This window comes from Bos taurus, chromosome 18, assembly GCF_002263795.3.
Source record: "Bos taurus isolate L1 Dominette 01449 registration number 42190680 breed Hereford chromosome 18, ARS-UCD2.0, whole genome shotgun sequence".
Taxonomy (NCBI): Eukaryota; Metazoa; Chordata; class Mammalia; order Artiodactyla; family Bovidae; genus Bos; species Bos taurus.
The window spans coordinates 35,804,363-36,045,351 of NC_037345.1; the positions used below are offsets into that span (position 1 = coordinate 35,804,363).

At 45.5% G+C, this 240,989-nt stretch overlaps 3 protein-coding genes and 2 non-coding genes across 14 annotated transcripts; 2 read left to right on the forward strand and 3 right to left on the reverse strand.

The window, feature by feature from the left end:
• Nucleotides 1–29,102: 29,102 nt before the first annotated feature.
• LOC101907436 (HIG1 domain family member 1A, mitochondrial-like) lies at nucleotides 29,103–29,424 on the reverse strand. The gene has a single exon (XM_059877472.1). The coding sequence runs from the start codon at nucleotides 29,397–29,399 to the stop codon at nucleotides 29,118–29,120; it is 282 nt and encodes a 93-aa protein (XP_059733455.1). The 5' UTR covers nucleotides 29,400–29,424; the 3' UTR covers nucleotides 29,103–29,117.
• A 41,889-nt stretch (nucleotides 29,425–71,313) lies between these two features.
• On the forward strand, nucleotides 71,314–101,612 carry ZFP90 (ZFP90 zinc finger protein). 4 transcript variants are annotated; one of them, XM_059877473.1, is made up of 6 exons: nucleotides 71,314–71,412; nucleotides 77,979–78,130; nucleotides 78,934–79,002; nucleotides 93,428–93,554; nucleotides 93,883–93,978; nucleotides 97,816–101,612. In XM_059877473.1, exons 3-6 carry the CDS (start codon nucleotides 78,970–78,972, stop codon nucleotides 99,465–99,467), a joined length of 1,908 nt encoding a protein of 635 aa, XP_059733456.1. In that variant the 5' UTR covers nucleotides 71,314–71,412; nucleotides 77,979–78,130; nucleotides 78,934–78,969; the 3' UTR covers nucleotides 99,468–101,612. The 4 variants fall into 4 exon arrangements, with proteins under 4 accessions (XP_059733456.1, XP_059733457.1, XP_005218921.1 ...); XM_059877474.1 differs by lacking the exon at nucleotides 71,314–71,412 and having other exon boundaries at nucleotides 77,962–78,130; XM_005218864.5 differs by lacking the exons at nucleotides 71,314–71,412; nucleotides 77,979–78,130 and adding an exon at nucleotides 78,448–78,657.
• CDH3 (cadherin 3) lies at nucleotides 93,894–211,144 on the forward strand. Of its 7 annotated transcripts, XM_010814403.4 has the most exons (19): nucleotides 93,894–93,978; nucleotides 101,644–101,712; nucleotides 116,004–116,103; nucleotides 118,241–118,294; nucleotides 166,210–166,330; nucleotides 191,922–192,004; nucleotides 193,643–193,768; nucleotides 194,000–194,155; nucleotides 194,241–194,385; nucleotides 195,424–195,599; nucleotides 196,203–196,331; nucleotides 197,223–197,408; nucleotides 199,029–199,270; nucleotides 199,665–199,810; nucleotides 200,591–200,815; nucleotides 203,997–204,203; nucleotides 207,034–207,164; nucleotides 207,530–207,676; nucleotides 210,304–211,144. In XM_010814403.4, exons 1-19 carry the CDS (start codon nucleotides 93,938–93,940, stop codon nucleotides 210,511–210,513), a joined length of 2,694 nt encoding a protein of 897 aa, XP_010812705.1. In that variant the 5' UTR covers nucleotides 93,894–93,937; the 3' UTR covers nucleotides 210,514–211,144. The 7 variants fall into 7 exon arrangements, with proteins under 7 accessions (XP_010812705.1, XP_010812706.1, XP_024833701.1 ...); XM_010814404.4 differs by lacking the exon at nucleotides 118,241–118,294; XM_010814406.4 differs by lacking the exons at nucleotides 93,894–93,978; nucleotides 101,644–101,712 and adding an exon at nucleotides 112,001–112,114.
• Nucleotides 161,042–161,114, reverse strand: TRNAG-UCC (transfer RNA glycine (anticodon UCC)). Its single transcript has one exon. It is a non-coding gene; the product is annotated as a tRNA-Gly (tRNA).
• A 2,276-nt stretch (nucleotides 211,145–213,420) lies between the features above and the next one.
• TRNAG-UCC (transfer RNA glycine (anticodon UCC)) lies at nucleotides 213,421–213,495 on the reverse strand. Its single transcript has one exon. It is a non-coding gene; the product is annotated as a tRNA-Gly (tRNA).
• Nucleotides 213,496–240,989: the final 27,494 nt, after the last annotated feature.

A 240,989-nucleotide genomic window follows, 5' to 3' on the forward strand; every position in this document is an offset into this window, starting at 1 on the left:
CAGGCCCGCCAGTGCGGCGACCGCGGCTTTGTCCTCTCGCGCGTGGATTCGGGGGCCGAGCGCGAAAGCCCCGCGCCCCGAGTGGCCGCCGCATGCCTGGGACACAGGTCTTGGCAGTCGGATCTGAGGCGCGCCCCTCGCCGAGCGGAACAGCCCGAGGGTCTGTGGGGACGGGGCGGGTGCGGGGGGCGGGGAAGCGTCTCCCTGGAGCTCTAAGGCGCTTGAGAGAAGACCAGCCCCGTCCCGCCCAGCACGTGCCCATCCAGGTTTGGCTACCCGCTGCGGTTCAGGAGCCTGAAGGCGGGGCGGGGCGCGGAGGGTCGTCTCAACTTAGGGCCCCTGGCCTGAATCCAGTTAGACAGCGACAAGGCGATAAAGCCCGGGAGGGGAGAGATCGGGAGGGGGTTCCTCAATCCCTCTTACTTTTCCCCACCACAAACCCCACCCCCAGGCCACTCCGACCTTAGACACGGGGCCCAGATCGCAGAGGACCCGGAGAATCCGCCAGTGCTTTGCTGTCCCAGCGACTCCTTAACAGGGTGGGGAGGCGTCTCTCAGCTTTTTCACATCGCATTCCCCCCTACATCCCCATCCCCCCGCAATAATCTAGGTGGGTCCAACTGGGAGGGGGAAGAGTCCTCTGTCTCCATCTTCATCCTGTTCCCGCCCCCCTCCCCTTTCACAAAAACCCTAGGATTCAGGAGAGGGGTGGGTTCGAGGAAGGGTCTTTCTGACGTCCCCAAACAGCCCTTCCTCAGGAGGGTCTGAGCAGAGGAGGTGGAGCATCGCAGTTTCATCCATCACATCCAGACCCTCTTTGTAACGCCAAGCAGCCGAGGTGTTGTGGGGAAGGGTCTTCCTGCCTCCGAATCTTTCGTCCCGGAACACTCCCTCCCATCCTCAATAATCCAAGCGGCCTCGACTTCAGGCACAGGCTGAGAGAGGCTCCCGTCTCTCAACGCCCTCTCAGGAGAGACGGTGGGGCAGGTCCCCAGTCCTCTCCTCGCCCCTCACGCTCAAGAACCTCCTTCACCATAAGACCAAAACTAACCAAAGCTGCTCCGATCCCAGGCACGGGGCCACAGGGAGACTCACAAGGAGCCGGTCAGCAGCTCTCTGGGACAGATGGTCTTGGGGGCGGCGAGGACTGGTCCCATCAACTCCCAGGTCCCCTCACGCCTCGGTTCATTCCTTCCCCAATAAAACAAAAGCGAATCCAGCAGCACCGACCTCAGAGAGGCGGGAGGGCTATCGCCGCCCTGCAGCGCACCCAGTTCCTCTGGGCTCCTCACGGCTTCAGCTTCCAGGCGATGGCTCTCGCGGCGGCAGCGGCGGCGACGACTGCGACCGCGGCTCTCCGGTCCGGAGCCTCCCTCGGACTCAGCACCTGGAGCTGCGAACAGCTCCGCGCCTCATTCCGCTGTCCCCGCCTCCTCCGTGCCGCCGTAGCCAATGGTGGCCTGGGCTCCGCCCAGGAGGCCGCCCATTGGGGGGCGCCATCCCCACTCCCTTCGGCCCCGCCCGCGGGGTTCCTCTGTCTCTCGTACAAGACCGCATCCCCGAGAGACCACCGGAGTTTTCGCATAGCCTTCTGGAACTTGTAGTCCTTTAGGGACGCAGAGTGGGCTCATGCATCGGACAGGTAACGAGAGATAGACTGCATTTCCCAGGGTGCATTGACGAAACTGAGGCGCTGAGGAGGGCGGGAGGACTGTTTCTATAGCAAAGGCGGCCAGTTGGGAATGGCTGATGGAGAAATGGGGCAGGCCACGGGACCCTCGACGGATTGTGCGTGACTTTGGGCAGCCTCTTGGGAGGCCGTTTGCATTGTTTTTTCGCCTTGGTCCCCACACCAGGACTGTGGGCCTCTCAGTTTTCTTATATGGGAAAAAGGGCGTGGAGTCGTCTCTCCGCCCACACTTCACGGTGTGAGGGGAAACCGAGAGCGAGCCTCCGTGCTTTGCCCAGCAATGGTGAGAGAGGACGGAGACTTTCGGCTTGAGAGTGGAAGGGGCGCATTCTGAACTCCATCCCTTTGTTTTTGGCCCTGTCTTGTCGTAGAGAGGCGCTTTACTTTTGGTCATTTTCCTTGTGCCATCAAGGCCTTCCCATCCTGGCTTCTGGCCTCCTTCACGCCCTTCCTCCCCGTACCGCAACGTCTTTCACGGCGTAGAGAGGGCGCTTCTCCTGCTTTTTTAAAAAAAAGCGTTCACCAGGCTTCCCATTGCCTCTGGAATTAAACCACATTCCTCAGTATCAATCTAAAGGCCCCTCGAGATCTAGACTCCACTTTCTTGCCACACTCTGAACTTCTCTGGAAGCCGGGACGCCTTAAGCACCCGTTCTCTCCCGTGCGTCCCTCCACCTTGCGCTCAGCTAACTCACGCTCTTCAAGCCCCAGCCTAGACGCTGCCTCCTTAGTGAAGCCTTCCCAGATGCCCGGCTACTTATGAGATACCTCACCTTGTGTTTGAGCTGCACTCTCTACTTCCCTCATTCTACTTGTTTGAATACCTGTCTTCCACAGAAAAGATCCACAGAGCAGGAACCATGCCTTTTATTCACACTTAGAGTCCAGTGCCTATAGTGTCTGGCACATAGTAGGTACTCGGTAGATACTTGTAGAGTTGAAACTGAATATAGTGTAATTGAATTTGCCTTCCACCTCCATGATTTTAATCTCTTAAGGTTAGACATTTCCCATTGCTGAAAGTGTTCAACTAGAGAGATGCCACCCTTTTGAAGAAAAGTTTATGTTATTCACAAAATGGATTGAATTTTTGCCTGAGTGCTTAGAGGGCCTTGACGTTTTCAGTCCTGTGACGCAGGGAGTGATAGATTTATGCTTATTATTCCTTAGAAGTCCTGTGAATTCTCCCCTAAATGTCATCAGTTCTTCGTGTTCCTCTATTTCTAGCTGTTGGCCCTTCTTCTTTCTGTGCCTAAACATTCTGCCTCCTACTCCCTTTCTGGGAAAGAGCTCCTGCTCCTGTCAGTAATGAAGTAAAGACAGTCTGAGATCCCTGCCCTTCTTTCAGCCCTCTTCTCAGCATCATAGAGCCCTGGTGTGCTATCCCACCTTGCTAGGTAACATCTTTTCTGATTTTTTTCCCCATTCGAAACCCTGGTATTGGCCAGATGGTCCAATTAATCCCACACGTGCTTCACACGTCACTATGTCCAGGCGTTTTGGATATATTTTAGTTAAAGCATTCTTGGAAAAATGCTTTAATAAAAAGGAATAGTTAATTTTTGGCCAGAGAAGTAACAAGGAGGTTTATCTGAATCTGATTCTGATTCAAACCAAAAGGACAGAGCCCGAGAAAGCAACCCTGAAGTCCTTGTGTTGATGACATGCAGAGAGGGAAGGCTAGAATGGGAGAAGGAGTCAAATAGATTGCAGTTAGAGAAGAACTAACAGGATTTCTATGGGGCATGACAGAGAGGCTTTGATTCTGGTTAAACCACGAGGAAAGGCCTTTGGAGCTAAATGGACAGTTGAGTGTCTTATTACTGAGGATGAGGAAAGTGTAGGAGGCAGGGGGAAATGGGATTTGTGCTGACACAGAGTGCCTAGTTCTGTGGATGCAGTGAGAGCAGAGGTTGTTGGAAAAGCGGGAAGCGGGGAGGACTACACCACAGGGTGGGCATCAGCCCAGCAGAAGCAGAGTATCAGCAGGAGGCTGCCCAAGAAGACCTCCTGGAGCAACAGTTGAAACTCGAGAGGTCAGCTTAGCCTTTCAGGAGTAGTGCTAGTTTTCAGGAAATTGTTATCTGCAGGGTAAAAGTCAGGGTTCCATGATTCTCCCAAAAAGCAGGGACTAAAATAGCATCCACTCACCCAAGCTGAGTCGGGAAATCCAGATTCTAATTCTGACTTTGCCTCTGACTAGGTGTATATGACCCTAGGCTAGACCTGTTTCTTCAGTTGTAAAATGCTGTTTATTGGTGGTAGGGAGCAGCTAATAAGGTGGAGGTGGGGAATTCAAACCCATTTACTAGCTGTGTGACCTTGTAAAACCACCTTCTCAGATCTACAGTTTGCTTATTTGACAGTGTTGAAAGGGAGAAATGAAATGCCTTATGTAAAACACTTCATAAATATTAAGCACTGAATGAATGTTTGTCTCTTTCCACAATCTTCATCTTGAATTAATTAGAAGTTGGTTTGACTATGGATAAATAGACAGGAGGTAATGTTCTGGGTAATCTGAGTTCAAATCCCCATTCCCTCTCTTATGATTATATGATTTTGCTCAGACATGCGCTCCACATATTTGTTTTGTTTTTTGTTTGCTGCACTGTGTATTATTTGCAGCATGCAGGATCTTTAGTTGTGGTCTGCAAACTCTTAGTTGCAGCATATGGGTTCCAGTTCCCTCACCAGCGATCAAACCCAGGCCCCCTGCATTGGGAGCATAGAGTCCTAGCCACTGGGCCACCAGGGAACTCCCCTGTTTTGTCTTTTTTAAGGATGGAGGGGTGGTTTCAGAGCAGAGAATTGTAGGAAAAATTCTAGATGGTTATAAACTGGAGTTGCAAAGGATTCCAGGGGAACCCTGAGCTAGCCTCTTACCTTGTTAGAGAGACAAAAGGTCTTGGTGAAGTTCCATATGTCTTCTAATTCAATAATGAGGGGATTAACTAGGCTGCTGAATCTCAGACATGGAGCTGGAGTAATTAATTGGGGTGGGCTCCCGAAGAGCCTAGTATATCAGAAATATAACTTTATTTTAACGATAATGAAGATTTTTAAGAAGATGTACATTTTGAAAAGGTCTAGGGCCTGTGTGGGGGCTTCCCTGTTGGCTCAGACAGTAAAGAATCTGCCTGCAATGCAGGAGACCTGGGTTCAATCCCCTGGATTGGAAAGATTCCCTGGAGAAGAGAATGGCTACCCACTCCAGTATTCTTGCCTGGAGAATTCCATGGACAGAGGAGCCTGGTAGGCTACAGTCCATGGGGTCGCAAAGAGTCTGACAGGACTAAGTGACTAATACTTGCACTTTCAGGGCCTGTGTGGAGAATGACCAGGAGAGAATGAGGCTTAGATGTAGGTTGGAAGCTGCTGCGGTTATCAAGCACAGAGTCCATGAAGAAGAAAAAGGGTGTATCTGAGCTGTATTAAGGAAGTAAATATTCAAGGAATTCCCTGGATGTCCAGTGGTTAGGACTCACTGCTTTCACTGCCAGGGACCTGGGTTTGATCCCTGCTCGGGGACCTAAGATTCCACAAGTTGCATAACATGGCCAAAAAAAAAAAGAAAGAAATATTAAGAGGACTTTGTGTGTGATAAGCTGAGGGTGAGGAGGAGAGTGGTGAGTCAAGGATGATGTTCAGGTATCTGTGTTGGATAACTAGGTGAATGGATGGTGGTGCTTTCCTGTGAGGTATGGAATAGTAAAAGAGCAGGCTTAGGCAGGAAGAGGAGGAGATAAGTCTGAGGTGCGTGGGACATCAGGTGAGATGTCCATTGGGTGATTTGGAGCTTATCTTGGGAGAATGCCTTAATATATGGGAGTAATGAATTCAGGCCAAAGAAGAAGTGATCATGGATACTATTACTCTGAACCTAATTCAAACCAAAAAGACAGAGCCTGAGAGCCTGTCATCCTTGAGAGATGTGATCTGGAGAAAGTACCGTAAGTTATCAGGCTCTTAACATATACATCATAACTGAAGCTATGGAAATGAATGTAACTCTTCTGTTGCTGCTGCTGCTGCTGCTAAGTCACTTCAGTCATGTCCGACTCTGTGCGACCCCATAGATGGCAGCCCACCAGGCTCCACCATCCCTGGGATTTTCCAGGCAAAAACATTGGAGTGGGTTGCCCTTTCCTTCTCCAATACATAAAAGTGAAAAGTGAAAGTGAAGTCGCTTAGTCCTGTCCGACTCCTAGTGACCTCATTGACTGCAGCCTACCAGGCTCATCCGTCCATGGGATTTGCCAGGCAAGAGTACTGGAGTGGGTTGCCATTGCCTTCTCCGAACTCTTCTGTAGAGAGGGTGAAAGAGAAAACAAAAATCTCTTGAGATATGCCAACATTTAAGGGACAAGTAGAGGAAGAAGGGCCCAGAAGGAAAGGTTAGAACAGATAAATAGGAGGAAAACCAAAGAATAGTGTGCACAGAAGCCACATGGAGGATTTGAGTTGACATGCTGTAGAACAGTCTAGTAAGCCAAAGTCTGAACAAATGAACACCAAATTTAGCAACAAAGAGGTCACTGGCAATCCTAGAGAGAGCAGGTTCAATGGAGCAGCAGGGTGGAAGTCTGAGTGTGTGGGAGGTAGATGTAGATAACTCTTGTTAGCAGTTTTGAAGGGGAGGAGAGAGAAAACCAGAAAGGAAATAGCGTTGGGAGACAGTTTTAAATTGGGAGAGATTAGGACCTTTAAAAATATTCATAGGGAAAAGCCTGTATATGAATAGTTGAGGATACAGGAAAGAGAAGGATTAAAGAATGAAGTGAGGTCAGCAAGAGGATGGAGGTGGGGCAGTGAGGTTCAGAGTGAGCCTCAGGCAGGAGAAGAGAAGGAGGAGTTGGAGATGCAGGTAGATCAAAAGTTGGTCGGTAGGTAGTCAGGAGGTGGGTTCAGGAAATGGAGGGAATTCACGCCTGATGGCTATTACTTCTCTTGGGATGGGAGGCAAGAATACCTGCTCAGTGTGAGGAAGTGAGATGGGGTAGGAAGCTTGAAGAAGGAAGAAAATACTCAAGATGGCTGCTGTGGAGAAGAGGAGGGAAAGCTAAGAGCAGCCCACAGAGACTGCGGGCTAGTGGTGAGGGACTGATGAGGCCGGAAGCCATGGATTTGTGGGAGCACTAATCTGTGAGGCATGGGGTTTCTTCAGCATCCCATCAGCCCTGAGATAGGGAGAAAGCTACTGGTGAGGCTGATCCAGGGCTGGGCTTTCAGGACAAGGGAGACAATTCTTCCAGGAAGCTGGAGATGCTGACAAGAGAGGTAGAAGAGGTAGTACACCAAGAAAAAGGAATGAGGGGAAGCCAGAATGGGGTGGAAAGATGGGAGGGGTGGGGTTCTCAGTGGGGAAGAGCAGAGAGGTCAGACATGCTGGTCAGAGGTAGAGGAGCTATGGGCAGAGGCAGGGGCGGGGTGGCTGGAGTGGACAGAGGAGGTCATGGGTTTGAGAAGCACATTTGTTGGATGGGTCATTAGGAAATCTTCCAGGAATATGACTGCTCTGAAGGAGAGAAGAAGTCTTGTAGCCCCATGCCAAACTCTATGTTGTGTGAGAAGGTAACAGATGAGGGCAAGGAGAAGGGATAGGGTGCAGAGCCCTCTGACATAATTATCACAGTAATCAAGATGTTGAAGAGCTAAGAAGGAGCCCTTTTACCCAGAGCATGAGGGGTAAGTAGGAAGAGAAGGAATAAACTCTCTCATATGTTTTCACAGAAGTATCATCTCAACATCATCTACACATGATCAGTTTTATATATACCTAAAAGGCAGAATATCTAAGAATAAATTTAACCAAACCAAACAACAATTCCAGATTTCATGATGAAATCATATCAACCAAGTTCAATGCTAGTGATTCCTGCATTTATATTTTGGTATAGTTTGTAGTTTTAAGTACATGCATATCAACTAGAAAATGTGTTTAAGAATTTTGCAAATTTCATTTCTTAGCAACGATTTGTTTTCTCAGTTTAAAACATAAATTAGAGAACTTGTGTTGATTTTTTTTTTCAAATGTAGAGTTTAGAGCTTAATTCATGCCTTTGAAATGCCATGAATTTGAAATGTAGCCGTTTTCCTTTCTGCATCCTTGAAAAGGATTTTATTAGTCTTTCAGATCATCTTGCCAGCACATACAGACTTCCCACAAGGGTCTCCTGTCAGTAATGATGGGTTGTGAGTGATGCTGTAGAAGTTGTGCATGAGATATTTAAGAGGAGTCAAATAAGCAGCCAACTTTAGGATTTCCCATGTAGCAGCTTGGTTTACAATTAAGGGACTTGGTATAGAATATGAAATGTACATCTAAATGTTAATTTAAAAAATTACCTCCATAATTTCTGAAGAAAAAAAGGACAAAATCAGTTAAATAATTTGAATAATCTCTCTCTCTTTTTTTCTTCTTAAAGAAAAAAACAGTGTTATTTAAAAATACTTTCGTGTGTGGGGAATTCCCTGGCAGTCTCAGGTTAGGAATCAGCTCTTTCACTGTTCGAGGGCCTGGGTTCAAACCTTGATCCAGGAACTAAGATCCTGTGCTGTGAGGCCAAAAAAAAAAAAGACTTTTGTATGGTTGATATATCTTTATAATCTTGAAATAGACATGCTATTCCAGCCCTCTGAAGCAGGGGGGCTCAGAAAATATTTTGTGAATCAACTCAGGAATGTTATGATAATCTGTCCATTGTTTAAAATTCTTCCTTTCATCTTAAACTTTCATAAAATATTCTTATAAAAGGATAAAAAAGAAGTGATTCCTTCTTAAACATAAGTCACATCTCTATATAAATGCCTCTAGTGGCCTCTTTGTCTCTGAGTGCAAGCCCTACAAGTCTTGATGATGGCTTAAGGGCCTCATCTATGCTGACTCCTATAGCTTCTCGCCTCATCCCCTAGGTTTCCTCTGCTTCAGCTCTTTGACTTCCATGCTGTTCCTTGATTGCATCAAGCACAGTCTGGCCTCAGGGCCTTTGCACTTGTTGTTCCCACTGCTTGAAAGATCTTCCCTAAATATCCTCATGGACATCACATATAGAATGGCAGCCTTTCCTCTCCTGGAGCTCTCTATCCCTCTTTCCTGCTTTTCTTTCTTTCTTTCTTTCTTTTTTTATCTGATAGCACTTACTACCTACCACCTGACATATATTCATTTACTTATTTGTTTATTATCTGTCTCTTCCCCACTCTCACTCCATTAACCCACCAGAATTAACTCTCCTTTAGGATAGAGACTGTGTCTTATTTTGTTTACTGCTCTACTCACAGTATGTAGCATAGTACCTGATACATAACAGGTACTCAGAAAAACATGGTGAATGAATAACACATCATCCCTAGTATATGACCCTAACATCTATTTTTATTTTTCCCTGGTAGCACAGTTGGTAAAGAATCTGCCTGCAATGCAGGAGACCTGGGTTTGATCCTGGGTTGGGAAGATTCCCTGGAGAAGGAAATGGCAAACTATTCCAGTGTCCTTGTCTGGAAAATCCCATGGACAGAGGAGCCTGATGGGCTGCAGTCCATAGGGTCACAAAGAGTCGGGCACGACTAAGCTACTAACACTTTCACTTTCACACAGTCCACATGTAGGACACACATATATAATCTTTCATATTCTGGAAATTATAAATTAGATATAATTTTGAGTTCTGCTTGTTTTTTTTTTTCCAACATATAATGAGCATTTTCCCTTGCTAAGATTGAATTCTTTTGTTCAGTTGTTCATTCACTCATTCAACAAATACCAAATGAGGCATTTCTATGATCCAGACAGTGCTGGGGCTACAGCAGTAAATAGGATGCAGGACTTGCCCTTGAGGAATAGGGATTCTTTATAAATACCATCTACAATGATTGCCTAATATGCCATCTAACACCATACTATACTTAATCTCTCTCTTCTGTTTAAGACTGCTTGTTTGTTATTAATAATGATGTAATGAGTACCTCTAAGTATAGAGTAATTCCCCTTTACAAATTATTCTTTAAGGTAGATTCCCAAGTGAACAATTATTGGGATCAAGGATTAAATATGTTTTTGGTTTTTTTGATACCACCTGCCTCATTGATTTCAAAAAGGATTGGTACCCATTTTACCCAGTTGCCAGCATGAGTGTTCCAGCTTTATCACAACCTCTCCAGTACTGAACGTTACTTTTCAGTTTGGGCTAATGTAACACATAAAATGACCTTTGCTTTTATTTTTGCATGTAATTGATGTCTAGGAAGAGCGCACACTTCTGTTTTTCTTTGTCATTGTTTAGTTCTGTGGGTCCCTAGGAGGCTCTTGGAGGGTCACTGTCCTACCTTGTAGATTATGCCCAATGTTTAGAGCACATTGTTGACTTATAGCCTCTTAGAGTGGGAAGGGACTGTAGTTATCATCTAGTTCAATTAAAATTTCTGATAGATGGCTTTCTGTACCAGAGTTTGTATTCTCCTGGCAGTGGGGTATACACAGGAAGGTGTTCTTTGTACATGAAGGTATACACACATAAGGTATTCTCCACCTAACAAAGAAGCCTGTCTTGTTTTCGCCCTGTTCTACAGGTGTTGATGTGGCATGAGGTCCCTGTAGCTCCCGTGTGGCCCCATTTCTGCCCTCTGAAGCAGCAGAGCCCACGCACCAGTTGTTACAGAACCTCCCTACCTTGGCTGCCCGTCTCTGCAAAAATGTGGTCAGACCGGAATGGTCAACCTCAGGTAAGTCTGGCAGGCCCAGAGGCCAAGACCTTGTCGCACTCACAAGTCTGCAGTGGCCATGTCAGCAGCCTCTTTAGCTGGTTCACATGAAGCTCAAGGTCTGCTGAGATTCTAAGACTGTCTTTACGTGACCTGAAGGCAAACCTAGTTCCTGTTATTCCATACTTCTGCAGCTAATCTTTTTAAACCTGACCGAAAACAAGACTTTGCTTTTCTCCTTGTTTTGTTTCAATGTGTAGAGAAGCTGCTGGTCAGCTTCTGCTGTCTAAAATGGGGATAATAAAAATCTCTCTGACAACTTCAAGTGTTGGTGGGATGATGGAATGAGATGCGAGGCTGGATATTTGTCATTCATTTTGGTTGCTCGGCAGCTGAGCCTCCCTCCTGTGCTTGAGGAATTCCACGCCTCATGAGGTAGAGCCATTTTCCTTTTCAACTAAGACCTAGACACTGGGCTTAGGCTCGGGCTTCTCCAGTCAGACAAGCCCTACCCGCAACCTGTGCCACCCCTCACCAGTTTTGAGTTAGAAGCCAGTGACAGCAAAGGAGCAGGGTCTGCTTCACAACCCTTGTGGGGACTTGATGGGTGCAATCTCAGTTTCCAGTGAAAACAGTGTTATGAGCACCATCCAGCATAAGGGTGTCTGTGGTGCAGGTGGCAGGGCCTGTATGCTAGACTCTAGTCATGGTGGTATCTCCTTAGACCACTGCTGAGTTGGGGTTTGGGGCATTGAGTCTCAAGTCTTCTGGAGATTTTGTGAGCTATGCATGGGATAGCTTCCGTGGTAGCTCAGCTGGTAAAGAATCTGCCTGCAATGAAGGAGACCCTGCTTCGAGTCCTGGGTCAGGAAGATTCCCTGGAGAAGGGATAGGCTACCCATTCCAGTATTCTTGGACTTCCCTGGTAGCTCAGATGGTAAAGAATCTGCCTGCAATACAGGAGACCTGGGTTCAATCCCTGGGTTGGGAAGATCCTCTGGAGAGCATGGCAACCCACTCTAGTATTCTTGCCTGGAGAATCCCCATGGAGAGAGGAGCCTGGTGGGCTATAGTCCATGGGGTCACAAAGAGTTGGATATGACTGAGCGACTAAGCACAACACACAGCACATACACGGGATATGAAAAGTGCATTGAAAAATGCCAAGCACCACACACATATAATATATTATTGTTTGGGATTTTGATACTTAAGTAGTGTGTACTCAGAGCAAGTAGGCCTGAGCTCTGTACCTGCTGAGAGTTCAGACAGGTCTAGGCATGCCTGGAAAGCTGGTGAGAGGGTGTGATGGCAGGCACTTGTGGGTTAGAACTGGCTCAACAGTTAAAAACTGACCACTGACCCCAAGGCCGTCGGAATGGAGATGGCAGTTGTCAGAGGGCCTGCTGGGCACACACAGGCGGACCAGCTACTTGCCCTCTTCTACCCTTGGACCATTACCAACAGCCAGGGCCGGAGGCGGGGCTAAGCAGGTCACCTGTGGCTGTGCAGCTGCCCCTGGGCATCCTCACTGGGGCAGAAGAGGAGACCTGTCTGAGTATGGCCCCCACCACAGGAAACACAGGAGGGATTATGAGTAGGTTGGGATTCTACCCTGCGCTGCCTCAGGCTGCCCTTTGTCCAACTGAGCTGTGGCTTGGGGCTCTCCAGCCCTGCCTGGCTGTGCCTCCAGAGTCCTGCCTCACAGGCTGCCATCTGAATCCATCAGCCCTGGATGACCCAGAGTGGGGCTGAGGCTGGCACTGCTGCCGTGCCATGAATGGGCCCTTGGGAGTTTTGTGACATTGAGTACAGCCTCTCTGGGGACTTTCTATTCTGAACCCCAGATCATGCCCAAATCAGCCTGGAACATGTATCGGGGGTGGTACTTCTGCCTTAGGGCACTCCCTGAGTGCTGAACACTGGTACTGGCCTGATCCTGGCCTTTGCCTAGTACCCTGGTGCACCTCCAGGGAGGACAAAGATCACGGTGTGTCCAAATCAGCCAGAGGTCATGGGCTGGGCCTGGACCATAGCGTATCAGAAATGCGTTCACATGGTTCAGAGTGATCCTCATAGATGACTGTAGGTTCTATCCCTGCTCTAGCTAGTGATCTTTGTGATGTTAATACTGCAATTGTAGATTTTAATCCTCTTGCCAAATATGATTGTATATAATATTATTTTGATATCAAATAAGATAAAATCCACTATGAAGCCAGCATAGAATGTAAGTTCTCAAACATCATTTGATCTAAGTAGAGTTTTTCAGTGTCTAAGTTACTTTGTATCAGGCAGTACCCTGGAACTTTACCTGCTTCTCTTATTAAATCTTTACCACAATTCCACGAACTAAGCATCACTGCAATTCCCGTTTTACAGACAAGGAGACTGAGACCCATCGAGGTTATGGGAGTAGCTGAGAGTCACACAGTCAGTAAGTGGCAGAGCTGAGCTGGTCATTCATCAGCAGAGCCTGGGAATTGTCTTTTCTTCAGCGCATTCCACTGTGGGGCAGCTCTGGCTGTTGAAATATTTTCACTTACCTGGAGCTAAAATCTTCTCCCTACGTCAGTCTTATTCCTGTTTCAGCTTATCCCTGTAGCCCGCTGTGGCAGCTCCTGGTCTCCCAGGGTTCTGGCTCAGTTCTCGATTCCATTCATGGCTGGGGTGCTTCATCCTCTTCCTCTAGGAATAAAGGAACCACTTGGTATCAGCTAAGTCCTTGTGACAATCACTGCAGCAAGATCAAGGCAGGGCAGCTCTCCAGTTCTTTAATTACTGTGACTCCAAAGGTACTGGGATCCAGTCTGTCCCACTCCTGAAAGGATTGTATCAAGAAATACCCAGCCACTGGAGGCAGTAGGGACTTGGTAGAAAATTCTCCTTCACTGAGAAAAATGACAGGAAACCAATCAAAACAATAGAAATAGTATTAATACTAAGCTAAGGATTTTCCTGTTTCAGTCTCCCTGATCAGAATACAGGCTTCCCGAGTCCAGGGATTTTTGCTAGTTTTGTTTACTGCTGCATACCCAGTGCCTAGAATGTGCCTAGAACACAGAGAATATGCAAATATTTGTTGAATGAATTGTAAATCTAGTTGCACAACCAGTGTAACCTCCTCAGGTTACTACATTGTTTTGGAGAATAATGTGATCTCCCCAGCCCTTGGCTTTGAATTATCTCACCAATAGGTTTTCTGCTTTTGTTGTGATTTTGGCTCATAACCATATGCAAAATACACTGGGTAAATAATCCTGCCTCAAAAACATTTTCCTTTGATTTGGTAAACCTAAGTGTAAACTGGAATTTGGTTCAGCTTGGTCAAGAGCAAGGAGGGGTTTCTGGATTTCTAGTCTCCTATCCTATGGAAAAATGTTCTGTTGCTTTTGGTTTTGAATTTTAAGCTTGAATTTAGAATGTAAATCTACTGGGAAACAGCTAAGTGAGAGGAATGCTAATCTTTATATATTTTTCTCTTTCTCTGTACACAAAAGGTACATTTCATTGTTGAAATTGAGAAAATACAGGTAAGCAAAATGATGAAATTAGAGATAAAAATTCCCACCACTCAGAGATGGTTATGGCTATTATTTTTCTGTTTATATCAAATATGAAATTAGCTGACATCTGACATGGTGATTGATTCAGTGAAGGAGTTGCATTTTTATGATGAGAAGATAAACATGGGAGATATGATTTCCAGCCCAGGTTGACCTGTGTTAAGAGGACCCCACAGATCTGAGTCCATCAGGGCACAGAGAACAAAAGTAAATGGATGGATTCACATCCAGTTTACATCCCAGAATCTGACCTTGGAGGGTGACCATGGAAGTGTTGGAGGCTAGACTAGAAAGTAAGTGAGGAAAACAACTCAATTTGACCTGGCCGAGCATCCCAGATTTGACATACAGCAAATTTCATGATGTCTTCCTAGAAATGGGAGTATCTTTTCCAGAGAACTGAAGGTGAGATAATCCTGAAAGAGTTGACCCAAGGATGACTCTCAGCAAAACAGGCTGTGCAAGCAAGGCTCTGGGGACAGTGAACACAGTGACCATGAGGGCTTGCTGTGTAATTGACTGGTTTTCTCTGGACCAGTTCTTTTCCACCCTGATTTTCTAGGGAGGGCCCATGTCACTTCTGGTTTATGACTCACTGCAGGAAAATGTGACGATCTGTGTGACCTGGGCCTCAGGTCCTGTCCTTGGTCGACTTAGCACCTTCAAGCCTCTCTGTATGGGATTCCTAGGAAGCCTGGGGCATGGGCCAGATGGTTTACATTTTTCTTTAAAGTTAATGCAAATTTTGCTTTCTTCTCCATGAGATTTTTCTGAATATTAGAATAGTATTTTGAAAAATCTTTAAGTGAATTCGACGTTCCAGGGTGCTAGGCACACAGGCATTTTGTGTAACTGTGACTTGAATGAATACATGCTGTTTGCTCCCGTCTCTGGGATGCTCTTACTCAGATTGTGGTAAGTCTGAGAAGGCATGATGGGACCACTGGGCTGGGAGGTAAAGAGTTTAATATTCACTGGGTACCACGTACATGCCAGGGAAGGTGCCAGGTGTTTTTCGTACACAGCCTCAGTTTAGTCCTCATAATCCTACCAGGGTCCCTATTTTATGGGCAAGTAATTGGAGAATTGGAGAAATTAGGTAACTTTCTCAAGGTCTAGAATGGGGCAGAACCAAGTATGATATACCATGTGGCCCACTGAGGCCAATCCACCCATTAATTTCCTGAAGACTGCATGGGGAATGCCATCCACTGCGGTGTCCTAGGGGCGTGAAAGAGACTCCCCATGTTCCATCTTCCTGTACTGGAGGCTGAAAGAACCGGGTCACAGAATTTGATGGTGGGCAGGGAAAGGCAGCACCTCTGGGGGTCTGGAGCACATCTTCTCATTCCACATTCCACACCCTGGGATGCTCCGTGCTGAAAAGGGCACTCTTTCTATGTTATTTCAGGACAACAACCATTCAGGATGGTGGTTGGCATTTGTAGTTCATTTAATCCTTTGAAATTTGTTCCTCGTCTGTTATGGCTCAAGTTCAAGTTTCGCTGTCTCCACTCGGCCATAGTTGAGTGTCCCCAGCTGAGGGGCTCCCCACGGCTTTGTGGAACTCTCCAAAAGCACAAATTACAAGGTTCTAGATGACTTACAGATGTCCTGGGGTGGTGGTAAACATGATTATTCAGTGAGGGCGTTGCAGTCCCTGAGGTAGATGTGGCCATTTCACCTTCCAGCAAGAGCCCACAATGTCTTTCTCCTCCTCTTTAAGTTTACCCCACTGCATCCTCAGCTCTCACTTACAAAACCCCCTCCCTAGGGCACAAGCCAGGCAGCGGGTGTGTGTTGGGGAGGGAGGTGGTAGACTGGGGACTTAAGCCTGGAGTTCTGGATTCCTTAAGGCAATTTTAAGTGGTTGCAAAAAGTAAATATGCTGTGAACCCACTATATACTGGCTTAGAGAAGGACCTGGAAGGCTTGATTCTGGGTGTTCACCAGCACTGGTGTCTCTGGGAGGGAGTCCACACATCCTTCAGTTCTTTTTCCTGTCTGCACTTTTACCTTTTATGACATGAACATGCATTGTTTTTCTAATAAGAGAAAAGAGGACTATAAACAACTCCTGTTGGATATTTAGGTAATTCTGATTTTTTATGAGTATAAACAATGCAGAGCAGGAATAGTTGCCAGAAAATGAGTTAAAAATTGTAAAGCGCAAAAAAGTAGAACACATCTCTAAATTCTGAAAAACTGACAAATTGCTTAAAGATGTTTAAGAGGGTGATAAAACTGCTGCAGTGGTCAGCAGCAAGTCCCTATTCAAAAAGCAAAGACTGGACACAATAGTCTTCAACCCAGGCATTCTGTCAATAATGGTTCATCAGGTTGACCAAAATACCACATTTTAGAAACTTGTAAACTTCTCTTTTTAACACCTTAAGTACCAGTCACTGGTGCAGGAGTGGGAAGTAAAGACAGAAATCTCCTCTGATTGTTACCTCTGAGTTTGTGGAGTGGACCTGAGGCCCAGAGACGTAGGCGGGGAAAATTGTGTGCCCATAGCAGTCCCTTGACTGGTGAGTGACCCAGAAGCAGGGTGGGGTACAACCTGCTACTTCAATGTTGAAAACGTCAACTCCAGTCATTCAGATGGCTTTTCTATATAATGGCTTTTAAGATACAACAATACACTGTTGTTTCTTATGAAAAAGAAAACTGGAGAAGTCTATTTTGTTCCCCAACCCCAGCTGTCCCCAGAGCTGCTGTCACCTAACCAGCACTCTCGGTGGCCTTAAGCCCCATATCCAGCTGTACCCTCTCTGCCTACCCTCTCCTGGAATAATCCAGCTTTCCAGTGTCTCTGTGGGGCTTCAGGTCTGTCCAGCTCTACTGGGACAAAAGAAAATTAGCACCACTACAGAGATGTGGTTTCCACCTCAGCTGGCTCTTTGTCAGTCCTTTATTTACACTTGGCCAGACACTAATTTCATTCCCCATGGTGGCTGCTTCCTGCTTGTCCAGCTCTCCTCAGAAGGTCCACCCCACTGCTGTCTCTGTCTCCAGTGACTGTAATGTCTGCTGCTCTGGGAGCATGGAGTGTGTCAGGTTCTCAGCTCCTAGCTTTCTGGCTGCCAACAGGATTCATGCGTCATTTCCAAGGGCAGCTTCCTCCTAGGCTCCCCCTCCTACCCTCTCTTGCTGCTTCCAGGACCCAGGTCAATAAATTACCCTTTCTTTCTTTCTCTGATTCCCTAATCCTTCCCTTTCCTTTCCTTCTCTCTACAAGCATAATTCTGTCCCATTCTAGAAAAGCTTAGCTTTACTATCTCTTCTGGGCACCTCCCACACTGTCTTTTGAACAAAGGTCTTGAAAGTAACCCATGTTTTGAGCCTCCATTTCCTTCTTTGATTCCCCACCAAATCGGGACTCTACCCCCATCATTCTAACAAGACTGCCCTTGCTGAGGCCACTAGCGGCACTTTGTCAAGTTATTAATGACATCTTTTCATGTGAACTGATTTACCTCTGTGATATGTGATCAGTTTCTGTAATGCCTCCTTAAACTCTTGTGATTTCATTGGCTTTTTAAAAATATATTTATTTATTTGGCTGTGCCAGTTCATGGTTGAGGTATGTAGGATCTTCGATCTTTGTCATGATACGTGGTATCTTTAGTTGCAGCATGTGGGATCTTGTTCCCTGACCAGGGATCAAACCCCAGCCCCCTGCGTTGGGAGTTTGGAGTCTTAGCCACTGGGCCACCGGGGAAGTCCCTCATTGGCTTTTCTTGTCTCCTAATGTTTCCCAGTTGTTTGCTCTGACCTCCTTTCATCAACCTTAACTACTGGTGTGCCTCCAATTTTGTCCTTGGCCCTGCTGCTCAGCCTTCCTGCCTCAGCTTCTTTCCATGAGCTTTTTAGTGAGAACGGGTTTGGCTGTGGCTGGTGGCTGCCCAGCAGAGTACAGTGGAACCAGAAACTATTGGATCTCTTTGATTTCTAAAACAGCCGATTAACTTTAACCCAGAAGATTAAATTTCTAATGATGGAAATTTGGGCATTGGACCCTTGATGACTTTGATGCAGACCAGTCTTGTGTATGATTCTCACATTCACCATTAGGAAGCCATCCCCTACCTGCTCCAGGACCCAGTGAAACAGAGCATGGCTCATGAAGGCTCTGTGCCCATAGGGCTGGCAGCTCCATGTTACATCTCAGAATCTTCCATATTGACACAGGTAACTCTAATTCATTTGCCTGTGTGCCACAACTAAAACCCAACACAGCCAAGTAAAAATAAATGTGTGTGTGGTGTTTTTTTTTTTTTTTTTAAACTATCTGATGGAAAAGTATGGAAACTCTTTCTAGAGACTAAGTCAACTACAGCTGTGATTGGCTTCTCCAGTTTGTGGCTCCTTGTCTAATCTAGTGAAATGTAAAGTCAACGTGATAATCATCAGTGAAAGTCAGGCAATTTTGACTAACTGAACTATACTCCAGTGCAAACAATAATAAGGCATGGTAAGAAACAGCATAAAAGCTGGTTCTGAAATATTTCTGAACAAATTTGCTTTTAAAATTGTAAGACTGTTTTCTCAACAAATATTATTTAGAATAGAAGAGTTAATTTCATATTCCATTCAGTATGAGTAGAAAGCCCTGAAATTGGATCTGGATCAGAATGGAAAATTTGAAGAGTTCTGGGATTTCTTGAGCCTGAGCAGCCAAATACTTGGTAGGAGAAGTCCTTTTTCATATGTGTGTTAATATTCTTGCTGTCTTAAAAATAAATATTTGCCCTCAAAAAGACATTTCTAAAAATAAATTCAGTTTCAATTTTGTTCTCCCTTTTTAAAAAAAGTGGTTTGAGCTAACATAATTTTTTGCTATTCCTATCCACTAAAATGATCAAAAACACTGGATTTCCAAAATTCAGCTGGTGGTAGAGTTTGCTAGGAAAAAATAATAGATTTTAAAGAAAGCAACAGGGAACACCCAAAATTGCGTTTATTCGGAGCATAACTATACATTTTTACAGCCATTCATTAACTGTTTCATGCAGAGCCTGGAGGTCCACTCTGAACTTATGGCAAACTGAGAGCTACAGAGCAGCTGCTTCCACGCCCGGAGACGAGCAAGAGGTGGTTAGAAAGAGAGCAAGGAGGAAATTACACTTGTGAGGTGTTTGTTTTATGACACTTGTTTAACACACATCCTTACTTAATTCTCATGACTGGGCCCCTTGGCAGACAGGGAAACCGAGGCACAGAGCAGGACAGTCACTCAGCAAGGCCACAGAGCAGAGAAGCCACGGGAGCCGTCCAGCTTAAACACTCTGTCCCTCTGAAGGCCAGCAGTGAGCCCTGTGGCCTGCGGGAGGAAGCCGAGCGCTCTCTGGGGCACATGCACCTCTGGTCTTCTTCTCCTTTCTCTGTTCTCCTTTTGGTTGTCCTTTGTCAGGGTCACATGGAGAGAAGTGGCCACTTTCAGAGGACTGGCCCCAAAGTGCTCTGTGCCAGCAAAAGGCTGTCTGAGAGCCACAGAGGTTTAGAGAAGTTCAGTTTCTCTGATGGGGGAGGATCAACAGCCCAGAGAGCCTTTACTGGGGAATCAGGCCGGTTAGACTGAGCTGCGCTCAGCAGGTGAGGCTCCCTGTGCAGCCTGACACAGGGCAGGGAGTGTCGTAAAGACCAGGAACCTGAAGCCAGGAAAGAAGTGATCTGCCCAGGATCCTGCAGCAAATCGTGGCAGAACTAGGCTCAGCACTGGGCTTCTCCCTGCCTTGGTTTGGGTCAGCACATGCCACATGGCTGCTGATGGTTAGAGATGGCACTCGTAGGTGGATGCTGGCATCTCAGCGTCATTCTCATTTCTTAGAAGCCTTGGAGCCACATTCTTCTTAGGAGTTGATTATACGTTTCCAAATTAACTCCTTGATGCTTGTTTGAGATCCTGGCATCTTGAACTGTAATATGTGTTTCCTGCCTCATCCCAGCTCTAGATTTTGGATGATAAACAGATGGGAGCAGTTAATATGAAATTCCTTAGGGCAGGATTTACTAACTGTATCTGTGTGGCCTGAAGGAGCTAAGAGAACTCTGACGTTCTAGACCTGTGGTGTCGTGCCCTAGGGATTATCTAGCCGGGTCTGCAAGGTGAGCATACAACCCTCTCCAGAGCACCCAGCAGAGCACCCCAGGGTGGAGTTCTCTTGGCCACTGTGGCTCTTCCTCTTCTGGCCTTTCCAGTCTCTGGTGTGCTTTGCCCAGCAGTGTTTCTGAGATGCTGCAGACAAGAACATAGGGAGTCCAGATGACAAAGGTGCCCAGTTTGAGAGCTGTCTCCAGCCAATTGCTGAGTTCCCTCAGTCTCTCTGATTCCTGGCCTCAAGCCCAGCTTAGCCGCTCTTAGCATCTCAGCTTGGCTCCTGGGATCTCCAGGAGGCTTCCACCGTCAGTCATGACGGCCCCCTCAAGCATATCTCTCAAATCTTGAATGAACCTGCCTCGAGCTCCTGTTCCCATCTAATTCCTGAGGAGCCCCTAGTTTCTTACCCTGAACCCCCGTACTTTGTCATACCCCTCATTCCTTCTAGACTATCCTCCATCAAGTGGGATCAGGGAATGCTTATAAGGCACGACCAGCCAACTCGATACTTTGGCAGGTGGGTGTGGGTTGAGGCCAGATTGGATCAGATAGGAGACAAAATAGCCAGAGGCGGGAGAGAGCAGCTGGACACAGGGATACTCAGGAGTCAGGCCAAGGAAGTCCAGCTTTGGTATGAGTCCACAGAATGAGTGAAGACTGAACACGAGTCTCACAGCTGAGAAGGCCAAAGCCTGAGGAAGGTGGCTTGGAGACAAGTGGCGAGTGAAAAGCAGAGACAGGAAGCCAGCTGCAGCAACAGAGAGTCTCAGGCTCATGTGCATCTCAGCTTCTTAAATGAAGGGCTTCAGAGAGCTTCCAGGTTAGTGAACGTGTTAAGGTGCTGGTGGTGGCTTCCCCAGTGGCTCAGCTGGTAAAGAATCTGCCTGCAATTCAGGAGACACAGGAGATGTGGGTTCGATCCCTGGGTTGGGAAGATCTCCTGCAGGAGGAAATGGCAACCCACTCCAGTATTCTTGCCTGGAAAATCCCATGAACAGAGGAACCTGGTGGGCTCCAGTCCATGGGTCACAAAGTGTTAGACACGACTGAGTGACTAACACTTTCTTCTTTCTTTTCTTAAGGTGCTGGGCAGGTGATGTGCCCACAGAGGACATGGAAGCTCTGTGCCCCTTCCCCATACTTTGCTCCTTGGATCTCTTCTGTTTGACAGTTCCCAACTTGGAACCTTTATAATAAACCAATAATAGTAAGTATAGTGTTTCCCTGAGTTCTGTGAGCAAACTATGGAACATGAAGAGGGGGGTCATGGAAACTCCCAATTTGTAGCCGAGTCGGAAGTGTGGGTAACCTGGAGACCCACTACTTCTGATGGTTGTCTGAAGAGGGGCAATCTTGTGGGGCTGAGCCTTTTATCTTTGGGGTCTGTTCTAATTCTAGGTCAGAATTGCTGAATGTAAGGAAAAACCCCACACATTTAGTATCAGAAGTATTGTGAGTGGAGGAAACAGTTTTTCCTTTGGTCATGAAAGAAGTAGTCCCAAATGTCCACTCTGTGGTCAACATTTTGAATCAGGCTTTCCTTCAGTGAGGCTGATGCTGTCGAGGATAATCCACAAGGGGTGACGGAGGGTCATAGTTGTTGGCAGGGCTGACAGCAGGATGGGGAATTGCATTCTCAGCCTTGTTTATACTTTAGTTTATATAAATCTATGGTAACCATTGGGCTTCCCTGGTGGCTCAGTGGTAAAGAATTCACCTGCCAATACAGGAAACACAGGTTTGATCCCTGGGTCAGGAAGATCCCCTGGAGAAGGAAATGGCAGCCCACTCCAGTGTTCTTGCCTGGGAAAAGCCATGGACAGGCGTGCTGCCATCCATGGAGTCACAAGAGTTGAAAACGACTTACCGACAAAACAACGGCAGTGGGAACCATTGCCACTGTAGTCCCTTGTAGTGCTTGAATGCAATAGAAATTAACTTCCTCATGTAGAGTCGACTATTTGGCCCTCAGAAAGCCAAGCCCTGATGACATGAAGAATTGCTGGCCTGGGTACTAGAAGGGAGAGAGTTAAGAATTTGGCTTTGCAAGGTCACCAACCTCTGGGTGAGTCAGCCAGAATGACAGTCTGTCCAGAGGACCATAAAGATCTCAACGAGGTCAGGATGGTAAAGATTGGAATTTGGGTTCTGTCAATTGCTGGAGGAGTACTTTGCACACAGCATTGTCTTCCTGGCTCCAGAATTATTTCACAACTTGTTGTAGGTTTTATAATAACCATCTTGTCCAACAGGCCTGACCTGAAGGGTAAGCTCCTTGGGGAATCAGATGGGGCTCAGCATCTCAGCTCTGCCTTATCCAGTTCTGCAGCAGTGTTAGGAGTATTCCCCAAGTAGGTTGCTACACATCCCACAAACAAGGCAGGAATGACAGCCTTCTACATGCTCCACTCGGTTGGGTGGACTCTCCAGGATCCTCATGTCATCACCACTGGTCCCAGTGAAAAACCAGCCCTTTTTCTGCTCCCCATGGAGGCTGCTCCATCCTTGTCTTCCTCTTCCCCAGGGGGAGAGGCTGGACACAGAAGGCACTGCCCTGCCTTTGAGAAACTTGAAACAACTGGGGGAGATATAGCCAAATAGGTAAAGAATAGCTGGATGGCAGAGGAGACATAGTTCTGTAGATAAACCCCACACCCACGCCTGCACCCAACCAGGAGAGCAGAGTGACTGGTCTCCACCAAGGGGCTGAAGGCTGCCACATTCCCTCCTCCTCCTTCTTTTGAATAGCCTTATTGAAGTATAATTGATGTATAGTAAACTCACATGTTTGAAGAATACAATTTGATTAGTTTGACCTAGGTCTCCCCTGTGAAGCCATCACCACCGTCAGGACATTGAGCGTATTCGTCACTCATTTCCTTGTGCCCCTTTGAAGCCCCACCTTCCTGCCCCTTCTGCCCACTCAGCCACCCATCGATCTGCTGTCAGTCACTATAAGTTGGTTTTCTGTTTCTAGAATTGGATGTGTGTGGAATCATACAGTATGTGTATTTTTTTTTATCTGCCTTCTTTTACTCAACATTATTATTTATGTTGTTGCATATATGATTACTTTGTTCCTTTTTGTTGCTGAGTAGTATTCTACCATATGAATATACCACAATTGGTTTATCCATTAATATGTTGACGGACATTTGAGTTGTTTCTAGCTTGGAGCTACTAGAAATACAGCTTCAATGAATGTTCATATATCAATACAAGAATTTGTGTGAGTATATGTTTTTATGATTCTTGGGCATGAAATGGCTGGCTCATGTGTCTAACTTTAAAAAAAACCTGCCAAACTTCTCCCCAGAATAGTTGAATCATTTTACATTTCCACTTACAGTTTCTCCCTATCCCTGTCAACATTCAGAATTGATTGGTCTTTTAAATTTTAGCCATTCTAGGGGATGTGTCATGGTATCTTATTAACTTACCATTATTTCCCAAATAACTAGTGACGTTGAACATTTTTCATGTGTTTATTTGCCATCCATATATTTTCTTTGGTGAAGTGTCCCTTCAAATTCTTTGCCCATTTTTAAAGCTGGGTTGTTTACATTAATATAATAGGTAAAATAATTATAACATAGTTTATATGTTACATATTAGACATTAAAATTAAAATATATCAGGTTTAGAAAATATTTTTAGATTATATATTATATTTAAATATTTACAAACTGTATATCCACCAAAAGGTTTGTATTTCAAATATCTATTCAAATATATTATATTCTTTCTGGGAACTTATTGACAGTTTCTATGGTAAAATGGAATCAGGTAACAACTATATTGAAACATCAAGGAGACTAAAGTTTATACTTGCTTATCCAACCAGTCCGTTCTGAAGGAGATCAGCCCTGGGATTTCTTTGGAAGGAATGATGCTAAAGCTGAAACTCCAGTACTTTGGCCACCTCATGCGAAGAGCTGACTCATTGGAAAAGACTCTGATGCTGGGAGGGATTGGGGGCAAGAGGAGAAGGGGACAACAGAGGATGAGATGGCTGGATGGCATCACTAACTTGATGGACATGAGTCTGAGTGAACTGCAGGAGTTGGTGATAGACAGGGAGGCCTGGTGTGCTGCGATTCATGGGGTTGCAAAGAGTCGGACACGACTGAGCGACTGAACTGAACTGAACTGAACATTTATATAATTTATATTATAAATATATATATATATACATTCACCAAAATATGCCTTTTGGTTGATACATAGTTTGCAAATATTTTATCCTAGTCTGTGCTTACCTTTTAATTTTTGTAGCAATGTATTTTGAAGCACAAAAGTTTTAAATCTTGATGAAGACTTTTAGAACTTGTGCTTTTTGAGTATCATATAGGAAATCTTTGCCAAATCCAAGGCCATAAAAGATTTCTCCTGTATTTTTTTCTAGTCATTTTATAATGTTAGTTCTTACATTGAAGTCAATGATCCATTGAAATGCTTGTATACAGTGTGAGGTAAGGGTCTAGGTTCAGCCAGTTTCTTCCAAGATTCCTGGTGCTCTGGATGAGTTAGTATTCTGTCCTCTCCCCCCGCCCCCCCCACACTTCCACATTTCCACCTCTTCCCGAAGCCACTGTCCTGTCTCTGATGTCTCCTAAGCTGTTCAGCCTCTGATCTCCTGCTCACACTCAAGCACTTGGTGGGGACACTGTGCCCCTTCCCCCTGCTCTGGATGTCCTGGAGCATGCCCATCTGGCATTGATCACAGAGGCAAAGACCAGGACAGCATCCATTTGAGGCCATTCCAGCCTTGATGGACAGTAGTGTTGGTGACAATGTGCCTTCCCAGATATTTATCCTTTACAGTGACCGCCAGAGGGTCCGGAACTCCCTGCTGGGAGAGAGAAGCAAATTTTAGAATTCTTAAAAACAACTGGAATCTCGACTAGCCTGACATCCTAGTTGACACAGAAACCCATGTGCTTAGAAGGTAGGCAAGCCTTCCTGAGTGGGAGCAAGTATTGTTATCTTCATATCAGAAGTGAGCAAACTGAGGTTTCATAAGATTCAGTGACCTGCCCAAGATTACCCAACTAGCTCATCACAATGCAACTTAACTCCTGGGTCCAGAAAAGAAATACACTCAGACTTCTACTCCCAGGCCAGCAATTCCCACTCTTTAAATGCTGCAAGTTGTGTGTGGAATTTTCCTGCCAGCAAGACAAACTACAGCCCCACATTTGTTGATGGTTTCAAAGAAAAGCAACTGCAATGAATGAAGGGGTTGAAAGGGTGTATTTAAGGTCTTGGGGGCAAATCAAAGGAAAGTTTGGGAGAGGCTGGTTTACCCTTTTCCGAGTGGATCTAGGCTTTATTTTTTTCTTCTACTGTTTTTGGGTCTGGAAAGGGAGTGTTTCTGCAGGGTTTAGGGGTCAGCTCCCTGCGCCGAGTCTGTGGAGAAGAAGCGGGAGGTGGGGGTGCTGCCTGCTGTATCTTCCTCAGTGCTTCCTCAGCCCTGTCCCCATCAAGACCCAAGATTCTCAGCCTGGTGTCCCCAGCTTGGCCCATTTCCAACCTCACCTTCCTTTCCCCGACTCTTGCATCAGCCCTCTGTCCAACTATCTAGGCTGGTCACCTCAAGGTCACACCCCATACCTGGTCTACACCCTTCTTCCAGTCCCTCGTTTTTGCACATAGGAATGACCCTGTACTCAGTCGCCTGAGAATCAGCTTGGGTCCCAGATTCTGTCAGCTGCACGGGCCTGTTCTGGCCCTGGCTCCCTCAGCCCTGGCTCCCCTCATATGTGCTAAGCCTGTCTCTGAGGCTCAGTCTTGTGGAATCTCTTCCCCTATGGCCTGCAACTGGTAATTGGGCCTAATCTCATTTTCCTCTGCATAGCTTTCCCCTGTGTCTTATCTCCCCACCTAGACTGTAAGCTCCTCCTGGGCAGGAATGGGACTGATCCTTTCTCATTCCACTGTATCTCCTCAGCCCCTGGCCTCATCAGTGCAGCACCAAATTGGCAGTGATTGCCTTGGTTTGATTTACCCGGGTCTGAGTCTTAGAAGGAAGGTGAGAGGTTTGCTAGCTGTAGTTAATAGTTTTCCTGTGAATTCTGGAGAGGAAACACGCTGTGGTGGCACAGAGATGCAAACTGTTCTCAGGGCTGGAGGCTGGGGCTTAATAGGAGCTGGAGCTCATTCCTGAAGGTAAGGGGCTATAGAAGAGGGGTCCTGAGCTCAGAAGCAGCCCTTCCACCACCAGGAGCATCCCTGCCTACAGAAACTTCTCCATTGCTGCCCCACGGGGAGGGCAGGGATGCTTTCGGTGCCCAGCTCCAGGAGAAAGTGCCCTGTCCTTCAAGCTGCACTTCTTGGGAAAGGATCTGCTTGTGAGCAGCCTCTACCGGTCTGCTTGAACTGGATTTAAAGGTTTCAGAAAACATGCACACCATGCACTGCAGAGGGTACTTTGGGGGCTGAAGGACAAACCATGCATGGTCCCGGCTCTTAGTAAACTCGCCGCAGGTGAGTAGGGCAGGTGATATGTGAACACATAACTTGAGCATGATGCAAGTCCCTGACAGTCGATAAAGGCAGGAGCTGTTTCCTGGAGAGGAGACATTTAGGATGAGACTTCAGAAGACTAGGGCTTGGAGAAGGAAATTGCAGGAGGAGGAATCTGTGTGAGCAAAGGCAAGGAGTTAGGATCATGCAGGGCATACTCAGGACAGGACTAAGTTGCCTGAGCGTAGGCTGAGATGGTTAGATGGGAGCTTGGGACCAGTCAGTATATATTCCTGGAAAACCAAGAGGCAGAAGGTAGAATGGTGTTTGTCAGGGACTTGGGGGAGGGGGAAGGGAGTTGTTTAATGGTACAGACTTTCAGCTTTGTAACATGAAGTGTTTTGGAGATGGATGGGTGATGGTTGCACAACCATGTGGCTGTTCTTAACACCACTGAATTGGGCATATAAAAATGGTCAGATGGTATATTTTATGTTGTAGGTATTTTACCATACCCCTGCCCCCAGCTAAAATCCTTGAATGCCAGCTTAATGTTTCAGGGGTATGACCTCTGAATTAGACAAACAGGCGCAGGTTGGGTAACTTTGGCTTCATAGTTGGGTAACCTTGGGCAAGTTAGTTCACTTCTCAAAGCCTCAGTTTCCTCATTAGTAGAACTGAGATGATGTCACAACCAACATGCGAAGGAGCTGTGAGGAGTAAATGAGGATATGGCTGTGGCATGCACAGTGTGCACCTGCGGTCAGTCAGGAGGCACGCAGCAGATGATCACTGTTGATGCCATGCTGAGTCTCTACCCTTAGGGAGCCCGACCCTGATGGAGGGTCACTGGAAGGGGCAGGATGTGAAGCCCATGCCATAGACAAGTAGACAAGTAATGCTGGGGGCTGTGTCAGGAGGCAGTGGGGATGCTCGGGATGGAGGATGAGTTTCCAAGGTTGTGTGGAGCCAGAAATGAAGCCAGCTTCACACACACACACACACACACACTCACACACAGTGATCTTGAATCCACTATCCTATTTTGTGCTTCTTATTTTTCTCATTTTTTGTGTGTTTATTTTTCTTTTGTATTTATTATTTTATTAGTCTTTTTTTCTCTATTAATTGAAAATTATACACTGTATTTCTTTTTCTTTTTCCTTTTAGATTTCTTAAACATTACCACATGCATACCTATCAAGATCTAAGGTTAATCAATTTACCTTCCTCTTTGCAAAATCTTGAAACATCTTAACTCTGTCTACCCCCTCCTGACTGTTACATTATTATAATGTGCTTTAATTCTCTCTGGTTTTACTGTGACCTCAAAGGACCTTATAATTCCTGTTATATTATGCAGCAAATGTTTGTTTGGCTTTACCCACGTATTTACCACTTTTTTTGGCTCTTCATACCTTTAGCATCTCAGATTTTCCATCTGGGATAATTTTTTTTTCTGCCTACTGTACATCCATTTACAATTTTTATTAGGGGTATGGTTGATTTACAAAGTTGTGTTGGTTTCAGGCATACAGCAAAGTGAATCAGTTTATATGTGTGTATATATATACACACACACTCTTTTTTAGATTCTTTTTTCATATAGGCCATTACAGACTATTTTTGTGTGTGTGTGTGTTCATTTACTTTAATAACACTACATTTACCATGTTATCACCATGGAATGTAAATTCAGGTTAGATGAGAATTTCACAAGTACAACAACGCATTCTGTGATATACCAAAGTTTGTATAATGTCTGACCAAACCAGCTTGCTCATCAATGACTTCCATTATAGGCATTTTATTTAGTTGATGATACTTCTGAAGAAAATAAACATACTGCACACATTTAAAAAGTGTTTTTCATTTACCTTTGCATTAGCACTTAAAATACATGTTTCAAAATAATTTAAAATTATTCTAATATAACAGCAGCAAAATATAATTCTGCAATTACAAAAGAGCTAAAAGGGATACACAAGTTAAGTTACTCTCATGTTTATAACTATGATTCTAAAGTAAATACTACTTCAAAGTGGCTCTGTTACCAGCTTTTTAGTTTTGGTTTAAAAACACACACAGACTTGCAGGGAGGTTTATAATGTTGTATTCCATGCACTGTTCTGAAAGGGTTCCTCAAGAGCCAACCAGCCCTTAAAACAGTACTCAGTCCACAAGGCCGTCAGAAAGTTAAATTAACTGGGATAAATAGGATTCCTACATTACATCAAAAGCATATGATATTCTGCAGCAACTGGGAGCATTTTCAGGATTGGCATGTTGTCTTCTTTAGAACTAATTTCAACAGAAGAGTTTAAGAAGGTGGACAGGTACCACTATCAAGTGTATTTAAAAGTGACATGTTTCTTTTGTGCTGATCTGACTTCCCTGAATGACCTAGCTAGTGAACTGGTCACCAGTAACTTGGTCACCAGGCAATCAAGCATGCAAAAAAGGAAGCCAGTATTCAAATTACCATGTTCTTGTCTGACCCAAACTATTTTCAGCATAAACATATAACCTCAATATGAGATGTCTAACTAAAGCAAGCACCACCAACAAGACCAAGATAGCATCTCCTCTTCTAAGGTTTAGGTTTTCCCCAGAATTCTTGATACAGGGAATAGCCCATACCAAGAGTCACTGCTCCCACAATAAAGCCTTGGGCTGCCACACGCATGTGGATCAGGTGAACAGACATTTTAGTATTTCCCCTGCTCTTCAATCTATATAATCCATGTGCAACAATTGCTGCAAAACCTGCCATTCCAATGGGGACAAATGGTGCCTCTCTAGCTTTTCGGATAAGTTTAGATCCCTGATCTTCATCATATGAAGAAAGAGAAATATCTGTGTCGCTTGACATAGTGATCGAAGAATCTTCAGACAACTTCAAGATGTTTCAGGTTCCTACCAGATTCTGATCCATTACAGAGTATTGAGTAGAGTTCTCTGTACTCTACAGTGGTTCTTATTAGTTATCTATTTTATGTATGCTATGCTAAGTCACTTCAGTCGTGTTCGACTCTGTGCGACCCCATAGACGGCAGCCCACCAGGCTCCCCCGTCCCTGGGATTCTCCAGGCAAGAACACTGGAGTGGGCTGCCATTTCCTTCTCCAGTGCATAAAAGTGAAAAGTGAAAGTGAAGTCTCTCAGTCGTGTCCGACTCTTAGCGACCCCATGGATTGCAGCCTAACAGGCTCATCGGTCCATGGGATTTTCCACAAGAGTACTGGAGTGGGGTGCCATTGCCTTCTCCGATTTTATGTATAGTAGTGTGTATATGTCAATCTTAATCTTCCAGTTTACCCCTCGCCTCCTCCTACCTGGTAACCACAAGTTTGTTTTCAACATCTGTAATCTTATTTCTATTTCGTAGATAAGTTCATTTGTAGCCTTTTTTTTTTTTTTTTTTTAGCCTAATATACATTCTTTCCAATATCCTTTAATGAGAATTCCTTGGTTATACATTCTCTCAGGTTTTGTTCGCCTGAAAAATGTTTGTTTTGTGCTCTTTCATAGACTGAATGAGTTATTTTCACCGAATAAAGAATTCTGGCCTGTCAGGTCTCTCCCACTCCCAGCTTCTGTTGTTGCCATTGATAAATCAGCTGTAATCTAAGCACACTGACTTTTTATTTGATTCTCCCTCTCTAGCCCGTATTTTCTGCAGTTTACTGTATGTGTTTAAGGGTGTATTTCTTTCTTTTCCTCTTCTGTTTTCAATCCTGCTTGGAATTTCTTGGGATACTTAACCTCTGTGAATGGCATCTCTTACAAGTTCTGGAAAATTCTCACCCAGTATGTCTTCAAGTATTGCCTCTCTTCTCTTCTTTCTCCTCTCTTACCAGAACTCCTACTAATGATACACCACTCTTTTTCTGTGTCTCTTAAGCTTTTATTCCGTATTTTCTATCTTTTGGTCCCTCTGTGCTGTTTTCTGTTGTTTATTTCTAATCCACCTCCCAGTTCACAAGTTGTCCCTTTTGCTAAATCTAATCTTATGCATTTTATTTTAAAAAATTCATATTGAAATATAGTTGATTAATAATGCTGTGTTAATCTCAGGTGTAGAGCAAAGTGATTCAGTTATACATATGTATTTTTTTTCATTGCATTTTAAAATTTCAGTTATGTGATTTTGTATTTCTGGAAGTTCCATTTACTTCTTTCTCAAATTGGTTTGGTCACATTTTATAGTTTTCTACTTCCTGCAGATATTTTCAAGCTTGTCTTTTATTTCATTACACATAGTATGCATGATTGGCTTATAATCTGTCCGCTATCTGAAGTTGTTGTACATCCATGTCTGTGGTCTCTGCTGGGTTTTGTTCGTTGTTTCCTTGTGTACTTGGTTACTTTTGACTTGTGTACTGCTCAAAGTTACTTGAAATTTTACTGATAGTTATTTGCTGAAGCCTGGGGTGGAGCTGCCTTCCTCCAGAGAGTATTTATTCTCTGCCAGGCAGCAGTCCAGGAGTGCTTTGAACTGAATTCATGACTTAAGCCGTTTTGAACCACTCAATGATACGAATTTGGGCAGCTACTCTGTAAGGAGTCTAGCTTGTGGTTACAGGTGCTCAGGGAAGAAGGGTGCCCCTCTTCTTTTGCCTTCCCCTGGAGGTAAGGCCTTCTGGGGTGCCAGCTTAATCTAAGAGGGTCTCCTGGTAGGTCCCTGACTTGTGACAGGCCCCAAGTTTTAGCGTGTGTCCCCATTGTCCCTCAAAGCCATTCAGACTGAGATTTACATATACCTGTAGCTGCCAACACCCACAGAGCCAAAATGACTTTGGTGCTCCTTACTTTTCACAATTCTAGCCTCTCTTTTGATTTGACCTTATTCCTTTCTCTCTTGCCAGTTTTTTGATACTTTTTAAAAAGAGTTTTTCGTGTCTCATCTAGTATTTGGGGTTGTTTTCAGCACCTGTTTTCTCTGAAACAGAAGTTGGAGGAGCTTCTCATTCTGTTTGATTTTTAAAGATTGAAGTATAGTTGACTTACAATATTAGTCTCAGGTGTACAACCTAGTGATTCAGTATTTTTATAGATTATGCTCCATTTAAAATTATTACAAAATAATGTTTGTATTTCCCTGTGCTATACAATATATTCATGCTGTGTGATTTTGAGTAGGTCAGTTTTCCTTTCTGGGCATCAGTCTTATTTACTTCAAAGGGTGGCTGGGAGAATTAAATGAGAAAAGGAAGGTAAAGACAGAACTCTACATGTAGTGCTTGTTCCTGGCATAGTAAACAGCTGTTCCCTTTCCTCTTATGTCCTGGTGGGGCTGGATCCCTGGGACAAAGCAGGAGCCCAGTCATTAAGTCTGAGGCCGAAGGTTCTGGGGGGCTAATGCCCAGAGTTGTGTATCCTTTTTCAACCCCTGAGATACCAGCTAAAGTTTGACCCACACATGAAGGTCTGTAGCAAGCTGGGCTGGGTGCCAGTGATAGAGGAGGTCCCTGACTACCAGCTTCAGTGCTGGGGAGTATGAAGGGCCCCTGGTGAAGTCTGGACCCATGGCCTCAGCAGCATCCCCAGAAATGATACCTATTAGGCCTCCAATGGTGTTTGACTGCACATACTTTGTTCACACTTGGCTTGTGAACCTAGCCTCTGGAGGAGAAAAAAAAATCCCCTGTGTCTAAAAGATCACTGGGAAGTATTCATTCCCAGAGGAACCAGTTTCTGGAGTCAGGAGGTCAGAGTGCTTCTCTCTGGCCTGAGGAGCTGGAACAAAGGAGTCCCCTGGAGGCTGTGCAGGCTCTCCCCAGAGTCAATTCTGACCCCTCCACCCGCTGCTATTATAGTTCTCCCACCCACACCCACCCCACCACCAGTGTTAGCCTGGGTCACCACAGCACTCCCTGACTGCAGAGGGTTTTAACATGTTTCCAAGGTCATAGATACTGCTTTTTATAGGTAACATAAAATTCCCAAAGAGAATTCCTGAAACTCAGGGTCAGATGACACTGCAGTATCCTGTCCTCTCAGCCCCATTTGGTGTTAGTTGGGGACCCTCCTGTCCTTCCCTGAGCTTAACCTCAGTCATTTTGGTCCCCATGGCCCTTGTACCAGTTCCCAGATATCCACTCTGACAGTGCGCACTGCAGGATCCCAGCCCAGAGAGATCCTTCTTGATCTCAGAGTCAGGTGGGGTGGGAGCAGGTTGGAGACAATCGCATTGGCTATAGAGCAGCCCAGTTCTGTAAGAATGAAAAGTCGCACTGTCCTCACTCACTATAGAATACTTTATAGAAGGAAGTCACTGGCTTATCAAGTGCAGCCCTTTTTTCCATTTTTACCTGTTCGCATGCATAAAATAGACAGCTTTTAAAACAAGCTCATCTAGCTAAAAAAAGGTACAAGCCCTTACAAAATGGAAAATGAGATTCAAATGGGGATAAAATGCATCATTAAGGAGCCCTGGTCCCTGGGCTGCGGCAGTTTAGGGCCTTTAGGGAAGGCAATATCCTTCTCGAACCTTCCCGGAAGGTTCAGCTCTATCCTAATTATCCAGTGGGGAATCGGTGTGTCTTCAGAGGAAAACATTAATAAGGGCTTTTAGCATGAGCTGTCTCCAAGACATTCCCTACAGAAGCAGAGAGAGGAGAATCAGGCCAGCACCAGACTCAGGCACCCATTCTTGTATTGAGAGGCAAACATCACTGCATTTTTTTTTTAATCTGGGAATTTCTCTGGAATTCTTTGAACTCCCATAGCAAAGTTTATAATTCTTTCAAGATGCTTCTTATCTCGCATCATAAGATGTTTTTTGGAGATGTACTTGTGTTGTTTCCTTGGCCTGGGCTGCCCTCTCACCCTTCACCTACCTGGCAAACCTCTGTTTATTACTCAGAGACTGTTCAAGCAGCACCTCCCCACAAGCTGGCCCTGACCATTGACACTCCCAATCGAAAGATGCAGCTCATCTAATTCTGCCGGACAGTGAGCTCTGAATGAGAATATATAAAACAAGTGCTACTCCCAACCTTCCTTCCTGGTACACCTGTTTTGGAACATTCTTTGAGCAGTTCACAGAGCACTTGGGATTGTGTTGGCTTCTTGGTCCCCCCACTGGGCTGTAGGCCCCTTGTGAACAGGGTCAAGTGCCACCCTACCCCTCACTCCTACTCTCCACATCCCCAGGTCCAGGCTTGCTGGACCAGACTCTATAGGCTTTATGGGTCATTGAGCTTCGGAATGCAGGCTGCGACTTCCATGAAGCAGGGTGTTCATCTGTCTTCCCTGAGGCATCTAGTATGGGGCTCCACGTTAGCAGGCACGCTCAAAGTACTTGTGAAAGAAAGGGAGTGAGTTGCAGGCCCTTTGAAATGGAAGATGCTAAGATGCTGAAAGTCTTGGCAACTTTCCAAAGCAAAGAATGTGGACTTAAGAATGAGTTTATAGGACCTCACCTGGTGATACCAGCTTGAGAAACTTGCAAGCAATGCAACATTAGAAGGTACATCTCTGAGGGAGGTGTCACAGGATACCTTCAAGGACAGACTGAACTTTAATGAGCCCTTTGGTGGGAAACCAGTTACTACACCAGTTAGGATGGGACCCAAGAACAACCAGCTCACAGGTGGTTCTCCTGAGGGGTAAAGAATGGGAGCAGTTCCCCACAGGGATACTCGAGTTCTGAGAAGAGTGCAATGTTTATGATCGTCTGCCTGTGGTGTCAGGAGTTAGTCTGACCAGGGTTGGAACAGCAGCATTCTGCCTCCAGCCCAGGCTTGTTACCCTGGGCAGTGCCTCTGGCTCATGAATGTCCTTCCTCCCTAATATGCGCTCAGGTGCAGGAATTTTAGCCCCAAGCACACATGTGTCTCTAGCTACTAGCCTAGAAGCTTGTGGGGCATCATTTCTGGGTATTTAGTCTCCCAGATTTGAACCCTGAAGACTGAGTTCCCCCAGGCCTTCTGCGCTCAGCCTCTGCACTGTTCCCTGATTGATGAGGCTGAGTGGGAGCGCTCATCTGCCTGCATGGCCCTGCTCCCAACACAAAGATGAGCTAGCTTAGCTAAGGCTGACGCTAAACGGGAAGGTCAAGGCTGCAGGGCTGTGTGGCAAAGGGGTCGCCCTGGCACAGTGTTCAGCCAGAGACTTGCTCAGGACCCCTGCACCATGGAGGATGAGGTCAGGACTTTTAGGGTGCTATGGATGACAATCACCCATAGCACGGGGCCCTCCTGTGGGTCCCTTTGTGATGTTTCTCTCTCACTGTGTCCGGGAATTGCTATAGAGCCTGCCACCCACTCTGCTCCTCTAAGCTGCTCACCGCAGATGGGATTTCTTGTGTTTCCCACCCGACCTGGGGCACAAACAGACTTTGGAAGCTCTCGATGAACCCCAGGACGAAGAGGCAGAGCCGGTCCTTCTCCTCTGTGAAGGCTGCTTGTGTTCCCTTGGAAAGGGAAGAAGGGGTGCACCCTGTCCATCCCCACCTACCTGAGGCGCTGGCTGAACCCTGAGCAGTGCAGTCCTCCCCTTCCCAGGGAGACACCCTGCCTCTCCTTGGAGCTGTTCCTTCTGCCCTGCTCCCCCATTTCTTAGCTCCTTAGTTCTGAACCCCCACGCTGACCCACCTCACCTTCTTGGGCAGGTGTAATCTCCTGAGTAAAGCCTAATGGTTGACCATGTGCCTCGCGCTGGTAAGATAAGGATGGGCATGTCGGTGTCCCTAGCCTCAAGGAGCCCCCAGTCTGGCTGGGACAGACAAATGCTGGTGACAGATTGTGTACCTGGGCTGTGGGGTGCAGAGGAGGGAGCTGTTCATTGTGACCCGCTTCCCCAGAGAGGGCACAGCTGAACAGGGCTTGACACAGGAGGAGTTCTCTGTGTGGATGAGGCAGCAGATGACCCAGCCACTGGAAGGGACAGTGTGCACAAAGCCACAGGGGCCTGGCACCTTCAGGGAGCCACAGCTGATTGGTTGCCATGCAGTAGAGAAACACGGGAAGAGGCTGGAGAGAACAGCCAGGATGCAGGAAACTAGGCCTTGGAGACAAAGCTGAGTGGGGACTCTGTCCTGAAGGCTGCAGTGAAGGTCCAAGGAGACACACCTGTTTATTCCTTTTTAAAAATAGTGTTATTAAGGTATAATTGACATATATAAACTGAACATACTTAATGTGTACAATCTGGTGAGCTTTAGTGTATATGTGTATATAACAGATATATGTGAAACCATCCCCACCACCAATGAACACATCCATCTCCTCCGGAAGTTTCCTTGTGTCCCTTTGTCATCCCTCCATCCCATCCCCACTGTTTCCAGGCAACCACCCATCTCTGCTCTCTGTTACTACAGCTTAGATTATATGTTTCTGAATTTTGTAGAAATGAACTCATCTAGTATATACTACTTTTGCTTGTTCTCATCACTTAGCATATTTGTTTTGCAATTCATCCATGTTGTGTATATTAATAATTAATTCCTTTTCATTGCTTAGTGGTATTTCATTGCATGGATTATACCACAGTTTGTTTATTTCTTCACCTTCTGATGGACATTTGGGTTGTTTCTAGTTTGAAGCTGATGAATATCTGCATGTGAATGTTTGGGTAAGCAGCTAGGAATGGAATGACTGGGTCATATGATAGGTATATGTTTAACTTTTAAAGAAATTACCAGACTATTTTCCAAATGGTTGTTTGATTTCACATTCCCATAAACAATGTATGACTTTTTCACATACCCTTTCTTGACTGGCTATGAAATGTAGGGTAGACCCTCAGAACAGAATCTCCACTGCATCTGTCTAGCTGGTGACTACAACTGAATCCCTGAGACATGCACTCCTCAGGCCCAAGACAGGGAGGGAGGGCTCTCCTGGAAATCCTTCCAGAAGATGGTGTCAGACTTGGCACCATCTTAAGAGGCTTGTTTGTCAATGATACTGCCCAGAGGCTGGAGGAATTGAACAGGACCTGAGGGTAATGAACTAAGGCATCTCTAGCTCAGCACTTGAGAAAATTCCTCCGGGCCCAAAGAGCCACAGTCCAACAGTTACAGCCCAGTTTCCACAGAAGTTCATTTTTGTGTTAATCAGTGATTTCAGCTAGTGTCAGGGCCCCAGTCAGTTGTGGGAGAGGTCTGGCCCCTGGCTCAGGGCCCTATTCCAAGGAGGCAGCCTCCAGGCCAGACTTCCCTAGGAAGAGCCATAGAACCGAAGGCTCTAGAACCCTGGGGACCACCCAGGTCAAGGCTGCTGATCTTGGCTCATTCCCCTCAGGCAGGAGCTGTGGAGCAGCGTCCAGGACTAGAAGGCAAGGCTGACGTCCATGTCCCTCTGGTCACTGCGGGGGTTTGGCCTTTCTGAACCTTGATATTTGTATGGTGTGAGTGAGCCCCACCAGACTTTGGAGTGTGCTCTTTGTTTGTCCATTTGTTCATTCATCAACATTAATCAGTGCCTCTTTGGAACCAGAGATGACTCAGGCAGGTTGGGGTCAGGTTGTGAAACCCTCCAGTCCCTGCTAAGGGATGCGGATGGTATTTATGGGAGGGGCACAAGTGGTGATTAGATCAGGCTTGTGTTTTAGAAAGGGACCCTGGCAGCCAAAGCAGAGGGTGGATTTGAGCGTGGACACACCATGGGCAGGAAGGTCATTAGGAAGAGGCGACGGGGGATCTGAGTGGGTAGTGGTGGTAAGAGGACAAAGGAGGGACTTTCTTGTAGAGAGAGGAGAGTCCTCCCTCCCCATGGCCACCAGCCCTTTCTTGTCTTGGCTTCAGTGACACTTCTCTTTCCCGGCTTCCACCAAAACCCAGAATACGTAAAAAATAAATAGAAGGATGGTTGGAGGGATAGAGGGATGGCCATTTGGCTCAGGAGCGAGTCAAGGCACACATCTCCTGCCCACCCATCCATCACCTCCTGCCTGGGCAGCCATCCTTCACTGAGACAAAGGTGGGGACTGCAGGTGTCTCCCTGGCCCAGCAGGATGTTAGTGATTCCTATCTGATAGCTTGCAAATAAACGGACTGCTGGAGGCTGTCAGTCACCTGTGAAACAGAGCCCTGCTGTCCTTTCTTGCCAGGATTCCTCAGGCAGTCAGGACCATAACTTTGAACTTCTGGGAAGGAAAGGCTTCAGTTTCCCATGGAGTCCCCATCCTTGGGGGCAGGAGGGGAAGGGAGGAGAAGCCAGAGCCTGGTGGGGAGGTTGATGACTCAGCTTGATGACGCCAAGGAGCTGCGTCTCGGCTGTAGTCCCTGAGCCTTGCTGCCATGTGACCTTTTTCTGGTTACTCACAGTGAGTCCAGCACCGTCCTGGCAGGTTTCTGTGATTTAGACTGACCTGCAGAGTTCAGTGCCCAGGTGACCTCAGAATGGCATTCACCATAACCAGAGTTCATCTTCAAAATGTGTGCATGGGCGGAGTTAGGTGGGAGAGCTGAGAGGGGCCATGGGCAGGAGCGGTGTGTGTCTGGTGTAGACGATAGAGCACGGGGGTCATGCGGAGAAGCTGAGAGTCCTGAGTTCCAATCCCTTGCCCCACCCTCACTGGGTGACCAGGGGAGACAATCCCTTCCCCTCTCTGAGACGATCCAGACCCCAGTCACAGGCTCTGCAAGTTGGTATTTATGTCTGCATTCCCTCGGCCTCAATCTGGACCCTGTGAGGGTCAAGACACTGAGCACAGACCCTCTGAATTGGGTTTGGGAAGAGGGGTCAAAGATGTTTACTCCTGCTTCTCCTGCTCAGGATGCAACTCGTGGACTAGCTGATGCTGAGGGTTGACAGGGCACTTAGAGGTGGCCACTCAACCCTCCATTTGATGTTAGGTGAAATGGAGGCCTGGAGAGGTTGGAAGAGGAGTCCAGGCACTGGCAGATATGGGCCACGCTTGTTCACTTGGGCCCTGAGGGCTCCCCAGGGTCCTCTGTGTTTGGCATTGTGGGGTACAGGATACCAGTGGTCACTGACTCAGAACTGGCCTGTTCCCTGCCCTGCGGCACCACCAGCAGGGCCTTCCTGCCCTTGCCCATTGAACCACTGAGACTTCTCTCAGGCCTGCCCAGTCAGGCCTGCTGGCGGATTGGGCCTCCCTGTCCACCAGACTATTGCCATGATAGCAGCAGGTGTGGGGAAAGTGGTCCAGGCATGGACAGCACAGGTGAGGAGCCCCCGGGCAGGATGGAGCTGGAGAGGCCCAGTGCTGGGAGATAAGGCTTGTGCTAAGCAGGTGGTGCTTGGCACACAGAGCAGGAGCCCGGAGGTGTTATTACTCTCAGTCCAGGGTGGCCCTCCCCTGGTTCGATGGGAAAGACCAGAGCCGGCCACTGGATGGTGGTGCCAGCCTGAGAAACCCCAGGAAGGAGGCCCGTGATGAGGTGTTTGGCCCCAGCCAGGTGGTACAAGCTAGGCATCCCAGGACCCAGGGCATGAATTCTTGCTGACAACTGGGGAACTTGGAGGAAGGGGCACTCTATAAATCTCCATAGCACTGCCAGTGGGGCCCACTTGGGGTGGCTGCCCTCCCACCTGGGGTGAGTGAGAAGGAATGTGGAAGGACTGGGCAGGGCATGCACCGGGGAGGGGGGCTGTGATCTCTGTGCTGTGTTTGTGCAGCAAACACTTCCCCAGACCTCCTGGTGCTACCTGGGAGCTGCAGATGTGGGGTACACAGTCCAGAGGGACATGGCTCTGCCCTAAGGCACAAGTCACCCTCACAAAGTCTCCTCCGGGCTTTTCTCTGTGTCCTTCAGGCCTTGCCTGCTCAGGGGTAGAAGAGATGGGCTGCTTGCTGAGTGTGTGATGGAAGGGGAGGAGCAAGTGGCCAGACAGATGGGCCCTCAGCCCCCAGGCCTTACACCAGTTAGCATGGGAGGGAGAGCGACTGGGGCTCCAGCAGGTCTGGATTGGGGGATGGTGGGAAGAAATGAACAGGCCGGGTAAGCCCTTGACCTTCGCCTTCCTGCTGGTCACCAAGCTCCTCTAGAGTCAAACGTAGAGTCCTTCAGACGTGGCAGACCCTCCTCCACCCTTTCCCACATGTCCTTTTCACCCCCAGCAGCACCTCGACTCCTGCTCCTTGACATCCCTTCCTCCCTCTTCCAAACTTCCTCTGCTCCCTCCCAGGCCCGCTCTGTCCTCCAGGTCTTGCAGGATGCTTTCCCTGCTGCCCCAGCCCTTGTGGACATCCTGCCTTATCTACTCCTGTCCCACTACCAGTCTCAGGCAGGCTGCGGAGCCAGTGAGGGAGGCTGCCAGAGAAGGGAGTGGGAGGTGAGCAAGACCCAGACCAGCAGATCTACAGCTGGGTGGGGCCGGAGTGGAGGTTGGAGGCCACCAGGACTCTAGGGAACTAGGCCCGAAGGGGAGATCATCTCTCTGGAGTCTGCCAGGATGGGTAGCATAGATGAACAGTGGAGGCCTGGTCAGAGAGCTGGGCTGGTGGGGCCAGGCAGGTGCTTCACTCAGGGTACCAGCTGCGGCTGTGGTCAGTGGAAAAGACAGGAAAATGGGGGCGGCCAGGAGGCCTGGGTCTGGATGTCTCTGGTTGGTGAGGTGAGGCTGAGGCCCTACCACCTGCAGCCTCTCCCTTGGGACTCCAGGCAGCAGAAATTGGGTGTGGGGCAGGGTGACAGGATCTGCTTGGGAGCCACTGAGAACTCATTTGGGTACAGAAGTAGATACCCCTATTTGTGGGGCTCTACCCATAAAATGGGGCAGCGCCTCTGTCCTTACAGGTGTGGAGTGGAGCTCATGGGAAGCAAGTGTGGCCTTTGAACGAGCCTTTGCCGTGGGCAGCTCTGCCCCATCCTTCACCCTTACTCTTGGTACCACAAGTGCATTTGTGCCCCGAGTGGGGCCACCGTGGGTAGCTGAAGGTGTTCTCAGCACCAGCTGTCACAGCCTGAGCCAAGTTACCACCCCGCCAGCCAGCCCATCCTAGGTGAGGAGCTGAGCGTGGTGAGACAGCAGGTGTCCCACTCATTTTGAGCAAAATGGGGCTGTTGGCACAGGATCAGTCCTGCCTTTTGTCCCCATCTGAGCCTCACGGTGACCGGGGTGCTGCCTGCGCTTCCCCTGCAATATCTGCCCCTGGAGGCTGGTCAGCCACACACCACAGGCCGCAGGATTGACTGGCAATAAAACATGTCGATTCATCATCATTAGTCATGGGGGGAAGAAGATTAAAGTCATGAGGAGATACCATCACACACCTACTAGAATGGTCAAAAGAAAAAAGCTGGCAATACCAAGTACTGGTTAGGATGTGAAGCAGCTGGAACTCTGAGCCATAGCTTGAGAGAAGCAAAATGGCACAACCAATTTGGAAAACACTTTGGTATCTTCTTATAAAGCTAAGCATGTCCTTACCATATGATCCAGAAACCCTAATTCCTAGATATTTAGCCAAGGGAAATTAAGTTAGAAACCTAACACAGAAACCTGTATAGCGCCATTTATCGTGGCCTTAGACCTAATTGCCCCAGACTGGGCAACAATCCAAATGTCCTTCAGTTGGCAAATGGATAAACAAACTGTGGTACGTCCACATAGCAGGATGCTACTCAGCCATGAAAAGAAAGCAACTACAGATATGAGTGGCACTAGAGATCAATGTCACATGTATTTTGCTGAGTGGAAGAAGCCAGACTCAAAGACTTCATACTGCTGATTTCATCTGCATTTTGAAAGAAGCTAAATTATAGGAACAGAAAACAGATTAGTGGTTTCTGGGGCCTTAGGGTGGGGTGGGCTGGGACTTTTGACTACAGAGTGGCACAAGGGAACCTTTTGGGGTGATGGAAATATTTTATACATTGAACATGATGGTGATCATGTGATATGTATTTATCAAAACTCATAGAACTGTTTACTACAAAGGGTAGATTCCACTCTATGTAAAAGATACTTCATTAAAACTAACTTTAAACACACACACATGTTAATCACAGCCACTGTTTCTGAGCACCCACTAGGCACTGTGCCAGAGGCTCTGTGTGTTTTCTCATCCATCCATTCACGTGATCGCTCACTCAGCAAGCAGTTACCAAGCATCTCTACAAGGTCCAGTCAGACCTCCCTAACACCTTCAAGCCACACGGCTCCCCAAGTTGTGTAGAGAAGCCAATGGGAAGAGGTGACCGGAGCCCAACCCTGGGGGCCAGTGGTTCAGCTTGTAGGTTCTCTGTGGTTGCATTTCCACACGGAGAGAAAATCCTGGTTTTGTGAGCCTTTCAAGGGAGTCTGCAATCCAGAAAGAGAGACCAAGGTCATGAAACAAAGAATGATAACCTTGTTCCGTCTCTGTGGTGCTGGCCCCCGCACAGGAGGGCAGGCCATGGCCCTCATGGGTCCAAGCCCAGAGCCTGTGCTGGTATGAATAGTGGAGGCTCTGGGCCCACTGCCACATTCAGCCTTCTTGCTGGGTGGCTGCTCCACTGCTTGGGAGCATGTCTGTGTCTGCCCAGCTTAGATGGGAGCGGCCCTAGCTTCTCTTGTGAGAATCCAAGTGTGGGAAGCCCCTGAAGAAAGCCAGAGTGGAGTACACAATGCATAGGAACACTGTGTAGGAGGAGAAATGAGCAAACCAGAGCTGCCCAGACCAACACGCCTCCATCTCAGAGACACAATGTGGAGTGGAGGGAAAATGACAAGAGGGACAGTATCTGACACCGTTTAAGTATGTTTTAATGGAGAAGGCAATGGCACCCCACTCCAGTACTCTTGCCTGGGAAATCCCATGGATGGAGGAGCCTGGTAGGCTGCAGTCCATGGGGTTGCTAAGAGTCGGATACGACTGAGCGACTTCACTTTCACTTTTCACTTTCATGCATTGGAGAAGGAAATGGCAGCCCACTCCAGTGTTCTTGCCTGGAGAATTCCAGGGACGGGGGAGCCTGGTGGGCTGCCGTCTATGGGGTCACAAAGAGTTGGACACGACTGAAGTGACTTAGCAGCAGTAAGTATGTTGTAGAGACACAGAATAGTACCATGTGTTGTTATGGTTATAAACTTAGGTCATGAAAATATGAAAACATGAACGAGAAAGATACAAGTGGATTAGCTCTGAGGAAGACAATAGCAAAAACAGATGAAAACAGCAAATATAGCAAGAGGCTAACAAACACATTTAATAGATCAGAGATATGTGACTTAAATAAGGGAGCTGTGTTGCAAATTTTCTCTACCTTTGGCTTAAGTAGTTCATAAGTAAACAAGCCAGAGTGAACTTTGAAAACATTACACTAAGTGAAATAAGCAAGACACAAAAAGACAGTTATTGTATATGGTTCCAAAAGGTAGCAAAGGTACAAATTCAGCGTCAAAGAGTAAAATAGTGGTTACAGTGGAGCTGGGAGGAAGGAGGACAGGGAGCCATTGTCTAATGGGTGTAGAGTTTCTGTTTGGAAAGATGAAAACGTTCCAGAGATGGGTGGTGGTGAAGGACAGTGTGAACACACTTCATGCCACTGAGATGGATGCTTAAGAATGGTTAAATTGGTACATTTTATGTTATGCATATTTCCCCCTAATAAAAATAAATAAGTACAAGCCAGAAGAGGCAAATCTATAGAGACACAAAGTAGATTAGTGGTTACCTGGGGCTGGGGAGGATACTGGGAAAATAGGGGTCATGGCCAAGGGGTGAGAGTTTCCTTTTGTGGTCATGAGAATGTGGTCATGAAATTGTCCTAAAATTGATTGTGGTCACGGATGCACAAATCTGCAAATATACTGGAAAACATTGAATTGAACGCTTTCAGTGGGCACAGTATGTAGTGCTTGACTTATATCTCAATAAAGCTGTTTTTTTTTTTTTTTTTTTACTGCACCACGCAGCTTGTGGGATCTAGTTCCCAGACCAGGGATCAAACCTGGGCCCTGGCGGTGAAAGTGCAGAATCCTAATCACTGGACCACCAGGGAATTCCCAAAGCGGTTGTTTTTTAAAAAGCCAAAAGGAGGGAAATCCTTTCTGTGTCAGTTACTCTAGTAGAAGCTGCGATCTGTCTGATCTAGACTCAGCTCTGACACTGAGTGTCACAAAGTCATCAGGAGCCCAGAGCCTTGTCTACCCTGCCACCCTGAGACACGGGGAGGAAGCCCTGCCAGCCCAGCTCCCAGGGCTGGAGCTCTCGCCACATCCATGGGGCTGGGGGGTGGAGGCAGTCGTAGCCTCTGCAGATTGAGGTTAATGAGAATCTGCTCCAGGCTCCAGGGGCTTTGAGCCTTAATTAATACTTGCAAAGCCCTCGGTGATTGTGAAATCAGAGGTTCTGTAAATGTGCACAGCAGTGGCCTTATTAGTGCCAGCGTATTACGCCAGAGAAAGAAGCCAGCCTTCTTAGCACTGCCTTATTTTGCTGGAGACACTGGTCCCAGGGTGTCAAGGCCAGGCCGAAGCTATCTCTCCTGGCCCCTTGTCTGGCTCTCCAGGCCACACCTAGGGTTTGAGTGGTCTGGATTGGTCCAGGGCTCCAGGGTGGCCACCCTGAACACTGTGGCAAGGCTTCTGATGGGGGTCTTCAGAGAACAATCAGGCAGACCACCCCAGCAGTCTTGGTGAGGGTACCTCAAGGCCTATAGAAGGTGGCATCTGGCATCTCGTTTTCTGTAAATCTTGGGGCCCTGGTGAGGATCCTGGCTGTCTTCCCGGATGGCCATGCTTTTTGTGTTCGGCATGCCTCCTAGGATTGAATATAGCCAGGGCTCTGGGGCCCTGAATGGAAGACTGGCTCTGCCCTCAGCCCAGGGCAGCCTGTGAGCAAGGAACTGTTCCACATTGCCTTAGCTCAGGCCTTCCCCATCTGTGACTCCATCCTGGTCCCTCAAGCACCCTCCCCTAGCGGGCTCTGAGCTCTCCCAAAGCCACATGGCACAGCCTCTCTCCTTCTGTGTTCTGGTGCTATCCTCCCAAGGGTGGGTCCTCAGACTACCTAACCCTTTGGGCCTCCCAGCCAAGAGCACCTCACACCAGCCTCCAGGGCCCCTGTCTATGCTTGGCATCTTCATGCTAAGCAGAATGTCCTCACCTTTCAGAGCCTTGCTGCCCTCAGACACTGGGACCACAAACCCATCTGCCACTACTGGGATGATTCTCTGACCAGGGAGGTTGGAGGTAGAGGGAGGTATGGGTCAGGATCTGTGGCCCTGGGTGCCTTCAAAGGCCTGGGGATGTGGCACCCTGGAGGCCCACGGTCTTGAGGATTTGCTGCCTAGGGTACCCGTGACCCTAGTTGTCTTTGACCCAGGGCCCCCATACACCTAGTCGCTGCTGACTCGTGACCCTGGGCCAGCTTCTAGTATGTTGGCCTCTCTAACCACCCGCTTGGATGGGTACCTGTGGCATGCACTGCTGTTCGGACGTGGCACACGACCTTCCCTCCACTTGGGTTCCTGTTTCTGAGGACCTGTTTCCCAGCTCTCCATGACCCCCTAGGGATGTTGCATTCTAATGGAGGTGGTTTGTAGCTCCTGCCAGGTAACTCTGAGGATCAGGAACATCCTCCTTCATGTCAGCCGCCCCTCCCTTCCTCTATCCCTCGTGGCTCCTTGTCATCCTCTATCATAGCCAGTCTATTACTTACCTCTTTCCTTATCCTGGGCCTGTCAAACCAGATGGGGCTAAGGCATCAGAGACCCCTCTCCAAGCTGACATAGATCTCTTCCCCAGCCCTTTCCAGGAAGCAGGGTTGTGTTGTGGTTAGACCTACAGGCACTGGAGGCAGATTCCTGGTTCAAACGTCTCTACTTTTTATCTGCTGGGTGACCTGGGCAAGTTGCTTAACCTCTCTGTGCATCATTTGTATAATGAGGCAATCATAATACTACAGCACAAGGTTGTCGTGAGGGTTAAATGAGCTCATGTGTGGGGAGTGCTGGGTTTGGCATACAGTAAATACCCAAGGAAGGTTAGCCATCAAGGGTGCTGAACCAGCTGCTTCTGAATCTCCTTGAACGTCCATCGTCCATGTCTAAGAATGTATCCTGAGAGAGTGGCCAGGCATCTTGTCCAAACCCAGGTGATGCCGTCCACGAACTACCCCCAGATCTGTCCCTGGCTTCCCTCCCCAGCAGAGGAAATGCTGCGCACCATAGATGCCAAAACCCCCACACTCGAAGTGTGTCTGTGCAACATGGCCCATAGGTGCCCCCTGCCCCCATCTCTGCCCCACCCAGCTGCCTCCCAGGGCCCGAGGTAGGATGAGGGGGCTGCTTAATGAGAGGGTGAAGGTCTCTGCCTAATCCCAGGGGCAGCTTGGAGAGGTCAGATTTCTTCTATTTATAGTTAGACTTCTTTACCATTATGGACCATCTCTAATTAAAGAGCTCTTTTATTATGTTTTCTTTATGTTCTCTTCATGTGGATGAGTGGGAAAATAAATGAAAGGGAAAATCATGGTGTTGTGGTTAGGAAAAACTACTGGAGAGAACAGGCTTCGAGGTCACTGCCTTGTTGGCGTGGCTGAGGTGTCCTAGGGCGTCAGAATAAGACACGGCCTTTCTCAGGCGTGGTTATGGAGTGTTCGTGGGGCAGGGCGCCCACAGCTATGGGCCTGAACCGTTGCTTTGCCATTGCCTCCCTGGCTGCCCTTAGGTAGCTCCTACCTCTCCAGGCCTCACTGTGGTTGTGTTAGTTGCTCAGTCATGTCTGACTCTTTGCGACCCATGGCCTGGTTTCCCACCAGGCTCCTCTGTCCATGGAATTCTCCAGGCGAGAATACTGGATTGAGTTGCCATTCCCCTCTCCAGGGCCAGGCCTCACTACCTTATCTTTAAAATGGGGTCACAGGCCAGCTCAGCTTCCTCGTAGGCTGGGCTGCACAGTCCCCCTAGAAACACCAAAGGATCAAGAGAGGCTGAGGCCTGGTTCTGCCTGCCCTGGACCCCGGACCTCTGACCCCAGGCCTTTTGGAGTCCAGGGAACCACTGCCCCTCCTCCTTCTTTGTAGTTACCACTCCCGCTGGAGGGCGAGGAACCCAGAGTAGAGACAAGAAGGTTACCGTCTGGACTGGAAACTGTCTCCATGGAGAGGAAGGGGTTAAGGTGGTCATAGTGGTCACTGAGTTGCAGTCCCAGAGCTCCCTAGGCACAAGTCCATTTGAGGAGGGTGGCCTGACACCCTCTCTGTGGAGCTGGGCTGGACTTATTTTAAACTGGGTGGAACAAAGGACTCGGTGTCTCTGTGGTCTGTGGCCTGTGCACGTGCCGAGACTGTGGTGGGAGGGACGCCAATGGGCCAAGCTCTCAGCCCTCATCTGACCCCTGAGGGTCATGCCTGCAGGGGTGGTGCCCTTCCTCCACCCCGAAGGTCTACTTGACTCCCCTCAGGCCAAGTAGACAGGGAAGGTCCATCCAGAGGTCCTGGACTGAGGCACTTGAGCAAGTCAAGGCAGATGCTTAGGGGTGGGCTCAGTAGCCATGGTAATGATGAGAAGCTGAGGCTGGATCAAGGTCACTCAGGCCGAGGGAGTAGGAACATCTTGTGAGATGGAAAAGCTCAGGAGAGGATACATGCAGGGGGTGAGGGGGACAGGAGGGCCTTTGGAGGAATGGGGGCGGGATGTACACTGTTAGACTTGAGCCAGACCACCTGGGTTCAAGCCCCAGCCTGGTCAATTACCAGATGTTGTGTGACCTTGGGCAAGTTAGAGAATCTCTCTGTTCTTCCATTTACTCATCTGTAAAATGTGGGTCATAATAGTAACTTACACCAAGGACCACTGAGAAGGTTAAAGGAATAAAGCAGGAAACACTTAGAACCCTACCTGACACTTTGCAGACCCCTGTGGCTCAGACTGGTCCCAGCCCTGCTCTGTCCCTCAGTGAGTAGACAAGGACAGTTGGTCTCCTGTGACCCCCTTTCCTCTGTGAGTGGCAGGAAAGGAAGGATCCCCGCCTCAGGGCTAGCAGTGAGGCCAGTCCTGGCTGCTTCACTACCCAAATGTATGGCCTCCAACAAATCACTGGGCTTCTCTGAGCCAGTCCCCGCACTGGCTGTGTTGGGGTGATGATCCCCGCCTCCAGGGTCATTTAAGGACTGGGTGGGAGACAAAGGGAAAGACCCAGCCTGGGGCTGGCATGCTACAATGCTCAGCTCCTCCCCCAAGGCCTCAGTGACTCATTAGTGTAGCAAGGGACCCTAGGACCAAGATAGCAAGTGCTGCCAGTTTCAGTTCCTTGATTTCTCACCAGTCCACCCCCTCCCTGGCAATTCCACCTCCTTTGGCCTTGTTCAGGCCCCCTAGACGTCAGTTCTGACCCTTCACACTCAGAATGAACTTTATAACATATGAATCAAAGCTTGGGACTCCCTGCCTACCACTGTCTCTGGCTCCCCACCGTCCTCAGGGGAAGGTTCAGATGACTTGACCTGATCTGTTAGGCCGGTGTGACCTGTCCCTGCCTGCTCCCCACCACCATTCCCACAACTGCCTTCAGCACGCGCCACATAGCAGCTACATGGAGTGACTTGTTCCCTGGACACCGCCTGGCACTTTTCTGTCTCCAGCTTTCCTGTATGGAGTTTATCAAACGAGCCAGACTTGGCCTCTGCAAACCCCGCCTTCTCCCTAGTCTCACCTCCACCTGTCAGGAAACCTCTCAAGCACGCTCCAGATCTTTTCCAGCCACCCTCATGTAATCAAGTATCTGTCCTACTTTGACCTCGTCTTGCCTCACCACAGAAGCCTGCAGTGGGACAAGGAGGTTGTGGGGGGCCTGTCTTGTCTTTCTTGCTCCAGCTCACCCTCCACTTGCCAGATGCTGTGTAGTCCATCTCTTTGGGGATGGACTAGGGAGGGGGTGTGAGGTGGAGAGAGAAGCAAGAAGGACTTTCTTTAAAAATTTTATTTATTTATTTATTTTTGGCTGTGCCGAGTCTTCGTTGCTGCACGCAGGCTTTCTGTTCCTGCAACCAGGGGCTTCTGTTGTTGCGGAGAATGGACTCTAGGCAGTCTGGCTTCAGCATTTGTGGCAAAGGGCTTAGTTGCTCCATGGTATGGGGGATCTTCCAGTACCAGGGATCGAACTGGTGTCCTCTGCATTGGCAGGGAGATTCTCAACCACTGACCACCAGGGAAGTCCCAAGAAGGTCTTTCTTGATGCTGCAGCTAGGATCCAACATCCTGACCTTCTCTGTGACTGATGTGTAACTTCTGGATCTTTCTCAGCTGGGTGTTTGCATGGGTTCCTCAGAGCTCCTCCTCATGCCCTCCCCAATGAGGAACCTCCAGATGCAGCTCTTGGGAATGGGGTTCACCTCCTCCAGTGGCCATTTGTGACCTATGCCAGCCTCTTTCTGTCACTGCCCCTCACCTGGAAGGAAGCTCTATTGGGCAAGATCCCTTTATGATGAGCCCAGGCCAGCTCCTGGATTTGGGAGTGTGGAGCGCACACTTTGTAGGCATCTGTCAGCCACTGTGAGAGGTTTGGATGTTAGCATTCTAAGAATGTGGGGGATCCCCCAGAGGGTTTGAGGCAGGGCAGTGAAATGATAGATGTCTACTGTACCTGTTTAGGCAAAGACAGTGGCCTTTCTCCTGGATGGCGCTATGGAGGACAGGAGAGCTGGCCAGCTTGAAGGTGGAGCTGATAGAATTGCCACTGGTTTGCACGTGAGGGCAACAAAAGGAGGAGTCCAGTGTTTTGGGTGAGTAACTGGGTGAATGGAGGTGCCAGTCATTGAAAAGAAGAAGTCCAGAGTGGAGCAGGTTGAAGGGACAGACATCAAGGGCTCAAGTCTTGATCCTGCAACATTTGAGATGCCTGTCAGGTACCTAGTGGAACTATCAGGATATAAACGCAAGGCTTCCACCAGCTCATATGGTGCCTTTGTGTGGAGGAAGGAAGGCCGTCCTTTCCTTCAGGCAAAGGTGGCCTCCTGCCAGGGCACATGGCTGGGTGAGCAGGGCACAGCTGGACCTCAGCCCCGTGGGTCCCCTTAGCCACCCACCCACCCTTGTGCAGTAAACAGACTCCAGAGCTCTGTGCGGCAGCTCACATCCGGGGGCAGCTCACAGGCCTGGAGCTCAGGGGAGCATGTGGGGCTGTGGAGCTGATGGGATGCTTATTTGGATGCTGGTGGGAAAACAACTCCCCAGCCAACGTGGGGAAGAAGGACTGGGGTGTGCCTCTGTGGATGAGAGCCTTCCTCTCCAGGTCAGAGCTCTCCTTCTCATCCTGCAGGTGAGGCCCCGCTGCTGCCCTGCCAGGCTGAGTAGCTGTGGGCCCCCCACTCCTGTCTTCTCTGGGCTCATCCTGGGGAATGCCACATGGGTCGGGGTGGGGAGGCCTCGTTCTCTGTCCTCTCACTTTCCATCCTTGTCGCAGGGGCATTGACCTCTGTCACTGTGCTGATGTCCGTAGTGTCTCCCAAGGGGTCTGTAAACAGGTTAAGCACCAAGCTGTGGGGAGGGACATTCAGAGTGCCCCTGTGCACCCAGCGGGGGAGGAACAAGCCACAGAGACCGTAATGGCAAGAGAAGCAAATAGCCAGGCATTTGGTAGAGGGGTGGTTGGCATCAGACTGCCTGGGTTCCAATGCAGGGCCAGTTCTTACCAGCTGGGTGACCTCAGCAAGTCCATCACCAGCTTTGAGCCTCAGTTTACCCTGTAAAATGAGGATGGTAATAGTATCTGCCTCATAGGCTGTGGTGAGGAATGAATGAGTTCTTTCACATAAAGCACTTAGTACAGTACTTCAAATTGTAAATACCCACTCCATCAATATTAGCTTACATGGTGTATTCTAGAAAAGCCCTTCCCAGGGGAATCCCAAGGCCCCCTACTAGTTGCTGACCTGACCAAAGCAGGGAAGTCAGGAAGTGGCAAGCGGACTTGCTGAGCTGGTAAAGCTGGGAGCTCCTTCCTGCCTCCCCAGATTGCGCACTCGAGGGCTAGCACCCCCAGAGCCCCCAGAGCTGGGTGGAGGTCAAGCTTGAGTCATAGCTGCTGAGCAGGGACTCTCCCCTTTGCAAACACTTCCAAGGAAGGTAGTTTTACAACTCCTCAGGACCCATGCAGAATTGTACAGCCCACATCTTCTGTATTTTCCTGCAGTTGCACATGAACCCTGAGAGGCCTAATCTTACACGTGAGTCCTTTTCTGTCTTCAGAGCAAAAGGAAAGTGAACTTGGCATAGGAATCTTTGTGAAGCCTCCCCCAGACCTTCTCTTCAGCCTCTGTGGGGACCTAAGACCCTATAACATCTGATCAGTGCCTTAGACTCTTCTTCTAGAAAAAAACAGTCTCCCAAATACATGTGCTCACAGGCCAAACTTTGCAAGTTTCCTCCTCCTTTAGGAAAGGTTCCTGATTTAACTTGGTGATTAGGCTGGTGGGCTCTGCAGTTGAATTTTCGGGGTTCCAAGGCTGCTGCTTTTATTTACTGACTATGAGACCTTTAACATGTCACATGCTATCTCTGAACCTTAGTTTTCTTATCTTTAAAATGGAAGCGGCATTATGGACATGGGGAGAGGGGAGGAGAGGGTGAGATGTATGGAAAGAGTAACATGGAAACTTACATTACCATATGTAAAATAGATAGCCAATGGGAATTTGCTGTATGGCTCAGAAAACTCAAACAGGGACTCTGTATCAACCTAGAGAGGTGGGATGGGGAGGGAGATAGGAGGGAGGTTCAAAAGGGAGGGCATATATGTAAACCTATGGCTGATTCATGTTGAGGTTTGACAGAAAACAACAAAATTCTGTAAAGCAATAAACCTTCAATTAAAAAATAAATTAATTAAAAAAAAGAAAAAATGGAAGTGGCAGTGGTGGTTCCTTCATAAGGTTTTGAGAGGGTTAAATATAGGGTGACTAACTTGTCCCATTTGGGACTTCTCGTTATTATTAACTGTTTATTTTTATCTATTTGTTTGACTGTGCTGGGTCCTAATTGCAGCACACAGGATCTTTGATCTTCATTGTAGCACGCGGGATTTTTAGTTGCAGCATGCAAACTCTTAGTTGTGGCATGTGGGATCTGGTTCCCTGACCAGAGATCTGACCCAGTCCTCCTGCATCATTGGAAGTGCAGTGTTAGCCACTGGACCACCAGGGAAGTTCCTGGGACTTTTCCATTTTTACACTGGAAGTCCCACTTTCAGGGGACTTCCAATAGTAGACAGTAGTGGACAAACCAGGACAGTTGGACACCCTAGAAAATGACATAATGCCCAGAAAGCAGTTATCCCAGTGCAGGCAGTTCACCCAAGTCCCCTCATTCTCAGCAGATACTGCTGGGCTTTTTCCTAATTAATCCATCCGATAGAAATGTTGCCCTGGGGATCAGGAGTCCAGGACTCAGTTCACCACTCTGTCCCCATCCTGCTTTAATGGGCTCCTGGGCAAACCTCCAGCCTCCCTGGGCCTCAGTTTGCTCACCCATCAAACAAGAGAGATGAACTAGAGAGTCACTGGGGATTCTTCCCACTAAAGCCTGTGAGATTTATTCAGGGATGCTCTCCCAGTGTCTGGTAAGGCAGCCTTGAACGTGGATGGCATAGGTATGCGCTTGCCTGATTGACATGTCAGTGAGAGGAGCCCACGTGTATTCTAGGAACACAGTCTGCCCAGGGAGAAGCCTGGATTGGAAATTTCCTTGGCACCTGTTCTCAGCCATGCCTCCTCCTTAGGGCTGAGAAAACGGGGAGAACACAGAGACCCTCTTCAGTCCTGAGAGTTAGGTAGCCCAGCATTTCAGACCCAGCATCTAGAACAGAACTTGAAACATGGACGGTGACCAACACACATTTATTTGCAAGGTGAATGGATACATTTGTCTGGTAAATGAACCAGAATAGCCAAGGAGGGGGAAGCAGTGCCCTCCGGGGGTGACCAACATGGACTCCCACTGAACAAACCATGGATCCCAACCCCAAGAGTGCCCCTCTTAGGTGACCCAACTACTCCCAGACTCAGGGGATCTAGGGGGTCTCAGTGAAGGGGTAAATCCAGGAAAGAGCTGCCAGAGAGGTTACTAACAAACTCCCTGCTGCATCCCTTATGTTACATGCTGCCATGTGGCTCTTATTCATTTTATTCCTCTTTCTGTTTCTTGGAAAATGGGAGCTGGATTTGCAAGGCCACAGGATCCCTTCTCATCACTGCCCCAGCACCTGACCTGGACTCTCTCCTGACCCCTGACATTGAACACACATCCACTCTGGAATTAGGCATAGAGATTAAGGCAGTTTTCAAAAATTTAGAGCAACAGATTATTTTCCTGAAGAAATAAATGTATTCCTTTTACTAAGAAGAGCTCTCAAGGAAGCTGAACATTATGTCCAAGGTACCAACTTCCTCATAAGGAAAGTTGGAGAGGCGCTCTGCCCTTCAAGCCTTAGCATCTAAGGTGAAAACATGCAGGTTTGGATTGATTTCTCACAAACCACGTGTTTATAAAAGGAAAATGTCCAGCACACCCAGCATCTATACAAGGGCACCTGGGGGCTCCTCCTGGCTGCAGAGAGACAGACCTCAGGTGACACAGAGGGTACCCTGAGGGGACCCCTCCCACCTCTGGTGATGGAGTGCCCCTGATTCTGTGCCAGCTTTGTTGTGGCCTGCATCCACCAGACTGTACACCCACAAGGCATAGGCTTGCTGTGTCTTGTCCACTTGCTCTGAGCTCTGCACTACCCGTATCTGGACTTGGGCTAAGTAGACGTTCCACAGATGCTTCCAGAATTTTATTGAATTGCCCCTGTAGCCTGGGTAGTGAAATATTTATATGCCAGGCACACACAGATCTGTTGGTAAAAGCTCTCCCTCCTCCTGGCCATCTCAGAAGCGAGGCCTGTGGAGAAGGGCATGTGTCACTCTGGGCCCTGGGCCCCCAGCCATCCGGCTCCATTGATCCCAGGGCTGACAGTCCGTCAACTCACCCAGAGCCCAGATCCAGCCACACCAAGCCAGCGGGGAGTTGGCTTCCCTGTTTCTTCCTCCCTTTGATCCCTTCCTCCCACTCATCCTGGTAGAGCACCTGGTTGGTCAGCCAGTGTTCCAGGCACCGGAGACACAAGAGAGGCAAGGACCCTACTTGGGAAATCTCATTACTGAGGTGCACAGAGAAGGAGGTTCACCTTTGCTTCTCAAAGAGATGAGTTATCCAGAGAAATGGACATTTGCCACTGTGGCCTCTGGCATCCATTCTCCCTTCCCTTGTTACCCTGTTCCACATTTTATTGGGATGCCCATCCTGCCCCCGGCAGCCTGTGGACTTCCCACCTGCCCCCAGCAGCATGGTGGGCCTTGATTGAGTGAAATGAGTCCGCACATCTGTCCACCTGGCCCCAGTGATTGGCTAAGGGGTGGACCTCAGACCCAAGCTGGGTCAACCAGACCAGGGGAATTTTTGAAGGGCCCCTGAGACATGTTATCTTAATCATCTGGAGAAAGATCTACTGACTCTTCTGAGTGGTCAGAGCACAGACATGGGGGCATGGGTTTGGACCAAATTTGTTCCATTTGTGGTTTTGAGTGTGGCCAGGCTGGGGATGAGGTCCAGAGGCAGGCAGGCCTGATAGGACCAGGGTGATGGAGACACTGCCCTGCTCAGCTGGAACATCAGCTACCTCTGGACTCTGAGGCTGCATGAACCACCCCACTCTGTTGTGTTAGTTTGGGCTGGGTTACCTGTCACCTCCAGCTGAGAGCATGCTAGCTGATCTCACTAAACCGGAAGTTCCAATGAGGTAGCAAGGTCAAAACTGGGGCTGCCTGGGTTCAGGATGTTGGTGACCCATTCAGGGACCCGTAGCCTTGCACCCCCAGCTCAGGAGAGGTGGGAAAGTGCCCTCAATCAGACAGAGGAACCAAGGGGCAGCAGGTCTGGTGAGGGGAGGGCTGGTACTGAGGTCCCTCACCTCCAGCCTGGCTGGGGCTCCCTCCCTTTAACTCTACCTGACTGGTAAATGCAGAGTGCAGTCCACTTAAAGAAATCAGAGCAGCTGCCACTTCAAAGCAGGAAAGATGTGTGTAGGTGGGTGGGGAGGAGGCGGGTAATTATGCAGGGAAAATAGTTTTTTTGATATTCTTCTGGAAATGTGCGTGGAGCAGAGAGAGCAGCAGGAGAGACGACAGGAAAGGGGAAATGTATTAATAGAGGCTGTGCACTGTGCCTCTCCAAAGGACCACGGAGTAGAGTGTGCTTATCCCTGCTTATCTGATCATACCATCCTTTTCCAGATGGCATCTGAGACTCCATGGATACTCCTGGTGTGGGACTTCATCCATGGGTTGACTAAAGGATTTCTTGGAAATGACTGAGTCCTCCTTTTGTGCATGTTTGTACAATGTAGTGACTTCCTCATGACCAGTGGGGCTGGGCGCCATTTGCTTTGTATGTTGGGACTTTTCTTGCTCTGACGAAGGAAAAGTGAAAGCTGCTCAGTCATGTCTAACTCTGCTACCCCATGGACTATACAGTCCATGGAATTCTCCAGGCCAGAATACTGGAGTGGGTAGCTGTTCCCTTCTCCAGGGGATCTTCCCAACCCAGGAAAAGGGATCTGAAACCTAGCAGGGAAGGGGGCCGCAGTGTGCCCGGGAGAGGGACCTGCACAAGCCATCTCCTTGCCCCTTTAGGGATCTGCCCACTGAGTCCACGTACCCAGAATGCCTCAGGTGGCAGAGGAATGCCCCTGAACTTTGAGAAGCAGCTCTGAGTCTGTGAATATTGGATACGGATAATTACCTAGCTGTGAGTAAGCTGAACGTTTCTTAGGGCTATTTTTACATAATTATAAATATTTGAGGATATTAAACTCCCAGGTTACGCAGTGAGGGTATTATCTGAACAGTGGTTGGCTGCAGAGCTGGAAACGCAAACATCTTTTCATTCTTCCCTCCTGGAGCACTTAGATTATTTAATGGGTTTCAAAAGGAAAAAAATAAAAATTCAGTTGAGGGAGGGGGGAAAAAAAACAAAAACCTGGAAGCAAAGTCAGCTGCTTATATTTCTAAATAGCTCTAAATCAAAAAAGAAAGAGGACTGTGACCACTTCACTTAATTGCGGTGGGTTTGTGATGCACTTTCTCTATGGGTTAGAAAAGCAATTACCATCAAACAACCTACTTGTGCCTCCATTGTGAGAAAATGTTCCCTCTAATGGGGCCAGCACACCAAGCCCGGGGCCCTTTAAAGCACTAAAGGCTTCCGGGAGCTTTCTCACGTGTGCAGCTCCTGGGTGTGTGCTGAGAGCCCAAGGCTCCCTCCTTCCAAAGGACCCCGTCGTGGTGCTGGGGGTTCTTGACAGGAGAGAGGTCCTGCAAAGAAGCAGCAGCAGTGAAGGGAGGTCGGGGCACGGGCGAGGGCTCTGCTGTCGTGGCCTCTATCTGGAGGCCCTGGGGTGCTTTGAGGCCTGCCCAGTCTCCCCCCGCCCCACCCCCATCCAGTGAAGTCTCGTATCTTCTCACCTGCTCCCCTCTGCTGTCCTCCCACCACAGGCACCATCCCCATAGAAACATGCTCGCCTCTCTGTCCATCTCCTACTTTGTTAATGCACTCCCTCCCACCACAGCTTCCCCACAGCCCCTGGGGGTTGTTGCTCATTCTCCAGCACCCCCTCCCCAAATACCCCTGAAGACCATGGCTCTTGGGCCCTTAAACAAAGCCCCCAACCTACCTCTGAGGCTCTTTCATGCTGTCCCCCGACTTTCCAGTCCTTGCTCTGGGCCCTGACTCACCCTTTCCCACTTCAAAGACCTGTCTTCACCCTGGGTAACTTTTATGAGATGTGAACGCCCCATCCCACCATCCTGGTCACAAGCTTCCTTGATGCCCCTCCGCTTGCTGCAACCTCAGGCTGCCGTGTCCAGACTGGACCCCGGACGGTCTTGGCCACACCCCGCACCCTGTGTCTCTCTCAGGAGGTCTCTGGTCAGCAGCCCTGAGGATTTTGTGTCCCCTCGTTTCCAGCTGGGACCCTGTGTCCATCCCACTACCTCCCTCTAGGGCCCCTGAAGCCCATCATCTGCCTCCCTGGCTCCAGGTACTGCTGTCTAAGACCCCTGCTTGGGCAAGGAGCCGCTGCCTGGTGACCCTACTAGCCAGGCTGGCAGGAACCCCACTCCAGTTCCCTCCCACTACCCCCACCCCACCCCACCCCTGCTTCTGTCCCTAGTTTCTCCCATCACAGTGAGACGCGCATGAAGACATGTTAATGTACAAATTCTTTTGAGTAAAATAACCAGGGCTGCCTTTTGCTTGAGTTGTGGGAAACCTGCAGGGTCATCCTCCGAGACCCTCCGGCATTCCTGCTTGCTTCTGCGGGGTGTAGTGCGGGTGGTGGGGGGTGATATCATCCAAAGTGGGGGCCGATCTGGGAGGCTGTGCTCCCCAGATGATGAGTCCAGCCATCCACGCTGGACCCCTCTCCAGCTCCCTGTCCTTGGGTCGGGGAGTGGGAAGAGGGTGGAGACGAGGAGGACGAACCCACAGGTCTTAGCTCCATCTGGAGTTCTGTGCCCCAGTGCCAGTGGGACCCGGGCGCCCTCTGGAGGCGGTGCGAGCCCTGAATGTGCAGCACACACCCAGGAGGGCACTGGCTTAAAGAGCCTGCCCGTCAATTAGAAAAAGTACCCCCATAAATATGGTCAAAGGACAGGATCAGAGACATTTGAAATGAAACACAAATGTCCAATAAAACATTAAGGTGATGTTTACATACCAGGATCTGTTGCAAGCCCTTATATGCATCAACTCCTTTAAATCTCAAAAGCGTTACTAGGGAGTACTCCCATCCCACAAATGAGTAAACTGAAGCACAGGAGGCTAAGTGACTTGCTCAAGCTTATAAAGTAAGTGGCAGGGCCAGTATCTAACCATGCAGCCTGGCACCAGAGTCCAGGACATTTCTCACGGCACCAGACTGTTTCTCAGCATATGAGAAACATAAACTCTGGGTAAAAAAGTGAAGTGTAAATTAAAACTATTTGGTAAATTAATTTATTCTACAAGTATTTATTGGATGCCTATTGTGAGCCAGGCCCTATTTCAGATGCAGGGGAATAGATGCCAAAACATACAAAACTTTAAGCTTATACTCCAGTGCAAGGAGACAGACAGTGAACATGAAATCGTATTCTATGGCACGTGGGGTAGGGCATGGGGGAAATAGCAGGGTAGGGAGGAGGGGGCCTGTTTAAATCAGGCGTCAACTGAACCTCTTTGAGAAGGTGACACTTGAGGTGAGACCTAAAGAAAGGGAAGGAGGGAGCCTGGTGGATGTCAGTGGGAGGAGCGTTGGTCAAGTCCCTGAGGTCAGTGCTGGAGGCGCTGTCTGTGTGGACAGGAGGTGGTGGGCTCCTGTCCCGCCTCCCTGGTCCATCACCAGTGCCCAGGCCGTGGGAGGTGTTCAGGGAGGATTGCCTGCTAACCATTTAGTGAGGAAAATGCCCTGGCATTTGCTCACTTCTCTGCAACCAGTGCCATGTGACAGCTGACCCCATGTGTCTCAGCAGAGAAAGGCGTGATGTGGGGAAGTAGAAGCGAAGCCCCCACGAATATTTGGGTGGAGATAACCAACCCAGATTCTGCCCTTCTCAGCTGGGATGGCAGCAAAAGTCAACCCTATGAAATGCGATGAGAGAGGTTTGATGACCATGGGACCATCCAACCCAAACCCCAGACTCCAAGGGAGTGGCCTGCGTAGGGAGCACCTCTCGATGGGCCCTGCGGGGTCGTGGGTGCCCGGGCCTCCGTGGTCTCTCTGCCTCTCCAGATCTAGGCGGCACCTGGGATTCACAAGCGAACTTCCCTTCAGTGAGGTCCCTGACTGTGGCCCTGGAGTAGAAGGGCCAGGACATGACTGTTGTCTGCATGGCCTACTTTCCTCCAGAGACAGAAGCCCAGAAGAGGGTCAGGGGTGGCCCTGGAGGAGGCGAACCCAGTTCTTGCCCAGTGCCTGCCACTGTCCTTCTTGCTGCGGCCGAAAGGCCGTTCCTTTCCCTGCTGGTTTCGCCTCATCACATCCCTTTGAGATTAGATGACTCACTCTCTATAAATTGCCTGTGTTTCATATGGTGAACTGCCCTGTTGTTCAGTGCTGAAAACTTCTGTTGATTCTTGTGTTCCCTTGGGCTCTTTAGAGTCCTGCTTAGGCCACCTTACCAAGGGGTTTTCAAGACGAGCACAAACTGGGCCAGAGCCCGGAACAGAGGGCAGCCAGGGGGAAGGGCTGCTCTGGGGGCCAGTAGGCTTCTCCTTGTCTCTCTCAGTCTCTGAGCCTGCTTTGCTGTCTTCTCTCTCCTGACCAGCAGATCCTTGGTTTCTCCTTCACTCTGAGTTTCCTTTCCCGTCTCCTAGCTTCCGTTTCCGGATAGTGCCTGCTTTCTCACATCTGAACATACTGCCGACCCCAATTCCTGACCTCTCCCTTTCCTCCTCTCCGTGTCTGCACCAGCTGCTCACCACCTCAGGGCTGGACTTCTGCCGTCATGTTCCCAAGCTTGCTCACCTGCTGTTTGCCACAGTGTGCTGTGTGTCTCTGGATGGGTTGTTTTGGGTCACAGTCCTCTCCTGGTCCAGTCAGCGGGGCCAAGAAGGGAGGACATGAACGGACCAGCACAAGGCTGTCTCTCCTGCCAGGCCTTGGGTGCTCTTTAGAGTCCTGCGGCAGGCACCACTAAAGACTGTCTGCTAGCGTCCCAGATGCATTCACTGTTTTAATCTGTTTACTAATGCTTGAGTTTCATTTGTTGACCTTTGTTATTATTGCCTAGATGTCTCTTAAGGATCCTTAAAAATTCCTCAGCCACCCAGCCTTGGTTCGCTGTGGAGGCTCCTAACCAGATGCCTGGCAGAGGGAGGGTCGTTCATAGTAAAACAAACAGTAAGTCATTTCCTCCTCCCTCTTTAGTCTCACCTTTCATCAAAGAAGGGAGGAGGAACCATATTTAATAAACATCCATTACATTAGATCAACGGTCTCCAAACATTGCAATTCTTCCAGAAACGGTATCTCTCTTGCCCTCACAGAAGAGCATGTGGTCAAGAGGAAATTGAATAAAGTCCTTTAATCAGCTGCAGTAGTATTTGAATCATTTAATTTAGGATCTGACAACCACACATTATTTTTTAGGCCAATTTTAGCCAACCAGGAGAGCTGGCCCAGTCTGACCCATGCTTCATAAATCACCTGCTTGCATAATTGCAGAAAGTTTGGGGAAGAGATTTTTCTGGAGGTTTTCAAACATAATCAAAAACAATCTCCCAGGCTGTATGCCTAGCAGGAGTCCTTGGCTGTGCTCCCTTTGCATGGCCCTGTAGCTATAGAGCGAGCCCTTGGGCTGGAGGGAGCCAGAGACACAAGGCAGGGAGCTGTCACCCCCGCAGCCTGTGCTTTTTATTCCTGGCTACAGGTTCGCATGGCCAGGAAAACAAGTCAAATCAAATTAGATGCCAGACACACGCTGCTTACTGCAGCTCACCCTCTACTGCCTCAGACTCTTCAACACCTGCTGAAACCCCCTCACCAGAAAAAATGAAAGAGGAGCTTCTGATTGAAAATAGCACCCGCCAAATACCCACAGTGTGGCCTCTACCACAGTCACATTAAATCGCTTGTGAAGTCCCAGGAAAGAGTGAAATGCAAGACACCGCCCTCCACCTGCCCCTTCACCACCCGCCCCTTCACCCCCCACCCCCGCACCCTCCCCCCCACCCTCCGCCGCTGCTCAGAACCAGTCTGATGTCAGCTGCGTCTGAGCCTCTGGCAGACATCCCCTCTGACCTACCAGGCAGGTGAGATTGGGCTGAGAAAAACCCATGGGACTTCATTCTGTCCCTTCTGCAAGCTGCAGCCACATGCTGGACAAAGGGCTAGGTGTTAGACCAGTCTTCCCATTTTTCTCCATCTAGTCCAAGGAAACAAAGTAGCAGAAAAGAGGCTAGGGGACCAAGGCAGGGCTAGTGGCCTTCTTGGGACCACATAGCATTCTTAGAGACACAGTGCTGATGAGTAAGTGGCATTAAGAAAGGAGGAATCTGGTGTGGGTCAGTGCAGGTAGGGAATTGTAAGTTTTTTGTGAAAGCCAGTTTTTTAGTTTCTTAGTTGGAGGTTTATTGATGTGAGAATAGAACCATCAATAGCCAAAGTTACAAGGGGAAGTGTCCCTGCAGGGATCCAGGGAGATCCTGGGCTGGAACCAAATGCGGGAGCCCTCCAGGCCTCCCAGGAACTGTCAGTCACAGGCAGCATCTCCTGGTGTGGATCTGGGGCTGCTCACCCATCTCCTAGCTCTGGGTCCTACTCCCCCTAAAACCTGAACTCACACAAGCGTGACTCTGGGCTCACCAATTCTAGCCATCCCATTTGATCCGGTAATGTGAGAGTGGCTATCAACTAAGACCTCCTTCTGGCTCCTTTGTGGGGTGGTCTCCAGGGGACAGAGTGGTTCATGCACTCTTGTGAAAGTCCTGAGCAGCCAGGGCCACTGTCCTATAGGTGTTTGTCAGGAAGCCCCACCCAGAACATCCTCAGAGGGCATCTCAACAACAGCTGCGCATACTTAAGATGGGAGTTGGGGCGGGGCGGTACTTCCCTGGTGCTCCAGTGGCTAAGGATCTGCCTGGCAATGCAGGGGATGAGGGTTTGATCTTTGGTCAGGAAACTAAGATCCCACATGCCTCGAGGCAACTAAGCCCACATGTCACAATGAAGTTCCCGTGTGCCACAATTAAGACCCGACCCAGCCAAATAAATATGTATGTGCATATATATATGTATAATGAGGGTGGGGATGGAGCTTGGGGGAGGGCTGCCCCTCATCCCCTGTTGCACCACCATTGCCTGCACCCTCACCCCAATACAGGACTGGCTTTTCCGATTAGACTTTGCCTCTGCCACTCGCTGCTGTGTACCCTTTAGCCCCGTTCTGAATTTCTGACCTTCAAAAACAGAACAGGGCTAACATGAGCCCTTCCCTTCCAGGGTTGTTGTGAAAATTGAAATAAGAGTTCTAGGGCATAAACTATTTCAGATATAATAAAGATAATAGATGTTTTTAACCTCAGGGCAACCGGAGACCATAGAAAATATAGATGAGTAAAGACTGGAAATACGACCTTGTTCTAGAAAGATGAAGATGTTTTGAATTGACACAAGAATGACGTACATTTCATTAAGGAAAAAGAGTAATTTATGTGTAGCCCTACAGACATGACTCATAAAACAGAACTATAAAACAATTTATCTTTGTCTCCCTTTGTCCTTTAAACGTACTTATGAAGCTACCTTTTCCCCAGCCCCTGGGTGAAATCTAAGCTAAATCGCCTTCTGACCCCTTCTTCACCCCTCGGCTGATGTCTTTTTGTTCCTCCCGGAGGCTTTCTGATCAGGCCATGAGACAGCCCCATGCTGGCTCTCTCCTGTCAGTGCCACCTCTCATCCTCTGCAAATGTTCGTTCATCCTCTGCCCTCCTGATCTCTGGGCGGGCAGGCAGATCCCGACATGACTACTCTCCTAGCTGCACTGCGAAGCCATCTGGCCAGCCTGTCTCCTTCCATCAGGATTTTTCTGGCATGAGTCGCCCCAGTTCACTGTGTCCCTGAGGCTCCAAAGGACATGTCTTGAGCTTTCTGCAGTGGTCTCCCAGAAGCCCCTTTCCCCAAGCTTGAGGTGGGGAGCGAGCATCCTTCAGTATCCTTCTGGGAAGAGGAGATTCATGGCCCCAGCTCTCCAGATGTGCCCACAGCAACCAGCACACTGCAAATGCCCAGGAAATGGCAGCCATCCTGGGCTCCTGGTCCTGCCCCCCACCAGGGCCCAGGCAGGGGCTCTGTGGCCACTGGGCCTTGACTACCCCTGTCCTGAGCAATTCTAAGCCCTCAGTCCCAAGGGCAACCCCAGCTCCCTAAGTGACAGCTACTGAGAAGGGAAACTGGAATTCCACTTCAAGCCAAAGTGGCCTTCCTGATCTTTGCCAACTGTCTCCAGGGAAAAGAATACTCCCCACCCTTACGTGATGCAGGTAGGTGGGCAGGTAAGAAGAAAGGTGTCCAGCAGCCACAAAACCATGGTGGATATGGCCGAGTCCCAAGCAGGCACCAAACACCCCCACACTGGCTGCCTTGTTGGGTACCTTGTACCATTAAAGATTTTCTCAGGAAACCCAATGAGAGAACAGTTGTGAGGCCCCTTGCTCAGGGTGACCAAAGGGGTTTTAGAAGATGTCAAGCTTAGAGGCAGAATGAAAACCAGACCCCAGGAAACAGAAGAGGAGAAAGCTGGGGTGAGGAAGGCAATAGCTATGGGAGGGAGAGGGGACTGAAGTCAGAGTTGCCTTGGGGACAAACTGAAGGTCTGAGGGTCAGCCTAGAAGCCCTGGGGCAGGGATCTGGGTCCTGTTTTCAGAGTGGCCCCAGAGGAGACAGATGGTCTGGAAGGCAGTGCCCTAAGAATGTCCCCACCAGCAAGCCTATCTCAGATGATTAAATGGCAGCAGATAAATTTAACTAAATGTGAGTAATGGGAACACAAAGGGGAAGTGAAGAGAAATAGAATATTTTAGCAACATAAGGAAATGAGAAGAAAATGACTTTGCAATGAAATGTCAAACTTCTGTGCCTGGAAGAGATGTAATATGGTCACTGCAGGCTCAGGGGAGCGGGGGAGTCTGTGGTTATTTCAAGCAAATTTTAATTCACTTCAGTTTAATAACATATGGCACATTCTTTGGGGACAGTGTCAGGAGACAGAACTGGGAGTCAGAGGGTTCCAGCTCTGGTAACTGGGGTGTTTCTTGTGGTTTTACAAGCAGATGCTATACCTAAATTCATTCAGCCAGCCATCCATTCATACAGGGAATAATCTTAAAAGCTGAGGTTTAGGAAAACAAAAGACATAATCCTGCCTGCCCCTGCCCCCAAGAGATCCTGGTCAGCTGGGGAGAGACAGACAGGTGAACAGTTACAATGTAGGGACCCATTCTGGACCTAACGCTTGGTACTCAACAGCAGTTTGTAGAATGGATGTATGATTGAAAGATTGGTTTTGAAAAGGCACCAAAAAGGAAGGAATATCAAGGTGGGTCTTGAGCGATGGGTTCCCCAGCGAGGCATGTAAGTCAAGGGCAGTCCAGGTAGAAGGGATTGCATGTGACAAGGCAGAATGGACCACAGGTAGCAAAGGGATGCTGGTTATAATCCTGGGACTGGGGGAGACTGCCCAGGGAGAGAGAGCAGGGTGAGAAGAGGAAAAGGACAAGGACAGGATCCATGGACCCTGATGAGGAACAGCATCCTCAGGAAGGCAGACTCCAAAGACCTCCCAGTCCCTTCACATCTCTACTCTAGCCCATGTGCCTGTTCATCCTTGGAGCTTCAACTCAGACATCGCATCCACCAAGAAGCTTTTCTTTCTGGTTCAGGCTGGGGAAAGTCCCCCTTCCCCACGCCTGCTCCCAGTGTACCCTGCACCACCAACCTTGTCACTGCCCATCCCCAGTCACATTTTTTTTAAATTCATGCATGTACTTTTAAAGAAGTATTTATTTATTTGGCTGCTCTGGGTCTTAGTTGCAGCATGTGGGATCTTTAGCTGTGGGATGCCAACTCTTAGTTGCAGCATGTGATATGAACCCCGGCCCCCTGCCTTGGGAGCTCAGAGTCTTAGCCACTGGACCACCAGGGAAATCCGCCTCTGGTCCCCGACCACCACCAAGTCCCATACTGAAGTTTGTCTGAAGCCTTGTCTATTTCCCAACTGAGGCTGCCATACCCAGCTCTGGTAATGCCCACACCACACTGATCCCTTCCTGGATCCTGGCCAGGCTCTTGTGTCTATGGGACCCCATCCTAAGGATGGACAAAGTCCATCTGGAAAAGTGGCTCCAGAAGCTGAAGTTCCAATTAAGGGTTGTTGGGGTGAGAGGTGGGGTCTTGCTGAAGGAAGAGTGTTTTATTTCACATCATATTGGACTTTGTACTTTCTAGGGGAATTCTGGAAGTGCCCTGGGTAAGAGCCCTTAAGACCCCAGGACTCTGGCTGGAAGGGGTGAGTGGTTAGGACTATTGGGCATGGGCAACAAAGTCAGAGAAACATGGCTCCAGGGGAGAGAAGCTGGAATGGTTGAACTGGTGGGACAGGTACCGGGCCCACTGAAGCCAAGGCTCAGAACGGCCTAGCAGAGCAGGGCCTGTAGGAGGGCCTCCTCCCTGGACAGCCGCCCGCGGAACAGGCCGCCCAAGGGAAAAATGACAGAGCTGTAGGTATCCTGGATGTCCACTAGAGGGAAACAGAGGATAAGCCAGCAGGTGGGTTGCTGTGGTAACCGCAGAGCCCACTGCTGCCTTATCCCTACTCTGGCAGGGAGCTGCAGAGAACACCCAAGCTCCCGCATCTGTGGCCATCAGCTCCAGGCAAAGGCAGGGACGAAGGACTCAGGTGACTTTCACTTTCCTGTTTTCTCACCTCCACTCAGGGCATTATTTTCCTGGTTGAGCCAGGCATAGCAGTTGTGGAAGAAATATAAAATAGGGTTTTGGATCAGCCAAACTAGAGCCTTCCTTTTAAAGATGAAATAGAAACCCAGAGAGGGAAAGACACGTACAGGAGACCACACAACAGCAGTCCTGTAAATGGAGCTGAAGAGAAAGACCAATATGCCAATGTGTCATTTTTTATTATCCATTTTTTAGTTTAGAAGGTTTTAAACCCCACGTTTAAATACACTTGTGTGTATGCATATATATGACACTACAATGTAACTGAAGAATCTCCTTTAGCTGATCACATGCATCTTTTCCTTCCTATACCATTTTCTTCCTCTCCAGTTAGTGTCTTTCCTTGTCTGGGCTTCTGTTGCTTTTATAAAATGAAGAAGCTGGCCTGCCTGATCTCAAAATCCATCGCCCTCTATGATTAAGCAAAGCCTTCATTTCATCGACTCAGCCCAGTTAACTGGGTACAAGGCTAGTGAGTGGCTTTAATCTGTTTTGCATATTTCAAGTTCAGAGGTGGTTCCTGTAATGTAGTATCTAGGACTCTAGTGGCAAGAGATGAAGAAGTCATTTTAAACTGGCATAGAACAGAGGAAATTATTGGTGCATGTGATCGAACTATGGACCAGCTGGGCAACAGCTGCACACACAAATCCAGCTAGTGCAGGACTCATTCAGACAATCTTTCGCTCCTATGTTCTCTCTCTCATCCCCCTTTCCCGTTCCCTTCTCCCACCCCCCATCAGCCATCTCTTCATAGAGGAGGGAGAAGAAATTCCTTCAAGAAAGGGGGGTGCTATTGAGACAGAAGGGAAGGGATGTTGAGCAGAAGGGGAAAAAAGATGTCCATTACAACATATTAAATGGGTTAACCTAGTAATGAATGAAAACTTAGCCCCTGAATCTACTGGCAATAAGAAAAAAATTCGATGGTACAGTTTAAGGTGTGGTGGCCTGCATGCACAGTTACCATCAGGTGAGTCTCAGTGCCAGCCAGACTCTGGTCTGATGACTAGTGGGTGGTGATCCACAGAGGGGCATGAGAGCTCTGGGGGGAAACTGTGCTGAGCCTATAGGGTCAGAGGCAGGCAGAAGACCCCATTAGAGGGCCCTCGGAACAGGATCACTAGGGATTCAACTGTAACGTGGGAGAGTATATGCACAGGGTTTCCTGGTGGCTCAGACGGTAAAGAATCTGCCTGCAATGCGGGAGACCCAGGTTTGATCCCTGGGTTGGGAAGATCCCCTGGAGAAGAGAATAGCTACCCACAACAGTATTCTTGCCTGGAGAATTCCATGGACAGAGGAGCCTGGTGGACTACAGTTCATGGGGTTGCAAAGAGTCGGACATGACTGAGCAACTAACATTTCACTTTTCAAGAGCATGCCTGAGATAGGATGAATCCTGGATCTGACACTTGGTAGCTAAGTGACCTTGACACGTCTCTTAAATTCTCCGAACCTGTAAAATTGGGATGAGAATATCCATTTCATAGGTTGTTAAATTCAGTTGCTGTACTGAATGTGAGGCACCTAGCCAGGCAGAAACTTCCAATAACTGTGTTATTGGCTATGCGGATTATCTTTACAGCAGTAGATGCACAGTGGCAGGCAGGTGGCCCTCGAGCCCCACGCTCCGCTGAAGGATGCTCTGGAAGCCACAAACTGACTGAAGCAGGTGCTTGGTCTTATCTGCAGTAGAGGACTGGGGTGCTGAGACTCGCTTCCCCGAATCTGACTCAAAGCTCAGCCAAAGATCTTGCAGTGGATGGCTGAAGATACACAGCCCCCATGCAGGGCCCCCGTCTGGTCTTTCTGGCTCAAATGTGCATATGGAAGATAGGAGACCTGAGTTCCCTGGTATTCCAGGAATTGCTCGTTTTCTGACTTAACAGGGTTGGTTTGGGCCAGCTATTTTTGCCAGGACCCGTATCCTCTCACGAATTTTCGTGGAAACCGGAGAGTGGGACATTTTAATGAATGTTTTAAAATGACTGGAACTTGAATATGCTTGTGTTATAGAGGAGGCCCCAGCCAAAAACCTAGACCCTTAGCAGACCTAGTGAAGAGTTAACGGTCAAATCTATGTGGGCAGTAAAAGAGCAGGTGACGTAGAAAGCACATTACCTCTGCCCTGGCTGAGACAGAGTCCCGCTGAATCTAGCATCTTCTGCTCCACAACACCCTTCCCACCAGGTTTCAGGGTGTGAAGAGGCTTTGGGGTACCACTAGCATGCTTAGACCCCCGCCCCCCGATCTCCCTAGCCCAACCCCTAGCAGGGAACCTGGACTGGACCTGCAGGAAAGTTGTTTCAGCAGGAGAACTGCAAGTCTGCAGCAGATGCTGAGGTAGTTGTCATGGAGACAGGAGGATGTAGAGAAGAAAATGACTCTTGATTGGCTGGGAGGCTTGTAACTGCAAGCTGGCATGATAGTCTACCCGCAGGTATGAACCTGTTCGAGGAAACTGGCCACTCAGATGTCTGTGCTTTGTTGCCAGTCTATAACTGTCCCCTGACCTCCAGCAGCAGAGCCGAATGGGATATGGCCTCACTTTCCCTGCGAGGTGCCCCTACCCTCCTGTCCAGAGTGCAGACCTCCAGCAGAAGGAAGGGGACCGTGCCTGGGACCCAGGGGCCACTGTCTAGAGCTACTCAAGGCTGCTCTTGAGTATCGCAGACCATCCCCCCATTCTTCAGTGGGTTTGGCTTCCTCCCCAGGGCCCAGAGCCCTGTGAGATATCCGGAGCAGCAGTCAGCTGACAGGCACCAGTTACCACCCAGACCTTGGGTGAACTGGTTTGGGAGAACGGTTAGGGGTACCTCGGTTTGGGGTGGGATTTCAGAACATGAGGAGGAATCAGAGATTCCTCCCGGGTGTGTGCGTCTGTCTGTGAATCTGTCTACGCAGAAATCCAAGCCAGCCACCAGAGTGATGTGAATCAAGGGGCTTTGCCCTCCAAAATCTCCAGTTGGTCCCTTCTCAGGTTTTACAAATAATCCTTGAAATGGACATTTGAAGACTTTTAAATCTTAGGTTAAAAAATGAATAAACATCTTTGCACCATTTTGCTATCCTACAGCCATTGAGCGCCGAAGGCTGAGCACACCCAGCTCCAGCCCAGCTCAAGTCTCCCTCCTGCCTCTCAGAGATCCCTTCTGATCCCTAGAGCTTGTGATGAGTGACATCTCATTCTTTCAAAGATCACCTGTCTTTTCTCTCACTACTTTTAAGATCTTTGGGGTTTTTTGGGTTTCACTAAGATGTGTCTCAGTGTAAGTGTCTTTTTATTTATCTGGCTCGGGACATTGGTATTCCAGAATCTGTAAGTTTGTAGCTTTCATCAGTTCTGAAAATTCTCAGCCTTTATCTTTTCAAATATTACTCATACGCATTATTTTCTTCTTTTATTCTTTTGGAACCCAGTTAAATACAATATGCATTCTCAGTCACTTGTCATGTCCAACTCTTTGTCTGCCTTTGGACTGTAGCCTCCCAGGCTACTCTCTCCATGGGATTCTCCAAGGCAAAAATACTGGAGTGGATTGCCATGCCCTCCTCCAGGGAATCTTCCTGACTCAGAGATCGAACCTGGTTCTCCTGCATTGTTGGCAGATTCTTTACTGCTGAGCCACTGGTGAAACTCAGATCAGATATATTATAGCTCTCTGCTTTTTTCATCTTTTCCTTCTCTTTGTCCTTTTGTGAATAATTTCCTGAGGTCTAGATTCTGCTCACTGGTTTTCTCTCCAGCTATGCCTAATCTGCTGTTAACTCTGTGTGTGAAGTTTTAAATGTAACCTATATGAAAGTGAAGTGAAAGTCACTCAGTCGAGTCCGACTCTTTGCGACCCCATGGACTATACAGTCCATGGAATTCTCCAGGCCAGAATACTGGAGTGGGTAGCCTTTCCCTTCTCCAGGGGATAGAACCCAGGTCTCTTGCATTGCAGGCAGATTCTTTACCAGCTGAGCCACAAGGGAAGCCCAAGAATATTGGAGTGGGTAGCCTTTCCCTTCTCCAGAGGATCTTTTCGACCCAGGAATCGAACCGGGGTCTCCTGCATTGCAGACCTTTTTACCAATTGAGCTATCAGGGAAGCCCGTAACCTACTATAGTTTTTCATTTATAAGAATTCTACTTGGATCTTATTCAGTTCTGTTTTATAAGATTATAAAAATCTTGATCTCTACTCACACACTCAACCCATACTTGAATTTATTAAAATAATTTTTGAAACATATTAGACATATTATTGTTAATTCTGTTTGAAAACTCCCTCTATTTGACATTGTTATAAATCTGACTATACAGTTTTTTCCTACTGTCTGTCATTCTTTGTTCCTTGTTTCCTATATGTGTTTTGTGATTCAAGACTGTGAGCTTCTATTTCTTGGGAACGTAGTTTCCTCCAGGCAGGATTTGTGCTTACTTCTGTCAGATGCTCCATTAACCTGGGACCAACAGAAACTAAGTTTTTAGCTTGCGAGGGTTTTTTTTTGGCTGTGATTGGTCTTCGTTGCTGCACACGGGCTTTCTCTAGTCAGGGCAAGGAGAGGCTACCCTTTGTTGCAGTGCTCGGGCTTCTCATTGCATTGGCTTCTCTTGTTGCAGAGCACAGGCTCTAGGCTCCTAGGCTTCAGTAGTTGTGGCTCACGGGCTATGGCGCACAGGCTTAGTCGCTCTGTCGCATGTCAGAGATCTTCCCAGACCAGGGATCGAACCTGTGTCCCCTACATTGGCAGGCAGATTCTTAACCACCTACACCACCAGAGAAGCCCCTAGCTTGCAGTTTTTTAGACCACCCAGGGACTGTGAATTCAGGTTGCAAATCCACATAGGGACCCTCTTGTTACAAATTCTCAGGGGAGATATTTTCCACCTCTTCCATTCATTGCCAAGATTTGAAACAGGCAATTTACCTTTAGTCTCCACCAGGAGGGTGTTCACCTTTGGGGTCCCAGTTTGAATTGGGGTGTGTGTGTGTGTCTTCTGTTAGATCCCCATCCTTGGATGGGGTTTGAGTTTCATCACCTGGCCTCAGTGCTTACAGGACCATGAAACAAAGTTCAGGTCTGCCTCATTTGGCAAATGACTTCCAGGTGAAAACTAGTTTTCCGTGGTCTGTCTACTACTCTGAGTTAGTTTTGCTTCATTTTGGCTCTGTGTGTTCCTTACCCATTTTGTAATTCCCCAGTGCCTTTTAAAAGATTTTTAAAATATTTCATTAATTAAATGGATGTGTGTTTGTGAGTTCTTTAGAGGAAACCCGCTAATACTAGACTTGCGAGCTCTGACTCTGCTTCGGCCTCTTCTAACTCCTCAGCTTCTTCTCATAATCAATTAATTCCAAAGCCTCTTAACTGTTGTGAGCTACACCCATGACCCATCGCCCCCGGGGAATGAAGTTCAGTCATTTTCCACTGCATCCACTTACTACACAAATAATGAAAATTCAGCCTGCTCTCCTTACACTCCATCATCCTGTTCTATAATTCCCCTTTCTCTTTCTTTGGGGAGGCCTTGGGGTAGTTTATAAACCCTCCCCTTCTGGGGGGCTCTCAGGGTTTTCTTTCTCACATTCTTCTGGCTGAGGGTGTAGAACCTCAGATTCCCCACTAGGTGGAAGGCTTGCTCTTCTGAAGAATTCTTCCTTTAATCTCCTCACGTGGGTGTGTGCTCAATCTCATAAATCACGTCTCTTTGCAACTCCATGGACTGTATGTAGCCTGCCAGGCTCCTCTGTCCAAGGGATTTCCCAGCCATTACTGGAGCGGGTTGCTTTTTACTCTTACAAGCGATCTTCCCAACACAGAAATCAAACCTGTTTCTCCTGCGTGTCCTACATTGTCAGGCGGATTCTTTACCCCTGAGCCATTATGGAAAGCCATCATGTATAACATACAGCAGTGTTAATGATATAGCTCATGTTGTACATTACATCTCTAGAACTTACTTATAACTGGACATTTATATCTCTTGACTGCCTTTATCCAATTTCCTCTCCCCCCTACCCTCTGCCTCTGGTAAGTACAAATATGATCTTTTTTTCTATGACTTTGTGTGTTTGTTTATTTGGTTTTAAAGTATAATTGACCCACAACACTGTTAGTTCTGTTACACAACATAGTGATTTTTTTTCTATACACATCAAATGATCACCTAGTTACAGTACATCACCACAAAGATACTACTTTGTCACTGACTATATTTGCCACACTGTAATTTTATACCGGTGGCTCATTTCAGGACTGCAAGTTTGTACCTCTTAATCTTCCTCGTCTATTTCTCCACCTGTTTGTTCTCTGTATCTGTAACTCTGTTTCTGTTTTCTGTTTCATTTGTTTTGTTTTTCAGATTCCACGTACAAGTGAAATCAAACAGTATTTGTCTTTCTGTGACATATTTCACCTTGCATAGTGCCCTCTAGGTCCATCCATGTTGTCAAAAATGGTAAGATTTCATTCTTTTTTATGGCTAATATTCTACTGTGTATATACCACATCTTCTTTATCCGTTCGTGTGTTGATGGGCACTTGGGTTGCCCATCATGGGTTGATGGGCACTTGGCTATTGTAAATAATGCTGCAGTGACATAGGGTACATATATCTTTTGTAATTAAGTGTTTTTGTTTTCCTTGGATAAATACCCAGGAGTGAAATCATTGGATCATGGTAGTTCTATTTTTAATATTTTGAAAAATCTCCAACAGTATTTTTCATAGTGGCTGTCGCACTTTACATTCCCACCAACAGTGCATGAGGGTTCCCTTTTCTCAGTATCCTCACTAACATTTTTTATTTGTTGTTTTTTTTATAATAATCATTCTGACAGGTGTGAGGTGATATCTTACTGTGGTTTTGTTTTCACTTCCTTGATAATGAGTGATGTTGAGCATCTTTTCATATGTCTGTATGTCTTCTTTGGAAAAACGTCTGTCCAGATCTTCTGCCCATTTTTAAAATTTGGTTGTTTGGTTTTTTATGTTGAGTTGTACGAGTTTTCTGCATATTTTGGATATTAACCCCTTATTGGATATATCATTTACAAGTATCTTCTATTCAGTAGATTTTTTTTTTTTCTGTTTCGTTAGTAGGTGTCCTGTTTCATTAGTAGATGGTCTTTTTATTTTATTGATATTTCCTTTGCTGGGGAAAAGCTTTTTGTTTGATGTAGCCCCATTAGCTTATTTTTGCTTTTGTTTCCCTTGCCTGGATAGACATATCAAAAAATATATTACTAAGACCTCTGTCAAAGAGAGTACTGCCTATGTTTTCTTCTGGAAGTTTTATGATTTCAGGTTTTACATTTGAGCCTTTAATCCATTTGAATTTATTTTTGGGCACAGTGTGAGAGAGTATCAGTTTGATTCTTTTGCATGTAGCTGTCCAGTTTTCCCAACACTGTTTATCAAAGAGACTATCTTTTTTTCCCCCATTGTATATTCCTGTCTTCTTTGTCATAGATTAATTGCCCATATAAGTGTAGCTTCATTTCTGGGCTCTCTATTCTGTTCCACTGATGTATGTGTCTGCTTTTGTGCCAATACCGTTTAGATCACTGCAGCTTCATCATATAGCTTGACATCAGGAAGTGTGATACCTCTGACTTTGTTCTTCTTTTCTCAAAATTGTTTTGGCTATTCGGGGTTTTTAATGTTTCCATACACATTTTAGAATAATTTTTTTTAGTTCTGTGAAAAACGCCATGTGTCCCTCTCTTTTTTAATTATTTATTTTATTTTAATTAACTTTTGGCTGTGCTGAGTCTTCGTTGTTGTGCAAGAGCTTTGTCTAGTTGCCGCAAGGGGGGGCCACTCTCTCGTTGAGGCGCTCAGGTTTCTTATTACAGCGGCTTCTCTTGTTGCAGAGCATGGGCTCTAGAGTACACAGTAGTTGTGGCGCATGGGCTCAGCTGCTCCATGGCATGTGGAATTTTCCTGGACCAGGGATCAAACCAGGTCCGGGAAGGACCTGGGATTGGCAGGTAGATTCTTAATGACTGGACCAACAGAGAAGTCCCTTGTCTCTCTTTTCAATGCAGAAGAATTTAATCTCAGCTCTGAGTCCTGGTTACCAATTCTGGAACAACAGGAAATATTTCTCTTATCCCCTCATAGCAGTAAGTGACTCCACTGCTGCTAATCCAGTGGTTCCCCTCACACTTAAAGTAAAATCCACACTCCTTATAGCCTCTAAAACTTTGCTTCATCAAACCCCAGCCTAACTGTCTTACCTCTGTGTCACTCTCCCTCCCCTTCACTCTGCTACAGCTCCATTAGGTATCAGTTTCGAAAACCCATCAAGTTTGTTTCCACCGTGGGACTTCGGCACCCTCAGTTCCTTCAGCCTGAAATTCTTTTCTCCCTCACGTTCCTGCAGTTGCCTCCTTAAGTCTCAGTCTACTGAGTCCCTGCCTCAGAGTGGCCTCCTTAGACCACTCATTCATATTTCTGAATGATGCTTGCTTTGTTCCAGAGCGTTACATTCCTGCAGCAGTGGTGAAAAGCATTATTTTTTTTTTAATATCCATCCTCTTGATAAAGCATGTAAGGAACATTTACTTGCAATTATTTTCTACCACATGAATGTGTGATTGTCTAATGTCAAAAAGTCAAGTCTAAGTCTAGGAACTTTTTAGACTATTTGTGGTATATAAAACATAATTGATGGTTTAGTCACTAAGATGTGTCCAACTCTTGCAAACCCATGGACTATAGCCTGCCAGGCTCCTCTGTTCATGGGGTTCTCCAGGCAAGAATACTGGAGTGGGTTGCCATTTCCTTCTTCAGGGGATCTTCCCGACAAAACATAATTATGTAAATCTAATTCTTTGTGTCAAAATTTTCCATCATTTATATATTTCCCCAAGTACAAAATGGGGATACTAAGCAATGGCATATGAAGCTATTGATACTAAGGAATCAAGAAATGAAGTGAAAGTCACTCAGTCGTGTCCAACTCTTTATGACCCCATGGACTATACAGTCCATGGAATTCTCTAGGCCAGAGTACTGGAATGGGTAGCCTTTCCCTTCTCTAGTGGATCTTCCTAACCCAGGGATTGAATCCAGGTTTCCCGCATTGCAGGTGGATTCTTTACCAGCTGAACCACACAAGGAAAGACCAAGAATACTGGAGTGGGTAGCCTATCCCTTCCCCAGCGGATCTTCCTGACCCAGGAATCAAACTGGGGTCTCCTGCATTGCAGGCAGATTCTTTACCAACTGAACTATCATAAGTAATCAAATAACACTGTAATCTGATCACATGGACCACAGCCTTGTCTAACTCAATAAAACTATGAGCCATGTATGTAGGGCCACCCAAGACAGACAGGTCATGATGGCGAGTTCTGACAAAACGTGGTCCACTGGAGAAGGGAATGGCAAACCCTTCAGTATTCTTGCCTTGAGAACCCCATGAACAGTATGAAAAGGCAAAAAGATAGGACACTGAAAGATGAACTCCTCAGGTCGGTAGGTACCCAATATGCTACTGGAGATCAGTGGAGAAATAACTCCAGAAAGAATGAAGAGACAGAGCCAAAACAAAACAACACCCTGTTATGGATCTGACTGGTGATGGAAATAAAGTCCGAAGTTGTAAAGAGCAATATTGCATAGGAACCTGGAATGTCAGGTCCATGAATCAAAGTAAATTGGAGGTGGTCAAACAGAAGATGGCAAGAGTGAACGTCGACATTCTAAGAATCAGCGAACTAAAATGGACTGGAATGGGTGAATTCAGCTCAGATGACCATTATATCTACTACTGTGGACAAGAATCCCTTAGAAGAAATGGAGTAGCCATCATCGTCCACAAAAGAGTCTGAAATGCACTACTTGGATGCAATCTCAAAAACGACAGAATGATCTCTGTTCGTTTCCAAGGCAAACCATTCAATATCACAGTAATCCAAGTCTATGCCCCAACCAGTAACGCTGAAGAAGTTGAACAGTTCTATGAAGACCTACAAGACTTTCTAGAACTAACATCCAGAAAAGATGTCCTTTTCATTATAGGGGCTGCTGCTGCTGCTAAGTCGCTTCAGTCCTGTCCGACTCTGTGTGACCCCAGAGACAGCACCCCACCAGGCTCCCCCGTCCCTGGGATTCTCCAGGCAAGAACACTGGAGTGGGTTGCTATTTCTTTCTCCAATGCATGAAAGTGAAAAGTGAAAGTGAAGTCACTCAGTCGTGTCCGACTTTTAGCGACCCAATGGACTGCAGCCTACCAGGCTCCTCCGTCCATGGGATTTGTCAGGCAAGAGTACTGGAGTGGGTTGCCATTGCCTTCTCCATCATTATAGGGGACTGGAACACAAAAGTAGGAAGTCAAGAAATACCTGGAGTAACCAGGCAAATTTGGCCTTGGAGTACAGAATGAAGCAGGGCAAAGGCTAATAGAGTTTTGCCAAGAGAATGCACTGGTCAGAGCAAACACCCTCTTTCAACAACACAAGAGAAGACTCTACACATGGACATCACCAGATGGTCAATACTGAAATCAGATTGATTATATTATTTGCAGCCAAAGACGGAGAAGTTCTATACAGTCAGCAAAAACAAGACCGGGAGTTGACTGTGGCACAGACCATGAACTCCTTATTGCCAAATTCAGACTTAAATTGAAGTAAGAAAAACCACAAGACCATTCAGGTATGACCTAAATTAAATCCCTTATGATTATACAGTGGAAGTGACAAATAGATTCAAGGGATTAGATCTGATATACAAAGTACCTGAAGAACTATGGACAGAGGTTCATGACATTGTACAGGAGTCAGGGATCAAGACCATCCCCAAGGAAAAGAAATGCAAAAAGGCAAAATGGTTGTCTGAGGAAGCCTTACAAATAGCTGTGAATAGAAGAGAAGTGAAAGGCAAAGGAGAAAAGGAAAGATATACCCATGTGAATGCAGAGTTCCAAAGAATAGCAAGGAGAGATAAGAAAGCCTTCCTCAGTGATCAGTGTAAAGAAATAGAGGAAAACAATAGAATGTGAAAGTCTAGAGATCTCTTCAAGAAAATTAGAGATACCAAAGGAACATTTCAGGCAAAGACGGGCACAATAAAGGACAGAAATGGTATGGACCTAACAGAAGCAGAAGATATTAAGAAGAGGTGGCAAAAATACACAGAAGAACTATATAAAAAAGATCTTCATGACCCAGATAACCACAATGGTATGATCACTCACCTAGAGCCAGACATCTTGGAATGCAGAGTCAAATGGGCCTTAGGAAGCATCATTACAAACAAAGCTAGTGGAGGTGATGGAATTCCAGTTGAGCTATTTCAAATCCTAAAAGGTGATGCTGTGAAAGTGCTGCACTCAATATGCCAGCAAATTTGGAAAACTCAGCAGTGGCCACAGGACTAGAAAAGGTCTGTTTTCATTCTAATCCCAAAGAAAGGCAATGCCAAAGAATGCTTAGACTACCACACGACTGCACGCATCTTACGTGCTAGTAAAGTAATGCTCAAAATTCTCCAAGCCAGGCTTTAACAGTATATGAACCATGAACTTCTAGATGTTCAACCTGGATTTAAAAAGGCAGAGGAACCAGAGATCAAATTGCCAACATACGCTGAATCATTGAAAAAGCAAGAGAGTTCCAGAAAAACATCTGCTTCTGCTTTATTGACTATGCCAAAGCCTTTGACTGTGTGGACCACAACGCTGGAAAATTCTTCACCAGATGGGAATACCAGACCACCTGACCTGCCTCCTGAGAAATCTGTATGCAGGTCAGGAAGCAACAGTTAGAACTGGACATGGAACAACAGACTGGTTCCAAATAGGAAAAGGAGTACCTCAAGGCTGTATATTGTCACCCTGCTTATTTAACTTATATGAAGAGTACATCATGAGAAATGCTGGCTAGTTGAAGCACAGGCTGGAATCAAGATTGCTGGGAGAAATATCAATAACCTCAGATATGCAAATGACAGCACCCTTATGGCAGAAAGGGAAAAAGAACTAAAGAGTCTCTTGATGAAAGTGAAAGTGGAGAGTGAAAAAGTTAACTTAAAACTCCACATTCAGAAAACTAAGATCATGGCATCCGGTCCCATCACTTCATGGCAAACAAATAGGGAAACAGTGGAAATAGCGGCCGACTTTATTTTTTTGGGCTCCAAAATCACTCCAGATGGTGACTGCAGCCATGAAATTAAAAGATGCTTGCTCCTTGGAAGAAAAGCTATGACAAACTTAGCGTATTAAAAAAGCAGAGACATCACTTTGCCAACAAAGGTCCATATAGTCGAAACTATGGTTTTTCCAGTAGTCATGTACAGATGTGAGAGTTGAACCATAAAGAAGGCTGAGCACCAAAGAATTGATGCTTTCAAACTGTGGTTCTGGGGAAGACTCTTCAGAGTCCCTTGGACTAAAAGGAGATCCAACCAGTCCATCCTAAAGGAAATCAGCCCTGAATATTCATTGGAAGGACTGATGCTGAAGCTGAAACGCCAATACTTTGGCCACCTAATGTGAAGAACTCACTCATTTGAAAAGACCCTGATGCTCAGAAAGATTGAAGGCAGGAGGAGAAGGGGACCACAAAGGATGAGATGGCTGGATGGCATCACCAACTCAATGGACATGGATTTGAGTAGGCGCCAGTTGTTGATGCACAGGGAAGCCTGGCGTGCTGCAGTCCATGGGGTCCTAAAGAGATGGAGACGGCTGAGCGACTGAACTGATTGAATATTGTAATTCCCTGGTGGCTCAGTCAAGTAAAGGATCCACCTTCAACTTAGGAAACCCCGGTTGGATCCCTGGGTCTGGAAGATCTCCTGGAGAAGGCAATGACCATCCATTCCAGTATTCTTCTTGCCTGGAAAATCCCATGGACAGAGGCGCCTATGGGCTGCAGTCTATGGGCTGGCAACAGTCGTACAGGACTTAGTGACTTAACCACAAGAACCACAGTACAGTTTGTTTTTTAATACTGTTCAGGAGGCTACCAGGGGATTCATCTGAAGGCTTTCTGTTCTTTCCTTCTCTAGTACCAACTATTTCATCAAGTATTTTAGTCGTAGTATATGTGGTCTGGGGAGTCCGTGTCCAAGCCTTCAGCACTGACCCACGAGTGAAGACGGCACAGAAGAGACAATGTTGCCCCGTGCCCTCCACTGTCTCATTCCTATGGCTGAAGTCAGTAAGTGAAATTGTCTTGTTGATATATTTACGTTTTACTGCCTAGTCCACAGGAGTGCACGCTCGCTTTCCAAAAGCAGGATATTTCCTGCCCGATTTATCGCAGTATCCTGCCACGAGCAACACGCCCCTGGCACAGAGAAGACACTCGGTGATTGTTACTCGGACGCAGGAGTACTCAAGCTCCACTCTCTGCCCCGTTGGGCCCTGACAGCAGTCCCCACCTGGGCGCCTCTGAAAACGCGCGTCCTCCCCGGCAGCCTCGGTGGGACCCAGGCGCGGGCGCCTCTGGGAAGTGTAGTCGCGCGCCCGCCACGGCCGGGGGTGGAGGGAGCTAGGCTCCGCGTGCGCAGGCGCACCTCCCGCTCTAACGGGCCGCTGGGGCCATTGTCCAGACGCGGTGCGGCTAAGGCCGCTTTGGGCCGCCCCGAGCGCTTCAGAATTGCCGAGAACTAGGCCCGCAGTGGAAGGAGCCGGCCGGAGCACCGTATGGGCCCGAGGCCGCGAAGTCCGGAGCCCCAGCAGGCGGTGATTTCGAGTGCGCCGGTCGGGGCGGCCCCTCCCACGGGCTTGGCGTGCGTGCGCGCAACCGCGCCCACGGTCCCGCGGGTGGTACTGGGCGTGGCCGGAGGAGAGTGTCAGGCCGGCGGCGAGCCTTTCATTTTGGGGAAGGCAGGCCCACGCGGGGCCCGCGCGCTTCCCCACCTCTCTACTCTGGAGAAGTGGCTCGGGGGCGGAGGCGGGCGGGCCGCGGTGGAGTCGGCGGTCACAGCCGGCTGAGTGGGCCCTCTTCTCTCTCCCCAGACCCTGTCCCTGGGAGCCCTGCCCGGCGACCCAGGGATGGCCCCGAGGCCTCCGACGGCCAGGCACCAGGTGAGCAGCCCGTCGCTACCCCGGGGTGTATTTGGAGCGGTCATTGTTCTCCACTGGAGCGAATCCCCTTCCCGGCTCTTTCGCCCCCTCGGAGCCTCCTAGCCTTGCGAAACCAGAGTGTCCAGAGCTGGGCGGAGCGGGCTTCTCCGAAGGGGCCCTGCATTGTGGGAAGGAGGGGACCAGGGAGGGGTGGTCTTGTGGGAGGAGTTGAGAGTGGACGTGTTGGGGAGTGCCAGTGTTGAGACTCCCGAGTGCCAAGCCAATTCCTTGAACTCTTTCGATTAGGAATCTGGAGGGTGGGGTGACAGGATAGAAAACTGTAGAGGGGAAAGTGACTGTGAGTGAAGGAGAGAGGAGCCCCAGCTTCTGACCCAGGTGCCAGAGAAGCCTGGTCTGGAGTTGCTTAGGAAGAGGCTGGAGATGGTCTCTTCCCAGGCAAGGAGGGAAACAACAAAGGAAGATTGTCCCATAGCTTTTCGTGTTCTTTTCTGCTCTAACAGGTATAGTAATGCACGTCCCAGGATGTCCAGCCTTCGACTTAATTAATATGATACTGATTTGTGAACCTATTTATTCTTGTGAGAGAGGAGGCACTTTCTAGAAGCATCCCAACTCTGAGCTTACCCATTGAATTACATAGAGTCTATCCGTGAAAATATAACAAGGTTCAGTTGGTGTTTTAATCCACACTCTCCTACAGTTAAGGGGGAAAAAAATCACAAATTCTAGTTGCTAGGGCAGGAGACAGTCGAAGCAGATAAAAATTACTGATGTTCTTTAAAAGCAGTTTACAGTAAATTAAACACAGTATATCATGCCTTTATATTATTTTACTTCTTGTTACATGTTTTCTTTTTAATGAGTGAGCCTTCAGGAGTAAGACAAGTAACAAAACTAGAACAAACCAGTTACTTGGTTTGAGGAGAGCCAGAGGAAATCACTGTCATCAGCACCTTTCCATATAAAGTGTTTTCTCAGTAGCTTGTGAGAATTCAGATGACTTAACATACTTAACACATCATGGAGGTGATTATCATTTCCCCGCTGGGGGTAGGATTACGTTTTGATGGTGAAAATGGATCTGTGTTCCAAGCAGTGAACTTAGAGACCTCTTTAAACTTCACTTTTAAGCCTGTGTTCCCTAAAGCACTCTGGTTCAGCTGTATTCTCATAGAACGGCCTGACAGTGTTCACTTGGGTTACCTACCTCAGGCTGCAGTTGATGACTAGACAGAGGACAGGACATGACAGAACACTGGCCCTACAAATGGAGCTTTTTAGGCAGAAATTTCCCAATGTCAGTGGTTCTCTTTCTTTGAGCATGGCCCTTCAGTTTAGTCGCTCAGTCGTGTCCAACTCTTTGCGACCCCATAAATTGCAGCACGCCAGGCCCCCCTGTCCATCACCAACTCCCCGAGTTCACTCAAACTCAGGTCCATCAAGTCGGTGATGCCATCCAGCCATCTCATCCTCTGTCGTCCCCTTCTCCTCCTGCCCCCAATCCCTCCCAGCATCAGAGTCTTTCCCAATGAGTCAACTCTTCGCATGAGGTGGCCAAAGTACTGGAGTTTCAGCTTTAGCATCATTCCTTCCAAAGAAATCCCAGGGCTGATCTCCTTCAGAATGGACTGGTTGGATCTCCTTGAAGTCCAGGGGACTCTCAAGTGTCTTCTCCAACACCACAGTTCAAAAGCATCATTTCTTTGGTGCTCAGCTTTCTTCACAATCCAACTCTCACATCCATATATGACCACAGGAAAAACCACAGCCTTGACTAGATGAACCTTTGTTGGCAAAGTGATGTCTCTGCTTTTCAATATGCTATCTAGGTGGGTCATAACCGTCCTTCCAAGGAGTAGGCAGTTTTTAATTTCATGGCTGCAGTCACCATCTGCAGTGATTTTGGAGCCCCAAAAAAATAAAGTCTGACACTGTTTCCACTGTTTCCCCATCTATTTGCCATGAAGTGATGGGACTGGATGCCATGATCTTCGTTTTCTGAATGTTGAGCTTTAAGCAAACTTTTTCACTCTCCTCTTTCACTTTCATCAAGAAGCTTTTTAGTTCCTCTTCATTTTCTGCCATAAGGGTGATGTCATCTGCATATCTGAGGTTATTGATATTTCTCCCAGCAATCTTGATTCCAGCTTGTGCTTCTTCCAGCCCAGCGTTTCTCATGATGTACTCTGCATAGAAGTTAAATAAACAGGGTGACAATATACAGCCTCGACGTACTCCTTTTCCTATTTGGAACCAGTCTGTTGTTCCATGTTCAGTTCTAAGTGTTGCTTTCCTGACCTGCATATAGGTTTCTCAAGAGGTAGGTCAGGTGGTCTGGTATTCCCATCTCTTGAAGAATTTTCCACAGTTTCTTGTGATCCACACAGTCAAAGGCTTTGGCATAGTCAATAAAGCAGAAATAGATGTTTTTCTGGAACTCTCTTGCTTTTTCGATGATCCGGCGGATGTTGGCAATTTGATCTCTGATTCCTCTGCCTTTTCTAACACCAGCTTGAACATCTGGAAGTTCACAGTTCACGTATTGCTGAAGCCTGCCTTGGAGAATTTTGAGCATTTAGCCTGTGAGATGAGTGCAATTGTGCGGTAGTTTGAGCATTCTTTGGCATTGCCTTTCTTTGGGATTGGAATGAAAACTGACCTTTTCTAGTCCTGTGGCCACTGCTGAGTTTTCCAAATTTCCTGGCAAATTGAGTGCAGCACTTTCACAGCATCATCTTCCCAGGATTTGAAATAGCTCAACTGGAATTCCATCACCTCCACTAGCTTTGTTCGTAGTGATGCTTCCTAAGGCCCACTTGACTTCACATTCCAGGATGTCTGGCTCTAGGTGAGTGATCACACCATCGTGATTATCTGGGTCATGAAGATCTTTTTTGTACAGTTCTTCTGTGTATTCTTGCCACCTCTTCTTAATATCTTCTGCTTCTGTTAAGAGTACAAAAGTTGAATAGTGAGTCATGTGACTACTTATCCGGGAAGTTAATTTAATAGGGAAAGACAGCCTCATGTAGAAGTATAGCACTAGAAAGGTGGTGTCAAGTGTTGCTGCAGAGATCCAGAGCCTGCTGTAAGTGCAGAAGGGAGAGGAAAGTGTGCCTGTGGGAAAGATTCAATGAAGATTGCATCTTTGAATAGGAGCAGGCTCGAAGCAAGTAAAAATATAGGTAATGGGAGTAGAGCTGACTGACTGTGGTCAGGGGTTGGGGAGCGTCCCAGGTGGCTCAGTAGTTAAAAAAAAAAAATCCACCTGCCAATACAGGAGATGTGGGTTTTATCCCTGCGTTGGGAAGATCCCCTGCAGAAGGAAATGGCAACCTAGTCCAGTGTGTTCTTGCCTGTAGAATCCTGCGGACAGATGAGCCTGGCAGGCTACCATTCATGGAGTCAAAAAGAGTCTGACACAACTGAGCATCTGGGAACACAGGTTGGGAGGCAAGAAGATGAGGGGCCTACACCTGAAACCATTGTCCTGTATGACAGTCGGTGTGGGAAGATGAGAATACAAGGGATTTTGGGCTTTTTTCTTTTTGGCCTTGGTAATCCATTCATTCATTCAGCAGATAGTCACTGAACCCCTATGTTGTGTTAAGACACTTTTCTGAAGAAGTGAAGTGAAAGTCGCTCAGTTGTATTCAACTCTTTGCAACCCCATGGACTGTACAGACCATGGAATTCTCCAGGCCAGAATACTGGAGTGTAGCCTTTCCCTTCTGTTGGAGATCTTCCCAACCCAGAGATCAAACCCAGGTCTCCCGCATTGCAGGTGGATTCTTGACTAGCTGAGCCATGAGGGAAGCCCAAGACACTTTTCTAGGTGGTTGGGATACATTAGGGAACAAAATTTGTAATGGTCTCTGCTTTTTGTTTACTAATGTTTCCCAGTTGCCTAGAAAAGTGTCCTAACATATCATAGGGGTTGGTTCATTAACTATTTGCTCAATGACTGTATGAATGAATGAATGGAAGGAAGTATGGGAGTTAACATTCAGGTCTGGAAAAACAGTGGGATGTGTGTCTGGTGTGTTCAAGGAGCTGCGAGGAGACTGTTGTAGCTTGAGCCCAAGTTTTTGAGCTGGAAACTGTACAATTAAAGATTGCTGTGAATGATGTGCAGGAGCAAGAGTTTGAAAGTTGGGGCTCCTGCAGGTAAGACCTTCTCCCAGGTCTTGGCTAACAAACAATTGAAGTCGCCCTATGGTGGGAGGGCAGTGGGAGCAGAGATGGGTCAGGTGAGATACCCCCAAATCTTGGGGATCTATGTATAAATTGTTAATAACTATAGCTGTGTAAACACTATGCATTCTTTTTTTTTTTTCATTATATATGTACTGTGTTTTTAGTTAGGATTTTGAAAAGCTGTTTACCATTCTTAAAGTTGAAGCCACCGGAAAAGTAGGAAATGAGGAAGGTTTTATAAGCAAAAGCTGCTTGTGGCAACCAGGTTTCTCGGTGTTGTATCTTGAAGAGGAGGCAATGCAAAGGGACCAGGCCCTGGTGTCTGTTGACTTTAGATCCCAAGAGAGCTCTGGCTTGGTCATCAGGATGAACAGACCCAGCAAAAGGTGTCTCAAGTCACTGCAACTCAGACACAGTGTTCCAGGAAAACCAAGCCACTTGCTGAACCAGATCAGGATATTTGTGGTCAGGGATATTCAGGCTCCCTCTGTGTGGAGGCCCCCTTTCTTAATCTCTTCCCGAGCTGACTGTGCTGGTCTTTAAGCTTCAATTCAGACCCTACTTCCCCTGGGTAAGATCAAGTGCCTCTCCTGTGCACTGTGCATACTTGTCATAGTGCTCTCTTAGGTCATGGAGTGATGTGCTTACCCATCTATCTCTGTATGGGGCTTCCTGCTTTTGTGCAGTAGGACCACCTGACTTCTTTCATCCTTTGCTCCAGAGTACACATGCTTTAAGTGGGTGTCTCATGAATGAACATTAATAATCACTTAACCCTAAGAAGTCATTTTATACTTTCTGCATTTTCTTCTCTTCACATAACAAAAATGTAATTTTTCCATTTGTGGTGATGCTCATTTTTTGATAAAGTAACTGCATGAAACAGTGTGACTTTCACTGAAGAGTCTTAATAAATTTGTTTTTAAGACAGTGTTAGTATGTCAAAACCTATTCCTCTAAGACACATTTCAAAAATAAAATTGTTTTCCTGAATTTTCTGTGACTTCTATTACCTTTATTAAAATACATTTTATCAAAGTATGTGAGCATATATTTAATACAGGCTTTTTAGTAAAAAATTCTTTTAGCACTTCATTATTTATTCTCATGAATTTCCTTCTTTTCTCCCTATATATGTTTTTCCCTTAAACACTTCCCTTAAACATTAAGTATAATTTTTGAGAGAATCTTTCATTTTTTAAATCATTTTTAAGGCTGTTTTATATTGCTTAAAATACATGCCAAAATTAACCATTTCTCATAGAACATTTAAATTGCTTCTAATGCTTCTACTATTAATACTGGAATAAAATCCCATTGGTTACAATAGATGATTAAAACAATTTTTTTTAAAATTACATCTGTGTTCTTAAGTAACGCAACCCTCAGAGCAAGAGCTGGCTCTTTGGCAGGTTTTGGTGGCATGCTCACAGTTAATTTGTAGAAACATTTTGATTGCTTTTCAGTTCTGTCTTTTGAAATAATTTACCTATAAAATATTGGGATCCAGGCTTTTTATAGCAAGGATGACTTTCTCTATTTCTTCCTCAATTACTGTCTCTCCTTTTTTCTGTCAACATTGGTGGCCTAGGATTTTAAAATTACCCACTTCACTAAGATCTTTCACATTTCTTAACACATTGTTGGGTATTTTATTGGTTTATCCCCTTATTTTTTTTAATATAACTATTTCTGTGTATTTAAAATTTTGAGTTACTTTCCAGTCCAGTACTCCAGGTGGTTTTCCTAGCTTCTGTCCTTTCAGTTTTATTAGATAATTTTTTCCAGCAGTGAGAAACCAGGCTCTCAACATCCTCAATACATTTACTTATCTGCTCAGTGTTACTGGTATCTCAGCCATGCTAACCATTTCTTCCACCTGCCCTCAGCACTCTTGATGCAGGTGGGTACATTGCCACACCACCTTTCTCATCTTCCAAGGCAGGGCTGTTCTGACTCTTCAACTCTGAGAAGGGAAGGCAGAAGAGAAATGTACAAAATGCAAGGGAGAAAGGAGAATCTGAGATAAAGAGGAGTAGAAGGCTAAGTCAGTTGAATTTTAAATATTAAATCCATCCTTTGATTTCTCTAATAAACATCATTTAGTCAAGGTATATTTTCCATTGATATGGCTGGAATTTTTTTTTTTTTGATTTTAGGATTTTGCATCTAAATTCATAAGATAAGCGATCTATAACTTTAGTTTACTGAAATGTCTTAAAGGTTTTGTTGTTGAGGTTGTACTGGCCTCATAAAATGAACAGGAAAGGTCCCACCTTCCTTTCTCTTGTAAAGTTTATAAAGGTTTGGTATTCTTTCTTTTTTAAACGTTTAGAATAACTACAGTGAGTGAAGACATCTGTTTCTGAGTTTTCCTTCTAGGTAGATTTTTAAATATGAGTCATGGATTATTTGCAGTTTTGATAAGATACAATCTACCTCTGGGATGACCTTGTGCTTTTATTGATAGCATGTTGTGTTCTCCAAGAGTCTGTTCTACTGGCAGTTCATGAATTCTGTTCATTTTTTTCCCCCAATACTGTTTTTCAGCTTAGATTTTTCAAGTTCCTGCCCTGTGTCAGTATTCTGAAAATTTCAAGAGACTAATTTTCACTCCAGCCTTGATTGCCAAAATTCTGCCATTCCCTGGTTTCTAATCTCCCTTAACCCTCACCTGTGACCCCCGCAAGCTATAGCCCTCTGCTTGAGACAAGCTCAATATTCAGTTTCCTTCCTGTAGCCAAAATCGGCGAGTGCCCCCAGGAAAAACAACTATATTTTCCCATATCCTTTCTGTCATTTACTTCTCTCCTGAATTTTAACATTCTAGCCTTCTCTGTTTTTACACCAATAAGTTGCATTTAACTAGATGCTTTTTGTGAGTGCTTTTGTTGTTGTTCTGGTCCGCTGCAAACTACTATATCTTACCCCGTGGTAGAATCTATTTGTGTTTTTAAAGCTCCATCTAGTGTATATGTTTGTATATAAATATTCTGCTTTTCAAAAAAAAGAAAAACATTTTATCACATATGAAACACGTTAATTATCTGGAAAAGTAAAGTTGGGTGCTATAAATCTCTTCACAGCAGGATGACGTTTGGCCGAACTGTTAAACACTGGTAGTGCAGAAACTGTGTTCCATACTCATTTCCACTATACCTAGTAGTCGCATTCAAGGCGACCTGCATTGCCCCTTTGATCCATCATTTCAGAACAGGCCACTCAAAATTAGTCTGCCTCAGGATTATTCAAAAAAAATCCTACTGGCAGGCTCCTGTTCTATACATATCACCAAAACCAAGGTATCTTTCTTTGTCTATCTGGACATCAGAAAATCTTGCTGGTGGGTCTTCTTGCTAAAAATCTTCCTTAGTTTGTATATGCCTGAGCAATAGACATTTGTATCTCCTTATTTAAAATTTTATTTATTTTTATTTCTTCTCTCACTAGATTTGTCAGAGATTTTTCTGTTTGGCCAGTATTTCAGAGGAGCCAGCTTTTAGATTTGGCTATTAATGCCATCATTTTGCCATTTACCCCTGCTTTTTATAATTCAAGATCAGAATTCACTAATTTTTATATTTTTTAACCCTCAAAATAACTCCTCATTTTCCTTTGGTAAGAACTACCCAGACCCTTTTCATTTACTCAGCAGACATTTTTGGAATGCCTGCTCTATGCCAGGTGGTATTCTTAGCCAGAGTCGCCCTTCAGAACCAGTCAGGAGAAGGTGCCTGCTTCCTGTGGGCTGGCAGTAAGGAGTCAGTGAGAAAATTTAGTGAGAGGATGTGTGGGTGAATGCTCAATAAATGTTAATTGTTGCTTTTTTATGATGTATCACATGAGGGGCTTTTAAATGTTGCCTGGTAGGGCCCTTCACGCTTGGCCAATTTTTGTAATTTGCCCATGTGATTCTGGAAAATTCCAACATACATAGTTTTGAAAATACTGAAGTGAAAAGTCTGAGAAATTGTTGAGGGAGAAAAACATGAAAATATAAGTACAGTTCTGAAATGGAGATAGAGACCAAATACCAGAGGTGGCAGGGGGAGGATGCGGGATCTGGAAAAGCTTCAGAAAGGAAGAGACTGTTGAACTAGTTCTAGAAGGATGACTCAGAATTTTTCGTCTAGAGCTGAGGGAAGAAAATAAACAATGGTCAGAACAGGATGTGCAAAGGCAAGGAAACGTGAAAGAGTAATAATATAGTCAGGGCAAAGAGTCCACTTGTGGAAAGCATGGGATGTATGGCAGGATGCAAAATTAGAAAGATGATTCAGTCACCTAGAGAGAATGACCTGAGGTGGAGATCTAGAACAATTTAGAACAGTGTTATCCAAAACAAACATAATACAAGCTACATGGATAATTTAAAATTTTCTAGTAGCCACAATGTTAAAAAAACGGGTGAAGTTAATTTTAGTAATGTGTACTATTTAAACTAATATAGCCAAAATCTTACCATTTCTACATGAATCAGCGTTTTAAAATGGTTAATGACATGTTTTACTTTTTTTTTTTTTGTACTAAGTCTTTGAAATCCATTGTTTCACACTTAACTGCATGTCCTAATTTGGGCTAGCCACATTACAAGTATTCAGTATTCACATGTGGCTAGTGGATACTGTATTAGACAGCATAGATCTAGAGCGTTAGGGCATTGTGTGGCCAATTGTATATAATATACCTAATTAAATACTACATTTTCTATTAAATATAATAAAGATTACATATAGTATAAATATAATATTTTAAAATATATAACAAATAATTAAGATTATTTTTACTCATTAGCTGCCAGACTCTGGTTTTCAGCTTTGCAAAGTTTTAAAACTACAAAGTTTCCTGAGTATTAGTTTTAGGGGAGTTCTCCTACAGGGTTGGTATAGGGTATAGTTGGAGGAACCTGTCGCTTTACAGTTGTAAATGTCCTTTCTGGATATACTCTTTCACCCTTTTGCTGGTAGAACTCGTATTTCTTCAGTTCAGGGAGTCTGTGTCATAGATGAGAAAATTGGATCTCCAGGAGATGTGTGTGATTTGCCTAAGGAAACTACACATTTATTAGTTGTGGAGCCTTTTAGGGGCCCATGACATTGGGCCTTCTCAACTTAGCATGTGCTGTTTCCAGTTCTTTGCTTTGGGCTCCATCTTTTGGCCAAGGTCCTCTTTATGTCAGCATGAGGGAGGGGAATATTTAATACTCCTTGTTAATTTTTAAAACTTATTGATTATGAGTTCCAGTTATATCTGGAAGAAGGATAAGCAGTGTTTGTAAGGCATCTTTGGATCATTACAGTCTGAGGTGTGACTTGCATTAGAATGCCCTAAAGCTGATCTAATTCTTAGTGGCTGACTCACACCAAGGCTCTTTTTACCTATTTAATCTTGCAAACTCTTGACTGTCCTTATGTCCGGAAATGGTTCTGGCCTCTGAAGATTTGAAGGTTCCTAAGACAAAGAACTTGACCCCCTAGAAGACCACTGAACAATTAGGTTACAGTCACTGTAATTTATGTAGTCTTACGAGCTGTGCTGAAGAGAAACCCAGGGAGGGAGCTGTGGTGGGGGTGGACTTAACCCAGAGCTGTAGGTAGGAATAGAGCGTCAAGGGGAGAACTTGACTGAGTCTTGGTGAGAGTGTTAGTCAGGCAGAGAAGGGAAGACCAGCCTTTTGAAGCAGAACTTGCACAAGAGAAAGAGATCGTTTTGTGTCAAGGAGGTATAAATGTTCTCCACACTGAACCATGGTGCGCAAGGGAAAGAGAAGCCAAAGCTGAGGCTGTGGGATTAGGTGAGGACTTAGGAAGGGCTCAGGAGCTCACAGCAAGGAGTCCAATTTTTAATCTCAAGGAAAGTTTATTAAATATTTATTAGCTATAGAGAAAATAGGTAATATTCCTACACTCCTGGAATTTATATTCTGCTGTGGGATGCAGCCTGTAAACAAATGAAAATGTCACGTATCAGGTATAAGGACTATGAAAAGGGAAAAGAACAGAATGACAGTTGAGGATTGGGGGGGGGTGCTATTTTATATGATGTGGTCAGGGAAGGTTGCTTTGGTGAAGTGACATTTGAACAAAAAGCTGAAGAAACTGAGTGGGGAGCCGTGTGCATATCTGCAGGAAGAGACTTCCAAGTCAAGGAACAGGCAAAGCAAAGACCTGAAGGTGGAAGCATGTGTGTTGTGTTCCAGTTGTTAGGAGGGTGGGGTGAGTGAAGGTAAGAGAGCAGTAGGTTGGAGATGAGGTTTAGGATGAAGGCAGGGAGACGGGGCGTGGGGGCGGATTGTGAAGGACTGTGTAGCTACTGTAGAGACTGACTTTTACTTGGGGTGAATTGGGATGCCATCAGAGGCTTTGAAGCAAAGGAATGACCTGCTCTGAAAGGTTTTAAGAAGATGAGTCTAGCTGTTATATGGAAAACAGACTTGAGATGGGTGGGGCATGAGTGGAAAAGGCGGGACAAGGTAGGAGATTGTAGCAGTGATCCAGGTAAGAGATGATGGTGGCATGCGCTGAGTGAGGGCAGTAAGTATTGGGAAAAGTGGGAAGAAATTAAGGGTTTGTATGCATGATCAAATGTGTGTTTTAGAGAAGTGACTCTGATAGTACATAGGAAAGAATTGGTGAAACCATGAGTAGTGAAACAGGTTAGCTGTCCAACCAGGGCAAGAAGTGATGAGTGGCATGGACTAGACATATGTTTACTGGTCAGCACATACTTTACTATTCATTCAGCCTATTTGGGGAAGCAGAATAAAGTCAAGAGTCCATGCATTAAACATAGGGAACCAGTTAAGCAAAGGAATACAGGTTGGTTGGCAACTCTGTTCCTAAACCACAGGGGCTATATGTTTAGAGGACAGAGTAGGAATGGAAAGGTGTTACTTCTCACAACCTAACTTAAAATGTCTGCTTTGATCCAAACCTTTTCCCTGCTGGTCATCTGCATCCCAAGACCAGCCTCCTTCTCTCATTTGTCAATCCCAGGACTGGATTCCCATTCTTTCTTCTCCCCTCCTAATGGTACTTACCCCTCAAGGCCCAGTACATAAGCTTCCTTAAAGTTTCTCTCCTGTGCCCAGAACATTGGTAGCACCTCACTTTACTGTGTATTATTACTGTGTACCTCACAATACACAGTAATAAATAACACATTTTAAAATAAACTGAAACCTATTCAAAGACTGCAGTGTTTTTCATTTGCATTTTTATTCTACCACAGTGCATATGGTAAAGCCAGGTACCTAATACATATCTAGTGTCTTTCTTTTCTTTTTTAATCTAGCATCATCTTGCCTGGCACAGTCAGATCCCTGACCTCTGTCAGAAAAATCTACCACATTTTCAGCCCTTCACTGTTCTTGTGGAGACACAGCCACAGTGTTGAGCAGAGATATGATAGGGAGGAACCATTGTTGTTTATGAATGTGATCATGTACCTCAGTCACTAGGAGATGGGGGCCACTCCCTTTTCTTTAAAATTCAGATCTCAGCCGTCTCCTTAAGGCTCAGCTCAGTCTGGAAACAGATATTTAGTGTTAGGTCAGATACTTACTGGACACTGGTATTTTAGAGTTAAAAAAAGAAAAAAAATACGGCCCCTGCTCTCATAATGCTCACCATCTAACTAGGAAGTTCAGTTGCTCAGTCATGTGCGACTCTGCGACCCCATGGACTGCAGCACGCAAGGCTTCCCTGTGCATCACCAACTCCTGGAGCCTGCTCAGACTCATGTCTGTCACGTCGGTGATGCCACCCAACCATCTCATCCTCTGTCTTCCCCTTCTCCTCCTGCCTTCAGTCTTTCCCAGTATCAGGGTCTTTTCCAATGAGTTGGTTCTTTGCATCAGGTGGCCAAAGTATTGGAGTTTCAGCTTCAGCATCAGTCCTTTCAATGAGTATTCAGAACTGATTTCCTTTAGGATGGACTGGTTGGATCTCCTTGCAGTCCAAGGGACTCTCAAGAGGCTTCTCCAACACCACAGTTCGAAAGCATCAGTTCTTCAGTGCTCAGTTTTCTTTATAGTCCACTGGAAAGCCATAGCTTTGACTAGACAGACAGTTGTTGGTAAAGTAATGTCTCTGCTTTTTAATATGCTGTCTAGGTTGGTCATAGCTTCTCTTCCAAGGAGCAAGCGTCTTTTAATTTCATGGCTGCAGTCACCATCTGCAGTGATTTTGGAGCCCAGAAAAACAAAGTCTGTCACTGTTTCCATTGTTTCCCCATCTATTTGCCATGAAGTGATGGGACCAGATGCCATGATCTTAGTTTTCTGAATGTTGAGTTTTAAGCCAGCTTTTTCACTCTCCTCTTTCACTTTCATCAAGAGGCTCTTTAGTTCTTCTTCGCTTTCTGCCATAAGGGTGGTAACAAGGATTAAATAGATTACTAGGTCTGTTTAAATAGTTGTGGATTTGCAGAGCGGCTTAAAGCACATCATATGGGGATTGACCCTCTGTTGGGAGATAGAAGACCTCTGTGAAGATGTGCTAATCTACCTCCAAAGTGTGAAATGTAATTAGCAAGGGTCAGATGGACAGGAGGGTGGGGAGAGGATGATGTCTTCCAGGAACCTAAGAACTCCTTAGGTTCAGTTATAGCTCAGCACACAGGGAGGGCATGAAATCAGGCAGAAACCATGTAACTTTCCCTCACTGCTCCAGCAATCTCATGGCTTTGCTTTACTGCTGATCGTCTTTACATACTTTATTATGTACTTCTTGAGGTAGAAATCCGTTTCACCAAGACCAAAGGACGTATTTCATATTGAGCATGATGACAGGTGTCTTAACAAGGCTTGGTGAGGCAAGACAGAAATCAACACATGAACAACAGAACTTGACTATTCAGAGGCATGGGAGTCCTTAGCCAGCCTGGTTTCAGTGGGGGGTAAGGAAGGAGTGACTGGAGGGGAGTATAGCTTGCAAAATACCTCTGATCTGGCATTTCTAATTCTAGCTAGCCAGCCTACAGAAATTCTAGCATATTTGCTCAAAGGATGTATTGCAGTGATGCTTGTAATAGCAAAATATTGGAATTAATACAAATATCCAAAAGGAATTGGTCCATTTATTCATTCACCAAGTATTTTTTTCAGCATCCACTATTTGCTGGGTATCACTTTAGGCACTTGAGGGGCATATAACTGAATAAGATGGTAAAGTCCCTATTCTCACAGAACGTGCAGTCAGGGAGACAGAAAAGCTAATAAGAAATTCCAGATAATTACTAGAAGTACAAGCATCCTTTTAAATCTGCATCTGTTTCGTTCCTGAGTTAAAGTTCAGGTGGCAGGAATTTGGACAGTGAGAGATACTTGTCTGTGCTAGGAGGAAAATTAAGCATGGTAATATGATGCGTAGTAAATGAGAAGGAGGTGGTGAGACACCTTTTCTCAGGTGGCAATTCTGGATGTGAGACCTAAAGGACTAGTGACTGGTTGTCAGCCATGTGGCAATCCAGCGCTCAGGGTGGGAAGAAGCTTAATATGTTCAGGGGTCAGCAAGGCCAGCAGGGCCAGAGCCCAGTGAGGGATGGGGCGAGCTTGAATCTTATTCATAGCACAGTGGAGTACTGTGAGTTTTAGGTGATGGTTGTGTGATGGAACTCCAAATGCACTCTGGAGTGCTGTGAAGCAATTGAAAGTAATGAGGTAAAAGTATACAAAGCACTAAGGGAAGACTTTCAAGATGCATAGCTAAATCTAAAAAGCAGGATGTAGAACAATATAAATGATAGTTCATAAAACAAGACTTTGTGGGGGAGGGGAGGGGGTGAAGGAAGCATGGAAAGGGACGGCTTAGTATATACACCAAACTGTTAATAGTAGTTACTTGTAGGGAGTTTAGTGGGATTGGCAATGGGGGTGAAGGGGTGCAGTCACTTTTTATTCCCTGCTGTATTTGGGTTTTGTAGCAAAGACAGTGCATGGGCAGTGAGGAATTGGTGATAATGTAGACAGACTTGGCTTTGAAGGGAACAAGATGAAAGCTAAGTAGGTGTACAGGATTGTGGAATATATTGCCTCTTGTGACTTTCCTGCATGCCATATTAGATTCTCTATAAAATTGTGTGACAACTAGTATATTTAACCCACTTTGCACCCTCAGGATATCAAACGTGATCACCTTTTTTGATAGACCCTATAGTAGGTTCCCAGTATTGCCATGGGAACATTTGTGGGATTGATCCCTACTTGAGCAAGAATGTGTTCCTACAGGAATCACTGACATTTAAGGATGTAGCTGTGAACTTCACCCAGGAAGAATGGCACCACGTGGATGCTGCTCAGAGGCGCTTGTACAGGGATGTGATGTTGGAGAACTATAGCCACTTGGTTTCTCTTGGTAAGGACCACATCTTCTTGTCTATGTATTGGCAGGTCTTCCCTTTCTCAGAAGATCAGGTTGTGGGGCTCATAGTTTGGGTGACTGTGAGCAGGGTGTTCAGGGTTAGAGTTTGTTCATCTTGTTGAGACCCAGCTTTATGGGTTTCTGAGCCTGCTTTTTAGGTAAATAGGAACCAGAAATAGGCCATTTGATTGCATGACTCCTCAAATTGCACCTTTTTTTTTCCCTTCAGAGTTGCTGAGGATAAGTCCTAGTTCTGACTTTTAGAGGGTTCTTTTGTCAACTTGCATAAACAACCAAATCTTATGTGTTTACCTGTGAGCAGGATATCAAGTTTCCAAGCCAGAGGTGATCTTCAAATTGGAGCAAGGAGAAGAACCATGGATAGCAGAGGGAGAAATCCAAAGACCTGTCTGTCCAGGTAAATGAGGGAGAATCCAAGAATCAGTGCCGAATGTCGCACAGCTGAGGGAGAGGGAGGCACCTTCACTTTGCTGCCTTGGGAGCTCCTCCATCTGTAGAAGAGCTGCACCGTCTCCTGGATGACACCTTTGTGTGTCTCCCTTCTCCAGTAGGGCGTGTTGCTGTTGATAGGTCTCGGAGGAAAAGGTACCCCTTTTTCCTTTTTGAAAGTAGCCCTTTGTCTTAGTCAGAATGCCATCTCTCCCTGTCTTGTAACACTACTTCTGGATCATTTTCTCCTCTAGTATCCTCAGTCTCCCTGCATTGTTTGGAGATCTCTCTTCTTACTCATTCAGACATTAATTGAACTCCCATGTCTCCTCTTTGTTTCATCTTGCTGCTTTCACTGTCAATGCCCCAGACTTGTAGGAATACCCATAATCTTGATTCTCCCTCCCTCCAGACTTCTTTCCCTGACTGCACTCCTGTTCCACCTGTCTGGGGAGCAATGCTATCTTCCTCTTGTACTGCATTCCTGCCCATCTGATTCATTTCTACCCTCCAAAGTTCCTAGAGTATCCTTCTCTCCTGACTTCCCCACTTGTTCAGTGCTTCTTGGCTTTAGGTCTTTGGCTTTTCTTGCTTTTCCCTCCTAGTGAATCTGTCTTTAGGATTAGGAGCCTGCCTTCTGGCCTCCTCTCCATTCTTTCTATATTGTCCTTAGTTGCTCAGTCATGTCCGACTCTTTCCTAACCCATGGACTATAGCCCTCCAGGCTCCTCTGTTCATGGGGATTCTCCAGGCAAGAATACTGGAATGCCATGGAATACTGGGTTGCCATGCCCTCCTCCAGGGCATCTTCCCAACCCAGGGATCAAACCGAGGTATCCCACATTGCATGGCAGATTCTTTACTGTCTGAGCCACCAAGGAAGTCCAAGAATACTGGAGTGTGTAAACTTATCCCTTCTCCAGGGGAACTCTCCAGACCCAAGAATCAAACCAGTGTCTCCTGCATTGCAGGTGGATTCTTTACCAGCTGAGCTACCTGGGAAGCCCATTCTATATTACTTCTCTATAAAAGGGTGCCTGCCTTCTGATAGTTACAAGTCTTTATTCTGTGCTATAGACTCAGAATTGTCCTTACTTATACCCTGGTTACTTTTTTTTTTTTCTCTTCCCTTCCCACAGGACCCCTCCAATGCAAGTCCCACAGAGTTCTTATTAAAGATGTAAAGTCTAAGTTAATCATCTTGCATCCCCAGTCAGCACATTTTGCTACCTTACCTATTACCCATGTCTCCTCTTGCCCATTAGGAATTATCAGATTGCCAGTCCCTCAGGCCAGAAACCACAGTCAGTCTAGTCTTTTTCTTTCAATCCAAGTTATTTTCCTCCTTTGAGAAATATCTTAGATTTTCCTGCCTTTTAAATTGGACTGGCGACATCTTAAACCACACCTCAGATTTAGATTACTATAATTCCCAGTTGAAATTGCTCACTCTATCTTTTTGTAATCCATATTGGGTTTTTAAAATCATAGTTTAATTGAGGTATAATTGACAAACCATAAAATTCTCCCTTTAAAAGTGTACATTTCAATGGTTGTTTTGGGATAAATACAGAGTTGTGCAGCCATCACCACTATCTAATTAAGCAGAACATTTTCAGTATCTCCAAAAAGAAATCTTATACCCATCAGCAGTCACTTTCTACTCCTCATTCCCCCCAGCTCCTGGCAACCATTAAGCTACTTTTTGTCTCTATGGATTTGCCTATTCTAGACATTTTCTATAAATGGAATCATAATATGTAGCCCTTAGTGATTGGCTTCTTCCACTTAGCTTAAGGTTCATTCATGTTGTAGCATGTATCAGAACTTCATTCCTTTGTATTGCTGAGTAATATTGCATTGTATGGATATATCACATTTTGTTTATTCATCATGTCATGGACCATGTTGGATTTTAATGCTTTATCTCATAAACTACCATTCTCTGAAAGAACCTTTTACCTCATTATAGGAAGCAGAAACTCCCTTGATTTAAAGGTCCCCATCATACCTTCCAGTAATATCTTTCTATTCCTGCCAAAGAGAGCTCCACTAGGCTGAATTTCTTTTTGAAGCTACAGACCTGAGTACATTTCACCCCTACATACTTTCCGATGTTCTCTGTAAGAAGCATATAATTTCCCTCATTAGATAATAGTTTCTCTCTGTCCAAAGCCATCTATAAAGTCAAGGTCTCTCTCAATCATAAAACCTAATATATGCTAATATACTTGTTTCTTTCTTCCCTGGTCACAAATACCATTTATATAATCTCTACCACACAAAATCAAATTTACTACATGCCATCTATTGGTTTTTTTTTTTTTAAGTCATCAAAAGATTGTCTTGTTTTTATTCTTAGATTTTTAAGCTCCTGGAGTGTCTATTTATTATGTTTCTAAATATCTTCCCTCTGTGTTGCAGAGCATATAGAAGGCAGTCAGAAAATTATTGATTGTTATGGAATCTTGCTGGGGAAAGAACTTTCTCATTCATTAATTTCACCAAACATTTCTTGAATGTCCCACTGAGAAATATTCTAAAAGGAATGCAAAGTATTCTCTGTCTTCAGGAATTTAGAATTGAGTCTTGTTCCAGGGTAAGGAATTTGGGAATTTAGGATTCTTTAGTTACTGGTTCTTTTTTTCCCCTTTTAATGTTTATATGAAAATTTTCAAACATTTGGGAAGTTGAAAAGATTATACAGTGAACACTGTATACTACCACCATGATGCTATAATTGTTAACCTGTTGTTATGTAGTAACCTATTATATTTGCTTTATCACATATCTCTTTATCCATCTGTTAATCTGTCTTTCTTTTGATGCATTTCCTAATGAGTTGCAGACATGAGTACATTTCACCCCTGTATACCTCAGCATATATATAGTTGACTGGAGTTCAATATTTGTTCATAGTTCTTTTTATTTTTTTTATTTAAAAAAACATTACAGTGAAATTTACACCTCTTATAAGCACCATTTATTTCACTTTGACAAATGCATTCTCCTGTCTAACCCAAACTTCTATTGATACGGAACATCTCCAGCATTCCAGAAACCTCCCTCCCCTTAGTTTTTAAAAGATTACCATTCTTAGAACCTAGACAGTAATTAATTTCTGCTGTTAGTATTCAGAGGTTAAACAAAGGTTTAAAGGTCAATTTTTTAGGCAGATTAAAATAAATTGTTTTTGGTTAAGAGAGGTGATTAATGTAAAATCAGAACTCAAATAGACTAAAACCACAGCTCTAGTTGTAAGGGCAAGGATGATTTGCCTCTTGAAATATTACTTTTTTATCTGCTTGGGAAGTATAGCCCTCTATCTCCAGTTATGTCAAAGAATCATTTCAGTTAGTTCACTAGCTACATATTTTCTCAGCAAGGTTTGAAGATCTGAAGCTTCAGAAATGACTTGAAAGAAATTATGAAATGAATGTATTAGGAAGATAGATTCCATGGCAGTTTGTAAAATGGACAAAGAGGCATGAATAGCAGATAGGACTCTGCATGAAAGACTATGATCCTATTCTGTTTGTATCTGTGCCTAACTCTCTCATGCTAACTGGTTCCCTTATTCCCTATGTGGGCTTTCTCATTCTGGACTTATCCTTCATGATAGCTCTGCAATGATAGCTCTGTCATCTCTCTCCACTCTTCCTTTCTCCATTCAGGGTCTTCTTTTGAAGTTATTGGACTAATTTCAAAACAAAGTGATATATAATTGCTGTCTTTTCATTCCTACTATAGCAGTTTGTTTTAACAGAGGGGAATAGGGGATGTTTGCACTTTGGGTTTCTTTCAGACTGGAAGACCAGGCCTGAAGCCAAATCTTCACATCTGCAGCAGAGTATATCTAAAGTATCCCTTAGCACAGATGAGCTCTCACATACCACGGGAGAAGATGCTTGGGACCTTAGTGGCCAGTTAGAAAGGCATAAGGAAAACTGGAAGAGACATCTGGGGCCAGATTCATCCACCCAGAAGAAGATAATCACACCAGAGGAAACTTGTGAGCAAAATACATTTGGTGAAAACTGTAGATTGAACACAGACCTGATTACACAACTGAACATTCCTCCAGGATCTAGTGAATGTGATACACTTGGGAGCAATTTGGGACATAATTCAGACTTACTTAATCAGAATAATATCCTTGCAAAAAAGAAACCTTATAAATGCAATAAATGTAGAAAAGCATTTATTCACAGATCATCTCTGACTAAACATGAGAAAACTCATAAAGGAGATGGAGCTTTCCCCAACGGTACAGATCAGGGAATTTATCCTGGAAAGAAGCACCATGAATGTACTGACTGTGGGAAAACCTTCCTCTGGAAGACACAACTTACTGAGCATCAGAGAATTCACACTGGAGAGAAACCCTTTGAATGTAATGTGTGTGGGAAGGCCTTCAGGCATAGCTCCTCCCTAGGTCAGCATGAGAACGCTCATACCGGAGAGAAACCCTATCAGTGTAGTCTTTGTGGAAAAGCCTTCCAGCGCAGCTCCTCTCTCGTTCAGCACCAGAGAATTCACACAGGAGAAAAACCTTATCGATGTAATTTGTGTGGGAGGTCGTTTAGGCACGGCACATCCCTCACTCAGCATGAGGTTACACACAGTGGAGAGAAACCCTTCCAATGTAAGGAATGTGGGAAAGCTTTTAGTCGATGTTCTTCTCTTGTCCAACACGAGAGGACACATACAGGAGAGAAACCTTTCGAATGTAGCATATGTGGGAGAGCTTTTGGTCAGAGCCCATCCCTTTACAAACACATGAGGATTCATAAGAGAGGCAAACCTTACCAAAGCAATAACTACAGCATAGATTTCAAGCACAGCTCATCTCTTACTCAAGATGAAAGCAATGTCCCTGAAGTGAAGTCCTATCATTGCAATGCCTGTGGGGAAGATTTCAGTCACATTGCAGACTTCTCTGACCATCAGAGGATTCACACTGGAGACAAGAACCCCTATGATTGTGAACAGGCCTTCAGTCAACAACCTATTTCTCATCCTGGTGAGAAACCCTATCAATGTAATGTATGTGGAAAAGCTTTCAAAAGGAGTACGAGTTTCATAGAGCATCACAGAATTCATACTGGGGAAAAACCCTATGAATGTAATGAATGTGGAGAAGCTTTCAGTCGACGCTCATCACTAACTCAACATGAGAGAACCCACACTGGAGAGAAACCCTATGAATGTATCGACTGTGGGAAAGCCTTCAGTCAGAGTTCATCCCTCATTCAACATGAGAGAACTCATACTGGAGAAAAACCCTATGAATGTAAGGAATGTGGGCGAGCTTTCCGAAAGAAAACCAATCTGCATGATCATCAGAGGATCCATACTGGAGAAAAACCCTATGCTTGTAAGGAATGTGGGAAAAACTTCAGTCGAAGCTCAGCTCTTACTAAACATATGAGAATTCATACACGAAATAAACTCTAGGACCCTTGACATTAAGAAATACGAAGAAAGCTTTAGTTAAAATATTATTCAGTATCAGAAGATTCTTACTGGAGAGGAAGCTTGAGGATATAATGAATTGTGTGTGTGTGCACGCACACATGCGTGCAGGTGTGTATGCTTGTGCGCATTGTGTGTTGAGAAATCTTTGTACTAGCAGTGTTTTTTTTTAAATAAAAGCCACATTCTCAGATCTGATTACATACATGTGAAAACAACTACAGATGTCTTATATAATCTGTTAGAAATGACATGCCTATATATTGGACTTTGTAAAGCTTTTGAATATATGTATGCAGGGAATCACCAACTTTCAACAATTTAATTTGTAACTCTCAGTGTTTACAGCCTTTTTTAATAAATAAAACTCCCACAGTGATGACCAAAACTCATTTTTAAATTGCTTGACAAATGAATTCAACTGCAGCTCTTACATTAAATTTACCATGGAAACCAGTTTCACCTCCAGGAATTCACCGTTCAAAGAATTAAATCAGCTGGTCCAGCCTCTTCCTTGTACAGATGAAACTGAAAGCCAAAGATGTGAAGTGGTTTGCAAGCCTGATACAGTTTATAACAGTAAAGCTGGGTGGAAAATGCAGGTCTTCTGGATCTTTGGCCCCATGGTCTTGCCGCTGAAAAGATATTTTGGAATTCAGGGCTTTAAAATAAGTTTTAAAATAAATCAGATGCACAAATATTTAACAAGCACTCAGGAGTTGAATATAAGAGGCAGCAAGACATATGCAAATTTGTCATACTTATTTAAAGCAGCTTGTTGGAAGCTTACAACCAAAGTTGTAAATAGTAGAACTACTAATGACTTCTTTCCTTTTCCCAAGTATCATATTTCAGGAAATATGGTCAGTTTCATAGAATTTATTAAGTCTTCCTGCTGTGCTTTTCATGATCCTCCCATGGGAAAGCACTCACCAAGCTTCCTATATTGATTTGATCAATAGGAAAACAATACAGAACCATAGAGAAAAAAAAATCCCCCAATTTAATTTTACTCTAAAGTATGAATCCATTTATCTCTTGCCATAAAATTTGCCTTTAAATCAGTTAAGGGAATCAGCATATAGCGTATCATTTTGTGTGCCAAGGAAATTTTCATCATAAAAAATTAACAGTTTTGGCTCTGTGGTGCTTTTCCATCAGTAAAGCATGAGGTAAACGTCAGGAGCCCACTCTAGTCATTAATATCCCTTAAAATCTCCCATGGACTGTGCTAAAGGAATTTCCAGAATCTTTGTTCATTCACTGGCACCAGTAATGCAGATAAACTTGGGAGCAACTGTGGAAATTGACACCTTTCATGAAAGAGCCTCTGCCCCTGCCCCCAGGATAAGCAGATTTTTCCATCCTAATGATGAATCATGGGGAGGAGTGGTAAGGGTTGGTGTTGATATAGTAATCCTTTCTTACTGGTTTCTCTGCATGCCGGGTAGCAGGAGCTATCCTTTTTGTCTCATCCTGGATAATGTCATGCAGCTCCGAAACATCCTTCATAATCCTCTGCAGGAAAAATGTATGTGGGGTCAGAAATGTGGGATGTCTAGCCCAGTGCATTTATCACACATGAAACACGATGGGTTATTCTGTAGCAGATCTGTCCTCCCAAGACTTCTGTACTGTTCAGAAATACCTTTTCTGTGATGTTCACCACTTAGTCCTTCGTGCACACACAATGCCAAGACATGCCTATGTTGTCAGTAATTCTACTCAGAACCTCCTCCACTGATTGGCTTCTTATCTGGGAAGCCTATCAGAAACTCTTTTTGCTTTTGTTTGGGGATCCCCATAGTGGACTGTTTGCAAGAATGGCATGAATTGTAATCAGTTGAGTGCAACATAACTGTTACGGAAGTTTATAAAGACTTGGTTCCAGGATACCTAAAGGAGACCACTGGTTTGTGTGTGGAGTCTGGCCTAGATCTAACCAGTCCCTGAATCTCAGCACATCGTCATTGGCAGGGGGAGCCCAGGATGTATGTATGAATGGAGGATTGCTTAGTCCCAGCAACCACACACCATGCATTTACGAACACCGAGCTTTCTAGGCAATATGAATTACTTCCTTGGAACATCATTGTATTATTTCAATAAATAGCCTTCTTCGTTGAATGGGAGTCAGTTTGTCTTTTTCCATTTTCAGAACTTGGCTAAGATTAAAGAGTGATGCATCAAAGGAAGAGGGATTAACTGCTAAACTCATCACATCCAGGTGAGTTAATAATAGCATTTACTGAATGCTTACTTCTTGAAGACACTGCTAAGTACTTTACAGCCATCATTTCATAATCCTTACAGCTCCCCTAATAGGTTTTGTGGTATCTTGTCTTTGCCCAGCTTTTGCCCCCCTCTTCCTCTTGTAACAATCCCTACTGTACTGACCACAAGAACACAAGTCAGGACATCCAGGAGCTCAAAGATAATTTCAGGGACTGTTGAGCCAATTAGAGTCTTTGAACAGAAATTTTTTTAAAACAGACTTTAGCAAGGATACTTTGATTTGAGGTTGCTAGGCTGGTAAGGTGAAGGCCTAAAGTTGCTTGGAACCTGATTCCTTACCAGAGAGAGCAGGTCTGCTGTTGTTGTTGGAGGATGAGGTGACATGATGGTATTCTCATTTCTCATTCCTAAAGTCCCTGGACTGGATTCAATTTCCGAAGCTTTTCCTGGGATTCAGTGGGTTTCCCACGACCAATGGAATGATTCCCCTTTTGTTGTATATCTGTTTCTTGCATTGAAGAAACAGTGTATGTATTATATCTTTGTTTTCTAATGGGGAGAAAAACCCAGAGAGATATCAGACTTGGAACCCAAAACTGCCTGGCTGCAAAGGCACAGCTCTTAACCTCTAATCTTCATCATGTCTTCAGAGCCATGTTATGTTCAAGGAGCTGCATATAACAGGCTTTTGAGGGTGAATGGAAGAAGGGATATGGTGATAGTTTAAATCAGAGACCCAAGTGGAAACAAAATGAAGGATCTTGGAAGGTTTTTCTTGACTATTTCAGTAAATTAAGTCCCCCCAATTCACCCACAACCTTCACCTCTTAATATATCAGTTATTTGTATTTGCCTGTACTGTAGATAAAATCTTGTATCATACTTAAATAAAAAACCTTCTTATAAATGTTTTCATGTTGCTACATAGTGTCATGATCCCCTTAAGAAATCCACTACTATTGCAATAATATTTGGGTAGTTTGGGGCATTGGTTTTATAATAATGACATTGAATACTTATTATACCTTTTGAAGCACCCTTGCCTTTTTATTTCCATGGAATTTTTTTTCTTAAAATACCCATAGTGAGATAAACATCTAAAATGGGGTTACTGTGTCAGCATGTATAGATAAGTATAACCAGATGGTGTGAGGTTCATATAAGAGTGAACTGGATATAATAGTGCAGGAATAATTGTCCCAAAATTACAAAAGAGAAACAGGAGAAAACCAATCTTCCACTCCTGCTGCCTGGGTATGTGTGGGGAAGGCCCCAGGGCAGGCATTATGTCCTACAAAGCCTCTTGCATTTCTCTATGCAAGGGTGGATAAGAAAACAATTATTCTGTTATTAGGTATACTGATGCTAGTGCTCAGGTCTTTATAGCTACAGTGGGCTTTGATAGATACTGAACTAGTTAATTCCTTTTTTGTTAAAATGCAGATGTCACATCAGGGAAGGTTTTAATGACTGCCGGCTAAATTGGCCTTCTTTTAAATTCTAATAGATTATGTTGATGTCCTTCACTTTACCATGATTTGTACTTTTGATTGATTGGTTTTTCTCCCAACCCTGAAGTAGATGGTGAGTTCCAGGAAGGCAGAGTCCACATCATTTGGCTAACTTTTTTTGTTCCCTTGCTATCACAATGCCAGGGGCACAATAGGTACTTAATGTAGTCTTGTTAACAGTACAGTGGAGATGTGTTGATAGTCAAAGAAGATTGGCTTTTCAAAATGAAAAGATGTTCTGTCTTGAAATCAGAATACTGCAAAAGAAAGCAGTGAGATATTATTTCATATTCATTAGGCTGGCAAAAAGTTTGAAGTCTGGCAGGGGGAAAATGAGAATATTTTGTTGGCAGTATAAGGGAAGTTCCGTATCTTTCCTTGCTCTTAATATAGGTCTTACAGTGCTCTGTCTTTGGACCTCTTTTCTTTTTCTACAGTCCCCCTCACTGGGGCTTTTATCCAGACTGAAGGCTTTAAATACCCAGTTGAAAATTTTATCTCCATTCCAAGATTCCATACTCATAACCAACTGCCTACTTGACATCTCCACTTGGATTTCTGACAGACATCCCAAATTTAATATGTCCGAAGATGAACTAACTCACGATCTCCCCATCCCAATCTCATCTTTTATCAAGTTCCTCCCTCAAACTTCCCATCTGAGAAAAGGTAACCCCAGTTGCTCAAGCCCTAAACCGGGTAACCATTTTTGATTCCTTTCTTTCACATCCCACATCCAAGGTTCATTAAGTTCTGTTTGCTAACTTGCAGGATCTATGAAGATGGCCATATCTTGTTGCTTTTCACTCTTTATGGAATCCTCTTCCCCTAGATATCACTTAGTTTGGTTCTTCACCTCCAGCAGATATTTATTCAGTGAACCCTTTCTTGACTATTGTACCAAAATAGCAATTTGTGAGAATTCCCTGGCAGTCCAGTGGTTAGGACTCCCTGTTTTTATTGCTGAAGGTACAGGTTGAATCCCTGCTCAGGGGAACTCAGATATCACAAGCTGTGTGGTGTGGCCAAAAAATAATAATAGTAAAAAACCAGTGCCCCTTCATGGCATACTCCCATCTCCCTTCCCAGCTTCATTTTCTCTACAATACCTACCACCACCTGACATAGTAAATATTTTACTTCCTTTTTATATGCCCTTCTATTTTGGGGGGGGGATCAGATCAGATCAGATCAGTCGCTCAGTCATGTCCGACTCTTTGCGACCCCATGAATTGCAGCATGCCAGGCCTCCCTGTCCATCACCAACTCCTGGAGTTCACTCAGACTCATGTCCATCGAGTCAGTGATGCCATCCAGCCATCTCATCCTCTTCTCTTGCCGCCAATCCCTCCCAGCATCAGAGTCTTCTCCAGTGAGTCAACTCTTTGCATGAGGTGGCCAAAGTATTGGAGTTCCAGCTTTAGCATCATTCCTTCCAAAGAAATCCCAGGGCCGATCTCCTTTAGGATGGACTGGTTGGATCTCCTTGCCGTCCAAGGGACTCTCAAGAGTCTTCTCCAACACCACAGTTCAAAAGCATCAATTCTTCGGCACTCAGCCTTCTTCACAGTCCAACTCTCACATGCATGTATGACCACAGGAAAAACCATAGCCTTGACTAGACGGACCTTTATTGGCAAAGTAATGTTTCTGCTTTTGAATATGCTATCTAGGTTGGTCATAACTTTCCTTCCAAGGAGTAAGCCTCTTTTAATTTCATGGCTGCAGTCACCATCTGCAGTGATTTTGGAGCCCAGAAAAATAAAGTCTGACACTGTTTCCACTGTTTGCCCATCTATTTCCCATGAAGTGATGGGACCGGATGCCATGATCTTCGTTTTCTGAATGTTGAGCTTTAAGCCAACTTTTTCACTCTCCACTTTCACCTTCATCAAGAGGCTTTTTAGTTCCTCTTCACTTTGCCATAAGGGTGGTGTCATCTGCGTATCTGAGGTTATTGATTTTTCTCCTGGCAATCTGGATTCCAGCTTGTGTTTCTTCCAGTCCAGCATTTCTCATGATGTACTTGTAAATTTTATTGAAGCATAACATTCTTAAAGTACAAAAATAGGTGAACAGCTTGATGGTTGAGAACAGCAACTTACATATCTTTCTCAGTGCCCTTTCCACAGTATAGGAGATAACGCAAATGTTTAATGAATGGTTGGACTGCATGTACATGTACTAACAAGGCTAACATCAAAAACAATTGAAAATAAAGTTACAGAGGGATTATATACAATGTGATAAAGCTTATTAAAGGTCCGTATCACCTTTTTAAAAATCAATTTGCGAAGTAAAGGTAGGAAAGTATTAAAATATCAGCTTTAGAGTGGTGGTTTCCTCTGGAGTTAGAGGGGAAAGGGATGGGAAGGGATAAAGACAGACAAACTTTTATAGTTTTTTTTTAATAAAACTCAAAATATTTGTTAAAAGAAGGTGATGCATATTTGTTGTATATGTGTCTCTGAATTTTAAACTCTTTTACAGTTAGTTTGCCTCCCTGCTCTTAATCTGGTCCCTCCTCACACACAACCAAGCTGGGGAATCAAGCTTGGTTCCCCTTTGGTATCATCAACCTTTGCTGACCTATTCAGCATGCCTGAAGGATTTAGGAAAAGGAATAATGGGCAATCATGTTTCCAAGGATGGGAAGTTGATCCAGGCCCAAGAAAGGGATGTCTCGGTACTGTCAAAATCAAGTAAAGCAGTTTCCACTCTCTAGAAATGCCATTTGAGGGAATAATTAAAAAGAAGGGGAGGACAGGGGAACAGAGGGCTTCCTATAGATAAGCAGCATAAATGACTATTGGCAGGTGTTGGTGGAAAGAGCTAATTTTTGCTAGCAAATTTTAGTGAAAGCCTTATAATTTTGGAAAAACTTTTTTTTTTTTTTGGTAAACATTTTAATGGATAAAGGAGCCAAGAAATTTGGACCTGATAACATAGATGGAAGCCAACATAGATCGTATTTTATTCTTGTACTACCAGATAATTTTTAGCTGTAATGATTAATGGGGTTTTTGTTTTACTAAAACAAAAGTGCATTAAGGAACTAGCAGTTACCAGTTCTCAAATTTTAATATTCATTTTCAAAAGTTAAAGAGTTGTCACAGGGTTTTGGCATGGATTTTTCTGTTAGCTTAGAATTGCTGCTAAAGTCTGAAAGATGAAAAATGTCATGTTCCCCTACATTCTAAAGGGCACCACAAGAACTGGGCACATGCTCTCCACAGGATTCATTAGGAGGTAGGAGATTCACAGCCTCTCACTCCTAGGGCCCGACTGACATGTAACCACGGAACAGAGTCGTATCCAGAGGAGACGGTACCTCTGGTCATAGCGTGAGGCCTCTATCCCTCCCCATGCATGGTGCTAGGTATATCAGGCACCAAAAGGTATTAGGGGCATCTGAAATCGCTGGAGCTTATGTCTTTATCTCCAGCAAAACCACAGGCCCACTACGCGGCTACTACCCCCAGTTCTTAGGAGAGCTCGCCATGCACTCAGGTCGTTTGTATTTGGTGGTAAGGTGGTGGGAGTAATCTAACACCGATAGGTGCCTGCCACAGTCTGGAGATTTCTGAAGGGGCGGGGGGCGGGGGGGTGTGTGCTGCTGGAGTAAACTCTACCCACTGAGTGTGAAGCCCTCTGAGGGTCCGCCTTTGTGTTGTTCGTAGGCGGAGTTCGAAACTGAGTGTCAGGGGTCAGACAAGCCGGCTCTCTCCTACTTCTTTGCCGTCAGCGTTTAGAAGACCAGGATTTCAGTGGATCTTGGGTAGGGTGACTGTATGTAGTGCGTGTTCACTCGTTATTGATCCACTAAACCAGGACCATTGAGCTCATTCTCAAGGGGGAGCTAACTAGATGGGAAGCTGGGATTGTGCTGGCACACCGGGACATGTGTTTATTCTGTGCATGAGCTCACCCAAGGAAAGAAGTTAGACGGTGGGCAGGAGCCATTGGACTGTGTCCCAGGGGCTACCGCACCAAACTCGCGTGTGACCCACCTGGAGAGGGGTTGGAGGTGAGGACTGAAGTAGACCACTCCTCTATGAATGAATACAGTGGGCTGGGATGAAGCTGAACGCAGCCCCCAAACCAGCGCGCATCTCCCTGTGAGGAAGCCACTACAGTTCCATTGGTGTTGGTTGGGGAACTAAGATCGCGCATGCTGCGAGGCCAGAAAAAAGAAAGGGAGCCCATTTCCGCCCCGGAACATTGTACCAGCTCTGGGTTGGGAGTGTAATCCACAGAATTCGGCCACACGCATGCGGACGGAGCGGCCCCGGGGCTCGTCCCGCGGCTGGAGACTACATTTCCCGAAAGCCTTGGCGGTGGAGCACTTCTGCTTCCGGTTTGACGTATTCCGTCGCCGACGGGGGCGCTCTTTGCGAAAGGAACGTGGGTCTGACCCCTGCCTGACACATTCAGTTTCGAGCTGCGCGGGGAGGTTTGCACTCCGTCTGGTGTTCATTCCCTTTTGAGAAAGTGCAGAGAGGGCAAGAGCTTGGGCGCGTGCATGGTATTTGCCCAGAGCCAGGCTACCCTCCTCCTGTGGCCTCCACCAACCACCCGTGTCCCATGGCTAGCGTAGAACACCCCAGGCCGGGACCTTGTCCTGTTTTCCCTCGCTCTGCCCATTGGCCGGAAACTGCCATCTCTGTCACCTGATCTGGATAATTTGGGAGACGTTGAATCATACTGAAGGAAAGTTACACCGCTCAAAACAGCCCGGAGTTAAACCTCCCCTCTGGATCCTCCCCACCATTCTATGCAAAACAAAGAACTCTCTCATGGGAAGAAAAAAAATGGACGTTAAGGTTGATTTTGCCCAGCTCCCAGCCAGGCCCAGCCTCTGGCCGATCTCCAGAATTCCTTGCCCCAGCAGTTTAAGAGATGACTAATCTGAACAACCTTGGAGAAGAACTGGCCCCCTTAAGACAGTAGATTTCCACATATATGTCTATATATACTTACACTTTTCTTGGGTTAGTGCAGCAGCTCACTAATACTGTTGCCCCTTCTTGCCTCATTAAAGGTGATCTGTTCCTGTAAAGTGCCGGTCTAGTTCTTTTCCCAAACCTTGCCTTCTCTAACTCCCTTATCCTATGACAGGAGGTAGTCTAGGTGAGTGGAGAAATTTAAGGTATTATCTCCACTTTCTGGAAAAAGTGTGGCTTTTCCTGAGGAACTGTGAATTTCTACTTTGAAACAGAGCCATAAAACCAGAAACACCATCTCCTCTTCTCTCTTCCAGTCAGCTCCCTTCCTGGGGACAGGAAGGGTCCTGTGCAGGTAGGCTGGAGGGAGAATAACGTAGCGTTGAGTGAAGGGTTACACTAATGGTAATGGTAGTCTACCTAATTACTCTTACTACTCTTCCATGGAAAATAACTTCAACTGAATAAAACGTTGAAAAAGAAAAGCATTCCAAAGAGCTAAGAGGAGAGTGAAGAATTAAGGATCAAACTCTAGGAGAAGCAAGAGACTAAATCATAATCCCAACGCTCAAAGCTACTTTTGCCTGAAGACATTTGCTGGTGGAAGGAGACACCTGTGAAACCCAGCTGTAAGGATGGTGGACTTGCAGTATAAGAGATACAAGTGTAAATATGTTGAAAGCTGGGAGTCTGAATAATTGCCCCACATTTGAACTGGGACCCCAAATGGAGACACCCTCATGAAAATGTTAAACTGGACATAAGCCGTGGCATAGATATGTCTCCCAAATTCAGCTTGTCTTGGAGGTGTAGAGATCCTCAGCCTTCAAACCCTATAACTGACCTAGTGGTGCGCTCAGTTGCCTGATAAAAGCAAATGAAAATGATCCTTTAGAGAAAGATATTATCGTCTCAGACATTAAAGTATTCACACACACCCTTCTTTTTCAAATAACGTCCAGTACACTCTCAAAGATAATCAGACACTCAAGGAAATAAATCGTGAAAGAGAACATGCAGAAATAATAGACAACAAATACAGACACAAACACATCAGATATTGGGACTAACAGGGTATAAAATAGCACTTCTTGATTTTTTCTTAGTATTTTTAAAGAGATAAAAGACCCTGTTGAAAACATCTATGAAGGCAAACCTTAAAAAATTGACATAGAAGTTTTGAGAAAATAACCAAATGGAATTTTTTTTAAAAAGCTAATTAAGAAAAAAAAAACAAAACTCCAACAGCCATATGTTTGACAGCAAATTAAATATAAAAGAAGAATTAATGAACTGAAATATAGGTGAGAATAAATTGTTCAGAAACTAGTGTACAGAGAAATACAGAAGACAAACACCTTAAGCTGTTGGGTAGAAAGATCAACATAGATTTAATCAGATTCCCAGAAGGAAAATACAGAAAAAGGTATATGTCAAACATACCAAGGTACAGATTCAGGAAACCCAGTGAAATTCAAAGAGGATAACAAAGTAATATAGGTGAGAATAAATTGTTCAGAAACTAGTGCATAGAGAAGTACAGAAAACAAATACCTTAAGCTGTTGGGTAGAAAGATCAATATAGATTTAATCAGATTCCCAGAAGGAAAATACAGAAAAAGGTGTATGAAAGACATACCAAGGTACAGATTCAGGAAACCCAATGAAATTCAAAGAGGATAACTAAAAGTAAGTCCACGACAGATACATCATGGTGAAAAAGTAGTAATATAAAAGGTAAATAAGCAATTAGAGGGAAAAAACCTAACTTCTGACTTCCCAATAGCATCTGTGGAAGCCCTATGAATGAGGAATGAAGTCTTCATTGTGTTTAAAGAATCTGTCAACCTAGAACTCTGTATATAGCAAAATCTTTCAAAAATGGAGACACAAATATATTTTATACAACTAAAAACAGTCAAGACTTGCTCTCTGAGTGACCTGTAGCAAACTCTTAAATGAGGCTGCTGCAGGAGAAGGCAATGGCACCCCACTCCAGTACTCTTGCCTGGAAAATCCCATTGCTTTCTCCGTAAATGAGGCTACCTGTTAGGATTTATGTGAGGATTAAGTTAATATCTGTACAGCGCTTTGCCCTGTGCCGGCTCGTAGTTGGCGTTCTCTAAAATGTTTGGTCCCTCGGTGAACAAGTCGGGATTGCGGGGGCGCGGCCCTTGTGGGGAACTCTCCCAAAGCTGGTCCCAGTGAGAGCTAGTGCTGCAGGGTCCCGTCCGTCTCCCTTCCCGGATGCCGCAAGCATGCTTGTGGCCACCAGAGGGCGGTGTCACATCGAAGAGGGTGCCCTGGAGGCTGCAGAACTTGCACCAGGCGAGCTTGTTGCAGGGATGCCTGGATGCGTCTTAACATCGCTGACGCTGATCTGCCCTATTGCCAGGTACTCCAGATCGCCTCCCCTCAGGTGCATCCCTTGCGCATAGAGGCCCTGAGAGCTGCTGCTGCTGCTAAGTCACTTCAGTTGTGTCCGACTCTGTGCGACCCCATAGACGGCAGCCCACCAGGCTCCCCGGTCCCTGGGGTTCTCCAGGCAAGAACACTGGAGTGGGTTGCCATTTCCTTCTCCAATGCAGGAAAGTGAAAAGTGAAAGTGAAGTCGCTCAGTCGTGTCCGGCCCTCAGCGACCCCATGGACTGCAGCCTTCCAGGCTCCTCCGTCCATGGGATTTTCCAGGCAAGAGTACTGGAGTGGGGTGCCATTGCCTTCTCCGGGCCCTGAGAGCTAGTTTCTGGTTATTTAGATCCATGCAAACCCTTAGTTGTGGTATGTGAAATCTAGTTCCCTGACCAGGGATGGAACCTTGGCCCCCTGCATTAAGGGAAAAGAGCGTTAACCACTGGACAGTCAGGAAGTCCAACGGACGTTTATTTCTAAATATTCAACTAATGTTTTCATGGCACACACAGGTTCTATCAAAATTCAGCAAAAAAATATTTAAAATATCAAGACATAGAGCATCACCCAGACTTCTAGCAGTCCTGCCAACTTGCTGAAGGAAGTGGTCCAGGAAAAGAGGGACGAGAATCTAAAACTTGATCTTGGAGCAGAAGACTGACTATAACCTCATTCTCTAACTGGGAGTGCGCGTTTGAGTGGAGCCACATGGAGCTGACCAGTTGTATTCTAGGCAGAACTAAGGTCTCCTTTGTATTTTGTGTGTGAGGTTTCTGAGGGGTAGGGATGAGTTTGGTGTAGAAGAGAATAAATACCACGACCAGTCTAAGGAAGCAAGGAATGTTGACAGTCTTTTGAGTCTCAGTTTCGCAGACTTCTGCATCAAAATATCGGAAAATGGTTTTTAAAAAACGCAGGATTCTAGGTCCTATTCCATGGCTCCAGAATTTGTCTTTTGGGGCCGGGGCCTTGGAACCTGCATTTTGGCAAACATCTCTATCTCTATTGCATGCCAAGTTTGCAGATCAGACTCAACTACGGTAGTGGCGGTGGGACTCATGGGACAGGGAGAACCCAGAGCTTCTGACACGACTAGTCCAGCATGTCAACCACTCTTCTAACCACTAGCCCCACCGCAAGTTGCATCCGCTCGAACTCCATACACCATCACTCCCCATCCCCGGCGCATCCCAGCTCCCCACGCCCCTTCCCCAGCTCTACAGCTGGTGCATTTGACACTAGGCGCTATCCTCTGCGCCACGGCCCCACGTGCACGCCCTCGCGTGCTTTGCCCCGGAAGTGCTCGCGCACGGCTGGAAGTGCGCAGAAGTAGGGGCGCCCCAGAGGGACCCCTGGGGTAGGGAGGCCCTCCCCCCCCCCCCCGCCTTTGTGGAGTAGGAAATGAGTGGCTTTGAGTCGGAAGGCGGAGAAATGGAAGGGGGCGAACAGGACGGAGCAGGAGAAACAGGGAAAGAGTGGCCAAGTGCGGGCGGAGGACGGAGAAAGGGGCGGCGCGGGCCAGAACCTCGAGGTATGTGCGGGAAAGGGCTCTTCCCTGGGTGGGGAGGGAGCCCTGCGCGTGATGCTTGCGAGAGTCGGGGAGACCTGGAACCCAGGAAGTAGCGGGAACATCAGAGAGGGGACTTAGCGGAAGGTAGGACTGTGAGGTTCTTACGAGGGGACGTTTTAAGTGGTGGAGGGAGAGGCTGCTGGGAGCGGTAGTTGGGAGGGTGACTGGAAGGAAGAGACTGTCCGGACCGTAATCCAGCTTCTTTTGTGGGTGGAATGAGAGACCGGAGAAGAGTGGGGTGGAGTTGGGTCCTGAGGAGCTAAGTACTTAAGAATTGGGGCAAATAGGGAACGATTTGGAAGATGAGGGTGGTAAAGGAATAACGTTTCAAGAGTAAACTTTGGGAGCAGTGAACAGTTTGCAAAGACTGTTTCGGGACTGGTGAGGGTGGGTGGAGGAAGGCAGTTTAAAGAGTAGTTTTCTTGGAAGATAGGAGAAAGGGTTAAACAGCTTGGTGAGATGTCCGAGAGAAAGTGTGTGTGGGGGGAGTGGGGAGCGTAGTTTGGAGGAGGGATGGGAAAGAGAGAAGTCGATAGAGGTGTCCCAGAAAGTGGGCGGGGCTAGAAATAGGAAGTGTTTGTAGCTCAAATTCAAGCGAGAGGAGGAGGGGCTCAAGGGAGAGGGTGGAAAAAGATGGGGGCTGGTGGAAGGGAAATCCAGTATAGAGGGAGACCTCAAGCAGAGCTATAAAAGAAGGGGCTTTGGTGTTCCGGGCGGTAGGAGGAGAAAGGGTAGGTAGGTGGGGTCGCAGAGTAGCAGAAGATGGAGAAAACTGGAGTAACTCAGATCGACTGAAGCCATTTTTTCTACCCCTTGTCTGCTGCTGCTAAGTTCCGTCAGTCGTGTTCGACTCTGCGACCCCATAGACGGCAGCCCACCAGGCTCCCCCGTCCCTGGGGTTCTCCAGGCAAGAGTACAGGAGTGGGTTGCCATTGCCTTCTGCAAATACCAGTAATTGATTTCCTTCATCATGGGAATCTTAAGATGTGGTGGCCAAAAAGTTCATTTGGTTTTTTCTGCAAGATTGATCTAGTAGTGCTTAGTTGTCTTTAGCTTCATTGGAAACAATTTTGTTAGATTGTATTGCGATAGCTGTCATATTAGCATGCGTTAAAAAAAAAAAAACTTAACCAAAATTGGTGAATTTTTGTGTAGCTATTTTAATACTGAAGATGGAAGAAAAAAAACAACATTTCCCACATATTATGCTTTATTATTTCAAGAAAGGAAAAAATGCAACTGAAACACAAAAGAAGATTTGTACAGTGTATGGAGAAGGTGCTGTGACTGATCGAACGTGTCAAAAGTGGTTTGCAAAGTTTCGTGCTGGAGATTTCTCACTGGACCATGCCCCACGGTTGGGTAGACCAGTTGAAGTTGACAGCAGTCAAATCAAGACATTAATTGAGAACAATCAACGTTATACCACAAGGGAGATAGCCGACATACTCAAAGTGTCTAAATCAAGTGTTGAAAACCATCTGCACCAGCTTGGTTATGTTAATCGCTTTGGTGTTTGGGTCCCACGTACCTTAAGTGAAAAAAACCTTCTTGACCGTATTTCCACGTGTGATTCTCTACTTAAACGTAATGAAAACGTTCCATTTTTAAAACAAATTGTGACCGGCGATGAAAAGTGGATACTGTACAATAATGTGGAACAGAAGGGAAGGTGGGGTGAGCAAAATGAACTACCACCAACTACACCAAAGGCCAGTCTTCATCCAAAGAAGGTGATGTTGTGTATATGGTGGGATTGGAAGGGAGTCCTCTATTATGAGCTTCTTCCAGAAAACCAAACGATTAATTCCAACAAGTATTGCTCCCAGTTAGACCAATTGAAAGCAGCACTCGATGAAAAGCGTCCAGAATTAGTCAACAGAGAGCGCATAATCTTCCATCAGGATAATGCAAGGCCACATGTTTCTTTGATGACCAGGCAAAAACTGTTACAGCTTGGCTGGGAAGTTCTGATTCATCCGCCGTATTCACCAGACATTGCACCTTCGGATTTCCATTTATTTCGTTCTTTACAAAATTCTCTTAATGGAAAAAGTTTCATTTCCCTGGAAGACTGTAAAAGGCACCTGGACCAGTTCTTTGCTCAAAAAGACAAAAAGTTCTGGGAAGATGGGATTATGAAGTTGCCTGAAAAATGGCAGAAGGTAGTAGAACAAAATGGTGAATACGTTCAATAAAGTTCTTGGTGAAAATGGAAAATGTGTCCTTTGTTTTTACTTTAAAACTGAAGGAACTTTTTTGGCTAACTGAATATTACCCACTTTATAGATAGGTAAACTAAGCTCAGAGGAGTGAAGTAATTTGGCCAAGGTCATGTGACTAATTATGGTGGAGTCAGTTGTATATGACGCTCTCAGAATAAAGCCCAAGTTCTTTAGACAAAGAACTACCATAACGTCTCTGATATGAGTCCTGCCTGCCTTCCTAATCACCTCCAACACAAGTTTATTCCTACCTCAGGGCCTTTACACCTGCTATTTTTCCTCCAAAACATCTCTTCACTGGGCTAACTCCTTATTACCCTTCAGGTCTCAGTTCAAATACAAGGATTCCCTAATAACACAATGACTTTTTGTCTCTTTGGCCGATTTTAGTTTACGTATTATATTTTTTGTTTGTATACTGTCTAATGTCTGTTCCTACTACTCCTCCACGCCCTTATGACAGGGGCTTTGCCTGCTTTGTTCACTGCTGTATGGCTAGTACTGGCACATAGTAGGTTCTCCATAAGTATTTGCTGGATGAATGAATGAATGACTTTACAGGAAGGTAAAACAGTTAAAAACAATGTAACTTCTCTGGGTATCTTGAAATAACAATTCTTGCATAGTGAGCTTACGAAGATTAAAAGAAATGAAAGAAATCACAAGGCCTAGAGCCACAAGATATATTTTTAAAGAAATGAGGGTTTCAGTTCTCCCACCACCCACACGCTGGACCTCAGGGCATTTGCAGACCTCTGCACTCTGAAAGCCCTTTGTCTCCAGAGAAGGAAGAACCCTGGCAAGAGGGATGAGCAATGCACCAGCACCACTATTTGGGTAATAGCTAGGGCTTTTCTTCCCAGGCTTGTTCTGCTGGTCCCCACACCCCTTCCTGCAGGCAAAAATCTCTATTTAACCAGGAACTGGAACTCTGGAAACCCTGCGGGACAACCGTGAATTGAATAATATGTGTCAGGCAGAGAAAGGGGTGCTTAATGAGGGAGGCTGGGTTCTTGTGATCTAAGAAATCAAGGAAACTGTTTTCTTCATCTCTCTTCCCTTTGTGGGAGTGGTACAGAGTAGGGTGGGGGCTTGAGTAAAGAGAATTGAATTAATCCTCTCAGTTCCTAGCTCACTCTTAGTTGGTTTGTGCAAGGCTTTTCTCTGGTTTTACTAATTCACTCTTTCATTCATTTCTTGTCATCCCTCCCCTCCAATCCCATTACCCTCCTCCCCCATTCCATTTATAATAAATACCTTTGAATTTGTACGTAGCTTTGTCAAGTGTGTAGTATTGTCTTATGTGACTGTGAATTTAATTTTTTAATTAAAAGGATCTACTGTAGGTCACATTGTGTTTCTTACTGTGTTAGCCAGCCTCCAAGATGGCCCCCAGTGAGATCTCCCAGTATTCATATCTTTGAGCAGTCCCTGAAGAGAGCTGAATATTTGCTGAATTGCACTGAATACAGTGCAGTTGTATTGCAATTCTATGCAATTATATGCAAGTGCATACCCTACTCAACAAATAGGCTATTGGCAAAGATATCAGTGTGCAAATTCCAAGGCTCGGGGATGGATGATATCGCAGTATCCTCTTTGCTGCCCTTGATTACCCACTCTAGGGGAAGCCGGCTGCCATGCTGTGAGGACGCTCAAGCAGCCCTATGGAGTGGTCTAAGAAGAACTGAGGCCTCCTGCCAACAGTTCCAACTTGCCAGCCATGTAAGTGAACCATCTTGAGTGATTCTCCCACCCCAGTCAAACCTTCAGATGATTACAGCCCCATCGACATCTTAACTGCAACTTCATGACAGATCCCAAGTAAGAAACACTCAGTCAAGCCATTCCCAAACTCTTGACCCACAGGAGTCAAGGGAGATAATATGTTTACTCATTTTCATATGTCACAACATATTTTTTTTTCCTCCACCATTTAAAAATGTAAATCATTCTCAGCTCCAGTGAAGTTGTACAAAAACAGGTGACGTGTCACATTTGGCCCACAGGCCTTTGTTTGTTGAGCCCCGGTCTATTTCATTGTTTTAAATTGCTGCATAATTGTTCTATAAGATGCCTTCATCTTATTTTGCATATCTGCTCCCAGTGAGGGGCATTTCTCTCCTTCCCTGGCGGCTCAGACAGTAAAGAATCAGCAGTGCAGGAGTCCCAGATTTGATCCCTGGGTTGGGAAAATCATCTGGAGAAAGGAGTGGCAACCCATTCCAGTATTCTTGCCTGGAGAATTCCATGGACAGAGAAGCCTGATGGGCCACAGCCCATGGGGTCGCAAAGAGTTGAACACAACTGAGCCACTAACACTACACTATTTAGCTTCCACAGACAGCAAATGCAGTAAACATCCTTGGCTGGTGGGAAGGTCCCTGGGATATTTTTCCAGAAATGGAATTGCTGGGTTTCACGGTCTTAGTCTGCTTCTGCTGTGGTGTATAAAGCCCCATTTCCTTATACCCTAGCGACACTTGGTTTTATCCAACTTCCTAATGTTTGCTACTCTGTGACTTGGTTTCTCTTTGTTCTGCTAGCATTTTCCTGATAACTGATGACTTTGAACATCTCTTTGTCTAGTAGCACACATTTAGATTTCCTCTCTAAATTGCCTAGTCATGTTTTCACCCATTTTCTGTAAGATATTTCTGATTTTTTATTGGGAAGACTTCCACATCCCAGGCCTCAGTTTCCCCATGTGCACCACAGTTACCTACAGGGGTCTCCTGAAATGCCATCCTTGTTTCTGCTACAGCCATGTTTCAAATAATTGGAATGTGACTTGGAGTTGAGTTTTTACATATATTATATTATGTAGGAAACTTAGGGGACTTCCCTGGTGGTCCAGTGGTTAAGACTGTGCAGGGGCCCAGGTTCGACCTGTGGTCAGGGAACTAGATCCATAATGCCACAACTGAGAACCTACATGCTGCAAGTAAGACCTGGTGCAGGAAAAAAAAAAAAAAAGCGAGAGAGAGGACTTATTTGTGAATTATAGCTGAGACTTCTGGGTTCAGAGAAGTTGATGACCAGCCCAGAGCCACCCAGAGAATCATAGGATTAAGCAGATGCCTGAATTGAGTTCCATTAGGAAGAGTTGGGGCTGCAGATCAAAATATGGCAGCAAATAGCACTTCTCTTGGGTCAAGTTAGAAATGATGTTTCTAAATGGTAAGAGGAGACAAGGCCTTGGAGAGCATGGAGCCTTCTTTTCCAAGTTGATGGAAGTCAAACTAGTTGTGAACTTTTCTTAGAAGCAGTTTGACAGTTACAGGCCGAAAGCCTAAAACACCTGCACACCTTTTGACTCAGCCAATTCCCTAGGAATTTACCCTGAAGCAGTAATTGGTCAAAGACAAGGAAGAACATGTTTGGTCATGGAAAAACAAAGATCATACTAAGGATCCCACTTCAGGAAATGGAATAGTACATACGCATATGCTATCTTAAGAAAGATGTTCTAGGTAATTCCCTGGTGGTCTAGTGGTTAGGACTCTCCTTTCACTGCTAAAGGCCTGGGTTCGATCCCTGGTCAGAAAACTAAGATCCCCAAAAGCCATGCATAGTGAGGCCAAAAAAAAGGAAGAAGAAAGATGTTCTATAGGAAAATTTCTAATGCTATGGAAAGATGTTAATTCAGTTAAGGTGAGGGGTGAGATCCATTATAAAATAGTGAATACAGAATGATTTCATTTTTGTAGGGAAAAAAATGTATGAAGGAAATCTCTGGGAAAATGCAATGATGCATTAAGTGCTTGCTAGGGCCATGCACTTGTTTTTAGTGCTTTTTATAGCCTCATTTCATTGTCACACAACTCTTTGAATCGGTACTGTTATCATGCCCATATTATAGGTAAAGAAACTGAGGTTAGAGATACGAAATGAGCTGCCAGAAGTCACACAGATGGTGAGTGAAGAAGCCAGGATTTGAATCCAGGTGCTGGTTTTTTTCTACACTCAGTATTTTAATATTTTTAAAAGCCCTTATTGTAGTAGTTAGTGCCTTTGAAAGTGTGAAGCAGGGCAGGGGTATGTGTTGTGTGGAGAAAAATCAGGAATGGGATGGAGCTTGGCTCACCACAAACCCTATTCTTGCCCCACACCTTCTCTCTTCAGTCTCAAAAATATCAAGGAACTCAAATGTTCCATATCTGCTGTGTGACCTGGACTTGTTCCTCACACTTTTGGAGCCCTTTTCCAGATGTGTCACATGGACTGGATTCCTGGAGAAGCCTCCCTGTAGTCTTCCCACTGCCCCCCTCCCCAGCACCCTGAGTAAGAAGTAGGGAGGGACAGCCTTGCTTAGTGGTTCTGGGAAGGAAAGGAGAGAAGAGAACTGGGAGGAGCCCAGGGGCAGAGAGGAGGAAGGTGGCATGGGGAACAGGAAGGGTGATGCAGAGGCATAGGAGGGAGGGACAGGTCTAGGGAGGCGTCCCCTCCCTAGATCTCTTCTTCCCTGGGGCTTTGAGGAGTGACATACTTTGGTTTCTGAATGTAATTCTGGGAAAGTCTGCTGCAGCAAGCACTGGACAAGGATTTCAAAGACCTGGTTCTGCTCACACCTCACCACTGGTTACCTGCGTCCTTGTCTGTGCTTTCTCTGAGCCTTGGCTTTCTTGAAAGCTTGACTGTTTTCAGGGCTAATCCATATTGTAACATGTGTATATAAAACTTTGGTCCTTTTTATGGTTGAACAATATTTCACTGGATATACCACATTTTGTTTATCCATTCATCAGTTGATGGACATTTGTGTTTTTCTTCTACTTTGTTTTTTTGGCCACGTAGCATATGGGATCTTAGTTCCCTGACCAGGGATCGAACCCACATCCCCTGCAGTGGAAGTGTGGAGTCTTAAGCACTTGACTGCCAGGGAAGTCCCTTACATTTTCATTTATTTTCAGTATATACTTAGGAGTAGAATTGTTGAGTTAAACAGCAATTATGTTTAACATTTTGAGGCAACACCTGTTATTATATAGTCCAAGAGCTAGGAATGGTTTTTATATTCTTAAATAGTAGGGAAAAATCAAAAGAAGAATATTTTATAACATGTGAAAATTATACAGAAGTCAAATTTCAGTGTCCACAAAGAACATTTCATGGGACAGCTGCTTTCATTCGTTTATGTGTTGTGTGTGGTGCCTTTGCACTGCAAAGGCAGGGGTGAGTGCTGTGACACACCTGCAAAGCACAAGTGTTTAATTAGCCCAAAGACCTAATAAAAACCTGGTCTTTATAGGAAATGTTTGTCCACCCCTGAACTTTGTGTGGTATTATTAATTATTGTTTGGTGGAGGCAGCTTGGTACGTACTGCCTTGATGGGAACAGGACTCAGGTTGCCAAGTCCTGGCCTAGGAATGTAAAGGGATGAGAGCTCATATCTAGACCCATTTTCTGGATTGAGAAACTTGAGTCCTGCAGGAGGGCTCAGGCTCATGCAAGCTGAGGGGGAAGTGAGGACCTTGATTTTTTCTATTCCTTGGCAGCCTCCTCCCCTCCAGCTAAGAAGACCCAGTTGTGAATAATTCATGGCTGGTGTTTGCAGAGCACATCTTGCCAGAGCACTTTGATCATCATTAATTAGTCAGAACCTGGCTCTGGCTGTCGCCTAATAAAAACATAAGTGGCTTTGATATCTCCATTCCTAAAACCAGAAACTTCCATCTCTATTGTGAGGCTTGGTATCTGCAGATTCCTTTTCTCTGCCCTTTACCCCATCACCTCTCAAAGACCTACTGTTTTGGCCTAAAAGTCAGGTTTCCTGAAGGAAGGAGGGCAGTCCCAGGATTGGAGCCTAGTCCTTGCGGCAGGGTGTCTTCTGAGAAGTCACATCCCCTTTCTGCCCCTCAGTCTTTGTTGGGAAGATGAGAGTAGTGATGCCCATCTCTGGGGTTGTTTCTGTTTGTAGAAGTGTTTTGAAAGGAATCCTCCTACACTGCTGGTGGGAAGATAAAATGGAACAGCCACTGAGGGACACTCCCAGTCCCTCAAATGACTAGATGTAGAGTTACCATGTGACCCAGCAACTCCATTCTCATGTATATACCCCAGAGGAAGGAAAATGTGTCCTTACAAGATCTGTACACAAACATTCCTAGCAGCATTATTCAAAACAGCCAAAATATACGGTGCAGCACGGATTATGCCCATTATCTTGAAATAACCTGTAATGGCATAGAACCTGCAAAAATACTGACTTGCTATGTTGTACATCTAAAACTAACACAATATTGTAAATCATATATACTTCATTTAAAAGAAAAAGGAAAAAGACAAAGATTGAGACTGTATTCCAGTTTAAAGGAGGCTAAAGTGATAGGACTGCTACTTGCAATACAGGATCCTGGTTTAGATCCTGGACTGGGAAAAAAATTACACACACAGACACACACACAGTTTAAATATGGACCATAAATTAGATGATAATATTGCTACAATGCTAAATGTCCTGAGTTTGCTCTTTGTACTGTGGTTATGAATGGACATGTCTTTGTTTTTAGGAAATGCATATTGAAGCATTCAGGGGTTAAAGACCATGATGTCTCCAATTTAATGTCAGATTGTTCAGAAAAATGCATACACACATATAAATAATTATGTGAAGAGAGAAAATGAGAAAATATGTGGTAAATAACTGGTTGATATAGAGTGTTTTATACTAATCTTTCAACCCTTCTGTAAGTTTGAAGTCACAGTTGTCCCTTGGTATTCACAGGGGATTGGTCCCAGTATCACTCCCTGCCTTTCCCACCACTGTAGATACCGAAATCCACAGATGTTCAAGTCCCTTATAGAAAATGGCACAGTATTTGCATATAACACCATTCTCACATCCTCCTATATGCTAAATCATTTCTAGGTTACCTATCATACCTAATACAATGTAAATGCCATATAAGTAGTTGCTGGACACGTGGCAAATTCAAGTTTTGCTTTTGGAACTTTCTGGACTTTTTTTCCCCCAAATATTCTCAATCTGTGGTTGGTTGAATCCTTCATTAGGGAACCCATGGATATGGAGGGATGACTATATATCAAAATTACAAATTACAGAAAAAAAAATGGGAAGGGGAAGACAGCCACATCTAACAAGTACTCGTTTTTCAAATAGCCTTTGAAAAAGTAATAAAGTAGTGGTACAGTTTCCAGAAAGTGAAAGAAAATAAAGGGAAATACACCAAGTGTCAGCCGTGCCCAGGTGGTGCCTTGCCCTGTGGGGACATGCAAGACTTCAGGCCCTAGGTAGCTTGGATTGGAATCCAGGCTCTGCTGTTCACCAGAGCTGATGGCCTGGGTGAGTGATTTATATTCTCTGTGCTCCCGTCCGCCCCTCCCCTGTGCAATGAGGCCAAGACATCCAGCTCCTAGAGTTACCACGAGAGTCATGGGCATACAAAGCATTTGTGACAGTGTGGGCACACACACTGAGGCTCTTGTAAATATCAGCCGCTGATACCCGGTTGGTGGGATTAGGAGTGAAAGAGTCTGTGTATTTTGCTTTTGTTCTGTTTTGTTTTTATTGACATTAACATTATATTACTTCAAGCTATACAACATAATGATTTGCTGTTTGTATATACACAACTATATATATATATTGTTATATTGTATATACTGGGCTTCCCTTGTGGCTCAGCTGGTAAAGAATCTGTCTGCAATGGAGGAGACCTGGGTTGGGAAGATCCCCTGGAGAAGGGAAAGGCTACCCACTCCACTGTTCTGGCCTGGAGAATTCCATGTACTGTATAGTCCATGGGGTCTCAAAGAATCAGACACGACTGAGTGCCTTTCACTTTCATATATTGTTAAATGATCACTACAGCATGTCTAGTTGATATTCATCACCACATGTGGTGGTGGTGGTTTAGTCACTACACATAGTTACACATTTTTTTCTTGTGATGAGAAGTTTTAAGATCTATTCTTAACCAACATTCAGATATGCACTATAGTATAATTAGCTATAGTCCCCATGTTGTATATTACATCCCATGAGTTATTTATCACTGGAAGTTTGCTCCTTTTGACCCCTTTCACCCATTTTACCCACCCCCCACCTCTGGCAGTCATCCATCTGTTCTCTGTATCTGTGAGTTTGGGTTTTTTGTTTTGATTTTAGATTTCACATCTAAGTGAGCACACATGTTCTGTGTTGGACTTACTTCACTTAGCATAATGCTCTTGGTCAGTGCATTTTTAAAACTCTGTCAAGTCAACACACAGTAATTTTTTAATCAGAGCAAAAACAAAACATCAAATAAAAATGTCATTCACGTTGTTTTTTAAGGGATGAGGGGAGACTCCTTTCCAATGGCTCAGCATTTCCCTCTTGACCTCCATCTATCTCTCTTGCTCCCATCCTCCTCCTCAGCCCCCTCCCTTCTGCCCACCAGATCGCATTCCTTCCTTCTTTCCCCAAAGAACTATAATGAAACTCTTACTCTGTAACTGACATTTCATGGTTCTCAATATGAAATCATGCTCCCACATGGCCTGGTTTCCATCTCCTTCTCAGCCTTGGGAAGCCGAGGCAGGAGTCAGCAGAGCCCAGGATGAACCCTGTGTTTTAAGGATGAGGTGAGCTCTAGTTGTTGACTCTTCACTCTGTGAGCGTCAGGTACACTGGCCTGTGCTCAGCCCCTTCCCTGTGTTCTCTTGATTGACCTTCAAAACAACCCTATGAGGAAACCGAAGGTCAGGGAGGTGGAGTAAGTCACCCAAAGGCCTCTCAGATGGTTGCTGGAGCTGGCATTTGAATCCACTCTGATCTGGCCTTAAAACTGGGAGGCGACACTCCTACTTCCTCAACTGACAAGTATATTCCGAACTCCCCACACCAGGCATCAATGCTCTTGTGCTAGTTTTATATCAAAACTAGCCACATTCAGCCCTCCCATCTCCATACCCTTTATAATATGACTTAGCTACTCTTCCATATAAAAGGTAGGGTCTAGTTCCCCAGGCCTTGAATAGGGACCAGTCTTACTTTGGCCAATAGAGTGCTGGAGAAGTGATGGTGGATCACATTCAGGCCCCAAGAAGCCTTGCATGCATGACAGCAAGCCCAGGCTAGACTGCTGGATCATCATGGCCCAGTCACCCCTGCTGCCCAGACAGAAGCCAGCCAACTCCAGACATGAATGAGACCGTCCTAGCCCCGCCAGCCACCTGCTGACCTGCCAGCTGACTGACTACAGATACATGAATGAGCCCAGGTGAGATGAGCAAGCCTGCTCAGAGCAGCAGAACCACCCATCTGGCCCACAGACTCATGAGCAATTGTTTTTCAAGCCACTGAGTTTCATGATGGTTTACTATACAGTAACAGTTAACTAATACAGCCCTTTAAAGAGGAAATGAAGTGGGAGGCTGACTCCAGTATCCTAGAGGAAAGAATCCTGACTTAGCAAACATCTATTTAATATTTACTGTGTGCTAAGCATTTTTCAAATTATTTATTTACTTATTTTTGGCAACACTTGGTCTTCATTGCTGTGCCCGGACTTCCTGAAGTTACGGCGAGTGGGGGCTACCCTTTGTTGCAGAGTGCGGGCTCAGTAGTTGTGGTGCATGGGCTTAATTGCACTGCGGCATGTAGGATCGTCTCGGACCAGGGATCAAACCCATGTCCTCTGTATTGGCAGGCAGATTCTTAACCACTGGACTACGAGGAAAGTCCCTGTGTCTGGATGCTTTCACTCAACATTATGTCCATGAGATTCATCCATGTTGACTGTCATTCCAGCCCATTCATTCCCATTACTGTTTAGTGTTCTACTGGGTGAGCCTATCAGTTGATTTGTCTGTTGTACTGTTGATGTCCTTGAAGAGTATGCGGTCTTGGCAGTGGTGCAATCAATGAAAGCAATAATGGACAGCAGACGCTTTTTCAGTGTTATTATCTGAGTCAACAGGCCCTGCCCACCTGGAGGGTGAAACATTGCCTTAATACGTGCAGGACTCAGAATAGGGAGGGTTTGGATGAGAGATGAGAACATGACCAGGTAGACAGGTGCTTTCCCAAGTTTTCAGAGTTCCTTGGGATTGATTACCTTTATCATACTGTTACCTTACAGAAAATAGCTGTTCGTTGTCTCCCTCCCCAGTAGGTGGTGGAGCTGAGTAAATCTTCTTTATTGCTAAGTCATGGACTGCAGCACACTAGGCTCCTCTACAATAAGTATCTCCCGGAGTTTGCTCACATTTGTGTCTGTTGAGTTGGTGATGCTATCTAACCATCTCTTTTTTTGCCTTCAATCTTTCCCAGCATCAGGGTCTTTTCCAGTGAGTTGGCTCTTTATCTCAGGTGGCCAAAGTATTGGAGCTTCAGCCTCAGCATCAGTCCTTTCAGTGAATATTCAGGGTTGATTTCTTTTAGGACTGATTGGATCTCCTTAGAGTCCAAGGGACTCTCAAGAGTCTTCTCCAGCATCACAGTTCAAAAGCATCAATTCTTTGGTGCTCAGCTTTCTTTATTATACAACTCTCACATCTGAAAATGACTACTGTAAAAACCATACTTTGATTATACAGACTTTTGCTGGCCAAGTGATATCTCTGCTTTTTAATATGATATCTAGGTTTGTCATAGCTTTCCTTCTGAGGAGTAAGTGTCTTTTAATTTCATGGCTGTAGTTACCATCTGCAGTGATTGGAGCCCAAGAAAAGAAAATCTATCAGTGCTTCAACTTTTTTCCCTTGTATATGCTGTGAAGTGATGGGACCAGATGCCATGATCTCTCCTCTTTCACCCTCATCAAGAGGCTCTTTAGTTCCTCTTCATTTTCTGCCATCAGAGTAGTATCGTCTGCATATCTGAGGTTGTTGATAGTCCTCCTGATAATCTTGACTCCAGCCTGTGATTCATCCAGCCTGGTATTTCACATGGTGTATTCTGCATAGAAGGTAAATAAGCAGGGTGACAATATACAGCTTTGTCATACTCTTTTCCCAACTTGGAAAAGAACCAGTCAGTTCTTCCATGTCTGGTTCTTAACTGTCACTTCTTGACCTGCATAGAGGTTTCTCAGGAGACAGGTAAGGTGGTCTGGTACTCCCAGCTCTTGAGGAATCTTCCACAGTTTGTCCTGATTCACACAGTCGAAGGCTTGAGCATAGTCAATGAAGCAGAAGTAGATGTTTTTCTGGAACTCCCTTGCTTTCTCCATGATCCAACAAATGTAGGCAATTTGAGGCTTATGTCTAAGCCTCAAATCCCCATCCCTGTGCTAAGCTTGAGGCTGGCACATAATGGGCCCTGGGGAAATGCTTGCTGAACTGGATGAGATTTAGGTCAGTTCAGGAGAGACCCTCACTGCCAGGCTAAAGAGTTTAGACTTAACACTCAAAGGCAGTGGGAGCCATTGAAGGTGTCTGAGCATGAGGAGGTTCTAATCTATAGATTGTTTTAGAAAAATTACCTGAGCAGCATCAGTGAGGGAGAGGATGTTTTAGAGAGAGGGAAACTTCACATGGGACAGGGTTGGGGGAGATGGTTATAGAGAGGGCCATTAAGAAGCTTTTGTAGAAAGTAGTAATGGCCTGAATTAGGGTCGTGGAGCAGGGAACAGAAAGGAGAAAAACAACTTGGGCCACATTTCTCTTTTCAAAAGATGAACTCTGATCTCATTTTTATAAAACCATGTATTATTTGTGTGTCCTATAATATATGCAAAGGGTCTTATAAATCACTAGGCTTGACACTAGCCAACCGAAGAGGCTTCTGGGGAAATGGCATTGTGTGTGTGTGTTTTCATGAATTATTTTTCATCCTTACAAAAAGCCCTATGAGGTAGGATGGTATTAGTGCCACTTTACGGATGGAGAAACTGAAGCTCAGAGAGAGTGAATCACTTGCTCAAGGTCACACAACCAGTACTTTTCCCACTCCAGTAGACCTTCCCCAGTGACACACTGAAGGAATAATCAAGGCACCTCCATCATTAATTGGATGGGGGATGGGAGGAGGGGACCAAGAGGAAGGGGTTAAAAATGACTAGGATGCTTTGAGACTGATCAAGTGAAAAATAATCAGCAAGTCAGGAGAGACTGCTGGGTTACTGTGGGGAGATTTGGGCCAAAGAAATGAATATCTAACGATGGAATCTGATGCATCAGATCAGAGCTTAGAGGGAAGTCTGTTAAGTACACTCCTTGCTCGCTGGCCCTGCCACTGAGCATCTGAAGCCCCTTAGCAACTGGACATTTTACAGAGAAAAAAATTTCAGCCCCACACTTCCAGGCAAATGGTGTGTTCTGAGTGCTTGGGTCCTTCTGCATCAGCAGCTTGTACTTTCTGTGGCTCCATGTGGCCTGATTGACCAGTTTTAAAAGGCCTGCTGATGAATTTGAGATCTCAGGCTTCCATCTTCTTTGGTCAGCAAAGACGAAAAGGCCTTGGCATGAACACGAGGCTATTATTCACCGAGAAGACATTATAAACCTCAAGAACGCAAGCCCAGCAGGCAGGAAAGGCCACCCAGCTTACTAGGCACGCTGTGTCCTCATGGGTCCGTCCAGCAGAATTCATTACTAAATCCGCAGCAGGCAGGAGGCAAAAGAGGATTTCATGTAAACTGTTTGGGAGAAGCACTTTGAATGCAACTTAAAGTTCTTAGAGCTCCAGAGCTTGAAATGCTTGTGACATTTCAAGTTGAGGTTATTCCTCCCTTATCCTTCACCAGGACCAACCCTGGGGAGGAAGAAAAAAAGGGAGAAAAGTGTGGTGATTAGGTGTATTAGTCAGGGTTCTCTAGAGAAACAGAACCAATAGGGTGGATATAGGCATATAGAACGAGACTTACTGTGAGGGATTGGCTCATGTAATTATGGAGACTGAGAAGTCAGCTCAGGAAAGCTGGAGATGTAGTACCAGTCCAAACCCAGAGCGCTGGCAGAGGAGAAGGGGTAGCGGTAGAAGTCTTAGTCCAAGTCCAAAGGCAAGAACCAGGAGTGCAGGTGTTCCTGGGCAGGAGAAGATGGATGTCCCAGCTCAAGCAGAAAGCAAATTCACTTTTTTTCTGCCTTTTTGTTCTATTTAGGCCTTCAGTGGATTTGATAATGTCCAGTATTGATGAAGCAGTCTTTTTCACTCATTCTGGTATAAATGCTAATCCATTCCTGAAACACTTAGATGTAATGTTTTGCCAGCTATCTGGGCATCCCTTAGCCCAGGCATGTTGACACAAAATTAACCTACACTGAGGGGTAGGTTTGGAAATCTGTGACACTGAAGATGCAATATGTTCAGGCCCTAATGTATGTTTTCAGTTAAATATATCTTGGGGTGGGGGGAGCCAGTTCGTGGGCATAGGATGTAAAGAATTCACAAAAGGAAATTAAAATTGTATGTAACTATATTACAGGCTCACCATGTTGCACAGCAGCAGAGGGCAGTACTCCCAATGAATTCTATTCACAGAGGTGCACATTGTAGTGGTCTGTAAGAGGATACTCAACTTCTCCCAAAGGAAGAGATGTACTCAAGTCGTGTCCGGCTCTTTGAGATCCCATGGGCTGTAGCCCACCAGGCTCCTCTGTCCCTGGGATTATCCAGGCAAGAATACTGGAGTGGGTTGCCATTTCCTCCTCCAGGGAATCTTCCCGACCCAGGGATCAAATCAGCTGTCTCCTGTGTTGGCAGGCAGATTCTTTACCAGTAAGCCACCTGGGAAGAAGTGCTAATTGAAACAATAAGGTGATGTTTTTCATTTAGTGAATTGGCAAAGCTCAAAGTATTGCTAAGATCCTGTGTTGCTGGGAGTGAAATTTGGTAACGCCTCTGTGGAGGGTGAAGTGAATACTATGGATTGGCTCTCTCCACCTGGGTCATTCACCCTCTTCTAGTTGTTGATGTAGGAAAGCTAAATCCTACGCTTCCCAGACTTCCCTGCCCATAGGGTTCCACCTGCAATGAATGAGAATTCCTGTTGCTCCTTGTCAGCAGTTAATGTACAGCACTCTGGATTTTGGCCATTTTAATAGGTGTGTATTTCATTGTTTTAACTTGCGTTTCCCTCATGACATGATGTGGAGCATCTTTTCATATGCTTACTTTCTGTCTTCTCAGATCTTTTGTGCTTTTCTTAATTGGGTTATTTGTTTTCTTGTTGTTGAATTTTAAGTGTGTTTTCGTTAACAGTCCTTTATCAGATACATCTTTTGCAAACACAGTCTGTGACTTGTCTTTTCATTTTCTTAAAGGTGTCTTTTACAGAGCAGAAGTTTTTAATTTTAATGAAGTCTCCAGCTAATTAGTTCTTTCTTTCAGAGATTGTGCTTTTGGTGTTGTATCTAAAAAGTCATTGCCATACCCAAGGTCATCTAGATTTTCTCATATGTTATCTTCTACTAGTTTTTATAGTTTTGTGTTTTATCTTTACGGTCTGTGATCTATTTTGAGTTAATTTTTGTGAGCAGTGTAAGTCTGTATCTATATGCTTTTTTTTTCCCATGTGAATGTTCAGTTGTTCTGGCATTATTTGTTGAAAAGACTATTACTCTCCATTGTATTTTTTTTCTCTTCTGTCAAAGATTGGTTGACTATATTTCTGTGGGTGTATTTCTGGGCTCTCTGTTCTGTTCTATTGATCTATTTGTCTGTGCTTTTGCTAGTACCACACTGTCTTGATTACTGCAGGTTAATAATAAATCTTTAAGTAGGGTAGTGTCAGTCCTCTAACTTTGTTCTTCTCCTTCAGTATTGTGTTGGCCGTCCTGGGTCTTTTGCCTCTCCATATAAACTCTAGAGAGGTTTGTTAGTGTTCACAAAATAAGTTGCTGGGATTTTGATAAGGGTTGCATTGAATCTAGTGATCAAGTTGGGAAGAACTGACACTTTGACAGTATTGAATCTTTCTATCCATGGACATGTAACTTCTCTCCATTTATTAACTTTGATTTCCTTTATCAGAATTGTGTAGTTTTCCTCATTTAGGCCTTGTACTATTTTGTTAGACTCATACCTAAGTATTTCATTTTGAGGGATACTAATGTAAGTGGTATTGTGATTTTAGTTTCAAATTCCACTTGTTTATTGCTAATATATTAGAAAGTGATTTTCTTTTTAAAAAAAATAACCATGTGCCCTGCAGCCTTGCTATAATCACTTATTATTTCCAGAATTTTTTGCTTGATTCTTTCTAATTCTCTACATAGATGATAATGTCATCTGTAAACAAAAACAGTTTTATTTCTTTCTTCTCAGTATGCATCCTTTTTACTTCCTTTTTTTGACCTTAGTCCATTATTTAGGACTTCTAGTATGATGTTGAAAAGCAGTGGTAAGAGGGGACATTTACCTTGTCCCTGATCTTAGTGGGAAAACCTCAAGTTTCTTACCATGAAGCATGATGTTAACTTAAGGAGGTTTGTAGATAATTATTTATTCAGTTGAAAAAGTTCCCCACTATTCCTAGTTTACAGAGAACTTTTATCATGAATTTGTGTTGAACTTTGCCAAATGCTTTTTCAGCATCTATTGATATTATCATATGATTTTTCTTCTTTAACCTGTTGATGTGATGGATTACATTGATTTTCAAATGTTGAACCAGCCTTGAATACCTGAGATAAATCCCAATTGGTCATGATGTATAATTTTTATACATTATTTGATTCAATTTGCTATTGTTCTGTTGAGGATTTTTGCATCTGTGTTCATAAGAGATATTGTTCTGTACTTTTCTTTAATGTCTTTGTTTGGTTTTGGTATTAGATTAATACTGTTTTCATAGAATGAGTTAGGAAGTATTTGCTTTGCTTTGGTCTTCTGAGGGAGATTGTAGTGAACTGGTATAATTTTTTCCTTAAACGTTTGGTAGAATTCAGTAGTGAATCCATCTGGGTCTGATGCTTTTTGTTTTGAAAGGTTATTCATCGTTTACTCAATTTTTTGAACTGATAGAGGTCTATTTAGATTGTCTACTTCTTCTTGTGTGAGTTTTGACAGATTGTATCTTTCAGAAAATTGGTCCATTTCATTTGGGTTATCATATTTGTAGACATTGAGTTGTTCATAGTATACCTTGATTATTTTTAATGTCCTGGGGATCTATAGTGATATTCCCTCTTTCATTTCTAATATTAGAAATTTTTATCTCTCTTTTTTTTTCTTAGTCTAGCTAAAGGTTTACTGATTTTGTTGATCTTTTCGAAGTACCAGCTTTTAGTTTTGTTGATTTTCTTTATTGGTTTGCAGTTTTTAATTCCATTGATTTCTGCCCTAATTACCATTTCTTTTCTCGTCCTGATTTTGAGTTTTATTTTCTCTTAGGGAGTTCCCTGGTGGTCCAGTGGTTAAGATGCCACACTTCCATTGCAGGGGACACATGTTCAATCCCAGGTTGGGAAAGTAAGATCCCACATGTAGCATGGCATGGCCGAAAGAAAAGGAAATAATTTCCTTATTTTTCTGGTTTCCTATGGTGAAAGCTTAGAGGATTGAAGTGAAATCTTCTTTTCTAATGGATGATTCAGTGCTCCAAGTTCCTAATACATGATTCAGTGCTACAAGTTCCCTTTAAACATGCATTTTGCTGCATCCCACACCTTTTGATAAATTGTATTTTCATTTAGTTCAAAATGTTTTAAAATTTATCTTGAATTTTGACCTGTGTGTTATTTAGAAGTGTATTGTTTTTTCTTCAAGTACTTGGGGATTTTCCAGCTATCTCTCTGTTATTGATTTTGTGTTTAGTTCCATGAAGTCTGAAAGCAGACATTGTATGATTTCTGTCCTTTTAATTTTAGTGAGATATATTTTATAGCCTGGAATGTGGTTTGTCTTGGTGAATGTTTCATATGGGCTTGAGAAGAATATATATTCTGCTGTTGGAGGGTGAAGTAGTCTATATTGATGGTGTTTGATGGTGTTGTTGAGTTTATGTCCTTACTGATTTTCTGCCTGCTGGATCTGTCTATTTCTGATAGAGGATTGTTGAAGTTTCCAGCTGTAATAGTGGATTCATCTATTTCTCCTTACAGTTCTATAAGTTTTTGCCTCACATATTTTGATGCTCTGTGGTTAGGCATCTACATGGTAAGGACTGTTATGTCTTCTTGGAGAATTGACCCTTTTGTCATTATTCAATGCCCTTCTTTATCCCTGATAACTATCCTTGTTCTGAAGACCAAAATCAGTATAGCTGCCACTGCTTTCTTTTGATTAGTGTCAGTATGGTATATCTTTATCCATCCATTTACTTTTAATCTATATGTGTCTTTACATTTAAAGTGGGTTTCTTATAGACAACATATAGTTAGATGTATTGGCAACAAATTCTCTAGATTTTTGTCTGAGAAAATCTGTATTTCTCCTTTCCTTTTGAAGGATAATTTCACAAGGTATAGAATTCTGAGTTGGTGAAATTTCTCTCTCAACACTTTAGCAATTTCACTCCATTTTTTTCTTGTTTAAATGGTCTCTAATTGATCCTATATAGGTAATTTTCCCCCCTTCTTTTTTCTTTCAGGATTTTTCTTTTTTTGACTTCCCATAGTTTGAAAATGATATGCCTAGTGAAGTGTGGGAGTAGGGCAACATTTATCCTATTTGATATTATGTGAGCTTACGGGCTCTGTGGTTTGGTGTCTTGACATTAATTTGAGGGAATTCTCCATCATTATTGTTTCAAATATTTTCTGTTCATTTTTCTCATCTCTTTCTGATATTCCCATTACACATATGTGACACCTTTTGTAACTGTCCCACGGTTCTTCATTATTACATTCTGTTTTCTCATTGTTTGATTTTTCAGTTTTGGAGGTTACTACTGAAATATCTTCAGGCTCAGGGATTCTTTCCTCAACTGTGTCCAGCCTACTAATATGCCCACCAAAGGCATTCTTCATTTTTGTTGCAGTGTTTTTGATCTCTTGGATTTCTGTTTTGTTCTTTCTTAGAATTTCCAGCTCTCTGTTTATGTTGCCCATCTTTCTCACATACTGTCTACTTTATCCATTGGAGCCCTTAGCATAATTGTTGTAAATTCCTGGTCTGATAATTGCAACATCCCTATCATGTCTGAGTCTGAATCAGGCTCTGATGCTTGCTTTGTCTCATGAAATTGTATTTTTGCCTTTTTAAGGAATCTCCATACCATCTTCCATAGTGGCTGTATCAATTTACATTCCTACCAACAGTGCAAGAGTGTTCCCTTTTCCCACATTCCCTCTCCATCATTTATTATTTGTAGACTTTTTGATGATGTCCATTCTGACCTGTGTGAGGTGATATCTCATTTTAGTTTTGATTTGCATTTCTCTAATAATGAGCGATGTTGAGCATCTTTTCATGTGTTTGTTAGCCATCTGTATGTCTGCTTTGGAGAAATGTCTGTTTAGGTCTTTTTGCCACTTTTTAATTGGGTTGTTTGTTTTTCTGGCTTTGAGTTGTATGAGTTGCTTGTATATTTTGGAAATTAATCCTTTGTCAGTTGTTTCCATTGCTATTATTTTCTCCCATTCCGAGGGTTGTCTTTTCACCTTGCTTATGGTTTTCTTTGCTGTACAAAAGCTTTTAAGTTTAATCAGGTCCCACTTGTTTACTTTTGTTTTTATTTCCATTACTCTAGGAGGTGGGTAAAAGAGGATCTTGCTTTGATTTATGTCATTGAGTGTTCTGCCTATGTTTTCCTCTAAGAGTTTTAAAGTTTCTGGTCTTCCATTTAGGTCTTGAGTTCAGTTTGAGTTTATCTTCGTGTATGGTGTTAGGAAGGGTTCTAATTTCATTCTTTTACGTGGAGCTGTCCAGTTTTCCCAGCACCATTTATTGAAGAGGTGTCTTTGCCCCATTGTATATTCTTGCCTCCTTTGTCAAAAATAAGGTACCCATAGGTGCATGGGTTTATTTCTGGGCTTTCTATCTTGTTCCATTGGTGTATATTTCTGTTTTTGTGCCAGTGCCAAACTGTCTTGTTGACTGTAGCTTTGTACTATAATCTGAAGTCAGGAAGGTTGATTCCTCCAGCTCCATTCTGCTTTCTTAAGACTGCTTTGGCTGTTTGGGATCTTTTGTGTTTCCATATGAATTGTGAAATTTTTTGTTCTAGTTCTGTGAAAAATGCCATTGGTAGTTTGATAGGGATCGCATTGAATCTGTAGATTGCATTTGGTAGTATAGTCATTTTCATAATATTGATTCTTCCTACTCAAGCACATGGAATATCTCTCCATCTGTTTATGTCACTTTTGATTTCTTTCATTAGAGTCTTATAATTTTCTGTGTACAGTTCTTTTGTCTCCTTAGGTTAGTTTATTCTTGGATATTTAATTCTTTTTGTTGCAGTGGTGAATGGGATTGATTCCTTGATTTCTCTTTCCGATTTTTCATTGTTAGTATGTAGAAATGCAAGTGATTTCTGTGGATTGATTTTGTATCCTGCAACTTTGCTAAATTCACTGATTAGCTGTAGTAATTTTCTGATATTATCTTTAGGGGTTTCTGTGTACAGTATCATGTCATCTGCAAACAGTGATAGCTTTACTTCTTTTCCAATCTGGACTCCGTTTTTTTTTTTTTTTTTTCCTTCTCTGATTTCTCTAGCTAGGACTTCCAGAACTATGTTTAATAATAGTGGTGAAAGTGGACACCCTTGTCTTGTTCCTGATCTTAGGGGGAATGCTTTCAGTTTTTTACCATTGAGTATAATGTTTGCTGTAGGCTTATCATATATGGCTTTTACTATGTTGAGGTAGATTCCTTCTGTGCCCTTTTTTGAAGAGTTTTAATCATAAATGGGTGCTGAATTTTGTCAAAGTCTTTTTCTGCATCTATTGAGATTATCATATGATTTTATCTTTCAGTTTGTTAAAATGGTGTATCACATTGATTGATTTGCGTATATTGAAGAATCCTTTCATTCCTGGAATAAACCCAACTTGATCATGGTGTATGAGCTTTTTGATGTGTTGCTGAGTTCTGTTTGCTAAAATTCTGTTGAGGATTTTTGTATCTATGTTCATCAGTGATATTGGCCTGTAGTTTTCTTTTTGTGTGTTGTCTTTTTCTGGTTTTGGTATCAGGGTTATGGTGGCCTTGTAGAATTAGTTTGGAAATGTTCCTTCCTCTGCAGTGTTTTGGAAGAGTTTTAGAAGGATAGGCATTAGCTCTTCTCTAAATGTTTGATAGAATTCTCCTGTGATGCCATCTGGTCCTGGGCTTTTGTTTTTTGGGGGAGATTTTTGATCACAGCTTCAATTTCAGGGCTTGTTATTGGGTTGTTGATAATTTCTGTTTCTTACTGGTTCAGTGTTGGAAGATTGAACTTTTCTAAGAATCTGCCCATTTCTTCCAGGTTATCCATTTTATTGCCATATAGCTGTTCATAATAGTCTTTGATAATCCTTTGTATTTCTGCATTGTCTGTTGTAACCTCTCCTTTTTCATTTCTAATTTTGTTGATTTGATTCTTCTCTTTTTCTCTTGATGAGTCTGGCTAAAGGCTTGTCAATTTTGTTTATCTTCCCAAAGAACCAGCTTTTAGTTTTACTAATCTTTACTATTGATTCTTTCATTTCTTTTTGCTCAGATCTTTATGATTTCTTTCCTTCTACTAATTTTGGGGGTTTTTATTCTTCTTTTTCCAGTTGTTTCAGGTGTAAAGTTAGGTTGTCTATTTGATGTTTTATTTTGCTTCTTGTAGGATTGTATTGCTATAAACTTCCCTCTAAGAACTGCTTTTGCTGCATCCCATAGGTTTTGAGTTGTCATGTTTTCATTGTCATTTGTTTCTAGAAATTGTTTTATTTCCCTTTTGATTTATTCAGTAACCTGTTGGTTATTTAGAAACGTGTTGTTTAATCTCCATGTGTTTCTTACAGTTTTTTTCTTGTAATTGATATGTAGTCTCATAGTATTGTGGTTGGAGAAGATGCTTGATACAATTTCAATTTTCTTATATTTACTGAGTTTTGATTTTTGACCCGAGATGTGGTCTATTCTGGAGAATGTTCCATGTGCACTTGAGAAGAAGGTGTATTCTTCTGCATTTGGATGCAATGTCCTGAAGATATCAATAAGATCCATCTCATCTAATGTATCATTTAAGACTTATATTTCCTTATTAATTTTCTGTTTTGATGATCTGTCCATTAGTGTGAGTGGGGTATTAAAGTCTCCTACTGTTATTGTGTTACTGTCAATTTCTCCTTTTATGTCTGTTAGTGTTTGTCTTATGTATTGAGGTGCTCCTATGTTGGGTGCATAGATATTTACAATTGTTATGTCTTCCTCTTGGATTGATCCCTTGATCATTATGTAGTGTCCTTCTTTATCTCTTGTAATCTTCTTTATTTTAAGGTCTATTTTGTCTGATATGAGGATTGCTACTCCAGCTTTCTTTTGCTTCCCATTTGCATGGAATATATTTTTCCATCCTCTCATTTTCACTCTATATGTGTCTTGAGATCTGAAGTGGATTTCTTGTAGACAGCGTATATATGGGTATTGTTTTTGTATCCATTCAGTCAATCTGTGTCTTTTGGTTGGAGCATTTAATCCATTTACATTTAAAGTAATTATTAATATATATATATTCCTATTGTCATTTTCTTAATTATTTGGGGTTGATTTTGTAGATCTTTTTTCTTCTCTTGTATTTCTTGACTATGTAAGTCCCTTTAACATTTGTTGTAAAGCTGGTTTGGTGGTACTGAATTCTCTTAACTTTGCTTGTCTGAAAAGCTTTTTATTTCTCCATCAATTTTGAATGAGATCCTTGCCAGGTACAGTATTCTTGGTTATAGATTTTTCCCTTTCAGTACTTTAAATATATCTTGCCATTCCCTTCTGGCCTGCAGAGTTTCTGCTGAAAGATCAGCTGTTAAGCATATGGGGTTTCCCTTGTATGTTACTTGTTGCTTCTCCCTTGCTGCTTTTAATATTCTTTCTTTGTATTTAGTCTTTGTTAGTTTGCTTAGTATGTGTTTTGGCATGTTTCTCCTTGGGTTTATCCTGTATGAGACTCTATGTACTTCTTGAACTTGATGGACTATTTCCTTGTCCATGTTGGGGAAATTTTCAACTATAATCTCTTCAAAAATTTCCTCATACCCTTACTTTTTCTCTTCTTCTGGGACCCATATAGTTAGAATGTTGGTGCGTTTGATATTGTCCCAGAGGTCTCTGAGACTATCCTCAGTTATTTTCATTCTTTTTACTTTATTCTGCTCTTCAGAATTTATTTCCACCATTTTATCTTCCAGCTCACTGATTTGTTCTTCTGCTTCAGATATTCTGCTATTGATTCCTTCTAGAGTATTTTTAATTTCAGTAATTGTGTTGTCTCTCTATGTTTATTTATTTATTTTAATCATAATACTTTCTAAAAATAAAATAACCTTCAACTCCCCTTCCCTTCAAATTCAGAGAGTTCTTTCCTTTGTTCTTATTTTCCCTTCTCTCTTCCATGCAGATCAGTTCAGGGCATTGGCAGGGTTGTGGTTGGACTGACCTCTTTTGATGAAATTTCTGTCTCCTGAAGTTTCTGTGAAATGAGAGGAAGAGGCCTCAGCAAATCCTCCAGCTGACTCCTGCCTGCTGAGAAGTGAGGGTTTATTGCCGGGATGGTTGGGGAGGTGTGGGACAGCCAGAAATTGCTCCCCAGGCTGGGACAGCCCACAGGTGGCATTAGCCTGAAGCTCCACCATAGGGGCAGCAATGCCCTGAACGTAAGCACAGCTGCCCTGCCTTCTTCTCTGGTGCCTTCCTCAGGGATCCCGTGAGGCTACTCCTCCTCTTCTCAGTCATGTCGGTTCTGAGAGGCTCTCAACCCACTGCCTGAGCTGCCGTGTTGTCTCATGACCCCACCGTAACCACTCAGGCCAGGACTGACTGAACCGGGAGTGAAGAACAGATCCAGGGGGACACCAACTCTCGGACTGTGTTGAGCCAGTCCCATTCCCTGTCCTGGAAATGTAGGACCTGGTGATGAAGTCAATCAGACAGCAATATAACATGCGTGAAAGGAAAGGCTATGGAGTGTGGGAGCTCCGGAGGCTGTGGCAGGTGAGGTGAGGGAAGGGAGCGGCAGCGTGAGACAGCATGGGATCCCGGGTGCACAACTTTGGTTTTTGACCTCGGGTTCTGGTACCTTGTAGCCAGCCTTATCATCTTCTCTCACTGGACTCCCTGGAGTAAACTGCTCTTTCTTTGCGCCGACTATGATTTCATCAAACTGTACCATCTTCTTCCCCTCCTTACAGCAGACTTCTGCAGACCCTAGATCACTTCCCTTTCCTTGAGGGTTTTTTAACTTCTGGATCACTGTCCTTTTCTCCAGCACCAACAGTCATAACTTTTTAGTCATTCCAATATTAACAAAGAGGATGACTCTCAAAAATATCCTGCCAAGTGAAAGAAACCAGTCACAGAGGACCACATATTATAAGATTTCATTGGTGTCAAATGTCCAGAGGCAAATCCACAGATACTGTAGGTAGAGTAGTGGTTGCCTAGGGCTGGGAAATGTGGAGAGATAGGAGTTGATGGCAAAAAGGTATGGGTTTCTTTAGAAAGTAATAAGAAATGTTTTTAAGATTGATTTTAGTGATGGATTCTCACAACTCTGTGAGTATGCTAAAAACCATTGAATTTTACACTTTCAATGGGCAAAGTGTATGAGAGGTTTATCTCAGGACAGCTGTTTTTAAAAACTGCTCAGTTCCCTGATCTCTTTTCCCCCAATACTGTGTCCTCTACACCTCACCTCAGTCACTCACTCCCATGAACATGGCCTTGACCTTATCATTCCAATAATTTCAGCCCCTCCATAATCTCAGTTTCCAGCATCCTGCTCAGTAATTGCCACTCAAAACTCTATCTATATTCTCTGACTCTTTTGAGACCTGAAGTGCATTTATCCCACCACTTTTCCCTTGTCTGTTACCCTTATCATTTCCTCACTTCCCTCTTTGTGTGGCTTTAATTCCATGTTCCAGTATTATTGTCATACTTGCGCGTACATCCTCAACTTCTCTACCCCTCTGCTATACTCACTTGGGAAAAAAATTTATTACATCTAACTCTTCGACTGCACCTGTACCCATGCACCTGAACAAGGCTGAGGAAAACTTAAAGCCGTGTTGTCTCATTTCAAATGCCTGACCATTAACTTCGGATGGACCCCCGGGGTTGCTTGGCATTCTTCCTGTATTTCTGAGACAAATCATCCTCCCACTCTTCTAGATTATTGCACACCTCTTTCCTTTCTCTTCTAATTTACAACTCTTTCTCCGCCCACTGTGTTCACTCTCAGTGGATGACTTCATTAGGAGAGAACTTCCACAAGCTCCCACACTTGCACGCACCTACCTTCCGGCATCCGTGCCTCATCTTCATTCCTGTAATGATGGCTATTCTGTCTGTGCTCCTTTTTGAAAGCCAACCCCTTCCTTAGCACTCGATCGCAGCCTCTCTTTCCCACCCAGCCCATTGTACTCATAATCTTTCCCTGGACTTGCTCTTGCCTCATCAATTTGTTCCACCCACTGGATTTTCCCAGAAACCTTCAGTCTTGCTATAATGTGTCAATGTTAAAAAAAAAATTAAAAGCCTATCTTGGGGATGGGTAGATAGATGGACATATATGTGATAAAGCAAGTCTAGGAAAATGTGGGCAGAAGAATCAAAGTGGTGGCTCTACTTGTTCAGTGTAAAATTCTTTCAACCCTTTGGTGTTTGAAATTTTTCATTAATAAAATATTGGAGGAAAAATTCTATCTTGACCTGTATCTCCCTTTTGCTGTTACCTCATTTCTCTGTTCCCTTTCCCAGTGGAAGTCCTGAAAAACTGGTCTGAACATCTGTCTCCATTTGTCCTATCCTTTCTTTTACCAACTCCCATCAAGTTTTTGCCTCAATGGACAACCAGAATGTCTCTCATAAAGCTCGCCAGTGATTTCCACTGTAGGAAACTGAACAGTCATTTATCAGTCCCTAGCCTTGCTCAGTCTGTCAGCTGCAGAATTTGACGACTCCTTGCTCCTTACAAAAATTTCTTTCCTTAATTCCAGAATGACATTCTCTCCTGCATTTCCTCTTAACTTTTTAGTCAACTTTGTTGATCTCTCCTCGTCAACCCAACCTGTTAACGTTGAAGTGCATCAGGACTCAGTTGTGGTTTTTTTTTTTTAGGACTCCGTTTTTAAACCATTTTCTCTGTCTATACTCTCTCTCTCTCTCTCGGTTTTCTCCTACAGTTTTGTGGATTTAATTACTATAGGATTATTCCCAAGTGTATGCTCTCCCTAAACCCTTCTCCTCTACTCCAGACTCATGTATCCAACAGCTTACTTAACATCTCCACCCAGATGTCTATGAGGTATCTCAGACTTAATGTGCCCACAAACCAATTCCTCATTGTAGTAACTGGTGTAAGAATTGTCCTGGTGAATCACCCCACCCTTGTGTCCATGCCTGTTTGCAATGTGAGCATTAATTTCTTCACACACATCCCTACCCTGTCCCCAAACCTGGGCTGGCCTTGTATTTTGTTTTTATCAATAGAAAGTGATGGAGTAGAATTTCAGAACCTAGGACATAAGAGGCTTTTACTTTCTCATTCTGGAATCCTGCGGCCACCGTGGAAAAGAATCCAGACTCACCTCACTAAAAATGAGAGCCCATGTGGAAAGCTGAGTCAGGCAGCCCATCCAGCAGCTGGCCCTGGATCCAGCCATGTGGGGGAGGCCGTCTTGGACCTTCTAGCCCCAGATGGGCTATCAGATAACCACTTGACTCAACCCAGGCTAGATCAGCTGAAGAACAGCCAGACTGCCAACCCAGTAGTCAAGAGAAATCATAAATCATTGTTAACCTAATACATTTGGGCGATTTATTTTTGTTCCAATAGGTAACTGAAACACCAGTCTTCCCATTATACCTTCTTCTCACAGCCTTCATCTCTCTAGATATTACCTCTATTCTTCCAGTTGCTTAGGCCAAAAAATGTGGAGTTCCTTGACTCCTCCCTTTTTCTCACACTCACATCTGCTCTTTCAGCAAATTATGTATTATTACCTCCAAAATATATCCTGATTCCTATCCTTACCAACTCCATTGCTGTCAGAGTGGGCCAAACTGCATCATCTCTTTCCTGGATTACTGCCAGGGCCTCCATGTTGGTCTCTCTGCTGCCCTCCTGGCTCCACTGTGTTCTCCAGTCAGCAGTGAGCGATCCTTTTAGAGTTTAAGTCACATCCCATCATTCTTCTACTCAGAAGCCTCCAGGGACTTCACGTTTTGGTCAGAGTAAAAATTAAAATCCTTACTAAGGCTTCAAGACCCCACATGATTTGGCCCTCTTCTCTCACCTGTATCTATAATTTCACTCTGCATCTCTGCCCCTGGTTCACCCGTTTTCAGCCACTGTGGTCTCTTTGCTGTCCCTTAAACATACCAAGTGCCTTCCTATCTCCAGGCCTTTGCACTTGCTCCCCCCTGTGTAAAATGGTCTCCCCCAGAGACTTAATGGACTCACTTCCTATGTCTGTTCAGATGTTCCTTTATTGCCTACTCCTCCATCTCCACCCAACGCTGAGCTCCATCAGTTTCTAACGCTCTCACCCTCCTCCACAGCATTTAACATGACCTGACATACTACATTTTTGTTTGTTTTGTATCTACTTTCTCCCACTAGAACATAAACTCCATGAGGACAGGGACATCATCTGGTTATTCACTTGAGTCTCCTGTGCCTATTACCTATCACATAGAAGGTGTTTGATAACAGTTTTGCTGAATGAATGAAAGCAGAAGTGTATTGTCTTACTTTTCTATTACTGCTGTAACAAATGACTACAAACCTGGTGACTTAGGACAAATGTATTATCTTACAGTTCAGAGGATCTGAAGTCCCAAAACATGTCACTGGGCTAAAATCAAGGTGTTGACAGGGCTGCCTTTTTGCCAGGGAAGCTGTCAGGGAGAACACATCCCCTTACTTTGTCCAGCATCTGGAGGCTGCCCACATTCTCTGAGGATGACATCCTTCCATCCTCGAAGCAAGCGATGATTGACTGAGCCTTCCTCATGGAGCGTCACAGGGCTTCTATCGTCATATCTCTTTCTCCATCTCTGGCCCTCCCTCTTTCATGAATACAGACTTTTTGATGACATTGGGCTGACTCAGATAATCCAAAATAATCTTCAGTTCAGTTCAGTCACTCAGTCGTGTCCGACTCTTTACAACCCCATGGACTGCAGCACACCAGACCTCCCTGTCCATCACCAACTCCCAGAGTTTACCCAAACTCATGTCCATTGAGTCAGTGATCCCATCCAACCATCTCATCCTCTATCGTCCCCTTCTTCTCCTGCCTTCAATCTTTCCCAGCATCAGGGTCTTTTCCAGTGAGTCAATTCTTCACATCAGGTGGCCAAAGTATTGGAATTTCAGCTTCAGCATCAGTCCTTCCAATGAATATTCAGGACTGATTTCCTTTAGGATAGACTAGTTGGTTCTCCTTTCAGTCCAAGGAACTCTCAAGAGTCTTCATCAATACCACAGTTCAAAAGCCTCAATTCTTCGGTGCTCAGCTTTCTTTATAATCCAACTCTCACATCCATATATAACTACTGGAAAAACCATAGCTTTGACTAGGTGGACATTTGTTGGCAAAGTAATGTCTCTTCTTTTTAATATGCTGTCTAGGTTGGTCATAACTTTTCTTCCAAGGAGCAAGCATCTTTTAATTTCATGGCTGCAGTCACCATCTGCAGTGATTTTGGAGCCCCCCAAAATAAAGTCTGTCACTGTTTCCATTGCTTCCCCATCTGTTTGCCATGAAGTGATGGGACTGGATGCCATGATCTTAGTTTTCTGAATGTTGAGTTTTAAGCTGACTTTTCCCCTCTCCTCTTTCACTTTCATCAAGAAGCTCTTTAGTTCTTCTTCGCTTTCTGCCACAAGGGTGGTGTCATCTGCATATCCAAAGTTATTGATATTTCTCCCAGCAATCTTGATTCCAGCTTGTGCTTCATCCAGCCCAGCGTTTCTCATGATGTACTCTGCATATAAGGTAAATAAGCAGGGTGACAATATACATCTTTGATGTACTCCTTTCCCTATTTGGAACCAGTCTGTTGTTCCATGTCCAGTTCTGTTGTTTCCTGACCTGCATACAGATTTCTCAGGAGGCAGGTCAGGTGGTCTGGTATTCCCAAATCTTGAAGAATTTACCAGAGTTTGTTGTGATCCACACAGTCAAAGGCTTTGGCATAGTCAATAAAGCAGAAGTAGATGTTTTTCTGGAATTCTCTTCCTTTTTCAAAGATCCAACGGATGTTGGCAATTTGAGCTCTGGTTCCTCTGCCTTTTCTAAACCCAGCTTGAACATCTGGAAGCCTGGCTTGGAGAATTTTGAACATTACTTTGCTAGAGTGTGAGATGAGTGCAATAGTGTAGTAGTTTGAGCATTCTTTGGCATTGCCTTTCTTTGGGATTGGAATGAAAATTGACCTTTTCCAGTCCTGTGGCTACTACTGAGTGAAGGATAATCTTACCTTCTCTTAAATTAATATCCTTAATTTAATCACATCTGCAAAATCCTTTGTGCCTTGAAAAATAACATAGTTACCGGTTCCAGGGATTAGGCTGTTAACCCCTTTCATTCTGGCTCAGTTATTCAGTTGTTGTCTGACTCTTTTCAGTCCCATGGACTGTAGCCCACCAGGCTCCTCTGTCCGTGGGATCTTCCAGGCAAGAAAACTGGAGTGGGTTGCCATTTCTTTATCCATGTTCTTGAGCATTTTAAGTTGTAAAAGGTTGAATTGGACATGGACAAAGATTGCATTAAAAAAAGTAATGCCATGTAAAAAATGAAGCATGATAATTGAGAACATATGTCCACTTAAAAACTTCTCTGTATATTCATTGCAGCATTATTCACAGTAGCCAGTAAGTGTCCATCAAATGATGAATGTATGAACAAAATGTGGTATATCCACATAATGGAATATTACTTGAAAATAAAAAGTAGTTAGGTACTGGCACATGCTACAACATGGATGAACCTTGAAAACATTATTCAAAGTGAAAGAAGCCAGTCACTAAAGACCACATACTGTATAATTCCATTTAGGTGAAATACTCACTCAGAATAGGCAAGTCTGTAGAGACAGAAGCAGATTGGCAGTTGCCCAGTAGTGGGGACTTTGGGAGAAAATGAGGAATAACTACTAAAGAGTTTAAAACTACTTTTGGGGGTGATGAAACTATTCTAAAATTGATCATGATGATGATTGTTCAGGTCTGTAACTATACAAAAAATATTTTATTGTGCACTTTACTGATCTATTTTGAAACCTTTTATTTTATTGGCCATGCCATGTGACTTGCAGGATCCTAGTTCCTGGACCAAGGATCAAACCCAGGCCCCAGCAATGAAAGCTTCATTTCCCAGGTTCATTTCCATGGACTGCCATGGAAGCCCCTGAATTGTACACTTTAAATGGGTAGATACATTACATTTCAAAGCTGTTATTTTGTAAAAAGCTTTTATGAAAACATGCACACTAATTTCCCTAAGGGAGATGTTACTGCAGAACACCTCATGTGAGCAAGTGTCATGGCCTGACACTGAGACCAGTTAGACCACAGATGATTCCAGCCTATCACGTGTGGCACTGCTCAGTCATGCGCTGGTCACAGGGCACTGTTGGTGCTTAATACTGATCATGGGAGTTTGGGCTGACAGAGCTAATTAATTACCCACAGTGTGTCCAGCAGTCGTTAAAGGCATGGGTTCTGCAGTGAGGCAAACCTGATTTTGAACCTCAGCTCTGTCTGATTTTGAACCTAACCTCTACAAGTTAGCTTCTCTCAGTCTCAGCTTCCTCATCTATAATTTAGAGATGATACTTTTTTTAGAAAAATAATTTTTTTCTATTTTGGCCACATTGTGGGGCATGGGGGATCTTAGTTCCCCAACCAGGGATCGAACCCATGCCCATTGCACTGGGACCGTGGTGTCTTAACCAATGTACTGCCAGGGAAGTCCCTAAATGCGATACTTTTGTAAAACAATTACCTAGAACCAGGTAAAGTATCAGCCGATGGTAGCTGGAATATTGTTAATAATGTATTAATATGAGAGCCCTAAGCACCATGTCTGGCATATAGAAAGTGCTCAGAACACAGAATGATTCAATTATACTTTTCACAGGAAAAAAATGTTCATGAGATAGAATAAACTTTAGAGACGAGGACAGAGAATTTGAATTCCATTGCTTAAGGACAAAAGTAGGTGACTTTGGGAGACTGCTACTTGCCTCCCACCTGACTTTCACCTGGTTCCTCTGCAGCAAATACTCACACAGCTGAAAGCACTGGCTTTGCCCTGGAGCCTCTTGGCCACCCCCACCACGTTACTAATGAGCAAGTCCAAGCTTCCAGAAGCTCCTGGGAGAACATTCAACTAAGAAACTGGAGTTTTTGATGAGGACCCAGACAGGAAATGCCATTGCCCCTCCAAAGCATAATCTAAGACATGGAGCTAGAAAAGGAATTCAGGGCAGAAAATAATCACAAATGGTTATTCCAGGAATGCAGGGGCATTTCAACAGCCAAAAAAAAAAAAAAAAGGAAACTGTTTATGTAATGTACTACACTGTATGGTTAAAGGAGAAAAATGTGATCATCTCAATACCTGCATGAAAAAGTAGGTGATAAAATTCTTATTTATGATTAAACATTAGTAAATCAGAATTAAAGGGAAATTCCTGTTCTTGACGTATCTCCCTACCAACATGAAACCAAACTTAATGGTGAAACAATAGAACTGTTCCCAAACCAGGAACAAGGCAAGGATGCTGTCATTCTTACTACTTGGTATTGTAATGGTAGCAGCTGGTTTTCAACAAGGGTCCCAGCGGAGAAAGAATAATCTTTTCCACAAATGGTACTGGGACAACAGGATATCTAAAAGAATGAAGCTGGACTCTTATCTCACACCATCCTCAAAAGCAAAATTAAACTGAATTGAAAGCCTAAATGTAAGAGCTAAAGCTATAAAACTCTTAGAAGACATAGGTGTAAATCTTCATAATCTTGGATTAGGTAACAATTTTTTAGATGCAACACCAAAAGCATGAGCAACCAAAGAAACAATAGATAAATTGGATTTCATCAAAATAAAAACTTTTGTTCTTTAAAGGATACTATTGTGAAAATGAACAGACATCCCACAGAGAAAGTATTTGAACACCAAATAATTCAAGTATTTGAATTAGGGTCTAGTATCCAGAATATTTAGAGAACTCTTACAACTCAACAATAAAAAGACAAGCACCCATTTTAATAATGGACAAAGGATTTGAATAGATCTGTCTCTAAGATATTCAAGTGGCCAACAAACACATGAAAAAATGCTTACCATCACTAGTCATTCAGTTCAGTTCAGTTCAGTCGCTCAGTTGTGCCCGACTCTTTGCGACCCCATGAAACGCAGCATGCCAGGCCTCCCTGTCCATCACCAACTCCCGAAGTTCACCCAAACTCATGTCCGTCGAGTCGGTGATGCCATCCAGCCATCTCATCCTCTGGTGTCCCCTTCTCCTCTTGCCCCCAATCCCTCCCAGCATCAGAGTCTTTTCCAATGAGTCAACTCTTCGCATGAGGTGGCCAAAGTACTGGAATTTCAGCTTTAGCATCAAAGAAATCCCAGGGCTGATCTCCTTCAGAATGGACTGGTTGTATCTCCTTGCAGTCCAAGGGACTCTCCAGAGTCTTCTCCAACACCACAGTTCAAAAGCATCCATTCCTTGGCACTCAGCTTTCTTCACAGTCCAACTCTCACATCCATACATGACCACTGGAAAAACCATAGCCTTGACTAGATGAACCTTTGTTGGCAAAGTAATGTCTCTGCTTTTGAATATGCTATTTAGGTTGGTCATAACTTTCCTTCCAAGGAGTAAGCGTCTCTTAATTTCATGGCTGCAGTCACCATCTGCAGTGATTTTGGAGCCCAAAAATATAAAGTCTGACACTGTTGCCACTGTTTCCCCATCTATTTCCCATGAGGTGTTGGGACCAGATGCCATGATCTTAGTTTTCTGAATGTTGAGCTTTAAGCCAACTTTTTCACTCTCCTCTTTCACTTTCATCAAGCAGCTTTTGAGTTCCTCTTCACTTTCTGCCATAAGGGTGATGTCATCTGCATATCTGAGGTTATTGATATTTCTCCCGGCAATCTTGATTCCAGCTTGTGCTTCTTCCAGCCCAGAGTTTCTCATGATGTACTCTGCATATAAGTTAAATACGCAGGGTGGCAATATACAGCCTTGACATGCTCCTTTTCCTATTTGGAACCAGTCTGTTGTTCCATGTCCAGTTCTAACTGTTGCTTCCTGACCTACATATAGGTTTCTCTAGAGGCAGGTCAGGTGGTCTGGTATTCCCATCTCTTGAAGAATTTTCCAGTTTATTGTGATCCACACAGTCAAAGGCTTTGGCATAGTCAATAAAGCAGAAATAGATGTTTTTCTGGAACTCTCTTGCTTTTTTGATGATCCAGCAGATGTTGGCAATTTGATCTCTGATTCCTCTGCCTTTACTAACATCAGCTTGAATATCTGGAAGTTCACGCTTCATGTATTGGTGAAGCCTGGCTTGGAGAATTTTGAGCATTACTTTACTAGCGTGTGAGATGAGTGCAATTGTGCGGTAGTTTGAGCATTCTTTGGCATTGCCTTTCTTTGGGATTGGAATGAAAACTGACCTTTTCCAGTCCTGTGGCCACTGCTGAGTTTTCCAAATTTGCTGGCAAATTGAGTGCAGCACTTTCACAGCATCATCTTCCCAGGATTTGAAATAGCTCAACTGGAATTCCATCACCTTCACTAGCTTTGTTTGTAGTGATGCTTTCTAAGGCCCACTTGACTTCACATTCCAGGATGTCTGGCTCTAGGTGAGTGATCACACCATTGTGATTATCTTGGTCGTGAAGATCTTTTTTGTCATTCAGTTCAGTTCAGTTCAGTTCAGTCCCTCAGTCTTGTCCGACTCTATGCGACCCCATGAATCGCAGCACGCCAGGCCTCCCTGTCCATCACCAACTCCCGGAGTTCACTCAGACTCACGTCCATTGAGTCAGTGATGCCATCCAGCCATCTCATCCTCTGTCATCCCCTTCTCCTCCTGCCCCCAATCCCTCCCAGCATCAGAGTCTTTTCCAATGAGTCAACTCTTCGCATGAGGTGGCCAAAGTACTGGAATTTCAGCTTTAGCACCATTCCTTCCAAAGAAATCCCAGGGCTGATCTCCTTCAGAATGGACTGGCTGGATCTCCTTGCAGTCCAAGGGACTCTCAAGAGTCTTCTCCAACACCACAGTTCAAAAGCATCAATTCTTCGGCTCTCAGCCGCCTTCACAGTCCAACTCTCACATCATTAGGGAACCACAAATCAAAATCACAATGAGATACCACTTCACATCCACTGCTGCTAAGTCACTTCAGTTGTGTCCGACTCTATGCGACCCCATAGACAGAAGTCCACCAGGCTCCCCCATCCCTGGGATTCTCCAGGCAAGAACACTGGAGTGGGTTGCCATTTCCTTCTCCAATGCATAAAAGTGAAAAGTGAAAGGGAAGTCACTCAGTCATGTCTGACTCTTAGCAACCCCATGGACTACAGCTTACCAGGCTTCTCTGTCCATGGGATTTTCCAGGCAAGAATACTGGAGTGGGGTGCCATTGCCTTCTCCGTCACATCCACTAGGATGGCTGTTTTTTAAAGTGGCTAATTTTTTTTTTAACATGGAAAATAACAAGTGTTGGCAAAGATATGGAAAAAAATGGAAACTTCATTCATTCTGGTAGAAATGTAAAATAGTCCAGCCATTGTGGACAAAGGTTTTGCAGTTCATCACAAAGTTAAACATAGAATTACCATATGACCCAGGAATTCCATTCTGAGGTATATATATCTAAGAGAACTGAAATGTACCTGTGTAAATACTTGTGTATCAATGTTCTTAGCAGTGTTATTCTTGGTAGCATAAAAATAGAAACAACAGAGATGTCCATCAACTGATGAATGGTTGAATAAAATGTAGTTAATCAACACAGTGGAATATTATTCAGCCAAAAAAAGGAATGACATCCGGATACATGCTACAGTGTGAATGACCTTTGAAACCATTATGCTCAAAGAAGCCAGACATGAAAGGTTACATATTGTATAATTCTATTTCTATGAAATGTCCAAAACAGTTAAATGCTTAGACGCTTGCCAGAGGCTGAGGAGGGAGGTATGGGGACTGACTGCAAATGAGTTAGGGATTTCTTTTTGGGTTAATAAAAATATTCTGGAATTACATAATAGTGATGGTTGCACAACATAGAAACTCTTGAATTCTGCACTTAAAAATGGTGAATATTATGGTATATGAATTATATATCAGTAAAAAATAAAAAAACAAAAAAACTCTTCGACTAGTTAAAGAATTGAAGTTGAATTATGTTGTTCCAGCACTACGTCTTCTTGGTACACAACCCAGAGATGCATACTCCCTGCACACCAGGAATACATATAAAGATGGTTGCTTTAATGGATTAAAAATGGCCACAAATTCTCTGCAGTCCCTCCTATCAAAAGGTGGGGTCTCTTTTCCCATCTTTTGAATTTGAGCTGGTCTCATGACTCACTTTAACCAACAGAATGCAACAGAAGTGATTATTGCCAGGTTCTGAGCTAGATCTCAGGGACCTTCTGCCCTTACTTTCTTGGAACATTTCTACCATCACATGACAAAGTCTGGCTGGAAGGAGAGGGCCAGACATCCTACCTGAGGCTCCAGACATGAGGGTGAGGCCATTGTGGGCCAGCCTGCCAAGCTGCCAGCTGACCACAGCCACTAAGTCAGTCCAGGTAAGACCAGAAGAACCATCTTGTCCACCCACGGAACCATGAGAAATAGCAAACTGTTACTGCTTTAGGAGACTACATTTTAGGAATGGTTGGATACCCAGCAGTGCCTAACTGATCCAATGTTGGGACCTCATTTGCACGATCAAAAACTAGGAATCGACACAGATACAGGTTGGATGGTGTAGTGGGTAAGAGTCAACTTCAACCTCAGACTTAGGCATCAGATCCCACCCTGCCACTTAGCAGCTGTGTGACAAGAAATTTATTTGACTTCTCCCTCTGTCTTCCTAGGTCTCAAAAGAATTCAAGGGGTTAATATACTTGGAATAGTTTGTGGTAGAGAGGAATGCTATTAAGTGTTGGCCTGTGTTATGCTTACCAGCAACATAAGGGTTATATACATGCTGAAGGCAACAACAGTAAATTTCATGTGTATCAACTTGGATATACCTTGGCCACCTGATGCGAAGAGCCAACTCACTAGAAAAGACCCTGTGCTGGAAAAGATTGAGAGCAGGAGGAGAAGGGGATGACAGAGGATGAGATGGTTGGATGGTATCACTGATTCAAGGGACATGAGTTTGAGCAAGCTCTGGGAGACGGTGAAGGACAGGGAAGCCTGGCGTGCTGCAGTCCATGGGGGTCGCAAAGAGTCAGGCACGGCTGAGTGACTGAACAATAACAACTTGGATAATACTCAAAAAGATATGATCATCTGGAAAAAGCAAGTTATAGGACTATGACATTTATATAAAAGTATTTTTTATTTTTTTAATTTTATTTTATTTAACTTTACAATATTGTATTGGTTTTGCCATATATCAAAATGAATCTGCCACAGGTATACATGTGTTCCCCATCCTGAACCCTCCTCCCTCCTCCCTCCCCATACCATCCCTCTGGGTCGTCCCAGTGCACCAGCCCCAAGCATCCAGTATCGTGCATCGAACCTGGACTGGAGACTCGTTTAATATATGATATTATACATATTTCAATGCCATTCTCCCAAATCATCCCACCTCTCCCTCTCCCAAAGAGTCCAAAAGACTGTTCTATACATCAGTGTCTCTTTTGCTGTCTCATATACAGGGTTATTGTTACCATCTTTCTAAATTCCATATATATGTGTTAGTATACTGTATTGGTGTTTTTCTTTCTGGCTTACTTCACTCTGTATAATAGGCTCCAGTTTTGCAGAGGAAGGCACCTCAGAGTTTTGGCCTCTTTGAAGGCGGAGATGGGAATGCCTAAGTAGGAATCAAGAAGGATCTTGGTTTTAATCACAATGTTCTTCTTATTATGCTAAAAGGATACTAGTATCATTTTTTTTTTAAGTTATACATAGGAAAAACACTAGAAGCAAAGAAGTTAAAATGGCAACATGGGTTAATTTGGTTTGGTAACTGTTTTCCTCTTCCTCTTTCTTAACTACCGGACTCCCTGCCCCAGTTCCTATATTAATTTAATCACAGTGGTTCTGAATGCTTCCTTTCCTGCAGCATCTGCTAAGGGATGTAGCCTTCCTGGGCCAGTCCTGACACCTGCCTTGCCACAAGCAGGCTTAGCTGGGTGTGGATAGCACCTGGCACTGCTATCCAGGGCCCCCCAGCTGGGGCCCACCCAGGCCCGCAGATGGCTGTCTTCTTGCCAAAGCTTCAGATCTCAGGCTTTGATCCCTAACATGCTTGAAGAACAATTCTTAGTTTCACTCCTCTGAATTTAAGGGGGTTCCCCTTCCTCCAACTCCCCCAGCAAGGGGCCTAGCACCCTCCTGCAAGCAGCTGAGGATAAGCCATGGAGAGAGGTGTTTGGACAGGAGGTGTCTGGGGAAGGGGGGAGCACAAGAGGCATATGCCAGAGGCCGTTTCCTTCTGCGGCAGATGCTGAATGGAGGACTTATCAGGCTCTTTAAATTTTTAAAGACTTACTTGTCTTGCTGTCACTATTTTATTGAGGAGAGCAGACAAATCGGCTTTGGTGTTCTCAGCTATTGTGTATGAGGGTGTGAAAGCAAAAACACAGGTTAGTGGGGGACCAGGTGGAAATGGGGAAGCAGGAGAAATCATCTGCATCTCAAACAGAATTGTTCTTTCTGTTTGGACACTTCTGTCTTCTCAGGCTGGGTTTTATATCCAGAGGGAGAAATGATGTTGCTCTGATAGATTTTGACTGATAGGTTCTGGATTAGACCCTCTAGAAAATTAGAGTTCAGATTCTACATTAGACCCTCTTGAAAATTGGAGTTCAGATTCTGAATTAGACCCTCTGGAAAATCAGAGTTCAGATAAGACTGGTTTTTAAATCACAAATAATACATATTCTTTATAGAATACTTGCAGCATTCCCTCATAGTTCAGTTGGTAAAGAATCTGCCTCCGATGCAGGAGACCCTGGTTCAATTCCTGGGTCGGGAAGATCCACTAGGGAAGGGATAAGCTACCCACTCCAGTACTCTTGGACTTCCCTTGTGGCTCAGCTGGTAAAGAATCCACCTGCAATGTGGGAGACCTGGGTTCTATCCCTGGGTTGGGAAGATCCCCTGGAGAAGGGAAAGGCTACCCACTCCAGTATTCTGACCTGAAGAATTCCATGGACTGTGTAGTCCACGGGGTCACAAAGAATTGGACGTGAGTAAGCAGCTTTCACTATAGAATGCTTACAGAAAAAAAAATATATAGATAAATAAGCTAAAAAGAGACAGACTGCCTCCTATGTCCTAGCACTGTACTAGGCACCAGGTGTACCAGGAGGAACAACTGGCAATGCCGCGAGGACACAGCCTTTTTCTATTATGCTTTAAGCCTGGCCCTGGCCTTGCTGGACAATTCTTTTTTTTTTTTTGCTGGACAATTCTATGTCTTGAGCTGAGTGGTGATTACGTTGGTATATGCGTATGTAAAAATTCATCAAGCTCTACATTTAAGATTTGTGCACTCACCTAAGTCCAGGTTATATCTTAATTAAAAAAGGAAGTGTTCTAATAGGTGTTTCCTAGAGGTTAGGTCTGGTAGTAGGTGATTTTAAATCACACAGAGAAACAATTATTTTCCTTTCAATTCTCTTTCAGTCCTTTGAGGAGAAAGTTTCCCTTTGATGTTAATATGTCTTTAATGTCTAACACTTCATGATTTCCCTTTTCAAACAGAGCTGGTCCCAGGATCAGTCCTCAGCAAGCAATAATAACCACTTAGTTTACTGACATTGTGCTTTATTTTCATTGTACTGATTTTCACATCAGTTACCTTTTGTTTATGGCAAGAGATATTGGTTTCCCATTTGATGTACTGTAGTAATTGCTTCTTAAATAAGTGTTCAAGGTAAATTTGTTTAAATTAAAAGTGAGATGATTTTAAGAAAAATTTTAAGTATAGAGTACCCATGGTATAAGGATGGGACCAAAACAGAGGGTTCTTCAATGACTGAAGTTTGGAGAAAATGGCTCTAGTAAATTCCATTAGAAACAACAACAGGGACTCCCTGGTGGTCCAGTGGTTGAGGCTTCACCTACCAGTGTGGGGGGTGTGGGTTCAACCCTGGTGGAGGAGCTAAGATCCCACATGCCTCACATCCCCCAAAAAAAACTTAAAACAGAAGCAGTATTGTAACAAATTCTATAAAGACTTTAAAAATGGTCCACATAAAAAAATCTTAAAACAGCAACCACCCTCACTTGACTCCATGCACACCTGCAGCTATACCCCACTTCCTAACTCCTGTTAAAAGAAAATTTGAAAAGAAATGTCAAGACTGTACATGCTTTCTCACCTCTTCTGTTTAATCCAGTCTGGTTTCTGGGTTGATTCTCCAGTGAAACTCTTCTCCCAGTGACCTCAAACAGCTAAATTTAATGGACACATCTCTGACCACATCCTTCATAGCCTCTCAGCAGCCTTTGACCCAGCCTATCACTTTTTTTCTGAATCTTACTTCTGTTGATTTCAATCTTCTGGTTTTCCTTTGATTAGTCTTAGTCCCTCCTCCTCCACTTAGCCCTCGAATGTCAGTGTGTCTCGGGGCTCATCCAATACCTTTAAGCATCATGTTTGGAGATACCCACATTTGTACTCTGACCCAGCCTAACCTCTTAGCACCACATACAAATAGCCCATGACCAAGTCGATGTCTGCACTCAGCTAGCTCATGGCTCCTCCAACTTCATGGTCCAGATGGAACTCTTGATTCCTCTAGCACCCGATTCTTCTGCAATAATTCCACTATTATCTATCTAAGCCCCAAACCTAAGAGAAGGCCTTGATTCCTCCTTTCTTCAGCCTCAGAATCAGTCTATCACCAAGTCTTGTGACTTTTACCCCACACTCTGTTGAGAATCAGACCATTTTCCTTTGTCTCCTCGGCAGTAGTCCTTGCCAGGTCTGACATCTCTCATCTGGACATAGCACCAGCCCCCTCTCTTTTCTCTTACTTCCATTCCCCCTGTCCCAATTCTCATTTTCATAGAGCAGCCAGGAGGATTGTTATAAAATATGAATCAGGCCATATCCCTCCTCTGCTTAAGATTCTTCAGTAGCGTTCTTTTTATTCTGGAGTAAAAGTCAGACTACTCGTGGCTCTAGAACCCTATATGATCTGTGACTCTCACCTGTTTCCAGCCTCATCTCCCTTTCTCTGAAGACTCACTGCTTCAGCCACACTGACTTCTGTGTTCCTGGTTTCTAGCAGTTGCCTACCTTTCCACATGCTGTTCCCTCCACCTGGAGTACTTCCTCTCAGCTTTTCTATGACTGACTCCTTCTCAGTCTTGGTCTTAGCTTCACTGCTGCTTCCTCAGAGTGTCTACCTTGACATTCTATCAAAAATGAGCTTCCCTAGTGACTATCTTATTGCTTTTTTTCTTTCTTAGCACTTTCAATAGTCTGTAATTATCTTGTTTGTTCTCTACATTTTTATTAGAGTCCATGAGAATAAAAGATTAAGTCTATTTTATTCACCATTGCATCCTCAGTGCTCAGAATAGCATCTGACACATAGTAAATATTTCTTGAATGTAACGAATGGAAAGGTAGGTGGAGACTAAACCAAACAAGCCCTTGACAGTGCAGCGTGGAGAGGCATTTTGGGATTTTAATCATAGATGCAAAGTGATCAGGCTTGGCAGTTGTAAACGATCAGTCTGACAGTAGTGGTGAAAAGAGATGGGAGGGTAACCAAGAAAAGCTACTGCAATGGTCCAGGTGAGAGAGATGACAGGGTTGAATGGAATAAGATGTATAGAGTGCTTAGCATTTAACCATAAGGAACGGGAGTGGTCAGGTTACTGTTATCAATATAGCAGATAAGTGAGGACTGCTTGAATTTAATGACAGGAAAGTTGAGTCCAATGATAGAGGGACTTGTGTATCCCTTGGAATCTTTGAATCTCTAATCACCTTTTACAGTGATAAGTAATAGAACTTCTTATCCTTATTGAGTTAATTTGACCTCTATCAGTGAATGGTAACTCATTCTGTGTTCATATTTGCATTCTTCTGCCTGTGTCCCTTCTCACCACCATCAGCTGGGAAGAAATAATTTCATGGAGAGAGCTTCTGACACCTTTCATTTATTGTGTGACCTGGAAAGTCACCTCATCTCTCTGAACTCAGTTTCATTTTCCATAAAATGAGGACTCTGATATCTGCTTTGTCCATCGTGAAGATCAGTGAATAGCTGTACAGAAAATATTTTTTAAATGCAAAAAAATATCATTCAGTACCTGCTGTGTGACAGGCACTGTTGATGGTGCTGAGAATATGGCAGTGGCGTAGGGGGAAAAGCGACAATTCAACCCTGTGGGGCTGACGCTGTTGCAGAAGTCTGTTCAGACTCTGGACATTCGGGATTTTAATTTTTTTTTTTTCGTATTTATTTGCTGCATCGGGTCTTGGTTGTAGCATGCAGGGTCTTTTGTTGCAGTGCTCAGGCTCCATAGTTGCCAGTAGTTGCAGCTCTGAGGCTCCGTAGTTGTGCTGCTTGGGCCTAGTTGCTCTGCGGCGTGTGGGATCTTAGTTCCCCAACCAGGGATTAAACCCACTTCCCCTGCATTGCGTGGCAGATTCTTAACCACTGAACCACCAGGGAAGTCCCTGAACATTTTGAATTTTGACTGTATTTTTCTAATTGGCTGATCACTTTGGGCCCCTGCTGAAAAATACAGATTCTTGGCCTGACCACAGTCAGTCAGAATGGGGAAGGTAGAATGAAGGGAGGGGTAACTATCTCCCTGAAGTGATTCAGAAAAAACTGAAAAAAAGAGATTAAGTGAATTAAACCACCTCCCTGTTTCTCTTCCCAAATACTGATTAACCTCAGCAGTCCTGCATACACATCTGTTTGTATACTGAATTTTCCAAAACATTTCTAATAAGAAGTGCCTTCAGATGGCTCCAGGGAGAGCAAGTGCAAACATCAGGACCAGCCATGTGACCTTGAAGGAGAAGGCAGTGGAAGTAGCAGAAAGCGCTGTCCTTGGCGGTGTTTTTGTCTGCCACAGAGCTTGCTGTACGACTGATCTGGATCTTAGTGTCCTCATCACCAAATGAGGTCAGGGTTTCCTGAGTACCAGTTCATGGAGGGGTGCTGGGTTAGTGTAATCAGAATCTCCTAGGGAGCTTGTTAATAAGTCTCCAGATTCCTGGGCCTCATGGGCTGATGAATCCAATTGAGTAGGGCTAGAATGGCATCTATCACCTCCTCTGTTTTTTGGTTTTTTTTTAATTTGTTTATTTATTTATTTTTGGCTGTGCTATGTCTTCATTGCTACGTAGGTTTTTCTCTAGTTGCAGTAATTGGGGGCTGCTCTAGTTGGAGTGTGTGGGCCTCTCATTGCAGAGGCTTCTCTTGTTGCAGAGCACGGACTTCAGTAGTTGCGGCTCTGGGCTCTAGAGCACAGGCTCAGAAGTTGTGGTGCACAGGCTTAGTTGGTCCATGGCATGTGGGATCTTCCCAGATCAGGGATCGAACCGTGTCTCCTGCATTGGCAAGGAGCCACCAGGGAAGCCCACCTCTTCCTGGGCAATTAGTTTTTGATACACATCCAGATTTGGTATCTCACTAGGGTAGGTCAAACTCTCTCTGCCTCAGTTTTCTCATCTGTAAAATACAATGATGCCTCAGACAATTAAATTAAATAAGTTAATTTACATCATGCATTTGGAGCAGTGTCTGTGCTCCAAGCGGTGTAAGTACTGGGTAAGTTTTAACTATTCTGTCAGTCAAGATCCAATCAGGAAGACAAACCACTGTGCATATTTAAAGCAGAGGGAACTTAATGCAGAGGTGATGGAGAGGCTGAGAAGCCAACAGGAGGCAGTGAAACAACCTAGAGATTAGGCAGCAAGAAGTCTTCGACCCCTTAGCAGGGGGAAGAGAGGGAAATGGTGGTGTTTCTGGAGCCCAGAGTCTGGCCGAACCTGGACCCACAGCAGGAACTGTAGCTGTAGCTTAGATACAGCCATGTCAAGACAGCTGAAGGAGCAGGAATACCCTGGCTTTTCCCTTTGTCCCACCCTCCAGTCCCCCTCTAGTGCCTCCTATTGGCTGAATCAGTATCTCTCACGTGAGCCTGGGAAACCCCATCTGCAGAGGTCATCCCTGCCTTTCAAGGGAAGGATGAAGCATGACTCTGAGAACAGATTGTCATTATTTTGTTGTTAATATTTTCTCTAAGGTCTTTTGGGGCCTCCTAATACTCCAATACTTTGGCCACCTGATGTAAAGAACTGACTCCTTGGAAAAGACCCTGATGCTGGGAAAGATTGAAGGCAGGAGGAGAAGGGGACAACAGAGGATGAGATGGTTGGATGGTAACCCCGACTCGATGGATTTGAGTTTGAGTAAACTCCGGGAGTTGGTGCTAGACAGGGAGGCCTGGCGTGCTGCAGTTCATGGGGTCGCAAAGAGTCAGACATGACTGAGTGACTGAACTGAACTGAATTGAACACATCTTAAAGGCTCTAGACCTTAGCCAACCACAGGGATTCAGGGCTTCATGAGTGCTTATTGATTAATCAATTCCATGCCTTCAATGTACATGCATACATAAATGCTTGGCCTCTGATTTCTGGAAACTGACAGCTCAGGTCTTGACTCACATTCACCAGTGCCGAAGGCAGCAGAACCCTGCCAGAGATTCAGGGAAAGGGAAGGTATGTGGATCAGGTTTCTGGCTGGGCATCAGCTGCCTCAGGACCTTTAAGGATTTAGAAGTGATAAATGGGGAAGCTGGCCAGAGATATCACTAGGGAGAACAGAGGGTCCCAGAAAGCTCTGGAAGAAACACAAAGAAGTAAGACTGTGGAAGCATTTGTATGGGGCACTGGGCAGGGGAGGGAGGAGCAGGAAATAGGACCTCACCCAATTTTAAGGATACTTCCTAGAAAAGACTGCAGAACACGCTATGTCTTTGGGACATATCCCTGTAAGTGTGCTATGTGGGAGTGGAGCTCTGGGAATTTTGCTACCAAAAATGGGCAGAAAAGCTCCTTCTAAATATTTCTTGGAGGACTCAGAATTTAACCTTGGACCGGAGGCAAATATGTTTAAGAGGTTCTTAAGAGAAAAGATCGGATATCATGGGATTCTTCCTAATATACTAAAGACCTGCTCCTCAGATTCATTCTTTCAGCAAACATTGATGGATAGCAGGTTGGCAACTGATTCAGGGAATGAGTTTTAGAGTGAGACAGAACTGGATTGCACCGTGGCTTTGCCTCTGTCCTTCCCAGCTGTGTGGCCCTGGGCAAGGGATTTCACCTCAGTTCCCCCCCACCCACCATGAAAAGGGAATATGTAATATGAAATAGTGTGTAGAGTTGGAAGGATGAGAATGAAATAATGCATGAAAATACTTAATATCTGAATCCAGAGTGTGCTCAGGAAATGATAGTAGTTCATTTTATTATGACTTGTATTATTTGTATGACACTTTGCAAAACACTTCCCCCTCTGTTAGCTCATTGGATTTCACATCAACTCTGTGAGGCAGGTCGGGGAACCTACATTGATTTTGCATCTACTCTGCATCCAGCACCCTGCCAGATGCCTAGCAGTTATTATCTTGTTGATTTCACTCAGTCAATACATATTTTAGTATCTGTTTTACGCCAGCCTGTTCTGTGTCCAGGAGGTACAGCAATGAACAAACACAAAAATCCCTGCCTCGGGAGGATACACTAAGTGAGGGGAGAGTGGCAATCAATACAGTATAATGAATACTTAACGTTTACTGTCTTCCAACTTGCTTTACAAATATTAACTCATAACCTGTGAGGAAGGTATTATTTTGCTTACCCCATTTTACAGATGAGGGTACTGAGGCACAAGGGAGTTGAGAGTCACTTGGCCAAGGTCTCACAACTCAGAAGAGCTGAATTAATGATTAAAAGCCAGACAGCATCACTCCAGAGTCCTTGCTCTTAAGCACTACTGTTACCTCTTAAAAAAATTATATATGTACTAATATATTATCACACCCTATAGATTAGGGTGTAGTAAGTGCTATGAAAAAAATAATAAAGCAGGGTAAAAAGGGAGGAGGATAATGGGAGAGGGCTCTCTATGCAGGGAGGTCAGGGAAGGCTTCTCAGAGGGTTCACATCTGAGCAGAGACCTGAAGGGATGAGGGAGAGAGGCAGGTGGCCATCTGGGGAAGGGTGATCCAGGCAGAGAGAAGCACCGTGTAAAGGCCCACGCTTGGTGTGTTCAGAGAACCACAGGGAGGCCAGCACTGGAAAAGCAGGGTGAACAAGTGGTAGAGGATGAGTTAGAACCTGAAAGACAGCTCATGCTGAGCCGCTGAAAGGATGCAGTTGCTGAGATGGAAAGATTGTGGGAGGGGCAGGTTTGCAGGGGAAGGTCAGTTCAGTTTGGGATAATTCTCACCATCACCCACCAAGTAGGAATTACTCATTCCAGAGGACTGAGAGATTAAATAGCTCATCCCAGATCACCCAGACATTTTCAGAGGCAAGATTCAAATGTATGTCTTCCAACCCTAACTTAAATGCCACAGGCAGTTGGCTGGTAGTGTGCTGTGGGGAAATCTACAGAAGTGATATTCTGAGTGTCCTGATCCCTGACCTCAGGAGCTTTCAAGGAAGGGGAAAGAGATAGTGGACAGTGAGGCAGAAAGAGAGTGTCTGAGTAAAGGAAAGGAATAATGCCAGAGATCCCACAAGGCAGTAAGTAGCATGTATTTAAATGTGAAATGCATACAAGAAACACAGGGAAAGTGTACTTCTTTATGAAAGAGCAAAATGAGTGAGAATCTCAGCCCTGTCTGGGTGGAGGGTATCAGGGACAGAGCAAATATCTGTGCCGAAGAAGGCTGTGCTCTAGCCAAGATGGGAAGCTCCTGAGGTTCAGGGTTCCACTTGGGCAAGTCTTTCTCCACAAATTGATGCTTTTTCATTGTGACAAAGGTATATCCTGGGCCAGATGTCTCCCCTGGACCTGTGTATCCCACCACAAGCCTCCTCAACATGCCGCCACTGGGCACCTCTAAACATGCCCCAATCTGATGTCCTGATCTTCCCCCAATCCCAAACTTGCTCTGCCTACAATGAGATTCCAAGAAGCCAACCCTGCAGGACTTATTAAATATGGAAGGGCTCCCAGGAGGAACTGGTGAAGGAGTGGAGGAACAGGATAAAGAGGGCAAGAAGCCAAGTAAGGGTGTGATTTCAGACCAAGCCCCTGGAGAGTAGCTTCATCCTGATCCAGCAGGGGAACGAACGCTGGATGTAAGTTACCCCTGGGAGTTTAGGGGTGGGGGCACTCGGCTTCCACACTCCAGCACCAGTTGGTTATTGGCTAAGGGCTGGGAAAGTAAACTCCTGGGCACTTCCTTGCAAGGGAAAGGGGATCCCAGTAACTAAAGGGCAAGCCTCTAGCTCTTCACATGTTCAGGCTCCTGGGAGCATCAGCACACAGAAGCCAAACAGGGGGCATTCAGAAGCCATCAAAGGGATCCCAGGGGACCTGAGAGCACCCTGACAGTGTCCACTACACATGCCTTACCCATCTCAGGAAATGGCATTGGCATCCTGCTGGTTGCTCAAGCCCCAGACCTGGGAGTCATCCTTGACCTGCTCTGTCTCACACCCCCATCCAATCCTTTAGCCAATCTCATTGGCAATACCTTCAAGATACATGCAGAGTCTGATCACTTTTTTTAAAGTAACTTTTGAAAATTGTGGTAAACTACACATAACATACAGTTCATTGGCATTAAGTACATTCACGTTTTTGGGTACCCATCACTATCATCCATCCTCAGAACTCTTTCTATCTTGCAAAGCTGAAACTCTGTACCTGTTAAGCATTTTGTTTGTCCATTCATCTGTTGATGGACTTTTGGGTTGCTTCTGCCTCTTGACTGTTGTAAATAACGCTGCTGTGAATGTGGATGTAGAAATATCTGTTACAGTCCCTGCACTCAGTTCTTTTGGGGTTATACCTAGAAGTGGAAGGGCTTCCCTAATGACTGACTGGTAAAGAATCCACCTGCAATGCAGGAGACCCTGGTTCAATCCCGGTTGGGAAGATCTCCTGGAGCAGGGCATGGCAACCTACTCCAGTATTCTTGCCTGCAGAATTCCATAGACAGAGAGGAGCCTGGCGGGCTACAGTCCATAGGGTCGCACAGAATTGGACATGACTGAAGCGACTAAGCAGTAGCAGCTAGATATGGAATTGCTTGATCATACAGCAATTATATTTTTTAAATATCTATTTATTTGCCTGTGCCGGGTCTTTGTTGTGACATGTAACATGGGATCTAGTTCCCTGATTGGGGATCAAACCCAGGCCCCCTGAATTGGAAGTGCAGCGTCTTAGCCACTGGACCACCAGGGAAGTCCCAGTAATTCAATTTTTAATTTTTTAAGTAACTACTTTACTATTTTTCATGGTGGTTCTACCATTGTACATTCCTACGACAGTGCACAAGTGTTTCGATTTCTTCACTTCTTCACCAGTACTTTTTATTTTCTGTTTTTTTCTTTTTTTTAAAGACAGTAAACAACAAAATTCTGTAAAGCAATTATCCTTCAATTAAAAATTAATTAATTTTTAAAAATCTGATAATTTTTTTACCCTTTCCACAAGGAGCACCCTGAACCAAGCCATTTCAGTTTTTGCCTGACTGACTGCAGTGGAATCCCATCTGACCTCACTGCTTCTGCCCTCATGTCCTATAGTCTTTTCAGCTCTCTTCTGCTCACACCCTCCTGGGCCTTCCTCCTTTCCTTCTCAGAGAAAAGCTAAAATTCTTACAATAGCCTAGGAGGCTCTATAAGATTTGCTCCTCACCCTCCCAAATCTGACTCATTTCCTACTAGCTCACTCCACTCCAGCCACACTGGTTTGTTTTTTTTGTTTGTTTTTTTTTTTACCCTGTCCGAAGTAATCTCCTGCCTCAGGTCCAGGTCCTTTCACCTTATTTTCTCTGCTTGGAAATACTACTAAGCAATACCTGGGCACTTGCTCTGTGCCAAGTGCTGAATTTAGTGTTTTTAAAATATTAATTAATTCTCATCTGTATGTATTCCCTCGTTCAATCCTCGTGCTTCAGCTATCCTGGTGTAATTTGCTCCCCGCTGCCTTAAGGTCTGTATTCCTCAAGGAGGACTCTGGGCTTTTTCCCCATTGCTTATCAGCCCCTCCTCCATTTTCTGCCTTTCTCTTGCTTTCTTGCCCTCAGGCTTCTGCGTGGGTTTGGTCCTTGGGAGGCAATGCCAGAAGATGAAAGGTGAAAGGAGAGAGACGTTGGGTTGTTTCCCCCCACCACACACACATCCTCCCTGCTCTGCTCTGAGCAAGTGTCCTGTCCCTCCCAGACCGCAGCTCCACTTGAGGGGGTGGTCCTCCACACTCCAGCTCCCCCAGCCCCAACCCCTGACTCCCAGTGACAGCATTTCCTCCCTTTGCCATCCAGCCCTCCAAGTTGTAGCTGCCTTTCTGCTGCTACTGTCTCCGGACCTTCAACACCCCTGAACCCTGCCCGTTCCTCAAGTCCCTTCACTAAGACTTCAATCAACATGTGGCTGGATTCTGTCTCCTGCTAGATCCTGACCTAAAACCACCTTCCGTATCACATTATTCATAGTTTTCAACTCTGCCTTCTGTCCCGTGAATTGGCACTTCCCATTCTGGACTGGAAGAAACACAAGCTGGAATCAAGATTGCCAGGAGAAATATCAATAACCTCAGATATGCAGATGACACCACCCTTATGGCAGAAAGTGAGGAGGAACTAAAAAGCCTCTTGATGAAGGTGAAAGTGGAGAGTGAAAAAGTTGGCTTAAAACTCAACATTCAGAAAACGAAGATAATGGCATCCAGTCCCATCACTTCATGGGAAATAGATGGGGAAACAGTGGAAACAGTGTCAGACTTTATTTTGGGGGGCTCCAAAATCACTGCAGTTGGTGACTGCAGCCATGAAATTAAAAGACGCTTACTCCTTGGAAGGAAAGTTATGACCAACCTAGATAGCATATTCAAAAGCAGAGACATTACTTTGCCAACAAAGGTTCGTCTAGTCAAGGCTATGGTTTTTCCTGTGGTCATGTATGGATGTGAGAGTTGGACTGTGAAGAAGGCTGAGCGCCAAAGAATTGATGCTTTTGAACTGTGGTGTTGGAGAAGACTCTTGAGAGTCCCTTGGACTGCAAGGAGATCCAGCCAGTCCATTCTGAAGGAGATCAGCCCTGGGATTTCTTTGGAAGGAATGATGCTAAAGCTGAAACTCCAGTACTTTGGCCACCTCATGCGAAGAGTTGACTCATTGGAAAAGACTCTGATGCTGGGAGGGATTGGGGGCAGGAGGAGAAGGGGGACGACAGAGGATGAGATGGCTGGATGGCATCACTGACTCAATGGACGTGAGTCTGAGTGAACTCCGGGAGTTGGTGATGGACCGGGAGGCCTGGCGTGCTGCAATTCATGGTGTCGCAAAGAGTCAGACACAACTGAGCAACTGAACTGAACTGATTCTGTTCTTTACTGCATAGCACATACCGACTAACATGCTATATATTTATTTTCCTTATAAGTATATTATTTTCCTCTCTATATATTTATACTTATTTTCCTATATAGGTATATAAATATGTATATATATATTTACTTATTTTCCTCACAATCTGGAATGGAAGCTCCAAGGTTGCGGGTGTGTTTGTTTCATTCAGTGTTGTATCTCCAGTGCTTGGCACACAGCAGGCCGTCAGCAAGTATCTCTTAATTGAATGAACGAACGGACGGCTAGGGGAGCTACAGGGAAGCCAGCAGTGTGGTCCATGGTGCAGGCAGAAGAGCTGACTCTCAGCTTCTCCGCTCCCCACCTCTCCCCCGCCCGGAATGCTGAGTGCTCTGGAAGGAGACGGAAATGAGCGCGCTCAACAGCCCTCCAGTCGGGTGTTTACTTAATTAGGGCCTGTATCCCGACGCTCGTTGGTGTTTAACTGTCCGCCTAATGGCTTCATCTGGTTCCTGGCGGGCGCGGGGATACCTGCGAGGCGAGGGTAGGCGGGGCCCCCCGGGTACAGTCTAGGGCCGGCGCCGCCTGGAAAAGCCTCTGCTCGGGTATCTAACCTCCCCTCGGGCACGGAAAGCGACCCCTACGGGAGAGAGAGGCGCGAGGCAACGGGGGCTGGTGCTCAGCAGATGGATTTGGGTTTTAACCGCACGTGGCCCTCCCCAGCCACCAGCTGCCGGGACCACAGGCCCGATAACCGAGCGCTCCCCTGATACCAGATGCAATTGCTCGCTTTACCAGCAGTCGTGAACTTGAAGGATTACAGCGTTTCTTATTCTCTTAGTTTGGGGAACCTGAGGGTACTACAGAGAGAAACGGCTCGTGAGGCAAAGGAAGGGGACCAGTGAGCTGGATCCTAAAGCTATAATATCAGGCAACGTTTGGGCACTTGCTCTATGCCAAGTGCTGAGTTTAGCATTTTAAACGTGTTAATTAACTTAATCCTCTTCTATTTGCATTAATTCATTCAATCCTAGGATTTTAGAGACCAGTTAGCACAATAGCCCCACTAGAGGCATGCAAAACTGAGGCTCAGAGGTGTTATTTGACTAGCCTGAGGCCACCACGCTAATAAGTGGTGGAATCCCGGCTTAAGCGCAGGCGGTGCGCCCCCAGAGCCAAAGATCGTTTTGAAAGAGAACTCCCACCGTCACAGCGCAAACCGACCTCTTCGCTGCAGGCCTGGTGGTAAAGACAGGCAGGCTTCCAGGTTAGCCTTTGAGGGCCAAAAAAAAAAAAAATCTATACTTAGAGACTGCAGTCTCTTCCTCAAACCTCTGAATGTGAAATGGGGAGAAGAGAGAAAAGGGATGAGGATTCAGCCTGAAATTCTCAAGACAGCTAAGGAAAGTGGGAAGGGCTCCGGGAACAAGAGGCTGGGACTGGCCGGGAAAGCTCAGCTCGGTGCGGAGACGGCGTGCACTGTGGAGCGACTGAGTCAGGACCGTTTCAGGGCCCATGGCCCATTTGCGTGTCGCCAGGGGAAGGGCACTTTGGGTATGCAGTCGAGAGACGAATTCCGCCCAGCTCCGCCGTCTGCTCCCGGGAAGGATGCAGAAGAGCTGTTTTGAAGGGAGGTTCACGGAAAGGCTGCTCCGCGCAGCCAGCATTTTTCACTTAGATTATACTCAGTACTGCAGACCAATAAAAACAGTCGCGATTTAAAAAATGCCTTTATTTGCGTTTTCACAAGTTGAGAAGTTGTTAATTATGTATCTGACGTGGGGGGGGGGGGGGGAGGTTGCCTGAGATGCTGGGATTAACAACCACCTCTCTGCCTCGCACCTTTTGGTGTCACCACGGCTTCGAACTCTGGGATCTTCTCTCCCAGCCTCCATTTGTTCGGCTGTGCCAGGGAAGTAATGAGTCTTCCGTGAGTTGTAGCAGATTTTGTAACGGTCCCTGGTGACCTCGCTGCCAGTTTTAAACCCTGGAGACCTGGGAGCAGGCTGACGTGGGAGGTTGGAAAGAGGCAGGAGGTACCACCCCCCGCGCGCCCCCGCTGTCGCCGGGTGTGGGACGGACACACCCGGCCTCCATCAAAGCTTTGGGTAACAGAGCGCCTCAGGCAAGCATGAACGCGGCGCCTCTGTTTCCAGCCGGGTTCAGATGCATCTCCACTTCTTTTTCCCACTCTAGCCGCAAGGCACAGAGACCTTTTTCTTCCCGTGCTGCGAAGGCTGAGGAGGGGGTGGGTTGGGGTTTTTTCCCCTCTCGAACTCAGAAGCTGCAAGACAGGGCCTGGGTCCCTGCCGGGAGGCATTCCAGAAAAGCCAAGAGAACGCAGGAGGGAACGGGAGAAGACTGTGTGTGTGTGTGTGTGTCTGTGTAGAGACTGTGTGTGTGTAAAGACAGTATGTGTGTGTAAAGACAGTGTGTGTGTGTGTGTGTGTGCGTGCGCGCGCGCGCGCACGAGGTGGGGGGGTGGGGGGGTGGGGGTCTTGGGTGCCTCCACCGCGCCAACCACGGCCCCACCTGCGAGAGGGCGGGATCTTTCGGCGCTGGACCAATCAGCACCTACCTGCGCTCACCTGGCCCCCTCCCTCCGGCTCCCGCGGGCCGCGGTTCTCGACGGCTCACGCTGAGCTTAGCGGAGCACTAGCCCGCTTTTGCGGCAGCTTTTCACCCCTCTTTCTCCAGCCATGGGGCTCCGTGGTGGGCCTCTCGCGTCCCTCCTCCTGCGCTTCTTTCTCCTACTCCAGGTACTCCATTGCCTTGCCCTGACCCCGGCCGGAACGCTCCTCAGAGGGCTGGCGGGAGGGGTCCGCACGCGGCGGTGGCGTCCGGGAGAGCGCGGGGCTGGGCTCCGTGGGGCCAGGGTTGTCCGGGACAGCCTGTGAGGACTCCCCGGGATGGGTTTGCAGGGCCGGGCACGCCTATGACCCAGCCTCCCTCTTTCCCTCCTTCCCTCAGGCACAGGTTTACTGGCTGCCGCGCGCGGCCTCGGAACCGTGCCGGGCAGGCTTCGGGGAAGCTGAAGTGACCTTGGAGGCGCGAGGCGCGGAGCTGGAGCCGGGCCAGGCGCTGGGAAAAGGTAAGGACCCCCCACCATTGGGCCCGCCTGTGGAACTGCGGAGCGGGGGCCGCACGTGGGGTGTCCAGGCTGCCGCGGGGAACTCCTGGCGCCGCCTCAGGTGTGGGGGAGGCGCAGACAGCATCCCGGGGACTTGAAGAGGGGTGGGCGGCCGAAGGGAAAGGCCGGAGAGCGTAGAGCCCTCTGACGTCCAGCCCCTCCTTGTCCCTCTGCGGCGGCTTACCTTGCCCCCCTCCTTCACGGTGCGGGGCGGCTGGGCTACTCTCCCCGCCCGGACATAGGAAGCTCTCCCCTGCTGGCCCCAGTGGAGGAATGCGCCGTCCACATTCCTCCCCAGCCCCCGCGCAGGTGTGGGGATGAGCCGTGCCCCGGGCAGCCCCCTTCGCCCTTCTAGGGCCCCCTTTGTGTACCGTGCTTTGTGTCTCCGACAGACAGACCCGGTCTGTTTCTCTTCTTCGCGCTCCCTCCCCTCGCCCCCCTTCTCCCCCGGCAGCTGGAATGCACTCTTAACCCTGCCCTTCCCGGAGGGCCTGCGCCCCTGCAGCCTGCCTGGAAACTGGGCCTGGCACACCTGAACTGGGGCCATTACACCCTGGGGACACCCCTGGCCCCCAGTGTCTCGGGACTGGAATGTTAGGGTACTTGAGGGAGTGGAGATCCAGAAGCCGGAAAGTCTCCATCTGTAGGCGGATGAGGAATCAAAGCTCATTTTTGATCTCACAATTACTTGCCCCCCACCACCACCTGAAGTTCAAAAACTTGAGGTGGATGGGGGGTACTCTGATGAGCAGAACCACTGTGTTATGAAACTCAGGCAACTGAGGGGCAGATGGTGGCCTCTTTCCCTCCATCCAAGACAGTGGGGGCTCCTCCAACCGCTCAAACCCAACTTCTTAAACAAGTGTATCCCAGGATCCTTGGGTGGGGTCCAGAGGATCCTTAACCTGTAAAGTTGTTTAAGAGTTTCTGTGTGGATTTTTCTGGGTAGGGGATCTACAGTTAAAAATTTCAAAGCAATTTAAAAACCCGTGCCACCTAGCATTTTTCTGATTCCCACATCAGCCTACCCTTCACCCCAGGTACGGATTCCCAGAGCTTGAATGTGGGGATGGCTAGGGGATAGAAAGGCTCTCCTTTGTCTCTTCAAAAGAGGATTGGAAAAAAAAAAATTAAAAAAAAAAAAAAAAGAGGATTGGGTGCCTACAGTCTGTGGAAGCCTTTTTTCCTTTTCCCCGCCCCCCCCCCCCCAAATAACTCTGCAGATTGACAAAACAATTAACACCCAGGCTAGGCCAAGCTCCTTAAACTCTTGGCTGCAGGGAGCTGAGGAGAAGCATTAAGAGGCCATGCCTCATAAACTTTAAATTCTTGCACATGGGTTTATTACTGACTGGCTAACAAACTGCAGCTCAGCCAACCTGTAAAAATGTTAACTTGGGCAGGGCCCCAAATCCAATTCCGGCTCCCTGAGGAAGCTTTATTGCTAACCAGACTTCTGCCAAATCTGTACCCCCTCCCCCTCATTGTCAAGTTCTCCAGCTATACTCTGGGAGAGCAGGCTATGGCTTTGACTGTAGTCTGCACCTTATCTTTCTTACTGAAGGAAGAAATATCAGATTAACTGTCACTTCACTAAGCTTGAGATTGTTGTGGGGAAGTGGTGATCAGGTTTTCTATTTCACGGTCCGGTTGCCAAGTACTTGCTTCTCAGTGACGTCAGTCATGTTAAACCTTTTGAGAAAATTCTGCTTTCTCGGATGTCTGGTTTATGGTTGTAAAAATGGTGGGTTCAGGCCAGGAGCACACCTGGGTTATAAAATAAAAGGTGGGTTAACGTGCTTGGCTAACCTTGAGCAGAGCTCCCTGCAACGTGCCGAGTTCTTAGGGGAGTCTTCCCATGAAATGGGATGCTGCCTTCTTTTTAAGTAAAAGCAAGTTTCTGGGCCCAATTTGTCCAATAAATTGGAACTCTGAAGCAAAAAAGTCGTATTTCTTCTTTTAGTCCTCAACAGCTGATACCTTTTCTACCTCCCTTCCTCCATACCAGCTCCCTATCCTCAATATGTGGGAGCCCCAGCCTGGCTCCCGCCATGTTAAAAGAGTTGACCTGAGGGTACATACAAACTCTCAAGTTTGGCCAAGCAGACAACAGTTTCCCTATAGCCAAGGAACAATTGCCCCTGTTGTTTGCCCCCGGGTTATGAACTTCACAGGTGTCTATGAAGTTGAGCTCAAAGACATTATCTGATATAATTAATACCTTGTTTGTATGTGCACTTTCCTCTTCAAAGCATTTGCACAACTCTGAGCTTGCTTTATCCTCCTGACATTCTCTTGAAGCTGGTGAGGTACATTTAAACAACTTGAGCTCTTAATCCCAGAGCTGGGACTTCAGAAACTGTATCTCAATCTTGCTGGAGGTTTTAGAGGTGGAGAAACATAGGAACAGCTTAATGGATTCAATTCCCTAGGCTAAACTCTTGAGCTTCCTTGAGGGTCACAGATATGACTTTCACTTCTAGGTCTATGCCCAGGACCTGGTATTTATAGGTCCCAGAAGGTATTTGCAAAAGTTATGACAATCTTGTGAAGTTCTGCCCATTTTACAGATGAAACTTCAGTGGTTGTGACTTCACCAAAGTCATCTCTGCAGTGACTCAATAGGTCTTGAATGGAGGTTTCTGACTCCCAAGTTTCCTAGAATGTTTGTGTTTTTTTAAACCACTGGAAAGTGGGAGGTGGATGAAATGAAGTGCAATGTTGGAGCACCAAATCCCACCAACAGTAGCCTTCTACCTCAAGAGGACTTAATCATTTATTCCTTTTCATCATAGTTTTCCAGAGACACACCTGCAGAGGAAATCAGCTTGAATGCAGTCTCTCAAGTGTCCTAGTGATGGGGGCTTGGGTCAGATGAAGCCAGGCTTACAGAGACCAAGAGTGAGAGGTTAATCTGGAAGGAGGTAGAGCAGGAATATTCCCCTGCCCCAACCCCACATTCTGGAGTCTGCCTGCCTTCAAGTGTGGTCTAAAAGCAAAGACAAAGGTAATGTGGGAAGAAGGAGGTTGTGTGGTATTGGTGTAGTGATTAAAAGTGAGTGACTTCAAGTGGTCTATACATTCTTCATGGTGAATGGTTGAGAGAAGCAGCTTAATTACAGTAAAAGAAATCCAGTACTTCATTATGGCCCCTGCACAAGTTCAACTCACCCTTAGTCAGCATTGGGTAAGATTAAAGCTAACCCTCATTAGCTCTGGTAGAAAACTTCAAAGTTCAGTAATAAATCTGGCTGAGCAGGAGTTAACGTCAAGATGGTTTTGCTTATTTCAACTTGTATAAAAATCGCCTTTTGTTTTGGAGCTGCCGTTATGGGCTAGGCCCTCTATTTACATGTTATTTTTTCAGTAAACATGTATTTAACAGCTGCATGTATCAGGCAGTACTCTTGAACTATGGCTAAAAAAATGAACAAAACTAAGACTCTGCCGTGGAGGAGCTAACTGTCTAAGATTAGTTATTTTTTATGCTTATAAGTGCCTTACCATAAAGGTGGTGATATCTCCCCCTCATCTGTAAAATGAGGGTAAGAAACTTGGCAAGAGGTCTCCAGGGAAGTCAGCAGTAAGGCCAGGGTTTACACCCAAGGGGATTCCATGGTGTCCAATAAATCTGCCTCTGTGGAATGAATAGTTGGGAACTGGGGCTTCTAGCCTACCTGGCTTGCCTTCCTAGCTCAGCAGCCAAGTAGGGTTGGTTGCAGAGCCTGACGTTCATCACCGTTAGCTGGTGCCTGGGGAGCAGGTCTCAAACCTTTAGTCTCCCTTCCCACCTCTTCACACACTCTGTTCCTAGGTTACCCGTGCAGGGTGCCCTCACCTCCCTGCTGTGTGAGGAAGGCATGGCCTACCACAAGCTTGAATTTCTAGGAAACGATAGCTCTGCAGAGTGTTTGGAGGATGATGGAGGAGGAGAGAGAGAAGGTCCTCTTTCCCCAGAGCAGTGGCATCCTCCCCAAAGCAGTGGAGTCCTCTGTCCTGAGGCTGAACCATCTCCATTCAAAGAACCACTGTAACTGAACATCACACTTAAAACACCCGTGTCCCTATAGCATACACATTAAGAAACAGCATTATCAGCACCTCAGATGCCACTTCTCTCCCCATCTCTACCCTTCCCAAGAAAACCACCACTATCAGGACTTCAAATACCGTGGATTGATTCGCCTATATTTGAACTGAATATCCTCTCGGATCTGGCTTCTTTCATTGCACATTCGGGATTCTCGCATAGTTCTGGATGTGGTTGTGGCAGACTGTCTTTCCTCCATAGTATTCGTCATGGGACCATCCACACTCCTGCTGTTGATGGGCATCTTGAGAAGTTTCCATTTTTTTGGCTATTACAGCTAGTGCTGCGCGAACCCCATTGTTCAAGTGAAATTGTAGAGGCGGGTTGGTTAGGTACATAACTGGGAGTTTAATTGCTGGGTTGACTGAGGATTACCTGGGATCTCAGCACAGTGGCCGAGTACTGAGATGTCAGCTTTTCTGTGTCTTGAAGTTGCTGAGCCTCTTCTGGATTTTATCTACCATCCCCTTCTCCCAACAGTCTCCTTCCTGGACCCATCCCCTCTGGGTTCCTGCTTCCCACCTGGCCCTGTGCTAAGAGACAGCAGTTCTTTATTAAATACCTGATGACGTCCTTTGTTTTGAGGGAGAAATCCTTTCCTTTATTTGTCCTTAAGCTCATGCTTGTCACACTCCCCCAAAGTAGAAGGGGAATCTGGAAAGGGCCCTGAATTTCTCAGGTGAGAACATTTTCCTGGGTGGAGATGTCTGTCCTGACTAGCGTGTGGGTGGGTGGCAGCCTTCTCATGTGGCCAAGGTGGTCGAGTCCAGCTCCTCCCTCGTCACAGAGGCAGTGAGGTATCTGAGACTCAAGGCCAAGCTGACTGGTTGTTATGCCGCCAGCAAACGCCTGAGTACCTGCTGGGTGCTCAGATTTCACAGGCAAGCAAGGCCTGTAGCTCCTTCACCTCAGTGAGCTCCCTAACTACAGGAGGAAGCAGATCAGTCACCAGGCAATTTTAATAGTGAATCCTTCATTCAGCAAATACCTATTGAGCACCTACCAAGTGTGAAGCTCTAGTCTAGGTGCCGGGTATGCCTTAGTGGCTTTGCAGGCCCTTCCACCTACTAGTTGGGGGAGATGGACAAAATAAGTTTTATATATATATATATCAAGGGAGAAAATCAAGGGAGAAAAATATAAAGTCACATACGAAAGGCTGCTGATGTGCTCCTGGAGGTGGAGGGCACCTGGAGGAAGTGATATCCAAGGCAGAAACTGGGGAAGGGGTTGGGACATGAGGGGTGGCAGGGAGTGTTCCTGCCAAGGGAACAGCATATGGGGTCCAGGAACTTAAACACGTTTAGTCTGGCTGGACCATGGAGTGTAAGGTGTGGAGAACAAAAGCGAAGTAGGAGGGTCCAGTCCAGCTCAGAATTTCCATCCCCCATAGGAGAGGCAGCATGGTGTTTGGGAAAGGCAGGTGGTGTGTCTGGAGTTCCAGGTGTGCCCTCATGGAGCCCAGTGTCTCGTAAGTCTCCTCTGGATCCAGGACCCTGGGCCCACCTCCATCATCCCTTCTCGACTCCCGACTTTTCCCAGACCCAAAGACGTGGTCAGCCTCAGCTGAATCTTCCCCCTCGTTTCATTGAGTTAGCTGGCATTACCAGGCAGCAGGGCTGGCACGGAAGGGCTTTCAAACAAAACAAATCAGAAAAAAAACAACCTAAATGCCATTTACTGGAGCGCTTACTGAGTTCCAGAAACTACACTCCGTACTTTATGTAATAAGCCCTTTTAATCCTCCTAAAAGCCCCATGAGGGGTGCGGAATTGGCCCCATTTCACTGGATAGGAAATCTAGGCTTGTGACTTTGTAACTCCTCCAAGGTCACCCAGCCAGTAGATTGTGGAATCAGAACTTGAAGCAGGTTGGACTCCTACATGTGAGGTACTTGGGAGTCAGGGTTGTGAGTCCTCTGGCCTTAGCCACGCTGGGGAAGATTGGAAATAGTTAACATCTGACCCGAGACCTCTGAATTCCTGTTCCCTCCACAGGCAGGCCTCTGTTAATCACCAGGATCTGGAGTGATAGGGGAGGGGCTGCGGAGGGGACAGTTCCATCCAGGCCCCCAGCCTCCCTTGTAGGATGTGGGGGAATAGGGAGTGCCCAGATACCAGGCGCCACAGTGGACAGTGCTCACTGTCAGTTCTGGTGGTTCATCTCCTCCCTCTCCTCACCCCATATTCACCTGCTCCCAGCATCAAGGACCTCCCCCAGCCCTGCTCTGAGTGGAGGAGCTTGATATCCAGCACCCACCCTGCTCTCCCAGCCAAATTTGGGCACCCATGAGGTTGCGGGTCTCCTAGAACATCAGTAGCCTACAAATTCCTCAGACTGACCAAAATCCCTCCAGGCTGTGGCTGCCAGGGTCCTGATGAACTTCAGGGTCCTGGGGTCCTGCTGTTTGCTCAGTGAACCAAAACACCTCCTCCTGGGGAGGAGAGCCCAGTGAACACTTTCCTTCCTCCCCTTACCCTGTCTTTGAGCTCACAGCTGTGGCTCTGTCACTGCCATCCGAGGAGAGGGCTCGGAGCCAGGGCCACACAGCTAAGAGGCAGGAGGGCTGGGGGCTGCTTCCTGCTCCCAGAGCCTCTGTGGGCCACAGAAAACCCTAGGAGGAGGAGAGAGCGGCCCTCCCTCCAGACTCTGAGTGTCCCAGGGGTTAGATTGGGAATGCGGCCAGGGAGGCCTGAGCCCAGGCTTTCCTCTTTCTCCTCAGTCTCAGTGACCGCAGTCTTCCTTGCTTGAGAGCACATGGGACCAGCTTGAAACTGCATCTCCCTTAGCAAGAAGCCTCAAACCTGTGCTGAAGACTAGAGACAGGTTGATCTTGCCCAGCAGGGAGGTCAGACCTCAGGGTCTCACGTTAACTTTGAGAAGTCTCTGCTTTCCCTGGAATTAATTGTATGCCTGTGGGTTTTTCTGAGAAGATTCCTCCCCCAAGTTTGGAAACTAGTATATTCCCCACTGGAACTGTCTTCCACCCTCCCCAGTTCAGGTCTGTTCAGAAGTTGTTTGGGCTCTTGTCAAAGGACACACCTGATGGCGTCCGTCTGGGCGCAGGCGAGGGAGACCGGGCTTCTGGGCCTCAGGCGGGTGCTCTGGTTCCAGCTCCTCGGCCTTGCGGCCCTAACTCTCTTGTGTGGGAAGCGCCTCCATGGCTAGCCCTGGACGTGGTTGGTCAGATAGAGGGCAGGGCCGGAGGCCTCAGCTGCCATCCTGGGTGTCTTGCTTAAGGCCGCCTGCCTCCTCCCAACGAGCCCCATCTTGTTATAGTTTCAGGCAGAGAGAAGACAGCTACTTGTGGGCTCCCCGCACACAAGCCAGAACAGGATGCCAGGCCCACACCCTGCCCTCACCCCAGAGTCAGCTTCAGCCGGGGCTTCCCACCAGGGCTTCAAGACCTACTATTTTCTGGTCTTTTATGGTCTTTTTCCACTTCCAGAATGCTCCTGCGTTCCCCAACTGGAACCCAGCTGGTTTTGAGTCAGTAGTTTGCAAGCTTGGCTGACTGTCGGAATTGCCTAGGGAGCTTTCTATTTCTGTCACATCCCCTTTCATATATAGTATTTTATATAGTTTGTGTAGAGTTGGGCTCACTGTCTGGGATTTCACATTAATATTTGTTCACTGTAAAGACAGTGTTTTTCAATAAAATAATAGCATGGACTATGTGACAGGTACAGCTTCTCAGCATTTTACATGTATTACCTTGTTTAATCACCATATCATGCCTTGAAGTAGATACTATTACCACCCCATTTAACCTCTGAGGCCAGAGAGGTTAAATAACGTGCCCAGGATTATGAAAATAGTAGATAGCAGAACTTGGATTCAAATCTAAGCTGCCTGAACTTTAACCATTGAGCTCCACTGCATCTCAACAGAAGCAAATAAAAAATAAACACGTGAAAGTGCTTCTCTTCCTCAGTTCTGCTCCTGCAGGATAAGCACAGTTAATAGTTGAACATGAATCCCTGTAGACCTTTTTCTTGACAACGAAATTAGGTGTGCACACAGGAATTTTTGTAACAAGGATTGGACCTGTATCACACTTACAATCATTCTACAACTTACTTTTTCTTTTTTTTTTTTAAACTTACTGACTCACACACATCTTTCCAGACTGGTAAATACACTTCTATCTTGCTTTTGACAGCTCCTTAGTCTTTCTACCTGCCAGATATACCATGATTTATTTAGCTAACCCCCTATTTTTATCTTCTGCAGACATGGAAGTAGGGGGGAGTTACCGTAAAACTTGTGAGGTGTTTGGATTTTTAGAAATCTAACTCTCAGGAATCACCTTATTAGGAAAGACTGCTGCAGAAAGACGATTGGATAAATTGTTCCTCTTGACCCCATTCAGATAAATTAAACTTTTATGTTTGAATAATACCTTCAAGACAGAGTTTGCAGTAAGCCTAGTAAGGTTACTATAACATTTAAAAATCATGAGTTTTCACACTAACCATTGTTTTAAGATTTAATTATCTGAATGTTTCAAAAGCATTTGAAATAAAAAATTCTAAAAATTTAAATTGCAGAACTCAGATGTGAACTATCAAATATATTAGCACTTGTATTATTTTCCTTGGATGTTAAAAGCTTGAGAGTGTGATATTTATCAAAGTGAAATGCACTTTTCCTCAAGTTTCTCTTTAGTTTTCAAAATCTAGTTAGCAAGCATTTTGATGAATAAAACTTGATTTCCATTCTTAAAGAAAATACTTATTTCTGATCTTATTTTCTAAGAGGTGCTTATGGATTTTTTTCCTTAAACCCAAATATCACTGCAATAAACAGTCTTGTATAGGGTGATTGCACTGATGTTAAAGATTTACCCTTGAAAACCTCAAATAATTCATAACTCCCATGATTCAAGACATGTCCTCTTATGAACATATGTGACGTGTACGTGTGTTGGAATAAGGGAATTTAGTTCAGTTCAGTTGCTCAGTCGTGTCCAACTCTTTGCGATCCCATGAACTGTAGCACACCAGGCCTCCCTGGCAATCACCAACTCCCAGAGCCCACCCAAACTCATGTCCACTGAGTCAGTGATGCCATCCAACTATCTCATCCTCTGTCGTCCCCTTCTCCTCCTGCCTCCAATCTTTCCCAGCATCAGGGTCTTTTCCAATGAGTCAACTCTTCGCATGAGGTAGCCAAAGTACTGGAGTTTCAGCTTCAGCATCATTCCTTCCAAAGAACACCCAGGACTGATCTCCTTCAGAATGGACTGGTTGGATCTCCTTGCAGTCCAAGGGACTCTCAAGAGTCTTCTCCAACACCACAGTTCAAAATCATCCATTCTTCGGCACTCAGCTTTCTTTATAGTCCAACTCTCACATCCATACGTGACTACTGGAAAAACCATAGCCTTGACTAGATGGACCTTTGTTGGCAAAGTAACGTCTCTGCTTTTGAATATGCTATCTAGGTTGGTCATAACTTTCCTTCCAAGGAGTAAGCGTCTTTTAATTTCATGGCTGCAATCACCATCTGCAGTGATTTTGGAGCCCCCAAAAATAAAGTCTGACACTGTTTCCACTGTTTCCCCATCTATTTCCCATGAAGTGATGGGACCATGATCTTCGTTTTCTGAGTGTTGAGCTTTAAGCCGACTTTTTCACTCTCCTCTTTCACTTTCATCAAGAGGCTTTTGAGTTCCTCTTCACTTTCTGCCATAAGGGTGGTGTCATCTGCATATCTGAGGTTATTGATATTTCTCCCAGCAATCTTGATTCCAGCTTGTGTTTCCTGCAGTCCAGCGTTTCTCTTGATGTACTCTGCACATAAGTTAAATAAGCAGGGTGACAATATACAGCCTTGATGTACTCCTTTTCGTATTTGGAACCAGTCTGTTGTTCCATGTCCAGTTCTAACTGTTGCTTCCTGACCTGCATACAGGTTTCTCAAGAGGCAGATCAGGCAGTTTGGTATTCCCATCTCTTGAAGAATTTTCCACAGTGTATAGTGATCCACACAGTCAAAGGCTTTGGCATAGTCAATAAAGCAGAAATAGATGTTTTTCTGGAACTCTCTTGCTTTTTCCATGATCCAGCGGATGTTGGCAATTTGATCTCTGGTTCCTCTGCCTTTTCTAAAACCATTAGATGCTTATCATTCACTGGTCTCTCTTGTTTTGAAATTATGTCACTTTTTACATTTTTCTTAATTTGGGAGATTTTAATTTCTTCAAACTTTGCATGCAAAGTGAGACTTTAGTATTTCCAGCAACATTTCAAATTTTGACAACTGAAGTCTGCAAAAATATAACTGTGTGGAGTTCCAGAGCCACCGTGCCTGTGTTCAGGCTGTCTGCTTACTAGCTGTAGAAACTTGGGTAAATTTGCTTAACCTCTATGCTTCAGTTTCCTCATCTGTAAAATAGAGGTAATAATGAGGATCTCATAAGGCTGAGTTAGTGTGTAAAAAAGCATGAAATAAATAAATGTTAGGTGTTAGCAGTGGTAATAATAGCCATGTTGCTACAGCTAGACTAGTTGTTATACACGTATCTTTAGACTGCATTCCTACAGGCAAAATTGCTGGGTTAAGGGACTTTCGTAGTTCATTCAACAATTACTGAATGCCTACTTTGTGTCAGGCACTGTGCTAGGTGTTGAGATTTAGTAATAAGCAGATTCTAACAGTCTTTGCCTTTGGGTATTATACAAACTAGTTAAGGGAGATAGGCAATAGAAGTAAACGTGTAATTACAAGTTGTAATGAAACCTGTGGAAGAGAGTTACATGGGCTTCCCAGGTGGCTCTAGTGGTAAAGAATCTGCCTGCCAATGCAGAAGAGGCAAGAGACACAGGTTCTATCTCTGGATCGGGAAGATCCCCTGGAGTAAGAAACCCACTCCAGAATTCTTGCTGGAAAATTCCATGGAGAGGAGTCTGGTGGGCTACAGTCCTTGGAGCTGTAAAGAGTTGGACAAGACTGAGCACAGGAGAGTTTTTAACAGGGGAAACTGACCTACTTTGGGAGGGTTGAGGGAAAGTTTTCCTAAGAAAGTAATTTTTGAATTTGGATCTGGAAGATGTTGGGAGGTAACTGGGTAGCATTGGAATGGGAATGTAGGAGACACTGAAGGAGCAGGTGTGCAGATGCCCTGTGGTAAGGGGTTACGATGCACTTAAGAGGGCCACTGTAGCTAGACAGTGCGGATAGGGACTGGGCACACTAGAGATTTTGGTTTTTATCCTGAGAAGAGTGGCACATCACTGATAAGTTTCAAAACAGGAAGTGATCTTACCCTCTCAAATGTATCATCTATAGAATTTCTAAAAGGTCCTCCTTTATTAAAATGGAGAATACTGTATTCATTTAGGCTAAAAATGATGTAGTAAATACTAAGCTGGGGGAAGGAGAGATGGAGAGACATGAGTCTTGGCGATTGACTGGCAAGAAAAGTCTGAGGGAGAAATGGTCAAAGAAAAGGATGCTAGATAACCGTAGGCTACGCACTATGCTAAATAGTAACTCCTTTACCTGAAGTAGGTATTACTGGCATCCTTCCCACCTTACAGACAATGGAAACATATTGCTCAGAGTCTTGTCACTGAAACCAACATTTGAATTCGGGTACTCTAGACACAGACCTTGGGCTGCTTCTGAGGCCCAGATTTTGGGTTTGTATAGCTGAGTACACACTGTACCCTTCCCTGGGAGACTGGAAAAGGACCAGATTTAGGCCAAGAGCAAAGAAGATCATGAATTTGCTTTTTGACATAATGATTTTACTATTATGGATTATGCCTTTAAAGCATCAGGGGGGAGATATTGAAAAGACAGGTATATATGTTGGTCAGAAGAAGGATCTGGACATTTGAAATTTTAATACATACTCTGAAGCACCCTCAAAAATCTATACCAATTTACCTTACAAGAAGTAAAGGTGAGAATCAGGAACTTTAAAAAACCAACAAACTGTCTTCCCTGGATCCACCTCCAGAAACTGATCAGTGGAAGTGATGGGTGGGCTGGAAGCAGGGAATCTGAATGTTTTTTTTTAAAGTTCTCTAGGTGATTTTATCAGTTGTGTTTGGGAACCATTGTTATGTGATATCATGAAGACCGTTGTAAAGAGCTAGGTGTATCTCTTTTAGAGAGAATATAAAAGAAAGGGACAGATTTGTGAGATGTGAATGGAAGTGTGGCTCCCCCCGCCCCCAACCTCCTTTGGCCCCTTGGCTTGCAAGGATCTTAGTTCTCTGACCAGGGACTGAACCTGGGCCACCAGCAGTGACAGTGCCAAGTCCTAACCACTGGACTGCCAGGGAATTTCTGAAAGCATGGCAATTTGAATTTAACTTCCAATGCTTGTCTTAATGGCAGTTGATCCATTTTTTTCCCTTAATTTTCTGCTTACTTCAGTATTTCACATGACCTTTACCTTCTTGGGTTTTTTTGTTTGTTTGTTTGTTTTGCTTTTTAAATCACTGTCACTAGTTTTGAATACTTAATTGTGCTTTGAAAAGCACAGTGCATTTTATTTGGCTCTAACCAGAGCCTGGGTATGTATGTGTATGTGTGTTCCCATTTTAGAGACTAAAAATAATTTGTTGAGAGCTTACTGTTAACAGCTTAAATATGAATTGACCTGCCCAGGCTGCAGGGCCAATGTGCAGCACTTTTGCCCACCAGACCCTTGATTGATATCCCAGAGGTCCCAGGTCAATCTCCAGATCTCTGCTCTCATTCTTCAGGTGAGGATCACTGACAGCACGCTAACACTGAGCTTTGAGTCAACTGTCTCTGGAATTCCCATAGTGCTGTGGAGTACAACTCAGCTTGGGTTTCTCTCTGGAGAGTACAAGGGAGGATCCAGCTCCCATGGGTGAGAAGAACCTGAGTAACATTATTTAGGTCTTTCCAAAGAGCTTTGTGCAGAGAGGCAAAACTTCTCATAGAAAGAATTGCTTCCTCCTCAACAACGGGGAGTTGCCATATAACTTTACTAGGCAGAGGTGGGCAAAATCACATCTCTTTCTGATTGCAAAACATATTTACTGTGAAAAAACTGGAAGATGAGCAGAATGGAGGCCTACCACCCATTAAGGACTTTAGTCATTTCAAACGAACATTTTCAATAGATCTTCCACATCCATTTTCCTAACCAAGTCTTCCTTGAGGATATCTGAGGGAGAGGAGTCCCATTGCTTTATCGCTCCACAGCTGGCCCTCCTTTCTCAACAATCCAGCTTCATTTTCTACTTCTGTGAATCAGAGAAGGGCTTTGTAAAGCCATTCCTTGTACCAACAGGCATTTGAGAATGCCTTTCATCCAATACTTCAGCTCTAGCTCTGTGGTTGACTCTTTAGCATTCCCCACGGTGGTGATCTAGTGGTGATGGGTCATCATGAACACATCCAAGGCAGCGGGTCCTCTTGTGCTGCTCTCAGCATTTGGGAATCAAAGTTTGGCTCCTCTGAGAATGCCAAACAGCTATGGCAGGACACTTGGGATGCTTCATCTTCCACCATGCCATGGGACAGCCCCTTGGGCTCCCAGCCTGCCCCACGGGCTCCCCTTGTCCTACCCCTGCCACCCAGCATGCCTCTTGGCCTCTGCCTATTGGCCTCCTCAGATCAGATTCTGCTCACGCTCCTCCATCTTGGACTTCTTTGGCTTGGAAAGTCGTTGGTTGTGGAAAGAACTAGTCTGCCTTCCCGGCAGCCAAGACTCAGCTCCACCCCCACCAGTTTTTTTTTTTACAAGTATAAAAATATTAATATTTTATGTTATAATTGTCAGGCTCAGGCTATAAGCTATAAATGGCTGTTTTTATGACGTGTTTTTTTCCCCTGAGCAGACCATTGTTTTTCATTGATATTTTTTACAACATTGAAGGCTGTAGATGAGACGTTTGAGCTACTGTAGCACACATACTTAAGTATTCTGTTGAATGTTAAGTTGTTGAGACTTTTTAAACACTAAGCAATAGTCAATGAACATCGGTGCAGGTATGGTTTTGTCACATCTTGGTTGATTTCCTGGCACAATTCCTTGATCAGAGGATTTCGTTAAGGCTTAATTGCCAAAAAGTTTCTGCCAATTTACATTCCTCTAACGCTCTAACAATATTTAGCAGCATCCATTCCCCAAGTATTTCACAACACGTGTCCTTTTACTTTGTATTTCTTAGTAAGTGAACTATTTTCTATGTATGATTTTACTCAGGAAAATGCCAGAATCTTCTTCTGAAGGCAATTCCATACACTTTCCCTCTCACCTTTTTATCCTAATCCCTTAACAAAAGATAGTGATAGCTACAAGGATAAATTTGTTTGCTTTATAAACTAGAGGTGTCCCTAAAGCAAACTAGAATGGAAACATCTTTGACAGTATCTCCCCCATTCCCCAACAAGTTGCCTTTTGGCTGTAACACTTTTAAACTGGCATTATTCTTTCCTTCTCATCAAGATGTCCAAATATCAGTAGGGAAACTGTCCAAGATTGATCATTTGAAGGACATTTACCCCAGAATGATGGATGGTTTTATTTTGCCATAACATCCAACAAGGTTGGACATTGGGACTAAATAAAACCTCTGTGTCATGGCTGAGAAGACAAGCTTCTGACTTTCAAGGGTGTGCCCTTGAGAGTTTGGAGGTGTGGCTGTCTGAGGAGGCCTTACAAATAGCTGTGAAAAGAAGAGAAGTGAAAAGCAAAGGAGAAAAGGAAAGATATAAGCATCTGAATGCAGAGTCCCAAAGAATAGCAAGAAAAGAAAAGAAAGCCTTCTTCAGTGATCAATGCAAAGAAATAGAGGAAAACAACACAATGGGAAAGACTAGAGATCTCTTCAAGAAAATTAGAGATACCAAGGGAACATTTCATGCAAAGATGGGCTCGATAAAGGACAGAAATGGTATGGACCTAATAGAAGCATAAGATATTAAGAAGAGCTGGCAAGAATACACAGAAGAACTGTACAAAAAAGATCTTCATGACCCAGATAATCACGATGGTGTGATCACTGACCTAGAGCCAGACATCCTGGAATGTGAAGTCAAGTGGGCCTTAGAAAGCATCACTACGAACAAAGCTAGTGAAGGTGATGGAATTCCAGTCGAGCTATTCCAAATCCTGAAAGATGATGCTGTGAAAGTGTTGCACTCAATATGCCAGCAAATTTGGAAAACTCAGCAGTGGCTACAGGACTGGAAAAGGTCAGTTTTCATTCCAATCCCAAAGAAAGGCAATGCCAAAGAATGCTCAAACTACTGCACAATTGCACTCATCTCACACGCTAGTAAAGTAATGCTCAAAATTCTCCAAGCCAGGCTTCAGCAATATGTGAACCGTGAACTTCCTGATGTTCAAGCTTGTTTTAGAAAAGGCAGAGGAACCAGAGATAAATTGCCAACATCCGCTGGATCATGGAAAAAGCAAGAGAGTTCCAGAAAAACATCTATTTCTGCTTTATTGACTATGCCAAAGCCTTTGACTGTGTGGATCACAAGAAACTGTGGAAAATTCTTCAAGAGATGGGAATACCAGACTGCCTGATCTGCCTCTTGAGAAATTTGTATGCAGGTCAGGAAGCAACAGTTAGAACTGGACATGGGACAACAGACTGGTTCCAAATACGAAAAGGACTTCGTCAAGGCTGTATATTGTCCCCCTGCTTATTTAACTTATATGCAGAGTACATCATGAGAAACACTGGACTGGAAGAAACACAAGCTGGAATCAAGATTGCCGGGAGAAATATCAATAACCTCAGATATGCAGAAGACACCACCCTTATGGCAGAAAGTGAAGAGGAACTCAAAAGCCTCTTGATGAAAGTGAAAGAGGAGAGTGAAAAAGTTGGCTTAAAGCTCAACATTCAGAAAACGAAGATCATGGCATCTGGTCCCATCACTTCATGGGAAATAGATAGGGAAACAGTGTCAGACTTTATTTTGGGGGGCTCCAAAATCACTGCAGTTGGTGACTGCAGCCATGAAATTAAAAGATGCTTACTCCTTGAAAGGAAAGTTATGACCAACCTAGATAGCATATTCAAAAGCAGAGACATTACTTTGCCAACAAAGGTTCATCTAGTCAAGGCTATGGTTTTACCAGTGGTCATGTATGGATGTGAGAGTTGGACTGTAAAGAAGGCTGAGTGCTGAAGAATTGATGCTTTTGAACTGTGGTGTTGGAGAAGACTCTTGAGAGTCCCTTGGACTGCAAGGAGATCCAGCCAGTCCCATTCTGAAGGAGATCAGCCCTGGGATTTCTTTGGAAGGAATGATGCTAAAGCTGAAACTCCAGTACTTTGGCCACTTCATGCGAAGAGTTGACTTATTGGAAAAGACTCTGATGCTGGGAGGGATTGGGGGCAGGAGGAGAAGGGGACGACAGAGGATGAGATGGCTGGATGGCATCACTGACTCGATGGACATGAGTCTGAGTGAACTCCGGGAGTTAGTGATGGACAGGGAGGCCTAGCGTGCTGCAATTCACGGGGTCGCAAAGAGTCGGACACGACTGAGCGACTGAACTGAACTGACTCAATTCCAACCTAAAAGCAGGCCTGGAATGAGTTCTCAGTTTAGTATCCATTAATTCTTAGAAGTCTATTTAAGAAGCAAAAGCTTTCTTCTTTCAATGGCTCTAGTACCCCAGGGACTCAACCCTTCTTGACCAGGTTTTACAGTGCTTCCAGCTCAGGATCTGAGGCCATGCTTGGCAGTATGGTCTTTAGAGAGGAGCTTTGAGCACAGGCCAGGGACTCCTGGTTTCACTGAATGTTTCTATCTAGCAGATATACTAGAGCTCTAATCTAAAAAAAAAAAGATTTTTTTTTTCTCTAGAAGTAGCCTCAAGTTACTAACTCCCTCAACAGTATTCTAGGAATTGCATGTGTTGTGTTTTTTTTTTTTTTTTTAATATTTGTTTATTTGGCTGCACTGGGTCTTCATTGCTGCATGTGTACTCTTAGTTGGGGCATTTGGGATCTGGTTCCCTAACCAACGATCAAACCCAGGCCCCCTGCATTTGGCGCCTGGAGTCTTAACCACTGACCACCAGGGAAGTCCCTGGTGCTGTGTATTTAGACTCAGTGCTGAAACCTATCAGTTTATATTGGTACAGATGCCTACCTCTTCATCAGATTCATAGACTTTATGATTCAGAATCTCTGCGGGAGAAACAGAGTTTAAAGCAGTCAAATGACTTTAAGGTCCTATGTGGGTGTGGAAGTAAGAGCTATGTTTAGATCTCTTGTTTTTCGGCCTTACAATCTAAACTGTTGCCCCATGTGCTCATCAGTGCTCACCAACTTGCCCCAGAAACAGTTTGCCACAAGCCCATTCACGCCTCCATGACTAGGCCAAGATTCGTGGCTTGTGGAGATAGACTTCAATCAGGAACGGGAATCAGCTTACTTCACTAGCTGTTAGAAGGAAGGGGAGAAGGGGGATGAGTAATGATGAGACCTGGTTTCAGATCAATTTCATTTTGAAACCAGTGATACAAGCCAGCAGTGCCAGGAAGCATCTGGGAGGAAGTTGTAATGATCTGCCCCGGGGCTTATCGTTTACCAGCCTCTGTGTGACTCACGGCTTGTGGAGAAAACTGCTCATGTTTCTACAGGTGCCTCAGCAAGTTTCCCTGGGCGGGTCAGCTTGACTGTGAGAGTGCCATCTTCCACCTCTCCCAGTAAACCCTGGAGTACCCCCTACAGAACAGTCCTCTCCAAGTGCGGACTGAGCCACCACCCTGTGACGCTCTTTGGTCCTGTGTGTTCCTTTCTCCTCTCGATGTTTCCGCCTTCGGGTAAAGCTACATGGCTGTAGCTAACCCCATGCCTGCTTTGAGAGATGGTTTCTCTATGGTGCAGAGAGAGGCCTAGACGTGGAGTCAGAAACCCTGGTTAGTTGTGAGCGACCTAAAGGTCCCTTTTATTGAGGGCTGACTCTGGTCCAGACATATTGCTCATTGCTGTGTGAACATTATGCCACTTATTTCTCCCAATAATCTTATGAGCTAGGTATTATTCCCATTTTCCAGATGAGAAAACAGCTTCTGTGTGTTCACATAATATTGGATGTGAACCACGTCTTTTGGCCTCTAAACCCCATATTATTTATTTATTTATTGGCTGCACTGGGTCTTCAGTGCTGCACTGACTTTCTCTGGTTGCGGTGCGCAGGCTTCTCATTGCGGTGGCTTCTCTTGCTGTGGAGCATAGCCTCTAGGTGTGTGGGCGTGGGCTTCAGTAGTTGTGGCACATGGGCCTAGTTGGCCTGAGGCATGTGGGATCTTCCTGGACCAGGGATTGAACCTGTGTACCCTGCATTGGCAGGCGGATTCTTAACCACTGGGCCACCGGGGAAGTCCCCAAATCCTATATTCTTTGTTACTCATCTGCCTCTGCCTCTCAGATTTGAAATCTGGTCCTGCCGCTTCCTGGTTGCGGGGCTTCATCTACTTCGCTCTCCTCTCTGAAACTGTTTCCTGAGACATTTCAACCCCAGGGCAGTCTCTCGTTTCCTGAGTTGTCCGAATAGGATGGTAACAGCCACCTTGCGGGTTATTTTTTGAGGACTTGGATAGGAAAACACTTAGCTGGGTGTCTCGGGCGGAGTGGGTCTTTGAAACTTGTTCCTGCCTGCCTGACTCCTGCCCCTTGATTGTATTCTGCATCCTGCTGAACGTGGGTGAGAGCTGATGGGACCAGGCCTGCTGGTGCCGCTGAAATGTGCAGTCTGAGTGGGAGGCACGTACACCTGGAGAACATGACTATTGACGTCTCCTTGATTGTTGGGACTGTCCACTCTAAGAACAGATGGACAGCCCAGATAAAATGCTGCAAGTTTTTGGAACCATAAAACCATGCGAATGTGCCAGCAAACAGGGTAGTGAAGTGTGCTGTACATTCCTGGGGGGCTGATTTTGTAGGCAGCAGGAAGAGGGTTTCTGGGTTTCTGGCAGCTCTTAGAGTTTGGGGAATTGAGGCATTTGAGTAATGGGAGTGTCAGTCCATTACCTCCCTGCTGGGTAGGAGGAGATCGGAGAGTTCATTGAGAGTCTCTTACTAAGTGAAAAAGCTGACAGGCTTATCTGGCCAGCCCCTCTGCTAGCTGAAGACCTTCCCTTAGGAAGTGAAAGTGTTAGTCGCTCAGTTGTGTCCAACTCTTTGTGACCTCATGGACTGTAGCCCGCCAGGCTCCTCCATCCATGGGATTTTCCAGGCAATAGTACTGGAGTGGGTTGCCATTTCCTTCTCCAGGGGATCTTCCTGACCCAGGGATCAAACCCAGGTCTCCCACATTGTAGACAGACACTTTACTGTCTGAGCCACCAGGGAAGTCCTTGTATAGGTGGTATCATAATACAGAGTTACTCTCTGGTTGATGGACATCTAGGTTGTCTAGACTTTAGCTATTACAATCAATGCATTATTGATTAGTTTGGTAGATAGAATAGCTGTGGAAAGGTGATTTTGGACAGGAGGCAGTATCCTGTAAGAACTTAAAGGTACTTGGAGAAACATATTTGTGTTCCCCAATGCATCTCTAGTATTTAGAATATTGGGCACTTAGGAAACACTCAACTTGTTCTTGAATGAATGTTGTGTTGAATAACTTGATTTTAGAATATGACCACCCTGGGTTCCAGTTATCCACCACCCCACCCACTGGTGAATTGTACCAACCAATTTTTAAAATTAATTTTTAATTGGAGGGTAATTGCTTTACAATATTGTGTTGGTTTATGTGACTCATTGGAAAAGACTCTGATGCTGGGAGGGATTGGGGGCAGGAGGAGAAGGGGATGACAGAGGATGAGATGGCTGGATGGCATCACTGACGCAATGGACGTGAGTCTGAGTGAACTCCGGGAGTTGGTGATGGACAGGGAGGCCTGGCGTGCTGCGATTCATGGGGTTGCAAAGAGTCGGACACAACTGATCGACTGATCTGATCTGATCTGATGCCATACATCAGCATGAATCAGCCATAGGTATACGTATGTCCCCTCCCTCTTAAACCTTCTTCCCACCTCTCTAATTCCACTCACTAGATGTACGATGTTGGTATGCCATCTCACCTCTGAACTCCCATTTTCTCTGGTGGTATAAGAGTTCATATAAAGTTCTGAGCTTTACACATTTGTGTTCTGTGGTTTTATCTTACTTGGTATTCAAGATGACCCTGTGAAGTCAGTCTAATTTTCATCTTCCAAATGAGAAAACCTGAATTCCTAATAAGTTAATTCAAATTCTGTATCAACGCACTGATGGTTCCAACTTCTGGAGTTTTGAGGAACCTTTGCATGTGTCCTTAACACTTCTTTAAGCCGCGCTGAATCACCTAGTGACTTGAAGTATTCCCTTTAAGCTTTTCTTCTTTTTACATCAAGGAGAAACTGTGTTTGGTGCTGCCATTCTTGAGTACATCCTTTAATAGCATACTTCTCTCCTTTCAAACCAAGGGAAGGTAGGCTTTAGGCTCAAAGCTTTAGCAAACAATTGATTCTGGGGGTCCAGAGAAGTCAAGTGCCTTTCCCAGGCTCACCCAGCAAGTTAAAGTCACTGCCTACACAAGAATAGGTCTTCATCTCCATTACTAACATTAACAGCAGACCCAGCCATAATGCTGGAGAAGGCAATGGCACCCCATTCCAGTACTCTTGCCTGGAAAATCCCGTGAATGGAGGAGCCTGGTGGCCTGCGGTCCATGGGGTCACTAAGAGTTGGACATGACTGAGCGACTTCAGTTTCACTTTTCACTTTCATGCATTGGAGAAGGAAATGGCAACCCACTCTACTGTTCTTGCCTGGAGAATCCCAGGGACTACGGAGCCTGGTTGGCTGCCATCTGTGGGGTCGCACAGAGTCGGACACGACTGAAGTGACTTAGCAGCAGCAGCAGCAGCCATAATGCATTTTCCTATTTTTCAGCTCTTTACATTTAGAACTCACAACTCTAAGAGATTTACTTTTATTATCCCCAAATCTAGTACTTTTCTCCAAATATCACATTGCCCCATTGGGCTTCTAAAAATCAATCTTTGCTATTTCAATAGATGGAGAAGGACAACAGGTAATGGGGGCTGGGGAGGAGATGAGAAAACATACTCTCAGGTGTATCAGAAAGATAATACAACCATAGTGGTTAAAAAAAAAACAAACAAAAACTCCATCTGGACAGGTCTAGGTACCACTTGTAGCTCTTCCATTTCCTAGCCATGTAACTTTAGTGAATTCACTTAACCTCTCATTTTCCCTATTTAGAAAATGGGTGCTAAAATCTACTTCATAGGGTGTTTGGTGAAGATTAAGTGAGAAAGTATAAACATTTTAGCTATAAATAATAGTAATTCATGACAGGAGGGATTCCTGACTCTCGATGGATGCCTGTCGTATTCTAGGCAGCTAGGGCTGCCGTAACAAAGGAACGAGAACTGAGGGACTTAAACACAGAGATTTATTTTCTCACAACTCAAGAGGCTTGAAGTCCAGTATCAGCACAGGCCAGCAGGGGTGGTTTGTGTTGAGGAATCTCTCCTTAGCTGGTAGATGGCGGCCTTCTCCGTGTGTCTGTACATAGTCTTCTCTCTGTAACTGTCTAGTTTGCAAATTTCCTCCTCTTCTTAAAGAACACTCATCATGCTGGATTAGTGCCCACCTTCATGACCTCATTTTAATCTAATCATCTCTTCAAAGGCCCTTTCTCCAAATATGGTCACATTCTGCAGTACTGGGGGTTAGGACTTCAACATATGAATTTGAGAGGGTGGGGACACAATCATGTTAGGAGAAAACTTGGACCTAGAGAAAAATAGATAGAGAAAAATAGGTAAAAATGCTGGTAACTCCAGCCATTGGAAAGCTTCATTTCCTTCCCGTGTTTTTTTTTTTTTCCCCCCTGTGCAGAATTACATATACTATATGTGCAGTTTTACATTCTGCATACTATATCTTCATAGCATAAGAACTTCTCTAGATAATTTAAAAACTCTCACTATAGGGATTTTCCTCGTGGTCAAGTGGCTAAGACTTTGCACTCCCAATGCGGGGGGCCCTGGATTCAATCCATGGTCAGGGAACTAGATCCTGCATGCCACAACTAAGAGTTTGCATGCTGCAACTGAGGATCCTGCACGCCACAAGGAAGATCCCACATGCCACAACTTAGACTCAGCATAGTCAAATAAATAACTTTGGCAGGCTCCCCCATGGGGATCTCCCTGTGCTTGGGGCCCTTCGGAGCTGACTCGGGCCTAGATCTCTCTTTCCCCTCCTCTCGCTAGCCGAGCATGTTGTCACAGCCCAGGACTTCTCAGTGGGGATGTCGTCAAGGAGGCAGAGCTGGTTTCTAAGTAATCTCTTTCTCATGGGCACATCACAGCTTTCCCATGAAGGAGCCTGCCTTGTGTATGAGGTCTGGGGCTCTGGGGTGCTGAAGTCAGATCTGTATGCTTTAAAGACCATTTTCCTCCCCCTTCCGTTTACAACTCCTCTCCCTGAAAGATGGCCAATGTCTTAAGTTCTTTCACCCAGTTTTACCTGCTTTTGAACCTCATGTTGATGGAATCATATGTCCTTCTGTATCTGACTCTATCACTTAACCATGTTTGTGAGATTCATTCATGTTGTCATATGTCCTTCTAATTGATTTATTTCATCATGTGAATATTCCACCACATTTCTCTTCATTCTACCTTGATGGACATTGAAGCTGTTTCCAGTCTTTACCTATGATAAATAATGCTGCTCTCAATATTATTATACTTGCCTTTGAGCGAGTGGATCTTTGTTGTATCTATACCTCAAAGTACAATTACTGGGTCTTGGGGAGCATGTATATTTAGTTGCAGTAAATGCTCCCCAGCAGTTTTCCAAAGTGACTATCCCATCTTGCATTCCTACTTCAGATTGCTTCTTTTCTTTTTTATTGAGGTAAAAATATGCATAACATAAAATCGACCATTTTAACTCTTTTAACGTAAGCAATTCAGTGGCGTTAAGTACATTTAAATTGTTGTGCAACTATCACTTCACCATAGTCTATCTCCAGAACTTTGTCATCATCCCAAACAGAAGCTCCATACCCATTAAACAATAACTGCCCATTCCCCCCACCAGCCCCATGTAACTTCTGCTCTACTTGCTGTTAATTTGAGGATTCTAGGTACCTCCTATAAGTGCAGTCACTTTTGTGCCTGGCAGGTAGTACAGTGGTAAAGAATCCGACTGCCAATCCAGGAGCTGTAGGAGGCTCAGGTTCGATCCCTGGGTTGGGAAATTCCCTTGCAGTAGGATATGGCAACCCACTTCAGTATTCTCCCCTGGAGAATCCCATGGACAGAGGAGCCTGGCAGGCTACAATCCATGAGATCTCTGAGTCAGACACGACTGAGCATGCACGCACATGCATGACATTTTACTTGGCATAATGTTTTCAAGATTCATACAAGTTATAGCATGTGTCAGAACTTCATTCCTTATAAAAAATGTGTATTTATACATGTATGTATGTATATTCATTGTATGTTTAGACCACATTGTGTTTGTTTATTAGATCTTCATGGACACTTGTGTTGTTTCCATCTTTTGGCTATTGTAAATAGAAAATGAAAGAAAGTGAGGTTGCTCAGTCGTGTCCGACTCTTTGCGACCCTGTGGACTGTGGTCCACCAGGCTCCTCCATCCATGGGATTCTCCAGGCAAGAATACTGGAGTGGGTTGCCATTTCCTTCTCCAGGGGATTTTCCCGACCCAGGGATCGAACCTAGGTCTCCTGCATTGCAGGCAGACGCTTTACCCTGTGAGCCACCAGGGAAGTGAATAGGGATACTATGAAAATACATATATAAGTGTCTGTTTGAGTTCCTACTTTCAGCTCTTTAGGGTGTAAACCAAGAAGTAGAATTGCTGGATCATATGGTAATTTTATGTTTACTTTTTGAGCCACCAAACTTTTTCACAGTGGCTGCAGCATTTCGTATTTCCAATGCAGAAGACTTCATCTTTCTTTATATCTTATTTACCTTTTTTTTGCCTCCCTAGTAGGTTTGAAGTGGTATCTCACTGTAATTTTGATTACTGGAGTGAGTAGCCTTTCCCTTCTCTAGGAGATCTTCCCATCCCAGGGATCGAACCCAGGTCTCCCACATTGCGGCAGATTCTTTACCAGTTGAGGCACAAGGGAAGCCCCAAAATACTGGAGTGGGTAGCTTATCCCTTCTGCAGCAGATCTTCACGACCCAGGAATTGAACCAGGGTCTCCTGCATTGCAGGCAGATTCTTTACCAACTGAATTATGAGGGAAGCTCTTGTATTTCCCAAATGATAGAGGTATTGAGCATCTTTTCATGTGCTTACTGGCCAGTTGTATACCTTATTTGAAAAAATGTCTTTTCACCTCCTTTGTCTTTTTCTTTTTAGACTGGGTTATATATTTTTTGTTGTTCTTGAGATTAGGAATTCATTATATAGCAGAGTATTATTTGGAATTCTATTTTTTATGTTATATTCTTATATATTGCTATGATGTTCACATTACTTGTGTAGTTTACAGTCTCTCATCTATTATTCTTTCTTTAGGGAAGGGTTTTTAAAACAATTATCATCATCATCTGAAACTAAAGGACAATTTTTCAAACTAGAACACTTGGGAGACCTCACCCTGACCTTTTCATGGCACAGTCCTCTCCCTGTGGGCCTTGTAGTGCTGCCACCTAGGAAACCGACATAGTCCAACATAAGGGAACCCCTGAGTCAGAGCATGGTGCTGACAGGCCCAGAGGTACCCCCTGGCAGGTTTCCTAATTACATGCTTGTCCACAGGGAAGGGTGGATAAGAATACTGGCTGTGAATACTCTCTAGTATATGCCTTGGGGTCAGCCTTCTGAACCTCAGTTGTCTCTTCTTTGAAAAGGGGCTAATGCCTACCTTGGTAGCATAGTTGTAAAGATGAAATGGACCCAGTCTCCAGCTTAGCGAATGGTAGTTATTAACTCAGACTGCTTATTTAAAGGGTGGCCAAGCGGGGAGAATTCAGAAAGATCATGACAAGTTGAAACAGCCAAGGTTATCAGAATGATCTGTGTGGGTGACTGCATAGCAGGGTGCATACGGCATGTAGGGAGACATGTAGCCTTCAGAAATGCATCAACTCTTCTGCCTCCAGCTGTGATCCTGGCTCAGCTCTGGGTCTCGTGAGACTCCATGGGTCTCATGTTGCTGAATGTCTGTGGTCTTGGTTCTTTGTCCCACAAACCTTGAAGTGGTCCTCCTTCTCAAGACCAAACTTGGGAGCCCATCTGAAACTCATATTTGGTCACACAGCTGGTCAGATGAAGTAAGTCAAGTCTCCTTCTGCAGTGGCCTAGAACAGCCCTTGATCCAGTCAGGGGGCTGTTGTCAGGTCTTGGTTCTCATGGGGTAGCTTCCAGAAGCCCCCTCCTTCCTAATATTCTTTTCCTCCCTTCCCCACAGTGGTCTTCACAGACTGCCCTGGGCAAGAGTCGGCCCTGCTGACTGACGATGACTTCATTGTTCTGAACGATGAAACAGTCCAGGTAAAACACCGTGTGCACCTGCAGGACAGAAGGAAAACGTTCTCCATGCACACCCAGCTTGCTGCTGGCCAGGAGTCCGAGGCTGCCATGGCTGTCGGGAGCCACATTACCCCTGCAGAGCACACAGGGTTAGCCGTCAGTTGCCCATAGCTCTGAGCGTGGGCAACCATCTAAGCAGGGCAGTGCTTGTTGCTGCCCAGTAGGGGATGCCAGAGTTAGGCCTGTGGGGCTGAGAGCTGCCCTGTGAGTAATGGTCCAGTGCTCTTCCTCCCTGGAATTCCCTGTCCCATCTCCCTTTTTGTCTTTCCCACATCCTGAGGGTAAACCACAAGTGAAGGCGATCCCAACATGGGACTGTCAATCCCAAGACCCTCTGGGAAGATAGGCTTCCCTGGTGGCTCAGTGGGTAAAGCATGTGCCTGCAGTGCAGGAGACCTGGGTTCGATCCCTGGGTTGGGAAGATCCCCTGGAGAAGGAAATAGCAACCCACTCCAGTATTCTTGCCTGGAGAATCCCACGGACAGAGGAGCCATGGGGTCCCAAAGAGTTGGACACGACTGAATGACTTCACTTTCACTTTCTGGGAAGATGGACCTGAAGCTCTGGGCCACATTTCTTTGTTTCTTTTAATTCTTCGAACAGCTAATATATCCACATGGTTCCAAAATTTTAAATATTGAAGTTATAGAACACATAACCTCCCCTTGTGTCTCCTCATCTGCCTAATGCCTTCACCCCTCTAACAGAATACACAGGTTACCCTGTTACCAGTTTCTTTCCTTCTAGAATTGATTTATGTATTTGTTCTATATTTATATTAAATATATTTATGTATATTATATATGTAGATATAAAACAGACTTTTCCCTCCTCTTTTTTATGAAAAAAATAACATTTACATGGCTTCACTTTCTTTTTGCACTAAAATACATCAGTATGTGTATGTACAACTACGTCTCTTTGCTGTACAGCAGTAATTAAGGCAACATTGTAATTCAACTGTACTTCAATAAAAAAATAAACTAAAAAAATACATTGGTAGAACTGAACATTGTAAATCAATTATAATCCAATATAAAATTAAATTTTTTTAATATTTTATACAATAAATAAGTGAGCAAAAAAAAAAAATCAATACAAGGCCTCTCACCTTCTCACCAGTAACCACCATTATTGGTTTCTCTAGTATCCCCCAAACTGTGTAAAGGCAGATATGAATATATGCCTTATTTCCCTACCCTTTTACACAAAAGATGGAACAATGCCTAGCACATATTAAGCCCTATATAAATGTTTGTTAAATAGAGCACTAAACTGTTAATATATTAATCTGTTCTGTACTGTGTTCTTTTTCATTTAAGTGTATATCAAAGATCTTTCCATATCAGCACAGAGAGACCTTCCTCATCCTCATTTTTCGAGCTGTATACGGTTTTCACTAGATGGATATATTACAGTGTATTTAATTGGGCCTTCTCTGTAAGTGAACACTTGGATTATTTCCAAGTTTTCTTCTGCAAAAAAACCCATCTAGGCCTCTGGCCTCTCTCCTCATCCTGAGCTCCTATAGGTGAGAGGAGATAGGTGTGTTCCAGGTGTGTTTGCACACCTGGGTTAAGGCATCTTCTCTCCCTGCAGGAAAGGAAAGCACTGAAGATCTCCCCACCCGCACCTGTCTTACGAAGGCGCAAGAGAGAATGGGTGGTCCCGCCAATATCTGTGCCTGAGAATGGCAAGGGTCCTTTCCCCCAGAGGCTGAATCAGGTATGGCTGTGCCTTCCCCCCGGGAGGCTTGGTGGCTGCAGGGACCCTCATTCAAAGGCCTGAGTGTGAGGTTTCTTGCTGCTAAGCCCTGGGGCCTCCAGAAGGAAAGCCTCTGTGATGGGAGCAATTTCTGATCAGGCAATGCCTCTCCACCCCTCTCCATAGAGGGTTCTTTGCTACAATTGTGAGATTGTTATCATTTTTTCAGCTGCCATTTTCTTTTGCTTCCAGCTCAAATCTAATAAGGACAGAGGCACCAAGATTTTCTACAGCATCACGGGGCCTGGGGCAGACAGCCCACCAGAGGGTATCTTTGCTATAGAGAAGGAAACAGGCTGGTTGTTGCTGAATAAGCCACTGGACCGGGAGAAGATTGCCAAGTATGAGGCAAGTAACCTTTAGCATCCAGCAGGGCCCCAGAACCTGTTGGGGAGGGGAGTGCCAGACTGACCACAGACCTGTGCCCCCACAGCTCTTTGGCCATGCTGTATCAGAGAACGGCGCCTCTGTGGAAGATCCCATGAACATCTCCATCATTGTAACAGACCAGAATGACCACAAGCCCAAGTTCACCCAGGATGTCTTCAGAGGGAGCGTCTTGGAAGGGGTGCTACCTGGTAAGGAGACTGGGGAGGTGAGGAGCTATAGAGGTCTCCTGGGCCCAGATCTGGCCTTGGGTCAACTGGAACCGTCTGGAGGTCAGCCAGACTCTTAAAGTCTGGAAGAGCCCTTCACATGCGATTTCCTAGGCTGTACATCGGATCACCTGGGATCCTCTTAAAAATCCATATTTCCCCACTCCATCCCAAAATCCCTGAATAAGAATGATCCTAGAGTAGGGACTTTCCTGATGGTCCAGCAGTTAAAACTCTGTGCTTTCAATATAGGAGGCGTGGGTTCAATCCCTGGTTGGGGAACTAAAATCCTGCATGCCATGTGTGCAGCTAAAAAAAAAGAAAAGAGAGAAAATTAATCGGGGCAAAAGACTAGAGAAATAGCTACACATTAATGACCTCACAGACAGGTGCTACTGGGGAGGACCCCTCTTCCTTTGAGTTGTAGAAAATTACAGAGAAATGTGAATTGGTGAGGCTGCAGTAGACATTTTTAAAAGAAAAACTACCTTCAGCAAGATGGAGCCTCTTCCCCCTGTATTCCAGAAGCCTAGACGTGGTCAGGCCAGGTTGAAATGGTGCTTTAAAGTGTGGGAGACCTAGGCTCCGTCTGTCTCATTGCTTTGCTATTTTGGCTTCGTTCCCAAGATCACCTCATGAATACTGCTGGAGCTCCAGCCATTACTTCTGGAAGGAGGGAACGGGTGGGAAGAGTAAGCCCCTTAATTCAGAAAAATGCTTTCCCTGAAGGTATTTATCCCATTTGTCACAATTCAGTCTCATGGCCACAGCTACCTGCGGTGGGAAATGGCCTTGGTTCCTGGTGGGCCTGTGCCCAACCTAGAGTGATTATGAGGATTATGTTTCTAAGGAAGTAGGGAGAATGGGAAGTGGGCAGCAACTAACAGTCTCTGATGAGAGGGGAAGGTGGGTCCAAACTGACGTGCAGGGTGGAACCTCTTAGGGTTCCAGAAGTGGGTGAGGCTAAAGTTGGCACTGGGAGGGCAAGGTGCTCACTCATCAGCCCTTCTTCCCCGCCAGGCACTTCCGTGATGCAGGTGACAGCCACGGATGAGGACGACGCCGTTAACACCTACAACGGTGTGGTTGCTTACTCCATCCACAGTCAAGAGCCAAAGGACCCGAATGACCTCATGTTCACAGTCCACCGGAGCACGGGTACCATCAGCGTCATCTCCAGTGGCCTGGACCGGGAAGTGAGTGGCCCTTCAGGAAGGGGCTGCCTGCCCAGGCCAGGCCCTGACACTCAGAGCAGAAGCCCCTGCCCCAGAGCCCAAGTCGGCCAGGAAGGGCTGCGGCCAGGTGCTGTATCGATGTCCCACAGCACCCTTGGACTGTTGGCGCTCTGCCAAGCCATCTCATTAAAGCTGAGGAGGCAGCTGTGAAACACAGACATTTGATATTTTCCGTAGGTTTTCTCATTTCCTCTTGGAATGGCTCACTTAGCATGCACATTGCCCAGATTTGTCCCATGTGTACCACAAAGCAGTTAGCTCCATAGGTACTAGAGTTCCCTAATTCATACTTTTGCCAAACTCCTGCTCAGAGCTCCCCTTCTGGATCCTCCCTGAGTCAGGAGGCAGTGCCCAGGCTTCACCCCACGACTGACTGGCCCAGGAGAACCGTTTGGATCCACAGTTCCCCTCTCCCTCCACCCTTGGCTCCTGGTCTTCCCTGCAGTGTGTGAGCAAGGGATCAGGTGAACACTGGAAAGGAGAAACATTCCCCTCCCTCCGCGTACACTCAAGGCTGTGCCCTGCTCTCAGCGGCTTCCACTCCCGCTCTCCTTTTCTCCCCAGAGAGTCCCCGAGTACACACTGACCATCCATGCCACAGACATGGATGGGGACGGCTCCAGCACCACGGCTATGGCCATAGTGGAAATCCTCGATGCCAACGACAATGCTCCCGTGTTTGATCCCCAGAAGGTAACACCCTTTCCTCCATTCATTCTTTCCTTGTCAGATGATGAGGAGCTAAGTTTCTCCTTTCTGATGAAACTTCCAAAATCAGCCTGCATTGCTTCAAGTCCCAGCCCCAGCACTTGTAAGCTGTGTGACCTGAGGGGAAGCACCTAACCTCTCTGTGCCCTATTTCCTAGTCTGTGAAATGGAGACAGTGTTAATACCTGCTGCATTGTTCTGAGTTTTAAATGAAATAATCTATGTAGAGTTCTTAGCATAATCCCTGGTACCTAAGTGCTCAATATGAAAATCTTTGTTGATATGGAAATTCCTAACTTGACTCACACCTACATCTGCCCACCTACCCCCGGTGAATGCCTGTCACTTGACATGACAGAGGACTCAGTGCCAGTCAAGATGATACCCACCCGCTTCCATCATTAGGTAACTTGGGCTGCTAAATACTGTTCAGGGCTGGTGAAATTTGTTCTGAATAGCTGATTTCCCCATCACGGCCATCTGTTCTAAATTTCCAAAAAAGTCCCTGGTCAGTGCCCCAGAGCAATCAGACACCTAGCCCTTCTTGCCACCTTCCTTGTGCCTTTCTGATCTCAGCTAGATACAGGTGACTACTCTCCCTGGGGGCTTGGGCACCCGGATGGCTGAGATTCTGGGAGCATCAGGCTGTGGGATGTAGGGAAAGCAGGCCCAGGGTCACTGTGGTGTGTCTGTCCTAGCAAGCTGTGAAGTTGACTCCTGGGGCATTCTGCATCTGTGCATGTCCCAGAAAGGGTGAGCAGCATGGGGCTCCCCTGGAGTTGGGTGGAGGACTCACAGCGGGTGAAGAGAGGAGGGCCGCCTCTCGGAGGAGTCAGCTTCTCTGCTCTGACAGTGTTGTGTTTTCCATGTTGACAGTATGAGGCCCGTGTGCCTGAGAACACAGTGAGCCACGAGGTGCAGAGGCTGACAGTGACTGATCTGGACGCCCCTAACTCACCAGCATGGCGTGCCACCTACCGCATCGTGGGAGGTGACAACGGGGACCATTTTACCATCACTACTGACCCCGAGAGCAACCAGGGTATCCTGACCACCCAGAAGGTGAATTGGTTTGGGCTTTGTACAAGGGCCACACCTGGGGCGGGGAGGTCTCCAGTCTCCAGGACTAGGGGTACCACTTGCCTGGGACACATACCTGGGACCACTCACAGGGAGTGCACCAGGCCCGTGGCTTGCAACACTCTCCCATCCCTCTTATGTGGGGGAATTCCTTTGTTTAAATCTTCCCCAGAGACCCAGTTCATAAAACAGAGTCACTGATCCAATTGAGGCCAGTCAGTGGGGCCCATCCTCCCAGTGTGTCTAGTGGCTGCTCCTAATTGGTCTTACACAGAAGGTCTGTTTTATTGGAATCCTTGCTATTTTGCCTTCAATCCATAGTTCACATCTTAGTGTTTGGATAGTAAAATGTTTTACTTTAAAAGTTTTAAATTACTTTAACTGTTTTGAATTACATCTAGGCATACCCTTGCCTCTTGAAAAATCTTGAGTAAAATTGATGCTTCAAGAAAATCAGACTAATCTTTCTTGATGTCTTTTACGTCTTGGTTTATTATAAAGAATGGCCCAGTTTGAGAAAGAAAGTGAAAGTGAAGTCACTTAGTCATGTCCGACTCTTTGCGACCCTGTGGACTGTAGTCTACCAGGTTCCTCCGTCCATGGAATTTTCCAGGCAAGAGTACTGGAGTGGGTTGCCATTTTCTTCTCCAGGGGATTTTTCCGATCCAGGGATCAAACCTGGGTCTCCAGCATTGCAGGCAGACACTTTGCCATCTGAGCCACAATAGTTTAAAAGCTGTCCCCTCCTTGTAACCAAAGTTTTGTAATGCCCCTTTCACATTGTAAAATGAATTTTGTTTATAACTTCTCTATAATAACTTATGTAATTTCTAGAAAAATGGAATGCCCTAATTAAAATAAAGGAGGATTTTCAGGAAAAGTTACTGATAATAAACTGCTTCCCTGTGTATACCTTTGGGCACAACTATACTAGAAAACATGATGAAGTGGTCAGTTTCTTGCATCTGTTTGTGGAATTAGCCAAGTATAGTAGATACTGTATGTCGCTGAAGTGAGTCATACCACAAGTGGTATTGATGTTTTTCCAGAACCTCAAATAAACAACTTGAGGAGCTCCCCTCAGAAGTTGCATTCCTAGGAAATTTAGTATAAATTAAAACCACACCAAAAACTTGATTTGTATGGAAAACACATTCTAGACTGTAACTATAAACAGAGCTTCATGCCCAGGAATACATGAATGTCCGGGGGATATTGGCAAGTCCCGTGGGACTTGAGATAGTTCTTTGTGTCCCTGCCCCCACCAGTGGCATTCCCTGTCATTAGGACACCTAGAAATGCCCCCTCCAAGTTCCGACGACAACCACTATGGAGGTCATCACCCCATTGAGAACCAGTTCTAGGCTTCGGGCTTACTAGTCTAGTTGCCTTTGGGGTGATGGTCTGAGAAGGCCCCACTGGGTATCCACTCCAGAAATGCAGGAGGAAACCAGGAGGCTCTATGGGGCAGGGCAGAGGCAGCATTGTTGCTGGTGGGATCCCCAGCCCCTCGTGATGGGCCCTCTCTTCCAGACATCACAGCACGGCATGGGGCCTCCTCACAAAATGACGACTCTGATCCTCCTTCCTATTCTCTCCCAGGGCTTGGATTTTGAGGCCAAAACCCAGCACACCCTGTACGTCGAAGTGATCAACGAGGTTCCCTTTGTGGTGAAACTCCCGACCTCCACAGCCACCGTAGTGGTCCTCGTGGAGGATGTGAATGAGCCACCCGTGTTTGTCCCCCCGTCCAAAGTCATCGAAATCCAGGAGGGCATCTCCACTGGGGAGCCTATTTGTGCCTACACTGCACGGGACCCAGACAAGGGGAGTCAGAAGATCAGGTATGCAGGGGTTCGGCTCGTGTTCAGCCAAAGACACGGGTACGTTGGATGGGTTATTTATTATATGCATCAGTATTTGTTCTAATTGCCATAAAGACTGTTAAATATTTTGACTACCACCCCTGCACAGGGTCTTCCCTTCCTACCCTCCGTACAGAGGAAGTTAAGTCCAGGGGACAGGTGTTCCCCAATCCCTCTCACATGTCCCTGCTGGCCCCCTCCCACCTTCAGCTCAGGAGCCCAATTGGGGGTGAGATGCGTTTTCCATGTGATCCTGTCTATGAGCCCCAAGTCCCATGAAACCCTCTGCTAATTGACATGAGGAGACTTTGAATGATGACACTAGAACTCTTAAGTATCCTGGGTGTGATTCTTTGCAACTTTTCTGCTCCAGTTACCACATCCTGAGAGACCCAGCAGGGTGGCTAGCGATGGACCCAGACAGTGGACAAGTCACTGCCGCAGGGGTCTTGGACCGTGAGGATGAGCAGTTTGTGAGAAACAACATCTACGAAGTCATGGTCTTGGCCACAGATGATGGTGAGAGCTCCCTCCAGCCCCTCTATGTGGGCCCCTTTGGAGCCCAGGACACAGCAGATCCCCTCTGCAGGCTGAGTGTGATGTGGGGAAGGGAGTGTCAGCAATCCTATCTGAGAGGTCAAAGTGGTCTCTCGGAGGAGACTTAGAGTGGTCAGTCCTAGAGTTGGCCAGTTCCAGTTTCCTTAAGACCCAGGAGTTAGGAGGTATCCTAAAGACACTTTTCAGCCTGTTTGTGCTTTACTGAGCCTTGAATTGGCCTGTTGGTTTCCCCTTGTGATTGATTAAAAGGGGCTGCCTTACAAGTGTTACGATTGATGAGTGATGTCATGCCACGACATGGTTGGGGATATTGATGTAATAACATCTCTATTTGACACATACTGAACCAAGACCTGGAGGCAGGCGAGAGGTTACTGCAGGGCTGGGAAGTGAAACTTCCCTGAAGCTGGTCAGCAAACACATCAGCCCTGAGGTGGCCAATCTTTTTCTCTTGGTGATAGATTGGTAGTGGCTGTCTGGATGAAGTCTCTGTGCTGTGATCAGTTAGTAATGTCTGCTGTGGACACAAAATGAGAATGATGGCATGTTTGCCATGCATTTGCCATCACTGGTTTGATTTATAATGAAGCAAGGGCAGGGAAACTCTTGAAAGGTTACAGTTGGACAGTAAACAGGACCCTTCTGAGGTTTATTGGATAAGTCCTAGGGGAGCTTAATATGGATTCATCAACCCAGCCAAAGGCAGATGCTGAAAAGGGATCATATGTGTGATTTGAACAGGGAGCCCTCCCACCACTGGCACAGGGACCCTCCTGCTAACACTGATGGACATCAATGACCACGGTCCGGTCCCCGAGCCCCGTCAGATCACCATCTGCAACCAAAGCCCTGTGCCCCAGGTGCTAAACATCACAGACAAGGACTTGTCCCCCCACACTGCCCCTTTCCAGGCCCAACTCACACATGACTCGGACGTCTATTGGACAGCAGAAGTCAACGAGAAAGGTAACTGAGTGGTGGTGGCAAATGGGTCCTCTCTCCCCTACCAAGATCCAGCATCTACCTTCCTGCTCCATCTTGTGGGTCACCGAGTTACCGGTCTCCTCAAGAATGTCAGTCAGGGGAATTCCCTGGCAGTCCAGTGGTTGGGACACCTGGCTTCCACTGCAGGGAGCACAGGTTTGATGCCTGGTCAAGGAACAAGATCCTGCAAGCTGCACAGCCAATAACACACAAAGACGATGTCAGTCAAATGCTGCTTATTAACTTAGTCTAAACCTTTGGGAATCCACAGGAATCCTTAAAGACCATTCTAGCCCAACCACTTTCCTATACAGTTGGAAGCACTGAGGCCCAGAGAGAGATGGGACATGCCTTTCTCACTATGACATAATGAGAGAGTCGGGAACCCAGCACAGTAATAACTAACATGCCTGAGCATGCTTGCTATGTGCTATGTGCACTTCAGACACTTCACACAGATTCGGCTACTGAATCCTCACAATAACCCTGTAAAGCAGGTACTGTTAATCATACATATACATGTATGTGCACCCGTTTGACAGATAGGGAAACCAGGGCTTATAGAAACTTAAATATCCTGTCAGGGGCATTATGGATAGAAAATAATGGCCCCATGATTGGGATGCAGGAAGTCTGCTCTACCAGGATCCTCTGCTGCCTACCATTTATCCACCCCTGGACATTTGCAAGATGCTTTTTATACTTATTTTAAATTTCTACCATCCTCTGTGATCAGTATTTTTATCCCTATTTACAGATGAGAATCAGGCTCAGAAAGGTTAAATGGCATGTCCAAAGGCACAGTGTGGGTAAACAGTGGAAAAGAAGTAGAAGACAAGGTCCCTGGCCCTCATGCCCCTGCTCCCAACCACCTCCCTGTCCTTTCTCTTTCCCACCCCATAACGCTCCTCAGCCTTCAGTGGTTTTTCAGTTGTTACAGGACTGAAGAGGAGACTTACTGGCATCAAATGGGCAAGGACTCAGGTGCGTAAAAACAGTGCATCCATGCCCAAGTGCCAATAAGGCCCCTGGAGAAGCTCACCCTGGTTTAAAATGCCTCCCTCTTCCTCTTGGTGCTAGGGTCCCCCAAGAGGGGAATGGGGAACCAGTACATTCAGGTTCTTCCCTGAAGTAACCAAATGCCTGGTGTCTACTGCTGCTGCTGAGCCTGTCCAGAAAGGACTGAGGAGACCTGCCTCAGACACACACATTGTCCCGTTTTTATGATTCCTCTGATTTGGGGGTATATACTCAGCACCTTTCCTCGAGGAAGCCCAAGTTGGTCTCCTATTACCTCCCTGTGGCCTGAAAGCCATTTTCCCCTCCCTGACTGGTTTACGGAGCATAGCCTCTGAAGTCAGAACACCTTGGTTCAAGATCCAGCCTCTCCATTCACCAGCTTGTGGGCAAGTTACTGAACCTTACTGTTGAGCAGTTTTCCCCACCTGGAGGATGGTGCCAGTAATTGTACCTCTGTACAGTCACTGTGAAGACTGAGTACACGACAGGCACCTACCTCTTCTGGTGCATCAGTGCTCAGTCGATGCCAGTGGCCGTCTTCACCAACAGGCACAATCTGGCTCTGCCAAGAGTGAGCGTTACCTCAAAGCCCAGTGGTACCAACGCCTGACACTACCATTGGTTCTTGGTTTTGACTTAGTCGTTTTATCTGTCTGTGTTCTATTGTGAGAGGAGTTAATCCCAACTCTACACCCATGTGAACTGGGCTCGTTACTTGACCTCCCTAAGCTTCAGTGTCTGTATTTGTAAAATGAGGGGTAACAGAACCTGTCTCTTAAAGTTGAGGTGAAGATCAGAGTCGGGCTTGGCATGTAATAAGTGTCAGTTGAGTCCCCACTGCCACCACCAGCACCATCATCAGCTGAGAAGTCAGCTCTCCAGCCTGGGAGCAGGAAGGCAGGAGGGATGTTCTGGTGAAATGCCCCACGTTGGCCTCTCCACTCGGTGGACCAGACATCCAGCGTGCAGAACTCTGTCTGTCTGCCACTGCTGAGTGGGAACAGGGTGAATTCTCCCTCTGGCCTTTCAGCTAAGAGGGGCCCAGGGAGTGTGCAGAGCCTGTGAACTGAAAGTGGCTTGAGGTCAGTGCTGAAATAGGCCAGCAAGCCTGAGGGCAGGTGGGCTGGAAACGCGGGAATTGTTTTTGAATGTCCCAATGATGCGTGGGGTTGGGGGGGCACTGTTAGCATTTAGTGGTGAGGACTTGAGTGCTCAGGAAAGTTCCTCGTGATGAAGAATAGTTCCACCCAAGCTAATAGCACCCACCTTGAGAAACTTGGGTCTAAACCGAAGGCCTTTCTGCAGAGAGGCCTCTGACCTTATATTTCTCACCCACAAACATAGCCCCCATCCCCACTCCATGATGGCCAAGCAGCCTCCCCAGAGTGGCTCCCGTCGTGCAGGCTGCTCCAAAGCTTGGCTTCGGCTCTGTGGCTGCCTGCTGCCTGCCCCAGGCCTTCAAAGGCCAGTTAGCACGGTGCCCAGCACAGCCTCACTGCCGGCACCTCTGAGCTTGTGTGCAGTCACTAATGCTCTGATCTGCTCCTGGCATCAGTTACATCGCCAGGTAATATGCATTTGGATTTCTTAATAACTGATGCTCACTCAGAAATATCCAAGTTTCAGATATATTGAAATTCTATCATAGAGTTAAGGTATAAACATTATATATACAATTGAAAGAGCAAAATGCTGCCATAACAAGTGGTAGTAAACTTTCAGGTAGAGAAACAGGTGGCCAGTTAATATAAATATTAAAAGATTGTGCTAGCTGTCTCTTAGGAAGAACTTTGTTTCTTTGCTTGTTTGTTTTGAAGCAAAGAACAATCTGGCAGCTAATAATGCTCAGAAATTATTGGCCCTGCATGCCATGAATTTTTTAAAATGTCATATTTAGAAATACTGTGATTATTGATTTTCTTAAATAGAATGATGACTTTATTCTTCTATCCAAATAATCCTTCCCTCAGTGGAGGATTTGGCTTGGACCAAGTATCCGTTTGTAACACTTGGCGTAAGTTTGCTTTGACGACATTGCTCCCTGTGGCCCAGATGCAGTCTGCCTCCTCAACTCTCCATCATGGTGTGCTTGGCTCCCACCATTTGTGGCCTTCCGAGGTGAATAATTATCTGTCTGCTCCAGGAGACGCAGTAGCCTTGTCCCTGAAGAAGTTCCTAAAGCAAGGCGAATACGATGTGCACCTTTCCCTGTCCGACCACGGCAACAAGGAACAGCTGACAGTGATCAGAGCCACCGTGTGTGACTGCCACGGCAACATGGTGACCTGCCGGGACCCCTGGACGTGGGGTTTCCTCCTCCCCATCCTGGGTGCTGCCCTGGCTCTGCTGCGTGAGTGCTGGCACCCTCTCCCTCTGAGGTTGGGGTAGTTAGAAACTTGAGTCCACCCCAAACGTAGAGACTCGAGCCACCGACATTGCCCATCTGTTCCTTGTCCTCTTAATTCTGGAAGTGTCATTTAGTCCATAGATGTTTATGGGGCCTCTGGGAGGTGCCAGGCTTTGGGGATACAGTGGGGAGCAGACTTGGCCCTGCTGTTACATCATCTGGTGGCTACAGTGGTGGTTCTGAAGGTGTAGTCTCCAGACCAAGAGCATCAGCATCACCAGGAATTGGTTAGGCCAACTTCCTGGCCCACACCTGACCTACCAAGTCAGAAGCTTAGGGGTAAGACCTAGTAATCTGTATTTTTACAAGCCTTTCAGTGGATTCTAATGCATGTTTCAGCTTGAGAGACACTGGTCTAGTGAGCAGAAGTGTTTAGTTAGAAACTAATTTCTTTGCTGTCATGGTAGAACCTATCACATTTACTTTTTTCACTCTCTGAATTGTCCTTACACAAAAAACACCCATTCAATCACGCATGAATGCAATAAGCACAAGCTTTAATCATCGTGCTTGCACTGAGCACTGTGTTAGGTGCTGAGAGTGAAACATTTATGAGACAGGGTGCTCAGGGCTGGTGTACTGGGATGACCCTGAGGGATGGGATGGGAAGGGAGGTGGAAGAGGGGTTCAGGATGGGGAACACATGTACACCCATGGCTGATTCATATGAATGTATGGCAGAAACTACCACAGTATTGTAAAGTAATTAGCCTCCAATTAATTAAAAAAAAAAAAAACAGACCAGCCCCTGCCTTCATGGAGCTTACTTTCCAATGCAGAGAGCAGATAGCAAATAAGCCAGCAGAGAAATGGGTGTTGCTATGGATTAAAAAAGAAAGTGAGAGGAGGAGATCTGGTATTTTATGTAGGATCAGCAAGAACAGGCTTACTGAGAAGGGGGCATTTGAGTAAAGACCTGAATGAGTTGAGGAAGCAGATCATGCAGATATCCAGGGAACAGCCAGTACAAAGGTCCTGAGGTGGCTCTGTGCTTTGTGTAGAAACAGCAATGACTGTTGTGGAAAAAGCAAGAGGGAGAAGAGAGGTGATGGCTGTGGCGGAGCATTGCATTGGGCATTGTGGGTTATTGTAAGGACTCTGGGTGAAATGGGAAGTCATCAGGTTTGGAGCAGAGGAGCAATGTGATCTGACTTGAATTTTGTAGGATTCCTCCTGAAGAGACTGTAGAGGGCTGCTACTACCATAATTTGGGGGTGAGGGGGGAGTTGTGGCTCAGATCCAGGGTGGCATTAGAGGTGGTGAGAGCTGGTCATATTTCAAGGTAGAATCAATTAAGATTCAGATGAGAAAAAGAGCCATCTATGACTTCAAGGCCTGAACAAGTAGAAACACGGAGTTTCCATTAACCAGTTTGGGAAGGACCATGGGAAAAGTCCAAATGGAGGTAACAGTAGGCAGCCGAACACAGGCTTTGGGTGCAGGTAGGCAGTCCAGGTTGCCTCCTGCCTTTCCCTAAGCCAATGGGGAGGAAAGGGGAGGGAAAGGCCATAGTCTGACTCACACAGGGTGTGCATCCTGAGAACCCAGGGACTCCCAAAGATGGCTCCATCAGTTTTGTCTGGCTAGAGAGGACAATGGTTCCCTCAGCAGGCGAAAAAGGGGGATAAAGCTGAGCAATGGCTGTATCCTCCCCCATTAAACAGCCACAGGGAGGGCCAGAACTGCACTCCTCATGTGGAATTAACTGGGGGTAGTCACAACAGTTAGGGGCAGCAGCTGGGCACTAATAAGCCAGTTCCCATTGTGTCCAAATAGACCTCCAGCCTTTTAGATCATATCACTGAAACCCAGTCTCTATCTTAAAATTCCAAAATAGTGTTTGCACCTAAATTCAGATTACTGTACCACATCAAAGTTGCATTGTCTTGTCTTGAACTTAAAGTCTCTGGCTATTATGGGACACCTCGTGACTGAAAAAGTCATATTGAAAAGTAACATCTGGAAATTCTCTGGCAGTCCAGTGGTCAGGACTGGGTGCATTTACTGCCGTGGGCCCAGGTTCAATCCCTGGTCAAGGAACTAAGATCCAGGAAGCCAGGGGCCCCCAAACTCCAGGATCAAATGCCTGATGATCTGATGAGGTACAGCTGATCATAATAATAGAAATAAAGTGCACAATAAATGTAATGCACTTGAAGCATCCTGAAACCATCCCCCACCTCCATCTGTGGAAGATTTGTCTTCCACAGAGAAGAAAGTAGCGGTAAAACTGGTGCCAAAAAGGTTGGGGACTGCTGCCATAAGCCATATGGTACAGCCAAGAACAAACAAACAAACAAACAAACATCTACTGGGAGATCCCCATCCCACAAAGGAGGATTTCCATAAGGACCAGTACATCAATATGGGAAGACTAACAGTAAAATGATAGAGAATTACAGGTGGGGGAATGAAGTCAGAATACCAGTAGGAGGAAGTGGTTTTAGGCTGAGAGCAGGAAGGTGAGAGCCATGTGTATGCATGGAGAGTGTTCCAGGTGAGAAAAGAGCCAGGATGAAGGTTCTGAAGTGGGAGACTGCTGGGTATATTCGAGGAGCCCTGAGGAGGCCACTGTTTCTAGACCTGGCCAGAGAGGGAGGGTTGGAGACAGGTCGGGGCCAGTCCTGCAGCCTTGATGAGGAGGTGAGGGTTTTCCTAGGTGCACAGGGGCCACTGAAGTGTGTAAAGCTCCGGCTACTGAGTGGAGGGATCAAAAATTACATGGGACTTCAAGAGCTTGGGGGCGAATATTCACACTCCCCAACTCTTGCAGTCCTTCTGCTGGTGCTCCTATTCTTGGTGAGAAAGAAACGGAAGATCAAGGAACCCCTTCTCCTCCCAGAAGATGATACCCGTGACAACGTCTTCTACTACGGCGAAGAGGGGGGTGGCGAGGAGGACCAGGTAGGGCATGGGGGGCCCTCCTGGGGTTGGGAGGCGGTGCCCCCATGGCCCCTGGCAGGGATGGTTGGGTCAACCAACTGACCATGTTAGCTGTGTCGCCCAGACCCTGGTCTGAAGCGTCAGTTTTCTGAGAGGGTGCCTCGTCCACTGCTCCAGTCTCTGGCCCCAGCCACCCCAACCTTGAGCCTGTGCTTAATCTGAGAGGAGGGGGTGTGGAATCTAGGGCTTTCAGAGATCTCTGACATTGTCTTCTAAGACCTACTCTTGAACCAAAACATCCAAGTGGCACAGAAGTGGGATGAGATGTAAATGGGGGGAGTGGGAGGCTTCTTCTCCATTCCATGTTCTCCTTCACTTTCCTGAAGGACTATGACATCACCCAGCTCCACCGGGGTCTGGAGGCCCGGCCTGAGGTGGTTCTCCGCAACGATGTGGCACCATCCTTCATCCCCACACCCATGTACCGTCCTCGGCCAGCCAACCCAGATGAAATCGGCAACTTCATCATTGAGGTGAGGCATGGGGGCCCAGCCTAGGGCAGTCCTTCGTTCAAGCACCAGCAGCTTGAGAGAAAGAGCACAGGCTTGGAGTCTTGGCTGTGGGTTCAAATCCTGGGTCTGTCACCAACAAGCTAGCTGTGTGACCTCTGGCATATATAGCAACTTCTGGGCCTCCTGTTTCCTCCTCCATTAAACCCAAAGTTTCGAAGTGGTTAAAGAATAGGTCAGGAATTCTTTCTTTTCTTTTTATTTGTTGATGTTTATCATCTTCCCTGGTGGCTCACATGGTAAAGAATCTGCCTGCATTGCTAGAGACCTGAGTTCGATTCCTGGAGTGGGAAGATCAACCCACTCCAGTATTCTTGCCTGGAGGATTCCATGAACAGAGGAACCTAGCGGGCTACAGTCCATGAAGTCACAAAGAGTCAGACATGACTGAGTGACTAACACTTTCACTTTCATTTATCATTGAACAAAAGTAAGAGAGGACTGGGTCTGGCACAGATGAACAATTTGATCAATAAAAACCAATGAGGAAGAGCAGGCTCTGTTGCAGTCTAGATGAATTCAGAGTCAAGGCTCTTGACTTTTCCAGGTGATCTCTGGTTTGACAGGATTTTTGATTAGGAATTATTTCTTTATTCAACACATATAGTGGTTGTTAGGAGAAAACTCGGAGCCGGACTCCCTGGGTTTGCATTTGTAAAGATCTCAGGTGATTCCAGCGTGGAGCAAAGTTGGGGGCCTCTGGGATAGGTTGGTTTAAGGACTGGATGAGTAAGGACCGAGCAGTGCTGGCTCAGGAAATCTCTTGGGGAACTTCAAACACTGAAGCCTCTGACACCCCCCAACCCCACCCACCCCACCCCCTGGACTGTGATTTAATTGATCTGCATGTGGGCTAGACTTCAGAATATTTTTTTTAAAGATTCCCAGGTAATTCCCCTTGGCTATCTATTTTACATATGGTAATGTAAGTTTCCATGTTACTCTCTCCAGAAACTCAAACCGGGGCTCTGTATCAACCTAGAGGGGTGGGATGGGATAGGGAGGGAGATGGGAGGGAGGGGATATATGTATACCTATGGCTGATTCATGTTGAGCTTTGACAGAAAACAACAAAATTCTGTAAAGCAATTATCCTTCAATTAAAAAGTAAATTAATTAAAAAAAAGATTCCCAGGTAATTTAAGTTTGGGAACCACTGGCCTGGCACCTATCCTGTATTAATTAGGTAATGACAGCTCTTGTTGCTAAGTGTCACCCATATTCTCAATTCTGGGCACATACTTGATTTATCTAAGGAATTTTTTAAAGTATCAGTGACTTGAACCCAGATATTCTTTTTTTTTTTTTTTAGGCTCTGATTTTTTGGGTTTTTTTTTTTTGGCCATGCTCCACAGCATGCAGGATCTTAGTTCCCCAACCAGGGATGGAACCTGTGCACCCTGAAGTGGAATCGCAGAGTCCTAGCCACTGGATCACCAGGGAATTCATAAGCTCTGATGTTTCTTTAGTTCCCCAAGAAATAAAAGATACAGGATATATATATATATATATATATATATATATATATGAAATAAAATATACATAGGAGATAATGATGTGAGGCTAGCATAGGCTGGTACCATGAAAGTAGTCAGTAAAAGGTTTTTAATAAGAGGGAGGGAAGGAGGAGGGAACAGAAGAGGAAGGAGGGAAGGACGGATGGATTTGGGAGGTTGGAGAAAGCAGCAGTAGGCACAGGGCTCAGTGGGTGGTCAGGATACCTTACTTTGGCCTGAACTCGGCTTACCTTTCTTGCTTTCTCGAACTAGCGAGACTCCGTTCTTTAGCCTTAAGCACATTTGAGAATCCTGTACAGAAACAAAGGCGTCTGGGGAATGTTGCTCAGGGCATCTTTGCCTTGGAGCCAAAGGCCAGGAGATCTTCTGACAGTTTTCAGAATATTTGTGTCGGATAGTTTGCAAATAACTGTCTGGTTTAATGCCTCGCTGTGTCAGCTCTGCAAAGGAGGAATTCTGTTATGGTCCCCTGTAACTCTAATATGCACTTTTATATTTATATACATTCATTTCTCCCTCTGAAACTATATGAAGTCTCCCCATTTTTGAGATGGAGGGCTTCCAAGGTGGCACTGCAGGAGACATAAAGAGACGTGAGTTCGATCCCTGAGTCGGGAAGATCCCCTGGAGGAGGGCATGGCACTCCACTCCAGTATTCTTGCCTGGAGAATCCCATAGACAGAGAAGCCTGGCAGCCTGTAGTCCATGGGGTTGCAAAGAGTCAGACACAACTGAAGCGACTTAGCATGCATTTTTGAGATGAGGGAAACAAAGGCATGGAGACTTTAAGAGGCTTGCCCAGGTCTACACACTCAGAAGTCTGTGTGAAGTCTGACTTCAGAGTCCCCACCCTGATCCGCTGGCCTGTGGCGCTGAGCACTCGCTTTCAGCTGGGCCCTGAGCTAAGGATTTATGTGCATTTCGTGTTCAACCTTCAAAACCTTAAGGGAGGGGAGACAGGGCTTCACAGATGAGGAAACACAGGCTCAGCCAGATGAGTTCACTTTTCTGAGCTCTCGCAGCTGCCCAGTGTCTGGTCCCACAGTGCCTAACACCCTGCTTTCCATCCCCCAGAACCTGAAGGCAGCCAACACAGACCCCACGGCCCCGCCCTACGACTCCCTGTTGGTGTTCGACTATGAGGGCAGTGGCTCCGATGCCGCCTCTCTGAGCTCGCTCACCTCCTCAACCTCTGACCAGGACCAAGACTACAACTATCTGAATGAGTGGGGCAGCCGCTTCAAGAAGCTGGCGGACATGTACGGCGGGGGCCAGGACGACTAGGACTCCCTAAACGCCGGGCTGCAGCAGCGTCTCCAAGGGGTCACTATCCCCACGTTGGCCAAGGACTTTGCAGCTTGTTGAGAATTGGCCTTAGCAACTTGGAGGGAAGAGGCCTCGAAACTGACCTCAAAGGGGCAGGTCTCTATGCCTTTCAGAACGGAGGAACGTGGGCAGTTTGATTTCAACAGTGAGCACCTCTTAGCCTAAGCCAGGGCTGCTCAATTTCTGGGAGTCTCCTCGCTACCATAAAATGCTCAGCGCTGGGTCCTGGGTTTTGACTGACTCTGACTTTCCCATGATGGCTTTTGCTCTGGAATGGACCCTTCTCCTTAGTAACAGGCCTCTTACCACAATCTTCGTTTTTTTTTTTTTAATGCTGTTTTCAAAAAGTGAGAGGCAGGTCCTCAACCACCCCCTGGAGCGCTCCAGAAGCCCAGGCGTGCCCTCATGCATTTCTCTGTGGTCTCTTGGCCCCCAGACCTCCTGTTTGATTGGATAACTGCATTTTTATACTGAGCACGTCTAAGTGGTCCTTTATTTTTTATTTTCCCTATCGAGTGCTGTAGATGAAGAGTGATGACAATCCTGTAAATGTACTAGAACTTTTTTATTAAAGGAACTTTTTCCCAGAGGTGGCAGGGGAGTGAAGTTTTGGGGGTTTTTTAATAGTTTTGTTGACGTATAATTCACATATCATATTCACTCATGTAAAGTGTACAATTCAGTGGTTTTCTAGAACTTGCAGTTGTGTGGAGTTGTGCTTTTATCCCTGTGGGCTTCACCCCAGCTTCCTCCTGATAGTAGTGGAAGCTCAGGATGTGTTTACAGACCTGGGAGGAGGCAGACGTCAGCTCGCCGACCTACAGATGAGAGCTGCTGTCCCTGTGTGAGAACCATTAACTTCCTTACTCCTGACCGAGCCGCACCACAACTGCAGTACTGGGAGATTTCCTCTTTTCTGGACCAGCAGTATGGGGAGATTTCCTCTTTGTGCTGTGGACTCTATGTTGAAAGGCAGGATGTTTGCAGGGTGGCGGGGGTAGGGGAGGGTGGGGTCCAGCTCTGCTACTTCCTAGCAAGTTGCTTAACCTCTACCTGCCTCAGGTTTTTCATTTGTAAAATTGGGAGTTTCCATGGAGATGAAGTGAGTTCATATCCAGCACATAGCAGGTGCTATCCGTGTTCATTGATAACAGCCACCGTTAGTCAATACTTTTTAGATCCAGACAGCACTTAACTTCCAATTATTTCCTTTCAACAAATCCTCACAATCACCCGCTGAGGGAATCTTCCTCATTTTAAGAACGGCCTCATTTTATTTTTTTGTTAAATGACACCTGTTTGTCACCAGAATCAAGCCAGAAAATTAGAGAACTCACCCAGGATGTCAATGAAATTAGAATATTCCGGGCAACAACAGGGCACAGATGGCAGGATGAAGAGGCAGCAGGAATTCCACGTGTGCCCTTGTTAAAGCAAAGTTTTAAATTTATCTTTACAATGAACTAGAAGAAAAGAATCTGAAGTGCAGCCGCGAAAATCACTGAAGTGGAAATAGATGTCTCCTTCCTGCGAGAGAATGACTGATTCTGTAAAGAAATGGTACTCCAGGGGGCCGTCCCTGGACCAGCAGCCTCAACACCACTGCCGAACCAGCAACTGCAAGCAAGCGAGACCCTGCAGTCTGATCTGACAAGCCTTCCAGGTGATTCTGATGCCCACGCAATTTAAGATTGAGACTCTGAAGAGTCCTAAAGATTGAAGGCAGGAGGAGAAGGGGATGACAGAGGGTGAGATGGTTGGATGGCATCACTGATTCGATGGACATGAGTTTGAGCAAGGTCTGGGAGTTGGTGAAGGCAGGGGAGCCTGGCGTGCTGCAGTCCATGGGGTCACAGAGTCAGACACGACTGAGTGACTGAATTGACTCTGAAGGGTGAAGCTGTGGGTGTCCTGAAGCCTCAGATTCTGGATGGGGAAGTTTAAAGGGAACAAAGTCTGATAAGAAAGTGTCTCACCCACCCTAGGTCCACAGTGCCTCAGCCCACGCTCCTGGCTGCCTCCTGTCTCTCCCTGGAGCTGCAGCCTCTGACTCCCTCAACCTCAGCGTCCCCCCTACCAGGGCCCTGCAGCTCTTGCTGATAAGGTTCTGTGGGAAGAATTAAGTGTCTCAACTAGCAAACACCTGCTGCCCATTATCTTAAACTCCTCTCTGAGAAGCCTGAATAAAGCCTGAAACCCTGTATCTTTGCTGAGTCTAATAATAAAACCAAGCAGCCACTGTCCAGGCTGGCCTTCCTCCTCTGAGATTTTTTGGAGAGGGAGTGAAGGAGCAAAATCAACCTTTCCTAGCCAAGCCTGCTCTCTGCAGTAGATCTGGATTCCCTTGACAATGGAACTGCCCTGCAGCCTCTGAGTGATCTGGAAAGAAGGATCCTGGGCTCTGTGATGGGGATGGATGTTATGTCACCCTCTCACTTGGGACCTGTGTCTCTTCTGCAAAATGGACTCTGGTCTTTAGGACCTGTAATAAGTCAGAATATTTGCAGCTAGTGACTCACCAGGGCCAACCACTCAGTGAATGCTAGCTGTAGATAACCAGTGTGGCCAGCCAAACCAGTGGGGACTACTTGAATGTTGGCCTTTGCACACACTGAACGTCAATCCTTCACATTTTGATGTGCAACAGTAGAGCATGCATCCTTCCATCCTTTACTCTCCCCACCCTCCAATCCACTACACAATTCAATCCACTACATGCACATTTTGCATTGTATCTTTTCTAACAGGATGTGCAATGAGACATTGCCTTCTTGTCTCCAACACATCTAACTCATCATGGATGAGTTAGCATGGTGTTTTTTTGTTTGTTTGTTTAGCCATGCCATGCAGCATGTGAGATCTTAGTTCCCCAGCCAGGAGTTGAACCTGGGCCCCCTGCAGTGGAAGCACAGAGTCTTAACCACTGGACACCACCAGGGAAGTTTCATGTTAGCATGGATTTATGGACAGGGAGGTCTGGTGTGCTGCAGTCCATGGGGTTGCCAAGAGTCAGACACAACTGTGCAGCTGAACTGAACTGACTGAGTCTCACTGCCACCCATGGGCACTAGTGATTGTAGTTTTTTGCCCGTAACAGTGTTAAAATAAATTCCCTGGAACATCCATCTCTGCAGACGCCTCAACACCAGTCCTCCAACACCTGCAGAGAAGTGAGGGGGGCCCATGGTCCTGGTTGGGATCAAGGCTGCCTGATTCTGAGTGAAGGTCCAGGATGATGGGTTGGTGCTGAAAGGACTCCTCAGGCTCATTCTGTTAAATGATTTCCCCTCCAGACTTAAAGCCAAAGTTGAAAAACCCTAGTCTAACCAAAAAAAAGATAAAACCATGGGAAGAAGGGATCAGTTTGCTTGGAGACTGGCCTTTGGCCTTGTCCTCCCAATGCTTCTCCTTAAGAACCCAAATGCAGAGCATTTTTAAAATCTGCCCGTCATTTTTCAGATGGGAAAAGATAGAGGTTCCAAAACCAGGCACTCCCCAAGATCCCTCCAGTGGAGCTCAGACGGACAGAGCCCAAGACTCACTTCTCACCGTGCCTTTTCCCTGGCACCTGACCATCTTTTTTTTCCCTCCCAGAAAGGCTGCTGATAGGACCTGTATCACCAGGCAGGCTTTGCCCCAGGCCTGGAGGGGCCCAAAGGGATGGCTGTCATCCCTGGAAGGTTGGCAAGTAGCCGAGGCCTCGAATTCCTGGCTTCCTATGGTCCTAGACATGGACCTTCCTAACCACAAGCCCACACAGGGATGCAGCAAGAAGACCCAGGTAGGGAAATGCTGAGGGCTGGCCAGTAAGGAAGGGGCCCTGAGGTCAGCCAGGCAACAGTCCTGTCATTGAAAGGGTGGGGCGGTCACCCTGGGAAGCTTCTCGGGCAGCCCACACCCTGCGTGTTCAGTTCCAGATTCACCCCATGCCTTGTAGCTAAAGGCAGAGCCTACCTCTCACCTTCCACTAAAGTACTCCCATCAGGGAGGCATGATTCAAGGCACAGGTTCAAATCCCAGCACCTCTAGGAGTGACCCCTTAGGTTAATCACTTAACCTTTCTGTGCCTCACTTTTTATCGACTGGAAGATGTAGGAGTGAGTTAATATCTGGAAAGTGCTTAGAAGGGTTTCTGGCACTGGAGTAGGTGTTGTTCTCATCACTACAGTGGTGGTAGTTGAGTTACTGGCAGGGCCAGTTACCTCCACACTCAAACCTTGGATGGAGACCGCCCTTCCATAGCTGTTACTTCCCTGGAGGCACTTCCTCTATGAAGCCAGCAGAGGGCACCATTCACTCAAACCACAGCATGGCCAGCGCCACTCAACCTGGTCACTGAGAGGGAACTGGGGGTGGAACAGTCACACTGGCTGCCATGTGGCAGGAACTGCCTTGGACACTGTGATGGTGATAGTGATGATGAGAGTGGTGGTGGCAGTCATGTTTATCGGGCGATGACTGGCCAGGCCCTTCACATGCGTGTAGTCAGTTATGTACATTCTGACACCAGCAACCATGTGTGGGGTTTTCTTTTTTGAAAAATTGAGCATCAGAGAGATTAACAAATATACAGAGCCAGGAAGTGGTCTTCTTGATTCCCTAGTATTACAGGCGCTTTTTTTAACTAATAAGAAAAAAATTTTCAGCTTCGTTGGGAGTATGAGCACAGGCAGGCAGTGGAGGAGACCCTTCAGATATGGAATAGCCTCCCCTCCTGCTCCCGCCATGACACAGCTGGCCATACCTGATCCTGAGACTCTAAAGTCCTGACACAGAAATTTCCAACTGCTTCTGGGGCATGTGGGACATCACCCCAGAGCTTTTTTATTCATTAATTTAACAACTATTTATTGAATGTGTGTACTGTGCCAGGCTGTGCAACCTGTTCTAGGTTGCAGGGAATACAGAAATGCAGAAAATGAAAGAGTCCAGTCCTAATATATGGGGCAGGGAGTGGCACTGGGGAAAAAAATGTGTGTAGGGTCCACATTTGAAAAGACCCTGAGGCTGGGAAAGATTGAAGGTGGGAGGAGAAGGGGATGACAGAGGATAAGATAGTTGGATAGCATCACCAACTCAATGGACATGAGTTTGAGTAAACACCAGGAGTTGGTGATGGACAGTGAGGCCTGGCATGCTGCAGTCCATGGGGTCACAAAGAGTTGGATACGACTGAACAATTGAACTGAACTGAACTGAGGATCCACATACCATATAAGTTGAGGTCATAAACTGTTAAATAAAAGATCCTCTCTTCCTACATGGACAAGCATGTCTTCATAGCTATCTGGAAGACCAGGTTTTAATCTGGGTTCCCAGACACGTAGGGTACTAGGTGGGCAGAGTTAGCCCCCAGCCCAGGAGTGGCAGTCAGCTTGCCACTCTCCTCACCCCAGGCTCCATCCTATACCATGAGGGTCCTTGTGCACACGTGTGTGTGTGTGTGTGTGTGTGTATTCCCCAGCCCACCTGTCCAAGCTCAGTCTACTGATCTAGAGTAGCCTTCCACTGACCTTGGGCCTGGGAGTACACCCGGGCTGTGCTGGCTTCCCTCAGGACAGGTGTGGGGAGGGCCTGGGACCATTTGTGCTGGGCAGAGTGGGAGACAGGTTCTAGGAGTCACAGCTCCATAGCTCCTTAGGAAGGGCAGGGAGGCCCAGAGCAGGGCCTTCCTGCCCAGCCCAAGGGCCATCCTGCTGACATTCAGTGGGAGACAGACTGTAAACAAGATGAATCAGTAAAATAGAACAGTGAAAGGTGAGGCTATAGAGGAAAGTAAAGCTAGGATCAGTTCAGTTCAGTTGCTCAGTCGTGTCCGACTCTTTGCAACCCCATGGATTGCAGCATGCCAGGCTTCCCTGTCCATCACCAACTCCCTATGATGGGTGTAGGAAATAAGGGGCTGGAATTAGTGTTTGATTCTAGTAGTCAGAAAAGGCCTTGCTGAGAAGGGGTCATCTGAGCAAAGAATGAAGAATACTGGGGAACAAGTATGCAGCTATGTCTAGGAAAAGTTGTGAATGCTAAAGCCCTGAGGCCAGAGTGCTAGGGGAACTTCAGCTGAGTCCCTCAGGGAGGCTGCTGGAGCAGAGGGAGGAGCCAGAACGCAGTGGGAGATGAGATTGGAAGGATACGAAGTGGGGCCCAAGTGCCCAGTCCTGAGCCTCCACCTCCACACCCAGCCTGCAAGCTGAGATGAAGGCAAGGCCTGATCCCAGCAGCCCTGGAAAAGCCGACTCAGCAGCCTCGCCTCCATCCCAGAGTCGGCGAAACCTGATTCCTCCTCTGCTCCATTCTCAGCCACCAAGAAGGCGGCCTGGACCTGTCCAGGCCTGCGGGCAGCTGCAGAGTTGGCAGGCTGGAGCAGCAAGATTCTTCTCTGTCGGGGGCCCCTGAACTGAGGGAAAGGAGCTGTCACAAAGAAGCCCCAGGTCTGGGGGCACAAAGCCCTAGTGAAGAATAGAGCCCCTAGAGATCACAGAGGCGAGGGTGTGGCTCACCAGCCTCCTTTCCCCCGAGACCACACCTCTCTCCAAGGGCTAACAGCAGGCCAGTGTGAGGCGATATGTGAAAAGCACTCAGTGCTCTGCCAGACAGGCAGCTGGGGCTCAATAACTGGTAACCGCCACCACCACTGTTGTTGCTGCTTGTTGTTAGACCTTCTGCAAGGCCGGGTGGAGTCCAGCCCTCAGCTGCCTCAGCATTCCTGTGCCCACTGCCCAGCACGCGGCAGGGGTGTGACGGGCCTGGAGAGGAATCTGAGAGGGGATGGGTGGGTCAGGAATGCCCGGGCTCACTTCCATCCATTCCCGTCCCACTGCCTTCCAGTAAACCAGGGCCAGCCAACAGGGCAGTGGAGGGCAGGCCTGTTGTACCCTGGAGCCTGACAACCCAGGGCTTCCGGTGAGGCAATACTAAGTAATTTCGGGAATTACTACTTTTAGAGCAGCTGTGAGTTATGTACATGTACTATGTGTAAGATGATACCCTGACTGACATTTCACTGCAAATCAAAACCAGAGTTTAAAATGACCCAGCAGGCTCTGCAGGATCTGACCCCATAGCCCCGGGACCTCTCCTCCCACTGCTGTCCCCTTCACCACTGCTCTGGCTAGTCAGCCTCCTGTTCTTCTCAGGATTGTGCAGGCTGGTTCCCACCTTGGGGCTTTTGCACTTGCTGTGCCCTCTGCCTGGCATGCCCCTCACCCCAGGTATCATGGCTCCTCACCTCCTTCAGGCATCACCCAAATGTCCACCGGTCAGAAATTCTGTCCCACTTCAGAAGTACAACCCTGCCCCCACCCACTACACCTTATTTTTCCATAGTATTTATTACTTCTCACTGTACTGAACTATGGGGCTTCCCTGGTGGCTCAGATGGTAAGGAATCTGCCTGCAATGCAGGAGACCTGGGTTGGGAAAATTCCCTGGAAAGGAGAATGGCTGCCCACTCCAGTATTCTTGACCAGAGAATCCCCTGGACAGAGAAAATATATTTTATCCATCTGTCCTCTGCCCTCCCAAACCCCCATTTAATATAAGCTCCATGAGAACAGGGATTTTTATTTCTTTTTTTCATGCTACATCTCCAGTCCATGGAATAGTTCCTGGAACATTGTAGGTATTCAATAAATGTTTGTCAAATAAAGGAATAAAGGTGCTTTACAGTCCTCAAGGAAGGTTTTATAAACTACCTCCCCGACCATGTGGCAGGCAGGATCTTAGTTCTCTGACCAGGGATGGAACCCATGCCCCCTGCACTGGAAGTGTGGAATCATGACCACTGGACCACCCAAGAAGTCCTCTATAATTTCCCTTTTGGAAGTGAGGAAGCTGAGGCCCAGGGAGGCAAGGTAAGTCACCCATGGTCATGCCCAGATGGTAAGCAGCAGAGCTGAGAGAATCCAGGGATGCCACTTGTAACATTGCCTTTTTTTTTTTTAATCTCATTTAACCCTGCAGCAGTCTTGGGGTGCTTATGTTCATACCATCCTACAGACTGAGGCTAGAGAGAGGTGGAAATGAAAGATGGTGCTGGTTCTGTCTGTTCTGACCAACTCCCAGAGTATAGGCTTTAGGCCTGTGTGGGATGTGAGAGGGTGTTGGGTGATGTGTGAGCAAGGTATTAAAGTCTAATGTGATCCTGAATCATACACAGAGAAAGTCATTCCGTTTTCAGTTTTCTTTCAATCTTTTTTCTGCTTGGGTCAAGGAAAGAGTCCTCTTTTTTGTGCTTAGCAAGTCTTCAGTGACTTTAATCTTTATGGTTCTCTCTCTTAACCAGAGAAGCAAGGCCTAGAAATTAATGACACTGTTCCATCATCATTGTATTTATTTTCACCTTAGTTATGGCAAAGGATGCTGGTTTTTCATTTACAACATTGTTAGTTTTTCATTTAAAATAAGTTTTTCTAAGTTTTAAATAGTGAGTCCATTTTAAAAAACAGTATTAAGTAAGGATTAGCGAAGGTGGAACTCGGGTATGCCGTAAACATGTATGCAAGCGTACACATGTGCAGGAAGGTGGTACTTCAAAGAATAAAGCTCCAAAATTGAAATCCACGCTCTGCTTTTTATCTTATATGTTCTTTCAAAGAGTAACACTTTCTTTGTTGAGGAGGGCATGGGGGGGAATTTACAATCTAGAATATAAAAGAAGAATTAAGTACTAATCTGAGCATTAATAGTTGCCTATGTTCAGGGAAGAGTGGGAGGGAACTTTAGGGGCTGGAGAAATCTGAGAAGACTTCCTGAAGGAAGAGGCTCTTTAAATTGTCCTTAAAGGATACATGGGAGTTGGATGAAGAGGCTAAAAGAAAGGAGAGGGCCATGCTTTCCTTTGCCATTGACTTGTACAGATGAGAAAACTGAGGCATAGAGAGAAATGTCTAGGAGAGCCCAGTCTGGCTCAGGTCTCAGGATCTTGTTCTGGGAGAACCCAATGAAGTAGAAAATAAACTAAGTCAAGCTGGGAGGGATGGGGATGACAAGAGAAGAAGCTCTGGGTTTGAGTGTTGATGAAGAGCCACAGTGAACTTTGGGTAAGGGAGAAGCTGCCGAGACTAGTAGATAGCTCAACAGAGTGCATAAGAGTGTGAGCTCTGAAGCCCCAGAGCCTGGGTTCAAGTCATTCTCTGCCATTTGTGACAAGTTATCAGTTTCTCTACCTGTAAGATGGGGATGATGGGGGTACCTACCTCACAGAGTTGCTGCAACAATCAAATAAGTTAATTCATGTAACACACTTAAAACAGCATTTAGCACATAGAAATACTTGGTAAGTATTAACCTTATAGTTAATGTTAATACTATTGTTGTTGTTATTAACTATAAAGTGAGCTAGAAAAAAAGAGATTAGAGTCAGGGAGGCTGATCCAAAGGCTGCCTGCCACCTCTGTGCCTCAGTTTCCCCATCTGAATCAGCTGCTCACTGGGGTTCTCCTCACTAGCTCCTTGGTTCGAGAGCCCATGAAGTGCTGGAAAGAACCACTGCCAGAACTTGGTACCTGCCTCATCATTCAACAAATATTTGTTGGACCCCTACTGAGTGCCAGGCCCTGGGAATACATGGAAAAACAAGACAGCCCCACCCTGTGCATCCCTTATAAAGCTCCAGACTGAGGGAAGAGACCAGGAAGAACCAGGCAATTACAGGGTAGGTGATCTTAGTCTGACGTGATGTGGAGTCAGGGAGGCTTCCTGGAAGAGGTGACATCCGACCTGCAGTTTGCTGTGGGCTGGAGATGGAGATCAGGAGGAGCAGCGTGTGCTCAGGAGGGGAGAGGCATGACCAAATTGATACTCTAGAATGATCCCTCATGGATGTGTTCTAAATAGACACGTTTACGTGCAAAATTCCAGGTGGACAAGGCCATTCACTGCTGTTGCATTGTCTGTAAGAGCAAAAGATTGGTCGCAGCCCTTAGTCCATCAGTGAGTGACTGCATAAATAAACTGTGTCATGTTCACTGCCTGGAGACCAGGAGACAGGAAGAACCAGGCAATTACAGGGTTGGTGATCTTAGTCTGACCTGATGTGGAGTCAGGGAAGGTTTCTACAACTGAAATATTCTACAACTGAAAACAAAAAAGAAGAAAAAAAGAAAGCTCTTTATGCAAAAATGTGGAAAGATCCATAAGATATCTTGTCAAGTGAAAAAACAAGTTGGAGAACAATGTGGAATGTGTGCTACCTTTTGTATAAGAAAATGAGGAAAATGAGACTACATGAATTTTTTACGTAAATTTGCAGAGAGAAACTGTAGTACAACCCTGTGCAATAGAATTTTTTTTGATGATGAAAATGTTCTGTATTTCAGCTGACTAACACAGCAGCCACTAGCCACAGATGACACTTGAATTGTAGCTAATGTGACCAAGTAACATAATTTTTAACTTAATTATTAAATTTAAATCTAATAGCCACATGGGGCTAGTAGCCGCCGTATTGGACTGCAAAGCTCTAGAAAAATATAAAGAATCTCCTAACAGTAGTTAGTTAACTGCTGGGAGAGCGCTGAGAATTAATTAGTTGGACAGCTGACAGGAGTGGGAGGGACAGTTGTACTTCATACCTTTTTTGTGTTGTGTGATTTTTTTTTTGTTTGTCTTTTGTTTGGTTGGTTTGGTTTGATTTTTTTGGCCACACAGTGAAGCACGTGGGATCTTAGTTCCCCAACCAGGGATTGAACCCGTGCCCCCTTCTTTGGGAGTGCAGAGTCTTAACCACTGGACCACCAGGGAAGTCCTCCTGTTATTTTTAAACTAGGTGAATGCCTTACCCATCTCAAAAGTTAGATTTAAAAAAATGAAATTGAGGAATGAGGCAGCGAGGCAGAGCCCTCAGGCTATCTGTGTGGAGAATGAACTGGAAAGGGAGAAAGAGAGAAAGGGGAGACCCGATGTACCAGTCAGGATGCTGGCAAGAAACAGAGACAAACTCAAAAGATCAAGTGTGCAGCGCTGGTGCAGGTACTGTTCACAGTGTTGTGGGCAGGGTTGCAAGGTTTCTTAAGCTCAGCACTGTTGACTTGTGGGAGGGATAGTTCTTTGTCGAGGGGTGAGGTGGGGGCTGTTCTGTGCATTGTAAGATGTTCAGCCGAATCCCTGGCCTCCCCCCATTAGAAACCAGTGGTGCCCTTCCCCAGCTATGACAACCAAAAACCTCTCTCAGGATTGCCAGATGTTCCCAGGGAGGGGCACAGTCATCCCTGGTTGAGAATCACTGGGCTCCATCACCAGTATGGGATAGCTGGACACCCCTGGGACTAGCAGATGGGAAGCCATCACCACCCTTAGGTCTGATGGGACATAGGACAAGGGGAGGAAATGACTTTTCACGCCCCAGTGAGAGCTGGAGCCGCAGTAGAGGGTCCACATGACAGGAGCTGTGGCCGTAGGTTGTAGAATGCAGCCACTGCCAAACCTCAGCTGGCAGGGACGGGAGAGGGGAGTCTGAACCACTCTCCTCCCAGCCCCATCTCTTATGAGTTCCTTGCTGGAAGCCAGAAGGCAAGAATCTGGGGCTGGTGCTGGCCATACAGACAGGTCGGGCTTCTGGAGCACAAAGCAGGGGTAGAAACAAGAAGAGTGCATTTGTGGGCAAAGAGGAACCAGCGAGCATAAAAGGCACTATTGTTGTCTGATTGGGGGTGAAGGTGGCTGGGACAAAGGTTGAGGGGTGGGGTGGACAGAAGTGGGTAGAGGGAATTCCCTGGCGGTCCAGCAGTTCAGACTCCACACTTTCCCTGTGAAGGGTGCGGGATTTGATCCATGGTTGGGAAACTAAGATCCTGCAACCTGCATGGCACAGCCAAAGAAAAAAGAAATGGGTAAATTCAGGGATCTTTGGAAGGATTCCATGGCTGATCAGATGTAGGCAGTGAGCAAGAGGAAGGCATTAAGGACACGATATTCAGGTTTCTGCCCTGGGCAGCTGGGTTGATAATGGTGCCATTTTCTGAAATGAAGACGAGCAGAGGAGCAGGTCAGAGAAGGGCAATGGTGAGTTTTGTTCTGAACTTGCTTGTATTTTTGAGCACTTTGAGGTGCCTATTGGACGTGGAAGTGGAAATGTTCAGGTGCAGTAGGGTTCTACAGGTGTGGAGTTCTGGAGAGGGTTCTGGGCTGGCTACAGGCCAGGGGCCCCTGGAAGGTAGGGGGCCTTGGTGCCAGCTTCTCAGCATCTGTTCTGCTTCCTTCTAGAGATGGGAGAGGGAAGTCACCACCAGCTGGAGAGGAAGGAAGAGGAAGAGTGAAGGAGAAGTGGTGACCCCTTATCATGAAGGGAACCCACATCCTGTACTTCATATCCCTCTTCTCCTCCCATGGGTGGTTTACTGGAGAGAAACAAAAGCTGAGGGGTGAGGCCTGAGCACAGGCCATGAAAGAAATAGCTTCAGGGCCCTTGTGTATATCACTTCATGAGTTGCCAGGCAGTTGTGGGCGGTGGGGTGGAAGAGGAATAAGTCACCCCATCGACCCCTGGCACTTCCTGGAAGCTGGGGATGGAGGAAGCTGCGAGCCACTGGACCTGGGGTCCTGAAGCTGTGAGAGCACCCCATCCTGGACAACCCCATGAGAGAGGTTTCAAACAAGAACGGTTGAATCACTGTGGATGACATGAGGCCAATGAGAACTCCAAAAGAAAATGGTAGTCAGTAAAGCTATCAGCAGCAACAACCCCTCATCTTAAGAAATTTCTTGGGAGTTTTTGAGAATTCCCTGGTGGTCCCATGGTTCGGACCCAGCACTTTCACTGAACCCAGGTCAATAACATTCATTGTGCCATATCAGGAGGCTGTTTTTACCCCCATTTGACAAGAAAATCAGAGCTAAGAAAGGTACGAAACTTGGCTGGGCCTCCAGTTCAAGGTTCATCCTCAGTCCACCTCTGGGCCCAGCACATTAGCCTCCCTTCCAGGGCATCTTCCTCCTCCCTCTGCCCCTGGCCCTGCCACTCCCTCTGGGCCAGATTCTCCCCTTCCTCCTCCTTCTCCTGAGATCTCCCCACTCGGTAGTCCCTCCTCTCCATTTATGTCTGCATGGAAACAAAAGTCAAGACTGGTTTTGGTGGACTGCACTTTACCATCCTTGAGAATTATTTTACATGTTGATCTCATGTATTGTTTCTGTTAAGGAAAAAACAATAAAAGCAAGTCATTTCACTTTAATATGTCTCTCTATTTCCCCCTAGTAATTCCGTTGACCTTCATCCTAATCAACAAGCATATTGGGTTACTATTGCTCCCGCCGCCTGGGGTCAGGAGCAGGTTTATTTTTCCAGCGATATTAGACAGCTCAGCTCAAGAGTCACCAGGGAATAACTTCAGGGGTTTGGATTGTAAGTGTTTGAGAGAGCTGCTTATACACGTACCACCGCCCTCCCCCAACCCCAGTCTCTCTGTGCCCACCCGTTTTGTTGCTTAGACAATTGCAGTGGCCCTTAAGCAATGCTGCCTCCCAGGACTCCTCCCCCATCTGTGCCAGGGTCACCTTCCCAGAACACAGATCTCATCACGTCCCTTCTCTGATTAAAGACTTCTGTTCCGTTCCCATGACCTACTAGATGAAGTCCAAGTAGCATGTCATGTGATGCCCTCCAGACCCTGGCCTCAGTTGACCTTACAGCCTTAATCCTGCCCACCCCTCAGCTCTGCCCCACAGAGCTTGTGGGGTGGGCAGGTCCCACAAGCCGCGCAATATCTTTTTAGGATGCTGGCTTTCCCATTGCCTCACCTTTGCTTGGGCCTTTTTCCCCCATCAGGGGTATCTTACTTCTCCTTGACTCTGCACTCCCTCCGCCCCTCAAATCTGATCAATTCGTGCAAGCATTTCCTCTGCAAACCCTTTCTTTCACAATCCTGGAGTCTCAGAGTTAGTTGCTTTCTTGACACTGTTCCTTCCTCTAGTAGATTTCATCAGAGTCCAGCGCTTGTACTAGGCTTCATGTTTTACTCTCCAGTTAGAGAGTAAGCTTACTGAGGGTCTCTGCCTGATCATCTCCAACCCGCACTCATCCCTGGCACTGAATGCAGTACCTGGGACCAGGCTGGTGCTGAGAAATTGCTGACTTAAAATCCAAGACCTCTCTGAAACCCATCTTTCCGATTCCTGGCTGGTCCCTCCTCTCTCAAAGCCACTTTGCCTCTCCTTTAGCCTACAAGTGACTTGGTTATTGCCCTGATGACATTTCTTCCAGGAAGTCTTCCAGGTTTGGCATCTACCTTAATGTACTCATCACCCTGGATTGTAAAAGCTTCCATCTCCCCCACCAGTCTGAGGATGACTTGAGGGAAGGGGTTGTGAATCTAGCCAAGGGCAGGTACCTAGGGGTGGTTCATAATTACACAGCACTTTCCTCACCAACTGTTCGCTTTTGTTTGTTTTTTTTTCTGGCTGTGCTGGGTCTTGGTTGGGGCACACGGGCTTTCTCTAACTGCGGTACAAAGGCTTATCATTGCAGTGTCCAGGCTTCTCTATTTATGGCATGCGGGCTCTAGAGCACTAGCTCAGTAGTTGCTCTGCAGCTTGTGGGATCTTCCTGGACCAGGGATCAAACCCATGTCCCCTGCATTGGAAGGCAGATTCTTTACCACTGGACCACCAGGGAAGTCCAGCCAAGTGTGTTTTAAATACTTTATGTATATAACCTCATTTATGTGTCAAAACAGACATGAGCTAAGTAGCATTAACCCCAATTTTAGGGAAGGGCAAACTTAAACTAGAGAAATTCTAAACTTGCCCAGAGTCACACAGCTGGGAAGCAGAGGAACAAAGGTTTTAACCCAGGCCATCTGACTCTCATGCTAACTTTTCCCCATGGCACATTATTAATTGTATAATTTAGAGACCAGAAGTGGGGTATGGCACTAAGGAGCCGGGCACACCCTGGGCTCCTGCTCTTCTTTCCTCAGGACACAGTCCCACACCAGTCCCGAAGAGTTGCCCAAATGCAAGGGCAAGATCTGTGCTAATAAAGCATTCTCGGTGAGTTGCATTTTAATAAAGACTCATTGTTCTCCTCTGTCCAGGGAGCCGCCCCATTTCCTGCTGCCCCACAGGGAGGTCCTGGGAATGGTTAATAGGGCTTTGCTGTTGAATAACCTCTGGTGTAGCTTCAGTAACAAAAGACCTTACAGCACCAGGCCAGCCGCCAGACCTCTCTCCTTGCTGGTGGGCACAATATATGGCTCAAAATCCTGAAATATGCACATCATTTTTGACCCAGTAATTCCACTTGGAGAAACTTGCCCTAAAGACCTCTCTATACAATTCATCAAAGTCATGTATATAAAGGAGTTCCCCATAACACTGTTTATGAGAATAAACACTGTGAGGAGCCAGTGTGGGGGAGGGGGCGGGAAACCTAGGTCCGTCAAAAAGGGAATTAGTTTAATAAAATATAGGCACCTTAAGTAGTGGAAAATTATGCAGCCATTAAAATGCTATTAGAAATCTGTGTTTATTGATGTGGTAGGTTGTCCATGAACTGCTGTTGAGTAAAAACACAGTTACTAATAGCATAGGTAGAGTAAGGTTGTTTATTTCTGAGGGAAATACAGAAAAGTGGTGACAGTGATTGTCTTTAGGGAGGGGAATGGAGTGGCTGGGGCTCAGAGAGGAAGAATTCCTTTTTAATTTTTAATGCATCTCATATGCTGAGAATTAGATGAATCATAATCCTGGATTCATGATACATTTATATCATTGGTCTGTGCCTGCCCAGTTTTCAATTTGATTAATTGATTATGTTTAAAAATTTTTTTAATTTATTTATGGCTGTGCTGAATCTTCATTGGTTACTGATATTTCTCCTGGCAATCTTGATTCCAGCTTGTGCTTCTTCCAGCCCAGCGTTTCTCATGATGTACTCTGCATATAAGTTAAATAAGCAGGGTGACAATATACAGCCTTGACATACTCCTTTTCCTATTTGGAACCAGTCTGTTGTTCCATGTCCAGTTCTAACTGTTGCTTCCTGACCTGCATATAGGTTTCTCAAGAGGCAGGTCAGGTGCTCTGGTAAATACAAATTAAAACCGCAATAAGATATCACTACATGGCTAAAACTTAAGAGTGCCCACACTGGTGTGGAGCAACTAGAACTCTGATGCACTGCTGATGGCATAACAGCATGGCATAGTCACTTTGGGAAAAACAGTTTGGCAATTTCTTGGAAAGTTAAACATATGGTAACCATCTGATTCGGTGATTCTATTCATAGATATTTACCCAAGAAAAATGAAAACATATGTCCACATAAAGATATCCGAATATTCCCAGCAGTTTTATTCATAATAACCCATAACTGGAAATAGCCCAAATGCCCATTAACTAGTAAATGGATAAACAATTTGTGGTAACTGTACAGTGGAATACTGCTAAGCAAAAATGTATATATGTACCAAATAGATGAATCTCAGAAGTAATTCTGGAAAAGGCAAAACTATCAGAAAAGACAGAAAAGAGCTCAGTGGCTGGAGGGACTAGGGGTGGACGGAGAGATTGTCTACAAAGGGCACAAGGGAAATTTTTGGCATGATAGAAGCTGTCCTATATCTTGAGTTGGGGGGGTCGATACATACTGTGTATGTTTATCAAAATTCACGAAATTTCACACCAGAAGGAGTGAATTTTACTATATGTAGAACATACTTCAGTGTTTTAAAGATAGATGCCCTTCTACAGGCTGGATCACAGCCTTGTTGTGGCGAATGGGGCTTGTGTAACTCAAAAGCTATGAGCCACGCCTTGCAGGGCCACCCAAGACAGATGGGTCATGGTGAAGAGTTCTGACAAAATGTGGTCCACCGGAGGAGGGGATGGCGAACCACTCCAGTTTTCTTGCCACGAGAAGAACCCCATGAACAGTATGAAAAAGCAAAAGGGTATGACACCAGAAGTTGAGCCACCCAGGTTAGAAGGTGTCTAATATGCTACTGAGGTAGAGCAGAGGACAATTACTGATAGCTCCAGAAAGAATGAAGTGGCTGGGCCAAAGCGGAACTGGCACTCAGTTGTGGATGTGTCTGGTGGTCAAAGTGAAGTCTGAGGCTGTCAAGAGCAATATTGCATAGGAACCTGGGATGTTAGGTCCATGAATCAAGTAAATTGGATGTGGTCAAGCAGTGGATGACAAGAGTGAACACTGACATCTTAGAAATCAGTGAACTAAAAACAGGGGGAAAAGGTTTATGCAAAGAAAAAGAAAGAAGGCTTGAGATCTGTGGATTCTGAGCGGTGAGGAAAGGGAGTTTCCCTTGCTTTCCCTGGAATCAACAGTTTGTAGAACCTCCTTAAAATCTGAGGCCTGAAGCTCTGTCTCTGACTTGCTGGTGATCTTGGGCAAGTACCTTCCCCTCCTGAAAACTCAGTTGTCTGTTTTCCCAGAGAGGGAGAGGAATGCTCTTATAACCTCCAAAAAATGCACAAATATCTTCTGAGGTCTGATTCTCTGAAGGCTACCCACAAAGTGTTATAGATATTCTTTTCAAGTAACAAAAATGTTTTTTAAAAGTTCTTCATGGAGAATTTAGAAGCATTTAGTGCTTTGTAGGTATCAAGTCACTTAACCCTCACACCATTCCTAAGAGGAAAGAGTCATTTTTACCTCCATTGTATTAAGAAGGAAACCTAGGCACCTAGAGATTACATATTAATAACTTAACAAGATCAGCACAGGTCAGTATCCCTGGACTTGAACCCAGCCCTCTCCTGCCAGGGCCCAAGCTCTTAACCATCACACAAAATCAAATGATGTTTCTTAGATTTATAACATCATCAGGGTCCAAGTCAGAAATGACCATGCTTTTATCCAGTTCAGTTTTTCAACTGTAGGTCTCCAGAAGTTAGTGAGACTTCAAATCTATTCATTGGGTCAGGATTGTATTTATTAAAAAATGAAAAAGGGTAAAATAGAGTAAAACAGAAGAAAATAGAATATATCAGAGTATATTGCACACAGGAAAGTAAGTGTTATCTTGTGAAAATTTCAATTTCAGTGTGTGTATGTCCCAGCACAATATAAACGGGAGCCCTGATTGGAAAAGTCTGAGTAACACTGGCTAATCTGATCTGTTTTACAGAGGTTGAGACTGAGGCTCAGGAGGGGAAGCTAACCACCTAAGGTCACACAGCCAGCCTAGATTCTGATGGTCTTTGCTCCCATGGTACTAGCCATTCAATCATTCATTCATTCAGTAGTTATTTACCTTGGCCTGCCTTGATCAGGCTCCACAGTGAACACCAGGAATATTGTGACAAGCAAGCCAGACCAGGCCCTGTCCTCCAGGACAGACCTCCTGTCCTCGGTCTCCTAAAAGGAATTCAAAGCAGCTGATGTGGCACATAATAGCCACCCTTTAGATATATATATATATTGCTTATTCTGTGCAATATTGCTTATTCAGACATTGGTCTGAACAGGTATTAGCTCACTTGATTCCTAGACAACCCTACATGTGAGGTTCTACTGTCAGCACCAGCAAACCTGTTTAATAGGTGGGGAAACTGAGGCATGGGGTCAATAACTTGCACATAACTATTAAATGGCAGAGCTCAGATCTGAGCCCAAACAGCCTGTCTCCAGAGTCTGTGTTCTTAAGCACTACCCAATTCTGCTTTTTGGGGGGTTCTGTAGTGTAAACCACAGCCCAGCAACAAGTCTCACCAGGGACAGAGTGGGGGAAGGAGAGGCTTACAAGGGGGGAGACCTTACTGCAAACACAGTCTCAGCATCTATCTTTGTGCTCTTGGCTTTTTAAATTTTATTTTTAAACTTTTAAAAAATTTTCGGTCACATCATGACTAAGTTGTCTACTAAGAGGAACATCTGCAGGGAACCTAGCCTCCAACCCAAGCCCCAGCAGGCACAGGCCAAAACTTGGAATTAAGAAGAAGGAAAGTGGTTTGGGGGGCTCCAAGCTGGACTGGAGCTCCCTGGCTGGCTCTAGAAAGGTGGAGCTCTGCAGAGGGGCAGGGTTCCTGCCCCAGGGAGCAGGCACCAGGCAGATCATGCCCCTCACCTTTTTGAGTTCCTTGGTCAGAGAAGACCACCCTCCCCCAGGTGAGCAGCCTCCTCCTAATGCTGAAGGATCAGGCTATAGCTTAAATGTTAGTTTCTATGTGCCTAGTATCTGTTCACTCTTCTCTAGGTGACAGCACCATCATTTTTCTTTAGGGGACCACACCTCCCCTGCTCTTAGTCCATGTGGTCCTAGAAGGCTGATTCCTCTTGCATCATGCCAGGGCTGGACACATGACCTGGTCTTAGCCAATCAGAACCACCTAGCTATCTCTCTGGCCACAGGCTTGGTTCATGTCTTCACATAAGCCAAGTCAGGGCGTAAAAGTGAAACCTGAGACTTGTGCTGTACCTATTGGAAAAGTATGGTATTTAGTGGCTAGGATTGCTAAACTGGTGGGTTAGTAGCCTGTTTCTGCCTTGATAGAAGAATCTGAGAAGAAAATCAACATAGAGGAAAGCAAAGACTGAGCAAGACAGCTCTATGATGACATAATTTGACCACCTGGAGCTATCCATGCCTGAAGTCCACCCATCATGTGCTTTTTAGTATGTAAGCCCTCAAATTTTTTTTTTTTTTTTTTCTACTTAGGCTCATATGTTTCTGGAGTTTCTTTAGTCTGCTTTGCTGACTCTAAAGCTCCATACAAAAGGGGCAGCCTCTGATACACATGGTATTCAATAGAAAAGGGGACCCAGAAGTGAGCAGTTCTATTTATACTATATCCCACCTGCGGCATATCATCTGATAGTGTTTTAACCTTCCTGAGCCTTGGTTCATGTCTTTGGAAAAATGGGTTCCTTGGTGTTGCCTGGGGGATTTGCAAACTGGATCGGGTGACTCCCCTGATCCTAATTAAAATCCTTCAATGGCTCACCATTGCTCCAGAGATGCAGTCCAAGCCACTGAGCATGACTAACATGGCCCCTACCCCGAACCCTACAACACACACTCTCCTTACCTGCCTTCTGGGTCTAATCTCCGCCTCTTTCTCCTCCAGCAAAACCGAATCACCTGAAAATGCTGAGCTCTCCTCCTCTTGCCCAGGCAAACACACTCTGGCTAATTCAACTTAAATGTCACTCCCCCAACAGAGCTTTCCCTGAGCCCCTGTGCCTTCTCTTCATGGGCCTTGTTAATCTTGAATCATTATCACCAGGGCTATCCTCCAACCAGGATCACTGATATGGCTATTCTAGTGGCTAAAATACAGTATTGAAAATTTTTCACATCAGTTGGTAATCAGCTGCTTCCCTGAGTCCCTCAAGTGGCCCCCAAACCCCAGCCCCTCCCGCGCCCCCACGCCTCCCCATGACCCGACCCAGCAACTGAAAGGGTAAAGCTGGCCCAGCAGGAGGACTGAGGACCTTATGTTGGTGTGTTGATGTGTTGGCTGGTATTCATTTTTGATTGGCCTGGTTCTACCAGTTGTTAAATATTAATGTCATCCTTGCTTATTGCCTTGGATCATAAATACCTGGTTCCCTTGTCGTATTCCACCAGACTGAAAGCTCTCTGAGGATGGGGGGGCACCTCCCTCACCAGCAAAGCACTAGGCACATGGTGAGTGTCTACTGAATAAAAGGATGGATGAATGAGTAAATGAATGACTGTGCTCTAAAATGTTGGAGAGTCTTTCTAGAAAATTATGGACCCCCATCCTCAGTCTGAACTCTGGAGTTTTCTCTTAGACTTCCGGTGAAAACCTTGCTCTTTGCCCAGGTTTTATTGCTCTATTGGTCTCCACCCCTGCAGGAAGCTGTCTCTCCAACTGCCACAGTCTGGTTCCTGTCTGGTCAGCTTCACCTTCCCTTCCTGCAAGACTTGTACTCTCACTGAGAACTGTTGGGCCCGGGACAACCAAGATGCACTCCTTTCATGAACCCATGAGTAGGTGGGCACATGTGTGTATGCTACACACACACACATACAGTGCTCACTGACTCAGTCTCAAAAAGCACAAAATCAGAGTTTTTAGAGGCAGAAGAAAACTAAAGGATCTTTTCAGCCAAGCCAACTGAGTCATTTTACAGACAAGAAACAAAGACTTGGGGAAGGAAAGATTTTGCTTCAAGTCACAAGGTCAATTCCCTGCACTGCTCTAGCTGCCTCCTGGAGTTTGGTATTAGGTTGGCCAAAAAAGTTCGTTCAGGCTTTCCTATAATATCTTACAGAAAAACCTGAATGAACTTTTGGGTTAGGATTAGGGTTGTTGTTCAATTACCAAGTCGTGATGGACTATTCTCCATCCCATGGACTGCAGCACGCCAGACTTCCCTGTCCCTCACCATCTCCTGGAGTTTGCCCAAGTTCATGTCCATTGAATCAGTGATGCCATCCGACCACCTCATCGTCTGTCTCCCCCTTCTTCTTCTGCCCTCAGTCTTTCCCAGCATCAGGGTCTTTTCCAGTGAGTCACCTGTTTACATCAGGCAGCCAATGTATTGGAGCTTCAGCTTCAGCATCAGTCCTTCCAAAGAGTATTCAGGGTTGATTTCCTTTAAGATTGACTGGTTAAGGTTATGCCAGGCCCAAAGTGGCACAGAGTGATTTTTCTGGCTGCTGGTCCTGGAGAGGGTTGGTCTTTTCCACGTGGATGCGAGACTAGAAAGAGCTCTCTCTCCACTCATCACGTGGACAGGTCCCTAGCTCCGAGAGGAGGGATGGGGCCTTCTGTGCTTGAAGGTGGGAGGCAGGAGCCTTATTTTGAGGTTTTATATTCTCTAGCTCTTCTGTAGCACCTTATCTTTTTATTTTATTTTTTTATTGTAGCACCTTATCTGAGAGACCAGCTAGAGAGGTGTTTGTGCCAAGAGGAGGCACCCAGCCAGCTATGGAACCCCGAAGCCATGGGCTCCCCCTCTCTCAGTGAACCAAGCGATCCTGCTGCTCATGTAGAAAAGTCAACCTCCTTGAGCTTCATTAATGTGGAAATAATAATAGTTAACAATTGCACTCATCTCACACGCTAGTAAAGTAATGCTCAAAATTCTCCAAGCCAGGCTTCAGCAATATGTGAACCGTGAACTTCCTGATGTTCAAGCCTGTTTTAGAAAAGGCAGAGGAACCAGAGATCAAATTGCCAACATCCACTGGATCATGGAAAAAGCAAGAGAGTTCCAGAAAAGCATCTGTTTCTGCGTTATTGACTATGTCAAAGCCTTTGACTGTGTGGATCATAATAAACTGTGGAAAATTCTGAAAGAGATGGGAATACCAGACCACCTGATCTGCCTCTTGAGAAATTTGTATGCAGGTCAGGAAGCAACAGTTAGAAGTGGACATGGAACAACAGACTGGTTCCAAATAGGAAAAGGAGTTCGTCAAGGCTGTATATTGTCACCCTGTTTATTTAACTTATATGCAGAGTACATCAAGAGAAACGCTGGACTGGAAGAAACACAAGCTGGAATCAAGATTGCTGGGAGAAATATCAATAACTTCAGATATGCAGATGACACCACCCTTATGGCAGAAAGTGAAGAGGAACTAAAAAGCCTCTTGATGAAAGTGAAAGAGGAGAGTGAAAAAGTTGGCTTAAAGCTCAACATTCAGAAAATGAAGATCATGGCATCTGGTCCCATCACTTCCTGGGAAATAGATGGTGAAACAGTGGAAACAGTGTCAGACTTTATTTTCTTGGGCTCCAAAATCACTGCAGATGGTGACTGCAGCCATGAAATTAAAAGACGTTTCCTCCTTGGAAGGAAAGTTATGACCAACCTAGATAGCATATTCAAAAGCAGAGACATTACTTTACCAACAAAGGTTCGTCTAGTCAAGGCTATGGTTTTTCCTGTGGTCGTGTATGGATGTGAGAGTTGGACTGTGAAGAAGGCTGAGCGCCGAAAAATTGATGCTTTTGAACTGTGGTGTTGGAGAAGACTCTTGAGAGTCCCTTGGACTGCAAGGAGATCCAAGCAGTCCATTCTGAAAGAGATCAGCCCTGGGATTTCTTTGGAAGGAATGATGCTAAAGCTGAAACTCCAGTACTTTGGCCACTTCATGCGAAGAGTTGACTCATTGGAAAAGACTCTGATGCTGGGAGGGATTGGGGGCAAGAGGAGAAGGGGATGACAGAGGATGAGATGGCTGGATGGCATCACTGACTCGATGGATGTGAGTCTGAGTGAACTCCGGGAGTTGGTGATGGACAGGGAGGCCTGGCGTGCTGTGATTCATGGGGTCACAAAGAGTCGGACACGACTGAGCAACTGATCTGATCTGATCTGATCTGAATGTTTACTTAGGGCTTCATGCCTTCCACGTTTACCTAGGTTATTTTACCCAATTCCCACAGCCGCCCAACAAGGTAGGTGCTATTATTAATAGTGTTCCCATTTATGCAGATAAGGAAATTAAGGTCCAGAGTGTTTTAAGTGACTCATTCAAAGGTTTAGAGCCAGCAGGGGGAAGAGCAGGATTCAGACCCAGGCAGAGAGGCATTAACATCTGTGCTGGGAACCATTTTGCTTTACTGGTCCTGAAGCCAGAGCATCCACCTGAGGCCTGCTTCTGCCATGACCTCACTGTTCATCTTTCTGAGCATCAGTTGCCTCCTCTGCAAAATGGGGAGAATATCTTTTGCTCTGTGGGCAAGTTGGAGGACCATATGGTTCGATCCAGGACCCAGCTCTCAATATTACCCCTATCCCACTCCTCATGTACTGGAAGCTCCAGCCTGGCTAAAAAACCAGTAAAAGTGAAACTGTTAGTTGCTCAGTCATGTCTGTCTCTTTGCAACCCCAAGGACTGTAGCCTGCCAGGATCCTGTGTCCATGGAATTCTCCAGGTAAGAATACTAGAGTGGGTTACCATGCCCTTCTTCAGATTCCCGACCCAGGGATCAAACCCCAGTCTCCTACATTGCAGGCAGATTCTTGACTGTCTGAGCCACCAGGGAAGCCGAAAAAACCAGTATTTGCCACCCTGGGGTCTGGAATGTCAGGTCAACTGACGGACCATTTCTTGCTAAATTAAGCAAGGTTTGCCTCTCATTTCAAATGGCATCTGGAAATAAAAACCTGCCCTGGTCTCAGCAGTACAGCATGGAGATGAAAAGGCTTTGAACCCATCAAATTCCAGCTCTGTCAGTTAACATGTCACCTTGGGCAGACCTCTTTACCCCTTGAGCCTCTGCTTCCAAATGTATAAAATGGGTGTAGTGAGAGCCCCCAAAGTGCTGTATGTTGACTTAGAGTATCGTGAGTTCTGACAAATGGTAGCTGTCACTTTTCTTACACACTATATTATAATTACTGGCATTTAGCATGATACTGGTACCTAGTTAGCATTCAAATAATATTTAATAAATAAGTGGATGAATGTTTACCTGTCTGCATCTGTCACCTTATGAGTTTCTTAAGGGCATATTTTGTTTATTTCTGTGTCCTCATTGTTGAGCAGAGTAGCTGGCACATGGGAGTGCTTAATAAATGTTTGTTGTTTTCCCTAATGGTATAATAGATATGGGCAGCCATCATCCATGGTGCTAAAACCACAAGGTGAAAGGCTGGTGGAGAATGTGAAAATAGAAGGATCAGCTGACACCAGCTGAATCTTGGTATCCTAAAAGTGAGTCAGCCAATTTCTTGCTTCCTGATGTGATGCTATAGGGAGGACTCCATACCAGTTATGAAATATTTTTGTCTAAAAAAAAATTGAATCTAACTCAAATCAAAGCTCTAGATCTGAGTACCAGTTTCCATGACATATGGGAGAGAGGGACATGGTAAGTGACATCCTGAGGATGCATTCAACCAAATATAAAAATGCAAGACCTCTAACAGGACAAATGACCTGACATCTTAAAAAATTAAATGCCACTTAAAAACAAACAAACTCTGTAAATCTGGAATTACATCAAAACAGAAACAAGCAAACAAACAAAAATCTGGAATTACATCAGAACAGAAGCAAACAAACAAAAAAGTATCTGTTCATTTTCTTGATTGTGTCTATGGTTTCTGAGTATTTGTATATGCCAAAATGTCAAATTGTCTACTGAAATACATGCAGTCAATTATACTTTGAAAAAGCTGGACAAAAAAGGATGGGGAGACTTTTACAAAGATAAAGAGATGCAAGGGACATACAGCCCAATGTAAAGTGTGACTCTTGCTTGAATTCTGATACAAAAATATTGTAGGGACTTCCCTAGTGGTCCAGTGGCTAAGACTCCATGCTCTCAATGCAGGGCGCCTGGAGTTTGATCTCGGGTCAGGGAACCAGATCCCACCTGCCGCAATTAAGAGTTTGCATGGGGCTTCCCTGGTGGCTCAAAAAATCGATGCTTTTGAACTGTAGTGTTGGAAAAGACTCTTGAGAGTCCCTTGGACTGCATGGAGATCCAATGAGTCCTTCCTAAAGGAAATCAGTCCTGAATATTCATTGGAAGTACTGATGCTAAAGCTGAAACTCCAATACTTTGGCCACCTGATGCGAAGAACTGACTCTTTGGAAAAGACCCTGATGCAGGGAAAGATTGAAGGTGGGAGGAGAAGGGGACGGCAGAGGATGAGATGGTTGGATGGCATCATCGACTCAATGGACATGAGTTTGAGTAAACTCCAGGGGTTGGTGATGGACAGGGAGGCCTGGCGTGCTGCAGTCCATGGGGTTGCAAAGAGTTGGACATGACTGAGCAATTGAACTGAACTCCCTGGTGGCTCAGTGGTAAAGAATTCACCTGCAAGGCAGGAGACATTGGTTCGATCCTTGGGTTGGAAAGATCCCCTGGAGAAGGAAATGGCAACCCACTCAAGTATTCTTGCCTGGGAAATGCTATGGACAGAGGAGCCTGGCGTGGTATAGCCCACAGGGTCACAAAAGAGTTGGATATGACTTAAGAACTAAACAACAATGCCACAAATAAAGGTCTTGAGTGCCACAACTAAGACCTGGTGTAGCCAAATAAGTAAATAAATATATGTTCTTAAGTTGTTTAAAAAAACATTTTTTAGCCTTTGGACAATATTGAGAAATTATTGGGAATTTTATCAGGCATTATGACTTAATTGGATGATGGTCATGTTCTTAGAGATGAAGACTGAAATATTTACAGGGGAAATTATGTTATCTCAGATTTGTTTTTAAATATTCTGCAAAAATAAAAATGCAGGAGTACATACATATTGGAATGCCCAAAATGTCTGGAATACTAACACCACCAAGTGCTGGTGAGGATGCGGCACAGTGGGAACTCGCATTCACTGCCAGTGGAAATACAAAATGATACAGCCACTTTGGAAGCCAGTGTGGCCATTTTTTTTTTTTTCCAAAACTCAACAAATATTTACCATATGATCAGCAGCCATGCTTCTTGGTATTTATCCAAAGGAGTTGAAAACTTACATCCACACAGAAAACTGCACATAGGTGTCTGTAGCAGCTTTATTCATAATTGCCAAGACTTGGAAGCAAGCAAGATCCCCTTCAGTAAGTGAATGGATATGAAAATTGTGGTACATCACAACAATGGAATATTATTCAGTGCTAAAAAAAGAAATTAGCTATCAAGCCAGGAAAAGCCATGGAACAACCTTGAATACATATCACTCAGTAAAATAAGCCAGTCTGAAGGTCTGTATACTTTGTGATTCCCACTACATGACATTCTGGAAAAGGCAAAACTTTGGAGACTGTAAAAAGATCAGTAGTTGACCAGAGTTGGGAAGAGGGAGAGATGAGCAGGCAGGCCGGACACAGTGAATTTTTAGGGCAGTTCATCAGCTGGTAAAGAATCCACCTGCATGTGGGGAGGAGGTATTTGGGAAATCTCTGTATCTTCTACTCAAATTTGCTATGAACCTAAAACTACTTTTTAAAAAATAGTCTTAATTTTTTTCAATTTGCAATGTATTTCTTTTTTTTAACTGAAGAATAATTGCTTTACAGAACTGCCTTGGTTTCTGCCAAGCATCAACATGAATCAGCCATAGGTATACATATGTCCCATCCCTCTTGAACCTCCCTCCCACCTTTCTTCCCATCCCACCCCTCTTGGTTGTCACAGAGCCCCGGTTTGAGTTCCCTGAAATCATACAGCAAATTCCCATAAGAAATAGTCTCAATTTTCTTTTTAAACTCAAGGATGAAATTATGAAACAAGATTTGATACAATGTTCACACGTTACAAAATTATACAAATTGCAAAAAAATAACTTTTGGAGCTGGATGATGGATACATGGTGGTTTATTATACTATATGCTGATGTGCATTATACTATTTTCCTTGTGTTTGAAATAAAAATTTTTCTTGTAGATTGAGCTGGAAGAGGTGGCACCCTTATCAGTTACCACATTTTAACAGGAGACTGAAGTAGGATATCCAGTTTTTTCCCCTGCCTGCCAGCAAGCAGCCCAGCAGAGGTGTCAGGAGACCCAGGGAGAGCTGGTATGGAGCCTCCTCTCCCCACTCAATGGGAAGCCTGATCCAGCTGCAGTCCCCAGCAATTCCATCTTCCCTGGGGTTCCTCCCCAGTGGGTTAGGGGGTTGGGCTCCTCTTGGTAGAGGCCGGGGAGAGGTCCAGAAGATGAAAGGGGCAGGACTGCCTGGGGAGTTAATCTTTAGCCTCCAGAGTGACCAGTTGCCAGGACACCCAGGAACTGAACGTCCTCCGAGACACACCCTGCAGGCACTAAGGAAATCTGATGTTGGTCATGCCAACCATGAAAGCCTGGTTAGCACCAGGAGTAGTAGGGTCTGTTGTCCGCCTGAGGTGGTACCTGCAAGGCCCCTTTCAACATTTGTTTTCCCGGTTGATGCCTGAAATCCTACCATTTACATTGGACCAGCCTTCAGAGAGACCTTGACTCCAAGATTTTGATTTTTCTTCCCCAAAGTTGAGAAGCTAATGAATGCCATGGACCATACCTCCTGCACCAAAAGATTGCTAACAATCTCAGGAGTTTCAGGACCTCTCACCCCATGGCGCCCACCCACAGACACCAGGTAAAGAACACTGGGTGGAGTTTACTAACTAGTTTCAAGGTTTTCCTGCCTTTGAAAGAATTATCCCAGTGCTTTCTTTAAAATGCGAATGACTCTGGGCAGGTCTAAATGACTAAACAGCCCCCATGAAAGAGATTTTCCCAGCCTGGGGGTGAGGCATATTCACGGGGGCTCACGGTTTTTCCTGGAAGCTAGAGGGGAATGTGGCTTCCCTGGTAGCTCAGACGAAAAGCGTCTGCCTGCAATGCAGGAAACCTGGGTTTGATCCCTGGTTCAGGAAGATCCCCTGGAGAAGGAAATGGCAACCCACTCCAGTACTCTTGCCTGGAAAATTCCATAGATGGAGGAGCCTGGTAGGCTACAGTCCATGGGATCGCAAAGAGTCCGACTGAGCAACTTCACTGGTGAGAGGGGAATGCATTGAGCCTAGAGAGCTAATAGCTGACTTCACTAGCACTTCCAAGAACCTTGTGAATTAAGTGCTACCTACATCCCCATTTTATGGATGAGGGAACTGAAACTGGACATGCTACCCAGCTAGTGGCAGAGCAGGAATTTGAACCCTCCATCAGCCTGAGGTCAGGCAGGAGAGGCTCACCTTCGCTTATTTGAGCCTCACAATGAAGTATCCTTTTTTGAAGGAAGAAGACATTGAGGCAGTTCATGGAGGGCTGCACAATGCCCTGTCTCCACAGGGACACCCTGTGGGTCCCCTGTTCACCCTGGCTCATCCTGGACAGCTGAGGGCAGGCAGCCCACTCCCTGGAGCTTGGAGAAGGGCTTGCCGAGAAGTCTGAAGCAAGCTCATGCCCAACCTGTCCTCACTGCCTCTAATTGTTCTCTAAAATCCTTTATATTGAATTATCAGAGTTTAATGGAGGAGTCGATGAGAGCCGCTGTGGAGTTGCAAGGCCAGGGCTTGCTGAGAGGAAGAAAGCAAAGCCCTAAAGGCTCCCTGGGCCAAGCGATGGTATAAAATATGAATTTTTACATAACTGAGGGAAAAAAAAATAAACGGATGAGCCACCCCATGGGGGAAACGCCTCTCTGTATTTCCATTATCTTGGTTAATGTGCAGTCCTGCTGGAGCCCCAGTGGGAAAGGAAATACTGGAGGCTTTATCCTCCAAACCTCTTGGTGGGTTAAGAGGCAGAAATCCAAATGGCCTGGGCGTGTGTTCAGGAGCCCATTAAATGGAGGGGACAGGTGGGGGCTAGGGAGCTGTACTGACCTGGAACAATGTCTTGATTTGAGACAGTGCCCCTTCTCTGGGGTTGAGAAAGTAGCCACAGTGGGCTCAGATTGAGCTTTAATTCTGGGTGAAATATTCTAAACATGGTCTTCCCCATGAGCATAGGGGATCGGGGCTGGTTCTTTCTAGAGAACAACCTCCACACTCAGCACTGACAGAGCATTTGCTACCAGGTTCCAAGTACTCTGCTTAGTGATTTTCTTTCTTAAAAAAATATTATTCAAGTAAAAAAAATATTATTCAGCCTTCTATTATATTTTTTATAATTTTATTTTATTATTATTATTTTGGCTGTGCTGGGTCTTCATTGCTTTTCTCCAATTGTGCTGATGGGGGCTATTCTCTAGTTGTGGGGTTCGGACTTCTCTTGGCAGTGGCTTCTCTTACTGCAGAGCGCAGGCCCTAGGATGCACAGACTTCAGCAGTTGCGGCTCCATGACTCTAGAGCATAGGCTCAGTAGTCGTGGCCCATAGGGCTTAGTTGCTCCGAGGCACGTGGGATCTTCCCAGATCAAGGATCTAACCTGTGTCTCCTGCGATGGCAGGCAGATTCTTTACCACTGAGCCACCAGGAAAGCCACAGTGATTTTCTTATATTAGCTCCTAAGGACCCATTTCTACGGATGAAAATACTGACTTGCCCAAAGTCACATAGCTACACACTGTAGTTTTTGTTACTGTTGTTATTACTGTATCTTTCCAGCTTTGTGTGTTTGTGTGTTAGATGCTCAATCGTGTCCAATTTTTTTGTGACCTCATGGACTGTAGACCACCAGGCTCCTCTGTCCATGGGATTTCCCAGGCAAGAATACTGGAGTGGGTTGCCATTCTCTTCTCCAGGATATCTTCCTGACCCAGGGATTGAACCCAGGTTATCTGGGTCTTCAGCATTGCAGGCAGATTCTTTACCACCTGGGAAACCCATTTCCAGCTTTGAGTAAGTGAGTGAAAGTCATTGAGTTGTGTCTGACTCTTTGCAACCCCAGACCAGAATACTGGAGTAGGTAGCCTTTCCCTTCTCCAGGGGATCTTCCCAACTCAGGAACTGAACCCGGGTCTCCTGCATTGCAGGCAGATTCTTAACCAGCTGAGCCACAAGGGAAGCCCAAGAATACTGGAGTGGGTAGTCTGTCCCTTCTTCAGCATTTCCAGCTTTATTGTGATGTAATTGACATATAACATTGTATAAATTTATCAAAAATAA

Excerpts from the sequence above, each read along its gene's own strand:
- LOC101907436 (XM_059877472.1), bottom strand. The coding sequence starts at position 29,399 with ATGTCAAGCGACACAGATATTTCTCTTTCTTCATATGATGAAGATCAG.
- ZFP90 (XM_005218864.5), top strand. The coding sequence starts at position 78,619 with ATGGGCCCGAGGCCGCGAAGTCCGGAGCCCCAGCAGGCG. Across the intron at positions 79,003-93,427 it reads CTCCGACGGCCAGGCACCAG|GAATCACTGACATTTAAGGA; the intron begins GTGAGCAGCCCG and ends GTGTTCCTACAG. Across the intron at positions 93,979-97,815 it reads CCAAAGACCTGTCTGTCCAG|ACTGGAAGACCAGGCCTGAA; the intron begins GTAAATGAGGGA and ends GGTTTCTTTCAG.
- CDH3 (XM_010814403.4), top strand. The coding sequence starts at position 93,938 with ATGGATAGCAGAGGGAGAAATCCAAAGACCTGTCTGTCCAG. Across the intron at positions 196,332-197,222 it reads CCGTGTTTGATCCCCAGAAG|TATGAGGCCCGTGTGCCTGA; the intron begins GTAACACCCTTT and ends CCATGTTGACAG. Across the intron at positions 207,677-210,303 it reads TCGGCAACTTCATCATTGAG|AACCTGAAGGCAGCCAACAC; the intron begins GTGAGGCATGGG and ends TCCATCCCCCAG.